At 43.2% G+C, this 288358-nt stretch overlaps 2 protein-coding genes across 7 annotated transcripts in view; both read right to left on the reverse strand.

The window, feature by feature from the left end:
* Positions 1-19559, reverse strand: part of BDH2 (3-hydroxybutyrate dehydrogenase 2) — a 61670-nt gene extending 42111 nt beyond the window's left edge. Inside the window, exons 1-4 of one of the 4 annotated variants that reach the window (XM_073601733.1) lie at positions 19415-19473; positions 7572-7864; positions 6515-6591; positions 4152-4230 (exon numbers count right to left, since the gene is read on the reverse strand). In XM_073601733.1, the coding sequence (XP_073457834.1) occupies positions 4152-4230; positions 6515-6591; positions 7572-7635 (220 nt within the window). In that variant the 5' untranslated portion in view covers positions 7636-7864; positions 19415-19473. Of the gene's footprint in view, positions 1-4151; positions 4231-6514; positions 6592-7571; positions 7865-19164; positions 19277-19414 lie in introns of those variants that run through there. The other 3 variants (XM_073601757.1, XM_073601742.1, XM_073601749.1) reach the window with 3 other exon arrangements.
* Positions 19560-35986: 16427 nt separating this feature from the next.
* CENPE (centromere protein E) lies at positions 35987-218999 on the reverse strand. 3 transcript variants are annotated; one of them, XM_073601770.1, is made up of 58 exons: positions 218754-218999; positions 192540-192625; positions 191979-192068; positions 191749-191867; positions 186061-186180; positions 182344-182425; positions 178907-178974; positions 178403-178477; positions 175596-175647; positions 175425-175512; positions 175193-175322; positions 168934-169059; positions 168653-168796; positions 167163-167322; positions 166916-167072; positions 154015-154456; positions 152913-152972; positions 152671-152838; positions 149899-149973; positions 149232-149351; positions 135510-135647; positions 133248-133425; positions 130153-130304; positions 127430-127744; positions 127300-127347; positions 127128-127214; positions 126274-126588; positions 123547-123690; positions 113044-113334; positions 112733-112894; positions 112518-112655; positions 110901-111032; positions 110503-110748; positions 110019-110393; positions 107308-107454; positions 106765-107079; positions 106104-106418; positions 105018-105314; positions 101454-101756; positions 93782-94063; positions 90684-90788; positions 90330-90602; positions 89100-89204; positions 87304-87576; positions 83574-83888; positions 83062-83226; positions 78767-78934; positions 78450-78665; positions 68623-68847; positions 68327-68536; positions 67966-68166; positions 62339-62542; positions 57266-57378; positions 48181-48278; positions 46123-46279; positions 44620-45158; positions 43201-43272; positions 35987-36415 (listed from the first exon to the last, which is right to left on the reverse strand). In XM_073601770.1, the coding sequence occupies exons 1-58, from the start codon at positions 218813-218815 to the stop codon at positions 36306-36308; spliced, it is 10353 nt and encodes a 3450-aa protein (XP_073457871.1). In that variant the 5' UTR covers positions 218816-218999; the 3' UTR covers positions 35987-36305. The 3 variants fall into 3 exon arrangements, with proteins under 3 accessions (XP_073457871.1, XP_073457886.1, XP_073457878.1); XM_073601785.1 differs by lacking the exon at positions 149899-149973; XM_073601777.1 differs by lacking the exon at positions 43201-43272.
* Positions 219000-288358: the final 69359 nt, after the last annotated feature.

The raw sequence follows: 288358 nt of genomic DNA on the forward strand, positions 1-288358 counted from the left end.
CTTGAAATTTTCCACATTTTGTCATGTTACAACAAAAAACGTAAATGTCTTTTATTGGGATTTTATGTGATAGACACAAAGTGGCACCTAATTGTGAAGTGGAAGGGAAATAATAAATGGTTTTCAAAATGTTTTACAAATAAATATCTGAAAAGTGTGGCGTGCATTTGTATTCAGCCCCCTTTACTCTGATACCCCTAACTAAAATCTAGTGGAACCAATTGCCTTCAGAAGTCACCTAATTAGTGAATAGAGTCCAGCTGTGTGTAATTTAATCTCAATATAAATACAGCCGTTCTGTGAAGCCCTCAGAGGTTTGTTAGAGAACCTTAGTGAACAAACCACATCATGAAGGCCAAGGAACACACCAGACAGGTCAGGGATAAGTTTGTGGAGAAGTTTAAAGCAGGAATAGGTTACAAAAAAATATTTCAAGCTTTGAACATCTCACGGAGCACTTTTCAATCCATCATCCGAAAATGGAAATAATATGGCAGAACTGCAAACCTACCAAGACCTGGCCATCCACCTAAACTGACAGGCCCGGGCAAGGTGAGTATTCATCAGAAAGGCAGCCAAGAGGCCCATGGTAGCTCTGGAGAAGCTGCAGAGATCCACGGCTTAGGTGGGAGAATTTGTCCACAGGACAACTATTAGTCATGTACTCCACAAATCTGGCCTTTATGGAAGAGTGGCAAGAAGAAAGCCATTGTTGAATGAAAGCCATAAGTTGTCCCGTTATGCAGTTTGCGAGAAGCCATGTGGGGGACACAGCAAACGTGGAAGAAGGTGCTCTGGTTAGATGAGATCAAAATTGAAATTTTTGGCCTAAAAGCAAAGCGCTATGTGTGGCGGAAAACTAACACTACACATAACCCTAAACACACCATCCCCACTGTGAAACATGGTGGTGGCAGCATCATGTTGTGGGGATGCTTTTCTTCAGCAGGGACAGGAAAGCTGGTCAGAGTTGATGGGAAAATGGATGGAGCCAAATACAGGGCAATCTTAGAAGAAAACCTGTTAGAGTCTGCAAAAGACTTGAGACTGGGACGGAGGTTCACCTTCCAGTATGACAACGACCCTAAACATACAGCCAGAGCTACAATGGAATGGTTTAAATCAAAGCATATTCATGTGTTAGAATAGCCCAGTCAAAGTCCAGACCTAAATCCAATTGAGAATCTGTGGCAAGACTTGAAAATTGCTGTTCACAGAAGCTCTCCATACAATCTGACAGAGCTTGAGCTATTTTGCAAAGAATGGGCAAAATATCACTCTCTCTCTAGATGTGCAAAGCTGGTAGAGACATCCCCAAAAATACTTATAGCTGTAATTGCAGCGAAAAGTGGTTCTACAAACTCAGCGGGGCTGAATATAAATGCACGCCACACTTTTCAGATATTTATTTGTAAAACATTTTGAAAACCATTTATCATTTACCTTCCACTTCACAATTATGTGTCAATTTGTGTTGGTCTATCACATAAAATACATTTACGTTTTTGGTTGTAACATGACAAAATGTGGAAAATTTCAAGGCTGCGTATGAGAGTGTGTACAAAAATGTATATATATATATATATATATACACACACACACACACACACACACACACACACAATCTCACAAAAGTGAGTACACCCCTCACATTTTTGGAAAAATGTTATATCTTTTCATGCGACAACACTGAATAAATGACACTTTTCTACAATGTACAGTAGTGAGTGTACAGCTTGTATAACAGTGTAAATTTGCTGTCCCCTCAAAATAACTAAACACACAGCCATTAATGTCTAAACCGTTGGCAACAAAAGTGGGTGCACCCCTAAGTGAATATGTCCAAATTGGGCCCAATTAGCAATTTTCCCTCCCCGTTGTCATGTGACTTGTTAGTGTTACAAGGTCTCAGGTGTGAATGGGGAGCAGGTGTGTCAAATTTGACGTTATCGCTCTCACTCTCTCATACTGGTCACTGGAAGTTCAACATGGCACCTCATGGCAAAGAACTTTCTGAGGATCTGAAAAAAAAAAAACTGTTGCTCTACAAAAAAGATGGCCTAGGCTATAAGATTGCCAAGACCCTGAAACAGCTGCAGCACGGTGGCCAAGACCATACAGCGGTTTAACAGGACAGGTTCCACTCAGAACAGGCCTCGCCATAGTTGACCAAAGACGTTGGAGAAGAGTGCATGTGCTCAGTGTCATATCCAGAGGTTGTCTTTGGGAAATAGACATATGAGAGCTGCCAGCATTGCTGCAGAGGTTGAAGGGGTGGGGGGGTCAGCCTCTCAGTGCTCAGACCATACATCACACACTGCATCAAATTGGTTTGCATGGCTGTCGCCCCAGAAGGAAGCTTCTTCTAAAGATGATGCACAAGAAAGCCCGTAAACAGTTTGCTGAAGGCAAGCAGACTAAAGACATGGATTACTGGAACCATAGCCTGTGGTCTGATGAGACCAAGATAAACTTTCTCTTTTAACAACAAGGTTGGTCTTTATTGAAGAAAAGATGGTATACAATACAGGATAATTCAGAACAATATAGTGGTCTCATAGTGATACATACATGTCATATAGAAGGAGCAGGTGCATAGCATATAGTTAGATTAACTGGTTCATGACAGCAATAATAAGGGGGGAGAGAAAGTGTGGGGGGGGGGGGGAATGGGGGGAGGGGGTGGAGGAAGAAGGGGAGTAACAGGATAAGGTGGGGGAAGGGGGGGGGGGGGGCAGCAAAGAACACAATACAGTGCACAGCAGACAGGAAGGTGTTAGGTCATATCAAAGGAGACCTCATCCAGGATCAGTCCAAGGCTGCCATACTCTCGTATACTTCTGAGGGCATCCTCTACTTATATATGTCAGTTTGTACATAGGTAAGACAGCATTGACTGAGTTTTCCCACGCCCTCACCGTGGGAGATCTACGAGAATTCCATTTTAATAAAATCTCCCTCTTGGCATAGAAGAGCAACAGCGAAACTAACAGCTTGGTATATCTAGGTCTCTAGCCATCATCATGTATGCCTAACAAAGCTAATTCAGGCGTCATAGGTATCTCAAGTTGTAGACGAGCGTTAATGCCTTCCATGATTGCAGACCAGTATAGGGATAGTCTGGGGCAGGACCAAAACATATGTATGTAGGAGCTGTCAGGAGACTTACAACGGGGGCAATCCGGGGACCTCTCCGGGTATATTCTATGCAGTCTCTGAGGCGTAAGGTATATCCTATGGAAGAACTTGGTTTGTATTAGTTTATCTCTAGAGGATATCACCAGTCTAAAACTTTCCGCAAAGCTTTCCTCACAAGATTCCCTATCTAGGGCAGGGATATCAGCCTCCCACCTAGTCCAGAGTATGTCCATCTTTGGAGAATCTTTAGACCAAGATAAACTTATTTGGTTCAGATGGTGTCAAGCGTGTATGGCGGCAACCAGGTGAGGAGTACAAAGACAAGTGTGTCTTGCCTACAGTCAAGCATGGTGGTGGGAGTGTCATGGTCTGGGCTGCATGAGTGCTGCCGGCACTGGGGAGCTACAGTTTATTGAGGGAACCATGAATGCCAACATGGACCAGTGAAGCCCTGGTGAACTCCATGCCCAAGAGGGTAAGGCAGTGCTGGAAAATAATGGCGGCCACACAAAATATTGACACTTTGGGCCCAATTGAGACATTTTCACTTAGGGGTGTACTCACTTTTGTTGCTAGTGGTTTAGACATGTGTTGAGTTATTTTGAGGGGACAGCGAATTTACACTGTTATACAAGCTGTACACTCACTACTTTACATTGTAGCAAAGTGTCATTTCTTCTTTAGTAACATGGTTATAATTTTCTGTCATTTTTAGTTAGGAATTTTATGGGCCCATTCACACCATCCCATTGTGCCACACGCATTACGTGTGTTGGTGATTGCACCTTGTCAGTGGATGTGTGTTGCAGCACAGTGCAATATGTGCCAATGTACTAATGCGTGTTTTGGTGCACTGCTATAAATGGTGCAATTTTTGGTCCTTTGTAGTGCAATAGCCAGCTCAATATAAAGCCCCAATAAATGGGCTACCCTAATGCAAGACACATGCGTGTAATGTACCTCAGCGGACCAGGCTGGCGTTAATGGGCTCTAAAACATGAACTGAAAGTAACCTTTGTATGATTCCAGCTCCTTCAACTTCTCTCCATTGATATCAGTTGCAATCACCTTGGCTCCTTCTTTAGCAAATGCCTTAAAACAAAAAGAAAATAAATAAGTGAATTCATGCAGTTATCACATATTTGCTTCATATTTTCTAAACAACTTTAAATTTCAAGACATTAGGATACAGTAATCATAATTTTCTATGCACTGTGTTTCTTTTCACCGTTAGGCCTCATGCACGCTGGAGGTTTTTAATGTGGCTGTTGGGATCATCTGGCCTTTTTTTTATGTAAATGCCTCTGCATGTTAGCCTATGTGTCCATGCACACACAAACGTTTAGAAGAGTTTAGAGGCAACAGCACCTAGAGGCAGAACCCCCCCACAGCCAGTGCATTCAGGAGCAGCGCCGTTTTGGCAGAATCTAAACGTGTGTTAACACTAGGCACGCTTAGCGCTTGAGTGTTAATTTATTTCAGTGGCCAAAATAAATTATTATTCTGGCCAATGAAATGAATTAACGCCCAAGTGATTGATGCGGTTTTTCTGCCAAAACCCTGCTGCCAGGAAAAAAGGTATCTAGGAAAGATTAGCAAAACATCCAGTGTGCGCATGCGGCCTTAGGCTCCTTTCACACGGGGCGGATTGTGTTCCGTGTCTGCTCAGTTTCTGCAGAGTGAACACAGACAGAGCCTGCTCTGCTCTATGGGTTGCCAGAAGTAAACGGATTACGCTGTTCCTTTACACCTGACTACCTTCTGTTTCGATCTGCCTAAACGGAAGTGGATGGATCCCCTTCTATTTTTTTGGGGGGGGGGCCTAGATCGGACCTAGCGGTAGGCGGGAGTACAAGGACACAAGTCTGGTTACATTGCCTCTCCATAGGAATGCATGCACCTTCCGATCAGGTCCGCCTGAAAATCTGATAGGTCTCAAAACATGCAATTAATAAAGCCTAATGCTTGGCATTAGAATTGAGAAGAAAACTTCTTATCTGCTGGCAAACAATACAAACAGTAATGTGGTAAGAAGAGAGAAGAAACTACAGGTGAGTGTTCAACCAACTTTGGCCCTGTCAATAGATGCTAAGGAGCATGACCAGGGCTAACGAGTGGATGTCACTTTCTATAGTGTTCCTGGGTGTAGAATATACACATTTTATTTTCTGATTTAATTTAATTCTCGGTTGGCCAGGAGGAACGCAATTCTGATGCATTTCACACTATGACTTGCTTACTCACCATACAGCGCTGCCATATGTATTAAAACCTACACATATTAGTGCTCCCTGTACTCAGGATAAATAGGATAAAAAAAAATGACTGCAAATATTTGAATACCTATTACATTTTACAAAATATATTATACATACAAACTGACTAAAACTTTTTTTTTTTTTAATATATCTTGACCCTTTTGCCAGCTAATATTAACAAAAATATGGGAATTAAAACGTTGTACCTATCTGTTTGCATTAAAATATGATTTCTTTTCGTTTATTCAATGTTTTCTCAAGTCATCATGCTGCTTATGTTTGATGGTGTACTATCGGACATGCTGTAAATCTGACATCTAAATGTTTGCAGTTGGAACTCTTTTTCATGTTATGTGACCTAATTTTATAAAGGAATAAAAAAAAAAAAAACAACAACCAAAAAAAAAAAACCACAACTTTTTACCTATTAAAAGTCTTATGTGACCCTAAAAAATGTAAAAAAGGATTTTGGTTAGCAAAATAGTGACAGTGGTTAATGTGAGATTTAGCAATGCATGAGGAAGCTGCTAAATTTGCCCTGGTCACAAAAAGGTTAAAGTCCATGTATGAGTAAAGTCTAAAACAACATATTCAGCACAGTTCTCCAATACGTGAGATTTCCTCATGTTATGTCTTTTTAAAATGCCTGCAAATGCTGGAAAAATACCCGATGATCCTGCCTGAAATGCAGGCAGATCGTAACTTCCTGCAGTGGGCTGACAACACTGCCACTGCTAAATGTAAACCCTAAGCCATGTTATCAGTTCTTTGCTAGACAGCTTCTCATTTACACAACTTCCCCTCGTTTAACATTGTCAGCACTCGTCCTCCTCCTGTACCAGTTGCTTGTGGTTTCTTTTCCTCCAGTTCAACAGTGGCAATGTCATTAGTCTATTACAGGAAGTTGGGCTTTGACTGAGTTTCTGGCATGTATTTTTCTGTATTTGCGGTGTTTTACAAGAGACATGTGGACATTTGCATGTACTGAAGAGCTGATCTGAATAGGTTTTTTATTTTATATATTTTGAACACAAGTACACTTTAAATACATGCATGTAAAAATAGATAAACCAGAGGAGAGCAAAGCTGCAGAAACACATTAGGATATTCAGACTTACAATGGCAGCAGCCTTTCCAATACCCTGTGCTCCTGCTGACAACACAATGACTTTTCCATCTAAGCGCCCCATTACACCTAAAAGAAAGAAGAGAAGTTAACCATCTGAACTTATTTCACTGCTAGAAAGATGTAACATAGTTAATCACATTGAAAAAAAGGCACAAGTCTAATTATTTCAACCAAATGAATTAATAAGTAAACTGAAAACTTGCAAATACGGAAATCTAAACAGTTGCTCCAGAGGATGGCAGAGAAAATAAAAAAACATTAAAAAGTGTTACTTAGCCCACAACATTAAAATCTGTATATGCAGTAAAGCATGCTTACTATACTCACTGTGGAACCTAAGGGGTTAATCCTCTGCATCGTGTAAAAAGGCTGTTTGATTCCGTCTTCTCTGATCCTCCCCTTCTTTTAGGGTCTGGTCCACACCTATGCAGGCTGCAGTTTGCATATTCCAGGTGCATTTCGCGTTTTGCAATGCACGTTTTTGATCCATTCAATGGAACCAAAAACCAGAAAAAAAAGTCACTGGCTCTTTCCATAAAATGCACAGATGTGAACGTGACCCATAGGAAACCATGTTGAATGGACTGTATTGTGTTTCTGCAAAACTGAAAACACACTAAAAAATGCATAGGTGTGAACCAGGCCTTACTGTCCCCAATCCATTTGGTGATAGCACAAAGCCCTAGGAATCACGCTGCACATGCTCAGTTTGGTATTGTAAGACAGTTTTCTTTTTTTTTTGGCAGGGTGCATGTGATCAGCACAGGGCCAATCAGCACTGTCCAGACAGAGGGTCAGGGGGCATGCAGTCTTATAGACAGTCAGAGGGGAATGAAAACTCCTACAAGCGTTAACCAGTGCTCGGCCAGACACTGAAAGAAGTCACAAGACTGCTATATACTACTGATGAGAACATTTAACATTTAGTTATTTAGCTGTTTATATTTGCTAATATAATTGCATTTCCAAGTTCTGTGTACTGTGGGAGATCAGATATAGTTAATGCAGGGTCCTGGGTTTAGTAACACTTTAAGCATTATGCGTACCTAATATGATCCAGCAGGGGAAACAATAACTTTCTGAGGTATGGGTCAGCAACCCGTTGATCATGGGAAGGTGACAGGTAGATTGCAGTGGAGATTAACATGCCAGAACAGATAGTTCAATGCCTTACCGCCACATGCAGAGAATGCATTAAGGCAAACAAAACTTCTGACTTTATAACCACTTTAAGCCTCATTTGCCACATAGTTGCCCAAATCAAACAGTGCATTCAGATCCGCTTGCACGTTAGACATATCTTATAGGGACTTTATTCAATTACATAGCTTGGTGTCATCTGCAAACAAAGAAATGTACAGTTAATCCCAAATTCTATATCATTAATAAATAGGTTAAGGCTCCATGCACACTGAAGCTCATAAACTGATGTTTTTTGGGAGTTTGGACGTTTTTTTTAAGAGCCCATAAACTCCCCTCTATGTTATCATATGTGTCCATGCACACATGGACATTTTTGAATGTTTATCAGCAGTGGAGTTTATGGGCTGTTTTCTGAACGCCATAAAATCGCGTTCAGGAGTCGTTTTTCTGACCACAAAAAACGCCAAAGGCTCATAAACGTTGATAAACGCTCAAATACGTGGCTCACCTGCGTTTAACGTTTTTGATCCATTGAAAAAAAAACAAACAAAAAACGCCAACATGGAAAAACACTAATAAACGCTATTGCAAAAACGTTAAAAAAAAGTTGAAAGACTCACTGCAAAGCTACTGCCGTTTTTATAACGTTATTTTAACATCCAGTGTGCATGGAGCCTTAAAAGGGTTGCAAAACTGAACCTTGGGTACACCACTAAAGACTGAATGTTTTAAACCTAGAGATGTTAGAGCTGGAGAGATGTTATTGCAATGTTATACTTGTGGGACCACTGTTGCCACTACTACAGTGATCGCTGTCGTCTTCTTGGTTACATGCTGGACTGCTGCCCTGTGGCATAGTGACCACAGGGGCTCACTTTCTCAGGACGGGCCCCATTTACAGAACGCCTTGCATTTTTCTCAATGAAAGCAAAGCACTCTCCCATTGGACGAGATGGAGATTGTGACTTCACCTCCCTGCCTCTCCACCTCATCCAATCAGAGAACGCCTTGCATTTATAACACATTATGCAACTCTGTTCCCAAATTCATTTTATACCATTTAAACACATAGGGCTTTCTTGTGGTTGTATTTAATAACCACTGGGTTGTCTATTCTTTTTACTATAAAAAAAGAGAGAAAAAGACACACATTTTTTAATAGAACGGTTTACCCTACTTTCTTTTAAGAAATACAACAAATAAATAGTCTTTTTTCAAAAATATAGATTAAAATGTTTTCTGCTACATTTCTTATATTGTTTAGTCTGTGTGAAAATTAAAAGGGGTTGTAAAGGCAGAAGGTTTTTTATCTTAATGCATCCTATTAAAAGGGACACTAAAGGTTTTTTTTTTTTTAAACATACATGTCATACTTCCCTCCTCTGTGCAAGGGTTTTGCACAGAGTGGCCCCGATCCTCCTCTTCTGGGGTCCCTCAGCGGCGTCCTGGCTCCTCCTTGCATCGAGTGCCCCCCCGGGGAAGCACTTCCCTAGGGACACTCATGCGGGCGTGCTCCCGAGTCCTGCTGCTGCGTCCATTGACAAAGACAGCGGGACTTGACCCCTCCCCCTGCGTCATTGGATTTGATTGACAGAAGCAGAAGCCAATGGCTGCGCTGCTATCAATCTATCCAACCAGGACCGAGACACCAGCGAGAGTTGGTGTGCTCGTTCCTGGCGCTGGAAAGACAGGGTTTAGGTAAGTAAAACAGGGGGCTGCTACACTAAAAGGAGGTTTTTCACCTTAATGCACAACCCCTTTAAGATAAAAAAAACCTTTTGTGTGTAGCAGCCTCCCCAGCACCCCCTAATACTTACCTGAGCCCCATCTCTCTCTGGCGATGTCCACGAAGGTCTAAGCCATCTGGGACACTCCTCCTGATTGGCTGAGACACAGCAGCGGCACCACTGGCTCCTGCAGCTGTCAAAGTCAGTCAGCCAATCAGGGGAGAGGGGCTGGTGCTGGTCAGGGCTCATGGACACACGGAGCTGTGACTCGGCTCCAGTGCCCCCACTCGATAAGAGGAAGGGGCCAGGATCAGCAAAAAGGGACCTGAGAAGAGAAGGATCTGGGCTGTTCTGTGCAAAACCAACTGCACAGAGGAGGTAAGTATAACATGTTTGTTATTTTATTTTTTTATTTTTTTTAAACAAGACTTTACAATCACTTTAGGCTGATCATCCACTGATCTAAAGTCAGCCGGTCAAGCAGGAATTATGGTATGTATTTGTAATTTATGAACTCTCATATACGGACTTGCTTAGCACATTTTGTGAGGCTCTAAAATGGACACCATCGTACAAACACCCCTAAATTACCCATTTTTGGAAAGTTGACAACACAAGGTATTTGATAAGAGGCATAGTGTGTATTGTGAAGAACTATTTTTTTTGCCCCATCATTTTGTAAAATGAAGAAAGTAAATGATAAAGCTATTTCTCACATACACTATGGGAATACAGTAATACCTCGGTTTGCGAGTAACGCAGTATACGAGTGTTTTGAAAGAAGAGCAACATTTTTTTTTTTAATTTTGACTTGATATATGAGCAGTACAATCCATGTAGTAAAGCGGCTGGTGTATGCAGTACTGTATATGGCCAGAGGTCCGGAGGCGCTGGTGGCTCCCAGCGCTTCGTGGAGAACTGGGAGACACTCCCAGCTGAGTGGGGTGGGCGTAACGTGTGTCGGAGCACCCGAAAGTGCCAACAGTTCACGAGTGTCTCTAAGAAGCACTGGGAGCAACCAGCGCCCCCGCACGTCTGGCCACATACAGTAACTGCATACACCAGGGCCCCCGCACGTCTGGCCACATACAGTAACTGCATACACCAGGGCCCCCGCACGTCTGGCCACATACAGTAACTGCATACACCAGGGCCCCCGCACGTCTGGCCACATACAGTAACTGCATACACCAGGGCCCCCGCCCGTCTGGCCACATACAGTAACTGCATACACCAGGGTCCCCGCCCGTCTGGCCACATACAGTAACTGCATACACCAGGGCCCCCGCCCCTCTGGCCACATACAGTAACTGCATACACCAGGGCCCCCGCCCCTCTGGCCACATACAGTAACTGCATACACCAGGACCCCCGCCCTCTGGCCACATACAGTAACTGCATACACCAGGGCCCACACCCCTCTGGCCACATACAGTAACTGCATACACCAGGGCCCCCGCCCCTCTGGCCACATACAGTAACTGCATACACCAGGGCCCCCGCACCTCTGGCCACATACAGTAACTGCATACACCAGGGCCCCCGCCCCTCTGGCCACATACAGTAACTGCATACACCAGGGCCCCCGCACCTCTGGCCACATACAGTACTGCATACACCAGGGTCCCCGCCCCTCTGGCCACATACAGTAACTGCATACACCTGGGCCCCCGCACCTCTGGCCACGTACAGTACTGCATACACCAGGGCCCCCGCACCTCTGGCCACGTACAGTACTGCATACACCAGGGCCCCCGCACCTCTGGCCACGTACAGTACTGCATACACCAGCAGTGGTTGTGGAACAAATCATCTGAGTTTCCATTATTGATATACGAGTACTTTGGATTACAAGCATGCTTTTGGAACAAATTATGCTCGTAATCCAAGGTATTACTGTACTTACAATTACACCTCAAAACACAGAAGGTGGAGCAGAAGGAGTATGGGAATACAACATATCTAGACTTTTTTGCTGCCTAGCCACATAGGGGGCAAGGACACTTTTTCAAGCTTTTTAAGGGGCATAGGTTGCACATTTTATTTCCTGACTTCCTTTCACTATTTTTAGGTCCTTCAGTGCCAGGACAGTAGAAACACCTACAAATGTTGACATTTTGGAAAGCTGACACTGCAAGGTATTTGTTAAGAGGCATGGGAAGTCTTTTGAAGACTTCATTTTTTTTGCTGCACTTTTTTTTTTAAATCGAGGAAGAAAGTAGAATTTGGGTTATGCTGCTTCCTTCATAAGATTGTACCCTGGCAAAACAAAGAATTAAGGACAGCTGCTGTACTATACTGGATTAGCATTGGTTACATACAGTAATCGGCACTGTATTCTAGCAGCAAAACAAGCAACTTCAACTCTGTTGTTGGATATAAAAAGAGTTGGTCTTAGCATATCTAGGGGTGGTATATATATATATTTTTTTTTTTTTTTTAAACCAGAGGGGGATTTTGTATTAAAATATGTTACCAGACAAAAAACTGACGAAAATTCGTCCAATAATCTGATCGTGTGAACAAGGCTTTAAGGTGCCTGGCTAGTAGCTCAGGACTTGAAATTTTGAGCCCTGCTGTAAAGTATATAGCCAGTTCAAAGGCCATTTCACGTGGGCAGTAAAAACAAGTGGTTAATCTGCGTTTTGATCTAATCCTAACACACCACCTAAATGGGGTGGTACACATACCACAACTATGGCAAATTCAGCTTGCAGTGTTTTAACAGGCAGTACTGCTTATCAAAATTGCCTATTGAGGTCAATGGGCCATGCTGCAAGCATTGAGTAACGATGCCGGCGCGGGCTCCATGCGCCCGCATCTCTGGACTGTGGGACAGGTGAGTGTCTGATTATTAAAAGTCAGCAGCTACAGTTTTTGTAGCTGCTGACTTTTAAAATGGGTGGAACTCCGCTTTAAGGAGAGAGGTTTTAACCCCGTAGGTAATATAAGCCATGGCTTATGTGAGCTCCTGAAATTTAAAGTGACTGTAAAAGTACTTTTTTTTTTCCTTTAAAAACACACATGTCTTATTTACCTGCATTGTGTAATGGTTTTGCACAGAGCAACCCTGATCTTCCTCTTCTCTGGTCCCCCCCCCCCCCCATCACTATTAGCATTTAGTTGCTTTTAGGTGTTAGGGCCCTTTCACACTGCTCTGTAGCAAAATCACGGTAAAGACGCATTTTACTGTGTTTCAGATGCATTTCTGTTGTGTTTTTGACTTGCCTGCACATGTGAAAAATGGACATGACTCAAAAATGCACCAATGCAAATTGCGGCGCGTCTTTACCACAGTTTTCATTCATTTGGGAAGCTGCATTTTTTGTTATAGTTACATAGTTGGTAAGGTTGAAAAAAAGATACCAGTTCAACCTGTGTGAGAGAGTGTGCTTGTATTTATGTCAGTACATTGTAAATCCCTGTATGTTGTGATCGTTAAGGTGCCCATCTAATAGTTTTTTTTAAACTATCGACGCTCTCTGCTGATACCACTGCTTGTGGAAGAGAATTCCACATCCTTACCGCTCTGACATGAACCCCCTACGCCAGTGGTTCTCAACTCCAGTCCTCGGGACCCACCAACAGGCCAGATTTTAAGTATTACCTTGGACAGATGCAGACTAGAATACTGCAATCACTGAGCAGCAAGTGATATCACCTGTGATGTATTTCACCTATCTTGCAAACCTGGTCTGTTGGTGGGTCCTGAGGACTGGAGTTGAGAACCACTGCCCTACGCAGTTTAACCATTTCAGCCCCGGAAGGATTTAACTCTTTAAGGACCAGGCCAGTTTTTGCGATACGTCACTGCGGCGCTTTAACTGAAAATTGTGCGGTTATACGATGCTGTACACAAACAAAATTGGTGTCTTTTTTTTCCCCCACAAATAGAGCTTTCTTTTGGTGGTATTTGATCACCTCTGAGGTTATTTTTTGCGCTATAAACAAAAAAGGCTGACAATTTTGAAAAAAAAAATATATATATTTTTCAGTTTTTGCTATAATAAATATTCCCCTAAAAATTAAACAAATTTCTTCGTCAGTTTTAGGCCAATATGTATTCTACATATTTTTGGTAAAAAAAAACAAAACAAAAACAACCAAGCACCACAATAAGCGTATATTGATTGGTTTGCGCAAAAGTTATAGAGTCTACAAAATAGGGGATAGATTTATGGCATTTTTTTAATTATTTTTTTTTTTTTTTTTTACTAGTAATGGTGATGATCAGCGATTTTTAGCGGGATTGCGGCGGACAGATCGAACACTTTTGACACTTTTTTGGGACCACTGACATTATTACAGTGATCAGTGCTAAAAATAGCCACTGATTACTGTATAAATGACACTTGCAGGGAAGGGGTTAACACTAGGGGGGCGATCAAGGGGTTAAATGTGTTTCCTGGGAGGTTTCTAACTGTCGGGGGAGTGGACTGACGGAGTACAGAGAGATCGCTGTTCCTGATCACTAGGAACAGACGATATTTCTCTACTCTCCTGTCAGAACGGGGATCTGTCTGTTTACATTGTTGACGAAACGTGGCTAAATGCGAGTTACCACGTTTACTAACTGTTACAGGCGTTTCAAATGCCTCTGAACATCCGTCCTGAACGCATTTTTTTTGCTTTCCAAAAAATGCTTCTAAACTCAACTACCTAGAAACGACCCTGTGTACATGTACTGATAAGAGGGGAGAGTTCAGGGGCAGCTGCAAAAAAAACGCCCAACTGCCAACTGCTTCCAAACGTCGGTTTAACAGCAGCAGTGTACATGAGGCCCAAAACTTGCTTCCGGACTCTAATTTAAGCAGTACTCGGTCACTCATAGTACACCCTCCTCAGACAGCGTCCCCACTACACACAGTCAGTCCGCCTTTTCTGTTTGTTATGCCGCTCTGCTCCTCCTGCTCAGCCGCCCCTGTAAACGGTCTCCTGCAGGGCTCATCAGCACATTCAGCTTCCCCCGGTCAGCCTGCCTCCCTCTGCCCCGCTGCTTCTCTGGTCTGCCTGTCACATGCCCCATCCGGTCTACGGATACACTTACCTGCCTCCTCTCCCAGCCAGCCAGCCAGCCTGCCTCCCTCTGCTCCCGCCGCTTCTCTGGTCTGCCTGTCACATGCCCCATCCGGTCTACGGATACACTTACCTGCCTCCTCTCCCAGCCAGCCTGACTCCAGCTCCACAGTTCTGATGGCTCCGAGCCTGTCGCCTGGTCCTTGGGTCTCTCCGCCACCTCCCCTACAACTTTCTCCCACACTTCCTCACACCACGCTATGTGCACCACCTTAAAACTCTGAGCTTTTGGTGCGGCTTTCAAAACCGCATCAAAGATGCAGCATGCAGGACTTTTCATAACAAACTGCACCTGTAACACAGTGGTGTGAAGGGTCCCATTAGGATTTAAAAGGGAAACATTTTTCTTGCAAGCTATAACACAGGAAAAACATATCAGTGTGAAAGGGCCCTTAGGGTTTAAGACTTAAATTTTGTTTGCTGCATGGGGATTGATGGTTCGTTTATACGTCGTAGTGTTATCATTTCCTTAACCGCTTGCCGACCAGCCGCCGTCATTATACTGCGGCAGGTCGGCACGATCCCGTGAACAGTCATAGCTATACATCGGCTCGTGGGATCGGGTTAGCAGGTGCACGCATGTGCCTGCTGCACAGCGGGCGTACCGATGCTCGTGGCCGACGGTCGCGATAACCGCCGGCCACGAGCCAGCACAAGGGACAGAACATGGTAGTGTGTGTATGTAAACACACAAATTTATGTTCTGCTCTGAGAGGAATGACAGATCGTGTGTTCCTATTAGCTAGGAACCATGATCTGTCACTTCCTCTAGTCAGTCCCCTCCCTCTTCAGTTAGAATCACCTCCCAGGGAACACAATTAACCCCTTCACTGGCAGTGACATTTTTACAGTAATCAGTGCATTTGTATTGTAAATGCCAATGGTCCCAAAAATGTGTCAAAATTGTCCGATGTGTCCACCATAATGTTGCAGTCACAATAAAAATCGCAGATCGGCACCTAGTAATCGGCATTACTAGTAAAAAAAATAAAAAAATAATAAAATGCTATAAATCTATCCCCTGTTTTGTCGGAAACCAATCAATATACGCTTATTGCGATTTTTTTTACCAAAAATATGTAGAAGAATACATATCAGCCTAAACAGAGAAAATGTTTTGTTTAAAAAAAAAAAAAAAAAAATGGGGATATTTATTACAGCAAAAAGTACAAAATATTGTGTTTTTTTCAAAACTGTCGTTATTATTTGTTTATAGCGCAAAAAATAAAAGCCGCAGAGGCGATCAAATACCACCAAAAGAAAGCTCTATCTGTGGGAAAAAAAGGACGTCAATTTTGTTTGGGTGCAATGTCGCACAAACTCGCAATTGTCAGTTAAAACGACGCAGTGCCGAATTGCAAAAAATGGCCGGTCATTCAACAGCCAAATCTTCCGAGGCTGAAGTGGTTAAAATGTACACGCATGGGCAGCTCAGTTTATAATCCAAGACAGTGCGCCTGTGTGCCAGGATAAAGGAAGTCGTGTGCATGCTCGGGAGTGACGTCATCCCACACTGGCTAAGGTTGCCGAAGACAATTCTCGGGCAGAAGTCGGGAAGAAGGTGCCAGCAAGAGCGACCTCATGAGCATCAGACTGTTGAAGTAGAGGTAAGCATTGTGGATTTTAGTTCTGCATTAGGGATTTTTTTCACCACATGCTATTGGGTGCATTTGTAAGAGCAGTATGACTTCACTAGAAAAATAGATGTATTTCAATGAGCCTAGTTTATACCATTGTAGTGCCATCATGTGCGTTTAAAAAAAAAAAAAAAAAGTACCACATTTTAGTACACTGGAATGCACTGCAAATGCATATGAACACATGCACACACGTAAATGCAACTTTGTAAAAATTTAAATAAAAATATATATATTTTAAAAAAATGCACCGTAAATGTGCAGTCAATACGGGAATTGTGCTGTAAATGGGCCCTTTAAATTGAACTCCAGTCTTACCTTCAGTGCACAGGCTCCTCCTCTACTGTACTGACATTGCTCATTCTGATTTCACTTCCCATTGTGTGCACTGGAGGTTGCAGCAAGTCATATAGAACCCACTTCATTTCCTGGCTGAAGGACATCCAGGATCATCTAGCTCCTTCCTCTCTAGACTGTCCCTGGCATGTCCCCTTCATTCGCTGAAATTCAGTTTGTTCAATCACAGAGGTTCAGCGTCACGTGCGTGTTACCTAGAGTGGTCTGCGTGCAAATACAGCCTGTCTAGGAATGCCCGCTCCTCCAGACTGATATCCACTAGAGCTGCACGATTCTGGCCAAAATGAGAATCACAATTTTTTTGCTTAGAATAAAAAGATCACGATTCTCTCACGATTCTCGCAATGTAAAATCTTTCACATTATACAAAAAAAAAAAAAAAAAAAAAAAAATGGGCTAACTTTACCGGTTAGATTTTTTTTTAATTAAAGTAATTTTTAAAAAATTGCATTTGAAAGACCGCTGTGCAAATACAGTGTGACATAAAATATTGCAACAACGACCATTTTATTCTTTAGGGTGTCTACTAAAAAATATATATGTTTGGGGGTTCCAAGTAATTTTCTAGCAAAAAAAAATAAAAATTTTAATTTGAAACCAACAAATGTCAGAAAAAGGTTTAGTGTTTTAGTGGTTAAACTTTTTTCACTTACACAGGATTCTATTCCATTGACAAACTGTTACAATATTTATACTTAAGTTCAACTGATAAAGAATGTTTTGTTTCTTGGCAGACTGCCGGTTTTTCTCTTCCTTTCTTTTGAAGGCTGTGGCTTCAGAAGAGCAGATAGAATTCTTTGCATAGAAAGAATTGTGAAACACTTTAGTCAAGATCGCGATAACGATTCTTGACGATTAATCGTGCAGGTCTAATATCCACCCATCAGGGCATTTTAAAATTTTGCATAACTTTTCTCAAGAGCCAGCCCACTGCTTACAGCTGAGCTTAGAGCTCCCGATAAAGAGTACCAAGGCAGGTTGCTGTGATGTTGTCAGGAAGTAGAACACCCTGCCCATCCCATTAGCCATGATCTACCAGCATTGCATAGAGAAGCACAGAGACCCAGTTAAGACAGCATTAGGTCTAAAGTAAGGTATGTCATGAAATTGGTAAGGTTTCATTTAAAAATGTCATTAGCATGTATGAAGGAAGCAAAACGTAAGCAGCACTCTAAATCTCACTAGGTGATTTATTACATAGAGTAAAGCAACTGCCTTACATCTTAGTTCAGGATTACACTGTGTTACTCTGATACCTAAATATAACTAAAGGCAAAACTTTTTTTTTTTTTTTTTAGTTTTGGGTAGGGTGGAGATGGATTAGAACACTTATCAGTTTGTATTGCTGTCTTTCCCTCTGTTAGGGAGATTCACCCTCTCTATTTGTCCTGTTTATCATTATCACTAAAAGTAAAAAAAAAATAAATAAAAATTATATATATATATATATATATATTCCAAATTTTGGGTTATCCCCAGAAAAGTAAGAGAGGCAATGGCCAAAGGGGACACTAGTTCTGGTGACCTGGGGGTCCCCAAGGAATTCCCTTAACCACTTGCCGACCACGCTATAGCTGAGTGATGACTACAGCGCAGCCAGCTAGTTCTGGGATGTCATCACATGACGGCATCCCGTGATCGTGCCCCCCACGGGGTGCGGGCGGCGAGCTCTGTGATTGCAGTGTCCAGAGGACACTGTTGATCACAGATTGAGGTAAATAGCCAATCAGGGGCTCTTTACCACGTGATCAGCTGTGTCCAATCACAGCTGTCAACAGAAGCCAGTTATCGACACTCCTTTCCTCGTGCTGACAGCATGAGAATCGGAGAAGAGAGAGCCGGTAAGCGGCTTCCCTAAAAAGGGACATCTACACGGATAATCAGGGCACTGATCATCAGTGTAGGCCCTACAGTACCCACAAGTACTGCCAATCAATTCCCACCAGTCAGGATGAGCTCCGGCGTGTTCGCAAGCTGCACATGCCGAGTCTGCCAGGAAGTCGGCACTGCACTGCGCTAATTACAGGCAGTGAGACATTTCCCAATCTCTACAGCCGCACATCGGGAAATTTCTCACTGCTTGTGATTATCGCAGCACCGTGCTGACTTCCTGGCGGGCTCGGCACATGCAGCTTGCGAACACGCCTGAGCTCATCCTTACCCACCAGTGCTGCCTATCAGTGTTCATCAGTGCAGCCCCATAAATGCACATCAGTGAAGGAGAAAAATTACCTGTTTGCAAAATTTTCTAACTATGAAAGTTTTTTGGTTGTTTTTTTCAAAATGTTTGGTCTTTATTTAGCAAAAAATAAAAAAAACACAGAGCTAATTAAATACCAGTACAGTACAGTGTTGCATGACCGCGCAATTCCCATTCAAAGTGTGAAGGCACTGAAAATTGGCCTGGGCAGGAAGGGGGTAAAAGTGCCCAGTAAGCAATTGGTTATTATTTTCCAGCTGATTTTTTATTATTTACTTATATAAATTTTATAAACTATTAATACGTTTATTTTAAGTTACTATTTAATCAGTAGGCAAGTGGTTAATTTGCAGGGATTTCCTGTTTGGCTACGGGACAGGAAGTGAAGGGAAATCTCCGCAACCCTCCCATCCAAAATGCAAAAAAAAAAAAAAAGTTTTGCCTGTGGTGTTAGTCTAGTCAGTATTTGATGACATAATAAACAGAAAAGCACACTGACCAACCATCACTGTAAATTAGGATTCTGCAATAAGCTCTTATTTCTTTCCTTCTTTTTCTCCTGGTGTTACCTTTATATTCCATTACATCCAGTGCATGTTGTGGTTGGGCTTCTGTTACACATACAATACAGCATTTACTAGAGCTAGAGTTTAGGATTATAAAGCACAACACTGCTTGTTTCTTCCAGCATTGCAGTCCACATGCTGCTATATAATAGAATAGCGCTTTGACAAATGACAAGTGCTTACCTCAAATACCCGATAGGATGAAATCAATGGCTACGATCTTTGGACTGACAACAGTCACGTGACGTAGAGGAAGTAAGCGTGCAGAGTCAGCGTGCTAGGAACAGGCTATGTGGGCTCAGAGAGTGTGCTGCCACCCAGTGTTTACTATTGGTTATTGCACATTTCTATTTCACGCATTGGCTTTCAAATGTACTTTGCTTGCAAGGCAAACCCCCCCTTTCGTGACCAGGCCATTTTGTATTTGAAAAAAAAAACTGTATTTTTTTACTTTCTGCTATAAAACATACCCAAATAAAAATGTAAAAAAAATCAAAAGTCTTCATCAATTTAGGCCAATATGTGCATATGCTACATATTTTTGGTAAAACAAATCCCAATAAGCGCATATTGATTAGTATAGCATCTACAAACTATGAGATAGTTTTATTCATTTATTTTTTTATTAGTAATGGCGGTGATCAGTGAGTTATAGCGGGACTGCGATATTGTGGCCGACAAATCGGACACCTGTTACTTTTTGGGGACCAGTGACACTAATACTAAAAAATATACACTGCCACTGTACTAATGACACTGGCATGGAAGGGGTTAACATCAGGGAGGATCAAAGAGTTAACTGTGTGCCTAGGTTGTGCTTACTTACTGTGGGGGAAGTGCTTTGACTAGATAAGGCAAAGCTCAGTGTTCCTGCTTTGCAAACACAGGACCAATTACCTTCTCTTCTGACAGAATGACAATCTGCCTTGTTTACATTCAGATTGTCGTTCTGCCTGTGACCTCTTTAATTAGCGGGTACCGGCGGAAATCGAGTCCGCGGTATCCGCTGCTGGGCTCCCGATATGTATAATCACAGTGGTAGCGCACAGCTCCCAACTGTCCCTGATTTCGAGGGACTGTCCCTGATTTCAAACAATTTGGAGCAATGTTCCTCTGTCCCTCATTTTGGTCCGATCTATATGTATATAAAATGCACTTTTTATCTTTCAAAAAGTTTCCCAGTGCTAAATCTTTCATCCAATTTCTAAATTGCTGCATTTGTAAATTTTAAAGGCCAATATAAAGGAATAGTAGTGGTAAAAAAAAAGCCCTTGTGGATTTGCTTAACCTTTTTTTTGGTTAATTCTCCTTTAAGGGGGTGTGGCAGGGGGCATGTCCTGTGCCTACATACATTTTTCATTTTTGGCTATTTTGAAAAAAAAAAAATATATATATATATATTTTTTTCAAACGCTTCTAAACGCAAACGCGGCATGTAAACGTGGCAAAACGGACGTTTTAGACGTGGGATACTATCTGTCAAGCTAAATCGTTCAGGAGAGGTTGTAAAAATGTCCCGTGTACATTAAGCCTAACAGAATATGGTTTTGAGGTCTGACCATTTTGCAGAGGAAATTAACAGGAGTTAAATGGACTGTGCCCACAAACGGACAGTCTCTTAAGGATTTAAACATTTATTAGTCACAACAGCTTGAGGAAGATTTTGCAAAATAATGCAGCACAGACAATTAAAAGTGAAACTAACAACCTACAAACAACACAGATTGACAACATCAAAAATATTTCAGTGAAAAATCTCCCCCCCCCCCCTCAAAAAACAAACAAAACAAAAGTAAAAAATACTTGCTCTAAAACACATCTGTGTTAAAAACTCATAAGGACACCCAAATGTACTCTTGCCGGCCCCTCACACAATCTTGCCTCTTTTCAGGGCGAGGTAAAGAATGCTGTCTGCAAGCTTTATATAACATAGGTTTGTGTGCTAATGAGGCAATTGAAAAACACATGCACAGTCCATGAAATACACAAAAATGCAAGTTCACCCAATATAGAGACATAACTTCAAAGTGGGTACACCTGTTAAGGTTGTCCTTAAATGGTTCAATACAGGGCATTTTCACCCCCTTCCTTCCCAGACCAATTTTTAGTTTTCAGCGCTGTCGCACTTTAAACGACAATTGCGCGGTCGTGCGACGTTGTACCCAAACAAAATTGACGTCTTTTTTTCCCACAAATAGAGCTTTCTTTTGGTGATATTTGATCACCTCTGTGGTTTTTATTTTTTGCGCTATAAACAAAAGAAGAGCGACAATTTTGAAAAAAACACAATATTTTTTACTTTTTGCTATAATAAATATCCCAATTTTTTTTTAAAAAAACAAATTTTTTCCTCAGTTTCGGCCGATACGTATTCTTCTACATATTTTTGGTAAAAAAAAAAAAAATCGCAATAAGCGTATATTGATTGGTTTGCGCAAAATTTATAGCGTCTACAAAATACGGGATAGATTTATGGCATTATTTAAAAAAAATTATTTATTTTTTTACTAGTAATAGCGGCGATCGCGATTTTTTTTCGTGACTGCGACATTATGGCGGACACATCGGACACTTTTGACACATTTTTGGGACCATTCACATTTATACAGCGATCAATGCTATAAAATTGCATTGATTACTGTGTAAATGTGACAGGCAGTGAAGGGGTTAACCACTAGGGGGACACAAGGGGTTAAATGTGTTTCCTAGGGAATGCTTCTAACTGTAGGGGGCGGGGACGTACAAGGGGAGGAGACCGATCAGTGTTCCGCTGTACTGGGATCAGATCGCTCTCCTCTCACCTTTACACACACAGATCCACGGTCCGGCCCGGTTAACGGGCAATCGCCGGTGCCCAGCGGACATCGCGGCCTCCGGGCACATGCACTGAGTCCCGAGCAACGCGGCGGGCGCGCGCGTGCGCCCCCTAGACGGCCGGGAACCCGAGGCCGTCATATGACGTCCACCCAGGATGGGAGATCCCATCTGTGGACGTCATATGTCTATACGCCGGTATTGAAGTGGTTAAATTACTAACCCAAAAAACAACCCAAATGCAGCTAGCACAAAATAAGCCTGCCACAAAATTACAGATGGAACAAACACCCCCCTGGTCCAGGGGGCAAACAAAGAGCCTAATATGGACAAAAGTTATACAACAAATACCATTGCAGTCTATGGGAACTGACTTGTTAAATTTTGCTAGTCCCCACTTGGCTAGCTTATCTTCTAGTTATTGGCCTTAAAATGGGTATGGGGGCCCAGGTCCCACCCTAAGGGACATATATCAATGTCACCAATTTGGACAACCCCAGAAACGAAAAGTGCCTTTAAAAATGCAAAATTGCTTAAAAGCTAATAACTTGGGGGGGGGGGGGGGCTTACTCTGCCTGTAAAGTGGTGCATCTGTAGCATGTATCCAAAATGCTGCTTCAAAGATGGACAGCTTTAGAGAACACTTACAAATCTACATTGCAGCTGCCCCAGGTGTGATGAAACGCGTAGGGAGAAGCGGTGTGCTGACATCACCGCGTTACACGCAAGTCCCGGAACTACGGGCTGCTACCGAGAGGCGGACGGCTTTGTTTTTACTCTGCTTATGATGATTTTTTATGAATGTAAGTGCAATACCTCCTATTATTTTTTATAAAATAAATACCTTGAGGTTTTACGCTGTGGAAGTTTTCCATTATTCTTTTCTGGGAAACATCTGTTACAACCTTCCTGTATAAGCTACAAAACTCCTGCCAAGGCGCTGGGATCCTGACGTGTGCAATCAAAGGCCCCAGCTGGGTATCAAGCCACAGGCGTGCATGATCTCCTATAATTAAGAGATCCACGGGAGCCAGTAAGCGGCAGTTTGTGTGGAGGTAGAAGGCTGCCCTTTTTTTCTCTTATCACCATTCTTGGGTGTTTTGTGTGATACTTGCACAGAGACCAACTATCAATAGTAAAGGAGGGATTCGCGCTCTGTTCCCGGCGCACCGTTTTCGTAAATCTGAAAATGTGCGTTGCGCCTCGCCCTGCGCCTCTACTGGTGGCGCACGCCTTTCATAAATCAACCCCATTGTCATGTTCAAGAAGCCAGTGGTGAGATGATTTGAGCTTTGTGACATGGGGCATCATCCTGCTGGAAGTAGCCATCAGAAGAAGGGGACACTGTAGTCATAAAAGCATGGACATGGTCAGCAACAATACTCAGGTAGACTGTGGCATTTAAATGATGCTCAATTAGTACTAAGGGGCCCAAAATGTGCCAAGAAAAAATTACCACCACCACCAGCCTGAACAATTGATACAAGACAGGATGGATCCATGCTTTCATGTTGTTTAGGCCAAATTCTGACCCTACCATCTGAACATCGCAGCTGAAATCAAGACTCATCAGACCAGGCAACATTTTTCCAATCTTCTATTGTTCAATTTTGGTAAGCCTGTGCGAATTGTAGCCTCAGTTTCCTGTTCTTAGCTGACAAGAGTGGTCTTCTGCTGCTGTCGCCCATCTGCTTCAAGGTTCGATGTGTTGTGTGTTCAGAGATGGTATTCTGCATACCTTGGTTGTAACAAGTGGTTATTTGAGTTACTGCTGCCTTTCTATCATCTCAAACCAGTCTGCACATTCGCCTCTGACCTCAACAAGGCATTTTCATCCACACAACTTCCACTCACTGGATATTTTCTCTTTTTCGGACCATTCTCTGTAAACCCTAGAGATGGTTGTGCGTGAAAATCCTAGAAGATCAGCAGTTTTTGAAATACTCAGACCAGCCCATCTGTCACGAACAACCATGCCACGTTCAAAGTCACTTAAATCCCCTTTAATCGGTTTAAACTTCAGCAAGTCATCTTGACTACATCTAGATGTCTAAATGCATTGAGTTGGTGCCAAGGGATTGGCTGATTAGCAATTTGTGTTACCAAGCAATTGAACAGGTGTACCTAATAAAGTGGCCGGTGAGTGTATATTTTCACTTCTAGCACAGATATATTACAGATATTGTACAATATCTGTAATATACTTAGAAACGCTAAGAGAACGGTATGGGAGAGTCTCAATGGACGAATTGCATTATACTGTAGACAACTCCATTTTATTAATTTTTTTCTCCATCCAAACCCTCAGTATTCGGCCACGATTTTTTTTTTGAGAAGCGCTTTATCTTAAGAGTCCCCCCCCATTACATACTATCTTGCTTTTATAGAAGTTACTTTTATCTATGGACGCTCAGGCAAAACCAATTTATATACGTGAATGGGAAAGAGATTTCCCTTGAATTTAAACTCATTGTATGGTGTGCCCCCCAAATATGTTCTTGTATATTGTAATAGCACCCCTCCCCCTCCTCATTACCTCTTATTTAGTGGCCACCAGTGTATAGGATGTATCCCCTTCAGTTCTCCCACATAGAGGAGTTTAGCTCCCATGGTTGAGACAAAGGATCTTCCATTCTATTACTAGAGTAGGACTCACTAATTCGGGGGAACTTTGTCACAGTAAGTGGGATTAGCACTATATGACCATATAGTGTGACCAAACCCCCATATTTTTTGAATATGTTCAGGTGTTTTTAACTAGCCCTGCAGGAAATGTCATTCTTGTATGTGTGCACTGTAAAATATTTTGTACTGTTTGTAGGTCTTATAGCAGCACCATCTTGAATTTAAACGAATTGTATGGTGTGCCCCCCAAATATGTTTTTGTATATTGGGCTATGAGTCTCAGCTGCACCATCCATACCACCTGACCCATTTGAGTTCTGTTGAAACTTAAATGCAGGAGAATGGTTATAAACTGCTCACTCGGTGGTATCGGGTCCCCTCTAAGCTAGCAAATATTTACCGATCAATATCCGATTTCTGTTGGAGGGACTGTGGAAATTGTGGAAAGCGCCTTCATATTCAGTGGGAATGTCCCAGTATTTTCCCATTTTGGTTGGATGTTAAAGAGTTTGTAAAGTCAAATTGTTTTTATAAAAACAACAAACATGTTATACTTGCCTGCATTGTGCAGTGGATTTGTGCAGAGCAGCCCGAATCCTCCTCTTTTCGGGTCCCTCTTCTGTGCTCCTGGCCCCTTCCCCCTGTTGAGTGCCCCCACAGCAAGAAGCTTGCTATGGGGGCACCCGAACTGAGTCACCACTCCCTGTGTCCATTCAGACACAGAGCCGTGGCCTGGCCCCCTCTCTTTCCCAATTGGCTAGCCAACTTTGCTTGACAACAGTGGGAGCCAATAGCGCCGCTGCTGTGTCTCAGCCAATCAGGAGGGACACTCGTGGACATTGCTGGACAGAGATAGGGCTCTGATAAGAATGAAGGGGGCTGTTGCACACAGAATGCTTTTTATGTTAATGCATTCTATGCATTAAGATAAAAAAACCTAACTTTACAACCCCTTTAAGGACCAGATCAAAGCTATAATAGATGCGGATTTACCCAACTCTCCGATACACTTCCTATTCCATGTACACTATTCCAGTCAGCCACTATGAACAATGCATGTTGCTGCATGAATAACAAAGGTGGATGGTATGATAAATCTTATACCATTTGGGCTACCTGGATCCACTATAGCTCCGACTACAAATGCAGTAAACGCTTCTTTTAAAGGATAAGTTCAACGTTCTGAACATGTTACACCCATATTTAGGGTGTAACATGTGCAACATCTGACAAGGGACAGACCCCCTCGTCCCCCTGATGCACCGCATGCCGCCTTATTTGGACTATGCTTTAACTTCCCCAATTGGGGGACCGGCTGGTGTTCTGGATATCAATGAGCTGATTCCACTGACAACGCACATTGAGCTATAGCATGCTCACAACCATCTGCATGCTGATACGGGTTTAGGACACCTGCCTTGCACCAGCATGCTGTGTGAATTACTACCATCTTGCCTCCACTATTTGAGATCCCAGCAGGATATGGCTTCACAGCGCACACAGAGGAATCATTATACAGCAGGTATGGGACAGTGAGCGTATGACAGCCTGCACACTGGTCATTCCAGCATCACCACGTGAGTACCCAGTGACATCACTGGCCGAACCATATAGAGTATAAGAGACTTATCTGTCATTTCCTCATCGGCTCACAGTGATCACGTCTGTCCACTTTCACTTTCTTGCTGTTTCTCTTGGACTTTATAAGCGTGGAGCAACCAGTATTACACACAGCCTATGATGCAGTCCATCAACTTTCACGCAGTAGCAAGATAGCAGCTCTACGGAATCTCCCATATTGTTTCCACTCTTGTAGATTGCTTCACCTGACATCCTATTTCATTACATGGACTGTCAATTTCTCATGGCTAGCCCATTCATATATATACCCAGCTGTGTTCTTCGGTACTGGCTCTCAGATTTTTCTGTTTTTTGATTCCACTGCTTACGCCCATTGTGGCTTTAAGGTGCAGTGTCACCACTTTCAGGACTCTGTATTGCCAGTATATTTGAAACGGACCATGGTCCAACCAGTATGTAGGTGCCGTTTTTACAGGGGATCCAATCTTGTAGGGGGCCGCGGTCACACTGTCCGTAACTCTCCAGGAGGGCTGCTCTGGGCTCTTATTGGGGGAGTTTGTGTTGGGGTCATCAATTTTAGTGGGAGGGTGTAGGAAAGTGGGTTAAGGGGATGGTCATTTTTGTAGGGTATAGCTACCTCATCTTGACGTGATGACTTTTGTTCATTTTTAATAAACATAATTATTTTGAGGAGATAGCTATTGAGCGTTTACAATTATTTTTGTTTTGTTATATGTGCAGCATCTGACCCATCCCCCTCCCTGTGGCAGCGAGCCAGGTATCTTCTCCCCAAACTCGCTGTCACAATTCAAAGTGTGCAGTCGTTCAGGGCTCCGCCTACATGGCCACATCTTTGATTCACAGATCCCTGTGAATCAATGAACTAAAAGTACTGACAAGCCTTTGCAGCTGATGGCTTGTAGTTCTCAATGAACTTCTAGGACATTGGTGAATGCTCTCATAGTACATGGACTGTGCCTATACCACTGACACGGGCAGGTTACTGAATTGCAGGAAGTGTACCGAGAGTCTTCAGGATCCTGGCATTGTACCCATGATCTAATTGCAGGTGCAAGGTTTTACAGGCTCCAGTGTTTAAAAAAAAAAAAAAAAAAAAAAAAAAAAAAAGGGGGGCACTTTACCTGCAAAAAAGATGTGTATTTATAATTAAAAAAAAAAAAAAAATATATATATATATATATATATATATATATATATATATATATATATATATATTATATATTATATTAGAAAAGGTTGAACTTTTTCCTTTAACAATTAATGGCACTGCAGCACACCAACAAGAATGCGCATGTTGTTTGCGGTGGAAACACACTTGATACTCTCTCCTCCTAAATTGGACAGACTTATTCTGTGGTTTTACTTTTTTTTTTTTTAACTAGGGGTGCTTTTATGAAATATCCCCCGATATATCACTGTAAAGATATAGGATCTTTCTTCTCTGCAGCCACACTTGCCTAACACTGAACAGGAGTGGAAGCTTGTCCTTAGATCTGTAAGCTACAACGATTGGTTCCTGGAGCCATCTAAAAGATACTGTAGCAAAGAGATGAACTCGAACAGCACATACCACTTCTATAAATTGGAGGGAAATCTCATAGGAATGTGGTTGAGGAGGACAGAGTTGGAAAAAACAGTGTCCTGGTTAAGGAGAAAGGAAGAAACCACTTTGGGAAGAGAGACCTTAGGCCTTAAGACAACCTTGTCTCTATGTCTGCACAAGAAGGGGGGTTCTTTATATGTTACGTCCACCTACTCAGAAACTTGCCTCGCAGAAAGAGGTGATGGCAATAAGGAAGGCCAAATTATGAGTGAAAGACAGAAATATCGCAGATTGGTTCATAGGGAAGTTTTTGGAGAAACAACAAAACTAGGCGGAGAACACACATGGTCACTGGAGAATATACGAGGCAGTGCCAACAGGGTGAAGATGCCAAACTGTGCTGCCGCTATCAAAGATGTATGAGTAGTATGTGTCAGAAACCACCCCCCCCCCCCCCCATTCAAAAAAAAAAAAAAAAACTAAGAAACATTCTCCCGTCCTCCCAGCACACAATTCCCCCTCACTAATATCTCCCCACGCCAAGCACTAATCTTTGCCACCCCATGCCCTCTTGGCTCAAATACCCTCTTCTAGCACAATCCCTACCGCACAAATAACCCCAATTATCCCTAGTAGCACAAATTATACCCCAAAATCCTCCTTCCCAAGACACCCCCCCCTCAAAAACAAAGATATTCCCCTCCTAGCACAACCCCCCAAAAAAATGTTTCTCTCCTGCTAGAGCAAATTGGGTCATGATTTATTGGGGTTTTTTGCCTTCCTCTGGATCAACTGTGGGTATAGGATTGTATAATTTTATTCCCCTTCTATTAGTTAAACTAGATGGTCTATTTTCAACCAGACTAACGATGTAGAGCAAATCTTGCCCCCCCCCCCCCAATCCCCCTTCCTAGAACAAATAATTTCCTCCCAGCACAAATCCCCTCTATATTTCCCCTCCTAGAGCAAGTTTTGCCTCCACCGCCCCCCAAATTCCCCCAGTCATTTTCTCCCTCCCTACCTAGCACAAATTTCCTCTCCCACAATCCATACCAGAACAAATCCTCTTTCCCTCACCCCCCCCCCCTCCCAGCACAACAAATCTCACTCAAGATACCACTCCTACTACATCAACCCCAAAAATCTCTTCCAAGAACAAATCCGTCAGAAACCATGAATCAGACCCGAGACAGAAGTACAGTTAAATCACAATTGTTTAACCACTTGCCTACAGGGCACTTACACCCCCTTCCTGCCCAGGCCATTTTCCAGCTTTCAGCGCTGTCGCACTTTGAATGACAATTGCGCAGTCATGCTACACTGTACCCAGATGACATTTTTATAATTTTCTTCACACAAATAGAGCTTTCTATTAAAAGACCAACATTTTTGAAAGATTTTTTTTTTTTAATTAGTTACAAAATTTACTGACAGAAACTAAGTAATTTCTTTCCTTCACTGATGTGCGTTGATGGCCACTGATAGGCTGAACTGGTGGGCATTCATGAGGTGGCACTTATGGGCACTGATGAGGAGGCACTAATATGCCGCACTTATGGGCATTGATTGAGAGCAGTGATGGGCAGCACTGGTAGCCAGGACTGACTGGCATTGCTAATGACACTGATTGCTGGCACGTACTGATTGGTGACACTGTTGGCGCTATATTGTGATCAGTGCCCTGATGACATGTGTAGATGTCCCCCTGCGTGGTCACTCTGTCAGTGTGAGACGAGGAGCACCGATTACCGGCATCTCCGTGTTTACATGTGACCAGCTGTGATTGGACACAGCTGATCACATGGTTAAAGAGCCGCGGACGCGGCTTTTTACAGAGATCGGGGTCGTGCCATGTCCTAGCAACACGGCACGGGCACGTGAGAGCGGCCGTTCTGGGACGCCGTCATGTGAGGTAGTTCCTAAACGAGAGCCGCACCACCCCCATTTGACGGTGGGCGGGCGGCAACTGGTTAATAATAAAAGTAAATAGAACAGACGTAGTGAAAACATAGCCAAAGTTCGGTAAGCGGAACGGATAGTCAGACAAGCCAGAAAGTCAGGAAGCCAGAGATCAGCATAGTGGAACAGCAAGCAAGCTCTGGAGCCAGAAGGAATGTCAGCCAAGCAAGTCTTTAACAGGAACGCAGGAGATAGTCTCTGTGATGTTGACCAAGGCAAAGGCCAAGATCATCTGGGCTGGACGGCTTAAGTAGGCAGGATTGACGAGCAGGATATCATCAACAGGTAAGTCACTGTGGAGAGATAGGAGCTGGCAATTAGCCGACAGCTGAGCGGCCAGCTCAGAGGAAGGAGGGGCTGAGCCCAGCCCTGACAAAATCTTACCCCGTTAACACTCCCTCCAGCACAAATCCCCCTCCTAGCACTAGTCCTCTTCTCCATCCACTTGTAGCACAAATACTTTCATCCCTAGCACAAATGTGTCCCCAGTGCAGTTTTTCACCCACTCCAACACACAGATCTCAGATGCAGTGTGGTACAAGGCCATGGAATTGCAGCTCGAGGAAACCGCTGACCGTCAGATCAATACTTTATAAGGTTTGCTTAATCAGCCGTTCCCAAATCCTTTGCTTGGAGGAGATGGGGTGGGTAAGCTAACCCTACACGGTCCCAATCTAACAGCTCTGATCCAGGAGCGCTGCAATGGTAGTGGTGATTCTGCTGTCAATATCCCTGCCAGCTTCTAGCGGCAGGAACCCTCCTTGTCGAATTGCCTGCAAGTTTAGAGTGTTTTGGAAACCTGTATTTTATAGCACAGCCCAGGTTTTGGAGAAACAAAAGAAACTACTGTTAAAGGGTTAGATCACCAATCTGGGCTATCCTGGAATCGCTGATGGAGAACAGGGAGAACAGTTGGGATTTGAAATCCCGGGATTGCTGGAGGATCAGAAGTACGTACCGGGGGGGTGTGTGTCTCTGGTGTTAGTGCACTTTACATTCTTTCTGTAAGAGGTGAACAATCTGAACTATAGGATTTTACAGATAGGTGCTTAGCCTTCTTTTGCTGTGTTCTTTTTTTTCTCCTGGTGATGTCCTTGATAAGCTTGTCCAGGGATTTTTTTCCATCAAAAGGGCATACACAATAGACATTCCTTGCACTAAAGTTCCACAGACCAAACTTTGAGCCAAAGGGTTTCATGTGCACTAAAAGAGACTCCGACATTAAGCAAATAATATCCAGTAACCCCATCAACACTATAGAGCAGGGCCACAGGCACGAGCACCAGGTGTTGGTGGACAGAGGAATCCATTGAGTTCCAGGAGTTCTAAGACATGTTCTTAGACCAGACATCCAAGGTCTGCCAGGTGGCAGCAACAGCAGGTTGCAGGGCAGGGCAAGGGAGAGTAAGGCCTTGGAAAGGGCTTTTAGCCTTTTATCCATAGGGTCTTTAATCATCGGGAAGTCCTCTACAAGGACGTTTTGTTAAGACATGAAAGATCTGCATATGGCTCACTTTTTAATTGAACCACTCAATAGGATATTGTTGGGGAATAAAAAAAAAAAAAACGCCTAGCAGTAAGAAGGGTCGCTGGTTCGAATCCTAACCACGACACTACCTGCCTGGAGTTTGCATGTTCTCCCTGTGCCTGCGTGGGTTTCCTCCGGGTACTTCGGTTTCCTCCCACACTCCAAAGACATGCTGGTAGGTTAATTGGATCCTGTCTAAATTGTCACTAGTATGTATGAATGTGAGTTAGGGACCTTAGATTTTAAGCTCCTTGAGGGTAGGGACTGATGTGAATGTACAATGTATATGTAAAGCATAAATTGACAGCGCTATATAAGTAACTGAAATAAATAATAATAATAAGCCTTAGTGGCCTAATTTACCTGTAATTAAGCATGTCCCATGATGTACAAAGGCAGATCCTATAGAAATCTTCTGCAGAAGGATGTCTAGTGTTCTTCCCGCTGCCACTCCCACCTAGCCTCAGTTTTGTGGCAAACAATTGGGAGAGATTGCAAGAACAGAAGCAGAAGTATTTAACCGGTAATTATAAAAATCATATTTTCTTTGTAATTAGGGATGCACTGAAATTTCAGCCGCTGAAAACTAATCGGTCGAAAAAAAAAAAAAAAAAAAAAAAAAAAAAAAGAAGGGGCCGAAAAAGCAACGTGAATGCATTATTGATGCACACTTGCAGCATTTTAACGGGGAGGTGCATTTTTTTGGTGCAGTTTTTTTTTAACTGACCAAAAATGCAGCAAGCAGGATTTTAACATCACAATGGAAGCGCAATGGACCAGTGTGAAGTGTGAAGATATGTATAGAATTTAAAGCGATGCATTTTTCTTCTTATAATCTTTTTTTCCCTTTTCTTCTCCTTTCTTATTCCTTCTCTTCCTTTTCCTAAGCGGGATCATGCCTTCCATAGCGATTTCTATGTTGGGCCTTAGGGGAGACTTGGTGCCATTGTTCGGGCCGCTGTAGGAAAGTCCACTTTTTTGAGTCCTTCAGTCTATAAAGTCTACTGCCGGGAGGTCCAGTGTTTCCACAAATAGCTGTAGATCATCCTTCGTATGTAGAGTTGCTGTTCTACCATTTCTTGAAGCTGTCAAGCTAAATGGAAACCCCCAACGGTAATTCACCTCCTTTAAAACGCAGGGCTTCAAGCAGAGGCCGGACAGCTCGCCGTTGGAACAGAGTCCTGCGTGTTAGGTCTGGATATAGCGATAGAGTCATGCCTTCAAATAGGATTTCAGGGCTGCTGCGGGCCATTTTCATAATGGTTTCCTTTATTGTATACTTATGTATTCTACATATAACATCCCTAGCTTTCTCCCTGTTTTGAGTGGAGTATGTGGGGACTCGGTGAATCCGATCTATCTCAATACTTTCAGGTGTGGAGGTCCCCATAATCTGACAAAAAACTTTTTGGGCCACTGAGGTTAAATCAGTTGTTTGAATTGTTTCAGGTAGCCCTTTTATGCGGATGTTCTGCCTTCTGTCTCTGTTCTCGTAATCATCGAGCTGATCCTTATATAGATTTAGGACATCCTCATGTTCCTTGATCGAATCCTGGACCTCCGTCACTGCCTGTATCATTGCCTCATAGTTCTCTTCCAAGCTTTCCACCCTATGCCCCAGTGCCCTTGTATCTTCTTTTAGGTCCTCTACCGCCTACTGGAAAGCCTGCTCCACTGTGCTGATTAGTTGCTGGATATCAGTCTTTGTAGGGAGGGCCCTTAGTAGATCTTTAATTTCCTTAATTTCTTTCTCGGCTTATCCCACCCCTCCCTTTGGAGCCGGGGACCGTATCTCCCTTTTTTCCCACGGGGGGGTCCGTAGAGTAGCCGCGGCCTGCCAATGCTTGCTTTTCCTCTCTCATTACTGATTCTCCCTCCAGAGGTGGGGTTCCTCTCTCTATCATAGCAGAGTTTCCCTTGGAGTGTGAAGCATCCAGAGCCTTACTATTTATGGGTTGGGGTTCGGGGGGGGGGTTATGTTCCGACATCAAAGTGTCCCCTTTCTGTGTGTCTCCTTTATTTTCGCCCTCTTCTTGATCTTTTTCCATCCTTTCCATATTAAGCAACTCCGTTTCAAGTCCCAGACTATCTTGTCCCCCCCCCTACTATATCTTTTCCCGTGCTTGGGGAGTGTTGCTTAGTATTAGGGATATTTCTCTCTGGTAGCTTCCTCCCTCGTCCTATTGTCGGGGATCCCCTTCCTTGCTCTATGTAAGTTCGTCCAGCCACTTGTACACCACGACCTGATGTTAACGACTTACGCTCCATTTGCTTCCCGCTGTCTTGCTTAGTCTCTATTGTCCCTCCACCTCTCTCCTTCAGCCCCCCTAGATGGTATCTCTGCTCTGCACGGGGGGAGAGATAAAGTCTTATCCCTCCTGATTCACTCCGATTTCCTTTTGCTGGTTGCTGCGCAGCTTGTCGGCGTGTAGTCATTATTAATATCTATATCTCATGTATAGATTTTTAGGGAGGGAGGATCGTTAGTCCATAAGTCTTATAAAATCTTTTAAAGTTATGTATTTTACAATTGGGCAGTAAACTAGATCTCTCCCCTCTCTTTCCTCCCACCTTTTGGGGGAGGGGGAAACCCCCAAATTACAATATGGGTCAGTACAAATTACTCCTGTTCACAATGGGGTGTTCCCTCCTTTTCAGTTTTGCAGGGGGGTGTATGCGGAGATGTCCTTCTGGGTTTGCAGGGTATGTGCGTTAACTCTTTTCCTTTTACAAGTCTCAAAGGGAGGGAAAGAGGAGATTTTTTTGTGGGGTTAACTAGAGAATAAATCACTTTCTCAGTTCATCAGAGCTCATCCAGAATCTTTCACCTTGTAGTGCTATAGGTCAGAGAGGATCAGAGCAGACAGTTTTTCAGTTATATTAATCGTCCTTGTCCCTCTGATCCTACTCTACCTGACCAGCTTCCTTAGCAGCTCTATGCTTTCCAGTGCAAGAAATGTGTATAAGTGTACATTTAAGGTGTAATTTTGGTTGATCCTACCCGGTTTCCAGGGATGTCCATGCACCTCATCCTTCCAGCATTCACTTCCCAGGCGTCTCTAAAGCACAGCTGAGCGGTGTATGGCTTCTCAGGGCTTTTGTAGGAGCCGCCGTCCCGCTTCCCCCATACCGCCGTTTGCTGGTAGTTCACCCGTCCTCCGGGGTTCCGGGCTTCTCCTCCCCCGTCCTCTCACCAGCCAGGCACACAACAGCAGCTCTCGATCCACTTGTCACAGCCGCCCGCTAGATTGCTCACTGCCGCCGCCCCCTGCCGAGCACAGAGAGACGCCAGCCGACCCTCAGTCAGCCAGCTGAACGATGAGCGCCTGGAGCGCAGCAAACATTAGATGTCAGGTGTCAGCAGTTCGTTCCAGGTAGGTCTGCATTTGTCAGAGGCATTGATAGATTCAGACACAGGAGCTCAGACTAGCATCTGCATGATCGCTCAGGGAGGAGCCCTTGGACACTCACAGCCTTACACCTGTGAGCATCGCCTCTCCCTTCTCCCTTCTTTGCATTTTTCTTGAGCTTTTCTTCCGCTAAAGATGCCGATAATGGCCGACAAACTCAGGATATTAAATTAAAAAGTCAAATACAATAGAATTATATATAAAAATATATATTAAAAAAAAGCGAATTGTCGGTTTCGGCCAAGTGCATCCTGAATTTTAGGTTTCGGCACCAAAATTTGAAAAAAAATCGATATACTGTGCCACAAGTAGGGAGTCAAGTGTTGTTGCCAGTCCAACGTTGCACCCAGAAAGAGGAGTTAGAACGTGCAGTTGCAGTAACCCAACATGAAAGAGGCAGCACATGGAGCACCGGTTCACTAGGCACCACAGAGAAGGGAGGTTTGCGGAGGGGCAATAGCTCCGGCTATAGGTGTGCAACTACATGAATGTTACCAATTTTAAATAGAAAATTGGAATTAGTTCTTCTGGCTCTCAGTTGCTAAAAGGTTAGTCGTCAGCGAGAGAGGGGCACTTTGGGCATGAATGTTTAAAGTGCTTTTTCCCTGTAGTCACCACTGAAGCTTCTGTAGGCAGGATTAAACCAGGAGATTAGCAGACCATGGTGCTGCAGCTTTAAAGTAGCCTGCAGCAAACTCCTTGCATGCCAAGGGGAGTGCCTACAGCAGGATTCAGTGCTATTCAGTAACGTGGCAAGTCAGCCTTGCTTCTTCAATCTGATGGAGTCCACGTATAGTCCAAGACTCTGCTGAGGAGTCAACTGATCCAGAAGCTTAGGTAGGAGCTGCAATGGCCATGGTGCAGCAGGAATCTTGATAGGAGAATTGTCTTGTAATAAAATCCTCTGCGAGATTGAGAGGTAAGCTTCTCTTAATGAAATGAAAGGAAGTCCATCACCAAAGGACACTAGGAAAAAAAAAAAAGTCTAGCTGGGAGTGGAAGGGCTTATATAGCAGAATGGCCCTGTGGCCATTTTTGCCAGTGTTCAAAAATCACCTGACGGTAGCTTCATATAACCCAATAGTAAAAATTCAAGATCCTGTGTCCTGTACAATTAAGAATCAACCACTAGATGGCTGCCATGGTGACAAAACCTTCCAAAATATGAGAACACTTTTATTGTGGCAAAACCAAGCATAGTTTCTGTCATCCTTTTGCTGGTATATTACAGGAATATTACAAGTCATACTCAGGCAAACAAAATCTGAAAGTAGTAAAAGTAAGAAATATTGCACTTTATTAAGACAGGGATCACAAGTATACCAGAACAGACAAAGTACAATAAGACATACATATAAACACATTTAAGGAATGTGACATGTTCATTATCAAAAGTCACTAATAAAACGCAAAAACATTTTCTAATCAATCCCCAACCATGACGGGTGTGTTTATTTCTAAAAACAATAATGTGAGTATTATGGATTCCAGTAGTTATTCCTATGAACACTTTCTAGAATTTCAGGAGGCACATCTAATTTTTGTGCAGACAACACTGTAGTGATCGCTGTGCTATTTGTTGTGCAAAGTCACTTAGGACGGTTTACATTCATTGCCATGCTTGTTTTTGTCTGCTCGATCCCACCAGTTGTTAACTTCATTTGTTTCAGTAGTAATTCCGCTGTTTAGATCTAAATCTGCATCTAAAAAACAGAAATAAAGTGAGAAAATGTATTTTAGAACCTATGACAGCTCAGTGCAATACACAGTTGATGCATAACCCCATACTCCAGGGACAAAATGAGTGTAAAGTGGGAACTGGAGGATTTTATATACAGTACACAAAAGGCCACATACTGCCCTACACAGGAAGAAGTTTATTTTTTGACTGATAATATGGGCTTGGTTCAGCATGGGAAAACTAAAAAAGTTTTTGTCAATTTAAAGATTATCCAAAGACAGGTAACTGCAGAATATTACATATATATATATATATATATATATATATATATATATATATATATATATATATATATATATATATACACACACATATACATACACACATATATATATATACATACATACATATACACACACACACACACACATTATATATATATATATATATATATATATATATATATATTACTGCAAGTAAGCATTAAATGTATTTTGTGCTTTTACCTGCAACTTCTGCGATAGGGTCTCAAAGTGTCCAGCAAAACTGCATGTACATTCATTCTGTGCAAACTAACCAGCTATTGTGAGAATGGGGCAAATTTCAATGTTCATTTGGATGGTTATTTTCCCTTCTGGTTGAATATAGAGAGGTGCATTCATAACAAACATTAGGAAAATACTGCATAATGGCCACTAGATGAAGGGGAGGATCATAGGAAATAAATACATCTCGGCAAGAGGATATACAATGTAAGAATTCTAGAGAATGCTGGAAGGAATTGGCAGATAAAAACGTAGCCATTGCTACTACGGATCTTTTATTTTTGCCCATGCCATTGAGCTTTCTCTAGAATGGTTAAATTGTATTTTCTTTGCTTAATAAGATGCATTTCTTTCCCAAGATCATCAGCTCAATCTAGTGACCATAAGGTGGTATTTTTCCAATTAATTATGTTTGTTATGAATTAACCTATTCTTACCCTGCCCATATTATTTAAAGTGATTGTAAAGCCTTTTTTTGTTGTTTGTTTTTTTTTTTAAATAACAAACGTGTTATACTTGTTTTTGCACAGAGCAGCCCAGATCCTCCTCTTCTCGGGTCCCTATGGTGCTCCTGGCCCCTCCCTCCTACCGAGAGCCCCCACAGCAAGCAGCTTGCTATGGGGGCACCCGAGCCAAGCCGCAGCTCCCTGTGTCCATTCAGACACGAAGCTGTGGTTCGGCCCTACCCCCTCTCTCCTGATTGGCTGACTGATTGACAGCAGTGGGAGCCAATGGTGCCGCTGCCAAGTCTCAGCCAATCAGGAGGGAGAGTCCCGGATGGCTGAGGCACTTGTGCAACGTTGCTGGATTGAGATGAACCTCAGGTAAGTATTAGGGGGGCCGCTACACACAGAAGGTTTATCATCTTAATGCATAGAATGCATTAAGATAAAAAACCTGCCTTTACAACCACTTTCCGATCTGACACAGTACATACACTGTGGCAAGTCAGCACAATCACGTACCTGTACATCATGTGCCTGAACCAGGTTTAGGAGCGCACATCGTGCCCCTCCCCCACGATCACAATGTCAACAAAGCGGTTACAGCTGTGTTGCCAAAGTTGTGATTGGCCCACTGCTACCATATGATACCCGGGACACACAAAAAAAAAAAAAACCCCGATGACCCCCCCCCCCCCCCCCCAGTAAAACAGTAACATTGAGCTAATCGAATGACACGATGAAAAAAAAAAAAAAAAACAAACAAATAAAAAAAAAAAAAAAAAAAATAAGCATTTTTTATTCAATTTTTTTTTCAAACATACTGTCACCAGTGTCCCTGATCACCATCACATCAGTCATATGACAATATTGTGCTGTACTGTACTGATGACAGTATGTAAAAAAATAAAATCTGTCCAATGAGGAGAGAGACAGGGGCTGGAGCTGCTGGGCTCATGCTCATCGCTGGATCGGATCAGGCTCAGATAAGAAAAAGGGGTGCTCTAGGGGGCAGCTGCAGCAAAGTATGTTTAACACCTTAATGGGGTTGTAAACCCTCGTGTTTTTTCACCTTAATGCATCCTATTCTATGCACTAAGGTGAAAAAACTTCTGACAGTGACCGGGCCCCCCCACCCCGGTTTTACTCACCTGAGCCCGTTTGTTCCTTCGGCAGAGACACGCTCTTCCCATTTGCCCGGGGTTCTCGGCTCTTGATTGGATAGACTGATAGCAGCGCAGCCATTGGCTCCCGCTGCTGTCAATCAAATCCAATGACACGGGGCCGAGTCTGGCATTCTGTGTCTATGCACGCAAATGCTGGACTCGCCAAGGTAACCCCCAGGGAGAGAGTTTCTCCCAGGGGGTTTACCAATGAGAGGAGGAGGAGCCGCGCTGTGCAAAACGAACTGCACAGTGGAGGCAAGTATGATATGTTTGTTATTTAAAAACAAAAAACAAAACTCGAAGGTTTACAATGTTTACAATCACTTTAAGGTGAAAAATCTTGAGACTTTACAATCACTTAATTTCTTCATTTTCCAAAAAAAAAAAAGCAATTTCAAAAAAGCACACCATTCCCCTTACCAATTGCCTCTGACTGTCTACTTTCCAAAAAGGGGTTATTTGTACTGTCCTAGCATTTTAGGACCTGAGACAGTCAGGATTGATGAATTTTTAAACGTATACACCATTGTTGGTAGACGCTATAATTTTCACACAAACCAATGAAAATACACTTATTGGGATTTTTTTTAATCAGTAATGTAGCAGAATGCGTTTTGGCCTAAATTTATGAGGAAAATGGATTTTATTGGATAGGTTTTATGATAGAAAGTAGAAAATTATTTAGTTTTCCCCCAAAACGTTTTTTTTTTTTTGTTCATTATGCAAAAAAATAAAGTACCCACCAAAAGAAATCTATTTGATTAAAAAAAAAAAAAATAAATATATATGATAAAAATGTAATTTGCGTACAGTACTGCATGAGTTCACACAGAATGAATGTAATGTTTTGCTGGATGAATAAAAAAAAAAGACCCATAAATCTCTGACTCCTACCATTGTAATAAAAGGCAGCCCCTGGTTTTCTTTTGGTGGGATTATTGAATGGAATATTGTGGTGACCGGAGGAAAAATGATTGGTTCCAACGTTTGGAATTTTTTTTTTTTTCATATTTACCTATAAATCTATGATTTAATAAATAGGCATACGTGAACATATAATGTCCTTACACTCTAGAATGTGCATAACAGTGCTGCAAACGTGACCATTTATAAAACACACCACCACATGAAGCAAAGTGTACAAGTTCTTTATGTCAAGACCAGACTTGATGATAAATAAACAAGAAACATTACAATTATAGGTATGTACCTACTACTACCCAGGTTCAAATACATAAAAGTCTGTGTCAAATAAGGCCTCATGCACATGGAGGCAAAAAACACCGCTCTCAGGGGCGGCTGGAATTTTTCCACCTCTGAACCCACCTGCAAATTAGCTAATGTGCACATGCAGACGGTTTGGCACATTTTTTGTAGGTGGCATTGAGGCAAAAATAAATGGTGCAGACACGCATTCCCAGGTAAAAAGTTTTTGCGCTTTTTTCTGCGCAAATGCACATAAGCGGGCATAAACACACGCTTATGAGCATTAATTTTTATCTAGTACATTCTAGCCAACAGAATTAGTTTATGCTCAAACCCTTGTAAACTCTACAGTATATGCATGTAAACGCACATGAATGCAAGGGAAAAAAGGCAAGATTAGAGGCATTTTTCCTGCCAACTTCTGGCAGCATAAATTCATATGCATGAGGCAAAAAAACAGGAACCAATTCCACTTGCTCTGCTACTTAAAAGTATGTAGCGCTCACCTACTTAGGTGTGTGCTAAAGTGGGGAGTTAGGATTAGTGTTAGGCAAAATTGCCAGTGTTTTACCCTGTTGGTGTAAGCTGGTGAGTTAATGTGTTGGGAGGTTTGTTAGAATAGAAGGTGGTGTGGCCACCTATACTCTGTCCTGTAAGATTTCCATCACTTTCCCTGAAATGTTCTGGAAAGTGGGTGGACTGAAGGAGAAGAGTGGCAGGTAGTTTTGGAGACTCCTCTGAACCAATCATTGTTTTTGCTTGGGTAGAGGCAGGACTGCTATAAAAGTGAAGGTCACATGCTTCTGGGTGGTTCTAGATTTGAGAAGAAGAACAAGACAGCATGTAGGGGCTGGTACAGCTCGAGTGCTCTCCCCTTCGGGGGAGGGGAACGTGCCATGTGGAGAGGAGAAATGGAGGAGACATCAGGAGGAAGTTGCTACTACTAACAGAAACAAAGGCTGGGAGAGGACCCTCTGTTGCAATCACGGACGGTTGCTCAGGAGTACAAGTGAGTGTAAACCCAGGGAAACAGTGCTTCTAAGAGACTTAAAGGTGTTAAAGTGCGGGTCTTGGAGGAGGTACAGATCTTCGGCCTTAAAGAATCAATACCTCGCAAAGAGCATTGGTTTGCGGGTCAATACAGACGTCTGTGTAAAAGGTGTCGGGCCTTAAAGAATTAATACCTGGAGAAATCCAATCAGTCAGCCCATAGAGCTTTATTCAGAGTATTGTTCTTTGGGTATAACTTGGAAGTGCTGTACGGCCGGGAAGTAGTAACAAACAGGAGGAAGGAAAGCTGCAAAGTGTAACTGTAAGCAAGTGCAGGTGGAGAGTTATTTACAGTGGTTCTACATGATCTGGACTATGTATTCACAAGATTTGCTTCAATTAATGCTGAATCTGTAAGAGTTATTCAGAGTGACTCTATAATGCAGTACCGCAATGAGTGCCGGAAAAGAATAAAGTTAAATGTTTAAATGTTCTGGACTGTCTGCTGTGTCAATCTATGAAGGAAGGGGGGTAATGGAAACACTACAGAAAAGAATGAACTACCCAGCAGCTCCTACGGAGGTAGCGCACTACAAGTATAATACACAGCACAGATCTCATGCATAATCAGCTTTTTGCCGTTCAAGCCTGCCCAGTGCTAGGCAGTATTTACAGCCAGTGGGATACTGTTAACCGCTTGCCTACTGGGCACTTTTACCCCCTTCCTGCCCAGGCCAATTATCAGATTTAAGCACCGTCATAATTGAATGGCAATTGCGCAGTCAAGCTACACTGTTACCCATATGAAATTTTTAAAGATCGAAAATTCTGAAAAACAAAAAACTTTTTTTTATAGTTCGTTATAAAATTTTGCAAACAGGTAATTTTTCGCCTTCACAGATGCAGATGTGCGCTGATGAGGCTGCACTGATAGGCGACACTTATGGACACTGATGGAACTGCACTGATAATCAGGACACTAAATAGTGTAAAATGTCCCTTTCACACAAGCCGGTTATCAGCTCTCCTCTCCCTCATGCAGTCAGTGTGAGGAAAGGAATGCTGATAACCGGCTTGTGTTTACTTCATGATCAGCTGTGATTGGACACAGCTGATCATGTGGTAAAGGGCCGCTGTGATTGGCCCTTTACCCTAATGTGTGATCAGCTGTGTCCTAAAGACACAGTGATCACAGGGTGTACCGCGGCAGGGGTGATCATGGGAGGACGTCATACGACGCCCTCCCAGAAGTGACGGGCTGCGCTGTAGCCGTCGTTTGGCTATAGCGCAGTCGGCAAGTGGTTAAAAAGCTGTGCATGTGCCAAGCCATAGCTGTATTAATACTACCTAAGCTGGCCATACATTATACAATTTTCATATTTAATGTCCTTTAGACTTACCTTCATTTAGTGCAAGGGCCTGTGTGATTGCATACATATTGAAAGTGTTTAAAGTCCACCCTAACAATAAAATCCCTGCATTTAGAAATCCATGATCTAACACTAACCTATCTAGCCCTGTAAAGAAGAAACTCGATCCGACCTGATCCCACGCTGAGCTGTCAGCTGCAGTTTCGCTGTGGAGGCGGGTGCAGAGGACACTGCCGACAACAGAAGCCCCATATTAAGTCTATGGGTGACGTCACATCCCCATTCATTTCATAGCCGTTGTTGGCTGTGTCCTTCTGCAGAGTTTCCGCCGTTGGAGATTGGATCGGATCAGACCGGCTTCAAAAAAAGGTATGTATACAGGTTTCTTCTTTACAGGGCTAGATAGGTTACTTAGTGTTAGATTGTGAATGTCTGTAGATGCAGCAATTTTAGTGTTAGGGTGGACTTACACTTTAAGTTTGACCTTTTAGATCTTATATTGTTTTGGTTAATCTAAAGGAAAATTGTACAAGAAAATTAAATAATGTATGACCACTTCTTTTCACCAGGAAAAGAATGGGTGGCTTTACAGGTTTTTGTTACTACAATTCCACTTCACAAAGCAGAAATCGTACATCTAAGGGGGCCTAGCCTATTTAACAACAGTTCTAATATTTTACCAGCAAAACCATTTCATGTACTGCTCATTGCCTCAGATTTGACATGGTTGGGTGTAGGATGGTTTGAAGGGAAATTCTCATGAACCTTTACAAAATGTCTACAATTCAAATGACATAATTGACTTTTGTCCATGCTACGTTTAGAAAACAGGATATTTTACAGACAAGGAAATCTAAGGGAGGCAGCAAGTAGATTCTTCCATGCCAACTATTGAACTTGCATATATAAGTTTGAAAACCAGTCCCCAAATCTATTTATAGCAGATTTTTCCAAATTTGTGATAAATCTTTTTATGCAAATACCTAAGAGAATCTTGCAGGTAAATACTAATACTACACTACACATTAAATGATTGTCAGGTCTTGACAAAAATGAACAGTGACGATATATACCAACACACAGTTACCTGCATCTACACAAGGGTCTGAAGAAGGGTTAGTATCTGAAGGGTTAATGTGTGATGGAGGTGGATCTCGATCTGTCAAAAAAACATTAGTATAGATTTACATTTTTTTTTTTTTTCTGGAAAAAATCCTCAAGAGCCAAGGACAGATGTTAGTAGCCTGGAACTGTTTAGTGAATAGCTTTGTGTGCTGATGATAAAGCCTGGTAAATAACAGCAGCCAATGTAACAAGCATAAGGCAAATAGTAGATGATCATTATGGAACACATGGGTACCACATTTTGATATACCTTTGACCTTTTCCTGCTCTAATACATACATAATCCTGCTGTACTTCCAGCGCTGTATTTTACCATTGCTAGAGACTTCCTAACATATGATATGTACATGGTCTACTCATATTTAACTTTAGCACCATAATTGATTGATAAAAGAAAGCCATTTCCACAAGAACACCTTTTCCAAAACATCATTCTATAAAACTTTCTAAACAGAATATATGGCCCTTACATCAGTCTAGTAAATCTTTGTCAGAAAAACTTTTTAAGTGCAAGTTTTCTCAGCAAGTTTATATCATAAGTGGTACTCAGATTCATTAAGATTTCTCAAAGTGGTCACTGCAGACCTTTTGGTATAAGTCCTGGTTCTTAGGAGGTCATTACACTAAAGCAGGATGGCATTGTACCTTCACTTGTGGACCATTTACCTTTCACTTCGAAAGGAAAGGCAGTTTTAGCATTGTCCTAGAAAGCATAATCATCTTTTTTTTGTTCAGGACATCAGGAAGATAAATGGCTTTTACAGAGGGTTATAAAATCCCAGACTCAGAATTCTGATCCTCTCTTAGTAGCGTCAGACTAGACCTCCAAGCCCAAGATTCATTGTCAGACTAAGGTTGGCTATAGACCATTCGAATATTGGCTGGTTCAGCAGGAACTGGCCAAGATTGAGGCTGAATGTACAAAGTTCATCAATCAACTTTGGGACAACCAGCCTGCCGAATTTTACTTGCAATTATCCTTAGCAATAACCAGTCTTCTGCCGGTGGGGAAATTTGTGCTGTATATAGCCTGCATGAGTCTGCGCAACCACCGAGGTTCTTATCAGTGTTGGCTATTATTCTAAAAATGGGTAAAAAACACCAGGGTAATTCATTCAAGAAGGCATCACAAAACAATGGTGTTAGCTATTCATTAAAAAAGTACCAGTGGGGCTAAGACAAGGAGTGTGAAAATCAAGGCTAGGTGATGAACTTCCAAACTAGGGCTGTCTGTGCAAAGGCCACAAAGGCCTATATACTTGACCTGCCATCACAGCGGGTTATCTAAACATGTAGAGCTGGAAATGCTAAGTCATAAAAAAATAGTACAGTAGACTATACTACTACTACATTTCAAGATGATAAACATAGCCATAATTACCTGGTAAAGTGCCAAGTGTGGAGTTGTCAAAAAACTTGGATGGACAATAGGACAAAGATTTGGACCATTCAAATAATTTATCTTTAGGCAAATCTGCAGGTTCTGGCAAGCTGTGCTTTTTGTGTGGTGATTCATTCAAGTTACTGAACAACTGGCCTTCAGTTCTAAATGGTGACACAGCACGCTTTCTATTCTGCCCTGTTTTTCCAGGGGACGAGGCAGGAACACTGTGCCTTAATGTCTTGTTTGGAGACATCACCTGGAGTTTGGGTAAGAGTGTCTTGTGTGGGGACATGACTTGTGGTTTGGGCATGTCTGTCTTGTTTGGGGACACTGCACGTTTTCTGTGCATTCCAGTGTTTCCAGGTGAATGTATATGGCTGGGTGGAATGTCAGATTTATGTGGCGGGACAGTGGCTTGTTTGTACACCTCACTGCTGCTTTGTGATGCATCTGCTAATGAACTAAACAAATTGGAAGGCGTTTCCACACTTTTTTCTTTTAGTTTAAGTTCATCCTCTCGAATGGTTGATGCGCTCCTTAAAAAAAAATAATAATAATTAACAGCTGTGAGATATGTCAGATTAACACACATACTTATACCTTTAAGCCTTTATTTTAAAAAGGTAATGTATTTTTTTATTTTGGCGTTTATAAAGTGGTATTTTAAATATTTGTGCAAAAAGTAAGCACAATATAGGGTCCATCCCTGTAAAGAAAAGATGCTTATACTTACCTATGACAGACCACCAACGGCTACAGAGCCTGGGCAATGACGCCACCCATAAGCTTACTATGGGGCATCCTTTGTCAGCTGTCCCTCCTGTACACTGAAGCCAGTGCTGGCAGCCAATTGTTTGACCAGACCGGAGTGCCCTCAGCATAGCCAAGTATAGACATCTCTTCTTTTACGGGGTAGTTAGAATAAGCTTAGAATGGGGGTGGGGGAGCAGGTTTGGGTTTCACTGGACTTCCACTTTAAGATCTATTTTCGACAACAGGAGTTCCAAGCTTCCAGAAAGCTGGTGTGCTACCCAAGAGCTCCCCACCTGTTGGCTGCAAGTAGTGAATATAAAATATACTGCTACATATGCAATTTATACATAATTTACCTGATAAGAAACCACTGCACATTACCTTAAAAAATGACTTAATATGTAATAGATTTCCATTTTTACTGATAAATTACAAAGTGTAAAGCGCTTATCCAGTAGGAGTAAGAATAAGGCTTTAAAACTCACGCCTCAATTTCTTTAGGAGCCCTCCTTTCGTCAGCAATTTGTGTTATAGTGCATTAGTTACTTTAAAACAAAATCATCAGAGACCTGACAAGGTTGTTTAAGTTATGACACAGCTTTCATAGAAGGCTTGTGTCACAAATATATTATAACGATGCCCAGTGAAAGCTTACTTTCATGTGTAATGGGTAATCTATGTATAAAACCAATGAGCATACCTTTCATGGGGATTTTCTCTATTAAAGGGTAATCAAATCACTTTTACCTTGATAGCTGATGGCACTTTTTCCTGTAGTGGGTAATTTCCCTTTTCAAAGAAGCATTTTCTGACTGAAGCATAAGCATTGTTGTACTCTGCACAATGCCACTACCACCTCCACAGGTCAAAGGATATGGTATAGAGCCATTCTTGTCAGAACAAACTGTGGAAATAATGAATAGTAATATAAAAAGATAGTCAATACCAGAACAGCAGGTTCTCCCCAAAACTGTAAACATCCTTATGTACTCCCCTCTCCTTTAAATATTTAAGTATGGTCATCACCAAGGACCCCCCCCCCCCCTATTTTTCTACCAAAATGTTCATATAGCCTCAGTCCTACGGTGGTTACTAGGGCCTTTTGCATAGTTAACCAATGTTATGCTTTATATGGACATATGCTGTATTTCCATTTTAGGGAGAAACTCTTCAAAAAGACACATCTGGTAGATGTCCTTAATATGAGACAGTTGCTGATGCACATATTTGGAGGCACCTAGATTGGTAATTGGGTCCTGGAGAGGGGAACTGTTCCCACCCCCATTCTAAGCTTTTTTCTAACGACCCTGTAGAGCACGTATGTCAAACACAACAAATCCAGCCCAAACCTGGTCATGTGGCCCTCATACCCAGAACTTCATTCCACCACCTCCGGCTCTTGCCATCCACTGCCACTTTGCTCTAAGCGGCTCCCGAATCTAACAGATTCCTGCATGCATTTACAGTGGGGACAAATCTCCAGAGAGCAAGTAGTCTCCTTGCAAGGCAAAGCCAAGCCAACTTAAAAAAAAAAAAAAAAGGGGGTAGTAGAACCGGGTCAGGTAAGAGAGCAGAGATGCGGGGAAGCTTTGGGGGTTCAAACTGTACGTAGTGCACCCCTAAACTCTGCACTACACGTAGTGCACCCCTAAACTCTGCACGTAGCGCACCCATTGAATTGCACTCTGTACATAGCGTACTCTAACTCTGTGCATAGGGAACCTCTGAAACCTGCGCACTCTATGTAGCGCATGCCAGTTACAACCGGCCCTTTATGGGCAACAATACTGCTGATATGGTTCGCGATTAAATTGAGTTGGACACCCCTGCTGTAGAGGAAATAGGTCTATGCTTACCTACTCTGAGGACTCTGGTCCGGATGTGACGTCACCGCATAGGCATTAAAGCCATTATCAGTGAATGCTCATCTTCATGATGGGGAGATCATGTGACCAGACCAGAGTGCCCTCAGCCATAGGTAAGTATAGGAATCTTTCCTTTACAGGGTAGTTAGTTTAGGGCTTAGAAGGGAGGCGGGAGCAAGTTTAAGTATAGTCAGTATTTGACTGAACATCTACTTTAACGAATCAAGTTCTTCCTTGTGAGAAGGTAATTTATGGTAAACAAAACTCCCCTCTTAAATGTCAGAATATCTGGGATTAAGATGTTGGGTTACATTCACCATCAACCTAATAGACCGATTTTACACTCTTGTGTACTAGGGTATGGCTAACAATCACTTGGGTCCTCCTCTCTCTATGGGATGCCTTCTGTATTCTGAGCAGCTTTGCTTTTGCACAGTGGCGGCCCACTCATAAGGGCGGGCCCCCCTCCAAGCCATGCGCACGGCCCCTAAACTCCATGCAGGGCACTGGACGCATGGATTTCAATGTGTGTGTTTTTTTTTTTTTTTAAGCACATGATTAGAGCCTGAGGCTCCAATTGGCTTCAAAAAGGGTGGGCTGGGGGCGCAGAGCCCACCCAGTTGTGTGACATTATCAAATTAATATTCGCTAATGCCTTCCTGTTTCTCCTTCCGGCCAATCAGGAAGTGGGTCCTAAGACCCGATTGGCCAGGGAGTCTTAAGAATTTTTTTGGCATCAGTTTTTTTTTTTTTTACCCTAAAAAATTGAGCACCAGCCGTAGCTGCTTTTGCATATTTGCAAACGGATTCCACAAGACTGCAATTTTAAACAGTGGATATTGTACTACCGCTGTCATTACTGTAAATGTAATGATTCTGTAAAACTAAGTATTCCCTTAGCTCAATATGTAGTTTAAAAACTATATATATTCTTACGTACTGGTAGTATCGGCATCTTTTTGTGATCGTCTAAGTTGTTCTTTCGTCTTCCTCAAGCATTCTTCCTTGTATTCCAGAGAAGACTTTAAGGAAGCTATTCTGTTTTAAGAAAAAAAAAAAAAAAAGAGTACAATTATAAAGATGAAGAAAAAAGAAAAATAGGATTTTTTATAACAGCTTACCTTAAAATCCTTTTCTTTCGATGGACATCACGGGACACAGAGCCTCAGTAATTACTGATGGTTATATAGGTATCACTGGTGATTGGATTGGACACTGGCACACCCTAACCAGGAAGTTCAACCCCCTATATAATCCCTCCCCTTGCAGGGATACCTCAGTTTTGTAGCCAAGCAATATAGTGTATTAGAAGAGGGGCGGGACCTCTGTGTCCCGTGATGTCCATCGAAAGAAAAGGATTTTACAGGTAAGCTGTTATAAAAAATCCTATTTTCTTTCTCGAACATCACGGGACACAGAGCCTCAGTAATTACTGATGGGATGTCCCAGAGCAATGCTATCTGAGGGGGGGGAACCACAACCAAGTAGGGTGCAATCAGACCTGAGGACCCTGTACCGCTGCCTGCAGCACACTATGCCCAAAGGCGATATCCTCATGCCTTCTCACATCCACCTGATAGAATCTGGTGAATGTATGAACTGAAGACCAGGTTGCGGCCTTGCAGATCTGAGCCATCGAGGCCCGGTGATGCACTGCCCAAGAAGCACCAATAGCCCTTGTGGAATGTGCCCTGATCTGAAACGGAGGAATCTTCTGTTTCAAACCGTAAGCTTGAATGATCAATTGTCGAATCCATTTAGAAATGGTAGCTTTTGATGCTGCCTGTCCTCTACTGGGACCCTCTGGCAGCACAAACAAAACATCCGTTTTGCGAATCTGAGCAGTCGCTTCCAGATAGACCTTAACTGCTCTTACTACATCCAAGGAATGTAGTGATCTTTCTTCCGGAGAACAGGGATCTGGAAAAAAGGAAGGTAGAACAATGTCTTGGTTTAGATGAAAATCTGAAACCACCTTCGGTAAAAAACTAGGATGAGGGCGCAGTACCACTCTATCCTTGTGTACAATCAAATAAGGCTCTTTACAGGAAATTCTAATACTCTTCTAGCAGAAGAGATGGCTACCAGAAAATTTAACTTCCTTGTCAGCAAGACCAAAGGAATCTGACATATTGGTTCAAAAGGCTGTTTCTGTAACACAGACAGCACCAAGTTTAAGTCCCAGGGGTTTAAGGGTGCCTTAACCGGAGGATTAAGATGCGTCACCCCCTGCATAAAGTTTCGGACCAAATAATGCGAAGCAAGTGGCCGTTGAAAAAATACTGATAAGGCCGAGACCTGGCCCTTGATGGTACTTCAAGGCCAGCTTCATCTCTAACCCCAATTGTAGAAAATCAAGAATTCTACCGATCACATACTTTCTGGGATGCCAACCCCTGGATAAACACCAGGATATATAAGCTCTCCAGACTCTATGATAAATCATTCTGGAAGCTGGCTTCCTTGCATTGATCAAGGTAGATATCACAGGACATGAAAGCCCACGACTCTTCAGAACGTGGGTTTCAATAGCCAAACCGTCAAATTTAGCGTTTGTAAAGCAGGATGGAACACTGGACCTTGAGATAACAGGTCTGGTCGTACTGGTAGTGTCCACGGGGAACCCACCGTCATCCTTACTATACCACGTCCTTCTGGGCCAAGCGGGAGCCACCAGAAGAACTGACTTCCCTTCCTGCCTGATCCTGCGAAGGAGTTGTGGCAGTAGCAGAATAGGCGGGAATGCATAAATCAGTGAGAACCGATGCCACGGAATCGCCAACGCATCCGTCCCGCATGCAAGAGGATCTTTTGTCCTTGCCACAAATCTGTCTTTTTGTTGAATCGGGATGCAAAGATCTACATCTGGGACCCCCCATCTTTGGCATATGTTCCAAAAGACGTCGGGATGCAGAGACCATTCCCCTGGAAGTAACCGCTGGCGACTTAAATAGTCCGCCTGCGAGTTCTCTATCCCTGGAATGAAAACTGACGATATGCATGGCACATGCCTCTCTGCCCAGACTAAGATCTGGTTCACCTCTCTTTGAGCAGCTTGGCTCCGGGTGCCTCCCTGATGATTGACATAAGCCACTGCTGTGGCATTGTCGGACTGGATCCTGACCGGGCAACCCAGTAGCCTGATAGTCCAGGCCTTTAGGGCTAGATATACTGCACGGATCTCCAGTATGTTGATGGGTAAGGTCCTCTCGGACTTGGACCATACCCCTTAGACCGCAGAATGTTCCAGAACTGCTCCCCAACCCGACAGACTGGCATCTGTTGTTATCACCGTCCAGGTAACTGGTAGAAAGGATTTCCCCTTCTGCAGGTGTTCGGGTATTAGCCACCAATTGAGGCTGATGCCACCGCATGTGACAGGTGCCTCGGAAAGTCTAACGCCTGAACCTTCTTGTTCCAGGCCGACAGAATACTGTGTTGCAGCATTCTTAAATGAAACTGGGCATAGGGAACTGCTTCGAATGAAGACACCATCTTCCCTAGTAGCCTCATACAAAGGCGGACAGAAGGACCCTTCTTGGTCCTGACTGCCAGAATCAGCTCTCTTAAAGCAGTGATCTTTGCCTGAGGTAGAAAAATTTTCTCCTGGCTTGTATCTATGATCAGACCTAAATACTCCAGTCTTCTTACTGGTTTTAGGAAAGCCTTTTCTAGGTTGAGGATCCAACCCAGGCGTTCCAGATACCTGACTGTGGTCCTCAAATTTCCGTTCAAGGAGGCTACCGACCAGTCTATCAAGAGCAGGTCGTCTAGGTATGCTATGACAGCTATACCCTGAGCCCTTAATCTGGCCAGAGGAGGAGCCAAGACCTTTGTGAACACTCGAGGTGCAGATCCCAAAAGGCAGAGCCACAAACTGGAAATGCCCCCCCCCCCTATCTCGAAGCGCAGAAACTTCTGATGAGCAGGTAAAATGGGCACATGCAGATATGCATCTCTGATGTCTATTGATGCCAGAAATTCTCCTCCCTGCAGGGTGGAGACTACTGTCCGAATTGATTCCATGTGGAAGGATTGAATCCTTAGGAATCGGTTCAGATCCCTTAAATCCAGAATGGGCCTGACATCCCCATTTGGTTTTTGGACCGCAAAAAGGTTGGAATAGAAGCCCAATCCTTGATCCTTCGCGGGAACTACCACAATGACCTCCTGTGACAAAAGTCACTCTAATGCTAGAAGGAGCGACTGCTTCTTCTCTGGATCTCTGGGGACACTTGACCTGAGGAAATGAGAAGGAAATTCCTGAAACTCCAGCTTGTACCCTAAGGTTACCGTGGAGATTACCCATCTGTCCTGGAAATCCTCCTGCCAGAGCCCTGAGAACTGTCGCAGTCTTCCCCCCACTCGAGTGAGCGGGGGGCGCCCCCTCATGCAGGGGTCTTAGTGTTTTGCCTAGTAGGCTTCTTCCCCCAGGACTTCTTTTGTCCCTGGGGTTGACTCTTGTCTCTGGACCCAGATGGAGGAGGCCGTCGAGACTGCCTGGAGGCTGAAGCCCCCGGAGCTAGGGAAAGAGTCCGTTTGAAAGAGGGACGCTTACTCTTCTTCTTAACAGGTAAGAGAGTGCTTTTCCCCACAAGAGATTCTCTTGATATAGTTTTCCAAGTCTTCTCCAAACAACCTTTCACCACGAAATGGAAACCCAGCCAGCTTCTTACATGGTGCTTCGGCTGACCAATTTTTCAACCATAGGATTCTACGTATATGCACCAACCCCAGTGAAAGACGGGAGGTTTGCACGATAGAATCTCTAATGGCGTCAACAACAAAGCATAAGGCCGCTGGAAGGTTAGCCAACCCCTGGGCCTGCTGTTCAGGTAAAACTTTGATGACCTGTTTAACATGGTCTCTTAAGTATTGACAGACTCCAATCGCTGCTACTGCAGGTTGAGCCACTGAACCTAAGGAGAAAACATCCTTCAATAGGGATTCTATCTTTTTATCTACAGGATCCCTGAGCATCTGAGCATTGTCCACAGGACAAGTCAGACTATTATTTACAGAGGAAATGGCGGCATCAATGGCCGGTATTCCCCACATTTTAATAAACTTTTCTTCCATAGGATAAAGTGTAGAAAACTTTTTCGGCGGAAAAAAACGTTTATCTGGGTGATCCCACTCAGCATAAAGGAGCTTTTCAAGTAAATTATGAACAGGAAAAGCCTGTGCTGTTTGAGGAGGTTTCAGTGACCCTAAAGAATAAGAGGGTTCTTTAACTGATTCAGATATGGGCAACTTAAATGTGGAGTGGACCAATCCAGTAAGGATCTGCACTAAGACTTTCTCCTCTTGGGAAGTCGCAGAGGGTCCCTCTCCACCTGATTCCTCCGAAGAGGAATCATCCGTCCCATCCCGATCCTCTGAAAGGGATTCCTCTCCTTTATCCCAGGGCTCCTCTTCCTGAGGGTCTTGGGGAACAGAGGAAGGCCTAGTGCGTTTTCATCCACCAAGTGAAGACGTAATCACGGCCATTAATCTTTCCTCTAAACCATTAATGGTTGAGGAAAAAACCTCCTGTGTAATATATACAGGGGCTGAAGTGCCAGAAGCAGGTATAGCCCCTGACCCCGATGGCTCTCCCTGGCCCCTCGGGGGGGGGGAGGGAAAGCTGCAGACAAAGGGCCCTCAGAACCTGAACGAGATCCCCTAGAGTCTCTGGTTCTTGGGGTGCTTGAACCTCTTCTGCCCATAGTGCAAAGCAACAAGGTGGCGGTATCAAAAAATGAACACTGACTGCTGAGCAATGTAGTCTGGCTAAAAGCCTTGCTACCTAATGCTCAGTCTGGTGTTACTTTAGTAAATGCTGCCTAGGAGAATGCCTGTGTCCCACCTTACTTGCGACTGTCAGCTCTGTGTCCCTCCAGAAGGCTTAGTGCACCTGTAATTAGTGCCTTTAATAGCCTGCAGCCGGTCCTGTGGGCGTCTGAGCACACTGTGCTGACGCCCCGCCCCCCCTTCAACCTCGGCCCCCCCTTCGTTTTTTGAAAAAACTAGCGCTTCCCGCGCTAGCCGACCCTTCTGAATCAAACATGGAGGAGGCTGGGGGAGGGGGAGGAGGGATAGAGGCTGGTAATGATGGGCCTGCCTGTGTAATGGCGGCAGTGGCGACGGCGGTGAAAATGCGGTGTCTAACCGCCTTACAGATCACCTGCTGCCTCCCCCTAGTCTGGGGGGAGATATCCCTGAGGAGAGTCCCCATCCCATCCTACCTGGAGCTGGCCGGAGGAGCTTGTACAGCGTCGAACACTTGAGACAGACATCAGCATGAAAAGGTATGTGCTCTTGGCAGCCCCCGGTGGTCACAATAGGCAATGCATGCATTTACCTTAAAGGAGAAACCTACTAGAATTAAAAAATTCTGTGGAATCTCCCTTACCTTATCCAGCCGCAGGGTTGTTGTACAGACCCAATCTTCGCCTCTCACGGTGGGCTCCGTTTGAAAAAAACGTCAGAGACTGGGGCCCCCTACGAATAGGGAGATCCACAGTTCTGGCCCTGTAAAGCACCCGGCTAGAAATTAGGCTAGAAAAAACATTTTCTAATAGGCGGGGTCCAGCTCTCTAAAAAGAGAAGCGTTACAGGTAAAACCTCGTTTCTTCGGACACGAGGCCCGGGTACCATCCAATTCGGCCTAGAAAAGACACTTTGGAATGGATCCGGTTCGCCTGGCCTGCCCCAGTATAGGATAATCCCTTTGGAGCTCAGCACAGGACATCTTTACACGTCCATCACCTAAGACACTGGCGTAAAAACTGAGGTATCCCTGCAAGGGGAGGGATTATATAGGGGGTTGAACTTCCTGGTTAGGGTATGCCAGTGTCCAATCACCAGTGATACCTATATAACCATCAGTAATTACTGAGGCTCTGTGTCCCGTGATGTTTGAGAAAGAAATAGGATTTTTGTACTCCATGTACAACCCTTTTCACAAGAAGTTATACTGTTGAGGTATACTGCCACCTATAGGAGGAATTAACACTGGAAAATGAAATCTGGAAAGCAGCCGAAGATTACATCTCCTTTATCCCACATGCAGTACCAAGAGCATGATCATAAGCACAGAGGGGTGAGACCAGAGTCCTTCAATTGACTCCAAGAAAGTGATTTTTTGTTTGCATACCTTTAAATCATTGGAGTATAGTACAGTACATGGGAATTAATTCATAGACCATGGGTTATATGTCGCTACGTTCAAGTTACAGGACACTGGCTGCCCCCCCACCCCCCCCGTGTATCCATATAACCCAACCCGCTCTGAGGCTCCAGTCTTTTGACAAGCAATAAGGAGCTCACAGAGGAAAACAAAAAGGGAAGGAACCTGCTTCCTTTACTATATTCCAAGTTATGGAATATACATGTATGTCAGAAGTACCATTATGTTTGTTATGCAATAAACAGAAATCAATTTATAAACCATGGGACGTCCCCAAGCAATACCTCGAGGGGTAGGCAACAAAGCCACTGAAGCAAGCAACAGCGTAGACTCAAACAGCCACTTGGAAAACAAACAGGTTTAGAAGAAAATAAACAAAAGATCAAGTGGTGGCACAGGCAAGTGAGGAGGAGAGATGCCATATCTTGCATAAACCAGACAGTGAAGGATGGACTTGTTCCCCAAGGGAGAAGCCCTATAAAAAAAAAAGCAAGATGAGCACCCAACTAGGTGGAAGGGGTAATCCGATGGGAGGACCTTCCTGCGAAGAGAAGATGGTCAGGTCCCAAGGGAAGACCTGATGAACACCTGTAGATGCAATGCCTGGCCCTTTCCCATATGGGAGGAGAAAATTATAGGTTATGCTCCCTGGCAGGATATTGGAAGTAAAGACTTGAAATTTCCATAAAGGCAATAATAGTCAGAGAAGCAAGGAAAACTGGCTTCCAAGATACATAACCCCCGAATTGCAGAAGAAAGGGGAGCCAAGGCAGAGCTGCTATCACTGCCAGAAATAATGGAGAGGAGGTTCTTTTTTTATAAGCAAAAAAAGGGACAGCCTTTTAGAACAAAAAGGGAGGGCTCTGCTTGTCAAGAGGCCCTGCACAATGGCATGCTAATGGCAAGGGGACAAAACATGGGGTCACACATGCTGTGGCCTCCCTACTCAAACATGATGGTTAATGTCACCTACAGGCGATGAGCAGTTTCCAGCACCAGAAGAAACCTGACCTGTCATAGGCAATTAGCCCATCCGAGGAATACTGTCCACTAGGCCACCTGAGTGTTCCTAAGAGGCAAGGGACTAGTTTGTAAACCTGAACGCAGATGCCTGAATGGTAAGTGACCCAGTGACCCAAAAGGTTCTGCAACCAATCCCCCCCCCCGACCTGAAAATTGAGTGGGGAAGACCCCTGCAAGCTGAAAAAAAAAAAAGGTCTAAGAGCTTAGCAAGTTTCAATCTACCAGCCTTGCAGGCTGTCAGAGAACCGGGTGGGTGCAAAACATCATTTACCAAATTTCCTATCAAAGGGGAAGAACTCCAACACACAATCAGGTGAGGTCCAGGACCCTTCAGGGTGCTTTCAGTCTGGTTGGAGGTAAACTATGAAGTAGAGGAAAGGTCTTTGCAGCTGTAGTATCTCTTAAAGACCCAAGGCTGGAGACAGCAGGCTGATCCTTCATATGTGGAGTAGTGCAAATCACATCAATAAGGGCAGAAATTGTCTTTTGTACCTCTGAGGTATTCTAAGACTGAGATTTCTCAAAGACACTCAGAGAGACTGAGGACTGAGTCAGAGATGGAAAATGTCCCTGCCTCTTAAGACTCTGGGAAGATCAGAGTGTAATATGGGGAGTGCACTTCGAGCGTCTGCGATCAGCAGCCCACAAGGATTGGGGGTGAACACAAAGTCTGAGTGTGAATGCAGTAGAAGCCCGACAAAGCAGACTCACCAGAGCCAAGGCTGACTCCTACGATTTAGAGCCAATAGCATAGCAGGATTCCAGACTACAGACATCAGTGCCCTGATAAGGTGCAGAGTATGTTCACAATCTTTAGGACAATGTGAGCTGAGGTAACCCATTGCAGTGGGACCGTTCTCACTGTGTATAGCTGCAGACATGTTGCAACCACATGCCAGTGTTGCAATAGCTCATGGTACAAGGCAAAGCCCTCAGGTACTCACTCTCCAAAAACTAGTAGTTGATGTGGGTCTGAAGGCCTGAGGTGACCAATGTCACTGTAGACGAGCAGTGAGAATGGACCAGACCGGAGATCCATGTGGCTCTTTTGCCAAGCAGGAGCAGCAGCAGGGCAATGCTTTCTCTATGCTAAACAGTAGGAAAAAGCATAGAGGACAACACTCCACCTGGTGGATGACATCAGTCAATCCATGGTAAAAACCAGTGCAAAGCCGGAAAGTCAAAGATGCCCAGCTGTGCAAACAGCAGGATAGCGCCTGCTGCTCAGCCAGATTGGCATAAGCATGGTGTCTTCAGAGACGGGCAAGGGTAAAATGCCAGTGGCTCTGGACCTGGAATGTGCTAACTAGTTACCAGCTCAGGTTCTGGAAAGTGCATAGTGCAGACAACAGTGCCTAAAGGTTACTTCCAGTCCAACAGAGTGAGGGTGCAGCTCTCAAAGCTAGGATGAGGAAGGGTGGATGATCTGGCCAGCTGCCATTTAAAGACAAACTCAAGCAGCAATGTAGTAAGAAATCTTGACTGAAGAAAAAAAAAAATTGAAGGAAAATAATACCTAGCTAAATAGGATTAGTCCTTTTCCCAGCAGAGCCGAAAAAAAAAGGATCTTTTTCCTACTAGGACACTGGGGAGTTGAGGAGTTCTCCAGGGTAAGCCTACAGGCTTCTTTGCCAATGTCCAATCCTCCTGTAGACGGCAATATAACCTGACGGTATTGCTTGTGTACCTTGATAGAGGAGAAAGGAAAACGCATATGCACTTTTTTTTACATTACAATTATCCTTATAGATGATTATATAACAAAGATTTGTAATATATTCACAATTCAAATTGGGGTTGCAACTTCATCAAAAACTGATATTATACTTACTGCTGGTCTGTAGACTTTGACAACTTTATTCTGTCCATTTCCAACTTTACCACTTGATTTTTAAGACTGTCCATTTCATCTCGGTATGGTGCTGCACCTTGGGCTACCTTTTCCTTAGGGGTGAAAAAAAAAGGCAGCCTAAATATTTCTGCAGAGTTTGGGCTTTAGAATGTTAATATATATAGACCAATGTTTCTCAACTCCAGTCGTCAAGGTGCCCCAACAGGTGATGTTTTCAGGCTAACCATTATTTTGCACAGGTGATTTGATCAGTTTCACTGCCTTAGTAATTACCACGGCCGTTTCATCTGAAGGATATCCTGAAAACATGACCTGTTGGGGCACCTTGAGGACTGGAGCTGAGAAACATTGATACAGACTATACAACATCATTAACAATGTCTAGTCTAGTTTAGAGCTCATATGCAATAAATTTGCAACAATGTAAATATCTGGCTATAGTTATGTTTTAGTATGTCCATGCGCTATTAAAGTGGAAGTCCAGTCAAAAATGAAAATTATTCTATTAATTATATGTAAAATATCTTTATCAGCCTCATTTTGGTTACTAGCTGCCTGAGAGAGATAGAGAACAGGCAAGCCTGGTGGGTATGTTACGTTCACTTCACGTGGCTAAAACAGCACATGGCATACACAGAGACACACACTTCTTACAAACTGTTATATGGCTTCAACTTTAATATGCTGCAGAAATTGTGTTCTACTAAACTATTATGTGCCTTGAGCTGAAATATGCTTCAGAAATGTATTTTTAATATGCTATTATAGTGCTGCAAATCTAATCTGCAGCAGATATTTAAAATAACCTATTATATATGGGCACCGTGTGCATGGGGCGGCACCGTGATGGGCACCGTGTGCATGGGGCGGCACCGTGATGGGTACCGTGTGCATGGGGCGGCACCGTGATGGGCACCGTGTGCATGGGGCGGCACCGTGATGGGCACCGGGGGCGGCACCGCGATGGGCACCGGGGGCGGCACCGTGATGGGCACCGGGGGCGGCACCGTGATGGGCAGCGATCACTACTTTGATCGAGTGTAAAGTAAAGTTGGATCACAACTGCATTCAGTCACACAGCTTTGGAGTCGCACCAGTGGAAACTTAGCCAAAGGCTAGAGAGCGACTTTGGAGTTTGAATGAGTGCAGCTTTGATCTAACTTTACTTTCTCTGGATCAAAGTCGCATCAAAGCATTGCAGGTATCTTTTCAAAGTCGCTGATTTTAAAAGTCGCATATTAGGGAACGGGTACCATTAAAATCAATGGGCTGTGACTTGTCATGCAACTTTGGACACATAGTCACATGACAAGTCAAGTTTTCACTATAGCGACCTCAAAGTTGCATGATTTAGAGTGCAACTTTGATGCGACTTTCTCTGGAAAGTTCTCTGGATCAAAGTTGCATCAGAAGTCGCATCAAAGCATTGCAGGTACCTTTTTGAAAGTCACATAGATGGGAACAGGTGCCATTAAAATCAATGGGCTGTGACCTGTTGTGCAACTTTGAGTGTCCAAAGTCGCATATCAAGTCATACTATTGGAAACAGAGCCTTAGTGTGGTTGTCTGTACTATGATCATTGTAGACTGTGAGCAATTCACATGCAGATTATAGTGTTGTGCGATTTGTGTCCATTCATTTTGAACAGGTTCAAGTCACACCTTATCAGCTCCAAAGTCGTGCGTGCTGCAACTTTCGGAATGAACTGCAACCGGATGATATGGTCACTTAGTACCAAGCTATCCGATGCAAGCAAACGCACTGCCTTTGTGACTTGCATTTGGGGTGTCGTTTAGATTGCACTGACACCAGCTGCAGATTTTAAGGTAAGTGCGACTTGAATGAGATGGGGAAACACACATGGATCGCAGGTTCAGTGCACCACATTCTAGTTAGAATTGAGGCCATGACCTCTTAAAGTGTTACTAAACCCACAACCGTAAAATCAGCGTGTATATGCAGTAAAGCATGCTTGTTATACTCACTGGAGAACCAGAGAGGTTCATTCTCCGCATTGAGTAAAAAGGCTGTTTGATGCTGTCTTCTCTGATCCTTCCCATTCATCCCCAATCCATCTGCTGATAGAACAGAGCCTTGGGGGCACTCTGCACATGCTCAGTTTGGTGTGTATTACTAGAGAGTTTTTTTTTTTTTTTTGGGAGGATGCATGTGATCAGCACAGGGCCAGTCAGCACTGTCCAGACAGTGGGTTGGGGGCCTGCATCCTCAGAGTCAAAGAAGAATAAAAACTACTCTTACCAGCTTAAGGCTGGGTTTGCACTAGTTTCCCCGCATCCAATTTCGCATGTCAGGAGACTGTGACCGGCTCTCTATGGAGTCGGTTCACACATCTCCGGAGTGGCTCCGGTGCAAATTGCACAGGAGTCCTTTGCGTCTTCTGGTCTGTTTCAAGTCCGAGTTCTGCCAAAAATTCAGACTAAAATCGGACCCGAAACTGTGAATGGAGATGCACCGGACCCCTGCTGTGAGCCGCTCTGTGCTGCGGTGTGAACCCAGCCTTAACCAGTGTTCAACCAGACACTGATAGAAGTCACAAGACTGCTATATACTGCTGATGAGAAAAGGTATTTAGCAGTTTAATATTTACTAAACTAATTGCATTTCCATGTTCTGTGTACTGTGGGAGACCAGATATAGTGAATGCAGGGTTCTGGGTTTAGTAACACTTTAATCCTCACATGGGGAGGGTCTCTTTAAATTAAAGACTTCAAACTTTTTGCTTACATATAAAGAATACATAGAAACAAAAAAATAATGATTTAAAAAGCTTGCCCTCATATGTAACTTGTATACAATGCCTTGAAAAAGTATTCACACCCCTTTTCTACATTTTGTTACAACCAATTGTATTTTATTGGGATTTTTTGGCTAGACCAACACACAGTGGCACATAATTGTGAATTGGAAGGAGAATGATAAATGGTTTTCAACTTTTTTTTACAAATAAATATGTGAAAAGTGTGGCGTGCATTTATAGTCAGCCCCCGAGTCAATACTTTGTGGAACCACCTTTCGCTGCAATTACAGCTGCAAGTCTTTTTGGGTATGTCTCTACCAACTTTGCACATCTAGAGCAGCGTTTCTCAACTCCAGTCCTCAAGGCGCCCCAACAGGTCATGTTTTCAGGTTTTCCCTCAGATAAAACAACTGTGGTAATTACTAAGGCAGTGAAACTGATCAAATCACCTGTGCAAAATAATGGAGAGCCTGAAAACATGACCTGTTGGAGCGCCTTAAGGACTGGGGTTGAGAAACACTGGTCTAGAGAGTGAAATGTTTGCCCATTCTTTGCAAAATAGCTCAAGCGCTGTCAGATGGAGAGCGTCTGAAGAGCACTTTTTAAGTCTTGTCACAGATTCTCAATTTAGGATTTAGGTCTGGATTTTGACTGAGCCATTCTAACACATGAATATACTTTGACCTAAACCATTCCATTGTAGCTCTGGCTGTATGTTTAGGGTCGTTGTCCTGCTGGAAGGTGAACCTCTACCCCAGTCTCAAGTCTTTTGCAGACTCTAACAGGTTTTCTTCTAAGATTGCCCTGTATTTGGCTCCATCCATCTTCCCATCAATTCTGACTAGCTTCCCTTTCCCTGCTAAAGAAAAACATCCCCACAACATGATGCTGCCACCACGTTTCACGGTGAGGATGGTGTGTTCAGGGTGATGTGCAGTGTTAGTTTTCCGCCACACATAGCGTTTTGCTTTCAGGCCAAAAATTTCAATTTTGGTCTTATCTGACCAGAGCACCTTCTTTCACATGTTTGCTGTCCCCCCCAGATGGCTTCTCACAAACGGGACTTCTTATGGCTTTCTTTCAACAATGGCTTTCTTCTTGCCACTCTCCTATAAAGGCCAGATTTGTGTAATGCATGACTAATAGTTGTCCTGTGGACAGATTCTCCCACCTGAGCTGTGAATCTCTCTCCTTGCCCGGCCAGTCAGTCACTCTTTCCATTTTTGGATGATGGCTTGAACAGTGCTCTGTGAGATGTTCAAAGCTTGGGATACTTTTTATAACCTAACCCCACTTTAAAGGGGTTGTAAAGGTTCCTTTTAAAAAAAAAAAAAAAAAAAAAAAAAGAAAAAAAAAAAAAAAAACCACACAACACAATAAACATGTCATACTTACCTCCACTGTGCAGCTCGTTTTGCACAGAGTGGCCCCTCGGCGGCTGTCTTGGCTCCTCCCCACATCAGCTAACCCTCATTCTGGGAAGCGCTCTCTCAAGGGGGTTACCCGCCTCACAGCGTGCCACGTCATAAATTTGATTGACAGCAGCGGGAGCCAATGGCTGCGCTGCTATCAATCATCCAATGAATGAGCCGAGAAGCCAGTGCGTTCACGACGCGGGACTTTCGAGGGCTCAGGTAAGTAAACGGGGGGGGGGGGCTAATCGCCGGATGTAGAATGCATTAAGGTGAAAAAACGTGTACCTTTACAACCCCTTTAAACTTCTCCACAACTTTATCCCTGACCTGTCTGGTGTATTCCTTGGCCTTCACGATTCTCTTTGTTCACCAAGGTTCTCTAACATCCGAGGGCTTCACAGAACAGCTGTATTTATACTGAGATTAAAATTACACACAGGTGGACTCTATCTACTAATTAGGTGACTTCTAAAGGCAATTGGTTCCACTAGATTTTAGTTAGGGGTATCAGAGTAAAAGGGGGCTGAATACAAATGCACACCACACTTTTTAGATATTTATTTGTAAAACAATTTAAAAACCATTTTCCTTCCACTTCACAATTATGTGCCACTTTGTGTTGGTCTATCACATAAAATCCCAATTAAATACATTTACGTTTTTGGTTGTAACATGACAAAATGTGGAACATTTCAAGAGATATGAATACTTTTTCAAGGCACTGTATGTACATAGATATATTTATCTTGGGACAGCTATATTACACAATGGCTGTGTGCTTTGGAAGGTGATCATCACTAAACAGTTTGAAATTTCAGATACACTTACATCAAATAAAACCAGAGCTCTTAAAAAAGAGTGAAGACAAACACACTTACTTGGAGAGCCTTTATTTCTTTTAGGGCAGTCTCAAGATTTTTCTCTTTTTCAGAAACTTTAGCTTGCATTTCAGAAAGCGCAGTTTCTGTGACACTTGACAAAAGTTTCTCTTGTAAACGTGATGCTTTCTCACCCTTTTGTTTAGCATCTGCTTTGGCTGAAGTGACCTCATTTTCAAGCTGCTGAATCCTGCACTGCATTTTCTACACAAATGAAAGTAGAGAAAAGTTATATTTGCAAAAGCACATAAAAAGCATTATAGTAGTTCTAAAAGGCAGGTGTTTTTTTCCTACCTGAATGCATCACTGAGCACTGCTGTGTGTGTGTCAATAGACACACAGAGCAGGGCTTAGGAGCAAGCATGCATGAGCAAGCCACTTGCTATGGGAGCGCTTTGCAAAGGGGAGGAACCGATGGGAGACCCCACAAAAGAAGGCTCTGGGGTGGATCCTTGCAAAACCATTGTACAGAGCAGGTAATTATGACAGGTTTGCCATTTTAACTACTTAAGCTCCGGACCATTTGGCTGGCAAAAGACCAGAGCACTTTCTGCGATTCGGCACTGCGTCGCTTTAACTGACAATTGCGACGTGGCTCCCAAACAAACTTGATGTCCTTTTTTTCCCCACAAATAGAGCTTTCTTTTGGTGGTATTTGATCACCTCTGCGGTTTTTATTTTGTGCGCTATAAACAAAAAAATAGAGACAATTTTGAAAAAAAAAAAAAAAAAAAAAAACGCATTATTTTTTACTTTTTGCTATAATAAATATCCCCAAAAAATATATAAAAACATTTTTTTTCCTCAGTTTAGGCCGATAAGTTTTCTTCTACATATTTTTGGTAAAAAAATAAAATAAATCACAACAAGCGTTTGATTGGTTTGCGCAAAAGTTATAGCGTCTACAAAATAGGGGATAGTTTTATGGCATTTTTAATGATAATTTTTTTTTTTTTTTACTAGTAATGGCGGCGATCAGCGATTTTTATCGTGACTGCAACATTATGGCAGACACGTCGGACAATTTTGGCGCAATTGTGGGACCATTCACATTTATACAGCGATCAGTGCGATTAAAAATGCATTGATTACTGTGTAAATGACTGGCAGTGAAGGGGTTAACCACTAGGTGGCGCTGTAGGGGTTAAGTGTGTCCTAATGAGTGACTCTAACTGTGGGGGGGAGGGGCTGTGTGTGACACGGCACTGATCACCGCTCCTGATTACAGGGAGAGCTGATCAGTGACAGTGTCATTAGGCAGAACGGGGAGATGCTTGTTTACATCAGCACCTCCCCGTTCTTCCTCATCGTGAGACGATCGCGGGTATCCCCGCGATCACGGAGCTCCTGGCGGGCGCATGTGGGCCCGCAAGCCGGCACTTAAAGTGCAACTTACAGGTACGTTAAAATCTGCCTGTACGTGCCCTTCTGCCGCAGTACATCTGCGTGAGGCAGTCCGGAAGCAGTTAAATAATGAAAAAATAAAAAAGGCATTGTACATTTTCAAATGTTTTTGTTGTTTTAAGTAGGTATAGTATAGTTCTATTTCCTGTGTTGTTTGTTAGCCTTAACCCTGTACTGACAGGCTCACACGGCTACAATTTGAAGTGTCAAGATTGATCGATTCCTCTATCTCCTACGGACAGGAGACTTCTTTTTTCGGGCTACACAGCATCCAGCACATGCCTTCCTTCACAAATCTGGGAGTGCTAAATGTGATGAAACATTTTTTTCAAGCTGCATGATGAGCTCTCTTTTAATTGCTCTGCCCCTTTGTGTCTGTGTCAAGTCGTATTGTATATTTTCTGACTTATTATGTTCCATTAGTACAATATATGTATTTGTATCAAATTTTTTTTTTGTTAAGCTAGGTCATAACTCTTCTGATCCTGAGTCAAGATCCTGAGGAAGCATTTACGCGAAACGTGTTGACCTCTTTGGATTGTTGCATTTTAGATACACACAATATGATGTAAAAATGTCAGGTTCAAGCGTTGCAAAGTAGACTTAGGGAAAAGGGTGTGGATCCCACATCAATATCGCGAATTATCAAATAGCACAAACCCACTAACAAAAAACACTTTTAGGATATGGGATGGTTTGAGTAGATTATATCACTGGCAATATAACTCCCCTTTAATTTCCTTACTAGACACAAATTATTTTAAACCTGGGAAAGATGAGCACATGTATTTTATTAGATGGGCAAAGAAGGATGACATAACTTTACAAGACGTTATGACGGGAAATAGATTATGCACTTTCTCTGAATTAACACAGAAATGGGGAAACAGACCACTAGATAGATGGAGATATGCACAAATACAGCACTTTTTACAGACACTCCTCCAGCCACTACGGGGAAGAGGTAATATAAGGCCTATGGAGAGGCTACTCTCTTCCCCGGGTTGCTTGGGCCAGAGTATATCTAAAATATTGGTAGAAGAAACAGAACCTAAATACCCACCCTATTTGGGGAAATGGGAAGAGGAAATAGGTGACCTGTGGGATGAGGAACATAGGTGTAAGATTCTTAGGGTAGCGTGCTCTACCTCTAGGGATATTAAGACAATAGAAATGTGTTATAAACTGATGGCGAGATGGTATGTTGTCCCGCAAATAGTACAGAAGTATAGTGTAGAGACCTCACCAACATGCTGGAGGGGATGTGGCGCCCTGGGGACCTTTGCACACCTATGGTGGGACTGCGTGAAGATCCAGCCTTATTGGGAAAGGATCACAGATAACATTTACCAAATAACAGGAGAGCATGTTCAGAAAGAGCCGTGGATATGTCTGTTCCATGATACGGATAAAAAACAGTAGCTCAATACAAGAATACCTTGTTACCCCACCTTCTGAATGCAGCCAAAAGCCTGATCCCAACTCAATGAAAGGGGAGAGAGGGGGAGAGAGAGAGAGAGGAGAGAGGGGGAGAGAGAGAGAGAGGGACAGAGAGAGAGAGAGAGAGAGAGGGGGACAGAGAGAGAGAGAGAGAGAGAGAGAGAGAGAGAGAGAGAGAGAGAGAGAGAGAGAGAGAGAGAGAGAGAGGAGAGGGAGAGGGAGAGGGAGAGGGAGAGGGAGAGAGGGAGAGGGAGAGGGAGAGGGAGAGGGAGAGGGAGAGGGAGAGGGAGAGGGAGAGGGAGAGGGAGAGGGAGAGGGAGAGGGGAGAGGGAGAGGGAGGGAGAGAGAGAGAGAGAGAGACAGAGAGAGAGAGAGAGAGAGAGACAGAGAGAGAGAGGGAGGGGGAGAGAGAGAGGGAGGGGGGAGAGAGAGAGGGAGGGGGAGAGAGAGAGGGAGGGGGAGAGAGAGAGGGAGGGGGAGAGAGAGAGGGAGGGGGAGAGAGAGAGGGAGGGGGAGAGAGAGAGGGAGGGGGAGAGAGAGAGGACAGAGAGAGAGAGAGGGACAGAGAGAGAGAGAGGGACAAGAGAGAGAGAGAGGACAGAGAGAGAGAGAGGGACAGAGAGAGAGAGAGGGACAGAGAGAGAGAGAGGGACAGAGAGAGAGAGAGGGACAGAGAGAGAGAGAGGGACAGCGAGGGGGGAGGAGAGAGAGAGAGAGAGAGAGAGGAGAGAGAGAGAGAGAGAGAGAGAGAGAGAGAGAGAGAGAGTTATTGGATTTATTTATTTACTAATCTTTGAAATTTTCTTTTCAGGTTTTGTGAAGAGGGATAGTATGTCTAATATAGATTAATGTATTGAAAATGTAAGGCGGAGATACCAACTTTTGAAAAAATGTAATAATTAACAAGGCTGTTTAACCTGAATAACCTATAACAATAAAAAGAGAATATACAAAAGCGTTGCGACTAGGGTTGTCCCGATACCACTTTAAGACGAGTACAAGTACCGATACTTTTTTCAAGTACTCGCCGATACCGATTCTTTTTTTAAATGTTGTTATGCGACAGTTTTCAAAGCACAATACAGATTAGGTGCACCGATATGCAGCACTGACAGGTGGCACTGACAGGTGACGCTGGCACTGACAGGTGGCACTGACAGGTGACGCTGGCACTGACAGGTGCATTTATGGGCACCGATGGGCAGGTGTAGTGACACTGTCATGCCATGAGGAAAGGCTGCTGCAACGCCCATCTTTGTACTCCTTGCACTGAGCCGCATTAAAATCAGCAGCTGCCATCTTGTTACACCCAGCCCGAACTTTATGGGCTGGGTGTAGCAAGATTTCTGCTGCTGGCTTACTGCAGCCGAGTGCAGGGTGTACCAAGATGGGCGTCGGGATGTCCAAGCGATGACGTCAACACGGAGCGTCACTTCCGGTGTTCCGCCCCCTGACTTCCGGTTGCACCGAGTCACTTTATTCCTCTCCCAGGTATCGGATCTGGCATCAGGAGCATTTGCGCGAGTACAAGTACTCGCGCAAATGCTCAGCATCGGTCCCGATAGTGATACTAGTAACGGTATCGGGACAACCCTAGTTGTGACCATCTGTTTGGAATAATTCCCTGGATATTTTAATGTTATTGACAGTTTATACATCATTTTAATGATGTAATAAAAACTTTTTTACAAAATTATATTGTAATTCTTTTTAACCAATAAAGATAGTTCAATTATTTGTGCTAAATATTTAACAGTCAGATGTGGTACGCAGCGGGGCATTTTATTTTTTATGGCTTTGCAGGCAATCTGTCCATTAGGGGAATGCCACCGACCAGGACATCTCTTCAGAGGAGGTCTGTGCCCCTTAATGGGGACTCCGTGAGAAGGTACTAGGGTAGACACTGGAGCCAAAGCACTAAAGAGGAATACTAGGCGAGTAGGGGCAACCCTGATGATTTAGAGCCATTTAGAAACTTTCTCCTGTACAAACCGATCTGAGGAATTGCAGGAGCCTGAGGGAATCTCATCACAGAGAGACTGTACTAAAGTCCTATGTGATGACAAGGCAGGGGACTCAACCTCACCAGACAGAGCTAAGGGGGGCTTCGTATTTTATGTCAATGCCCTCAAAATGAACAGAAAAAAAAACATTCCTGGATTTGTCAAAAGAGCATGAGATGGTGTCATCCACTGCAGTGGGACCATCCCCTGTCTAGATAAAGGCATGGTGCCGCCACATGGCGGGATGAAACTAACTTCGGGTATAAAATGTGTAGCTTTGCTTCCTCTACATTGAATGGTGGTAAGAAGAGTGAAACGTGATACTCCAACTGGTGGATGATGTCAACTCTCAGTCCCTTACTGATAACCCCTTTCTGCGTTAAACCTGCAGAAAAGGTGCCCAGCGGTGCTTATAATGAGGCAGCTACAGGGGCTTAAATGTCACTTCCAGAGTAGCCATACAACATCTAGTCTAGCAGGGTCTGGGTCTGGTGCTCCAAAGTTAGGATAAGAGAACACCAAACCAGATGTCTTGTATGAAGAGACCAGCTGAAGCAACAATGTAAGAAAAAAATCCTGATTGAAGAAAACCTTTTTAGAATGAATCAATTTCAGGCAGAGCAGAAGAAAATATGTCCATCCTTCTAAAATACCAGCAAAAAACTAAGGAATGCTAAGTAGGGGTTATCCTGGAATGGCACACAGATTTTTTTTTGTTATAGGCTAGAAAAATACAAAAACAAAGTTAAATAAAAATACTTCTGTCTTGAAAAGAATTACCTTTAATTCTGCCTGCAGATTTTTCAGTTTCTCACACAATCGTGCATTTTCCTCATCTAGAATGTTGGAATCTCCAGATGGAGCAAAAAGCTGCCTTTTGTGCAATAGCTCTTTGTTCTTCTCTTTTTTCTCCTGTAAAACTTCATCAAGCTGCTTTAGATATGCCACTGTGTCCTGCTTTACTCGTGACTGGACAATGGTCTTTAAAAAAATAAAATATAATATAATAAAATACCAAAGACTATCTGCTCACACTATGCCATTTCAGAAACTAAAGAGCCGAGCAATTATGATATTCTATAAACGTAAAAGGGAAGAAGACTGGGGAGTATTTAAAAGTGCACCTTTATAGCCAATTTACCTTTAATTTCTTAGATAAAAGCTGGACAAGACCAGAAATTCTCCTATTTTCTTGAATGATACCCTCACTGAAACACTTGGCATCAAAGTGTAAACCTTGGCACTCTTCCAGCCATGACAAGAACTTCTTCTTACATTTCACCTCTTCTATAAGGTCTCCTTCCACACTATTCAGAGAGATCTGCACCTCTGAAAATCCATCTTCCACACGCTGTATATCAGAATGAAAAAAACATCATAAGCTAAAACTTAGCACCAGAAATCAGTTGTTTAGGAAGCGAACAGCTTATGCTTTACCTTTATGACATCCATTTTCTTGAAGATGAGGTGGTTTAAGAATTCAAGTTCACAGAATTTGAGCTCTTCTGCTGCACTCTCAGACCACTTTGTGCCATTCTGTTCTAGGCTCTGGCACTGCAACAGCAGCTCGTCATTTTTCTTCTGTACTACACACAATTCATTATCATAGCCAGTCACCAAACTGTATTGTTCTTCCTTGACAGCAGCATTTCTATATATGACCTAATAAACAGGAAAGTACCACATCAGCCAAGAAAAAAAACCATGTACAGTGGTGACAGAAAGTATTCAGACCCCCTTACATTTTTCACTCTGTTATATTGCAGCCATTTGCTAAAATCATTTAAAGTTCATTTTTTTCCTCAATGTACACAGCACCCCATATTGACAGAAAAACACAGAATTGTTGACATTTTTGCAGGTTTATTTAAAAAAAACTGAAATATCACATGGTCCTAAGTATTCAGACTCTTTGCTGTGACACTCATATATTTAACTCAGGTGCTGTCCATTTCTTCTGATCATCCTTGAGATGGTTCTACACCTTCGAGTCCAGCTGTGTTTGATTATACTGATTGGACTTGATTAGGAAAGCCACACACCTGTCTATATAAGACCTTACAGCTCACAGTGCATGTCAGAGCAAATGAGAATCATGAGGTCAAAGGAACTGCCTGAAGAGCTCAGAGACAGAATTGTGGCAAGGCACAGATCTGGCCATGGTTACAAAAACATTTCTGCTGCACTTAAGGTTCCTAAGAGCACAGTGGCCTCCATAATCCTTAAATGGAAGAGGTTTGGGATGACCAGTTTTTCAGCTGCAGGGACAGGACGACTGGTTGCAATCAAGGGAAAGATGAATGCGGCCAAGTACAGGGATATCCTGGATGAAAACCTTCTCCAGAGTGCTCAGGACCTCAGACTGGGCCGAAGGTTTACCTTCCAACAAGACAATGACCCTTAAGCACACAGCTAAAATAGCGAAGGAGTGGCTTCACAACAACTCCGTGACTGTTCTTGAATGGCCCAGCCAGAGCCCTGACTTAAACCCAATTGAGCATCTCTGGAGAGACCTAAAAATGGCTGTCCACCAACGTTTACCATCCAACCTGACAGAACTGGAGAGGATCTGCAAGGAGGAATGGCAGAGGATCCCCAAATCCAGGTGTGAAAAACCTGTTGCATCTTTCCCAAAAAGACTCATGGCTGTATTATATCAAAAGGGTGCTTCTACTAAATACTGAGCAAAGGGGGGCGTGGCTTGGACGTTCATGTAGGCCAGTGTTGCCAACCATCAGTATTTTTACTGGCAGCCAGTAAAAAATGGGCACTTTTCTCCTGCCAGTAAATGCCAGTAAGAGGAAAAGTTTGCCAGTAAAAAATATGGCTGTGATGTTCGGTTTGGTACTGGGCATGGGCAGCTCGGGTCCAGAGCCGGCCAAGACCATCAAAGTGTCTGCTACAGAGTGTTCGGGCGGTACCAGTGGGGGGCTGCTCTGGCAGAGGCGGTGCCTGAGCGTTTCATGTGATGTCATGGTGCAAGGGAGCCGAGCGGCCAGAGTTTGTGTGCGGGTCTGCGGGACGGAAGGAAGGCAAGCCGGGAGCAGGACTGTCAGTGCTGTTTGGACTGGAGGGGACTGAGAGGACCACCTGGCATGGAGAAAGACGTCACTGTGACTCAGGAGGGGGCGTGTCGGTGATCTGTGCTACTGCACACCGCTGTCACTGTGACTCAGGAGGGGGCGTGTCGGTGATCTGTGCTACTGCACTCCGCTGTCAGTGTCACTATGAGAGTTCATTTCATGTGCACCGCCCATTCTAATTTCCTGTCCCTGAGCCACTTACTATATTGAAAATAAAATAAGAAATATGCTTTTTGCCTGAATATCTACCTTGAATCACATTGATAATTGTAGGGCTGCAACTAACGATTATTTTCATAATCGATTAGTTGGCCGATTATTGTTTCGATTAATCGGTTAATAACCTTAAAAAAAAAGTGTGGTGTATAATTTAGTTAATATGTAAAGTTTTTTAAAAAAGAATTTATTCTTAAATATCCCTATTCAGTGGTAAATATAAATAACCAACTATATGGTAAGAGAGCAAAATATCTAATCCACTCTGAGAATAACAGACAGAAGAGATATACTGTATATACTATTAGAGGAGAGATGTACTGTACATACAATTAGAAGAGATATACTGTATATACTATTAAAGGGTGAATCTGGTAAACATCATCAGACTCAGAGATCAAATTGTTTTATTTAAAAAAACAAACAATGTCTTCCTTAAAAAAAAAATGTCTTTTTAAGAACATTCGTTCAATTTTCTAATCGTTAGTGGGGTCAAATCGACGTTTATTTTCAACCACAGTGACGGGAAAATTTGGAAATAATAGAAAAAAAGGAATTTTCAGACAGTGTATGTGGTTTTCGTTCAGAAATGACATTCATTTTAAAAACAGAATGTTAAAAACAAGTGAAAATTTCAAACAACATTCTTTCATTCAGCGAATGTACAAAGATTTTTTGTCTGAATATTCTCGTCTGAAAATTGATCCGTATGGCCAGCATAAGGCTCGGTACACACCTATGTAGTTTGCTTTTGATCTGTTTCTGCTGTGCTTTTTGATTTTTGCGTATGTGATTTTGCTGCGATTTGCGCTTTTGCATTTTTTTTTTTTGGCCAATTTGTTAGGCAGATTAAAAAACACAAATTGCTGCAAAAACGCATTATATGCTTTTCTGCAGCTTCTCCATTGAAGTATATTGAACCACCGTTTTGAGTTAAAAAAAAGTCCCTGACCCTTTCCAAATACGCAGCGGCTGAAAAAAGCATAGATGTGAACGTGTCCCATAGGAAACCATGTAAATGAACTGTAGCTTTTCTGCAAAAAGCACCAAAACCAGGTCTAAGACGTTTAGTAACATTAAAAAAACTAAAATTAGCCCTTTATAGTACAGTACAAAAAAGCAGATAATCACTACTGTAAGGGGTCCATTTTTACTGTAGAACTGAGAGTAATATTTACAGTAGCGATTATTTGCTCTTTTTGTACTATAAAGGGCTCATTTTAGGTTTTTTTTTAACCCCATTATGTTACTGGCCAATTAATCGATTATGAAAATAGTAATCGATTAATTTCATAATCGATTAGTTGTCGATCAATCGATTAGTTGTTTCAGCCCTAGATAATTGCATATTGTACTTATTTGTAGCCTAAATACTGAAATTTTCACTTATAACTGTCATTTTGTAACTTTTGGAAATGGCAGTAAAAACGTGGCTGTGCCAGTAAATTTTGGGTGTCGTGTCAGTAAATTTCAATCTGGTAGGTTGGCAACACTGATGTAGGCAGACGTGCTTCACTTCAGCTCCTGCATCCTGGACTACAAATCCTGTAAAAGAGCCACACATACCGCCGCAATAGACCGGATACTTCGCTCCCGGAGTGGAGCTACCCCCTCTAAGACACCCGGTCAGCAGAAAGGTAAAGCAGGGATGCCTAAAAATAAACCGGAGAGCGAACCCGCCGGCGGGGCGGCCCAGAATGGCGGACCTCCGCTCCAGCAACGTGTGGGGAAGGGGTCCTACGCCGCTGCAGCAGCTAAACTGGGTCAATATGCCCACGACAGCAGCGCAAAAACCAGAAAATATCTACAGTCACCCAGCAATGGAAACTCTGCTAAGCATGGCTCTCCTGAGAAATCCACCCCTGCTAAACAACATGTGCTTGACAAGATGGTGCCGGCGGCCCAGGGGAACACAGTGAGTACACCAAGCTCTCCTATTGCCAACTCTGACCTAGCTAAACACCCTGACATGGACTCCTCAGAACCCTCCTTACAGGACATTCTCACAGCAGTGCATTCATATGGCTCTTCTATTACTGAACTGTCAGCAGATATTAAAAGTGTGAAAGAGGGTCTGCTGCATATAAGGCAGGATATGCAGAAGCTCAGGGAGAGAACCACTGCTTTAGAGGGAAGAGTAAGCTCTTTAGAGGATGAATTACCCCCCATGGCACATGATCTGCATAATGTCTCTACAAAGCATAATGAAACAGCAGATAGAGTGGAAGATATGGAGAATAGGCTGCGAAGGTCAAACATACGCATAGTTGGCATGCCTGAAAAAGCTGAGGGGAAACATCCTACTGATTTCATTGAAGCATGGATGGCTGATACTTTTGGGAAAAATAACTTAACTCCATTCTTCTCAGTGGAAAGAGCTCACAGGGTGCCATCTAGACCACCGCCACCAGGGGGCCACGACAGACCATTCCTGTTGAAACTCCTACTTTATAAGGACAGGGACATTATACTTCGTCTAGCCAGACAAAAAGTAGATCTGGAAATACAGGGAGCTAAGATCTCTATTTACCCGGACTTTTCAGCTGCTGTACAAAAACAGAGAGCAAAATTTACGGAAGTTAAAAAAAGAATGAGAGCCATACCATTGATGTACTCAATGTTATACCCTGCTAGGTTGAGGGTGGTGGCGGATGGAGCAGTCCATTTCTTTGATAGCCCAAATATGGCTGTGAACTGGCTGGATCGACACGAAAGACGCCTAAGAGGAGAACCTCGAGGTCAATCACCCGCCTGATGATTTTCTGGGGGGAGAAAATACTTACCTTCAATCCTTCGCTCACGATTGTTTTTTATATAGGAGCATTAAGAAGAGGAGTAACTGAGTTTAATTGCTAACTTCTACCTTACGCCGATTACGTCTTGTACCTTAAGACAAGATCACAGGGCCCTAGCCCTCACTACTACCCCCTGCGCGGCAATTACAAAAGTTCTTTTTTAAGAGTGCCTAAGTTCACGGGCAACATGTTTTTTGTTTTTTATGTTTCTTAGGTTTGCCTTTTTTGTATTGATTACACTGTTTTTCAATCTGGATTACTCGGACCCCACTTCCGCAAGTGCCCAAGCTGCATGCCTCCGTTTCACTCTGACATAGCTGGAAATAACACATCTCTGCACATGGATGAACTCTGTCCACCACCACGTAATGACTCAGGTAACCTTTGGTCATGGTCGGGGAGATATTTTGTCTGGGTGTTGAACACCCATAGACGTGACCACCCGGTATTGTACCCCCCAGGATTCAATGAGTAACAAGAGAGATACAATTCTTTCGTGGAACATTAGAGGTTTACATGATCCTACCAAAAGAACCGCACTACTTACTTACCTCTCTCAACAGAATCCCACTATAATTTTTTTGCAGGAATCACATCTTACCAGTGACAGTATACATTTATTACGTATGTCTAAATTTCAACAGCAATACCACTCTATTCATACTAGATACTCTAGGGGAGTGAGCATTCTTTTTTCTAGGTCCACAGCATTTAGTAAGCAAGATGCAGAAATAGATGCCGAGGGCAGATATATCTTTTTGATGGGTGTATGGGAATCTCAAAAATGTATTTTTGCCAATATATATATACCTCCACCTTTTACACTAACAGTACTGCAATGTTTTGCTAGATTTTTGTCTAAATACCCCCAGTTGCCGGTGTACGTTTTGGGGGATTTTAACAGTGCAATGGATTTATCTTTAGATGTACGTAAAAAATTCTGTCCCCAGGGACCTAGAATGTACACCCCGCTGGCTAAGTTTCTGGGAGAACTTGGACTGATAGATATATGGCGACGCTCGTCTCCTCTACAGGCCCAGTTCTCCTGTCACTCACTGACGCACTCGACTCTATCTAGAATAGACTACGCTTTTGGGAATGAGTTAATTTGTCGATATGATCCAAAGGTGATATATTTGGCTAGAGGGTTGTCTGACCACTCTCTGGTGCAGCTTAGTCTAAATCTCCAAAAAACTAGTATGCCTGTACATTGGAAACTGAATCCATTTTGGCTTCAATTGTTCACAAACACTGAACATATGCAAATGAGCATTAGCAATTTTCTAGAGGATAATAAACATTCGGCTGCACCTGGGATGGTCTGGGACGCCTTGAAAGCGTTTATTAGAGGGATGTGTGTAAAGGAAATTAGTACAATCAAGACCAGGAGCAAACAATGGGCAGAGGATGTGGCTAAAGGGGTAGAAAGAGCAGAGGAGGTATTTCTGAAGGATCCTAACTCTGATAATGAACGGCAGTGGATAGATGCGCAGAAATTATCCCGCTCTGTACACCTGCAACAAGCTAATAATAAAAGATTTTTTACAACCCAAACATATTTTGAGGAAGGAGAGAAAACTGGGCACATGCTGGCAGTGATAGCTAGATCACAAAATCCCTCTCAAATTATACATAACATAAAAACTAAATCGGCATTGCTAGTGACTGATACACCGTCCATACGGCAAGAATTTTCATCCTTTTATCAGAATCTATATTCTTCAAAAGTTTCTTACCCAGAGGAAGAGCTGACACAGTTTTTGGAATCCATTACACTACCCAAACTCCAGAGTTTAGATAAAAAAAACTTTTAAATGCACCTCTCTCCCTAGAAGAAATGCAACTTGCTATGGCCACGTTCCCCAACTCAAAAGCTCCAGGTAGCGACGGTATACCGATCGAACTATATAAAAGTTTGGAGGAATACTTTTGCCAGAATTACTACACACACTCACAGAAGCAATTAAATCTGATTCCTTGCCGGGATCTATGTATGAAGCGGTGGTAGTGGTAATTTTAAAACCAGGGAAAGAACCGGATCAACCAGAATCATACAGACCCATTTCACTTTTGAATACGGATCTGAAACTTCTTACGAAAATTATTGCCATGAGGATTTCCAAAGTGGTGTCTAAACTGGTACATCCGGATCAGGCCGGTTTCATACCAAATAGGTCCACGGCAAATAACTTAAGACGTCTCTATCTTAACATGCAAATCCCCACAGACAATCAGGGACAAAGAGCTATACTATCGTTAGATGCCGCTAAGGCGTTTGATAGTGTGGAGTGGGAGTACCTATGGAAAGTATTGGCGAAGTTTGATCTTGGGGACACCATAATGTCTTGGATCAAGCTGCTATATAAATCGCCTAAGGCCTGTATCAGAATCAATAACACATTATCTTCATCATTTGATTTATACAGGGGAACCCGACAGGGCTGCCCTCTATCGCCTTTACTTTTCGCTTTGGCTGTTGAACCACTGGCGGCGGCTATAAGGGGAAACACAGAAATAGTAGGCTTTAGACGGGGAGAAACGGAAGAAAAAACTGCATTATATGCAGACGACGCCCTCTTATTCTTAGGTGACACGTCCACTTCTCTGATTAAACTTATGGAACTGATTGGGATGTTCGGAAACTTTTCCAGATTTAAAATAAATTGGGATAAATCGACAATACTGCCCCTAGACCCATTAGTAGGATCCCTTCCTCAAATAGCCGAACAAATTAAAGTGGTGGATAAATTTAAATATTTAGGCATAATCATACACCCTAATTTGAATCAATATATAAAACTAAATATAGACCCACTCCTTAAAAAATTTAAAGAAAAGCTTGTCAGCTGGACCCGGCTACCCCTTTCTGTGGTTGGTAGGTGCAATCTGATCAAGATGATCTGGAGCCCACAACTGCTGTATGCACTGCACAACGCCCCTATCTGGATCCCTATCCATGTGTTCCGCAGATGTAATACTCTATTCCGAACACTGATTTGGAGGGGACAAGTCCCAAGAATTAAACTAGAAACATTACAGGAGATGAAGGACTCGGGTGGATTGGCGGTCCCAAATCCATTTTATTATTTTATAGCGGCTCAATTGCAACATTTAACAGGCTGGCTCCACCCTGAGTCTTCTGATCCTATTCGGAACATTGTGAGTACACAACTATCTTGTGATGGTCTTGTGGAATGCATAGAAGCAGGCGAGTTAGGAGCACTGATACAGTTCCCCACGCTAATACTAATTGACAAAATTTGGAACAAAACAAAACAACATCTCCAATATGACAGATACACAAACTGGTCACGAATATGGAATAATCGTAATTACCCGGAACTCAGTAAGTTGGAGAATTTCTCTAACTGGGGGAAAAAGGGAGTTCAATACATTCCACAATTGTATTATGGGGGGGTCTTACGAGATTTCCAATCAATACGCTCAGAATTTAATTTGCCAAACACCTCATTTTATCAGTATTTACAACTTAGACATGCCATAACAGCACAAAGCAAAACTTCCAAATTGGAACTGTTTAAAACTGGGGTGCTCACACAACTAGCTACGTCATCATCCCGGAAGGGACAAATCTCCGCTATATATGGTTCCCTTATTGACCATGTATCTAGGGCAATGACTTTGGGCTGTAGAGGGGGCTGGAGAGAGGACATAGGGGAAATCTCAGACGAGGAATGGAGTAACATTCTAGAGAATGTACTTAAGGTGTCCCTGTGCCCCTCTCAAAAGCTCACTCAATTATTTATTATTCACCGTACATATCGCACACCTGAAAAATTACATAAATGGCACAGGAGAGATGATCCACTATGTCCTCACTGTCTTATCGACAATGGTACACTTATTCATATGTTGTGGAAATGTCCGAAGTTGCAGAGGTACTGGGCCTCAGTGATAAACACTATCAACAGTATATGGAATATCAAACTTATAAATGACCTTAAACTTTGTTTACTGGGATGGTTGGATGAAGAACAGTACACTCCTCATACGTACATCGCCATTTTGAGGACACTATTCTTAGCTAGGAAGCTTATTGCCAGAAAGTGGCTATCCACAATGAGCCCTACAGTAACGGAGTGGATTGCGGCAGTAAATGATGCTCTAATTAGAGAACAACTCACATATAAACATAGAGGCTGTCCAAACAAATTTGAAAATATATGGGATCCTTGGCTAGACACACCTGGACTGGCCCCATTGAGCTTGGTCCATAATAGAATTTTGGGTGGCAGAGTCCATACAGTAGGAACACCAACATAGATAATAATATAGAACAGGATATAATGTTATTGATCTAGAGATGAAAAACCTTATACCGTATATGTGATGTCTTTAACTGAAACAAATGGGAGGTGGCAGATGGGTAACGCAGAGGCCAATATGTACATAGTTTGCCTAGTCTAATAATAGGTATTGTTGACCCCGTTGGGTCCAGCGGAACGTAAACTAAGGAAAGGGAACAAAACAAAAAGTTCACTGGAAAATGACCAATAGAAGTTATATAGAACAAATAATGACCTGCGAAAGTCATAAGTATAACAAATGCATCGCACAAATGTACCCAATTCAGAGATAAAGATTGATAAGTGCCTTATGTGGAATGTGATGATGTATTTGGCCATGTAACATTAATATTGGTTGTTCTCATGTACTATGACATTGAATTCGACTTATGTGCTAAATTGTAACCACTTGACTTACTGTATTCAATGGAATTTTATTTATCTTTAATAAAAAAAAAAGATCTGATTAAAAAAAAAAAATACTGAGCAAAGGGTCTGAATACTAAGGACCATGTGATATTTCAGTTTTTTCTTTTTAATAAATCTGCAAAAATGTCAACAATTCTGTGTTTTTCTGTCAATATGGGGTGCTGTGTTGTGTACATTAATGAGGAAAAAAATGAACTTAAAGGATTTTAACAAATGGCTGCAATATAACAAAGAGTGAAAAATTTAAGGGGGTCTGAATACTTTCCGTCCCCACTGTATGAATGGTTAAAACAGAAGAACTCCCATGAGGAAAATATAATTTGCTTCCAGCAAGTTGTAGACAGTCAGCACATGCTGGTAAAGTAACTCCAGAATTTTGGCAGCCACAGTTAAGTAGTACGGATTATGTTCTGACAGCAGAATGCTCAACTTACCTTAAACTTGTTGAGCAGAGTCTGCATCTGAGAATTCAGTTTGAAGTATTCAGTTTGTAGGGATTCAAATGATTTCAAATGTGTTGAAGACATTGACTCCTTTATAGCACCCATTGATTGCTTCTGTGCTTCAACTTCATCTTGAAGCTCCATTGAAAGGTTGCTTAGTAAATGGTGTTGATTAGCATACACACTGGAAATGGTCACCATAAGGTCCTGCAACAAGACACAGGTTTTGTTTCACAAGATTCTTTGGTGAATGGAATGCCTCACAGATGACAATGAAAAAAAAAGGTTTCTTCCCTAAAGGGTGTTACCTTAAACTCTTGATTTTTTTGCTGTAGACTTTCAGTGCGTTCTGCAAGTTCATCTTCTTCTTCTTGCACAGGCTCGTTCTGCAATAAATGAAGTACTCTAATTTCTTTCTCTAGGTCATCAACCTTTTCATTAAGGTCATTATTTTTCATCCTTTCATCCTTTAGCTCCTGAAATAAAGTCACAGCAATGCATTAGTACAAATCATGCCTGTAAGAAGCCACGATTAACTAGCAAGGGACCAAACCCTGCTCTTATAAACGATTGTGTAGCTATGCAATCTGTTCAAAAATTACAGTAACCAGGGAAACCATGTTGCACACCAGCTAGGCAGTCACAATTGACACTAGATACTCTAGCAGTATTTCTCAAATCCAGTCCTTAAGGCTCCCCAACTAGGGTTGCCACATCATTTCTTTAATCCAGGACACACATTACACAGTTTCTGTGGCTGATTAAGGTGGTAATTAAACTCTCTTGGTGCCTCATCTGCATTAAATCAGCCTCAGAACCTGTGCGATACATGTCCTGGATTAAAGGGATGATGTGGCAACCCTAGCCCCGACAGGTCAAGTTTTCAGGCTTTTTATTATTTTGCACAGGTGATTTGATCAGTTTCACTGCCTTAGTAATTACCACAGTTGTTTTATCTGAGGGAAATCCTGAAAACATGACCTGTTGGGGCGCCATGAGAACAACTGTACAAGAGAAAGGTGACCTAGATGTAGCAGAGGCACTCAAAAGATGGAGAAGTCAGAGTCACAAGGGCCACACTGCAGATATTTGCCAGCACACCATGAATCAACAAAATAGCATCCAAACTGTATTTTTTAATGCATGATCACAGAGTGGTGCAACGTTTCGGAGCCATGCAGGGCCCATTCATCAGACATGTGATTAGTGTGCAGTAACAGTGTACAGTATTTAAAAAGAACCATCAACCAATCAAAACAGAAAGAAGCAGAGAACCACCCACCCCATGACAGGTATGATGTCATAGGTCCCGCCAAAAAGCAAGTAAACATCAGCAGAAATATAGAGCAAGAATTACTGGATTGCATCATGATACGATTACTGACCTTAATGCTCAGTCTGGCAAGATTCCTCTTGCAAGGCATATGGCGGACAAAATACCCATGTGTCACAGGCACATCTGTCAGTAGCTCTCGATCAGCGTGAGTGTGGGGATCCGAGGTTGCCCGGCAACCAAACGGATCCAATCACATCACAGACTGCTGGCCGTGCATGCGCAATCAGCAATTGCATAGCAATAATAGGATTTTTATTGCAGCTTACCTGTAAAATCCTTTTCTTGAGTACATCACGGGACACAGAGCACTATAGTAATAACTATATGGATTATAAGCCACCTTTAGGTGAAAGGACACTGGTATAACCAAAAAGGAAACAGGAAGTGCCCCTCCCTATATAACCCCTCCCATACCAGGAGTATCTCAGTTTTTGTAGCAAAGCAATATATACACATATCCCAATAAGAGGGGAGGGACCTCTGTGTCCCGTGATGTACTCCAAGAAAAGGATTTTACAGGTAAGCTGTTATAAAAATCCTATTCTCTTTATCGTACATCACGGGACACAGAGCACCATAGTAATAATTATATGGGATGTCCCAAAGCAATGCCACCTGAGGGGAGGGAGACACAAAGCAAATAGCCGCCGCCAGGTGTGAGGACCCTATACTGCTGCCTGCAGCACACTGCACCCGAAGGCAGTGTCCTCCTGCCATTTTACACCCATTTGATAGCATCTTGTGAATGTATGTACTGATGACCAAGTAGCGGCCTTGCAAACCTGAGCCACAGAGTGCTTCATGGGCAGTGCATCACCAAGCCTGACTGCCGGGGAGAGTGCGCTTTAATCTGAAAGGGAAGAACCTTTCTGATCAGGCCATACGCCTGACTAATCACCTGACGAATCCACTAGCAACAGTAGATTTCGATGCTGCCTGACCCTTTCTAGGGCTTTCTGGCAACACAAACAAAACATAAGTTTTCCATAGCTGAGCAGTCTCTTTCAGAAAGGCTTTAATATCTCTCACTACATTAAGAGAATGTAATAAATTTTTCTTCTACAGAACGAGGTTCTGGGAAAAAGGAAGGTAAGGAAACATCTTGATTCAGATGAAAACTAGACACTCAAATAGATATGTGTGAGTCACCGGCGCAAAATGACTGTTAATTGTGTCAAAAAAACAACAAAAGCACCACTACAATTATGTAGCAACCTGGGAGAGCACATAGAACGTGGTGCCGCAGCAGAAAGGGGCACAACAGGCAACTGCCAATAATAAAGACACGTAAAGCATACGTACAGAACCCCTCAAGCCTTTATCTTGTCAGTTTCCAGTCACCTGTAGGTGGCGTATAACCTTGATAGTAAGGATTTTTAAAGCTGCTCTGTGTTTCGTGATGTGCAAAAAATAAAAAAAATTGGGTTTCTGATGAAAACATATTCTTGGAGTGCATAGCAGGACATCATATTGATGACTAGTTAGCTTATTCTACCACTTTCAGGTGAATGGACACTGGTCCAAAAAAAAAAAAAAAAAAGCGGGAGACTTGGACTACACAACTCCCCCAGCTCAACTAAGCGTCAGTTTTGTAGTAAGCAATGAGGCTACAGAGAGACAATAGGGTAACAATCTTTGCAAAGGTATTTAACAGGTAAACCAAAAATCTCCTAATCTTACATGGGGAATGTCCCATAAGCACTGAATGTGAGGGGGTGGGCAATGCAGCAAGAAGGCAAAACAAAGTTTTGAGAAATGATCCCACCTAGAAATAGTGGATTGAGAAGCAGCCTGACTCTTAAAAGCACCCTTAGGCAGAATAGAAAATCAGACTGTGTTACCAAAAAAGTGTTACCAAACCTAAAAATGTTTTTTACCTTAATGCATTGTTTGCATTAAGGTAAAAATCATTTTTAGGTTTAGTAACACTTGAAGTGGTAAATAATGTAGCTGGGTCAATAGTCAGAGAACCCAACTTCTTGTAGAATTCCTCTTTCATGGCAAACTGGTGAGCAATCAGTGTACATAACTTCTTGGAAGTGTGGGTGCACAGAAAAGGAATTGGGAATTTTTGACTGGCACCAGGAGCCAAAACTCGTGACTTTGGGGTGGGGGAAGAGCATTCCAGTAGCAGTATTCTAAGGTTATTGTGTACTACATGAACCAGAAGTGTCTGAGACAGCCCTGGACCCCGAAACAACTCCTTTGAAGACTCCTTTATCAAATTCCATATTCTTAACTGCTTCCACCTCTTTCTCAGGAATTTCCTCAGATGCATCATCCTCCCCTCAGAAGGGGAGGAGCAAAAAAGGAGGGTACCCACATTTGCGTCTCATACATTCTAAGTCAGTGAGAACCCCGAGAGTTATTCATGCAGTCCAAATATGGCTGTTCCCTTGACACAAAGGAAGTGGAGAACTGTGCCACTCAACCAAAGTCAGAACACCCATGTGTCCAGTTGCCCCAGTAGACAAGTGTCCCAATACTTGCTGTACTTGGCACCGAGGAGGATGTGACCGCAGACTGGAGGCAGAGTGGCACAAAGTGGGCTAAGTTTCAGGTTTCAGTGTGATGTAATCAGATTTTCTCATGCTGTGTAGGCTCAAGAGTGCAAAATGAGCATGTGCTATGCTTAGGACCAGTAAAATTGGGCATGCAGGGCCAACCTTTCTGCACTCTACAACCACTATATTTTGCCCCATGGGGAAAAAAACAGCTCAAAACGCCCCAGAACAAACCCAGAAGGTACTGCAAGGGGAACTACCACATTGGTCTATATTAAATAAGAAACATAGCTGCAGGGCCAGCCTTCACCCATCACAGTGGATGCACCCCTAGGGCCTTCAGGAACTCTACTTCTCTCTGGGGGATCACTGCCCTTGACCTGCACAGCATCCTGCCAGTGAAGTTACCGGATGCACATTACCGTGTAATTAGCTGCCCCAGGATTCATCACCGACCGGCAGACATTACAGGCCAGTAACGTACCAGGAATCTGGACATGCCCTTACGAGGAAAATCTTCAGAAAGACCACTGTTGGCACATCACCTAAAACTAACTAAAAACTGAGGCTTAGCTGAGCTAGGAATGGTTATGCCTGAGGCAGGGATTCTGCCTTTTTTTTTTTTGGACAGTGTCTATTCACTTGAAGGTGGCAGCATAAGCAGCCATGAATATGAAGTCCTGTGCCTTGTGCTGTACAATTAAAAGCTTCAGCCCTAAAGGAGAATTCAGCTTTAAATTATGAATATTGTGAAAGCATATACCTGGTGCAGTTGTTGAAGTTGCTGCTGCAGAGAGGACAACTGTTGTAACATCGCATTTATTTCATTTACTTTTTCAGTAACATGGTCTCTACTTTCATCTCTCTGCTTTTTGACAGACTCAAGTTCTGTCTGATGGGTTGTCAGCGATTCCCTTAACTGTTCATTCTAGAAATGAAAAAGAACAGAAAATTAGATGGGTTTTGAGCACCTGTCATATGATCAAACGATCACAAGTTATTTTTTGAACTGAATGGTACCTACAAAATTCACTTTATGCTACTAAGAATTAATCAAGCATTACTGTGAAATCAATGTTTATCTCAATATCACTGGTAAAAGTGATCAGAATACATTAATCCCACAAGTATTGAAGAACTACTACAAAAATAATTTGTATGGCGATCTCAGTGCCTGGAAAAAAAAAACTGCCAACAAAAGCATTAAAGGACAGAAATAGTTGTAAGCTTGCACACAGTACAGTGGCTTTAGGCATTAACAAGTTGCAAACTTACAGCTTTCTCCTGATCTTGTAGATTTGTATAAATGTTTTCCTTTTCACCTCGGACCCTCTGCAGCAGTTGCTGGAACTGCTCCTGTTCCTGGTGGAGAGATGCCACTTCCAGCTCATACTGCTGAACTTGTCTTTGAAGATCGGCCTTATCTGTCTCTAACTGCTGAGCTGCTGCACTTTTAAACGTAACCTTCTCCTTCAGTTGTTCAACCTCCAATGTCAGTTCCTCTAATCTGGCAGACTTTTGGGTTTCTTGTTCATTGAACTCGGCATGCTGAAGTTGCAGTTGCTTGAAGTCCTCCTTAAGTTTAGTAGCCTACATAGTCAATAAAAAGTGATCACACTATCGCATACATAGTAACACCTTGTTTCATTTGCAGAGTAGAAGCTTACAATAGCTTAAGATCCACTAAACACAGAGAGAAATGTGTGTAGAGGAATGGATTACAATCAGATCGTGTGGTAACATTTATTACAGTTGTTACTGACACCATACAGGTTTACTGATGAAATACCAGTTTACATAAATCAGATGCCAGCTTAGAAAATGGCATCATTTAAATATTCAATGACTGTAAAAGGTAGATAGCAGCTCAGACAACTTTTAGTGTGTCTATGTGAAGCTATTAAACACCACGTACAACATAGGAATACAAAAACACAAGATTGCTTCACTGCTGAGTTATTTAGCCTTTGATTGTCAATCACCTCATCTCCAACACATGCAATTATATATACACTACAAAATGTAAGGACCACGAGGTTAAAATACTCCATATAGTTTAGCCTGGATCTCAGGGATACTGATAAATTCAAGTATCAACTGTAAATAGAGTGGAACATGCCCATTATATTTCATAAACTATACAAAATGTTCTCAAGATCTAAAAAAAAATAAAAACTCCAACTCGCCCCCCCCCCCAGAAAAAAACAAACAAACATCACAATGATGTAAACCTGAAGTTTCCATAGGTCAGCCTATAAGGACCACACCTGGCTAGGAGGAAAGACCTAGTAACCAGTGTTCTACACTGATTTTTCAATATTTCTTAAAATAGGGTAATGCTTTTCGAGAAAAAACACACTTGTAGGTGCTGTACTTCCTGAAATGCTACTAAAGGCAAATAAAAAGTGACATATGATTCAGCCTGTCACTATCAACTTGCTTTTCTGACTGCCCCCCCTTAAGTTTTTTTTTTACCTGCAGTTCATTTTTAAACTTTCTTTAAAGACTCAATATTAAAACTGTGCAGCAGTGACAGAATGAAAGAAAATAATATCATTAAATATCACCAACTCATATATACAGAATTCAAATAAATTCAATGTGAAAACATCATACATATGTAAATAATTAGTCTAAATAATTTACATTTTCCGTAATGGTAGCCCATACACAAGCCAATCTATAACCAATTGCATCAACATATAGGGGTTGATTTACTAAAGGCAAATAGTCTGTGCACTCCAAGTGCAGTTGCTCTAGATCCAAGGAGAACATGCAAGGAAAATGCTTTTTTTTTTACCTACAGCTGTGCGATTGAGGCATTAGGAGTAAAAAAGAAGGTTTATGATTTTTTTATTTATTATAGGTTAAAGTGGTTGTAACCACTATAATAAGGCTTACCTGTAGGTACCGTGAATATCCCCCCTAAACCTGCACAGTTTAGGAAATATTCACCGTATCCGCATGTGCCGACGTCATCGCCACATGTGCACTGAAGAAACAGCCCGGTGCCGTTTCTTCAGGAGCCATGCTGTGACCGGCAGCTCCCGCACGCATGCGCGGGAGTGACGCCATTGCAGCTTCGCCCAATCATAGCGCAGGAGCCCCTGAACCCGGAAATAACTCCGGGAGACGTGTCACCGGTCACAGTGGTGTGCGGGGACCGCTGCAAGAGCTAAGGTAAGTATTTCATAATGAGCTAGTATGCGATGCATACTAGCTCATTGTGCCTTTGTCTTGCAGGTTTTTTCTTCTTTTCTGAGTTTACAACCACTTTTAGGAGATACTAAACAGTATCCTTATTTCCCAAAAAAATCAAAAAAAATCCAGACATCTATTACTTAAAGTGATTGTAAAGTCTTTCTTGTACAAAAAGGGATAATCAGAAGAAGAATGGTCGAGATCCAAGCCGGGGTCGGTTCCATTCTTCATCTGATTATCCCTTTTTTACTTCGTTGCCAAACTGGACTTGACCTCGGCTCTTGGACTAAAGCTTGCACGGTGCTCCACACCACTGGCACCCGTGCCACTCGGTGTCCACCAAGTCTCTGTCTTCATCTCCAGAGGCTTCAAGCCATCCATACTTAGCACTGGGGCACAGTTCAGTCTATGAGTTTTTATTCAGCTTTTAATTAACATCAGTTTGATTTATTCAGAGAGCACTAGATATTATTTATTCTATTGCATGTACCCATATCTCAGAGTTGAAGAGGAATCTAGATATTTGTACTGTCATCCCACCGCAATAGCCGATTGGGCCTGCTGACCATTTAACCCTTTGGGAATGCTGTTTTAGACCTTACTGATTCATTCAGGGGTCCATTACACGAGGTGAGGGGCCATTCCGCATGCTGGTGGAGGGTGTCACAGAAGTCACCGTTTATGTTTAACCCTTCACTCTCATCACCGGATATCTGCTAGTACTCTGGGAATCTTTAAAGGACTTTTTAGACTGTTTCTTATTCCATTGCAAATGCACTCGTTAGTTTCATATTTCTTAGCAATGCGGGGTCTAGTGTTGCCCCAAATGTAGCGGAGTGTACAACGTTGTAGGATCTGTAAGTAGTGCGATGGGACGGAGATAGGCAAGACCCGGAATAGATAGAGTATCTTCGGCAATACGGTCATTTTAACGACAGTGGGGCAGCCCAGCCATGCCAAGGGCAACGTGGATCAAGAGGACATAAGATTAGTTAGGTGTGTCAGCATCGCAGGGTAGTTGGATGAGTATAATTCCACAAGGTCTGCGGTCGAGTTAATGCCAAGGTAGGGAATATAATGGGGTGACCAGGAGAATGGTAGGACCTGTTGGAGTTGGGATAGGGTTGATGGGGTTAGAAAAATGTCGAGTGCTTTCGACTTTTGCAGATTCACCACTAGGCCTGAAATTGCTGCAAAGCTGTCTAAGGTCTTGAGAAGATTAGGGGAGGAAATTAGCGGAGAGGAGAGGAAGAAATCATCTGCAAACAGGCAGAGTTTATGATTATGGATTATGGTCTCCTAGCTCAACGCCTTTTATGTCTGGGTAGGAGCGACGCAGGAGGCTTTTTATCCTAATGCATATGCATCAAGTTAAAAAAAAAAAAAAAAGTCTGCCTTTACAACCACTTTAATGGCTATGTCATCTATTTTTCACTAAACAGTTTCTTGCTGTATTTTTCTGCCACCTTGTAAGCGTCCTCGGTAAGCTACTGATCATCACCTTTACCCCCTCATTTCTGTTTATTCGGAACGAGCAGTGTAGGTTATATTGTGGTCATGTGAACACTACAAATCCCATAGTCCATATTGTCTAGCCAGTCTTGGGAACGAGCAAGTGAGATGGCTACATTCTTACATAAAGTGAGACCATTTGTAGCCACTCTCTAAGGAAGTCAAATTAAATATTAAAATGATTTTTCTATTGCAGTTTGATATCCAACGTTACTCAATAAAGGGTAGAAGATTATTTTATGTAGCAAGGAATGAAAGGTCCGTGATCAACTCAAAGAAATGGTTAAATTACCTCCTTTTCTAAATTTTCCTTAAATAGCTGAAGCTCCTCGATCTGGCATGACAGACTTCTTACTTCCTCTGTGAGTTCAATTACTTTCTGGGCAGCTATCCTTTTTTCGCCCTCTGTTAATTCCAGCATGGTGTCCTTACTCTTCAAAGACTCCAAAAGCTGTTCTATATCGCATGATAGTTTTTGCTTTGCCTGGTCAAGTACTTCCTTTTCCTCAACAGCTCTTTTCAAAAGAGTAATATGTTCTTGCAATTCTTTTTGTAGTGAAGAACACTATTAGAAAACAAGAAGGAAAAAACAAGTGTATGCAATATAATACAAGTGAGTTTCTGCACAGATAACATAACCACGCTAACCTCTATACCTGCTCGGAGTATATACCCAAACACTATAATTATATAAAAAGAATTAAATAAAAATATCATCAAAAGATATTATATTTATTAAATATTAATCAGCAAAGATATCAAACATTAGTGAATAAAGTGCCAGTGCTCAGAATAAAAGGTGGATCCTTAAGATGTTACTTTTGTATTTTTTGGTGAATGATTTTTATTCATTCTTTTAGCAATATATATAGTGTTTAGGTACACACACTACCAAGTCAATGTGTATACATTGAGAGAGCACTGCTTCACTTGATTTATTGTGTATTATTTCATAGGTGTTAAACATTAGACAGATTAAAATAACATGCATTTAAACCAATCCAGTCAATAGTTTTCCTTTGTCTTTTCCCTAAGGCCTGGGCAGCAGTGTTAGAAACCTTGTGGAAGATCTCCCTCACTGCTCTTAAACTGCCCATAGCCTTCTCAGTCCCGTGTAACCAGTCTGGTGCTGAAGCCCAGGAGCCCCGCTCATGCTTCACGCTAGTATTCGGCTCTAACAAAATGGGCTGAGGTGTGGCTTCAGGTGGGAGGCTGCAGTTTGTGCTGTCAGTATAAACATAAATTGGATTTTAAGGCTAGGTGCACATCTGTGTGGGTTGGAAACCGTTCCCAACCCCTGGGCAAAATGCGCTGCACATGCAAGAATGACTTTAAAGCAGTTGTACACCGATGGACGGGGTTTTTTTTCCCCCTGCAAGGTAAAGCCATACTGTGCGGCGGCTCCCATCTTGCTTCCAGGTTCGCGGGCTCCGGCTCTGTGACTGGCCAGAGCCGCGATGATGTCACTCTCCCGCATGTGTGCAGGAGCCGCTGTTCACGGCACAGGGCTCCTTCAGAGCGCATGCGCCAGTGAAGTCCCTGGCTGCATGTAATGTAAATATCTCCTAAACAATGCACGTTTAGGAAATATTTACACTACCTATAGGTAAGCTTTATTATAGGCTTACATATGCGTACAAGTCAGTAAAGGAAGTTTACTTCCTCTAATTCTTAATGGCACTCCCCACACATCAGAAAATGTGCCATGTTTTTGGGTGCACAAAATTTAATGGTGTCACAGCACCATGTAAATTCTTGTGGCCGCATTTAAAAAAAAAAAGTTTTTCCCCCTCATGTCACCCACAGGTACAGCAACCCATTTTAATGGCTACCCTGCTGTACCCACACAAGTGTGAACCTAAACTCTAGACTGAGAGGTCATCAGTGTGAGGTCCGTTTTGTTTGTTAGAAACCTTTTACTGCACTTTGGCTATCCTCATTTACTGTACATCATACTGGATATAGCAGACTTGCTGCATTTTTGCCATTTTGCCACACAGTGGAGACCTAAACAGAAATCATACATTACTTTAAAACTAAACTGGAAAAGTTCTGTAAATGTAATTAATGGCCTTATGTATTGCATACCTTTTCTTCCAGCAGGGAAATCTCGCTTGTCAAACTCTCTACGTTCTGCTTTTGCTGTTGAAGCTCTTCTTGAGTTCTTCTAAGATAATTCTGCATTTCAACAGACTAAAAAGACACAAATCAAAATTTTTGAATATTCAAACATCTACAAATTCATTGTGTCAAATCTTCATAGGCTCAGAAAAGGAAACCAACTCCCATTGGCCTTTCCATCTGGGATATTTATATATTCACCTAAATAAATCTATGAAATTATATAAAAACAATAGCCAAGGAGTATATTTCCTCACAGGTAACACAAAACTAAATAATAAAAATTGACAAAATGAATAAATCTCCATATATATATATATATATATATATATATATATATATATATATATATATATATATATATATATATATATATATATATATATATATATATATATATACACACATATATACATACACACACACACACACACACTAGTGCAAGCTGTTTGCCAGTAGATTGTACAGGCAGGCAGTTTCAAGCAGACAGTTGTAGTTCATTCATTCACAGAACAATGTAAATGAATGACATGGCCGTGTGGGCAGAACCTCGGACAGCTGCGGTCTTTACAAAAAGAGACAACATGTATGGGGATCTTCTCCCCATACTGTTGTCACAGTGAGAGCTCGGATTGCCGAGCAGCTGCAAGGGTGGGAACAATGTTACATGTTCCACCCCAAAAACGTATGGAACGTGTAACATGTTCTTAAAGCTGAACTTATCCTAGTACTCAGCCCCTTATCAAAAGGTAAACAAAACATGTTTTTGACAGAACAGATTTTTTTCAATCTTGTTTCAACACAAAAATTTGCTGCAACAAGCACAAGAATATCTTTACATTATAAAAGTTTATACAAAGTAACTAGTGTGAAAGACAGTACCTATTTTAGGTAATTTATCTTAAGACTAAAGCTTAACATGCATTACAATCTGATGGTAGATCTAAAGAAGATTGTACAAACGACTATGTATTGTAAGGGCCTGCCTGACTGGATACTTTAGGTAGGTCCTCATTACATAGTTTTTGTAAATGTAAAATGGATTGTAAAAAGCATGTATGGGCAGTTTGTAAAATGTATGGTGACCCTTGGCTTCATTGCTATGGCACCACAGGTTGGGCAGCTTATGTCTATGTGATGGCACCTAATGAAATACATTTAGAGCTGGGGATGGTATTTCAGACATCTGCAAATTACCTGTTTTTCTACATCTTCTTTGGAGCAATTTAATAGGTCCTTCTCCTCTGCCATGCTACTTAGCACAGAGGAGAGATCAAGTATTTTTTGGGAGGCCTCGGACTTGTCCTTTTCTGCTTGATATAAAGCCAGTTCTTTGTCTTTTAATTGTTGTAAAAGCTGCTCCACTTTTGAAGTCAGCTTCTGCTTACACTGATCAAGATCATCTCTCTCATGAGTAATTTCTTTCAAAACAGTTGCTGTCTCATACAGTTCCGTCTCTATTGAAGAGGACTTGAAGAAAGAAGAAACGTGAAAACACAAAATTACGGTGTGTGAAAACATGTAAATGTAAACCCAATTGTAAAAACATACCTTTTGTTCTAAAGAGTAAACCTCTTTCGTCAATTCACTGACCCTGTCTCTCTGTTGCTGAAGTTCCTCTTGAGTACTCCTTAGATCTTCTTGAGTTTCAATAGACTAGAAGAAATGATAAATACCTTAAAGTGTCATTAAACCCAGACTATGAAAAACTCTCATTATGTGCTATACAACAGTGTTCATACTCCGAAAACCTCTATACTATAGTTATAGCATTTGTTTTGTGCAGCGTGAAATATAACTGGTTGATCCTGCTTTCAACTGTCCCTCCCATTGCAGGCTGAGATTGTGTGGACCAGCTTGTGTGCTCTATGGAGCAGCTTCAATTTCAGTTCCATTCTTAAAGTGATATTATAGGCTTGTCTTTTTCGAGCAGAGGCACTTATGCACATTGCTGGATCGAGATGGTTCTCAGGTATTAGGGGGGTCTGCTGCACATAAAAGGTTTTTTTTACCTTCATGCATGGAGCCTTTAGAACCACTTTAATGTCCTCCTTTTTCTTATCTGTGCAGCCCAAATAACTATAAAGTCACACGTGTGGGCATATACACAGTGGTAATTAACACTCTCCTCCCCCCTCCCTGTCCTCCTATTGCCAAACATTACTGGTACAGCCACAGGCCCTCTTTCTGGGTGAGAAGAGTACTCACACCCCCTAGGATCTCCTTGATGTACCAAACAGGGGTTTGCCTTTTAAAAGGGCAAGCACTCAACATGTTTCTTGCATGGGTGCTCAGCTAATTTTAAGCCATGTAGATGGAGAAAAAAATCATTTTTTTAACAAAGGGTAACCAAGTCATTCATGCAATAGCATAAGGACGCAAGTAAAATGTCTAACCAATTATTCACAGATGTATTCATAAGGATATACCCAAGATTCCAGGCCATGTGCTTAATCCAGAAAACTGGCTGCCATAGGAGTAACCGCAGGTTGCACGGAAAAGTGCTTTAAGCACTTGATCTCTGGAAAGGTTTTACCCCCTTCATGATCAGAGTATTTTTTTGCTATTCATCACTGCGCTACTTTAACTGGCAATTGCGTATACATACAACACTGTATGCAAATTTAATATTTATTTTTTCACACAAATAAAACTTTTTTTTGACAGGATTTGATTACCACTTTTTTTTTATACTTTTGTGATAAAACAAAAAACAGACCGGAAGAATTTTTTTTCTATTCGGTTATAAAACATATCCAAAAAAAAAAAAAAAAAAAAAAAAGAAAAAAGATGCTTTTATAATTTTAGACCAAAATGTATTCTGCTAGCTGTCCTAATCCCAATCAGTGTATATTACTTTGTGTGAAAGCATCTACAAACTATGGTATACATATACTGGAATTTACACAACTATGACACTGTACTGGTAATGGCAGCGATTAGTGACTTATAGTGGGACTTTGATAGTGTGGCAAGCAGGAAGAAAGGCTGCGACGTACAGGTATGTTGTCCGGCCTGGAACCGCCCGCTCGCAGTACAACTACTGTTGGCAGGTGACAAGTGATTACCTACATGCTGTCAAACAAGTGTAGAAGAACATCCTGACAGCTAAGGGTTATTACCAGCATCATGGCTGCAGTTTTCAGCTGGCGATTGGCTTTCTTGTAAAAATTATCCAGACAGTGTTACTAAAAATAAATACATTTAAAAACAACCCCCATCAGGGCTCAGCAGCCATGATAAATTGTGGTTAATTGAGGGGAGAGTATAGCCAGGCAGGATCAGACAGGTTTTTTAGGTGATAGAAGGGGAGAAAATTACACAGCACAAGCACTGTGCTGTATAACATGCTTTAAGGGAACGGGATCTGTTTTTTTGTAAGGTAACACTTTAAAGTGGGTCTCCAACATCTTGTCTATGGGGTATCTGAACACAGGATTATCCTTCATAGGGACTCTGAGGATCTTGATAAGGCAAGAAATGGCAGGAGCTACCACAAGAACTACCCATTTATGCAGGAAACGTTCCTTAACAGTATACTTTTAAGCAAAGCATTTTGGATGAGTAAACATTTTCACTGGGAGAGACCAGTCCCCATGCACTACAGACTCAGCAGTGAGTGGACTTGGAAAGCCTTGGCTGGTTTAGACAATTTAAAGAACCCCGTACAGGATGCTTTGGAGTTAGACTCTGGCTGCACCAATGATAAGGAGGAGGGTAAAGTGTCAATAAGGGAAACTATGGTATCCTTCAGTTTGGATGAAATCTTTTAAAAAGATCTCATCCTGATTAGATTCCTCAGGAATTCCATCAACTTCAAAAGCCACCTCCTCTTCAGGTAACATGTCTGGCTCAAGGGTGAAATCAAAGACCGATTCAGTAGGGGGGATTGAGGAGGCATGATTGCGAACCCTGCTGTTAATAGCTTTGATCAGGCCAAAAACTCTGCTCATACAATCTAACATTGTGGTAAAAAATTCCTCTCTGGATAAAAAAAAGAATGGCTAGAGGCTTGTGCATCACATAGTAACTGGATTTGATACTTGTTTAGAGAGTGTCGTACAGGAGCCTTTAGTGTACTTTAATACTTGATTTGATTGTAGCCGTATTAGTGCAATTGTGACAGAGAAAATTGAGTACTGTCCGTGATACTTTTTTTATTTGCACTAACATACAATTTTTCAGGACAAGCTTTCGGGGTATGTCCCCTTCTTCAAGGTCCAAGCAGTACTGATTCACAAATTTTTAAGCACAATGTGTATGGAAACCGATATCTAAATTCAGGCCATTATTTTTCGTGTCAAAAAGAAGTAACATTCTTGGTTCAAACGTTTTCCTTTCTTGGATAGTTCTGAAATTCCCTTTAAGAACTAAAACATTGAGGTCTTCTATAGTGTGGTCCGGTTGTGAGAAATGATGTCCCACAGGTGTGCATAAACTGTCTTCTTTAAAACTGTTTGGTTTTCTCTTTTTTTTTCTTCTTCTTTAACATTCTGCTTAAAAATGTGTGAATCAGTACTGCTTGGACCATGAAGAAGGGGACATACCCCAAAAGCTTGTCCTGAAAAATTGTATGTTAGTGCAAATAAAAAAAGTATCACGGACAGTACTCAATTTTCTCTGTGTACTTTAATAGATCAGTCACTTACCATTTCTATGTTCTCTCTCAGATCTTCTTTTAATTGGTCTTTTTCAGACAGCAGACTCTGCAGAGTGGCCTGCAGCTCATCTCTCTCTTTTGTAATCTCCTCCATGTGTTTCTGAAGAGTGAAAAACTTCTCTTCAGTGTTAACTTTTTGACTTTGCACACTTGCAAGCTGAGACTCCATGTCTTTCAAGTCCTTCAAAAGCTGGTCCAACTCATTGTTTTTCAGAGTCTCAGTTTGTGCAGCCACTTCAGTTTGATCTTGTCGATTTCCTACAGTTTTCAGCTACAATTCAAAAATAAAAATACATATTTTTTTGTGATATAAATGAAAAAAGACAAAATTTTAGAACAAAAACCCCTGATTTTTTTTCTACTTCGTTATAAAACATATCCAATTAAAAAAAAAAAAAAAATTTCTTCATAAATTTAGGCCAAAATGTATTCAGCTAGCTGTCTTAATCCCAATCCCAATCAGTGTATATAAGGTGGTTTGTGCAAAAGTTATAGCGTCTATAAACTATGGTACATATACTGGAATTTACAGTATCTCACAAAAGTGAGTACACCCCTCACATTTTTGTAAATATTTTATTATATCTTTTCATGTGACAACACTGAAGAAATGACACTTTGCTACAATGTAAAGTAGTGAGTGTACAGCTTGTATAACAGTGTAAATTTGCTGTCTCCCTCAAAATAACGCAAACACACAGCCATTAATGTATAAACCGTTGGCAACAAAAATAGGATTTTTAAAAACAGCTTACCTGTAAAATCCTTTTCTTTCGAAGGACATCACGGGACACAGAGCCACAGTAATTACTCATGGGTTATATAGGGTATCACTGGTGATTAGACACTGGCACACCCTATCAGAAAGTTCAACCCCCTATATAATCCCTCCCCTTGCAGGGATACCTCAATTTTGTAGCCAAGCAATATAGTGTATTAGAAGAGGGGCGGGACCTCTGTGTCCCGTGATGTCCATCGAAAGAAAAGGATTTTACAGGTAAGCGGTTTTAAAAAATCCTATTTTCTTTCCTTTCTCGAACATAACGGGACACAGAGCCACAGTAATTACTGATGGGATGTCCCAGAGCAATGCTACCTGGGGGGGGGACCACGACCAAGTAGGGTGCAATCAGACCTGAGGACCCTGTACCATTGCCTGCAGCACACTACGCCCAAAGGCGATATACTCATGCCTTCTCACATCCACCTGATAAAATCTGGTGAATGTATGGACTGAAGACCAGATTGCGGCCTTACAGATTTGAGCCATAGAGGCCTGGTGATGCACCGCCCAAGAAGCACCAATAGCCCTTGTGGAATGTGCCCTGATCTGAAACGGAGGAATCTTCTGTTTCAAACCGTAAGCCTGAATAATCAACTGACGAATCCATTTAGAAATGGTAGTTTTTGACGCTGCCTGTCCTCTATTGGGACCCTCTGGCAGCACAAACAAAACATCCGTTTTGCGAATCTGAGCAGTTGCCCCGAGATAGGCCTTGACTGCTCTTACTACATCCATTCACTACATGAATGTAGTGATCTATCTTCCGGAGAACAGGGATCTGGAAAAAAGGAAGGCAGAACAATGTCTTGGTTTAAATGAAAATCAGAAACCACCTTCGGTAAAAAACTAGGATGAGGGCGCAGTACCACTCTATCCTTGTGTATAATCAAATAAGGCTCCTTACAGGAAAGGGCTGCTAATTCTGAAACTCTTCTAGCAGAAGAGATGGCCACCAGAAAAATTAACTTCCTTGTCAACAAGACTAAAGGAATCTGACTTATTGGTTCAAAAGGCTGTTTCTGTAACACAGCCAGGACCAAGTTCAAGTCCCAGGGGTTTAGGGGCGCTTTAACCGGAGGATTAAGACGCGTCACCCCCTGCATAAAGTTTCGGACCAAAGAATGCGAAGCAAGTGGCCGTTGAAATAATACTGATAAAGCCGAGACCTGGCCCTTGATGGTACTCAAGGCCAGCTTCATCTCTAATCCTAATTGTAGAAAATCAAGAATTCTACCTATGACATATTTCCTGGGATGCCAACATCTGGATTCACACCAGGATACATAAGCTTTCCAGACTCTATGATAAATCATCCTGGAAGCTGGCTTCCTTGGATTAATCAAGGTAGATATGACAGGACCTGAAAGCCCACCACTCTTCAGAACGTGGGTCTCAATAGCCAAACCGTCAAATTTAGCGTTTGTAAGGCAGGATGGAACACTGGACCTTGAGATAACAGGTCTGGGCGTACCGGTAGGGTCCACGGGGAACCCACCGTCATCCTTACTATTTCTGCATACCAAGTCCTTCTGGGCCAAGTGGGAGCCACCAGAAGTACCGACTTCCTTTCCTGCCTGATCCTGCGAAGGAGTCGTGGCAGTAGCAGAATAGGCGGGAATGCGTAAATCAGTGAGAACCGATGCCACGGAATCACCAACGCATCCGTCCCGCATGCAAGAGGATCCCTCGTCCTTGCCACAAATCTGTCTAACTTTTTGTTGAATCGGGACCCCCCCATCTTTGGCATATGGCCCAAAAGACGTTGGGGTGTAGAGACCATTCCCCTGGGAGTAACTGCTGGCGACTTAGATAGTCCGCCTGCCAGTTCTCTATCCCTGGAATAAAAACTGCCGATATGCATGGCACATGCATCTCTGCCCAGACTAAGATCTGGTTCACCTCCTTTTGAGCAGCATTGTCGGACTGGATCCTGACCGGGCAACCCTGTAGCCTGATAGTCCAGGCTTTTAGGGCTAGATATATCGCCCGGATCTCTAGAATGTTGATGGGTAAGGTCCTCTCTGTCTTGGACCATAACCCCTGAACCGCAGACTGTTCCAGAACTGCTCCCCAACCTGACAGACTGGCATCTGTTGTTACCACCGTCCAGGTAATTGGCAGAAAGGATTTCCCCTTCTGCAGGTTTTCGGGAATGAGCCACCAATTGAGGCTCTGACGCACCGCATGAGACAGGTGCATTGAGAAGTCTAATGCCTGAACCTTCTTATTCCAGGCCGACAGAATACTGTGTTGCAGCATTCTTGAATGAAACTGAGCATAGGGAACTGCTTCGAATGAAGACACTATCTTCCCTAGTAGCCTCATACAAAGGCGGACAGAGGGACCCTTCTTGGTCCTGACTGCCAGAATCAGCTCTCTTAAAGCGGCGATCTTTGCCTGAGGTAGAAATATTTTCTCCTGGCTTGGATCTATGATCAGACCTAAATACTCCAGTCTTCTTACTGGTTTTAGGAAAGACTTTTCTAAGTTGGGGATCCAACCCAGGTGTTCCAGATACCTCACTGTGGTCCTCAAGTTTCCGTTCAAGGAGGCTACCGACTGGTCTATCAAGAGAAGGTCGTCTAGGTATGCTATGACCGCTATACCCTGAGCCCTTAATCTGGCCAGAGGAGGAGCCAAGATCTTTGTGAACACTCAAGGTGCAGTGGCTATCCCAAAGGGCAGAGCCACAAACTGGAAATGGCGCCCTCCTATCTCGAAGCGCAGAAACTTCTGATGAGCAGGAAAAATGGGCACATGCAGATATGCATCTCTGATGTCTATCGATGCCAGCAATTCTCCTCCCTGCAGGGTGAAGACTGCTGTCCGAATTGATTCCATGCGGAAGGATTGAATCCTTAAAGCGGGATTCCACTGTCTCAGAGTTAAGATTAAAATTTTTAAGATTTAAGAATAAGTAACTCACGTATTCCGGTTTTAAAGATCTTTGCTGTCTGTTTTCTCCATAAAAAGAAACTTATAAAATATGCTCATCACGGTTTTCATCTTGCCTGTGGGCATGTGAAGCCCACAGGCATCCTCTTCCGGGATACGGTGCTGCTGATCGACCAGCATGCACCGCCCGTTCTATTCACGATCTCGCGCATGCGCAGTAGAGGGAAATCGGAGCGCCGTCAACAGCTCCGGTTACCATCACAACGAGCGGCGTCGTAGGAAGTCCCGCCCCATTGTGATAGCCCTCAGCGCTGCCTAGTGCCTCCTGGGAAATGGTGACACACATCCCCCAGGAGCACTAGCGAACGGTGGAGCAGAGGGAAGTGATGTCTTCAGCCCAGGCAATAGAAGAGGCAGATTTCGAGGGACCACATAGCAACAAGGAAAACAAGGTAAGGCCTCTTTCACACTAACGATCCGTATGTCCGTTTTTCATCCTTCCGTTTTCGGATGAAAAACGGACATACATGAATCTCTATGGAGCGTCGGATGTCAGCGGTGACATGTCCGCTGACATCCGACCCGCTCCGATCCGAAAAGTGTAACGGAGGAAAAACCTACTTTTCCATCCGTTTTCGGATCGGATCGGGTGACGACGGACACTACGGTCCGTCATCATCCGATCCCCCCATAGGGGAGAGCGGCGCTCTGACAGGTCCGTCGCTGCACAGTGTGCAGTGATGCACCTGTCATCTTCCTGCTCAGCGGGGATCGGCGGAGTGATCCCCGCTGAGCAAGCGGATATTCACGGGGCGGATCATCACTGATCCGCCCCGTGAGAAAGAGCCCTAAGTGAAATTTTTTTTTCTATCCAATTCATTATTTGTGCTGGATTTCCAGCACAGTAAAGCATTTTATGTTTTATGGGTGGAACACCACTTTAAGAGTCGGTTCAGATCCCTTAAATCCAGAATGGGTCTGACATCCCGATTTGGTTTTTGGACCGTAAAAAGGTTGGAATAGAAACCCAATCCCTGGTCCTTTGCGGGAACCGTCATAATGACCTCCTGCGACAAAAGTCGCTCTAATGCTAGAAGGAGCGACTGCTGCTTCTCTGGGTCTCTGGGGACACTTGATCTGAGGAACCGAGGAGAGGGAAATTCCTGAAACTCCAGCTTGTACCCTAAGGTTACCGTGGAGATGACCCATCTGTCCTGGAAATCCTCCTGCCAGAGCCCTGAGAACTGTCGCAGTCTTCCCCCCACTCGAGTGAGCGGGAGCGCCCCCTCATGCAGAGGTCTTAGTGCTCTGCCTAAGACTTCTTTTGTCCCCGGGGTTGACTCTTGTCTCTGGACCTAGATGGGGGAGGCCGTCGAGACTGCCTGGAGGCTGAAGCCCCCGGCGCTGGGGAAAGAGTCTGTTTGAAAGAGGGACGCTTACTCTCATACTGGTCACTGGAAGTTCAACATGGCACCTCAAGGCAAAGAACTCTCTGAGGATCTGAAAAAAAGAACTTTTGCTCTACAGAATGACAGTCTAGGCTATAAGAAGATTGCCAAGAACCTGAAACTGAGCTGCAGCACGGTGGCCAAGATCATACAGTGGTTTAACAAGACAGGTTCCACTCAGAACAGGCCTCACCATGGTCGACCAAAGAAGTTGAGTGCACATGCTCAGCGTCATATCCAGAGGTTGTCTTTGGGAAATAAACGTATGAGTGCTACCAAGGTTGAAGGGGTGGGGGGTCAGCCTGTCAGTGCTCAGACCATACGCCGCACACTGCATCAAATTGGTCTGCATGGCTGTCATCCCACAAGGAAGCCTCTTCTAAAGATGATGCACAAGAAAGCCCGCAAATAGTTTGCTGAAGATAAGCAGACTTAGGATGTGGATTACTGGAGCTATGACCTGTGGTCTGATGAGACCAAGATAAACTTATTTGGTTTAGATGGTGTCAAGCATGTATGGTGGCAACCAGGTGAGAGGTACAAAGACAAGCGTGTCTTGCCTACAGTCAAGCTTGGTGGTGGGAGTGTCATGGTCTGGGGCTGCATGAGTGTTGCCGGCACTGGGGAGCTACAGTTCATTGAGGGAACCATGAATGCCAACATGTACTGTGACATACTGAAGCAGAGCGTGATCCCCCTCCCTTTGCAAAAACTGGGCCGCAGGGCAGTATTCCAACATTACAACCCCAAAGACACCTCCAAGACGACCACTGCCTTGCTAAAGAAGCTGAGGGTAAAGTTGACAGGCTGGCCAAGCATGTCCCCAGACCTAAACTCCATTGAGCATTTGTGGGGCATCCTCAAAACGGAAGGTGGAGGAGCGCAAGGTCTCTAACATCCACCAGCTCCGTGATGTCATCATGGAGGAGTAGAAGAGGACTCCAGTGGCAACCTGTAAAGCTCTGGTGATCTCCATGCCCAAGAGGGTTAAGGCAGTGCTGGAAAATAATGGTGCCCACAAAAATATTGACACTTTGGGCCCAATTTGAACATTTTCACTTAGGGGTGTACTCACTTTTGTTGCCAGTGGTTTAGACATTAATGGCTGTGTGTTGCGTTATTTTGAGGGGACAGCAAATTTACACTGTTATTCAAGCTGTACACTCACTACTTTACATTGTAGCAAAGTGTAATTTCTTCAGTGCTGTCACATGAAAAGATATAATAAAATATTTACAAAAATGCGAGGGGTGTACTCACTTTTGTGGGATGCTGTATGACACTTTACTGGCAATGGCGGTAATCAGCGACTTATAGTGGGACTTTGATAGTGTGGCAAGCAGGAAGAAAGGCTGACACATACAGGTATGTTGTCCGGCCTGGAGGTACCGCATGCTCGCAGTACAACTACTATTGGCAGACGGCAAGCGGTTAGTACATCGTGAGGCAAGAGGTTAGTACCAGGATCATGGCTGCAGTTGCAGCTTTAAGCTGGTGATTGACTTTCTTGTAAAAATGATCCAGACAGCTTTACAAAATTTAAAAGCACCCCCGCCACCCCATGCAAATGCACGCAGGTTGGGTAAATTCTGATTTTACTGCACTTTTGATGTATCGTTGCGCATGTTGGAGTGAGAGCAATAATTCTAGGGCCATCCATGAGTAACTCTAGACTGATAACCGGTAAAAGCATTTAAAGCTTCACCTAAGGACAGTTTCAGTGCCAGGGCCTCTGCTTCCATAAAATATATAATTTTCTAACAAAAAATAGTGATTTTAACATGTATGTGAAAATGGCAAAATTGCCCCCAACAGCTATTAGTTAAAGAGGGTCTCTAATATCTTGTCTATCTGAACACATGATTATCGTTCATAGAGGCTGAGGATCTTGATAAGGCAAGAAATGGCAGGCGCTACCACAGGAACCACCCTCTTATGCAGGAAATTTTCATTCATAGGATACTATTAACCAAAGCATTTCGGAGTAAAATTTTTCACCGGGTGAGGCCAGTCCCCAAACTCAACAGACTCACAAGTTAGTGGACTTGGAAAGCCTTGGTTGATTTAACCAATTTAAAGGACTCCATACTGGATACCTTGGAGTTAGCAGACACTGGCTGCACCAATGCTAAGCAGGGGGCTAAATGGTCAATAAGGGAAACGATGGTACCCTTCAGTTTGGATGAAATATGGTAAAGGTGAGGAGAAAAAAAAAAAAAGGAGAAAGATATACTTCAAAAGTCACCTCCTCTTCAGGTAACATGTCTGGCTCAAGGGTGAAATCAAAGACTGAGTCGGTAGGGGGGATTGAGGGGGCATGACTGTGATCCCTACTGTTAATGACTTTGATCAGGCCAGAAATTCTACCCATGAAATCTGACATTGTGGTAGAAAATTCCTCTCTGGAGGAAGCTGGTGTGGCAGACATGCCCAGTAGAATGGGTTGAGGCTTTCGCATGACATAACTGGATTTGGTACTTGTTTCAAGTGTCATACATGAGCCTTTTGTTTACTTTAATATATCAGTCACTTACCATTTCTATGTTCTCTCTCAGATCTTCTTTTAGTTGGTCTTTTTCAGACTGCTGACTCTGCAGAATGGACTGTAGACTCTGCAGAGTAGCCTGCAGCTCATCTCTCTCCTTTCTAATCTCCTCCATGTGTTTCTGAAGAGTGAAAAAATTCTCTTCCACGTTAACTTTTTCCCTTTGCACACTTGCAAGCTGAGACTCCATTTCATTCAAGTCCTTCAAAAGCTGGTCTAACTCATTGTTATTCAGAGTCTCGGTTTGTGCAGCCACTTCAGTTTTCTCTTGTTGATTCCCTGCAGTTTTCAGCTACAATTCATATATAAAAAGAATAAATGAATCACTGTTCTCCCCCCCCTTGTCCACAGCCACCACTGTTCTCCCCCCCTGTCCACAGCCACCACTGTTCCCCCCCCCCCCCCATCCACAGCCACCACTGTCCCCCCCCCCATCCACAGCCACCACTGTTCCCCCCCTTGTCCACAGCCACCACTGTTCCCCCCCCCCCCCCTGTCCATAGCCACCACTGTTCCCCCCTTGTCCACAGCCACCACTGTTCCCCCTCCCTTGTTCACAGCCACCACTGTCCCCCCTTCCTTGTTCACAGCCACCACTGTCCCCCCCCTTGTCCACAGCCGCCACTGTTGTCCTCCCCTTGTCCACAGCCACCACTGTTCCCCCTCCCTTGTTCACAGCCACCACTGTCCCCCCCTTGTCCACAGCCACCACTGGTCCCCCCTTGTCCACAGCCACCACTGTTCCACCCCCCCTGTCCACAGCCACCACTGTCCCCCCCCCCCCCCCTGTTCACAGCCACCACTGTTTTCCCCCCCCCTGTCCACATGTGGAATAGGAATACAGTCCACAACCACTTCTGTACCCCCCTCTACACAGCCACCACTGTTCTCCCCCCTTGTCCACAGCCACCATTGTTTTCCCCCCCCTTGTCCACAGCCACCACTGTTCCCCCTCCCTTGTTCACAGCCACCACTGTCCCCCCCTTGTCCACAGCCACCACTGGTCCCCCCTTTGTCCACAGCCACCACTGTTCCACCCCCCCCGTCCACAGCCACCACTGTTCCCCCTCCCTTGTTCACAGCCACCACTGTCCCCCCCTTGTCCACAGCCACCACTGGTCCCCCCTTTGTCCACAGCCACCACTGTTCCACCCCCCCCGTCCACAGCCACCACTGTTTCCCCCCCCTGTCCACATGTGGAATAGGAATACAGTCCACAACCACTTCTGTACCCCCCTCTACACAGCCACCACTGTTCTCCCCCCCTGTCCACAGCCACCATTGTTCTCCCCCCCTGTCCACAGCCACCACTGTTCCCCCCCCATCCACAGCCACCACTGTTCCCCCCCCCCCCCCCCCCTTGTCCACAGCCACCACTGTTTCCCCCCCCCCCGTCCACAGCCACCACTGTTCCCCCCCCTTGTCCACAGCCACCACTGTTCCCCCCCCTTGTCCACAGCCACCACTGTTCCCCCTCCCTTGTTCACAGCCACCTCTGTCCCCCCCTTGTCCACAGCCACCACTGGTCCCCCCTTTGTCCACAGCCACCACTGTTCCACCCCCCCCTGTCCACAGCCACCACTGTTTCCCCCCCCCCTGTCCACATGTGGAATAGGAATACAGTCCACAACCACTTCTGTACCCCCCTCTACACAGCCACCACTGTTCTCCCCCCCTTGTCCACAGCCACCATTGTTCTCCCCCCCTTGTCCACAGCCACCATTGTTCTCCCCCCCTTGTCCACAGCCACCATTGTTCTCCCCCCCTGTCCACAGCCACCATTGTTCTCCCCCCCTGTCCACAGCCACCACTGTTCCCCCCCCCCCCCCATCCACAGCCACCACTGTTCCCCCCCCCCCCCCCATCCACAGCCACCACTGTTCCCCCCCCCCCCCCCATCCACAGCCACCACTGTTCCCCCCCCCCCATCCACAGCCACCACTGTTCCCCCCCCTTGTCCACAGCCACCACTGTCCCCCCCCCTGTCCACAGCCACCACTGTTCCCCCTCCCTTGTTCACAGCCACCACTGTCCCCCCCTTGTCCACAGCCACCACTGGTCCCCCCCTTGTCCACAGCCACCACTGGTCCCCCCCCCTTGTCCACAGCCGCCACTGTCCCCCTCCCCTTGTCCACAGCCGCCACTGTTCCCACCCCCTTGTCCACAGCCGCCACTGCCCCCCCCCCTTGTCCACAGCCGCCACTGTCCCCCCCCCTTGTCCACAGCCACCACTGTTCCCCCTCCCTTGTTCACAGCCACCACTGTTCCCCCTCCCTTGTTCACAGCCACCACTGGTCCCCCCTTGTCCACAGCTGCCACTGTTCTCACCCCCCTTGTCCACAGCCACCACTGCCCCCCCTCCCTTGTCCACAGCCACCACTGTTCCCACCCCCCTTGTCCACAGCCGCCACTGTTTCCCCCCCTTGTCCACAGCCGCCACTGTTTCCCCCCCCCTCTTGTCCACAGCCGCCACTGTTGTCCCCCCCTTGTCCACAGCCACCACTGTTGTCCCCCCCTTGTCCACAGCCGCCACTGTTGTCCCCCCCCTTGTCCACAGCCGCCACTGTTATCCCCCCCTTGTCCACAGCCACCACTGTTCCACCCCATTGTCCACAGCCACCACTGTTTCACCCCCCTTGTCCACAGCCGCCACTGTACCCCCCCGTCCACAGCCGCCACTGTACCCCCCCGTCCACAGCCGCCACTGTACCCCCCCGTCCACAGCCGCCACTGTACCCCCCCCGTCCACAGCCGCCACTGTACCCCCCCGTCCACAGCCGCCACTGTACCCCCCCGTCCACAGCCGCCACTGTACCCCCCCCGTCCACAGCCGCCACTGTACCCCCCCGTCCACAGCCGCCACTGTACCCCCTCTTTAACCCCCCAGCTTCATTTATTAGCAGGTGAATGTGGCCCTCAATGCTTTTACATACATTGAATCCGGACCTTAAGTGGAAAAAAGGTGTCTGGCCCCTGCCCTAAGTCCCGTGACTTTCTCCTGCTCCATTCTTCTGTTATCAGTATGATAACTTCTGACAAGTTCTCCGACAACTGTGCTAAAACCAGCCTGCAATTTGTGTCAGGGTGGGTGCTATAAATAGATTAGCAGAGAGCTGGTCTATTGGCAACTCTGCAAGCCTCTGCCTATGTGGAGGGGGGTGCGTACCTTTCCTCCAATCAGCTGTCTCACAGTGTATGGCAAGAATCCACGCCCACAGGTGAATCAGGAAAAGAAAATTTGAACAGGACATGTACTTTCTAAACAGTATATAAAGCTGAAGACAGCTGATATACATGTAAAACTTATGTAGGAGGATTTGTTTCATCCCTGTGTATCATCTGAGGCTGTTCACTTCACTGGGTATATGTGAGAGTTTACATCCACTTTAATTATATTAAAAGGCAGCACCTTCTAAGAGTCTTGTGGGAGAAAGAAAAGGTCTTCGATGTTTAATGAATCTCAAGTAGTCTGCCATGCCTGGTTCCCGATACTCTGTTTATAATATGAACTTAATACAAGTGGCTATCTGAATACCATCCAGAAAGATCTTACCATTTCAGTATTCTTCTCCAGAGCTTCTTTGAGTTGGTCCCTCTCTAATGTAAGATTTTCTTGTGAAGCCTTTAGATCATCCCTTTCTTGGGCAATTATTTCCATTGTATGTTGAAGACAAAGAAGCTTTTTCTCAGTGTCAAGTTTCTCACTTCTAAGAGCTTCCATTTGTGTCTCTGCGCTTTTCAAATCGTTCATGGTTTGCTCAAATGCATTTTTTAATGTGTGCTGGGTTTGCTCAAGCTCCTCATGTTGGCACTCTGTTCTTTGCTGAATTTCTTGTTTTAAATGCAATACCTGCATAGGAGAAATTATTTTACTAGAAAAAGTATAAAAAGCTATTTCCTGCTGCATTGGATTTAAATCCTGTTAGCTGCCAGATGCAACCCCTTTTCATATACAACCTGTGATACATGTGTAGTAATAAATTGATGTGATGCTACAGCCCATTAAACTTGCAGGAATTGCAAAAAGAGCAACACGGGTGCCAGGCTTACAGTCACATGACTCTCAGAGAATCATTCAAGACAAATAGAGCGGCATCATTGTGCACAAGCTCTAAAAATCTTCCTTATTTAGAATCCAGCAGGAGAATAAAATCTTGCATACAGAAAAAGGATGACGCATTATGACTAAAGCCCACCTGGGCTGAAACACTTCATGCTTTTTCTGTATGTAAGATTTTATACTGCTGCTGGATTCTCAAAGATTTTTTGAGCTTGTACACGACATACTGATCTATCCATCTGTGATACATGTGACTTGGCCCAAAAACATAGGATTTGGGATAAAAACTGTGTTACCCAGATATCTTGTTTCTTGATTGTATTTTCTAGACTGGGTTAAACACTTTAAATCTTTGTAACTGTACATGTCCTTTTGTATAATTTGAAAGTCTCAAACATGTATCAAGAGGGAAACTGCTTTCCTATACTTCCATTGTAGTCGGCATTCAGTTTTAGCAAAGCTGATAAAGAAATCTTCTTTCACACAAATACCTGCATCAGCATATCCATTATTTATAATGGAAAACAAAATTGAGTTTTAAAAGTTGTAGCAATGTAACAAATAAAATAAAAAAAGTACCATTTCATCATTTTCCTTTAGATTTCTTTGAAGAAGCTCAATTTCAGCAATTAATCTTTCTTGTGCAATCTTTAGATCATCCCTGTCCTGAACAGCAACATTCAGTTTTTGCTTTAGATCAACAAGTTGCTCTTCGGTTTGATGGTTTTCATTTTGCACAGACTCAAGATTTTTCTTTGCTTCTGTCATTTTATTCGTTAGGCTTTCCACCTCACAATTTAGGCTACTCTTTTCTTCCTCAAGTTTGTTTTTCATCTTCAGAAGTTGTTCATATTCAGATGTCCTTTGAAGCAGCTGTTCTTGCAGACAAAGATCCTACAAAATTATAAGGCAAAATTTAAGGGCCAGCTAATAAACTAAAATAAAAGACATTTTGCTATGTATTTCCATCATACAGCATTATACAGCTCTTGACATACTAATTTGCAGAGAGAGCAGAGGGTTGCTTGAATCACATGCCAGTTGCTTTGAGACATACTGGTCACAAAATTAAGCTCATTACTGTATGTAGTAAAGCCTTTTCCAATATTAGATGGTTGGTGGGAAAGCCTCATATGGAACTTACAAAGCTATTATTAGCACTCTCTGTAATGTTAACATCAAGAACTAGTAAACACTTAAAGCAATGCAAAAAAAAAAAAAAAATGTAAAAAAAAATTACCATTTCACTTTTTTCATTTATATTCTTTTTCAGTTGGTCCATTTCAACAATTAATCTTTCATGTGCGATCTTTAGATCATCCCTGTCCTGAACAGCATCATTCAATTTTTGTTGAAGATGAAGAAGTTGCTCTTCGTTTTGGTGTTTTTCATTCTGTAGACACTCAAGATTTGCCTGTGATTCTGTCATCCTATTTGTTAGGCTTTCTACCTTGTAGGTTAAGCTGTTCTGGTCTTCCTCGAGTTTGTCTTTCATCTGAAGAAGTTGTTCATATTCAGAAGTCTTTTGCAGCAGCTGTTCTTCCAGGTCAACAGCCTACAACATTTTAAGCAAGCTTTTAATTAGGGGCTATCTAAAAAAAAGGTTACATTTTGGTTATCTTTAGTTATTTTGGCATAAATGGCAAGCCTCATCTGAATTTTACATAGCTATCAGCACTCTCTATGGAAGTTAACACTAGGGACGGTACATTACTGAATCATATCACTTTTTCAGTAAGCAGTTGCTTTTCTCAGAGTTCATAAAATAAAAAGAATGATGTACCTGCCCTTCCAGGAATGGCATCAAGTCAGTGCTTGTATCTTTGTCCTGTATAGAGACACTACCAGGAATCTGCATTCTTAGACCATTTACATTTCCCTGATACTGCAACTCTTGGCATCTCAGTAGCTCCTCTTGTGTTGTAGAAGACTGCAGACAAAGCAGTAAAACAAAATTAGTGATTTGACATAATATTCAGCCCCTTCACATATATATGTAAATGTGCCTATTTTGAAAGCCAAATCATAAATATATAAAACTGCACATGGTGAAGACAACAAGACCAGAACAGGATGGTCAATTGTCTTGTGGTCAATCAAAACATAAGTAACCTAAAATCTACTCCCATTCAAAGCCTATTCTATCTATCCTGTGAAAGAAAAGAGGTCTATACTCACCTATTCTGAAGTCGCTCCAGTCTGGCCACACGATCGGGTCCCAGTGCTGGCTATAGTGTAGAGGGATAGCTGACAATGGATTTTCCATAGTAAGCTTATGGGTGATGTCATTGCTCTGGCACTGCTGTCGTTGTCCCTGCTCTCGTCTACACTGAAGTTGGTTGTTGAAGAGATCATGTGACCAGATGTATAGATATATCTTTCTCTTTACAGGGTAGATAGAATAGACTTAGAAAAGGTGAGGGAGTAGAATTTAGCTTAGTTAGGTTGCGACTGGAGATACACATTAAAATGAAATTCTGCCAAGTAACCACATGTTGAGCCCAGGTCAAAGATTATTGAATGCCGAAACAAAAATGCAAGTTTAAACACTGACTGAGAGGGAATCAAACATCTACGAGGAATTTTAGATTTTCTTGATACCTAAACTAAATTGTCTTACTTTGAAAACACGTAAAACAATTTTATTCAGTGAAGTTAAAAAGGAGGCACGGCATCCATTTACTAAAAAATGTCACTTTGTTAGTCACTGGACTGCAAGATGGTTTAAGTAATGTTATTTTAGGGCTGTGTGACTTGGACAATCAGTTCTTCAATGTCATAACTTTTGTGATAATGTTATAAATGGTTCTAATTCAAATAGATAGTAAAAGTTGACCTGACAGTGTAGTTCTTCTCATAATATCCAATAAAAAAAAAAACAGTTTGACTATGTATTAATAGGGATTACCATTTTATTGACAAATTGGCCATCAATATGTGTTTGGCTGCATCAAATAAATACTGTTCCAATTCCTGGTGTGCCATGCACTAGGTCAACCTTTTTCTGCAGTAGTTTGGCACCAAGCCAAACTTTGGGGCACAAAACCTAAATTGTGCTGTTTGGAGTATACAGGGGGTTTGTCCTGTGACAGATCAAGCCTACTGTGAAGCCAAGCATTTCAGCATTGATGTCAGTTTATCCATACTTAACAGTCTGGTCATTTAGCTGGACCTGTACTGACGCATACAGCTTAAGGAGCTTATTTTCCCATTAAACATACTTCCAAATTCAAATAAAAAATGCAAAAGGGGTAATTAAGGAAAATTATTCGAATTATGCAGCCAATAGTTAAATGTATTGCAATTTAAAAGGTGTTAGCACATCTGGAAAAGAAATATACAGCAGAAAATGAATTTCAGATTTCAGGAGTGTGAAGGAAAGAAACAAAATGAATAAACATTTTCTTGCTGCAAGCTTGCAAAGGGTAATGAATCAAAGCCAAACCTGCACAAATTACACGCACATCCAAGTATTTGGGTGTGTGTGCCCATCACCAAAAATGTATTAAAAAGGTGCATCGACATGCAGCTGACCTGCGCTTGACCTACATTAAGCAGGTTTAGCATTCCCATAGATTTGTATGAGAATGAGAAAACAGCTTTATACAAATAAAAACCCATCCACATGGCTGGGTTTGATAGGTAACCATACGAATGACAGTCTAGCAATGCTCATCACTCCTGCAGACAATGTATTTATGTCTAATGCCAATCTGCCTTTATGTAGAAAACCGGCCTGCACAGAAGAAAAGCGTGATTGGACGATTTCACAAGTCAGGCTACTGTTTTTTTGAACCATGGGGGCAGACATATGTAGAAGATAGTGAAATAATATATTTTGGGAAACCCCAATCTACAGAACACAAATACAAAATAGGAATTCCCCATCAGCGATATAGAGATAACATCCTTATGAACCCCGCTATGGATCCTTTCAATGCCTAGTTTCCTTTTGTGGGTGTTGCCATCTCTTAATGTTTTATGCTGTCCTTCACTAATGTTTTATTTGGGAGTTCCTGTCCTATTGGTATACTGCTTTAATTATAATGAATGTGCAGCGAGTACACAGGAAATAGCTCTTCACATCTATATCTTTGGAGGAAGTGGATGTGATCTGCGAAATGCGCACTCATTGATGTCTCATCAGTGAAGCCTCAAGCCTCACAATTGGGTGATGGATCAATATTCAAAGGACCCTTGACTATTATAACTAATATATGAGTGTTATTGTATGATAGGATAGGACTAGGAGGTTATACGTTCTAAAGCACATTTCTTGATATACAACGCTTTTTAATAAGTGGGGTTTCATGCTGTAATATAAATACCAATTTTACGATGGGAAATATGAGTTATGTTGATTTTATATATTAAATTTGTACTTTGATGTCTCTATGCATTGTTTCCCTGGTTGGACCTATTTGGGGGAAATACCAGATCTTAGGTAAGTGAAAGACTGAATGTTGTACATGTGTTAGCCTGTAAGTGACATACCAAGCTTGATGCAGTTTCTATGATTTCTTTGAGGCTGGCGTTTTCACCCAGAACAATTTCCAGCTTGCTTTGCAGGTTCTCTCTGTAACAAGTCACCTTCTCTAGCTCTTCCTGGAGTGCACAAAGTTTATCTGAAAGTTCCTGTTTTTCTCCTTGTAATTTTTCCATTGAGATGCTACTTTGCTGTAGATTTCTCTCCAGCATTTCTAATTCAGAAATATTTTTATCTGTATTATTTAAGTCCATTAATTTCTCAGCAGCCTCCTTTGCTTCCTGGTCCCTTAATGTCAATTGTTGGCTTGTAGTTTCCAGTTTTTCCTTCAGCGTCTCAATTAAGCTTGCTAGATCTTCCGTTTCTTTGCTTTGCGCTGCCCTCTACAATAATGAAATATATTTATAAATGCCAAGAATACTATACTCTTTGGTGCCATTTCTAGCATATAAACATTTAAAATGGAACTATAGGTATTATTCTCATACTTACATCTTCTGTTTGCCTTTGCATAACAGATACCAGCTGAAGGTTCTCTGCTTTAAGGGTATCTAGTAACTGCAGATATTGTTCTCTCTCTTGAGAAATAATGTGGATATGCTGCTGTAGGTGACCAATTCTCTCTTTTAAAATATTTTGTTCAGCTTCTACTTCTAGGCTGGTTGAAACATTCATCTCTTCCTCATCTACTAACACCTCTGTCAGCACTTGAACTTCCTTGTCTTGTGTCTCTTTATCCTTAGAAAACAAAGAGATGCATACTGTCTTATAAATCTGAAGCCAACCAAGATTTTTTTTTTTTTTCCAAAGATGATCACTACATAAACTAGAGTTTGTTTACCCAAACTTCTCCCTTTGATATAAGGCTAAAGCTAAAGAAATAAACTTACTAGGAGCCCATGTTTAGTGGTAGAGAGTGCTTCTTCAAGGTTCCTCTTTTGCTCTGTCATAAATCTTAACTCTTCACTTAGCTGGTCTCTCTCAGTCACAGCGGCATGGAGTTTTCCCTCCAGGTCCAAAATCTTTAAATACAAAATTATAGCTTTAGACTGCATACAGTTATATTTTAAAACTGTAAAACAGACACCAAGTTATTTACACGGATGATGAGTTATTAAATTAATTGGAAGGCCTGCTGCTTGTAGGCTGGGGACAATCAGTCTTGAACAGGCTCACAGATACTGCAGAAAGAGAGGGGGAAAAGAACAGCTGGAGAAAAGGAAAATACATTTCAATGACACTAAACTCTGGTATAAGAAGCTCTATTCAAGTATGCATTCTTAAAAGTAATTTTAAAGAGATTTTAAAAAATAATAAACATGTCTTACTTACCTGCCCTTTGCAATGATTTTGCACAGAGCAGCCCTGATTCTCCTCTTCTGGAGTCCCCAACTGGCACCTCCTTCCGACTGCCCGATCTCGAGCTGAGTTGTTTGCGTCTATTGACAGAGACAGTGTGGCTTGGCCCTACCTCACAGGATTTGATTGACAGCAGGAGGAACAAATGGCTCCTGCTGCTGCCTCCATGTCCAGTGAGCAGAGAGAGACAGAGCTGCTGCTCTTTTGCACAGCACTGGACTGAGATCGGGCTCAGGTAATTATTTGGGGGAGAATTTTTTAAAAATCCTTCTGCCTTTACAACCACCAACTCAAAAAAGTTCTTTCTATTGCTCTCAGCCTCCTAAAACCATATATATTTTACTGCTGTGATCTGAATTCCAGTTAGGAGGGTGCCTATATTTTTTCTACGTGGTACCACTGTATATTGGAATGTAGCCACCCTTTCTTGCTTGCTCCCAAAAAGCACTAGAGATCGGATTTGTGGTGTGCATAGAGCGGGAAAGGGAGAGGGTGTGGAGCCCACCGAAGACATTACAAAAAGGCAGAAAAACACAGTAAAACAATTTAATAAAAATCAATCACAGGGCCATTACGCTGTGGATGTCTAGGGATTATTATTGGAGGGTAAGGCTATCATTAAAGGGGTTGTAAAGGTAAAAATCTTTTCACCTTAATGCATTATATGCATTAAGGTGAAAAAACTTTTGACAATACCGCCGCCCCCAGCACCCCCGTTTTACTTACCTGACACCTCGAAACTCAGCCGCTGGCTCCCGACATCTCTATTGCCGCTCAGCCTGGTCGCTGATTGGCTACAGTGGATGGATTGAAAGCAGCGCAGCCATTGGCTCGCGCTGCTGTCAATCACATCCAATGACGCGGCACGCCGGGGGGCGGGGCCGAGTGATACAGTGAGCGGCTATAGCCGCTGGCTGTATCACGGGAGCGCGCCCGCAATAACTAACCACCATGCGAGGGAGCTCGCATTAAGGTGGTTAGTTCTTGCGGGGAGGAGCTGAAACAGCCGCCGAGGGACCCCAGTGAAGTGAAGGTAAGTATGACATGTTTGTTATTTTAAAAAAAAAAAAAAAAATTACCTTTACAACCCCTTTAAGTGTCACTTTAAACTTAAAGTTGCTGAACTGAAAACAGAACATGATATTTACTTTAACTTCCAGGTTCTTCTCCAGATTACTTGTTTGGCCATTAGAGCCATCCACTTGTGACTTCAGTGCTTCAAATAGCCTGGACTTTTCTTTCAGCTCATCCAGAGCATTTCGCAGTTCTTCCTGTGTTTCTATGGACTGAGAAACAAAACCCCATTTACTACAAGTACTGTAAGAACACTTTCCCAGCCAGCACTGTAACCTGTGATTCTTACCATTTCAATGTTGTCATGTAAATCAAGTTTGAGCTGGTCTCTTTCATCTGTTACAGCTTTCAGTGTTTCTAGCAACTTTTCTTTCTCTTGTATCTGTTCCATTTGTCCCATTACATCTTCATGTGGTGGCTTCTCAGGCAAGAATTTTAACTCTTCATTTAGCTGTTGGAGCATGCAGGTTATTACATATATTTTACGTAAACCAAATAGATAAAAAGGACCCCTTCTACCACCCCACCCCAGACTTCATCTCTAAATACGAGTATGATTTAAAGAAAAAAAGAAAAAATTTAAGTATTAGCGGTATATACCTCACAAACTTGTTTGGTAGCTCGCTCCACTTTGGCTTTAAGGTCATCCTTTTCTACCAGAAGGTTGTTCTTGGCGTTCTCCAACTCATCTCTCTGTTCCGTGACAGATTGGAGGTCCTCTTCAAGAGCATCAAGTTTCTGCATAAGTTCATGCTTCTCCTCTTCCATAGTGGCTAGAGCCAGCTCAGCGGATTTGAGGCTTTCCTTGAGAACGTCCATTTCAGAAATTAAACTCTGATGGTCTTCTTCCATTTTTTTAATGCCAATTGTATCAGAATTTGCTTCACTAGCCTGGATTTTATTTTGTGGCACAAAAGCCAAAAAGCATAAAAACACCAAAGACAGAAAGTAAGTAATTTCTGAAGTACGTCCCATCAATTTTATTATAAAAACAGGGAAATAAACATTAGCTAGTTAAAAGCAGTAACCTTTTTTTGTTTTTCAAGTTATTACATATCAAGATAATATCATAGAGGATACTTGTGTTTAATGCTACTGTAACTTCACAAAGAACCATATATCAAAGCATTTTAAAAGCAGAGTTTGGGATTACAAATGTATAAATTACTGATATGTTGCATGGTCTTGCACAGAGCACTTCTGCCTTTAAACTGATCTGGATGTGTCAGGGGATTTTGAAAGACTGCACTGGGTAATCTTCTATAGGGCTTGTTACCATCATGTCCTCAAGTCCCAACAGCAATTCACATTTTGTAGATTAGCATATTGCTAAGACAGAAATTACAAAAAGAAAATGTGCAAGGTTGATTGCAAAACATGTGTTGGTGGGATTTAGGCCTAAAGCTCCTTTTACACTGCTGTGATTTTACCACAATTTTGCCACAATTTCAGGGAATGCTTGTGTAAACTTGAGGTCTATGGATCTCACCTTGCATCAAAGTCAGACCAAAGTAGTACAGGTGCGAATTGAAGTCGCACAGATATGAATGGTACTCATTGGAAATCATAGGGTACGATGTGTCATGCGACTTTGCAGTCCCAAGTCGCAGTACAAGTCGCACAAATGTGAAAGGGGCCTTATTCATATAGTGCAAAAAAAAAAAAAAAAAAAAATGGGCAAGGTTCCTGCAATATTTGCCAATGATACCAAACTATGGACTGTGAGATTACATCTGAAAATTGTCGAACAGCTGTAGCCACTTTTAACCTGCCATTGCTTTTTACAGGTGGAGCGGCTGCAACTGTCTGCATCTACCTGTTCAGGAAACCACTGAATTCTTGTTGCACTTTTTGCTGTGTGAATGAGGCCTAAAACACACAGCTCTAAATCAGCTCAGGGAGCTCTTCAAGCCTCAAATACAACCTGGACAGAGCAGTATATATTTACACTTTAAATATATAGGTTAAATTGGCACTCCTACAATAAATGTTTAGGAGATGTTCTCATCTAATCTAAGTATGCAATGACTTGTTTATATGAATTGTAATAGATTTTTATTTGATAGCAATATTGTACATGGATTAATGATATCAGTTAAAACTGCCCACTGGAAGGGTAAAGAAAACCAGTATGCTTTGATAAACTGAATAAATATATATACTTCACTGGCATGTTATAGATAAACATATGCATATATAGATGCTAAATGGTATGCGATTTGAATTAATTAGCCATACTGATTCCATGTGTGAAGTACTTCACTAAACCTGTATTTAAATGAATGATTGAAATGAAACCTTCAGATGTGCTTCAACAGATCTCAGGAAGGGCGTAAGCATACTAGCCCGAAACGTAATCCATTCATATCTGAAACTGTGCAGGCAATTGTTGCCTTTGATATTGCTTGGAATGATTATGCTTGCTTTGTAAATCTCTTCTGAAGATATTGTGAAATAAAGCAAAGAAGTTTTTAAGTGCAGCAACCTCTTGGACTTTTCTTCTATATATAAGGTCGGTGGGAAGACCTGATTGCTGGCACTAAACTGTAAGCAGAGTGCGGTTCTCCTCTACAAGTGTATATATCTCTCTCTCTCTCTCATATATATATATATATATATTAGAGGTTGACCGATATATCGGCCGATATTTGGTGTTTTTTACTTAACCACTTAAGGACCAGCCTCGTTTTGGATTTTAGGTGTTTACATGTTTAAAACAGGTTTTTCTGCTAGAAAATTACTTAGAACCCCCAAACATTATATATGGTTTTTCTTCTAACACCCTAGAGAATACAATGGCGGTCATTGCAATACTTTTTTTTGCACCGTATTTGCGCAGTGGTCTTATAAGCGCACTTTTTTTGGAAAAAAAATCACTTTTTTGAATAAATAAAACAGTAAAGTTATCCCAATTTTTTTTAATATTGTGAAATATGTTACGCCAAGTAAATTGATACCCAACATGTCATGCTTGAAAATTGCGCCCGCTCGTGGAATGGCGTCAAACTTTTACCCTCAAAAATCTCCATAGGCGACGTTTAAAAAATTCTACAGATTGCATATTTTGCGCTACAGAGGAGGTCTAGGGCTAGAATTATTGCTATCGCTCTACCGGTCGCTGTGATACCTCACATGTGTGGTTTGACCACCGTTTTCATATGCGGGCGCTACTCGCATATGCGTTCGCTTCTGCGCGCGAGCTCGTCGGGACAGGGGGGTTTTAAAAAAAATTTTTTAAAATTTTTATTATTTATTTTAAAATATTTTATTTATTTTTACACTGTTTAAAAAAAAAAAAATTGTGTCACTTTTATTCCTATTACAAGGAATGTAAACATCCCTTGTAATAGAAAAAAGCATGGCAGGACCTCTTAAATATGAGATCTGGGGTCAAAAAGACCTCAGATCTCATATTTACACTAAAATGCAATAAAAAAAGAAAAAAAAAAAAGTCATTTAGAAAAATGACATTTAAAAAATATGCCTTTAAGAGGCGTGGACGGAAGTGACGTTTTGACGTCGCTTCCGCCCAGCAGTATCTTGGAGACGAGTGAGCTCCATCTTGGCCTCACTCGTCTCCTGACACACAACGGCAGAGGACGCAATCGCCTCCGCCACTACCGACGGCTCCGGTAAGCGGCGGAGGGCACCGGATCGCGGCGGGAGGGCCCCTCTCCCGCCACCGATAAAAGTGATCTCGCGGCGAATCCGCCGCAGGGACCACTTTTATCTGAAAGCCGGCCGCCGCACGAAAACGGGGATACCGGGGTTATGGCAGCTAGCTGCTGCCATAACAACGATATCCCCGTTCAAATTTAGGACGTATATAGTCGTGCGGCGGTCGGGAAGTGGTTAATCGGCATCAGCCGATATCAGCGGACTTGCAAATGACTTTTGTAATAGAAGTCAATACAAGTTGCCTGAAAACTTCTGTGAAGAGACTTCTCCCCTCCTCTGGGCAGCCTGCCAAATCTGATAAAAAGAACCTGAAGGATACAATGTTTACACTTATGAATGAACTGAGCTCTGTGTGTAGAAGCGCTCAGTTTAACCATTTAAAGACTAAATCTTTTCTGACTCTTGTTGCTTACAAGTAAAAATCCTGTATTTTCTGCTAGAAAAACACTTAGAACCCCCAAACATTATATATATATATATATATATATATATATATATATATATATATATATATATATATATATATATATATATATATATATATATATATATATATATATATATATATATATATATATATATTTTTAGCAGAGACCCTAGAAAATAAAATAGCGGTTGTTGCAATATTTTATGTCACACGGTATTTGCGCAGCGGTCTTTCAAACGCAATATTTTTTGAAAAAATACACTAATAAATTAAAAAAAAAAACTAAGCAGCAAATTAGCACATTTTTTTTCATCCAAAAGTTTTGATTACCTGTTTTTGTGTATTTAATATTTAAGATATAGTTTTTTTTTTATTTTTATCTAAATTCTACATACAAGTGAACTGATTGGAGGTTTGTTTTGTTTAATAAATGTTTAAATGTAAAAAATTTTCTGTATTACTTAAGGTTGCTTTCACACTGGAGCAAGCATGCGTTGACGGTAAAACGCTGCTAGTTTTAGCGGCGCTTTACTGTCATTTTAGCGGCGCTATTCGGCTGCTAGCAAGGCACTTATAACCCAGCTAGCAGCCGAGGAAGGGGTTAAATGCGCCCCTGAAGCGCCACTGCCGAAACGCTTTGCAGGCGCTTCGGCAGCGGTGCGCATTCATTTCAATGGGCAGGAGTGGTGGAGGAAAGATGCCGCTTGCAGGACTTTTTTTTTTTAACATCCTGCCAGCGCATCGCCTCAGTGTGAAAGCACTCGGGCGTTCACACTGAGACTGCAGGGGAGCCGTTTTACAGGCGCTATTTTTAGCCCAAAAGCGCCTGAAAAGCGCCCCAGTGTGAAAGGGGTCTAACTGTTAGATTTTATGAGATGAAGGGAAAAAAAAAATAAAAAATCGGCCTAATATATTGGCCCAAAAAAATCGGCTTCACATATCGGCCACCGCAATTTCTAAATATTGGCATCAGCCAGAGAAAAACCCATATCGGTCGACCTCTAATATATATATTTTTTTTAAACACATACATTAAAGATAGTTTAAAAGAGCAACTGGAACCAAAAATGAGCACACGAAGATATGCTTTTATATTGTCCCTTTATGTGATCTTGTGTATTCCTTGTAAAACACTTTTAGAAGCTACCTTTAAAAAGGCACTATATAAAAATAGGATTTTTTATAACAGCTTACCTGTAAATCCTTTTCTTTCGATGGAAATCACGGGACAGAGAGCCACAGTAATAACTGATGGGTTATGTAGGTACCTTTAGGTATTGGACACTGGTCACACCCTAATCAGGAAGGTCAACCCCCTATATAATCCCTCCCCTTCCAGGGATACCTCAGTTTTGTAGCAAAGCAATATAAGTATTAGAAGAGGGGCGGGACCTCTGTGTCCCGTGATGTCCATCGAAAGAAAAGGATTTTACAGGTAAGCTGTTATAAAAAAAATCCTATTTTCTTTCTCGGACATCACGGGACACAGAGCCACAGTAATAACTGATGGGATGTCCCAAAGCAATGCCAACTGAGGGGAGGGGGGGATCACAACCAAGTAGGGTGCAATCAGACCCGAGGACCCTGTACCGCTGCCTGATAAAATCTGGTGAATGTATGGACTGAAGACCAGGTTGCGGCCTTGCAGATCTGAGCCATAGAGGCCTGGTGATGCACTGCCCAAGAAGCACTAATAGCCCTTGTGGAATGTGCCTTGATCTGAAACGGAGGAATCTTCTGTTTCAAACCGTAAGCCTGAATAATCAATCGTCTAATCCATTTAGAAATGATAGCTTTTGATGCTGCCTGTCCTCTACTGGGACCCTCTGGCAGCACGAACAAAACAACCGTTTTGCGAATTTGAGCAGTTGCTCCCAGATAGGTCTTGACTGCTCTTACTACATCCAAAGAATGTAGTGACCTCTCTTCCGAAGAACAGGGATCTGGAAAAAAGGAAGGCAGAACAATGTCTTGGTTTAGATGAAATTCTGAAACCACCTTCGGTAAAAAACTAGGATGAGGGCGCAATACCACTCTATCCTTGTGTTTAATCAAATAAGGCTCTTTACATGAAAGAGCTGCCAATTCTGATACTCTTCTAGCAGAAGAGATGGCTACCAGAAAAATTAGTTTCCTTGTCAGCAAGACCAAAGGAATCTGACGTATTGGTTCAAAAGGTTGTTTCTGTAACACTGACAGAACCAAGTTCAAGTTCCAGGGGTTTAGAGGTGCCTTAACCGGAGGATTAAGACGCATCACCCCCTGCATAAAGTTTCGGACCAAAGAATGCGACGCAAGTGGCCGTTGAAATACTGATAAAGCCGAGACCTGGCCCTTGATGGTACTCAAGGCCAGCTTCATCTCTAATCCTAATTGTAGAAAATCAAGAATTCTACCTATGACATATTTTCTGGGATGCCAACCCCTGGGTCCACACCAGGATACATACGCTTTCCAGACTCTATGATAAATCATTCTGGAAGCTGGCTTCCTTGCATTGATCAAGGTAGATATGACAGGACCTGAAAGCCCATGACTCTTCAGAACGTGGGTCTCAATAGCCAAACCGTCAAATTTAGCGTTTGTAAGGCAGGATGGAACACTGGACCTTGAGATAACAAGTCTGGGCTTACCGGTAGGGTCCACGGGGAACCCACCGTCATCCTTACTATTTCTGCATACCAAGTCCTTCTGGGCCAAGCAGGGGCCACCAGAAGTACAGACTTCCTTTCCTGCCTGATCCTGCGAAGGAGTCGTGGCAGTAGCAGAATAGGCAGGAATGCATAAATCAGTGAGAACCGATGCCACGGAATCACCAACGCATCCGTCCCGCATGCAAGAGGATCCCTCGTCCTTGCCACAAATCTGTCTAACTTTTTGTTGAATCGGGATGCAAAGAGATCTACATCTGGGACCGCCCATCTTTGGCACATGGCCAAAAAGACGTCGGGATGCAGAGACCATTCCCCTGGGAGTAACTGCTGGCGACTTAGATAGTCCGCCTGCCAGTTCTCTATCCCTGGAATGAAAACTGCCGATATGCATGGCACATGCATCTCTGCCCAGACTAAGATCTGGTTCACCTCCTTTTGAGCAGCTCGGCTCCAGGTGCCTCCCTGATGATTGACATAAGCCACTGCTGTGGCATTGTCGGACTGGATCCTGACCGGGCAACCCTGTAGCCCGATAGTCCAGGCTCTTAGGGCTAGGTATACCGCCCGGATCTCCAGAATGTTGATGGGTAAGGTCCTCTCGGTCTTGGACCATAGCCCCTGGATCGCAGACTGTTCCAGAACTGCTCCCCAACCTGACAGACTGGCATCTGTTACCACCGTCCAGGTAACCGGTAGAAAGGATTTCCCCTTCTGCAGGTTTTCGGGTATGAGCCACCAATTGAGGCTCTGACGCACCGCATGTGACAGGTGCATCGGAAAGTCTAATGCCTGAACCTTCTTGTTCCAGGCTGACAGAATACTGTGTTGCAGTAGTCTTGAATGGAACTGAGCATAGGGAACTGCTTTGAATGAAGACACCATCTTTCCCAGCAGCCTCATACAAAGGCGGACAGAAGGACCCTTCTTGGTCCTGACTGTCAGAATCAGCTCCCTTAAAGCAGTGATCTTTGCCTGAGGAAGAAATACCTTCTCCTGGCTTGTACCTATGATTAGACCCAAATACTCCAGGATCCAACCTAGATGTTCCAGATACTTGACCGTGGTCCTCAAATTCTCGTTCAAGGAAGCCACCGACTGGTCTATCAAGAGCAGGTAGTCTAGGTATGCTATGAGTTATACCCTGAGCCCTTAATCTGGCCAGAAGAGGGGCCAAGACCTTTGTGAACACTCGAAGTGCAGTGGCTATCCCAAAAGGCAGAGCCACGAACTGGAAATGGCGCCCTCCTATCTCGAAGCGTAGAAACTTCTGATGAGCCGGAAAAATGGGCACATGTAGATATGCATCTCTGATGTCTATCGATGCCAAAAATTCTCCTCCCTGCAGGATGGAGACTACTATCCGAATTGATTCCATGCGGAAGGACTGAATCCTTAGGAATCGATTCAGATCCCTTAAATCCAGAATGGGACTGACATCCCCTTTTGGTTTTTGTACCGTAAAAAAGTTGAAATAGAAGCCCAATCCTTGATCCTTTGTGGGAACCACCATAATGACCGCTTGCGACAAAAGTCGCTCTAACGCTAGAAGGAGCGACTGCGTCTTCTCTGGGTCTCTGGGAACACTTGATCTGAGGAAACGAGGAGAGGGAAATTCTTGGAACTCCAGCTTGTACCCTAAGGTTACCGTGGAGATTACCCATCTGTCCTGGAAGTCCTCCTGCCAGAGCTTTGTGAACTGTCGCAGTCTTCCCCCCACTCGAGCAGGCGGGGGCGCCCCTTCATGAAGAGGTCTTAGTGTCTTGTCTAGAAGACTTCTTCCCCCAGGACTTCCTTTGTTCCTGGGGTTGACTCTTGTTTCTTGCCCCAGACGGAGGGGGCCGTCGTGACTGCCTGGAGGCTGAAGCCCCTGGCGCTGGGGAAAGAGGCCGTTTGAAAGAGGGGCGCTTACTCTTCTTAACAGGTAAGAGAGTGCTTTTCCCACAAGAGATTCTCTTGATATAGTTATCCAAGTCTTCTCCAAACAACCTTGCACCACGAAAAGGAAACCCAGCCAAGAGCTTCTTACATGGTGCTTCGGCTGACCAATTTTTCAACCATAAGATACTACGCATATGCACTAACCCAAGTGAAAGACGAGAGGTTTGCATGATATAATCTCTGTTGGCGTCAACAACATAACATAAGGCCACTGGAAGGTTAGCAAACCCCTGGGCCTGTTGTTCAGGTAATACTTTGATGACCTGCTTAACATGGTCTCTTAAGTATTGACAGACTCCAATCGCTGCTACCGCAGGTTGGGCCACTGATCCTGCTAAGGAAAAAACATCCTTTAATAAGGATTCCATCTTTTTATCCACAGGATCCCTGAGCATCTGAGCGTTGTCTACAGGACAAGTCAGACTACTATTTATAGAGGAAATGGCCGCATCAATGGCCGGCATTCCCCACATCTTAATAAATTTTTCTTCCATAGGATAAAGTGTTGAAAACTTTTTCGGCGTAAGAAATCGCTTATCTGGGTGATCCCACTCAGAATACAGGAGCTTTTCAAGCAAATTATGAACAGGAAAAGCATGTGCTGCTTGGGAAGGTTTCAGTGACCCCAAAGTAGAAGAGGATTCTTTAACAGCTTCAGGTACGGGCAACTTAAATGTGGAGCGGACCAATCCAGTAAGGATCTGCACTAAGACTTTCTCCTCTTGGGAAATCGCAGAGGGTCCCTCTCCACCTGGTTCCTCCGAAGAGGAATTATCTGTCCCATCCTGATCCACTGAAAGGGATTCATCTCCTTTATCCCAGAGATCCTCTGCTTGAGGGTCTTAGGAAACAGAGGAAGGCCTAGTACGTTTTCTTCCACTGAGTGAAGCTGTAATCACGGCCATTAATCTTTCCTCTAACCCAGTAATGGTTGAGGAAAAAACCTCTTGTGTAATGTATACAGGCGCTGAAGTGCCGGAAGCAGGTATAGCCCAGACCCCAACGGCTCTCCCTGTCCAGCCGTCCCTGGCCCCTCATGGGGGAGGATGTAGCAGACAAGGGGTCCTCAGAACCTGAACGAGATCCCCTAGTGTCTCTGGTTCTGGGGGTACTTGAACCTCTTCTACCCATAGTGCAAAGCAACAAGGTGTGAGGTATCCAAAATGAACACTGACTGCTGAGCGATGTAGTCTGGCAGAAGCCTTGCTACCAAATGCCCAGTCCGGTGTTACCTTAGTAAATGCAGCCTAGGAGAATGCCTGTGTCCCACCTTACATGCGACTGTCAGCTGTGTCCCCTCCAAGGCTCAGAGCACCTGTAGAGTGTGCTTTAAGTAGCCATGCTTCTGGCACTGTGGGCGTCTGAGCACGCTGACGCTGTGCTGATGCCCCGCCCCCCCTCCTTCGTTTTTTCGAAAACGAGCACTTCCTGCGCGAGCCTGTCCCTTCCGGAGTAAGCATGGAGGAAGGCTGGTGGTGGAGGAGGAAGGAGAGAGGCTGGCTGCGATGGGACCTGCATTGATGCAATGGCGGCGGCGACAGTGCGGTATAAAAACCGCCTTACAGCCAACCCGCGGCCTCCCCTTGGCCTGGGGGGAACATTCCTAAGGAGAAATCCCCCCCATCCCATCCTACCTGGAGCTGGTCGGAAGAGCTGTGCAGCGTGGAACGCTGAGACAGAAACAGCATGAGAAGGTATGTGCTCTTGGCATCTTGGCAGCCCCCGGTGGTCACACTAGGCATAGCATGCATCTACCTTAAAGGAGAAAACCTACTAGAATTCAAAATTCTGTGGAATCTCCTCTTACCTTATCCAGCCACAGGGTGCTGTATACACAGACCCAATCTTCACCTCTCACGGTGGGCTCCGTTTTAAAAAAACGTCAGAGACTGGGGCCCCCTACGAATAGGGGGATCCTGCAGTTCTGGCCCTGTAAAGCACCCAGCCAGAAATTAGGAGGTTTAAAGCCATTTTCTGATCTGCGGGGTCCAGCTCTCTAAAAAGAGAAGCATTACAGGTAAAACCTTGTTTCTTCGGACACGAGGCCCGGGTACCATCCAATTCGGCCATGAAAAGACACTTTGAATGGATCCGGCTCGCCCCAGTATAGGATATCAGGATATTCCCTTCGGAGCTTCAGCACAGGACATCTTTACACGTCCAACACCTAAGACACTGGCGTAAAAACTGAGGTATCCCTGGAAGGGGAGGGATTCTATAGGGGGTTGAACTTCCTGATTAGGGTGTGACCAGTGTCCAATACCTAAAGGTACCTACATAACCCATCAGTTATTACTGTGGCTCTGTGTCCCGTGATGTCCGAGAAAGAAATAAAGTTTATTATTACAATTTTTTTTTTAAATCACCACCGTTTACAGGTATCAGTTCATTGATTCTAGACTTTACCTCTGTGGTGTCCTTATGGCTTACTGCTTGTACAGAAATCAGTTCAGCATAATCTGAAATCTGTTTTCTCAGATCTGACACAAGTTGTTTCTGGCATTTAAGCTCCTCCTGGGTCGTCCTCAGTTCATCCTGCGTTTCAATTGACTGAATAAAATATGTGTACAAAAATAAACTTCTGTTAATGGATATTAAAATATGAATACTGACATTGTAAAACAATGCAAACGGTAGCTTAGTAAATGTGAAAAAAGATCCTATAGCTCCAACCGCTGACTGCCAATTGTATATATGAAATATTCATAGTAACCCTGCTAAAACAGATTGTTTTATATACAGACTATAAAAAAAATAAAAAAAAATAAAATAAAAATCGGGAAACGCAAAATACTAAGCATTTACTTTAAAAATACCTAAAAAAGGGACCAAAAAGGAAAAGATAAGATGGGAACTGAATTGGGTGTCATAATGTTCACACCAGAATGCAGTGTTTTTCTGTGTTCCAGAGATGTGCGATATTATGCATGTTTGCATATCACACCTCACTGGATGGCGCATATGCCACAGCTAGCAGAAAGCACCATGCTACTCTAAGGTTACATGAAGTGTCACTTTTTTTTTTTCTTTAAATTTTATGTGAAATGCACAAAGGAGCTGTGTGATTCAATAAAATAATAAGATTAAAAACCACAATAAGATTGCATTACACCGCTCCCTGCTGCACATCACTGCTGCCTAAAAATGGACTGCTGGCAAATGAGGTTTAATGTTGAAAAATGTAAAATAATGCATTTGGGTGCCAAAAATACGAATGCAAGTTACTCGCTAGGTGGAGAACTTCTGGAGGAATCTACAGTAGGATGGAAAAGGACCTGGGGATCCTAGTAGATTGACAGGCTCAGCAATAGCTTGCAAGGCCAGGCTGCTGCAAGCAAAGCCAGCAGAATACTGGCTTGTATTAAAAAGGGATTCACTCCAGACACATGTGAGAATTCTCCCACTCTACAAGACTCTGGTCTGGCCACAGCTTGAGTATACCGTCCAGTTTTGGGCACCAGTCCACAGAAAGGATGTGCTGGAGAATCCAGAAAAGGGCAACAAAGCTAATTAAGGGACTGGAGGACCTCAGCTACGAGGAAAGACTACAAGCATTGAACTTATTCTCTCTGGAGAGGAGACACTTGAGAGGGGATATGAGATCAATGTACAAATACTGTACCGGTGACTCTAGCATTAGGGAAAAAAACCTTTTCAGTGAAAGGAGTTTAAAAAAAAAAAAAAAAAAACACAGCCATTCACTAAAATTAGAAGAGAAGCGGTTTAACCTTAAACTGCAGAGGCCTCTTTACTGTCAGAGCAGTAAGGATGTGGAATTCTCTTCCACAAGCAGTGGTATCGGTAGGGGGCATCGATAATTTCAAAAAACTATTAGCTGGGCAACTGAACGACCACAACAGGTGTATACAATGTACTATGAACATAAACACACACACACACACACACACACACACACACACACACACTAGGTTGGACTTGTTTCTTTTTTCAACTGCACCAACTATGTAACACTACAGAGCACCAAAAGGTTTTTGTTGCAAACAATATATTTTCACACTTAAAAGGAAGACTGTGGAAAACATGCCATCCCTGCTGAGAAAGTACTACAACTACTATCTTACACAGAACTGCTCCTGTTCTCATCCCCTCTTCTTGCCTTTCCTTATAGACTTAAAGAAAACCCGTACAAACAAATATGTAGGCTGCGATTGCTGACCTGTCTGAAAATGCAAGTTGCCTGGCTGTCTGTTTCAATATCATTTGGAATAGTGATTCAGAATAATCAAGAATACTAGTGAAGTAATAATATGCATTCTTGCTCTGGGTCAGAGACTCAAAGTACTGAAACCACTGAATCCGCATGACAGCCACACAATTGGCATTTTTGGAAAAAACGGCACGTTGGAAGCCTGCATATATGCCACAAAACATTTAATTTTTACTCCCAGTTTTCACATAGAAGTGAATTACAGCTGCCAAATCCGTTCTATACATTTATAATTAAACCCCCAACCATGTGTCTGGGGCTTAACTGTCACTCCTGGAAACATGTGGTGGGAAGGAGAGTGGCAGGAGGTCAGAGTGAAAATCTATTTACTGATCTCCTCTGAAGTATGAACCCTGAAGCGATCAGCTCTGAGCATTTCTGGGTTCAGAGCAATCAAATAGACAGTGCTAAACCAGATATAACAGAGTTTAAATGGTGACAGAGGTCTAATAGACCCCGAGGTCTCCTTAAAAGGAAAAAACATGCACTTATTTTTGTTCTACCTTCCCTTGACCTTAAAGATCCCATCATCCCACTTCACAAATGTAGACTTAGAGAGATACAACGTCCGTGACCTCCGTGGATTCTTTTCATCTAGAGCTTTATGTCCGCAGAGCCCCCATAAAAAAAATGTAAAAGCCTCTGGTCCCTATGTACAAATACGACAATTGTGCCACTTTATAGGATATCTACTCACAAGACAGAGAGAGAGAGCAATAATTCTAGGCCATCATTCACTGTGAACATAAAAATGAAGAGTTTTAAAGGCTTTAAAGTGCTGACTATGGGCAATTTTGAGTACTGTAGCTTTTGCAGTTTCATGGGCATGTGAAATTGTGCAGCCGATATTGTCACTCATGTACAGTAATGGTTAGATATTCAATTGCTAAACAGGTTTTATTCACCATTTCAATGTTGTCATTCAGATCTTGTTTTAGAATATTCTTCTCAGATGTAAGCTCTTCAACCTTACACTGAAGTTCATCTATTTGCAGATCAAGCAGTGTTATCTTCTCCTGCAGCTCTTGAATTTTAAGTTGACCTTCTGAGCGCTCAGTTTGCATGATACTTAGCAAGGGCTGCGAGTTATTCAACTGCTCTTGAAGTTGTTCCTTTTCAGACATGAGCTGAAGGTGCTTTTGTACTAAATCCTGTTTTTCTCTAAACAGTTCAGAATGCTTCTGTGCTTGTTGCTGAAGAGTTTCAACCAAAGATGATAGCTACAAATAAATATATACAACTTGAAACAGGATAAAGAGAAATAAAATGCCTCAATCAAAGCATGGAAATTGTACCATCTAGAAAAGTTTGTATATCCTTGAATATTAATGATTAAGAGAAAGTAAATCCTTAAGGCTGCTTCACATGTGGCCAGCTGGGCAGCAAAAACAGGCAGTTAAGCCAGTTTTCACTACTCCCCCGTACTCTAACACAGCAGTCAGAGGGGGTTGTACAGCTGCTGTGGCAAAAATGACAACCCTTGCTGAATCTGGCGGGCCGAACTGTTGCTGAACAGGACTCATTTAGGCGAATGGGGCCGCACTACAACATACGCTGTTGAGGCGGTACAAGCTTTTCAGGCTTAAAACAACCCCCCAGCCACCTGACAGCGGCTCTCTGTGAAGCAATCCACTGCAGATTACTTTTTAAAGGGGTGACAAAGGATGCCAGCAATCTAAACACACACAGATAAGTATATCTATATATTTTTTTAGGCACATCAAGCTCTGCTTCAATTAAGAGGAGGAAAAACACTTACATTGCTTAACTCTTCCTGGAGGTTGTCTCTCTCAAACACCATGGACTTAAGTGTTTCTTCTATGCTGCTAGTGTGAGAAGCATGGTCCTGTGGAAGGAAAAATTAAGAAGGCCCTAAGTGACACTTACTCAACTGTCCTCTGAAGCAAGAAAAGATTTTCTAATCATGTTACCTGCTGGGCTTGAACCAACGCTTCCCTTTCTTGTTGTGCACTTGACAACTATTGTTTAAAAAAAATAAAAAGTACAAGTCAGAAATGATCAATGTGAGTGAAGCATACAAAGTAATACAACTAGACTTACCTTTCCTTCTAATATTTCCAAAGAATGTTTCAGGTCATTAATTTCTTTTACTTGACATTCAGCCTCAATGTCCTTTTTCCTAATTTCTTCATTTGTGAGTAAGCATCTTGTCTGAAGGTCCTCATACAGTATTTTAAGCTCAGAGTATTGCTGCTCAGCTTGCTGAAGCTTTGCCTGTGTGTTGCTCTCCTCCTCTATTAGTTTATCAATCTGTTCCTTTTGCTCTTGCATCTTGCTGTTCTGATCGCATATTATAGATTCCGATTGTTCTTTTTCATTTTTTAAGAGTTGGAGTTCACCTGAAGTTTTTTGTACCTAGTAAACAGTGATCAAAATACTTAATTCTTTATTTTATCTTTTAATTTTAAGCTAAGATAAGCAATATCTGCAATTTACATTTCCAAGTACAGTATCAGAAGACTTCACCCCTGTTAGAGGGGATGTTCCAATATCGTATCACCATTCTATAGGAACGAAAGGATAGGAGCATGGACAGGAGACTTTTTGTAAAGCGGCTGTGTTGCTTCTATTTGGTTTAACAATGGCATTCTTAGAAAAAAGAGGACAGGCAAATATAAGACTTAGTGCGGTTGCAATTACAATTAAAGGATAATGGTACCAACAGGACAGATCTCCCATTAAAAATAATATAGGAACTGGTATTTCATAGTTAGGTTGAAAAAAAAAAAAAAAAAATCTAGTCCTAGTTCAACCAAGAAAAATAAATACAAGAAAACCTTCATATAACAGAGCCTTACCCACAGTTGATCCAGAAGAAGGCAAAAAAACAAACAAACACTCTATAAACCATGGCCCAATTTGCTCCATATTTGGCAATAGCAAATGAGAATTCCTCCCTTATTACAAGGGAACTGGAGGAAGGAGCGCCACAGAAGTAGCAAACATACTAGAAAGGTAAATGTGTCAAAGCTACATTGCACAGGCAGCTACGGCCAGGTTCCTCCCTACCCAAAGAAGGTATTTGGGACCCCCAAGGCTTGGTTTAAGCTTGCGGTTGGGCGGGGGGGTTGCAAAAATGCACGGTTCAGCTGCGTTTCTGCCACCCAATAATAGCCCCACCTGAAGCTACAATAAGCAGCAGACAGGAATGTTTACATGCTGTGGCAGCAGCAAAGTTCCCCCGACATGAAGTGATCAGCGGGCGACAAGCCCCCCCAAACGGTAGACATTCAAGTAGATGGTGAAGTGCTGCAGACGCCCTGCAACCATGTGTATTGCACATTTGATGGCAAAATTGGAGTTAAAACAGGCGGTGAGGAGACGCTGCATTTCTTTCTCACCGCCTGTCAGTAGCCTCTGCACGAGTTCCTAACGTGGATCAGGCTTCAGAGGCAAGGGAGGAGATTTAGACACATGCCTAAATCTACCCCAACTCCCTGCTGTCAATAAGTTATGGCCTGCTTACACGGATATTGGAACCCTTGCTGGGAACAGAGGTCCAAGTCAGCCAAGAGAGCACTGTGCCTTAAGCCCCAGTGTGCTGGTTACCTCAAGAGATTTCCTACTAAAATCTGCCAGTGCCCTCCTCCCCCACAAGGAAAGGTTGTGTGGTCATTTAATACTTGCTGTGACCTGTAGTCCCACAAGGAAGGTACTGAGGGTAGGTAAGCCAAAGAAAAAAACGGATCTGGAACCATTGAGAAGCTAGATACGTTTTCGTGCAAAGACTTGACAATCACAACTAGCAAAAAGGCTGCAACCTACGCCTAGGAGAGAAATTTTTTCCTTTTTTTGCCAGTGTAATCACCTGAAGTTGGCAGCATAACTTCATAATGTCATGGCTATAAAGGTGTTCTGTGATGTAAGAAAGAAAGGGATATTCTTTAGAGGAAAGTGGAGTGCATATTTGGAGCAGAGAGGACAAGGAGGCTATCACCCACACTTTTCTAAAACCTTCACTGTTTAATGTCAACCTTTGACACTCTACTCCTTTTGTGTAAAAGATGAAAAAACATATTTCTCATACAAATTCTCCACACAACTGATCATCAGGCTTTGATGTGCCAACTAAAAATGCCAACATATAAGCATTGCTTAATAAAAAAAAAAAAAAAAAGAAGTAGGAAGATTAATTAAAAGAAAAATTTAAAAAGTTGGTGTAAATTTACTTGTATTTCAATTATTTCAAGCCTACTCTTGTTATCAAAACAATATTGAAGTTTGATGTTTTTGAAGACCCCCACACACCTAATTCATTATGGCTTGTGGATATGCACTGCACACCAGGGATATTTAAAATACAGTCCGAATGTTTATTCACATTCACAATTGTAAAGTGCGACTTTACCTTTGTGACGTGATCACCTGAACAATTGCGTCAAAGATCCGTGGTGTACTGGCGATATATACTTGATGGCTGTGACAATAGGTCTCCTTTATTAAACAGCGAGCACACAATAAGGAGAATTACATGAGGCCTACAAAGCTCACTCTTCTTGCTCACAAGATTCAATGGCATTATATCACATACATCTCGCCGAAAGTGACAATCTCAACAGATCTTAGAAGCAGGGAGCTACTCTCCAGTTGTAAAATGTAAATTATAGAAACAATATAGTACACACCTGACCACAATTTATTACGGTTAAGAGAAGTTTACTAGCAATATAATGCAAAAGGACAGTGCTAACTGTAGGTGTAAAAAAAAAAAAAAAAAAAAAAAAAAAAGAAGAAAAGAGAACCAAAAGCACACACACATTTACCTGGTTCTTAAGTTGTTCATTTTCACTTGGCAAAGTCAATTCTGACAAATAAGAAATTTCCTTTTCTAGAGCATTTTTCTCTTCAAGAGCATTGGTAAGCTGCTTTGAGCAATCAGCAATCTTCTTATCCAGTTCCACCCGAGAAAGCAGATCTGCAAAGCACAATATATTGTAACATTAAAATGAATGACATTTTATCAAATTTATTTTTAAGATTATTACATACTGAGATGAAGGGGTGATGTTCAAATATTTTATTTTTTCCAACACAAGTACAACTTAGAACAGTGGGAAATCCCTTATCAGCATTTTTCACAGCTGTCTTTTCTGAAATGCGAGCCAATAGATGAATTGGTGATGCAACTTGTAGGATGGGACCAATCAGCTTTTATCCCTAGTTAGCTCACATGGATGAGCATATAGAACATAGAGCCCTTACAGACAAACAAACAAAAAAAAAAACACATCTATGAATCTGCCACTGGATCTCATGGATAGGCTTTTTATCAGTAAGTTTTCTGCCAATTCTTTACAATTTTGTAATTTTCTCCTGTCCTATACCCGAGATATGCTTTAGCAAAATAGATACCATATTCTCTTCAGTTTGGCATCAAAAGACCCCTAGAATTTCACTTCAGACCCTTCAGATCCCTTCTAAACTATCTGGTCAGGTTCCTCATTTACAGTATTACTTTCCAGCTGCACAATAAACCAAAACCCATAACTGACTCCAAACTTTTCCGCATAATCTCTGTACAGCTACAAAGATGGATTGTGACCTCATATGAATACCTATATAACACTGTCAAACAGATGGTAACATTCAGGGTACAGGGCACTAAATTGTTCTTGGCAAAAAATTAAAAAGTTTCCAAGCCTTCCAATTGGAGGGTGAACCCTGAATACATGTTTATGCAATTACTAACTTGCACATGTAGTAGTCATCCAATTTGAGGTTCTTGAGGTGATCATGTCTCATCACCCTTTGGAACAGCTCCACTTAACCTCCCTGGCGGTTTTCCCGAGTGTGGCTCGGGGTTAAAATTCAGTACCATTAGCGGCAACCCCGAGCCACACTCGGGATCGCATTGCAGGATCCTGGGGCGGCGTTACTTACATTGTCCCCGGGATCCTGCGATGTCCCCCGCAGTGTCCGAGGGCTCCGTCCTCCTCCGAAGCCTCTCCGTGCCAGGCTCCGTTCCCTGCGAGCGGCGCGACGCACGGGGGCGGAGCCTGGCGGCAAATTCAAAAAACTGTCAAAATCATAACACATACAGTACTGTAATCTTACAGATTACAGTACTGTATGAAATGATTTCACATCCCTTTTGTCCCCAGTGCTCTGGCCCATGCCCTGCATGCAGTTTTACATGATATACACTGTTCTTTCTGCCTGGAAACTGGAGATTGTCCATAGCAACCAAAAAGTGTCCCTTTACGTCAAAAGTGGCTTTAGACCAGCTAGAAAACAGCGATAGTAAATTAGAACACTTGCAGAATTGAGCGATAGTGAATTGTGGGGAAATTTATTTTATTACTATTTTTTTTAATTTTTTTTAATTATTTATTTTTATTTATTATATTATAATTTATGTTTTTGTGTTTCAAACTTTATCATACCTACTAGACTCTGGTTTGGACAGATTTAAGTGTGTTATTGTTAAGATTTACAGACCTACAATATAAAACGCCAAATTTCCATGCAAAATAATTGTACTGCTTTCAGCACCTAAAATCCGAAATAATCATACCGCCAGGGAGGTTAAAAGTAAAGGGTTCTCCACATTATTTCTTAAAGGGAAACTATAGCCATCTCTTTAGCAATATATATTAAGGCCAAATGCACATTGTATCCTTTTCTCCTCTCCTCTGCGTTTTTGTAAGCATGCTCACATGTTTGGAGTTAATGCATTCTGGTAGACAGAATAATAAATTTATTCTGGCTATTAGAATGTACTAATGCACATAAACACACCCAACGTTAAATGCACGTTTGTGCATTTATTCAGCCCAAATGCTCCTCTTCAGAACGTGCAAGGGATGTGTTTTTTTTCCTGCCTCTAAATGCCGCTTCTTTTAAACTCCTGTAAACACCCATGTGTGCATTAACAGAATTAACAGAGAGGCATTTAGTGACAAGAAAAAACAAAAACAAAATCAAATGCATGTAAAACAGGCTTTTTTGAGCTCCAGTGTGCACGAGATCTAAACCACTTAAAGTCAAGGCTTTTTTTTGGCACTTTTTGTTTACAAGCTTAAATCAGCTTTTTTTGCTAGAAAAATGATTTATAACCCCCAAGCATTATACATTTTTTTTTAGCAGAGACCCTAGGGAATAAAATGGCAATCTCTGCAATTTTTTGCGTCACACAGTATGTGGGCAGCGCTTTTGCAAACGCAATTTTTTTGGCAAAAAATACACTTTAATGAACTAAAAAACACAATATTTACCCCAATTTTTTTGTACCACATGAAAGATGTTACGCCGAGTAAATAGATACCCAACATGTCACGCTTTAAAATTGAGCATGCATGGGAATGGCGACAAACTACAGTACTTAAAAATCTCCATAGGCGACGCTTTAAGCGCCTTTACAGGTTACCTGTTTAGAGTTAAAGAGGAGGTCTAGCGCTAAAATTTTTGCTCTCATTCCAACGTTCCCAGCGATACCGCAAATGTGTGGTCCGAATATCATTAACATATATGTGCGGGATTTGCGTATGCGTTCACTTCTGTGGGCGAGCACAGAGGGATGGGGGAGCTTACATTTTTTTTGCCCTTATTTATTTAGATTACTTTTTATTTCTACACTATCCCTTTCATTTATTTTTTTAATCACTTATTTCTATTACAAGGAATGTCACGTAATAGAAATCCCTTGTAATAGAAATAAAGATGACCGATATCTTCAGCCAAAATCCCAGTAAACCAGTTGCAAACCACAACGCATATATACATATTGCAGTAAGCTAGTGGTCAATATGGGGTGCAGCCATGACACTGGTGTTACAGAGCATTCTGTTTTTCTTTCTTACAATCCCTTTTAAACTGTACAGCCCTTTCTGCAGAGCAACGCACTGCAAAATGAACAGACCTTTAGGGACTCTTCCTTCAAGAAGGCCGTTGAGCTGGTTAATCTCATTAAATGCACATTGCAGTTCTTTTTGCAAATCCGCTTGCATTCGTTTGTAATTGGACTTCTCCGATTCTAACTGCTTTTCAGAAGCAGAGGCATCTTTCTCTCTCTGTTGGCAATGAAGTGCGAGTTCATCCTGTTAAAAAAACAAAAAACAAAAAAAAAAAAAACACACACATTGAACTTTATTGATATGTAAAATCATCCTTGTACCCCCCTGCCTGTCTGTGCTTGGTTGTTTTTAAGGATTTTTTGATACCAATAAAGCTGACAACATTGCACTGTGTGGGTGTGCAGCCATTCGTCTTTTTGTTTCAAATTTATTGATATGTAGTTTGGTTTAAAGACTATAGGATTTAAATTATATAATGCCTTAAGTTGGTTGTATAATCTCAGGGAGGAAAAAAAAAACATTTTAAAGTGTTAGAAGACAAGAATGGATAGTATTGCAGCTTACCAGTCCTTAGAAGTGACACTAATGCTTTTTTTCTTTTTTCATACAGGTAAAAGACTTTCAATGATATGTTTAACAGATCAAAATGGAGCTATGTAATCCTGGTTAGCTCACTTCACATACCCCTGCCAGCTCTAATTGTTGGCCATAAGCTCTCTTCGGATATATGCACATGTCTGCTACTTAGCTCCGTCCCCAAGCCATGATGTGTATTTAAAAGTGTGGTCTGTCTAGTTATTATGAGACCTGGCAGGAGTTAGAGATGAACTGGATACTTTTAGCAAAGCTGGAAGTGGTGTGCGAGTGTGAAGGGGGCAAAGAGGTAAGAGGGTGAACTGGCTACATTGCAAGTAAACAGGCTGAGGTATGTGCTCCTATTCTGTGCTGCACATGTCTTTTGTGTACAGTGGGTGTTCACTTTGGGGACAGAAAGCGACATCATATCCCCAGCTACCCTTTTTTCACAGAAGACATATAAAATATATAGTACAATCAAGTTCCTCCACCCCAAACATGCTCATCCATGTCTTTATGGACCTTGCTTTGTGCACTGGTGCACAGTCACGTTGGAATGAGAAGGGGCCATCCCCAAACTGTTCCCACAAAATTGGGAGCAGGAAATAGTCCAAAATGTCTTGGTACGCTGGCGCCTAAACAGTTGCCTTCACTTTGTTATTTTATGCACATAAAACAATTTTACTACATTGGAAAGAAACTGCCCCCCTTTCGGCCCACGCTTTTTTCCGCATTGTTCATAGGACCCTCCCCAAATTCAAATTGATATATAAAAGTAGGGCATGCCCTAAGAAGTTCACCAAAATATGGCAGCCGTGGCTGGACGTCTTGAGGGACTTCTGGGGGAATGTCCTCTCTTCACAGCCATCTCAGTGAGTGGTATGATGTTGTGATTCAGTGAACAATAATTGACATATGTCTACACGTGGATAGTGATTCCTGTAAGCATTTAAAACTTTACTGCCTGTGGGTTTCTGCAAATATACTGCGGTAATGGGGTCGTGTGTGCTGTGAGTGTGAATGTGTGTGTGCATGGTTTAGTCTTTATTTTTATTTTTTTTTTCTTGGGGTATAAATGTTTTCTCCAGACGTCCTAATCGGTCATTTATTCATTATCCAAATTAAGTTGCTGATTGCACTATACATATTTGTACCGACAGTCTGTATTTTTCTTTTAGTTCTGTCCTTTTGTTGTTTAAAAATGAAAATAAACACCCTTTAAAAAAAAAAAAAAAAAAAAAAAAAAAAGGAGTTCCCTTCACTGGAACTAAGGGGCCAAGCCCAACCCCTGAAAAACAAACCCACGGCATAATCTCCCCTCCACAAAATGATTTGGACCAGTACACAAAGAAAGGTCCATAAAGACATGGATGAGTGAGTTTGGGGTGAAGGAACTCGAGTCCTAAACTCAACCCGATAGAACACCTTTGGGATGAATTTGACCTCACAAATGCGCTTCTGGAATAATGGTCAAACATTCCCATAGAGACACTCTTAAACCTCCTGGACAGCCTTCCCAGAAGTGTTGAAGCGGTTATAGCAGCAAAAGGGTGGGCCAACTCAATATTGAGCCCTATGGACTAAGACTGGGATGTCATTAAAGTTAATGTGTGTGCAAAGGCAGGCATCACAATACTTTTGTCAATATATTTTAATTACATTTCAACAATATGGTTCCACAGAACATGAGTTGAGATGCCCTGGATTAAATATCGACTTTAATTCTGGTGCACTTAGTGCTATAAACTCACCATTTTTTCCTTCAGCTCTATGTTCTCACTTCTCAAGAAGGCAGCTTCCCTTTGAGCATCCCGGGTTACAGTTTCAGCATCAACTAAAGACTGTTTCAGTTGAAGTACTTCTTCCAAAATTTTTTCACTGTCACCCCCCTAATAAAATACCAAAACAAAAACATACAAAATTAGGCAGAAAAGAAAAAGGATACAATGAGACTTAGCAGGAATAGGTGTGTGAAGTCACTTCTAGATGCCATCAAAAGGCATCACACGTCTACAGACTTCACGTCACCTTAACCACTTAAGCCCCAGACCATTTGGCTGGCCAAAGACCACAGCACTTTTTGCGATTTGGCACTGCGTCGCTTTTACTGACAATTGCGCGGTCATGCGACTTGGCTCCCAAACAAAATTGACATCCTTTTTTCCCCACAAATAAAGCTTTCTTTTGGTGGTATTTGATCACCTCTGCGGTTTTTATTTTTTGCGCTATAAACAAAAAAAACGACAGTTTTGAAAAAAAAAAGCAACATTTTTTAGTTTTTGCTATAATAAATATCCCCCCAAAAATATATATAAAAACATTTCCCTCAATTTAGGCCAATACGTATTCTTCTACATATTTTTGGTTTGCGCAAGTTATAGCATCTACAAAATAGGGGATAGTTTTATGACATTTTTATTAATTTTTTTTTTCCACTTGAATGGCGGCGATCTGCGATTTTTATCATGTCTGCGACATTATGGCGGACACATCAGACAATTTTGACACATTTTTGGGATCATTGTCATTTTTACAGTGATCAGTGCAATAAAATTGCACTGATTATTGTAAAAATGATGCAGGCAGAGAAAGGTGTTAACCACTAGCTGGCTAGGAAGGGGTTAAGTGTGTCCTAGGGAGTGATTCTATTAGGGGGCGTGGCTATGAGTGACATGTCACTGATCACCGCTCCCGATCACAGGGATCACATCAGATTAGCATCTCCCCGTTCTTCCTCACCGTGAGACGATCGCGGGTATCCCCGTGGACAGAGTCCGCGGGACCCGCGATCCCACTCAACAGCCCATAAAACTCCCCTCTATGTTATCCTATGTGTCCATGCACACATGGACGTTTATCAGCAGTGGAATTTATGGGATGTTGCCTGACGCCCTAAAATCGTGTTCAGGAGCTGTTTTTCTGACCACAAAAAACACTTAAAAAGGCGCATAAACGACGATAAACGCCCAAAAATGTGGCTCACCAGCGTTTTTTTATCCATTGAAAAGAAAAAAAACCCCCTAAAAACGATAACGTGGAAAAACGCAAAAACATGCTAATAAACACGATTGCAAAAACATTAAATGTTGAATGACTGAATGAAAGCTACTGGCGTTTTTATAACATTATTTTAATGTCCAGTGTGCATGGAACCTAAAAGTAGTATGGTTAGCTTGTTTTTTTCAGCATCATCTTTACATAGTTGGATGCAGCATTGCTCCGATGCTGCATCTGTCCCCTGCTGGCTCAAAGACTGAGAACTGAGCACTCAAACATCTCCGATCTCCAGGCTACCTGAGCAGAGAGCTGGTGACTCTCATTCACCACTGTCTGCTCTGACCCCTGCCGCCCCCCCGCTCACTGGAGGCTCCCAAAGGCTGAGCCCGGTGCTGGTCCAGGCACGTGGGTGGATCCCAACTTCATGGTCGTGATCTTGCCCCAGTCTGGACTGGCTCTGTGATGTCGGCCGACAGAAGGCTGCTGAAAAATGGGTCACAGGAGTGCAGAACGTATTGCGATCTGTGATCCATAGAAGTACAGCTAAACAAGCTTTGGCTATACTTCTTTAACCACTTCCTGCGGACGTCATATGACTACGGTCCGGTACGGAACACTATCTATCCGAGCGGGCGTCATATGACGTCTTGGGCTTCTCGCCGCTCCTGTGGGCCCCAAGTGCGGCGATCGGGGATGAGGCGTGTCCCTCGGGACGCAGCTCATCCCAGATCAGTGTAAAGAGCCAATAAAAATCGTCTCTTTACCACGTGACCGGCTGTGTCCAATCACAGCTGGTCACATGCATTGTCCTCATGCACGACGATCGGGGGCGAGGCTTGTCACACTGACACAGCCCATCCTCGATCGCGGTAAAGAGCTAACGAAATTGGCTCTTTACCATGTGATTGGCTTTGTCCAATTATAGCCGGTCACAGAATGTCAACAAACCACGGTAACGAGCTATTACTGGGCTCTTCTCCTCACACACTGATCGTGTGTATAAAGGAGATTGCGGTAACAGCTCGTTACCACCTACAGTATACACCAAGCACACCGAGTGCCTGTCACCAGCCCGCCAGAGTAACCCCCGAGTGCCTGTCACCAGCCCGCCAGAGTAACCCCCGAGTGCCTGTCACCAGCCCGCCAGAGTATCCCCCGAGTGCCTGTCACCAGCCCGCCAGAGTAACCCCCGAGTGCCTGTCACTAGCCCGCCAGAGTAACCCCCGAGTGCCTGTCACCAGCCCGCCAGAGTAACCCCCGAGTGCCTGTCACCAGCCCGCCAGAGTAACCCCCGAGTGCCTGTCACCAGCCCGCCAGAGTAACCCCCGAGTGCCTGTCACCAGCCCGCCAGAGTATCCCCCGAGTGCCTGTCACTAGCCCGCCAGAGTAACCCCCGAGTGCCTGTCACCAGCCCGCCAGAGTACCCCCCCCCCCCAGTGCCTGTCACCAGCCCGCCAGAGTACCCCCCCCAGTGCCTGTCACCAGCCCACCAGAGTACCCCCCCCCCCCGAGTGCCTGTCACCAGCCCACCAGAGTACCCCCCCCCCCGAGTGCCTGTCACCAGCCCACCAGAGTACCCCCCCCCCCCCCCCCGAGTGCCTGTCACCAGCCCACCAGAGTACCCCCCCCCCGAGTGCCTGTCACCAGCCCACCAGAGTACCCCCCCCGAGTGCCTGTAACCAGCCCACCAGAGTACCCCCTCCCCCCCGAGTGCCTGTCACCAGCCCACCAGAGTACCCCCCCGAGTGCCTGTCACCAGCCCACCAGAGTACCCCCCCCCAGTGCCTGTCACCAGCCCACCAGAGTACCCCCCCCAGTGCCTGTCACCAGCCCACCAGAGTACCCCCGAGTGCCTGGCACCAGCCCATCAGAGTACCCCCGAGTGCCTGGCACCAGCCCATCAGAGTACCCCGAGTGCCTGGCACCAGCCCATCAGAGTACCCCGAGTGCCTGGCACCAGCCCATCAGAGTACCCCGAGTGCCTGGCACCAGCCTATCAGAGTACCCCGAGTGCCTGGCACCAGCCTATCAGAGTACCCCGAGTGCCTGGCACCAGCCTATCAGAGTACCCCGAGTGCCTGGCACCAGCCCATCAGAGTACCTGCCACCAGCTGATCCGAGTACCTAGCTGCTGCCCATGCCTCTTAGAATATACATTGGGGTGTTAGCTTTCCAAAATGGAGTAATTTTGTTGGTAATTTCACTGTCTTGGTACTCCAGGACCTTCAAAAGTGTGATAGGTAGGAATGAAATTATAGGTGTAATTTATGCTCCTAGAACGCCTGATGGCGCTCCCTGCATGCTGGACCTCTATGTGGCCAGGCTGCAAAAAAGTCCCACACATGTGGTATCGCCATACTCGGAAGGAGTGGCTGAATGTATTTTGGGGCATAATTGAAAGTTATGCATATGCTGTGTGTGAGAATGAAATTTTTTTTTTTTTTTTTTACACAAAAAGTGTATATATAATTCTTCTACCTTTACCTCCCTATATGACCTTTTTATGCATCTGCTGGGGGAGCAAAAGTGAATATAGAGCGGTATTTGAGCGACAGCCTGCTGACATCACATAAAGTGGTGGCATGCAGCAGTAGTCTCAGGGCTTTTGGAGATATACAAAAGAGAGGCGTTTAAAAGGTACTAACATGCACAGAATATGTTAAATGCATATATAGTCTTCAGGGACGATTTATGGTGAAACGAATTGTCAAGAGACTGGATCTTTTTAAAATGTAGGCTGAAGGAGAATGCTGAAATCTCTGCACACAATCCTTCATGCAGCATAATTTGTACTCAAAGTAGAATTCCATCTAAAATATTAGTTTTGGCTAGATTAAGAAAGTGGGGGGGGGGGTACGCCCTTTGACATGTGCCAAATCACTATTTTAGCCGCTTTAGTACTTATTTATCTTTTCTGGCCTTCCCTATCCATTAGGATAGCATTATGGTAAAGAAAACCGCTCTGAAATTTTCACACTTTTATTTAATCTCAGAGGGGACAAAAAGTGCATCTAGCACTACAGTTCCGGGTTAGGCGCTCTATGGGGGAAAGGTACAGCCACTTCCCTAAACTAATTGTTCTTTTACTATTGACATTATGAGTGAACAATGCTGCCCCAATTGTTTATTCATAATAGCAAAAAATCACTCAGCAATGAGAAGCAGCGTGATCCATTGGCTTGTATGTTTACAAGCAGTAGCAGACAGATTAAAACAGATCTTCAGTGCTGTGTGATCTTTTACTATTATGAATGAACAGGCAGCGCTGCATATTCATAACATAGAAGAAAATAAAATAAATAAATCATACAGAGCTGTAGCAAATCTTCCAATGGGAACACTAGTTCTGGTGACCTGGCGGTCCCCAAGGAATTCCCTTCATTGTCAGGGATTTCTTCTCACTTCCTGTTTGGCTATGGGACAGGAAGTGAAGAAAAATCTCCACAAGGGGACACAGATGGCCAAAAAATATCTGACGGGTTATAACCCTTACTCTATCCAAAATGGAAAAAAAAAAAAAAAAAAAAAGAAGAAGTTTTGCCTATAGTTCTACTTTAAGGTCAAACAAAGACAAGGGGCACCGCACAGGCAGAACAATCCACATGACACCCTGCACCCAATATACCCAATACAGCTTTTAACAAATGAGACGCAAGAGGTCTCTGAAACAGAACACACCACATCGCCACCACTTCCATACCATACCAGACTGGAGAGGAAAGCCAAATGCACCCCATTGCATACTGTTGGTGGTAAAAACGTACAAGCTTCACACCAGGTGAAATAAGCCATCCATGTAAAATGGTACACCTTCCAGTAGGTCGACTTTGTAGACTTGAGGAAGGTAAGGATTGGAGTCAAATTGCCCTATACCTCAGGACTTGGGCTTCAACATCCATGCCATTAAAGCCAGTGACCATAAGGCAGGATGGAAACCTGAACCCTGGGGCTTCCCTGCCAAAAGATTTACGATGTCTGCATACCATGTTCTTGGCTAAGCAGGTACAATCAAAATCATTGGAATGCCCTCTAGTGGAAGAAGGGCATAGATCAAGAAAAAAAACTGACCCCAAGGAGACAAAAGGGATCTACCACAAAGGATTGAGGGTCCTTGGATCAAGACAAACCTATCCAGTTTTGTGTTGAATAGGGATGCCAAGAATTTCACATCTGTGGACAAATTTCTGCAAAATGCCCCCAGGTAAAAAGGGACCATTCCCCTGCATTCATCTGCTGATGATGGAAAAAGTCCACTGGTCAATTTTCCATATCAGGAACATGCATGGGAGAGGAGGGACAGAATTTGTAGTTCTGCCCAAGTAAAGATCGGGTTTGCTGCTTCTCAAGCAGCGGAACTTCTTGTCCCTCAGTGATCGATGATGTATGCCACAGCCATGGTATTGTCTGACTGCACCCTGATGGGGAGACCTAATAAAAAAAAAAAAAAAAAAAAAAAAAGGGGTATACAGAGTAATGTAGAAGAGCCACCCAAATTGCCTCAAGTTCCAGGATGTTGATTGACAACTTCCACTCCTCTGACAACCATGTTCCCTGGCTGGCCAAGACCTTCGAATTCATTGGGAAGAAGATTTTCTGGTATCCAACATCTAAGTGTATATCCACAACTGCAACACAAATGATCTTGGGAGGCAGATGCATTGGCTGATCCGACTCCAAACAGGCAGGATACTAAGCAGAGCCCTGGAGTGAAGCTGGGTAGAGGCCGCTGCATAAAAATAGGATTTTTATAACAGCTTACCTGTAAAATCCTTTTCTTGGCGTAAATTATGGGACACAGAGCCTTAAATAATTACTTAATGGGTTATGGTCCATCTTCAAGTGTTGACACTGGTATACCCAATACAGGAAGTTTGACTCCCCTATATAACCCCTTCTCCTTCCAGGAGTACCTCAGTTCTTGTAGCCATGCAAAATACTTAAACCCCAGAATAAGAGGGGACCTGTGTGTCCCATGATGTACTCCAAGAAAAGGATTTTACAGGTAAGCTGTTATAAAAATCCTATTTTCTTTATCATACATCATGGGACACAGAGCCTTAAGTAATTACTTAATGGGATGTCTCATAGCAATGCTACTTGAGGGGAGGGAGACACAACCCGTAGGGCACCCCCAGACCTGAGGACTAATAATGCTGCCTGCAGAACACCGTGCCCGAAGGCGATATCCTCATTCCTCCTTACATCCACTTGATAAAATTTTGTGAATGTATGCACTGAAGATCAAGTTGCGGCCTTGCAGATCTGAGCCATGGAGGCCTGGCGACGCACTGCCCAAGAAGCACTAACTGCTCTGGTAGAGTGCACCTTAATTTGAAACGGGGGAATTTTACACTTTAAATCATAACCTTGAATTATCACCTGTCGAATCCACTTAGCGACAGTGGATTTCGATGCTGCCTGTCCTTTCTCAGGACTCTCTGGCAGAATAAATAAGACCTCAGTCTTACAAATCTGAGCAGTTGCCTTTAAATAGATTTTCACTGCTCTCATTACATCAAGACAATGTAGTGACTTTTCTTCCCTGGAACATGGTTTTTGAAAAAACAATGGCAGGACAATATCTTGGTTCAGGTGAAAACCTGAAACTACTTTTGGAAAAAAGCCTGGACGAGGGCGTAACACCACTCTGTTCTCATGAATAATCAAATATGGCTCTTTACAAGAAAGAGCAGCCAATTCCGAAACCCTCCTTGCTGAGGATATAGCAACCAAAAATACCAGCTTCTTTGTCAGAAGAACTAAGGGAATATGCTGTATCGGTTCAAAAGGCTGTTTTTGTAACACTGACAAAACTAAAATTCAAGTCCCAAGGGCTCAAGGGTGTTTTAACTGGCGGATTATTCCGCATCACCCCTTGCATAAAACCCCAGACTAAAGAATACGTAGCAAGCGGGCTTTGAAATAAAATCGATAAGGCTGAGACTTGGCCCTGAGTAGTACTCAGGGCCAACTTCATCCCGACGCCTAATTGTAGAAAGGCAAGAATTCTGCCTATGATATATCTCTGAGGGTGCCAACCCTTGGATCCACACCAGGAAACATAAGCCTTCCAAACTCTATAATATATAGTGCTGGAAGCTGGCTTCCTTGCATTAATCAAAGTTGAGATAACGGACCTGGAAAGCCCACATTTCTTCAGAATGTGGGTCTCAATAGCAAGGCCTTTAAATTTAGCATTCGTAAAGTAGGATGGAATATCGGCCCATGTGAAAGCAGGTCTGGCCTTAGTGGGAGGGGCCATGGACCCTCTACTGCCATCTTTACGACCTTCTGGGTCATGCTGGTGCTACCAGAATTACCACCTTTCTTTCCAGCTTGATCCTGCAAAGAAGTCGTGGCAGCAACTGAATAGGGGGGGGAATGCATAGATCAGTGAGAACTGATCCCACGGGGTCACCAATGCATCTGTTCCGCATGCAAATGCATCCCTTGTCCTGGACACAAAGTTGACTAACTTCTTGCTGAATCTGGACGCTAGAAGATCTACGTCCAGAGTCCCCCATCTTTGGCAAACAGCCTGAAAGACGTCGGGGTGAAGAGACCATTCCCTGGGAATAACTGCTGGCGACTTAAGTAGTCCGCCTGCCAATTCTCTACTCCCGGGATGAAAACTGCCGTTAGGCATGGGACATTTTCTGCCCAAGTTAGAATATGGTTCACCTCTCTCTGAGCTGAAAGACTCTTGGTGCCCCCCCCCCCCTGGTGATTGATATAGGCCACAGCCGTGGCATTGTCGGATTGGATCCTGACAGGACAATTCTTTGACCTGGAGGTCCAGGTTTTCAAAGCCAGACACACTGCCCGAATCTCTAGGATGTTGATGGGCAGGGTTCTTACAGATCTTGACCACTGTCCCTAGACAGTCATTTACTCTAGTACTGCTTCCCAGCCTGAGAGGCTGGCATCTGTCGTTACTACTTTCCAGATGATTGGTCTTAAGGATTTTCCTTTCAGCAGATTCTGGGTTAGTAACCACCAACTGAGGCTTTGGGAGACTCTTGGGGACAGGCGCATTGGCAAGTCCAAAGCTTGTGTTTTGTTTCCAAGCAGATGGGATACTGTTTTGCAACAGTCTCGAATGGAACTGTGCATAGGGAACTGCTTTGAATGAAGCTACCATCTTTCCTAACAACCTCATGCAAAAGCGAGTTGAGGGATCTCTTCTTGACCTGACCATCCGTACCAGCTCTTGTATGGAGCTGATCTTTGCCGGAGGCAAAAACACCCTTTTCTGGGCTGTGTCTATGATCAGGCCCAAATACTCCAGCTTTCTTAGCGGTTTTAAAGAAGACTTCTCTAGGTTGAGGATCCAACCCAGACTTTCCAGGTAACTGGTTGTAATGCGTACACTTTGCTCCAAGCGAGCCACTGACTGGTCTATTAACAATAGATCATCTAGGTTCCCCAAGACTGTTATGCCCTGTGCCCTTAGCCTGGCTAGCGGTGGGGCCAGTACTTTTGTAAACACCCGGGGTGCTGTAGCTAGCCTGAAGGGCAAGGCTACAAACTGAAAGTGCTGTTCTACTTCGAACCGCAGCAATCTCTGGTGAGCAGGAAATATAGGGACATGCAGATATGCATCTCTGATGTCGATGGATGCCATTAGCGGTGTGACGTCAGCACGTCCTTGGGAGCCGCGTGCAATTTGATCTGACCTACCTCCACACGGACCTAACAGCTGATCCAACAGCTGATGCTGGCTCTCCCCTACAGTTACGCATTACATGGCGGCAGTGGCGCTTCAGCGGTTCTATGGTGAGAAGCAGTGAGAGATGACTCCTTGCCGATCTACATCTTAGATGAACCACACAGAGGCATCTGTCCATAGGGAGACCTCAACATCCTGGATTATCACAGTCTGACGACAGACACAGTGCGATCAGTGAGATTCTTTCACTTTACCTAGCACTCCAACAAAACGTATGTCAGTTTTTTTTTCTCTATATTTCCTCTAATGCTGTCCCCAAGGACATTCATTCTGCTGCCTCTGTAGATGTCTGTACAAATAGCTCTACTGCAACCTGGAAAGCGCTCATGATTTATCCATCAGCTTGGTCTATGTAATCATTGAATGCAATGATCCTTTGAGAGATCGCTCTATCTATGGTCCAACCTTATGATCGTTTGATTTGTCAGATCATCCACCCACTCACATCACCTCCATACTAGTGATATAGGACTGTCCTTGCCCAATTGGACATTCAATACTGGGAACTAACTCCAATAATTGCTAACCTAATGTGCATGATTATCCTGAAAATATCTTATATCCAGTGTGTATGATGAGTATATGTGGGTGTGTGGCCGCGGCTCCCATTTGATTTTATTATCCTTTGTGACAACGTTGTCCATTTTAACTTGTTTGTTATAACCGTCTGTCCATATTGCTTCTAATTTCACCTTTGTTACATTAATTGGTTAAATTTTTTGGTAATTAATAAAGCTGGTTTTGTATTTGACCATAGTGTTCTCTGTTGACCTTCTGAGAAACAATCTGTTTCTCCCCCCCTTTTTTTTTGCCATATGTTTAAAAGGCCAACTTGAACTGCATCCAGGCTTTTTTTGTCTACATGATAGGTCTATACTTACCCGCGGAAACTAGCCATTACTGCTAAATAATTACAGGTTGATCCGGGCTAAAATCCTTGTTTTTTCGATGGATGCCATAAGTTCTCTTCCTTGTAGGATGGAAACTACTGACTTGATCAACTCCATGCGAAAGGGGCGGATCTTCAGGAACTGATTTAGATTCCTTAGATCTAGAATGGGTCCAACATCCCCATTTGGCTTTGGTACCGTAAACAGGTTTGAATAAAACCCCAAAACTCGCTCTTCTGTGGGGATCTGTATGATCACCCCTTGAGCCAATAAAATCGGTCTAATGCTTGAAACAGGGATTGCCTTTTCCCTGGGTCTTTGGGAACGTTTGATCCCAGGAAACGAGACGGTGGGAACTCCTGAAATTCCAGTTTGTATCCTACAGACATCGTGGAGATTACCCATCTGTCCTGAATTTCCCTTTGCCAGACTAAGTATTTCAGAAGTCTTCCTTCCACTTTGTTGAGGGGAAACGCCTCTTCATGATGAGGCTTTAGTATTCTGCTTTGCAGATTTGCGGCCCCAGGTCTTCTTTTGTGCCTGGGTCTGACCATGAGGTTTTCCTCTAGAGTCTGATGGCGGAGGCCATCGCCACTGCCTAGAGGCGGATGCCCCTGGCGCAGGAGAAAAAGTCAGTTTAAATTAAGGAAGTTTATACTTTCTTTTAACTGGCAAAAGAGTACTCTTTCCACTAGAAATCGTCTGGATGTATTTAACCAAATCATCGCCAAATAGTCGCTCCCCATGAAAAGGGAAACTAGTCAGAAGCTTTTTGCAAGGTGCTTCGGCAGACCAATTTTTTTTAACCAAAGGGTCCTACGCGTGTGTGCTAGCACAAGCGCAAGGCTAGCACAGATTAACAGGGTATATGCATTCTTACTCCCTTCTAGAGGAGTTTTAAGGCATTACAATATTACATATTGAAAGAAAAGTCAGGACTTTGCAGTTCCTATACTTTTAACTTTTCCTTGCTGCAGTATACTGCTGAAAACAGACAGATCCAAACGTCACCCATCACGGCGGGCAGCGTAGTTAAACATTCAAAGACCGGGTCCCTTTTAATAGGGGTTCCACTACTTTGGACCTGTATAACACTCCTTAAGACAACTTTAGGTAATGTAGCAAGACCAAAAAGAGTCCTGGTTCCTAGGGTCCAGCCCTCAAAGAGAAGCATTACATGCCAAACCTTGTTCTTTGCGAGGCCCGGGTACCATCCTGTGGCCACAGTGGCGTAGATGGATGCAGTTGTGGAGGTTTTTTAAATCCAGCATGGATCCTTCCTGGAGCTTCTCAGAGCACATTTTCACTCGTGACCAACACCTTAGACAATGGTGAAAAAACGGAGGTACTCCTGGAAGGAGGAGGGGTTATATAGGGGAGTCAACTTCCTGTATTGGGTATACCAGTGTCAACACCTGAAGGTGGCCCATAACCCATTAATTACTTAAGGCTCTGTGTCCCATGATGTACGATAAAGATATGCAGCTACTACGTTCCCCAGCAACTTCATGCAGTCCTGAATCAAGGGACTTTTTAAACAATCTCAGAGACTTCACTTGAGTTCAAAGCGACCGGTACATGCTTAGTACTAGGTACGCCAGACATTTTGTCGAAACCAATGCAGATTTCTAAGGCTTCAGTACCTAGCCAAACCTTTCCAGTACCTCACCATGGAGTTTCTCCGGGTTCGTAACAACCCCAGAACCAGCATCTTGGTAAACACACTGGGGGTCGTGGACAGGTCTAAAGGCAAATCCACAAATTGATAATTCCATTGTAAAGCTCAAAAACTACTGGCAAGGCTGGAAGATGGGGATGTATAGTTAGGCATCCTGGATGCAAGGAAGCCCTACTGATAAAGTGAAGTATTTACTGACTAGATGGTCTGCAGACCTAGTCATCTGTGACTCCCCAAGTTCAAGCAACCACACTTGTGTCAGAAGGATTTGTCTAGAGAATCAGAGGACTTGGGAGTCCAATCTTGCAGACTGGGATGTAGGCTTACGAAAGGAACTCTTGGATCCTGAAGGCACCGTTGGTTTCTGACCCGTCACCTTTGCCTTCTTAAGAGTTAGGAGTGTGTTTTTACCCACAGTCACCTTTTGAGTGAAGGCATTCAAGAAGGGTTGAAACAAGTATTCGCAGCCTCTCGTTTTTTTTCTCGCAGAACAATTTCACCACCCACCATTTGAGCCATAGAATTCTTTTCATGTGTACAGACAAAGCTCACCCATGAAAGCTGCCTGGATTCTTCCAAGGCATCAAAAAAAACACAGGTTTTTGGAAGTCTTCCAGGAGCTACCAAATGGTAGTTTCCTGTAGGTTTGGGTCTCTGAAATACAGCATGTTTCTCCCAGACTTGGGGCTTGGCAGAATTCCACTGCAGGCAGCAGATCCACTTCTACCAGAGAAATTGATGCCTTTAACCTCTTAAGTGTGGTGTCTTTAAACATCTGGACCTCCTACACTCTGACCCTTCAGAGGTGGCTGCTGAGAGGTGAGAAGGCTTTCTTTCTTCTGTTTTCATCTGGTGATCCAGCCAGTAAGTCTGTTGTTTTTCAAAAGTACAAGCTCTCTTGCAGATGTATCAGTTACAAGGATGAGACAAACCATTTTCCAGTGGCAGGGGTGCTTACAATGACTGACTGTTAAAGCTGCTGGTCCTGTATTGCACCCTCGGTTTTGGGAGACCCTAATCCCTATGCTGGGCGAGACTGCCGTAATAGCAGTCATCGCCGTCCGGTAAGCTGAATATATATATACACTCACTTCATGGTGGATCATCTACTGGTGTTTTTTTCTTCACGTTTCTCTTGGATGGGTGCTTTATATCTACCTGCAGATAGAATATCCCTGTTTGGACTTTTTTTGAGATCTTTTCCTGTTTTTCACATGCCCTTGTAATATATGCTGATCGTTTTATCATTGGAATTTTTCATATTTGTCACTTTGCTCACTTATTTATGTTAAGTCACATGGTAGGATCTTACTCTTGTCAGGATCCTATATGCTGTATATACATTTAGCGCTGTACTTTTCTGTTTATTATATGCTTTGGAGTCAGATACTGGACTTTTAGAGTGCTGGCAGCTTTTGATTTTCCTTTTGTCATTTTTTTGTTTTTTGGTTTCTGAGCGCAGCTTTTACCCTTCGGGTTTTTTTTATATATAACGATGTTATGACATCACATCTGGGCCGACGGATGTAAACAATGCCGGGGACTCGGCCGGAAAGGTCAAGACAGTTCATTTTATCTCAGCCTGAAGGAGAGATGTGGGGTCTTATAGACTCCACATCTCTCCATAAAGAGGACCTGTCACGCACTATTTCTATTACAAGGGATGTTTACATTCCTTGTAAAAGGAATAAAAGTGATTAAAAAAAAAAAACCAAAAGGAGTAGAGAGGGAAAAAGCAGTCAAGCCACGTTAAACATACTTCTGCTGAGTAGCAAAGAAGTAACCATTACCAACACTATCATTCTGCACAGGTTTTACAAATACCTGACCGTGCAAGAGCAGTAGAAACAGGCCAAAAGGGAAAGACAGAAGGAAATACGCGAGGCAAAATGGATTGAAGCCAATGTCTATCACTCGCAGTTTTAAACTCCAGGTTCTGAAGAGTCACTGAAGACCTCCCCTTGAAACTCCTGGTGCTGAAGAGTTGCTGAGCTATTTACTTATAGGGTGAGTGAAGGCAGTAAAACAGTTAAATCTAGTTACACGAGCACTGTGACAAATTCTTTGACTAGCACTGAATTTCTATGTTCAGACTAGAGTAGCTATAGTGAAACCACCTTTACAACAAACAGCACTTAAAAAATACATTAGATACATGGTTACTGCGAATATACTATACCATAGATATTGAGAGATCAGAATATCTGGATTTTTTCAAGAGCACTTCAGCATCTTTCTTTAATTCAGCTATTAGCTTTTCTTGCTCTTTCAAAACTTTTGATTTATTTTCTAGTTCACCCTGGAATTTTAAAGAATAGAACAGCAGTTACATCTCAAGTCTGAAACCGTAAGCAGCCTTGCTAGCAGAAAGATATACAAAAGTTCCAGACTATTCAATACATATGAAGAAGAATGGATAGGTATATAAAAATGTAGTAAAGTTTTACAAACATGGCTTAAAAAAAAACAGAAAAGATTTTACTGTGAAATGGACTAGCTATATTAGTACAAGGATGCACACAATAACACGGTGTGCAGTAATGCACTGTGCATTGTGGTGTGTAACATTTTAGAAAACAGAGCAGGACATCTTTTATGCATTGAAGTGTATTCACAGCCCACTCAAAATTAGTGGGCTGCCTAAAACAAACCAATAAAAAACCCACACAAGCATTGTAGCCCACTTCCTTGGATGGGGGGTGGTGGTTAAATGGCCCCAAAGTTGGAACATTAACTGACCCATGAAGGACTTAATACTTTTTACTGATAAAAAAAAATTAGCAGATATAATTGATTAACATTTGGTCTGTTTTATTATGAAAGACAGAAGTTTAGAAAAACCTCACCTCTAGTTCTTGATTGTATAACTCTGCATTCTTTACTACCTTCTTTAAACTGCCAATTTCATGAATTAGTTGTGCCTAGAAAGCAATTAGCAATAGGGCAAGAAGCATTAGCAAGAATTGTTGATTAGAAAGCCATCACCAAAGAAGCAAACCGGAACCTTCACACAGAAAGAATTTTGGTGCAATTAAGACAATTTTTCCAGCAACCCAGCATTAAAGTAGAACTATAGGCCAAAATTTATTTTTATTTTGGATAAGGTCAGGAAGGGTTATAACCTGTCAGATTTTTTTTGCCATCTGTGTCCCATTGCGGAGATTTCCCTTCATTTCCTGTCCCATAGCAAAGTGAGAAGTGATCCCCGCAAATGAAGGGAATTCCTTGGGAGCCCCCAGGTCACTAGATCTAATGTCCTCATTGGAAGATTACCCCTCTATCACTTTTCTGAGGACAACCAAAAATTTGGGATTTTCATTTACTTTCACTGATAATAGTAAATAGGACAAATGGCAAGGGTGAATCTCCCTAATGGGGGCACAGACAAACTGATAGGTGTTTTAATCCCTCTGCACTCTATCCAAAACTAAAAGAAAGTTTTGGCTTCAGTTATACTTTGAGAAATATTTGTGCACCGATAACCATCTTTTCTCCATGACACAGCATAAAACACAAAGACTTGTATATGTTCTCTAGATTTTACAGGGAAAATCACTAGATATTTTAGTCCTACTTTAGAAGAAATTAAGTTTGTGAGGTTCGGGCTTTATTACCTTGAGTCACCTACCTAAAATAACCATGGGACAACTCATGATCTGCATGTTTGTGAGTGAGCAAGTCACAAAAGTATTGAGGGCACTGGTTTAGCATTATAATCAGGTAACAAGCATTTTAAAAAGGAGAAAAAAAAAAAAAAATTCAAAAGGATTTAATGGCAGCTCTGTATTACATCCGTACAGACTAACAATGCTTGCCAGCTAGTTATGGGAAAAAAAACACAAGGTATTAAATCAGTGATACAATTGCACCTTCAATGAAACTTTACCAATTTTAAGGAATAAATTTGGAACTTCTCTGTGTAAACATGTGCATAGAGAAAGTGGATGGATTATAAAACATGCAGCACAGCAAAGATGAACCATGCAACTCAGGATCACTTCATTCTATCATACATTCAATAATTTATTATTGGTGAGCATTACTATCAAGGTTAATCTATACTATTACGGCTAACTCACAGCTAAATAACTCATGCTGCAGAAGTTTGCACCACAATGGATTAAAACAGTGTATTTAAACAGTAAAGGCGTTTATTTTTAATGTTTTACATAGCTATACCTGGCAGCCTGAAGTGATCTAGGGGGACTTACATTTTTTGACTAAAGTTCCATTTCGAGTAGATTTAGGTGAATTATATAGAATGTATTGCTAACTAAAAATACATTTGTTTTGCTCTCAACAACCTCAAAACAAAAAAAACAAAAAAAAAAAAAAAAAAAAAAAAAAAAACACAACCCACACACGGTGTTGACCAAACGTGAAATATACTTTCAGGGAGACTGAAGAAATATTTTTTAATTCTTTTTAAATATATACATTTGAAAACTGAACTCAATTTTTAATAAGTAAAATATAAATTTGTAGATTTTTTTTTTCTAAGGGTTCATTCATTAAACTCCCTTTGCACTGCATATTAGACTAATACGATAGCACTGTACTGCCTTTACAGTATGCTTTTTGGCGGTCCACGTAGGTTCTCATCTCTGCTGGGTAGAGAGCCAAGTACCCAAGAGTACTCCTGTTTCGCATGGAGTGATAATTTCAGAATGCCAGCAGTAAATATGAAATAGTTTGCAATTTTCACATATACCTGGTGAAGAGTCATTTACTCTCGACTCTGAACTTGAGAAAAACAAAATCACAATAGATTTTCACTAGGGGGTTGACTAATATTGCTTTTTTAGGGCTGATTTTTTTTTTAAAGAGTTTTTTTGGCTGCCTTTAGGGCCGATAGCCAATATCGGGTGCTGATATTCTGTAGATTTAATTTTTTTTTTACACTAATACATTTTTTTATCACTTATTGCTGTCACAAGGAATGTAAACATCTCCAGTAACAGGCATGTTAGACGTACTCTTTATGGGGAGATCGGGGATCTACAAGACCCCAAATCCCTCCACTGCACTTAAAAGTATTCAAAAACGCCAAGATCTGTGTTTTTGAATACTTTCTATTTTTTAAAACTGACGCCTTTAGGGTGAGAGTAATCCGGAAGTCATGTCATGACATCGCTTCCAGGTTACTAGATCCGAGACTGCAGATTGCTTTGTTCGGGTCTCTGGCCAGCCAGCAGACGTGCCAGCTGTTCGCTCGGACGGGAGACCCGGCCTGAGCGGTGGAAGGCTGCCCGCTACTTGTGATAACGGGCGAGCGGCTGCTTAGCCGCATTGGTTGTTATTACAAGTAAGCAGAATGTCAGCTGTAGGCATCACCCCAGTACAACCACTTGAAGCAATATCGGTAAGATCAGTAAGTTTGTTATGGATACCGATTCTTCAAAAAAAGTGAATATCGACCACGCCGATAATCGGTCGACCCCAAATGTTCACGATGTATGCATGCTAACTGCTTCTATGGCTTTTGCTCTTATGAATTATATAGCAAGGATGCAATGTTGACATACAGTATCTTAGGTCTGGAAGTGTAAAAATCAGAGTTTAAACATTTTCAGAGCACGTTTATTACATCAAGGAGGCATTACTTGGAGTTTATTTACCTCATGCTCTTTTTGTGTTTCTTTCTCCAACAGTTCAAACTCGCTAGTTTCATTTTTCTCTTGAAGATATTTTTCCATTATGGCAATTTCTTGTTTCATGCTCTCGTTCTCCACTACAACACTATCAAAGTTCTCTCGCAAAATAGCCAGTTCATTTAGAGCAGTTTCCTAAGACCAAAGAACGTTTAATAATTTTCATTACCTGCAACAGTCTACAAATGAAAGATTAAACTGACACTTACTTTCTCCATCATTAAAGCTTCACAAATTTGGAGACTTTCCACAAAGTCGGTTTGCTGATTCTGAAAAGAAACGCACAAAATAATGCACAATAAAAGATTAATCTGTAAAGCAAATGCACAAGACTGATCCGAAGTAACCAGCGAAGTTCAAATAGAGGAGTATATTTGTACTCTCTAGAGGGCACATGTTACATGCCCTTATGCAAAGATCTAAGGCCTCTTGCACAGTGCAGCTTGAAAAAAAGTACAGTAAAGCTTTTTTTTTTTTACTGGAACTAAATTACAATCCATTAATTGTAATGTGCCTATGCACACAGCCGCATATACAAGTGCCGTGCATTCTTCAGAAAAAAAAAAAAATCTGCATTTTTGATCAGTAATTTACGCCTCATGAGTGCACAAATGTGTGTAAATGTCAATTTACATATTGAGCAGAACAAAAAAAAGTTGCAAGAATACGTTTTTGCGCAAAAATACGTGCAAAGTACATACAAAAAAAAAAAAAAAAAAAAAAAAGTCTGAAAAAGTATTTGCTCAAACAGGAGTATCTTGTGCAAGAGGCCTTAGATGTTCACTTAAATCACATGCACACTGTGTTCCACTGGTGCAGTGCTTTTTTTTTTGAGAAGCAAAGTGGAGAATTTTTGATTGAACCTACAAACTTGTGTATATCTTTCAATCTTCGTCAATTCAGTTTTGCATGCCTTGCCCTTCAGAAAGGCTGGCAAGTTTTCAGTGTGTCCTTGGTTTTGAACATATGTGCTCACATTAATTAAATTCCATCTTGGAATGATAAAGGTTACGGATGAAAAAAACCAGTAAAACCAATTCCGAGGTTAGTCAACACACCACCAGTTTCTGAGCTACTCAGAAATGAAAGTAAATGCAAAAAACAAAAGGATCATGTAGCTTGCATTTACAATGTGGTACATAGAAATGTAAACTTATTGTGTTCTGTCAACTCTTTCAGGGTGCAGTGCTCCAAAATCCTCACTTGCACATACAATAGCTACAGAATCTTGATGACAAAAGAAGATACTAAAATATATTTTGCAGTTAGTAATCAACTATGGAGACACTTTTTTAATAGGCTTGTACTTACACTTGTTTCCAGGTCTGCTATCTTCTGCTCAAGCATCTGTATTTGCTCTTGACAAATATCATGGATGGGACTTGAAAGGTGTTCCTCTACACAATTCTCCTGCACCTGATCCGTTTGTGTGCTTTGTGAATTATTCATTTTAACCTGACTTTGTGTAAGATTATTTGAATCCAAATCTTCCAGCTCATTGTGCGATCCCAAACCAACCCTCACTTCAGGCATATTTTGCAGTTGATCTTTCAGAGTAGTTATTTCCAGCTGATGTTTTTTCACAAGTTCATCTTTCTCCTCTTCTTTAGCTTCAAGTTGTTTCTTTAATTCCAAAGTCTCTTTTTCAAATGATTCTTTATTTATAAGTTCTGCTTGGAGCCGATTATCCAACTCTGCAAGTTTCTGCTCCAGTTCTTTATGGTTTGGTGAGGAGCAATCCTTTAACAGAGCACTGTATAAAATAGCATAAAGTAACAGTGACAAAGGGGATTGTTTTTGCATGTAAACCTGCTGAAAATAAGGATTTTTTACTTCCCTATGAAATCCTTTACTTGGAGGACAGTACAGGACACATGCTTTTAATCATAGCCCCCCCGTGTTATATGCAGCCCCTTCAGGTGACTGGACACAGGCAAACAATTGCGTGATAGCCCATATAACCCCTCTCGCTCTGAGCAATCCTCAGTTTTGTAGGGGAGTGTGTTGGTCTGTGTGTTGGTCTGTGTCCTGTACTCTAAGAAAATGATTTTACAGGTGAGCAGAAAAATCCTCTTTTCTTAATCGTACAGTACAGGACACGGGTTTCTTTTCTCAGAGGCTGGGAGGTCACCGAGCAATATAACCAAGGGGTGAGTAACACAGCAATGCATACAGGCCCAAGAATAGGGAAAAATATGGCTAAAGCTGGTATTAGCAGAGACCAGACATCTAACTAGTAGAATTTTCCGAATGTGTAAAACAGGGTCTAAAGTGTCAGTCATGCAAACCTCAGAAACAGACACCAGGTGCTAAAAAGCCTGAGAGAGATACTGACTGAACGAGTCATGCGAGTCTTAATAGGAAAGAGGAAAATTGCCCTGCAAAGACTTAGCGATAAGCTGCCTACTCCACCTAGAAATAGTGGAACGAGAAGCAGGGTACCCTTTGTTCAAGCCCATCAGCAGGACAAAATGACTATCAGTTTCAGATAGAAGCAGCGGCTAAGAGGTAAACCATGTAACAAAAAAAAGGAGAATAAAATTCTCCCAAGAGGGCCAAATCTAGGACACTAATTGATTCAATAATTTTATTAAATAGAAAAAACACACAACAATTTCATGAAAAAAAGACTGATAGTGTACCTCGCAAGTAGTTTAAAAATAAGACAACGTTGTCATATATTACAGAGGGGATCGCAGCTGCGCATACCACACACACACACACACACACACTCAATACCCACATTTGAGCACTTTGGTCATAAAAAACAGAATCTGTTGCGCTTAGTGTACCATTAAATAGATAAAAAGCAGCTGGCACAAAATTGCTGGGTACAATTAAAGAAATATAAGGAGAAGATGCAGCGCTAAAAAATAATAAATACTATGAAAATGTCCCAAAGCATAAATAAAATTAAGCCAAGTGGAGACTTCTCCATCAAGAGGAAACAGAAACCCTCTATTGGACAAGATCCACCATGGAAGAAACCTCAGAAAGGGATAGGAACACCATCACCCAAACAAACTGACCCTTACCATCAGTGTATGGGTTATACACGTATGTTGTAATCAGATAGCAAAGGCAATCTTCTTAGGGTGAACCAACGATCCTCCATTAGTGTAGCATTAACATATTCCTTCCCCTCTGGACCAGATGGGAAGCATAGGGGTTCCTCTTTTCAACAAGATATTAAACCAAGTGTGATCCAGTGGGCGTATGCAACAATATTCCTTGGCAACAGCACTTGAAAGACCCACATCAAAGAAAAAGGCGGACTTCTCCTTGCTCCTCACCTGGGATCTCCAACCCTACTCCAGTCCTCTCGAAAACCTTTTTAGTCCAACACCCAGGGCTCCTCTCACTCAGGTTCCTTTCTGAGTCTCAAAACCAGAGAGCCTCTGTTTTTTTTCAAGTGCTGTTGCCAACGAATATTGTTGCATACGCCCACTGGATCACACTTGGTTTAATATCTTGTTGAAAAGAGGAACCACTATGCTTCCCATCTGGTCCAGAGGGGGAGGAATATGTTGATGCTACACTAAAAGAGAATGGTTGGTTCACCCTAAGAAGATAGCCTTTGCCCGTTTCCTCTTGACGGAGAAGGCTCCGTTTGGCTTCATTTTATTTATGCTTTGGGACATTTTCATAGTATTTTTTATTTTTTAGCGCTGCACCTGTCAAACCAATAGCCCCAGTAATTTCAAACTTATGTATAAAGCTCAGTTCTCAAAGACCAGGAAATAGATATTATTGCAATTACTGTACAGCTTTTGGTTGCCAATTTAAACAATGGATCAGGTGCCCCATTTAGGTGTGAGTAATATTGAGCAGCGTTCATTGCTGTCATGGAATAAAAAAAAAACGGATTTTTAAAACAGCTTACCTGTAAAATCCTTTTCTTGGAGTACATCACGGGACACAGAGCACCATAATAATGACTATGTGGGTATTACGCTTACCTTTAGGTGGACACTGGCAACCAATAGTAAGACATTTCGGCCCATATAACCCCTCCTATACCGGAAGTACCTCAGTTTTGTAGCAAGCAATGATGATCCCAGAAAGAGGGGAGGGACCTCTGTGTCCCGTGATGTACTCCAAGAAAAGGATTTTACAGGTAAGCTGTTTGAAAAATCAGTTTTTCTTTATCGTACATCACGGGACACAGAGCACCATAATAATGACTATGTGGGATGTTCTAAAGCAATGCACCTGAGGGGGGGGGGGGGGACACATTATCCCTAAGCCCAACGGGCCTGAGACTATAAAGCTGCCTGCAACACGCTGTGGCAAAAAACAGCCTCTTTTCGAGATCTCACATCCACCTGGTAAAACCTGGTGAACGTATGAACTGAAGACCAAGCGGCCGCTTTGCAAACCTGAGCCATAGACACCTGTTGGCCTACTGCCCATGATGCACTAATCCCTCTAGTGGAATGTGCTTTTAAATCCCGGGGTGGAACCCTGCGCTTTAATCCATACGCCTGGATAATAGTCTGACGAATCCACCTGGATATAGTTGAATTTGTTGCCGGCTGTCCTTTTTTTAGGACCTTCAGGCAAGACAAAAAAAACAGTCAGTCAGTCTTCCGGAAGGGAGCTGACATTTCCAAGTAAATTTTTATCGCCCTCACCACATCCAGTGAGTGAAGCGACCTTTTCTCCCTAGTCTTAGGGTTTGGAAAAAAGGAAGGTAAAATGATATCCTGATTCAAATGAAATTTGGAAACCACCTTCGGTAGAAATTCCGGACGAGGGCGCATGACCACTCTGTCCTGATGAAGAATCATAAAAGGTTTTTTGCAAGAAAGGGCGGCCAATTCTGACACCCTTCTAGCCAATGTTATAGCCACCAAAAAAACAAATTTTCTGGTCAATAGGACAAAAGGAATATGCCTAAAAGGTTCAAACGGTTGACTCTGTAAGGCTGACAGTACCAGATTTAGGTCCCAGGGACACAAAGGTGGTTTAACCGACGACCTCAAGTGTGTTACACCCTTGACAAAGGTTCGCACCAAAGAATGGGATGCAATTGGTATTTGGAAGAAGACCGATAAGGCTGAAATCTGTCCTTTAATTGTCCCTAAAGCGAGCTGCAAGTCTACTCCTGCTTGCAAAAAGGCGAGAACCCTTCCAATCGTATACTTACGAGGGTTCCATTTTCTTTCCTCACACAAAGAAATGTATGGACTTCCAGATTCTATAATAGATAGCTCTAGAAACTGACTTTCTAGCATTTATCAAAGTAGACAAGACTGAACCCATAATACCTCGGTCTTTCAATATTCTGGTCTCAATAGCCAGGCCATCAAATTCAGCAACCGTAAAGAAGGATGGAATATGGGCCCTTGAGACAACAGGTCTGGATGGCAAGGAAGGACCAATGGGTCCGCTACTGCCAACTTCACAATCTCCGAGTACCATGATCTCCTGGACCACGCTGGGTCCACTAAGATCACCGGCTTTCGTTCCTCCTGTATTCTGAGTAGTAAGTGCGGCAGAATTTGGATCGGAGGGAAGGCATATATCAGAGAATACTGATCCCAAGGAACTACTAATGCGTCTATCCCGAAGGCAAGCGGATCCTTGGTCCTGGATACAAACCTGTCCAGCTTGGCATTGAATCTGGATGCCAGCAGATCCACATCTGGGGTCCCCCAGTATTGGCAGATCTGTAGAAAAACCTTGGGGTGCAGGGACCATTCCCCTGGCAACAATTTCTGGCGACTTAGGAAATCCGCCTGCCAATTGTCCACCCCCGGAATAAACACTGCCGACAGAAACGGCACATGTTTTTCTGCCCAAGTCAATATATGATCTAAGAAAAAAGCAACAAAAGTGGGACTTTAAATGAAGTACGTGAAATGTCCAAAAAACAAAACCGATGGACTACTAGGAAAATTTTATTAGATTCATGGAAATAAAACATGCATATAGTAATAATATATCAATCACAAATAGAGAGAAATATCAGCAATAGCAGCAGCAAATATTCATGATTCAATGAATACAACAATTCTCCATGGTACACCAGTAGGATTATTAATACACAACCATATACTTTCCACTCCAGGTTTGCCTCGGGGGTCCTGGTCTGCCTTGGATGGCGCCCTGTGGAGTCACCCCCTTCGGTCCGTCCACCTCAGCTCCCGGGGGGTGGTGTCTCCGATTGCCGAGCGAGGTATGGCCTCCGCCACCATTTCACAAACCACAATGTGTAAGCATGCACTCTGTGTGGGGTCTTTTCAATTTCCCCACCTCTGTTTCATGTTTATAATAACTAGATCATTTTTATATCTTTTATTTTAGATCAAGATACGCGCTTGCTCCTGACGAGTGGCATAAGAAGCCAAGAAATGCGTAGAGCTACCATTGTCGCGTTTCCCACCAGCGTCATACCATTTCCTAATTTTTTGAGTTTTTTTGGAGGCTTATTTTGCAGGCAATACCTTTTATTATATGGTTGTGTATTAATATCCTACTGGTGTACCATGGAGAATTGTATTCATTGAATCATGTATATTTGCTGCTATTATTGCTGATATTTCTCTCTATTTGTGATTGATATATTATTACTATATGCATGTTTTATTTCCATGAATCTAATAAAATTTTCCTAGTAGTCCATCGGTTTTGTTTTTTGGACATTTCACGCACTTCATTTAAAGTCCCACTTTTGTTGCTTTTTTCTTAGACTAGTAAAGGGATGGAAACGCATGACCTCATCCGGTCATGGTTTCATTTAAAGTCCCACGGGATGGTCAGTCCCAAACCCTTCTCTAATGTCAATATATGATCTACCTCTCTTTGGGCTGCCCGACTCCTGGTACCTCCCTCGTGGTGGATAAATGCCACTACCGTGGAATTGTCGGACTGGACTCTGACAGGAAGACCCCGCAATCTGGATGTCCAGAACCGCAGAGCTAGACGAGCTGCCCGCATCTCCAATAGATTGATGGGCAGGGTCCTTTCTGTCTGGGACCATATTCCCTGAACAGACGCTTCCTCTAGGACTGCTCCCCAGCCAAGAAGACTGGCGTCCGTGGTTATGACTTTCCAGGCTACAGGTGGGAAAGATTTCCCTCTTTTCAAGTTGCTGGTTCTTAACCACCAAGAGAGGTTCCATAGAACCTGTGGAGATACAGTAGAACCATAGGCTGATCCAAGGTTCGAGCTGACTTGTCCCAGGCCTCTAGAATACTGTTCTGGAACACTCTGGAGTGGAACTGTGCATATGGCACTGCGCTGAAGGATGACACCATCTTGCCTAGGAACCTCATGCACAGCCGAATAGAAGGTGTTAGTTCTTTTTTCACCTTCTGTACAAGTTCCACTATGGAGGCGACCTTTAAAGGGAGGAAGGAACACCTTTTCTTGGGCAGTGTCCAAGACCAGACCCAGATACACCAAGGCTTGGGTCAGACAAAAAGCTGACTTGTCCATGTTTAGCATCCCACCTAGGTGTTGTAAAACCCGTACTGTTCTTGACACGTTTTGAACTAGTATGGGGCGAGAGCATTCCTTTAGAAGAAGATCGTCCAGATATCCTACTACGGAGACTTTCTGAGACCTTAGGGAAGCCAACACTGGGGCCAGAATCTTTGTGAAGACCCTTGGGGCTGTGGCCAGACCGAAAGGTAGTGCCACAAACTGGAAATGACTGCCCTCTACAGCGAAGCGTAAAAACCTTTGATGTGGACCGAAGATCGGCACATGAAGGTACGCGTCCTTGATATCTATGGACGATAAATAGTCTCCCTTCTTCAGGGATTTTATTATTGAACAAACCGACTCCATGCGGAATGATCGGACGTCTACAAAGAAGTTGAGAGCCTTGAGGTCCAAAATGGGCCTTACTTCCCCATTTGGTTTTGGCACGGTGAATAGGTTTGAGTAAAACCCCTTAAATCTTTCCTCGTGCGGAACCATTACAATTACCCCCTGCATCAGCAGATGGTGTAAAGCTAGGAATAGGCATCTTCTTTTCTCTGGATCCAACGGAACCCTTAAGTACAGAAACCGATTTGGGGGGGATCTCCCGGAACTCTATTCTGTAACCGTATTTTACAATGGAAATGACCCATCTGTCTTGAACCAGTTTTTCCCAGGCCTCCCAAAACAGCCGAAGCCTGCCCCCCCACCGGCGAGAGCGGGGGCGCCCCTTCACAAGGTAGACTTGGAGCTGGGCTTGGGTGGCTTTTGGGCCCAGGGCTTCTTCTGACCCTCAGGTCTTTTAAAGCCAGACGGCTGAGGCCGTCCATACCGCTTAGGGGAAGAAGCACTAGGTCCTGGAGCATTAGGAATTTTATAAGAGGGTTGCTTCCCTTTCCTTTTAATAGGGAGTAGGGCACTCTTTCCTCCAGAGATCTTTTGGATATATTTATCCAGATCCTCGCCAAACAAGCGTTCTCCATGGAATGGAAAAGCTGCGAGTAGCCTTTGACATGGCGTCTCAGCAGACCAGTTCTTTAGCCACATGACTCTGCTCATATGACTTGACAGTAATGCAAAACGAGACATCTGTTGGATTGAGTCTTTCAATGCATCTACTGCAAAACATAAGGCATGAGGAATCTCCGATAACTCCTCGGCAGATTCCTCCTGGCAAGGTATGTTCCTTACCAACCTTTTAAAGCGATCCTTTAGGGTTTGGGAAATCCAAATAGCTGCAACTGCTGGCTGAACTGCTGCACCAGCCACCGAAAAGGAGATCTTTAATAAGGACTCTAGCTTTTTATCAGCAGGATCCTTGAATACCTGGGCATTATCCACTGGACAGGTTAAACTTTTATTTATAGAAGATATGGCAGCGTCCACCAAAGGTGAGCTCCATTTCTTCCTGAGCTTCTCCTCCATAGGATATCAGACAGAAAAACTTTTTGGAGGCAAGTACATCCTGTCAGGGTGCTCCCAGTCCGTGTAAACCACCTGCTCCAGTAACGAATGCAAAGGGAATGCTTGGGAAATCTGCTGAGGTCGCAAAGATCCCAAAGTAGAACAGGAGAGTGCGGGCTCCTGAACCGGGGGTAACTTAAACCCAATTCGCACCATCTCAATTAGAGATTGGATAAACAAATTTCGGGAAGGGGAGGCTGAAATTGGCTCTTCAGAGCCAGAGTCCTCAGCCGAGGATCCTTCAGCCTCTCCTTCCTCTCGGTCCTTTATGACCACCTCTTCCAAATCCTCTGCCCATTCTGGTTCCAGATCACCTGGACCCATCTGGCTATAAGAGACCTGGTGCTCTAGTGACTCTCCACTTGGCCCAGGCTCAGGGGAGGGAGATCTATTACACTTCCTCCCCCCCTGTGTTACAGAGGCAATCATGCCAGCTATCTTGCCCTCAAGGCCCGCTAAGGCAGATGCCAAATCCTCCTTTGTAACATAAGCTGAGGCAGGTATATTGGTAGTGGCCACTATGCCTGACAAATGCAATGGCTCAGCCAGGCCAGATGCCGCAGGTCTTTCAGGAGAAACGGAGGCTGCATCAGCATGGGGTTGGTCTCCTGTTTTTAGAGGAGGGACTCTTACCCCTGTGCTTGCCTTGTTCCCTATACCTCGTTTTCTGGAAGACATTGCTTACACACGAGGAAAACAAAAAGGAGTACTCCCCACAAACTATAACCAGCCTTTAACCTGTCACCACTGTGTCCAAGACCACCAGACTCACATGCCCAACTATCGCTCTGTGTTGTGCACGCCAGGAGGTCCATGCCTATAAAGCATTAGCTTGGGAGTGAGCGTGCGCATCAGCAACCGGCAGTACACCCACCGCATGGTGCATGCACCGTCCTAACACGCGGCGCATTAGCGACGCGCACAGCAGTGGCGCACACTCGCGCATGCCAGTATTCAAAAAATGCGCGCCATCTGTAATCCCAGACACAGGTTCAAGGTTACCAGCAGTTTCAAAGGGAAATCTCTCTCTCTCTCTCATATCTATATCGATATCGATATAGATATAGAGAGAGAGAGAGAGAGAGATCCCCAAGGGAGTACTCACCATCCCAAGCAGCAGGGCCTGTCTTGCCAGGCCCAATCTTCCCCCATCACCACGGCGGGTAGCGCCTCTAAGGACCTTCAGGGACCGGGTCCCCCTTTCTGGTTTACCTTGGGCAAGACTGACCAGGAATAACAACTTAACAAGTGTCCAGCGCCTATATAGGACACATTACAAGCAATACCTCGTTCTTGAACCGAGGTTCGGGTACCATCCACTTTAGCTTTGTTAAACCATCCGATTGGATCCGATTATAACGTCTTCAGTGGGACATTTTTTGAAGAAATTTGAAGAGCTTCAACAGCCATGACCATCACTTTCAAGACACTGGCAAAAAAACTGAGGTACTTCTCGTATAGGAGGGGTTATATGGGAGGAACCGTCTTACTATTGGTTGCCAGTGTCCAATCACCTAAAGGTAAGCGTATAACCCACAGTCATTATTATGGTGCTCTGTGTCCCGTGATGTACGATAAAGAAAATAGAGGGTATCATTCAGCAGTCCACAAAGGGATGATTATAAGTCCCTTTTTGAAATTTGATTACTGAACAGATTCCACCTAGTGAAGAAAAGGGTGAATTCACTGATGCTTGAATATTCAAAGGAATGGGCTAAGCATAGAGTCACTTAGTAACACTGATACACCTCCAAGGGGTGTCAGATGGGGAGGCAACACAGGGACAGGAACACCACAGCTGTGTTAATAAGTTAAAGACACTCTCACCATGTCATATGTATCGATCACTTCCCTGTACCTCTACCCATCGGTCCGGTTTGGGCCACGCTCAGTATAAGCCGGTATCCAGACACCTGGAGGTTTTCCTATTGTGTATGAAGTGCCGTTCATGCAGGCTATCCCTTTGAGCCAATAGGTAAAAAGCCGCCGTTCCTCCACCGTCTCAGTGCTTCATTCGTGCAGCGAGCAAATGATCCCCCGATCGACGCGCTGACGTCACGCTGATGCGTTTCACTAGCCAATCAATGCTAGTTTTTTTCTCTTGATTTTTATTAACGGTTGATCCAGGCAATCAATTTATATTTTTAAAAGGCAAACCATATTGCTTACCTCATATTCAAACTTTGGAGAGAAATTTCTTTAGAATGCTATGGAGCCAAGCAAATTGCAAAAAAATATGAAAAGTCCATATTAGGAAGAAGCCATAGGTCTCCAAGTCACCTTGTACTTAAGGACAAGGAAAGGCTGTTTACAAGGTTAAGCTGCCAATTTCTGTGACATCTTGCCGACCCGAGTCAAAAAATAAAAGTAAGTGGTAGAATGAGTAAGGCCAGTCAAAGGAATTCCCCAAATTGGCTCAAAGAGAAGCTTCTGAAGAGCCGACAAGATCCAGATGCCACATCAGATTAGGATGCCTCCAGTGATGCCGAGGATCAAGGGAAGCTAAATCAGGTGCCCCCCAGGACAAACGTCTTTACCAGAGTGTGAATGGACAGAGGTCTCTGAAAGGAAATTTCCAGGGCCAAAACTTGATCATTTAGGGTACTGAAGGTCAAGTGATAAACCAGATCAGACTGGAGAAAGGCCAGGATATATCCTGAGGATTAACATTTAGGGTGGAACTTCTGCTCTTCATGTCAAGGAAAAAAAAAAAAACACACACCTTTCCAAATGCAATGGAAACATTTTGTAAGGATGACTTTCTAGCTTTTAGACGTGTATGAATAGCAGATTTAGAGAGACCTCAGCTTCAATAGCCAAGCCGCCAAAGCCAGCGACTATGAAGCTGGATGGAAAGCCAGCCTTTGAGACAGTAGGTCAGGTTGAGCGGGAAGTTTCCACAGAGAATCCCCTAGGAGATGAAGGATGCCTGGGCCATTTTGGTACAACCAGGATTGCTAGTCCTGTATCAGAGCGCCCCCCCCCCCCCCCCAAGGGCAGGACTTCGCTCACAGTGCAGGAAATGCGACACAGTTACCACAGCAATGGACAGAAAGTGTTGCATGACACAGCATAGCTGCAACAGATCATTTAAAGCACTGCAGCCACCCTGCAACACACTGCTCTAAGCCTAAGTTTCATGCTGCTCACCCCTGCTGCTATGGAAGGAGGGTTCCAGGATCCAAGGACTAACCCCAGGAATGGAGTTAGAGTGCTTTTGCTGGGGGTCTCCACAAGGAAGGGGCACAGCCGCAGACTCACCACTTCAGGGCTTTGCATTCTCTGAGGAGTAATACCAATTGGAAAGGTCTCACTTCTGGAGGGCATACACCCTTCTCCTTGGAGGAGACATTTAGGAACTGGATCACATAGATGTGGCTCGCTACTGCTATTGACCATAGAGCACCACCTGATTAAGTGCACCTGGGTTTACTACTGTACCAAGGGTGAGGACGGGGGCAACATTACAGGCTGGCCACTTCTGTGGTGGGATACAGTTATGGTCCCCTGAGGCCCTGCAAAAGGGACAATATGCTCCAAGTAGCCACAGTGGCTGTAGGTGAATCTGGGAGGAGAAGGAATTTCTCAGTGTGAAGATCAGCAAGGAATCTTAGTCTTTCAGGTAGAATTAGAAAAACCTAGTCAGAAAAAAAACAAAAACAAAAACCTTGTCTAGTAGAGAGGCCCGTGTATCGCCTAAGGAAACTAGCAAAAATTGAGGTCTGCTGGAGTTGGGTGGAGTTATATGTGCTGCCCCTTAATTTTGTTAGCCAGAGCCCATTCACCCCAAGGTGGTTGCATACAACAGAAGGGTGGATTATGGGAGCCTGTGTCCTGTAGTAATAAGTCTATAATTATATGCCAATTCAAAATAGACAGTGAGCATCTCAGCACATGCACTTACGCTTTAAGAACATCAACAGCTTAATTTTCCCATCCTGTGGAGGCTTGGAGGCTGAAAGCTAGATCAGACAAGTTGACCTGACTTTTGATATACACATGCTTATTATAGGTATTGTGGTTCTTTTTAATACTTGACAAGAGTTAATTTTGGTCTGAGGCAGAGGAAAGTTTTAACCACTTCCCTACCGGGCCATAGTAAAAATGACATCCTTGAGCTACAGGCATCATTCAGATATCATTCTTTCCAGCCAGCGATTCTATGCACGATAAGAACAATCATAGCGGCAGTTCCGCCGCCTGATCGTTCTTATATGCGACAGGAGGGGACACCCCCCATCCCGCCGCTATCCATGCTTCTCCAGGCTCTCCCGCGCCATCGGGGGCCCGGGGAAAGAATCGGCCAGCGCCGGCTGATAGAGATTTCCGGTGACCAGATGGTCACCAGTCATCTCTATGACTGTCGGAGGCCAGGGCGCGAGGTTATGACATCACGCCCGGGTTCCCGGATGTAAACAAAGCCGCGATCGCGACTGTCAGCATGACATTTTTTTCTCAATCTCATGCTTTACAGTCTGGAGAGATGTGCGGTCTTATTGACCCCGCATCTCTCCATAAAGAGGACCTGTCACAATAGATTCCTATTACAAGGGATGTTTTGTAATAGGAATAAAAGTGATCAAAAAAAAAAAAAAAAATTAAAAAAATTTAAAACGCCCTTGTACCCGGTAGCTTGCGCTCAGAAGTGAACGCACACGCAAGTCCCGCCCACATATGTAAATGCTGTTCAAACCACACATGTGAGGTATCGCCGCGTAGGTTAGAGCGTGTGCAACAATTCTAGCCCTAGACCTCCGCTGTAACTCTAAACTGGTAACCTGTAAAAATTTTTAAGTACCGAAGTTTGGTGCCATTCCATGACTGTGCACAATTTTAAAGCGTGACATGTTAGGTATCCACTTACTCGGCGTAACATCATCTTTCACATTATACAAAAAAATTGGGCTAACTTTACTGTTTTGTTATATCTTAATTCATGAAACCGTTATTTTTTTCCAAAAAAAGGAGTTTTAAAAATTATTGCGCAAATACCGTGCGGGATAAAAAGTTGCAATGACCGCCATTTTATTCCCTAGGGTGTCTGCTAAAAAAAACATATATAATGTTTGGGGGTTCCGAGTAGTTTTTTTTTTTTACTAGAAAAAGGAAGATGATTTTTACATGTAGGAGAGAAGTGCCAGAATGGAAGCCTTGCTGCTTAACACTGCCCCAACATCCCCCAAGGTAAGCTTTGACTTAAGCCAAGCATGATAAATTAGGCCTGCCTTTTCTTTTATCCACTCCCTTTGTTTTTACATTAAAACAGTATATTCTAATGGATAAGAACCACCACATACAAGCATTGAAAAAGTTATACCTGCTTTGAAACTCTGCATCAGAATTAAGATCAATCATTGAATGACGAAAAGCGGTCTTCTCTCTTAAAGTGATTTTACTTCCAACATCCCAGTCTGGGAAGAAGTCTTCAAATACACGGGCTGTCTCATCAGTTTCTGAAAATTCTGTGCAAACAGCTGGAGGGAAAGAAAAAAAAAATATATATGACAGTCACAGTTGGATTGTCAAAAAACGGAACACTAAAAATAACTTGTCAATATACTTACAATCATCATTCTCAGGTATGGTTTGCAAATCAGACAATTTCGTTCTTTTTGGGAAGCTAGCACTTATTTTGGATCCAGCATCGAATGGTAAAACACCGGCACTGTAGAGCGTACTTTGTATTTTTTCAGCACCCCATGTAACTCTCCTTTTTCGCTTATGCTTGAAAAGGAAATAGACAAATTCAGTTAATACATTTAAAATCAGAAAAAAAAAAAAAAAAAAAAAAAAAAAAAACAAACACACGCACCAAAAACCGATACTAAAGTTACTGTAGATGTACAGTAATAGGAACAATGGTATGTGTAGTGTGCATAGAGCAGTGCACATAACTGCAATGAACATGCACTACTTGCCCTCAACACAACAGAAGTGAGGCGGGAAAAACATTTGGGAGCTCACAGAGAACTTTACAAGGAGAAAAACAGCTTAACAGGGCTATTAAATAGTGAAGGAGTATGGGTTATTTTTAATGAACAAGTATATCGTTTAGCGTTGCTTTAAAGTAATCCTAAAATTAACCATGCATATGAAAAGCTAGGCATCTCTAGATGCCGATTAGTACTCGAGAACCCATTCTGGTGTAATGTAATCACCTCTGGAGCAATCCTGCTGGAGAAAAGACAGGATTAACTCCTGAGTGTATAAGGCTGGTGTGACCTCCTGTAACTTGAGAAGTATGTTTTTGTTTTTTTTTAAAAACTTAAAAAAAAAACAAAAAAAAAAACAAAAACAAAAAACACACACACACACGCTATACTCACCTATTTGGGTGCAGCTTCAATCCAAAGCTGCATCTGCCCCCTCCACCTCTGCAATGAGAACTGAGGGATCAAACACCGATCGCTCAGTCCTCCACTCTGGGCAGAGAGCAGTGACTGTCAGAGTCACTGGCTCTGCTCTGCCCCTCCAGCACTTACAGGAGCATGGGGCTATGAAGGGGACAGGAGCGGCTGGCTCAGTGTCCCAGGAGCTCACCAAGAAGCTGAGCCAGCTGCCGGTTCAAGGCATCTGGGTGGATCTCGATTGGACTGGCTGACTGACTACTGCTGAATACGGGTCACAGGAGTGCAGAACGAACTGCACTCCTATGATCCACAGGAGAAATATAGCTTTGCACATAATTCTTCATTAACTCCAACCCTGCTCACTGGTCTATGAATTTACATTTTAATTTCTGACCAATTAGCAGGTGTTAGGAAACATTATGACTAAACCAAGAATTAGGGAAACTTTCTGGATGGCAGAGTTGTAAAAATAACAGGAGTGACTAAACAGACAAATACTTGATCGGGTAAACTGTAAACATACATACCTGTATATCAAATGTATATTATCTAGCAGTTTGTTTTGGGTTCAATTACACAGCACTGGTGCTTAGTTTTCATGTGCAAGGTTAGTTTTGGTGGTCATACTATATGCAGCTACACATTTTGCTTTGATTCTGTAAAAAAAGTAACTGTAATATACTTCTTTTATAATGGCTTCTTACCTGCTGATCTTCCTGGGACCTAGCAGAATCAACTACAACATTTTTCAAATTGGATATCCTCTCTTCTTTTTCTTTTTGAAGTTGTTGTATTACTGCCAGTAGTTCTTCGTTGGCCATTGCATGTGCTTTTGACACAGAAGATGCCTACAGAAATGTAAGTTTTTTGTGTTTAACAATTCTTAAACATTTTGTGTGTTTCATGCACTCATTCAGACCAAACAAACCTGGTTTTGCGAGGACTGACCACTCTTAACATGAAAAAAAGCAATGTATTTACTTACCTCTAAGTTATCCAGTTGCTTTTTTAAATCCATTATTTCCTTCCTGTATCTCTTCAGCAATGCTTGATCATCCAGCACCTCATTGACATGAGGCTTATTTTTAACATTTTTCGCAGCACTTGCAAACTGAAAGATATAAAAAAAAAAAAAAATATAAAATATATAATATATAATATATACATACACACACACACACACACACACACACACATATATATATCACTGAAGGCCGATTCAGGAGGACTGATTAGGATCTATGCAAGAATGGCAAATTCTGCCATCTAAAAAGGAGGGAAGCTTTACTATTGGTTAACTGCAGGAAGGTCAAATATTGTTGGGGTGCTGTTCAAAGGCAGCATCTGATCACTGGAGACCAGGACCACTGCACTTTGTGAGAGCAGCAGTTTGACCTACCTCCAAACTACGAGACCACACACATTTTGTTTTACTAGGGATGGTTGTAACCTCTGTCAGGTTTTATTGCTGATAAATCGATCACTTCCCATTACAGTGATAAGCGTTGGTCGGTAGGACTTAAACTGCATTTCCAGACAAAACCCATTTTTTAGTTTGAGAGTGGGGAAGATTAAGCACCCTTGTCAGTTTTATACTACTATGCAGGGCTCAGTTAGATGGTCACTCCCTGTCCTAACAAGGTTTTACCAGACAGTAAGGGCAACTATCCAATAGGAATAATAAAAACAAAAAAAAAAACATTTTTTTATGTAGCCCTGATGTGATTCTCCACGCAAAAATAGTTATTGTGTCAAAAAAAAAAAAAACATAAAAAACTAGTTGCTGCGGTCAAAAATAAATTCCTCCAGTGGGTGAAAGAAAAAATATATAAAGTGAAAATAGTGTTGACTGCGCTACCCTAATACCATAATATTAGATACACCACTCTTGTTCTATAGTGAAATAAATCATCTAAAATAAAAAATATTTGTGTAAAAAGGAATATAACTTGTGCAATGGTATGGTAATTCTTCCCATATCCACAGAGAATAGTCCACATGGGGACCCCCTGTGTAGATTGGCACATCACACATTATTAATTACTGTATTTATTGGCGTATAACACTCACTTTTTCACCATGAAAATTGGGTGCAAATAGTGCGTGCGTGTTATACGCCAATAGTTAAATTTTAGCTGCCTCGGAGGGGACAGGGAGGGGGTCGGGATGAGCGCCGTCAGATTAAATACAGTGAGAATCTCCTGTTTACTTGGCAGCCTCTGTAATAGGAAGTCCCGTCTCCTGGGATGCCATTGGACCACTGTTCTGTCTGTTCTGTCTATCATAGGAGATTCTCACTGTATGTAATCTGTCGGCGCTCGTCCCACCCCCCTCCCTGTCCCCTCTAGGCTGCAGATGGGCATCGATCAGGCTGCTGCATTGATGGCAATGGTGAGGCTGCTGCATTGATGGCAATGGTGAGGCTGCTGCATTGATGGCAATGGTGAGGCTGCTGCATTGATGGCAATGGTGAGGCTGCTGCATTGATGGCAATGGTGAGGCTGCTGCATTGATGTGGACTGATGAGGCTGCAGATGGGCATTCCTTATTTAAAATTTAAGTTTTTTTCCTGAAACTTTCCTCTTAAAATGAATGTTCGTGTTATACGCCAATAAATACGGTAATTGGACACTATAATTCTATAACTTTGGACGCCTATATTGGTGTTATGTTGAAATATATTTAGGGGTTGTTTCTTTATGGTTATGAACAAGATGAAGACTGAGACTATGTGACAACAATTACACTATAAACAGTCAACACTATTTTCACTTTACACACAGTTATGCCTCTCAGCTTTTGCCCATTAACCTTCTTAGGACCCCTAAGAACTTAGTACATCTAAAATTGTAATAAGTGAGTGATAGTCTCCAGTCTCTATCCCTCACTGCTAAAAACGAGTGGAACATGTAACTGAAGGTGAACTTATCCTTTAACCCTTTCGCTGCCATGGAAGTTTTTTTGCACACGTTTAAAAAAAAATCTTTAGGACTGAAGATTACATAAAACCCTCAAAACGTTTTATATTTTCTGAAAGCAGACACCCTAGAGCAAGGGGTCTCCAAACTTTTTAGCCCAAGGACCACATTGTAGATTTTATAAATACTGTATTTATCGGCGTATAACACACACCCCAAGTGTAGGAGGGAATTTTAAGGAAAAAAATGTTTTAATGAAAAAAACTTACATTAAATGCCCATCAATGCAGCCTTATCAGTGTCCATCTGCAGCCTTACACAGCGTCATTTGCAGCCCTGGTGTCATTTGCAGCCTTGCCCAGGCTGCAGTTTGAAAATGGCGCTGCCGAGTACACAGAGCCGGTCCTGTGCATCTCAGCGGCTCTCGGCCGCTTTAAGCTCCTCTCGTAGTCCTGCCCAGGATGGGTCTGACTGAGCGGAGCCAAGCGCCGCCCATATACATAGATAGCCTCGGCTAGTTCCGCTCACAGTCACGCCCAAGTCCCTGTGTCCATCATAGGGTGGGACTGGGAGAGGAGCTAGCCTAGTACACTTGGCTATCTATGTATATCGGCGGCCGTTGCTCACTCCGCTCACAGTCGGCGGGGATCGGCGTATAACACACACCTGCGATTTTCACCTCATTTTAAGGGGAAAAAAGTGTGTGTTATACGCCGATAAATACGGTATTCACGGGCCAAAAAGATTTGTTTTTTTTATAAATAAATGAATAAAAAATTTAAATAATCTCATCAGAGCCTTTCCGCACGTCTGTGTACCCCACCCTGATTACACCCCCAGATACCAATAGGGGTAGTTCAAATTTATGTCACGTGATATTACTGAATACCTGGACTAACAAAAGCCCAGGGACCAAGACGCAATTGCTAGTCACCTTGGGGACCCATGATTGGGCCTTGCCTTAAGATACAGAGTGTAGCTTGGAAGCAAGTGGAGATCACTGAAGTAGGGGGAGACCTGGAAGCAAGAGGAGATCACTAAAGGAGCAGTGTCTATTTTAGTGATTTCCAGTGGCCTCAGATATGTAGACCATATACACAATTCCAAGCTGGACCAATATAACTATATAGAACATTCAGATGTCTGGAAATATTCTTTAAGTCTGGACACCTTGAACCATACTGTGAAACTCGACAGAAGAAGGGGAACGGGAGAAAGGCACCAAGCTGCCAATGGTGTAGCAGGATTTATTAAACAGTATGTTAAAATACAATAAAAATGCACTCATAAACACAACAAGCTCCACGTGGAGCCACCAGTGCAAAGTCCAGTCCCAACAGAGACCGCTGCAGAAGCCAGGGAGCCGGACAAAACCGCCAGAAAACCACCACGGAACACTCAAAAAAGGAGCTGTCAGATGCCACAGACTCTGTAGTCAATCAGCAATGCATTTCAGGGGAACAAACTACGCCTCCATCAGGCTGACAGCTCCACAAGCGGCTTGATATATGTCTGTTTTAAGCAACTTTTGAGAGTGCAATTTTATTTTAACACACATTGTTGAATAAATCCTGAACATGAAAGCACTTAAAAGTCCCAATACAAAAGTCCAAATAAGACCGGAAGCGACGTCGTAGGAAACCAGCGGGAGCCAGAAATGACGCCTCCTACCAGCCTTCATCTCTATGGAAACGGCCAACACAGGACTGATGCGAAGAATGGCCATGGAAGCCTTAAGTGACGTACCACTGGGCCTTTGCACCAGTCCCCACCTACAGCTCCATGGCAACCATCACAAATTGGCACAAGGCAGGAAGTTATGCCACGGGACCCAAAGGCACCAGATAACAAGATCTGGGGTTATATCCTAATACAGAGACCCCAGAGGGAGGATATAATCACTTCCTCTTAACAATCACAAGGATGTGCCTAGAGTCTATACATAAAAAAAAAAAAAAAAAGTAAGAAGAATATTAGCCACATTCCTATGGGTCTCCACAGCATCAGATGATGCCTTAGCATGCAAAAAAAAAGACGTACTCATGTAAATAGCACCTACATACATATACATGTGCAATTAATACACATGCCATAAATCATTTCACAGATACAGAACATATATCAATATATGATGAAGATTTAAAACATATCGTATTTATCACACATATACCATACATTATCTCACAAAAGTGAGTACACCCCCCTCGCATCTTTGTAAATATTTTATTATATCTTTTCATGTGACAACACTGAAGAAATTACATTTTACTACAATGTAAAGTAGTGAGTGCACAGCCTGTATAACAGTGTAAAGTTGCTGTCCCCTCAAAATAACACACAGACATTAATGTCTAAACCGCTGGCAACAAAAGCGAGTCCACCCCTAAGTGAAAATGTCCAAATTGGGCCCAATTGGCCATTTTCCCTCCCCGCTGTCATGTGACTAGTTAGTGTTACAAGGTCTCAGGAGTGAATGGGGAGCAGGTGTTAAATTTGGTGTTATTCTCACTCTCTCATACTGGTCACTGGAAGTTAAACAAAAAGATTGCCAAGACCCTGAAACTGAGCTGCAGCATGGTGGCCAAGACCATACAGCGGTTTAACAGGACAGGTTCCACTCAGAGAAGGCCTTACCATGGTCGACCAAAGAGTTGAGTGCACGTGCTCAGCATCATATCCAGGGGTTGATTTTGGGAAATAGACGTATGAGTGTTGCCAGCATAGCTGCAGAGGTTGAAGGGGTGGGGGGGGTCAGCCTGTCAGTGCTCAGACCATACACTGCATCAAATTGGTCTGCATGGCTGTTATCCCAGAAGGAAGCCTTTTCTAAAGATGATGCACAAGAAAGCCCACAAACAGTTTGCTGATGACAAGCAGACTAAGGACATGGATTACTGGAACCACGTCCTGTGGTCTGATGAGACCAAGATAAACTTTTTTGGTCCATATGGTGTCAAGCATGTGTGGTGGCAACCAGGTGAGTAGTACAAAGACAAGTGTGTCTTGTCAAGCATGGTGGTGGGAGTGTCATGGTCTGGGGCTGCATGAGTGCTGCCGGCACTGGGGAGTTACAGTTCATTGAGGAAATCATGAATGCCATGTACTGTGACATACTGAAGCAGAGCACGATCCCCCTCCCTTCGGAGACTGGGCCGCAGGGCAGTATTCCAACATGATAACGACCCCTAACACCTCTCTAAGACGACCACTGCCTTACTAAAGAAGCTTAGGGTAAAGTTGATGAACTGGCCAAGCATGTCTCCAGACCTAGACCCTACTGAGCATCTGTGGGGCGGGCATCCTGAAAACAGAAGGTAAAGGAGCGCAAGGTCTCAAACATCCACCAACTCCTTGATGTCATCATGGAGGCGTGGAAGAGGACTCCAGTGGCAACCAGTGAAGCTCTGGTGAACTTCATGCCCAAGAGGGTTAAGGCAGTGCTGGAAAATAATGGTGGCCACGCAAAATATTGAAGCTTTGGGCCCAATTTGGACATTTTCACTTAGGGATGTACTCACTATTGTTGCCAGTGGTTTAGACATTAATGGCTGTGTGTTGAGTTAGTTTGAGGGAGACAGTAAATTTACACTGTTATACAAGCTGTACACTCACTACTTTACATTGTAGCAAAGTGTAAATTCTTCAGTGCTGTCACATGAAAAGATATAATAAAATATTTACAAAAATGTGGAGGGGTGTACTCACTTTTGTGAGAATATAAATATATTATAAAATAAATATATTATATACACATACATACACACACACACACACACACACACACTTTTTTTATTAAATTAAACCTTTTCTTATTTTTTGGACTTATTGTATATGCATTGGGACATTTAAGTGATTTCATATGTGGCGTTAGTGAATAGAGGTTGTGCCACATCTTTTTTTTCTATACATTACTTTTAAAGGGGTGAAGTGAAACCACTTTACTGTGTAAGCTTTGTGCATAGAATACAACCACTTTAACTTCATTTTGTTTTTGTTAAGACAACTGCACTGATTGCTATTGTGTGTTTCGCTTGTTATTTTTGTTTTGTCACCCTTTTTTTTTTTAAACTTAATCTAGCTTAAACCCTTTAATTACAGGGGAAAATTGCCTCAGTGAGCTACAGACAACACCGTTACAATCTGAGAAGTTCTAACACTTCCCTATTTTACTCAAAACTGCTTCGTTTAGGGCTTTGTGGAGCTATGTTGATATGACTTGCCTAACAAGTACAACTGAGGTGATGTAAAACATATTGCTTTCGATCATTTGTTTTATAAAGCTTTGATTAGAAGAATAATTTAAATCAACCCCTGAATGTTAATTACCTGGAGTGTGCTCAATGTTTCCTCAAAGGAAACAGGCGTAATAGTACAGATTATTACTGTCTTTGTATTTCCACCCAGAGAATTCTGAAGAATCCTTGTCAGCTTGCTGTCCCTGTAGTTGATAAATGCTCTGAATACAGAAAGGAGAGACAAATATGCACCAATGTGTTATAAGAAATACTTAACTTGAATGTAAGAATAACATAACATACTGTCCATGTACAGAACTTACCCAGGCTGATCATCACTAAGTTTCTTAATGACTTGCCCAAGTATAAACAAACTACGGTTAATATTGCACCCTTCTTTTAACCGTACACCTGTAGAATACATAAAATACAGGCATAGCACAAATTGTCCAAGCGTACACCTCTTATACATTCTTTCAATCCAAAAACATTACCTTCGGCCCCAGTTTGACTTGCTCTTTCACTGCCAGCCAAATCAACAAGATTCTGAGGGAAAAAAATAAATATACATATATTACACACACACACACACACATATTATAATATATCCATGGATCAATATATACCTGGTTACAGACATGTACCATCAGGCGATTGGACACTGGCGAAACTGTCAAGTGCCACTGTTTGAACCTTACAGTAAAAAAAAACTGCATCAGCAGAATTTTGGACAGCTATCTGGTACAGTATATCTTTGAAAAGTATGAACGGAAGACCTGATGGCAACCTTACACTGCTGAGATACAGGCTTGGTGCAAAAACGGTGCGGAAAACAGGCTCATAAAAAGCACAGGAGGAGGTTTCTCTTCGAAAATGTAAGCTCTTGCAATCAGATTCCTTATCCATCGAGAGATGGTGGAATTTGAAGCAGGGTATCCCTTGAAAGGTCCCAAGGCAAGAGATACAGGCAATTCATTCGTATGAAGGAAGCATTAGCCTTCAAGTATACGTTAATGGCTCTGACCACGATCAGGCAACATAGAATGATTTCCTCCAAGACAACTTTGTCTTTGTGAAGTATGGGGAAAGGCTCTATGCAGGAGAGGACGGTCAGTTCAGAAACATTTCTGACACATGATAGAGACAAAAAAGGATACTTTTTAGAAGAGAGATCCTAAAGGAATATCCCTGATAGGTTCAAAGGGTGGTTTTCTGCAGAGCAAAAACACTTTGAAGAAAAAAGTTCTTACAAGGGAGAATAAAGCCAGCGGATTTTGAAAAAAAAAAAAATGATATGTATTGGGCTGAGACTTGACCTTTGAGAGTGCTTAAAGGAGTTGTAAAAGGCAGAAAGTTTTTTATCTTAATGTATTCTATACATTAAGATAAAAAAAAAAAAAAAAAAAAAAAAAAAAACACTTGTGTTGAGCAGCCTCCCCAGCACCCCCTAATTACTTACCTGAGCCCCATCTCTCTCTTCAGTGATGTCCGCGAGTGTCTTAGCTGTCCGGGACTCTCCTCCAGATTGGCTGACACACAGCAGCGGTGCCATTGGCTCCTGCAGCTGTCAAATTCAGTAAGCCAATCAGGGGAGAGAGGGGGCGGGGCTGGGGCTCCATATCTGAATGAACTCACAAAGCTGCAACTCAGCTCGGGTGCCTCCATAGCAAGTTGCTGGCTGTGGGGGCACTCAACAGGAGGGAGGGGCAGTATAGAGGAGGCAAGTATAACAGGTTTGTTTTGTTTTTTTATGAAACTTAAACAATCACTTTAAGGCCAAGTTCTGGTCAAGACCATTTGTAGAAAGGCCAGAATGCAAGGCACAGGAGTAATCTCTAGGACTTAAGTGCTGTGTTCACACCAGGCAAAAATATTATTTCCAGGTATGAAAATAGATTTCCTTGATTTAAGCAACGGAAGAATAAGACTCAAACCCCTCTATCCTTTAGGACTGAAACTGGAGGAAAGGAGTCATCCATTTTTGGCCGATCAGGCTGAAGACATCTGGATGAAGGGCCAATTCCCGTTGATCCAAGCACTGGCAGCTGAGGCAATCAATTTATCAAATTGTCCACCCCTGATATGTGGGCCGCAGAGATCACAAGACAGTGAGCTTCTGTCCATGAGATCATCTGATTTGCTTCCTTCAAGGCAGCCGGACTCCTGGTGTCCCATTGGTGGTTGATGTAGGCCACTGTCATGGCAATGTTTTACTGCACCTTGACTGGTTGCCCCTTTAGAAGGGAAGTCCATTGCTTCAGGGTCAACCCGACTGCTCTGAGCGCTGAGATGTTGATGGGGAGCTTGTTTTCCCCCAGTGACCATGTCCTTTGGACTGTCAGCCTCAGAGACTTGCATCTGTTGTGAAAACCTTCCAGTGATAGGGATGGGTGGTGATCAACCAGGGCAGGGAATTCCTTGCTTGGCTGGACAGGCATGAGCAAAACTGAGAAGAGACTGCTTTTTCCAGGTCGACATGGTGATTTGCTGCAGAGTTCTTGAATGGAATTAGGTGAATGGTACTGCCTTGAAAGAGACTACCATTAGGCCTAGAAGTCCCATAGAGAATCTCATTGTAGGTTGTCCATTTGAGCTCAAATTTGGAGCATATACTAAGAGAACTTTCTTTCTTGTAGAAGTGAGGTGCAATAAATGTTATCACAGCAAGTTGTACAGAATTGCATGTCACTGTACAGCAGTGCATCTCGCTGCTCAACAGTGACATGAATGACGTATACTTTTGTACACTTCAAGTTCAGTATTAAAACTGGTTGTAACCGACAGCTGGCAGAGAGATAAAGCGCTGAGGTTTACTCTTCGGCAACTGTCAGTTCAGTGTGAACAGCCTTTAAAGTGCTGCTAACACTACAGCATTGTTTAAGATCCACTACATGTGCATTGTTTTTGTATCTCTGGTCTAAAAAAAAAAAAAAAAAAAAAAAAAAAAAAAAAAAAGTACCATAATTTGTGACCAATCATGCAGGTTAGCTGACCCAGTGCCCTGGCTGCATTGTAGGGCAAACAGAACATGCAACAATTGTTTTCTGTGTGTCCTTGCAGTGACCAACGTTTTACAATGCATTAAAATTCTTGTCACTGCTCAGTGTGAACTGACCCTAGAAGGTAGATGTGGCCAATTTCTCCTTGCAGCAGCAGGCTTTACCTGACACAATAGGAAGATATAAGCGAATGATGTGTGCATGGGGTTACAAATATTTTGAGATTACTTTTATTGTACAAAACAAGAATTCCAGAACTAGACACTTGGTGAAAACAAATGGCAAGGTTTAATATAACTCACCAGGTGAGAAACCATAACTGCTCCCTCACAGCTCTCTGAATTGCCAGGTTCATTGCTCTCTCTGCTTTCAACAATCTGTCGAAAGTGAGAAAAATATTTATAGGCATACTTTGAAAGTTTAAGGTTCATTCATTAACGGTTTTATTCCTACTACTATATTATTATTATTCTGTTTTAATCATGTATATAGAATCATGTTATTTTACAGTTCTTCACAGTGCTTAAGTGAAACTAAAGCATGAATACTTACCTGTCCAACGGTCCCTTGCCAGCATCCAAGCCTCTTCATTAGTCAGCGGGGGATGACAGTGATCCCAGCACTGTAAGCTGAGCATGCACAGCTTAATTTACAGTGCCAGAGAAGACAGCAAGTAGGTAGGGGCATTTTATTACAGAAGAGACAATGCATGTCGCTTCTGCAATAAAAGCCTGCCTGCTCTTACAGCAAAACTTTTAAGTATCCTATTTTAAAAAGGCAAAGCAATAACAATATAATGAACTTACCATTCTAAAAATTGTATGAGACCGGCTACTGTGTTCATTCATTTTTGTCTCCCCATAATGTCTAGTTTCTGCAAAAAAAAAAAAAAAAAAATATATGAATTTCCGCACTTAAAATGAAAATTTCAAACAAAAAGGTTTTTTTTTTTTTTTTTTTTTTTTAAACGTGGGGAAACGCTTGATTTATCTGTTGAGGTTTTATTTGCTTTATGCATTTCACTTGTGGTGGATTTCCCCTACAAGCTGACCTATTCACCAGCAAGACACCTAAAGAAGGGAAGTCCTTTAATAAAGCACATCGGCAGCAATTGGAGACGTTTAGAACGGGAAGGGTTAATACAAACTTGCTTCTTGGGAGGTTCCCAATAGAAGGTGTAAGGGAACATCTTCCCAGTGAAAGCCAAGCAGCCAAATAAGCCTGACAAATGTTCTAACTGTTCCCAACATCATCAAAAAAAAAAAAAAGTTTAAACAAACAAGTTTGCAACAATGTAACAAATTACATTGATTGGTGTGGTGCTAAAGTGCACAAAGTTATGCTTTGCTCATGTTGACTTATTGTAGATATGCAGCAGTATTATTAATTCCTAATGGCACCCCCATGTATCTTGCAAATGTGCAAGTACCATGAACTGCAGTACCATGTGTTTTGGTGCAGAGTGGAGGGGGAAGAAACACCCCCCCCCCCCCCCCAAAAAAAAAAAAAAACACAAACATACACACCACATCTGTAAGAGCAGGAGGGGGTGAACAGTATATATTTTTTTATACAAGTATTTGTAAACGATCACCTTGCAAAAAAGCCCATTCACTTTAAAAAAGGGAAACAAAAGGCAAAACATTTATGTGTAGATATAAAAGAGGGGGTATTTATGTTTTCTTTAGAAGTGATCACATTTCCTCTGCGTTCTCAGCTGCATAGGAGCTGTGGGGGGGGGGGGGGTGGGCGCAACAGTACCTAGAGCAGGGTCGGCAACCCCCGACACACGCACGTGCCAGTCTTTGCGTGGCACGTCAAAGTGATCCTGGGAGACCCACCTTCTACACATGAAAGCTGGTCTAATTCAGCGGCTGTATAAAAGAGAAGCAGTGCAGTTGGTTCCCGCCCACCTCGCCACTATGCATCAGCGCAGCGAGGCAGTCGGATTCCCTGGGGCCAGACAGCGCAGTGCTAATTATGCACTTTTTTCCTCTGTGGCAGCGGCAGTCTTATCAGCTGGATCATGGCTAGGCTTTTGTTTTCTGAGTGTGCACCTGTTGTCTCTGAGCACGCCTCTCACTAAGTAGCCACACGACTGGCTCAAACTCAAAACATGTTGGCTGTGGATGGGGTATTTAACAGGTTGTGTAATGCCCTGTACACACGGTCGGACATTGATTGGACATTCCGACAACAAAGACCATGGATTTTTTTCCAACGGATGTTGTTGACTCAAACTTGTCTTGCATACACACGGTCACACAAAGTTGTCGGAAAATCCGATCGTTCTGAACGCAGTGACGTAAAACACGTACGTCGGGACTATAAATGGGGCAGTAGCCAATAGCTTTCGTTTCTTTATTCTGAGCATGCGTGGCACTTTGTGCGTCGGATTTGTGTACACACGATCGGAATTTCCGACAACGGGTTTTGTTGTCGGAAAATTTTATAGCAAGCTCTCAAACTTTGTGTGTCGGAAATTCCTATGGAAAATGTGTGATGGTGCCTACACACGGTCGGAATTTCCGACAAGGTCCTATCACACATTTTCCATCGGAAAATCCTATCGTGTGTACAGGGCATTAGATTATTACAGGCTTTGTAGGTACTACTAAGAGTAGCACTCACAAAGCCAGATATAAAGCAGCACTCTTATCTCTGCCTCTGTCAGCAAAGCGCTCCCTCTGCCTGTGTCAGCACGCACAAAGCCAGATATAATGCATTTCTCACAAAGCCAGTTATAACAGTACTGCTTTATCTCTGGTTTTGTAAGCAATGCTTTATATCTGGCTTTGCAGTACTTAAGGCACTTATTAATCCACTATTAATCCATTGCTCATAGAGCCAGATATAAAGGAATATTGCTTTTTAAAATGGCTTTGTGAGCAATGTTTAATAACTGGCTTTGTAACCACTAATTTGGAAGTTTTAAAAAGGGAACTACAACTTTTTAACAGGGTTTGGTAACTACTGCTTTACAAATTCTTTTTGTGGCAGTGGCAGGAAAACAGCTGATTCCTACTGCTGTTTTTGACACCCGTGAGTGGCTAGCTGCAATGCCTTGTGTGTTCTGAAGCTGCAGAAATTGGGGTATTCCGAGGTGTGAAGCTGCAGAAATTGGGGTGTCCCGAGGTGTGAAGCTGCAGAAATTGTGGTGGGGAGGAGTGTCATGACAAGTCTGATCATTAGATGAGAGCTGGGCCGAGTACCCAGCACAGCTAGAGAACTGATCGGTGTGTTCTACTTAGTGTGGTCAGTTTTTAATAGGAAAGCAGAGGGACTGGCAGAAACACTAGGGATTTTCAGGGAGCAATACAAAGAGAACAGGATGCTTTTTCTACAAGTACATGGTACAGCAGGCACATATCAGGAATCTAAAATGCTGGGGTAACAAACATTGGCCATGGTTTCCCCACATAGTCAAGTATAATGCCCTGTACACACGAGCGGACTTTTCGACCGGACTGGTCCGACGGACCGAATCCGGCGGACAATCCGACCGTGTGTGGGCTTTATCGGACCTTCAGCGGACTGTTTCTGTAGAAAATCTGACGGACTTTAGATTTGGAACATGTTTCAAATCTTTACGTCGGAACTCCGCCGGACCCAGTTCCTATCGAGAAATCCACTCATCTGTATGCTAGTCCAACGGATGAAAACCGACGCTAGGGCAGCTATTGGCTACCAACTTCCTTATTTTAGTCCGGTTGTACGTCATCACGTACGAATCTGTCGGACTTTGGTGTGATCGTGTGTAGGCAAGTCTGTTCATTCGACAGTCCGTTGGAAGTCCATCAAAAGTCCGTCAGAAAGACTGTCGGACCTTTGTTGCCGAAAAGTCTGCCCGTGTGTAGGCGGCATAAGAGGTTCAAGAGTTCAAATGTCTTTAGTTTTGGATAGATTAGGGAGAAGTTAGTTTTAGCCTATGTACCGCTGGCATTTCCCATCACTTCTTGTCCTGGAGATGGAACAGAAAGCGAGAGGAAATCGCTCCAAAGTGGGGGAAAACAACCCTAGACAACTGTCACCAGAACAAGTTTGCCTCATTAGAAAATTCCCCCTCATCTCCTGTACCCGAGAGAACAACCCAGGATTTTGTATTACCCCCTCCACCCCCTCCCCAGGAATAGCAGGGAGGGTGAATCAGCGGAAATACAGCGGAGGAATTATTCAATGAAAATTGCTAGCTACTAAGTGCGTGAAACTGCTGTACTAAGATTTACAGAAAATAATATCTTACTTTCACCCTTTTTGATCCATTCCAGGACATGTTCAGGACACGTCACAAGCTCTTCATTCAGGTCAGCAACATACACATTTCGCTTTACATAGGGGGGGAAAAAAAACAAAAAAAAAAAAAAAAAAGACACCTTATTAGGCCAGTTTTTTGCTTTTCAGCCTTTATCACCTTTATATTTTTTATACAGATATAAATATAAAACAAAATGGAAAAGAAAGGTTATCCATCCAACATGCTCTCTTTGTTTTGTTTCAGAAGACAGCCTAAGACAAATCTGGTTGAGATTATATATAGGTTTTTCAAACTTGTGGTTTACAAGTTAAAATAATTTGTTTTTGCTCGAAAATTACCCCAAACATTACATACTTTATTTCTAACACCCTAGAGAATAAGATGGCGGTAATTGCAATACTTTTTGTCACACCGTATTTGCGCAGCAGTCTTACAAGCCACTTTTTTAAAGAAAAAAGAAAAAACCCACCAACACACACACACACACACACACACACAGTAAAGTCAGCCCAATTTTTTTTATATTGTGAAAGATGATGTTACGAGTGAGTAAATTAATACGTAAATTAATACGCAACATGTCACACTTCAAAGTTGCGCCCGCTTGTGGAATGGCGACAAGCTTTTACCCTTAAAAATCTCTTAAAAAAATTCTACAGGTTGCATGTTTTAAGTTACAGAGGAGTTCTAGGGCTAGAATTATTGCTCTCGCTCTACCGATTGCAGGGATACCTCACATGTGTGGTTTGAACACCGTTTTTATATGCGGCCGCTACTCACGTATGCGTTCGCTTATGCGCGCGAGCTTGGCGGGGCACGTTTACATTTTTTTATATCATTTTACCTTTTATTTTTACACTGTTCTTTATATAAAAAAAAAAATCATGGTGTCACTTTTATTCCTATTACAAGGAATGTAAACTGCCCTCGTAATAGAAAAAAAAAAAGCATGACAGGACCTCTTAAATATGAAATCCGGGGTCAAAAAGACCTCAAATCTCATATTTACACTAAACAAAAAAAAAAAAAAAAAGTCTCTTTAAGAGCTGTGGGCGGAAGTGACGTTTTGACGTCGCTTTCGCCCTGCAAATGGTATGGAGCCGGGTGGGGGCCATTTTCCCTACATACATACATACATCATACACACAGCGGGTAAAATAAGTATGTAAAACACTTTTCTAGGTAAATATATTTCTAAAACGGTGCTATTGACATGAAATTTTTACCACATGTCGGTAACAACCCATGCAATCCATACATACACAGAAACCAACACAAATAAGTTCAGAAGTCATGTGTAATAAAATGGAATGGCACAGGAAAAAAGTATTAAACACTCTAACTGAAATTTATTTAATACTTCATACAAAATCCTTTGTTGGTAATGACAGAGATAGATAGATTTGCAGTTTGTGGATGATTTTCTTTTACAATGATAAGTATTTGATCTAGGACATGGTATTTAACCACTTCCCACCCGGCCTATCGCAGAATGACAGCCAGGCGGTGGTTCAGTTATCCTGACTGGGCGTCATATGACGTACGTTAGGATAACAGTCGCCGCTATACCGATCTCGATCTCCACCAATGGAGACTCTTTACCACGTGATCAGCCATGTCCAATCACGGCTGATCACAGTGTAAACAGGAAGAGCCGGCGATTGACTTTTCATCACTCGCATCTGACAGACGCAAGTACAGGAGAGCCGATCAGCTGTTTGTTTATCAGCACAGCCCCCCCACAGATGCCCACCCAGGACCACCAGGGAAGGGGGCAACATGTGGATGGCCAGGTATGTACACCATGGCCATCCACATATGAAAACATTTGCACTGACTGGCAACATCATGGTCCAGCAAAAAAAAAAAAAAAGTGATGCCCAGCAATGCCACCCAGTGTCATCAGTGCCACCGCAGTGCCCATCCATGCCCAGTGCCCACCTATCAGTGACCATCAGTGCCGCTTTACCAGTGCTCATCAGTGCCGCTTTACCAGTGCCCATCATTGAAGAATAAAACGTACTTATTTACAAAAAAATTTTAACAGAAACAAAGAAAAACTTAATTTTTCTAAAAATGTTCTTCTAAATTTTCGGTCTTTTTTTATTTGTTGCGCAAAAAGTAAAAATCGCAGAGGTGATCAAATACCACCAATAGAAAGCTCTATTTGTGGGAACAAAATGATAAAAAAAATGGGTACAGTGTAGCATGACCGCGCAATTGTCATTCAAATTGCGACAGCGCTGAAAATTGGCTTGAGCAGGAAGGTCCGGAAGTGCCTGGTATTGAAGTGGTTAAACTATATAAAAAAAGGAAGACCAGCGGAGTTCCAGACTCTTAAGTGAAAATGAATAGTCAGCAGCTACAAAAACTGTAGCTGCTGACCTTTAACAGCCACTCACCTTTCCCACGATCCAGCAGTGTGTTCTCCCCAGCCGTTGTCGCTGTGTGTCCTCCCTCGGCGGCGCCGGCATCTTTACTTCGGGCACTTGTCAGTGACAGCTTGCGGCCTCACAGCCGGGTGCCCACTGCGCATGCGTGAAACTTCAAGTAAACGCCCCCCCCCCAGCTCCATTTCACAAACAGGAGTCTTAAGAGTGGAACTTCCCCTTTTGAGTGGAGTTCCGCTTTAATGAAAGGTTTGAAACTTTAGTTAAAGTCTTAAATTATTGCACGTTCTCTCAGCTGAAGACGAGCAAATCCTGGAATACAATTGAAGTAACACTGTACTTCTCAATGCAGTTCTCACACAGGAGAAATTTCATTTCTGCCTCTAGGGGGCACTGCAGGCCAAAGTCTCCAGTTTAGTTTGCTTGTGAGCTCCATCTTGTACCTCCTACAGTTGGGCGATTGTTAGGATACAGAAGATGATAGTTTCTGTCCTCTTAGGCCTTAATTGACAGGTAAGAGGTTACATTTGTCTGACGAACCAGTTTATCTTTTTTAACCACTTGCCTACTGGGCACTTCCACCCCTTCGTGCCCAGGCCAACTTACAACTTTCATCACCGTGAATGACAATTGCGCGATCACTGTACCCAAACAAAATTTTATCATTTTTTTGAGACAGAAGGAGCTTTATTTTGGTGGTATTTCAACCCCGCTAGGTTTTAAATTTTTTTGCTAAATAAAAAAAAAACAAAAAAAAACAAAAAAACAAAACGGTTTCTTAGTTTCTGTTAGAAAAATGTTGTAAATAAGTAATTTATTTCCTTCACTGACGAGGAGGCACTAATGGGGCTGCACTGATGATCAGTGCCCTGATTATCAGTGTAGATGTTCCCTGTGTGGATTGCCACTTACTGTCTGACAGCGTGCGAGGAGAGGAACGCCGCTAACCGGCAAATCCTGTTTACACTGATGAGCTTTGATTTTTTTATAAGCAAAGTTACTGCCATGACTTCAAAAAGCATGACCGCACACTGTATGTGGGGAAAGGGGCTCTCAGGAGATTTATTTCTGGAGGTGCACCTTTGAAAACATGAACCGAGCACCCAGCATCTGCCCCTGCAAGAATTTTACAAGCTTGGTGAGGATGTCACGGGGGCAATAAAAAAGATTTCTTGATATAGGAACATGTATTAAAAAAAAAAAAAATTGGGACATGCTCTAAAAGGGAGATTTGGGGGTAAAGGTTGGTGATGCCTGGACATACACTTCAAATAACTACCAAGGAGTAAATGAAGATAAACCATCTTTAGCTTACATTCAAATCTTCACGGATTTCCAAAGGCTTCTTTTTTCTACTATCACACAGAAGATCTGTGACCGTTTCATTATAGATTTCCATATATGACACGCGTAGTAAGAATTCCCTGCTCGGTATCTAAAAAGGTAGATGCAAACAAACCATCACATACTGCGCAAAGTTTTTTCCTCAAAGGGTGTTCATATTACCAATATAACATTTGCACACATTAAAAACGAATGACATTCTTTCCATCTGTAACACTAGATTAGGTTAGCAGGAATATTGCCATTATTACAGTATATTAGTCTAAAGGCCATGTTATTGGGAAGAGGGGGGGGGGGGGGGTTGGGGGGACTGGGACAGACCTCCCAATACCATCGCGATCCGTTGTCACAGTGGTCACATGATCAGGAGCTTGTCCCACTTTCTCCTGCTCATAACTAGAGGCAAAGATAGGCCCATACACGGTGCAAATTTCTTTTCCTGCAACAGACCGGGGAATCAACAATGGTCATCTCCCGGAGGGGGGATTTTGCTGGGAGAAGACAGTGAGCATAGCTAGCGGCTATAGCAGTGGCCGGTTCAGCAGGAAAAGGGTATGGCCTGCCTAACACAGTGCACTTTCAGCACAGAAATCGCAGTAGCCCACTCTTCTCTGCTGCACATATGCATTACAGTGGGTAAAATAAGTATTGAACACGTCACCATTTTTCTAGGTAAATAGATTTCTAAAGGTGATATTGACATGAAAAATTTTCATCATATGTTGGCAACAACCCATGCAATCTATACATACAAAGAAACCAAAACAAATAAGTTCAGAAATGAAGTCATTTATAATAAAATGGAATGACACAGGAAAAAGTATTGAACACGCTAACTGAAATGTATTTAGTACTTTGTACAAAATCCTTTGTTGGTAACGACAGCTTCAAGACACCTCCTGTATGGAGAAACCATGCATTGCTCAGGTGTGATTTTGGCCCATTCTTCCACTGTTCTTTCCATAGATTTTCTATTGGATTCAAGTCAGGTGATTGGTTGGGCCATTCTAGCAACTTTATTTTCCTTTCTTTGAAACCAATTGAGAGTTTCCATAGGTTTGTGTTTGAGATCAAATGTTGTGCAGCAAACTTTAAACGACCTTCAACATGCTTTTTCTTGAGCAATGGAGTCTTAAATGGTGAGAGTGCATACAGGTCACGGCAGTTGAGTACATTACTTATTGTTTTCTTTGAAACAATTGTACCTGCTACGAAGATATGGGCTTTAAGGCATAGAGCCTTGGGACTTTAAAGGTGTCTGAATTATGAAAATACTCAGAAATGTATTCCCAATTGAACATATTGGTTAAAAAATAGATTTTATAACAGCGATTAAAAAAGCCATGAAGGCTATAGCAATATTAATTTTGTGAATTTGTAAGATACAATACAGTCACACTGCCTGATATGTAACCACTTTGTTCTCAACATATTTCGCTCAGTGGAACTTCTTCAGGAGATGTGGTATATGGCAATTAAAGTGGTGTTCCACCCTAAAAAAAAAAAAAAAAAAAAAAAAAAAAACCATGACTGTGCCTAAAAAAAAAAAGAATAAAAAAAAAAAAAAATTTGGAAATTTTTTTTACTTACATCTAAATGCCTGTTGCTAGGGGGTCCCTTGTAGTCTGCCTCTTCCAGTGCCTGGGCTGGTGACATCACTTCCCCCTTGGCTCTGCTCCCTCCCTCCTGTCAATCATCGGGGACCCATTACAGGTCCCAGGTGACTGAGCGGCCAATCACGGCGCGCGGTGGGTGCCAGGCTGTGAAGCCACAGCTCGGCACCCACAGTTGCAATGCCGGCGCCGCTGAACGGAGGGGGAGATGAGCGGGGCATCCCCCGCATCGCTGCACCCTGGGACAGGTAAGTTTTTTTTTTTTTTTTCATGGGCCCTCCTCTTTAAACTAAAATCACATAAGAAAAAAAGAAAGCAAATCAATATAGTGAAATTTCATAAATAACATAATATCAGTTAATCATCAGGATACTTCAGTGTAAGGATAGAAATAAAAAAATGAATAATGAAATTACATGAGTAATGCATTAGACGTTATAGTTAATTTTTTTATAAACATAGGTAGATAATTATGTATAATATGAGTGCTGAGTTACTATAGAAAGTGAAGATCTTGCCAAAAATTATAGCTCTTTGAACTTACACTTGGAGCTGAAAGGTCACAAGTATTGGAGACACTTAAATTCATGAACTGCCTTCTCCCATTGGGTTCCTGCCCCCAAGAAAAACTTGCAGAGACAATACAACTGCGTACAGGGTTATTGATGTCCTTTTCTATAAAAGAAAGGGCTAGTGAATAGAGAAAAAATGTTTCTATAAATGTAATAATAATAATAAAAGTAATTGGATAAATAGATGGAATTTCTCAAATGGGGAAACCCTTTTACAATAATAAATATATAATTTACCTTGATGGCACTTTGATAGAATCAATGTTATTCCATAAATGGCATCCCCAGTGTTTATTTGGACAGAAACACTTTTATAATGGGATGTATGAGATAAGAAAAAGGTTATATGTCAAAGAAGCTGCAGGGGTCTGGAGAGAAGGGGATTGATATCCACCAATATCCAAACTGAGCCCTAAACATCAAGGACAAAACAATAAAGATCAGTTGCTAAATATAAAAAGATAAGGGTAATTAAAAAAACATGGCTGCCGCACAGAGATTCTCCCTTGTATGCAAAAAAAGGATGGAGACACCAATTAGCCGCCATATGGGCCTTTTCCATGAATTTCACGACACTATGATGCACTTTGTAGCAGCACTTGAACACGTTCCCCCAGGTGAAATAGGAGGCAATTACGATCAGATCCTCCTACAGCGGGAGGCTAAATGGATTTCAAACCTAGATGCTCTCAAATATCCTGGTTTGAATGACGCTCTTAGCTATAAGCCTTTTCTGTAATTTCTAATTTTTTAATTTTAAATGTGTTTTGTTTTTTTTTTCCTCCTTGCCATTCCTTATAGTTTCATTAACATTACTTAAGTATAATATATCCTTTATAGATATATTTAATCCAGTCGGATATATCTCATCAGATTGATAGACATCTAATATAAATTATTTACTTTCCTTGACTGCCTTCTTCAACTGCATGCCCCTATGTTAATTCTTAAGCTTGCACGGACACCCAGGCATTTGAGAACGTGGGCCTTAATCAATGACCCCCGCCTCAAATGCCATATTGTTGTCCCTGCGCATGTCTAGTGTCTTTCTTTAGAACTTGTATCCTTTGGGCTGCGGGGTTGTTTGAGAGTCTGCGCTGTGGTGGATTGTGTTCCTTTGTGGTTTCCGGTCTCCCTGTGTGTCTCTCGTTCCCCCCCCCCCCCCCCATCATATATGGGCAAAGTACTTTAGTAACCGCACTTATGCAGTCTCTAACACATCTCGCCTTCATGGCGGACGCATGCGCAGTGACACGCTATTTACGTCCGCAGCGTGGCGGCGATGCCAGACGCCGCTACGTTGGAGATTGAACACAAATACGGGGATCTTTTTTCCTCTCCCCGTCATTCCTCTGCTGGACACCACAGCGCAAGGAGGGAAGGTTTTCTCCTTCCCAGTTTATTCACTCTAATCCCGGCTTACACTAGATAAAGGTAGGTGCACTCTCTGTGCGGCAGCCATGTTTTTTTAATTACCCTTATCTTTTTATATTTAGCAACTGATCTTTATTGTTTTGTCCTTGATGTTTAGGGCTCAGTTTGGATATTGGTGGATATCAATCCCCTTCTCTCCAGACCCCTGCAGCTTCTTTGACATATAGCCTTTTTCTTATCTCATACATCCCATTATAAAAGTGTTTCTGTCCCAATAAACACTGGGGATGCCATCTATGGAATAACATTGATTCTATCAAAGTACCATCAAGGTAAATTATATATTTATTATTGTAAAAGGGTTTCCCCATTTGAGAAATTCCATCTATTTATCCAATTACTTTTATAGAAACATTTTTTCTTTATTCACTAGCCCTTTCTTTTATAGAAAAGGACATCAATAACCCTGTACGCAGTTGTATTGTCTCTGCAAGCTTTTCTTGGAGGCAGGAACCAAATGGAAGAAGGCAGTTCATGAATTTAAGTGTCTCCAATACTTGTGACCTTTCAGCTCCAAGTGTAAGTTCAAAGAGCTATAATTTTTGGCAAGGTCTTCACTTTCTATAGTAACTCAGCACTTATATTATACATAATTATCTACCTATGTTTATAAAAAATTAACTATACCGTCTAATGTATTACTCATGTAATTTCATTATTCATTTTTTATTTCTATCCTTACACTGAAGTATCCTGATGATTAACTGTTATATTATATATATAATGAAATTTCACTATATTGATTTGCTTTCTTTTTTTCTTATGTAATTTTAGTTTAATAGATGCCATATACCATATCTCCTGAAGAAGCTCCACTGAGCGAAACATGAGAACAAAGTGGTATCCATATCAGGCACTGTGACTGTATTGTATTTTATTAATTTTGTGAATTTTGTATTGCTATAGCCTTCTTCATGGCTTTTTTAATCGCTGTAATAAAATCTATTATTTTTTAACCAATACGTTCAATTGGGAATACATTTCCGAGTATTTTAATAATTCAGACACCTTTAAAGTCCCAAGGCTCTATGCCTTAAAGCCCATATCTTCTCCATAAATGAACATTTGGGATGTGGTGTCCTAAAATTTTGTTTTTTTCTTTGTTTCATTCCTCACTAAATTGTACCTGATAATTCAAGGTCTTTCTGAAGCTCTCCACAAGTGGCCCTTGGCTCTTAGATAACTCTTCTGATACTTATTTTCACTTCTTTGTCAGAAATCTTGCAAACAGGTCATGGTCTGTTTATGGTGAAATTATGTTCTTTCCATTTCCGGATTATGGCCCCAACAGTGCTCACTGGAACATTCAGAAATTTAGAAATCCTTCTGTAACCAATGCCATCATTATGTTTTGCAACAATAAGTTTGCAAAGGTCTCGAGGGAGCTTTATGCTTTTACCCATCATGAGACGATTCTTGAGTGACACCTTGGTAATGAGACACCTTTTGATAGGTCATCAGTTGAGACTAAACCAGCTGATATTAATTTGCACTGACATGGGGCTGGATTGCTTTCCAATTACTGATAGATTTCAGCTGGTGTCTTAGCTTTCCATGCCTTTTTGCACCTCCCTTATTTCATGCGTTTAATGGTTTTTCACTGGGTCATTCCATTTTATTACACAGAACTTAATTTCTGAATGTATTTGTTTTGGTTTCTTTGTATGTATGGATTGCATGGGTTCTTGCCAACATTTCAAGTCAATAGTACCTTTAAAAATCTATTTACCTAGAAAAAAGGTGACGTGAAATGGTGAACACTTATTTTATTCGCTGTATGTGCTCAGCAGGTGGTTAAAATATTAACCCAGGACAATAAAAGATTATTATTATTATCATAATTAATAGTACTAAAACCTCATTATGCTGGAAAGCGTATTGGGGTTAGAAAGAAATTGTATTCATTCCAGCATTTTGTCTAAACATCTCAAACTTTTCTAACTTTTATGGTGTGAGAAATGGGATGGCTAGGCAAAGGATTCATAAGTTTGTTTGAAGATAAAATTACATTTACAAATCTTTTGCCACATACATTCATACCTCCTTAATGATTCTAAAGATCTCCTTAACGGCTTGAGGTATGATTCCCAGACAATCAGGAGACCCCATCATTGTGTATGTTTTGCCTGAAGAGGTCTGCCCATAAGCAAATATCGTACCTGAAATAGAATAAACATAGGTATTCAGTACTTGAATATTCACAAAATCAATGTAAAATTTGGGCTTTTATGTATTCCATAAGGGAGGGAAACCCCACACAAAAGAATTACCATTGTATCCATGTAGAGCTGAGCGAATAATTGGAATAGCTACTTCTTGATAAACTTGAGCTGTTGTCTCATATGAATTAAAGACACGATCTACAAAAAAAAAAAAAAAAAAAAAAAAAAGACAGAATACTATAATATCACATCATATAGCAAGTTAGTATAGTTACATTAAGGTCAGCTATACTGATTAGACCAGTTTTAATCTATGCACCCTTAACTACTTGTGCCGAGAGAGAAAATGATATGAATAAGGCGTGATTGGGAGATTTTTCTTGGGGAAAATTAAACTTATAAAAAAGTCCAGTAAAGATACTGTCAATTTTTTCTTCGGTCACATATGTTCAAGTGTAAAAAACACATTTTTACCAAAGCTCCAATTTTTTAATTTTATTTTTTTTACGATTTTGTGTAGAGCCGCATTCATAGCTGTCATGGCCCACAGGTTGGACACCCCTAGTATAAAAAGTAAATAAATGCATATTCAGTCAACTTGATCACCTGACACCCAAGCTACATCCAGTAGGTTAGTAAAAACATTTGAAAAACATTACCAAAACTTACCAAAATGAAAAGATCTTGTGCCATCAATCTGCGATACAGTAGAGTTTTCAGCTTTCCAAAACAAGTTGACTTGATCCCCCTGTTCTCTAGAATTTAGAAAGAAATTGTATTTTTACAATGTCTGCTTGTCTGAAGGACACTGTTCATATCATGTTCTTCATTACTAGGATATTTTATGCATGCCTTTGTCGCTACAAAGTTTCTTTTAGAATACACCAAAGGGATTGGTCCTATTACATAAGCAATGCAAATAACGCATTGTTAAAGTTTCACAAATGTTTGAGTGTCCTGGCAAGCTTTCCAAACCATCGTTGCATGTTTTCATACATCATTTTCATTTTTTTTTTTCTAGAGAGTGTCCCAAGAATCTCAGAACCACACATGGGGTCAAAGCTGCTTCTAACTCCCATCAGAACTATGTAATTTACTGACAGAGGCTTGCACAGCAAGACTGGTGGCTGGCCAAAGTGCCAACTTGCACAGTATTTAAAGCAGAACTTTACCAATAACAACTTAATAAAAAATAATGTTCTTTATCACGGAACATACATTCCACATTAATAATTATGCTACACAAATTAGCGTGTGCTGTAAATTGCCTACAGCATTGCTTACGTTTCTTCTTGCTGGAGGTTGCCATTTTGCTGGAGCCCAGAGCCCCTGAACAGCAGTAAATCATAAAGCGGAACTAAACCCAATTGATTTAACAGTGTAAAAAATTATGTTACATTCCTGGAATGCCAGGATTGCCAACTGTGACATTTGCTTGTGTCCTCGACCAAACTGTCAAACCATCAAATGGCTGTGGTCATAACGGATCACATGTGCAGCACCATGGCAGTTGCAGATCAAACAGAAGCAGCTGTAAAAGATAGGAGGGTTTAATTTCTCTTTAAGGCTGTCAGCAGATCGGCCTCTACAAATTCAGCAGTGCCTAAAAATGGAGAGCAACTGAGCATAGGCAGAGCAAGGTGAAACAGTGCAATAGTGGATTTTAAACAGTATAGGCATTTTGTCATGTTACAGCCAAAAACATAAAATGTATTTTATTGGGATTTTATGTGATAGGCCAACACAAAGTGGCACATAATTGTGCATTTGTATACAGCCCTCCTGAGTAAATAATTTGTAGGACCACCTTTCACTGCAATTACAGCTGCAAGTCTTTTGGGGATGTCTCTATCAGCTTTGCACATCTAGAGAGTGACATTTTTGCCAATTCTTTTCAAAATAGCTCAAGCTCTGTCAGATTGGATGGAGAGCTTCTGAACAGCACATTTCAAGCCTTGCTACAGATTCTTAATTGGATTTAGGTCTGGACTTTGACTGGGCCATTCTAACACATGAATATGCTTTGATCTAAACCATTCCATTGTAGCTCTGGCTGTATGTTTAGGGTCTTTGTCCTGCTGGAAGGTGAACCTTCACCCCAGTCTCAAGTCTTTTCCAGACTCCAACAGGTTTTCTTCTAAAGGTTGCCCTGTATTTGGCTCCATCCATCTTCCCATTAACAGACCAGCTTCCCTGTCCCTGCTGAAGCAAAGCATTGCCACAACATGATGCTGCCATCACCATGTTTCACAGTGGGGATGGTGTTTTCAGAGTGATGTGCAGTTTTAGTTCTCTGTCACACGTAGCGTTGTGCTTTTAGGCCAAAAAGTTCAATTTTGGTCTCATCTGACCAGAGCACCTTCTTCCACACATTTGTCCCCCACATAGCTTCTCGCAAACTGCAAACAGGACTTCTTATGGCTTTCTTTCAACAATGGCTTTCTTTTTGCCACTCTTCCATAGAAGTCAGATTTGTGGAGTGCACAACTAATAGTTGTCCTCTGGACAGATTCTCCCACCTAAGCTGTGGATCTCTGCAGCTCCTCCAGCGTTACCATGTGCCTCTTGACTGCTTCTCCGATTAATGCTCTCCTTGCCCAGACTGTTCGTTTAGGTGAGCAGACATTTCTTGGCAAGTTTGCAGTTGTGCGATACGCTTTCCATTTTCGGATGATGGATTGGACAGTGCTCCATGCAAAGCTTGAGGTATTTTTTTTTTTCCCAATATATAACCTAACCCTGCTTTAAGCTTCTCCACAACTTTATCCCTGACTTGTCTGGTGTGTTCCTTGGCCTTCATGATGCCGTTTGTTCAATAACAAACCTCTGAGGGCTTAACAGAACAGCTCTATTTATACTAAGAATCAAATTACACACAGGTGGACGCCATTTACCAATTAGACGACTTCTGAAGGCAATTGTTCCACTGGATTTTAGTTAGGGGTATCAGAGTAAAGGGGGCTGAAAGCAAATGCACGCCACACTTTTCAGATACTGCATTTGTAAAAAATTTAGAACTCTATTTTCCTTCTACTTCGTGTTGGTCTATCACATAAAAGGACCAATAAAATACTAGGAGGTGCATCAAAATATCAGCCGAAAGAAAAAAAAGGTGCCGATAATGGCACAGCAAAGGGGGCGGTCCTCCCCGAGTGCTGCACATTGCGGGGGTGTCATCCTTGCCCGCCCCCAGTACTCCCTCCCTCCTCGTCACGCAAAGCGGCGATCTCCGTCTGTCATGGGCCACTGAAACAAAATCCCACCTCCTGTGATAGGCGACACACTGATCCAATGAGGGAAATTGATTCAGTGTGACGTCTATCATAGGAGGCGGGATTTTGTTACTGCGGCCGCCTGGCCCGGGCAATTTAAATCCAGCTCTGACACAGCGGGAGATCGTCGCTCTGTGTGATCCGGGCACTGGCAAAGCTGCATTGATCTCTTGTACTATGTCTGCAGTCTCTGACCATCTCCTGTATCATGTCTGCTAGAGGTGCACCAAATGGAAATTTGATGGTTAGAGACTGCAGCATTTTTCTTGAGCTTTTCACTAAAAAGGTGCCAATAATGGCCAACAATAAATCCATTTTAATTTTAATATCAATTTAAATTTAATAGGTCAAATACAATAAAATTATAAAAATATAATTTTTTTTTTTTAAACTGTCATTTTCGGCTTTCAGCTAAGTGCATCCTGCATTTTCAGTATCAAAATTTCCATTCGGTGCATCTCTTTAAAATACATTTACGTTGGGGTATAAATACTTTTTCCAAGGCACTGTAGCTAAACCTGCAAAAAGGGGTCAGCCTGAAGTGATCCAACAAGACTACATTTTCTGACTAAGTTCCACTTTAAGTACCGATCCCTCATGGACCATGGGGTGCTCTAGAGCAGGGTTCTCCAAACTGCGGCCTGGGGGCCGGATGTGGCCCTTTGCTTGCCTTCATCAGGCCCTTGAGACTCCATTCTCTCCCCCCCCCCCCCGATACAAGGCACTATTCCTTCTACACCAACAATGGGGCACCGTTCATTCCACTGACACCAACTGCAGAGCCCTATTCTTCCCATTGACACCAATGATGAGGCACAATTCCTTGCCCTGATACCAACAATGGGTCACTATTCCTACCACTGACACTAATGAGGGGGCCCTATTCCTGCCAATGATGGGGCCCTATTTCTGCCCCTAATACAAACAATGGGGCAATTTTCCTCCCACTAATATCAATGATGGGGCAGTGTTTACCCACATTGACGCCAAGGCATTTTTTACTCGCACGGCCCACAGTCCGGCCATCTCAAAGTCTGAAGGAAAGGAAACTGGTCCTTTGTTCAGAAAGTTTGGAGACCCCTGCTCTAGAGGAACATGCAGACAACATGAAAAATATAGGAAATAAAAATGGGACATGTCATTGTGGGTAGTAATAATATGTATAAATAAGTACATTTTAATTGGATTTGATGTCATTAACCACTGAGGGTAGTCCACGATTTTTAGAGCATATAAAATATAATACAGATATAAATCATAAAAGATTAATATATAATAATAATGAATTTAATGCAAACAAAATCGATGGACATAATTAATGCAATTCTTACAAAAATCAATACATTTACAAATCAAAATACATGACACAGATGTAGACTAAAATAAATAAATAAATAGTAATATTGATGGAATTCATAATTAAAACAAGCTTTAGCTAGGCACCCTTAGTTGAAGGCCTGATGCGTTTCTTGGCTTCCTGAAAATCATCAGGGGTAAGATGCACACAATTACTAGAAAATAATAAGGTAACTTAATAAATAGAACCTTCTAATGAAAGGAAATTATCAAAGACAGCCACTTACTAAAAAATAACAGAGTGAAACCCGCATGTTATGCTCAATTCCAGCAATGGGATTAAAGGGTGGTCTGGAACAAACTGTCTCACCCGGGTTTGAAGCAGGGTAATACCCACCTCCCCAAAAAGTCGGAGAAAGGGCCGGGGGAGACGATAGCCATGGACCAACCCAGATGCTCACACCACCTAACCAATAAGTGTGTGTGCACATTTACACCAAAATCTGTGAAAAAAAATGTAATGACTAACTGTAAACAAAGTACAAATGTGACTACAAGGCCAAAAAGTGTGTCCGTTTAACAGATGAAGATTGTGTGTGGTATTTGATCACCTCTGCGGTTTTTATTTTTTACGCTAAACAAAAAAAATGCACAATTTTGAAATATATATATATACACATATATGTCCATGCCTGGAAAGCACGGCGGTCTGCTTGGTTGTTTACATCGCCAGACCGCCATTCTGTCTCCTCTGCGGGGAGCGATCGCGGGTGGCCGGTGGACATAGCGTCCGCCAGGCCCGCTGATCCAAGCCCGTTGATTGGCTCCCCCTGTGGCCAATCAGTGTGCGATCACTATTTTGTGGAACCTAAATATTGCCTTTTGGGAGAGGTAGTACAGGAATTCACTATATTAGCAGTGGGTCGTGCCCTTTTCTATGCCTGTAAACTGATCCTACAACTAAAGAAATCTCCTGACCCTCCCACACACAGCTCATGGGTAAAAAAAAAAAAAAAAAAAAAAAATTATATTATATTATGATACATGTCTATACTGGATTATTAATATAATGGAAATGCATGGCGGTGAACCTCCTCTTCTGGAGTCTCCCACCAGCGCCCGTGGCCCCTTCTCTCTGTCCATTGCCCCCATGGGAAGCCACTTCTCATGGGGGTAGTGGTGCATGCTTGTCCTCAAGCCCTCCTGCTGCATCCCATCACACAGTGGGACCCAGCCCCGCCCTCCGCTCAATCGCCACTGACTTTGACAGCACTGGGAGCCAATGGCTCCTGTGCCCCAGCAAAGCCAGCGAGATTCGGCAGTGAAGGGAGAGATTCGATGCAGACATGCACAGCGCAGGATCCAAATGAGGGCTCAGGTAAGTAGAAGGCGGTGAGAAGGGAACGCTGATGCATAAACATTTTTTAACCTCCCTGGCGGTATGATTAGGTCAGATTTTTGAGTCTCAAAGCGGTACATTGTTTTGCATAGAAATTTGGCGTTTTATATTGTAGGCCTGCAATTCTTGGGAATAACTCACTTAAATCTGTCCAAACAAGAGAGTCTAGTAGACATCCCAGGTATGATAAACGTTGAAACAAAATCATAAATAATATAATAACTCTAACAAATAATTAAATTATACATTTTATTCAATAATGTAATCAAAAAACACAGAAAATGTGTCCAAACAAGGGTGCAATATTACTAGGTCACTAAATATTGGTTTAGTAAACATCCCGGGTATGAAAAATTTTGAACCAGTCTGACGTCACAATCAGGGCAATGGAACCTGGTTTCCTTTCCACTGTCATCTGGCTTGGAGCAACAAACCACGCACATCCTTGTAGGTGCTGACTTTTTTTTCAGTTGGTGGGATGTAGACCATGAAGTGACGACCAGTCAGGCGTTCTGGGTTGACAACGCCAGCAGCACAACGTCCAGCTCTATTCACAGCCATTGATGGTGTTTGGTGGTTCACAAAGATCAGTTTGGCAATCAGTTTTTCCAAATAAAGTCAGAGTGAATCACAGGCTTGTCACATTTTTTGAGCAGAATGTAGGCATTCCACAAGCATTGCTCAAGATGCCACCTGAAGATCTTCTTGTAGAACTTTTTTTGTTGTTTCCTCCATGCTGGATAGAATGTCATTGCTTGGTCGGCTCTGTAAATACCTCCCATGGTGTTATTGTAGTCTATCACTACATCTTCATGATTTCTTTCCCACCTTTGGTGCGTACCATAACAGTGGAGGTATTACAGACTGTACTCATTAGGCACAAATCTTTGCCACGCCATCGCAGTGCCATCATTTTGCCTTTCTGCCAGGCAACCATTTCTCCAGTCTTCAGCTTCTTATTGCCAAACATTGGCGGCATAACGCATCGGTTAGCCCTAACTGTTCCATAGGCATCCGTTTTGTTCTGCAGAAGAAACTCAAAGTTCAGGGGATGTGTAAAAGTTGTCAGTAGTTATGCAATAGCCCTGATTTGGCAATGGCAGTGAAAGAACGGAAGATGTTGTCATTCCATAGTTGCTGTATTTTGGGGTGAATTGTGTTCCTTTCCCAGTGTATAGGACTGAATTCCAAATGTAGCCAGTTGACAATTTGCAGAGCATGAAGAATTTTACGCCAAATCGTGCTCTCTTTGATGCCACGTATTGTATCCAGCTGAGCCATCCCTTGTAGGCCATTAGACTTTCATCTATGCGGATGTCTCTTTCTGGCACATAGCTTCGTTGGAAATTTTTTAGAACCATTTGAGATGCTTCCCAAATTTTGAGTTTTGGTGCAGAATGAGTAGTTTCATCAAATTATTTGTTGTTTTCGAAGTGTGAGTACTTCATGATCAGGAAAAATCTGCACTCTGACATGACCATGCCAAAGAATGGAGTGCCATGTAATTTGTTAGTTGTCCAATACCACTTCTGCAGGGGTTAGGCCCAGAAATTTCCAAATGTCATCTTTGGTCACTGGTTCCCACTTTCTACTTCTTGAAATCTTCCGGTGCGTAGTAGCTTGTTGCTCTTGGTACTGGTTTATCTCCATAACTATTTTTCAATAACCTCATTGGTCAGAAATAGGTTGTAGGTATGCCAAGGGGTGGTCATCTTCAAGGTCTACTTTCATAACAGGTGCTCCAGTAAATGGAAATCTTGGGGGGCGCTGCGTGATCCGTACCACAGTCAAAAGAGCACGAAGTTCACACATCACTGAGCTCAGTCAAAGAATCGTTGCTGTCATCACTTTCTGTGTCCGATGACTAATTTCCCCACAAATCACTCTCGCTCAATTCTGCAAGTAATTATAACTCGCTATCACTAAAGTAAAAAGTGTACTAAAGCGCTGATATGAACTAGTAAATAAATAAGTGACAAATACTAGAAGATGACCAAATAATATAGCTGCAATTATTGTGTGTGAACTGATATCACACAAAAAGTGTTGTATAGATATTCAAAATGTATAATGCGCTAATATTAACCTCCCAATATAACACTTGAAAAAGTCACATGTCTAGTGATGAAACCAGTGGGGAGGAGCCAGTGACGAGCAGTGCTGTGTGTATACTGTTGGCGTGTGAGGAGATACCAGCTGTTAGCAACTGAGCTTACCATATGTGATTTATTCTGCTGAAAAGTGCGAGTGAATTTTTTACCCTTATTATATAGGGATTACATATCACACTGCCTGCGCAATGGTCTCTTTCTTTGTTGTTTCATACAGCGGAAGTTCTTTGAAAGCCAGAAGCAGGCCCATGCTAATGAGCAGCTGAATATATGAGCAAGCCAGCTATCACTGGGGATTACTCATTGAAACCTGTCTATATTCATCAAATCACCAAAGACGTTATATTTTTTCACAGCAGTATGCTGTCCTATTGAGATACCTGTGCACTGTGGTTCTTCACATTAATATATCTTATCTTTATTTTTCTCTCTTTTTAATAGTGTTCAATAATTTATTATTGATATTTAGTTATAGGATTTTGTTATGGTGAAGGATGTTATGTTATTTATAATAGGCTCCATTTGATTACTTTGCACAGGATTCACCGATAAATCATTAAGAGATCACACCGTGTTATATTGTGAGGTTAATATTAGCGCATTATACATTTTGATGTAGAGGCCATGGATGTTCTCAAGTTTCCAGGCACAAAGAATGGCAGAAAGAACAGTAAAACTGCAGGCAGGGCACTGGACAAAGCACTGGGGACAAATGATTTGATACAGTAATGTAATCCAATAAGATTACAATGTATTGTGTTTCACACTTTTTGAAATTGCCGCCGGATTCCACCCCCACACATCGCAATGCTCGCAGGGAACGGAACCCGGAACACAGAGAATCGGGCGGAGGATCCAGCCGCTGGACACAGCGGGAGTACATCGCGGGATCCTGCAGACAAGGTAAGTAACCTCTTCTTGGATCCTAAGTGAGGCTCGGGGTTACCACTAATGGTACTAAAATTTAACCCCGAGCCACACTCGGGAATACCGCCAAGGAGGTTAAGCAAAAAAAAAAAATAAATAAAATTTAGGCTTTAGAACCACTTTAATGTTGGTAATGCTTTTCTTCTGGAACAGATTTACCAGCGGCAGGATTTTCCTGGCAAAATTTGAAAAGCTATGGGGCCAGTGGCTTGATACCCCGGGTCTCTGCCCCAGCGAGCTTACATATCAGAGAACCTTCCAATGTCCTGCCGGGCCATAGGGTCTCACTATTCCTTTGTTATGCTTAGGCATGGTTCTTCTGGTAGTTTGGATTCTCGCTAAATGGCTACTATTACACCAAGCCAAAAGCTACGCTAATGTATTGCATGTCTGTCTCTTTTTCTCAGCCGTATGGCTATACAAACAATGTTATTTGCGCAATGTTCAGGAACGCTGTATTTGGTACTTCTTACAGCGGGGAAAAATGATTTGATACCAGGCAAGTTTTTAAAAGTTTGCCCACTTACAAAGAAATTAAGGGTCTATAATTTTTATCATAGGTGTATTGTAAAATGATAGAGACAGAATATCAACCAAAAATCCAGAAAAAAAAACGATACAAATACAAACAAACGTTATAAATTAGGTTGCACTTCAGTGAATAAAATAAGTATTTGATTCCCCTTGGAGAACCCCTTGCTGGCAAGCACAGAGGTAAGATTTTTGTTTTGAAAAAGAACAGCATGTAATGTAAAGTTGTTAATAAACTGACAACACTGTATGCATTATACCCATCTATGCAGCAGGTGTCGCTGTAGTATTATAGTGTATAGTTCACGTTTTCTATGACAGACAAAACAATACATCCTGTTATATCTCAGTGCATGTACTTGTATATTCCTGCTTCCTGTTCATGTTTCTCCATGCTGTAAGACGTAATATATTTCTCCATGAAAGTAAAGTCGTATTACTGCATCCAAGAAGCTTACAGTGCTTATTGCAATATTCTGCACAAGAGGTTATGGGTCCCAGGCACCCAGAGGCACTGGAAAGAATACCCTCTGAGTACAGCAAGTCAGTGAATACTGTATACAAACTACTGAAACATGGCAAGTGGTTCAGATGTGAAGTTTGCAATTGCAAAGCTGAACAATGCCAATTGCCAGCTGTGGAAGTTTAAACTGGAAGTGTTTCTCACCAAGGATGACTTGTGGCACATGCTGAATACAGACAGACCAAGATGGAGAGACGGAGGACTGGGATAGGATGGACAGACAGGCAAAAGCAATTATAAGCTTGCTAGTGGAAGATGACCAGCTTATCCACATAGTAACAGAGAAAAATAACCTAAGGTACGTGGACTCCATTACAAAAGCTGCATGAGCATTCAAGTCTAAACAGAAAGTTATTTCTGCTAAGGAAGCTATATAAGATGAGACTAGAAGGCGGCCAGCAAATGTGTGACAACATGAAAGCTATGCCCTATCGGAGAGGACTAGGGATGAGCCTAACACCCCCAGTTCGGTTCGCAGCAGAACATGCGAACAGGCAAAAAATTTGTTCGAACACGTGAACACCGTTAAAGTCTATGAGACATGAACATTAAAAATTAAAGTGCTAATTTTAAAAGGCTTATATGCAAGTTATTGTCTTAAAAAGTGTTTGGGGACCTGGGTTCTGCTCCTGGGGACATGTATCCATGCAAAAAAAGGTTTTAAAAACGTCCGTTTTTTGGGGAGTAGTGATTTTAATAATGCTTAAAGTGAAATAATAAAAGTGTAATATTCCTTTAAATTTCGTACCTGGGGGATGTCTATAGTATGCCTGTAAAGTGGCGCATGTTTCCTGTGTTTAGAACAGTCCAAGAGCAAAATGATATTTCTAAAGGAAAAAAAGTAATTTAAAAAGTATTCACAGCTGTAATGAATTGTCGGTCCCGGCAATACACATAAAAGTTCATTGATAAAAACGGCACGGGATTCCCCCACAGGGGAACCCCGAACCAAAATTTAAAAAAAAAAAAAGAAAAAAGCTTGGGGGTCCCCCTAAATTCCATACCGGCCCTTCGTGGGACAGTTTTTATTTTTTTAATAAAAGGACTTGTCCCAAGGCGTGTATTGTCTTTTTTTTACCATTTTCACAAATTTTTTGTGAAATGGTAGGGGTGCATTTGTACCCCCTTACCATTGCACAGGGGGGGGGGGGGGGGTTTGGGATCTGGGTGTCCAGATTCAGATAAGCCCCCCACCCGCAAACCCCCACAACCACCAAGGGTTGTGGGGATGAGGCCCTACTACCCATCAAAATGGGGACAAGATGCTTTGGGGGGCTACCCAATGTCATTTTTCTCTCGGACTGTTCTAAACGTGGGAAACATGCGCCACTTTAAAAGGCATACTATAGACACCCCCCAGGTACGAAATTTAAAGGAATATTACACTTTTAATGTTTCACTTTAAACATTATTAAAATCACTGCTCCCGAAAAACTTTAAGACAATAACTTGCATATAAGCCTTTAAAATTAGCACTTTTGATTTCTCCCATAGACTTTTAAAGGGTGTTCGGTGGCTTTCGAAATTGCCGCTAACACCCCAAATTGTTCGCTATTTGGCGAACACCCGATGTTCAAGTCGAACTTACGTTTGACTCAAACATCAGGCTCATCCCTAGAGAGGACACCAAAGATAACCATATTGTTGCCTTGCTCCTCCTCTGCAGCCTTCCAGAGACATACTGCTCTCATAAACGCTTTAGAAACCAGACCTGAGCAGGAGCTGACAGTGGAATTTGTCAAATGGAAATAATTGATGAATACGACAGAAAGGAAAGAAAATACGCACAGTGATGACAAAGCTCTTAAGATGTACAAAGGCATAAAGCACAAGAAAAAAAGCAGAGCCTGTTTTCACTGTAAGAAGACCGGACTGTTCTATCTGGAAAGCTGAGTAACGAAAGCTATTCACAAAAGAGTCAAAGCAATTACAAAGCAAACTGCAGACACATCATGGAGTGGCACCTTTAACCACTTCAATACTGGGCACGTTCGCCTTCCTGCCCAGATCAACTTTCAGCGCTGTCGCACTTTGAAAGACAATTGTGCGGTCATGCAACGCTGTACCCAAACAAAATTTTTATCATTTTCTTGCTTTCTTTTGGTGGTATTTGATCACCACTGGGGTTTTGTTTAGCAAAAAAAAGTTTTTGTTTTTGTTATAAAATGTTATAAGTAATTTTTCTCCTGCGCTGATGAGGCTACAATGATGGGCGCTCATAAGGTGGCACTGATGAGGCACCAATATGCGGCACTGATGGGTAGCACTGATGAGGAGGCACTGGCAGGCTTTACTGCTGGGCACCGATTGGCACCTCTGTCACACCTGGTGGTCCAGGGTGGCATCCATGGTGGCCCTGGGTGGGCATCCTCAGGGGGGCTGCGCTGATAATCAGCACAGACCCCTGTTAGAAGAGGAGCCGATTGGTTCTCCTCTACTCGTGTCTGTCAGACGCGATAGAGGAAAAGCCAAATACACGGCTTTTCCTGTTTACCACGTGATCAGCTGTGTCCAATCACAGCTGATCACAGTGTAAAGAGCCTCCATCAGAGGCTCTTAACTCAGATCAGAGATGCGGTGTGTCAGGCTGACACACCACATCAACGATCACCGTGCCCCCCGAGGGCATCATGTCTTATGATGTCCGGTCAGGATAACAACCACTTTGCGCGCATCATATTGCTATATGGCGGGCGGGAAGTGGTTAAAGTGACACAAAGCGGCAAGCCATGCGACTGGTACATAGACTCAGGAGCAACAAGCCACATGAGTCATGACTAGCGATGAGACCTTCTTCACAAAAATTGATTACTGTGCAAAAGACAAAGTTTTCCTAGCAAACGGGAAAAGCATCCGTGCCAAAGGTAAAGGCCAGAAGGCAAACACAGTACCCTTGTAAAGAAAGTGCTGTATGTTCCAGAACTAGAAGGCAGCCTTCTATCAGTGAAAAGTCTTGCAAACAACTGTCTCACAGTTAAGTTCCAGGGTAATTAATGCACAATTCACAATGATAAGCAATTCCCCGCAAAAGGAAAACTAGATGATCACTGGCTCATCACCACCCACAGACCAGCAAGCAGGGTGGATGAAAAAAAAAAAAAAGGAAAGTATTTAACCACTTCAATACCGGGCACTTAGACACCTTCCTGCCCAAACCAATTTTCAGCTTTCAGTGCTGTCACAGTTTGAATGACAATTGCGCGGTCATCCATCACTGTACCCAAACTAAACTTTTATAATTTTGTTCCCACAGAGCTTTCTTTTGGTGGTATTTGATCACCTCTGCTGTTTTTATAATTTGCGAAACAAATAAAAAAAGACCGAAAATTTTGAAAAAAAATTAAAGTTTTGCTTTTGTTTCTGTTTAAAAATTTTGTAAATAAGTTTTCTCTTTCACTGATGGGCACTGATAAGGCGGCAGCAATGAGGTGGCACTAATGAGCGGGCACTGACGATGGGCACTGATAGGCGACACTGATGGGTGGCACTGATGGGCATTGATAGGCGGCACTGATGGGCACTCATGGGTGGCACTGGTGGGCACTCATAACGACACTGAAAGGCTGCAAAGATGGGTTCTTATGGGTGGTACTGATGGGCGGCACTGCTGGGCACTGATAGGCATCCCTGGTGGCACTAGCAGTGATAGGCATTGGAGTGGGCACTGATTGGCAGCTGCCTGGGCATTGATTGGCAGCTACCTTTGCACTAATTAGTATTTCCCTGGGGGTCTAGGGGGCATACCTGGTGGTCCAGTGTGGCTGGTGGTCCTGGGCAGCTGTCAGACGCGAGTGAGGAAAAGCCGATCACCGGCTCTTCCTATTTACATCGTGATCAGCCATGATTGGACACGGCTGATCATGTGGTAAAGAGTCTCCGTCAGAGACTCTTTACCTAGATCGGAGTTGCGGGTGTGTCAGACTGACACAATATCCTGCGGATGTCATATGACGCCCAGTCAGGTTATTGAAACCACTTTGCCGCCATCATTCTGCTATATGGCGGGCGGCAAGTGGTTAATTTAAATCCGATTTTTATTTAAAAATCAATTTTTTTGATTTTTATCAAATTTATTTTAATAAAATGCTATTAGGGTAAAAATTTAAAGTTAGTTTTCTATTTAGGATATATTCAGAATTTAGTTTATTCAGCATGAAATGAAGCTTAGTTATGTAGCATGAGGTTGCATATTCTGCAATATTTACATTTTTGGTAAACTTATTTAATGAGATGAGCTGAGATAACATTTACTGCATTGATGCATTCACACAATTTCACAGTAACTATGAGATAAAACAAAGTTCATGACTGAATAGGTTCCGATATTGCTGTTTTACTAACCTGAGAGCCTATTATTCTAAATCGGAAACTACCAGCAAGAATAAGTCCTTACATTTAAACAGCACCTGTCATTTCATTTCCATCATGGCAGCACCTGTTAGCAGGCATCCACTCACCTGCTGTCGCCACATCCCTCACCTTGTTGCGTCACTGCCGTATCACCAGCTGTCCCATTAAAGTGAATAGGACTGTCGGCGAGTCACGGCATTTCCCTGTTCTGCCTAGTGACATAACAGGGATCTTCTTTTCCCTGTCATCGGGAACAGTGATCTCTGTCATGTCAGTGGTAGCCCATATATTTTTGGGGGGTATTTATTACAGCAAAAAGTAAAAAAATTAAATATTGCTTTTGTTTTCAAAATTGTTGGTCTTTTTTTGTTTATAGGGCAGAGGTGATCAAATACCACCAAAAAAAAGCTCTATTTGCGGGGATGAGAAAAAAAAAAAGTCAATTTTGTTTGGGTACGTCGCACAACTGCGCATTTGTCAGTTAAGCAACGCAGTGGCAAATCTCAAAAAATGCTCTGGTCATTAAGGGGGTAAAACCTTCCGAGGCTGAAGTGGTTAAATCCAATTGATTTAAGCCTTTTTACTAGTGATTTAAATTATAATTTAAATCAAATTCACCCCTCCGGGCCTTGCAAAGTGCTCATGAAATGTAAGTGCTAAAAGCAAAAGCCACACGTGCTCCCCTTCCACAGGCATCTCACAGAAAAACTACCCACTCCCTGCAGCTTATACACTGATGTATGCGGTCCAATGAAAACTCCGTCAGGCGGGAACAGATATCTACTGACTTTCATTTATGACTATTCCAGGTACACAACTACTTACCTGATGAAACACAAGAATGAAACATCAGAAAAACTTCAAGAGTTTGTTGCCATGTCTAGCAACAAATTCCAATGGAAACCAGGGATACGCACAGACAATGGTGGAGAATACATAAGCAAAGAAGTGGCATTATACCTGAAGAGACAAGTAACAGTACACCAAACAACCACACCATTCTGAAGAAAAGGGTGTAGCAGAAAGGGAAAAACAAATAAATAAAATTGCACTCTTATAGAAATGGCCAGATGCATGTTGTCGGATGCCAACCTCCTAAGTACTGGGGAGAAGGAGTCATGACAGCAACCTACCTACAGAAAAGACTACCCTCAAGAACCATTAAAAGTACTCCTTTCAAAATGTGGCATGGTACCCGCTCCAGGTCCTAGAAGACTGCGGGATCATTGACAAAGTGCATTACGGCTCATGTATGCACAGTGGGCAGCCGGCTGTGAAGCCGAAAACCGCATAGCCAACTTCCCAGTTAAGATGCTGGTGCTGGGAACCTAAAGACTAGCGAAGAACTAGCCCGGGTGAGGACAGCGCTGGATCCCTGGACAGGCAAGTGTCCTTTTATTAAAAGTCAGAAGCTACAGGATTTGTAGCTGCTGACTTTTTTTAATTTTTTTTCCAGCAAAGTTCTTCTTTAACCACTTCCAGACCACCGCACGCCGATATACGTCCTAACTTTGAAGAGGAATATCGTTATGGCAGCAGCTAGCTCCCAAAACCCCAGTATCCTCTTCTTCGGCGGGTGGTCCAGTTTCCGATAATAGTGGTCTCTGTGGCGCATACGCCACAAGATTACTTTTATCGCCAGCGGGAGAGGGGCCCCCCTTCCGCCGCTCTCTGGTGCCCTCCGCCGCTTACCAGAGCAGTTGGTAGTGGCGGAGGCAATCGGATCCTTCTCAGTGTTAGGTATGGAGACGAGAGAGGGGAAGATGGCCCCCCCACCCATTTCCATACCATTGCAGGGCAGAAGCGACGTCAAAACTTCACTTCCGCCCATAGCTCTTAAAGGGCCATTTTTTTATATAAAAAAAAAAAAATGTATTGCATTGTAGTGTAAATATGAGATCTGAGGTCTTTTTGACCCCAGATCTCATATTTAAGAGGTCCTGCCATGCTTTTTTTCTATTACAAGGGATGTTTACATTTCTTGTAATAGGAAAAAAAATTACATTTTTTTTTTAAAGAACAGTGTAAAAATAAAAAAGGTAAAATAAATAAGAAAAAAAAAAAATGTTTTTTTTTAAACGCGCCCCAACCCGCTGAGCTCGCGTGCAGAAGCGAACGCATACATAAATAGCGCCCGCATATGAAAACGGTGTTTAAACCACACACGTGAGGCATTTCCATGGTCGGTAGAGCGAGAGCAACAATTCTAGCCCTCCTCTGTAACTCAAAACATGCAACCTGTAGAATTTTTTAAATGTCGCCTATGGAGATTTTTAAGGGTAAAATTTTGTCGCCATTCAACGAGTGGGCGCAATTTTGAAGCGTGACATGTTGGGTATCAATTTACTTGGTGTAACATTAGCTTTCACAAGATAAAAAAAAAAAATTGGGCTAACATTACAGTTCTTATTTTTAATTCAATACCGGTAACAGTATTTCCAGGAACCTTCAAGGACAGCTACTTGAGAGATGATTGGCCCCGCCCTCTACAGGAAACACAAATCAGATACAATTTAAAAGGCCCCTCCCTTTCCTCTCACCCTCAGTTGTTTAGAAGATCAAGTAACCTCCACCCAAAGGTGCACTTGGCAGAGGAAAAAACAGAAACCATAATGCCCCATACACACGGTCGGACATTCCGACAACAAAATCCTAGTATTTTTTCTGACGGATGTTGGCTCAAACTTGTCTTGCATACAGTCACACAAAGTTGTTGGAAAATCCGATCATTCTGAACGCGGTGACGTAAAACACGACCGTCGGGACTATAAACGGGGCAGTAGCCAATAGCTTTCATCTCTTTATTTATTCTGAGCACGCGTGGCACTTTGTGCGTCAGATTTGTGTACACACGATCGGAAATTCCGACAACGGATTTTGTTGTCGGAAAATTTTATAGCCTGCTCTCAAACTTTGTGTGTCGGAAAATCCGATGGAAAATGTGTGATGGAGCCTACACACGGTCGGAATTTCGACAACAAGGTCCTATCACACATTTTCCGTTGGAAAATCCAACTGTGTGTACGGGGCATAAAAACACCACCACCAGGTAAGCATGGTCGACCAGTGAAAAAATAGAATAGGGTGGGAATATAGACGCTGTCCTGGAAGGTTCCTGGAAATACTGTTACCGATAAGTCTAACGGGGGTTCCACCCCCCTCACCTTCCAGGACAGTTACTTGAGAGGATAAGCAAGATTTTATACCTTAGGGAGGGACGACAGCCTGAAGCACTTTCCTACCAAAGGAAAGGTCCTGGCTGGAAAGCATCTGAACTCTATAATGCTTGACAAATGCATCAGAGGAGGACCAGACGGCAGCTTTAGAGATTTCTTACCATGAAGCCCCAGCTCTTTCTGCCCATGATGTGGCCATGGATCTCGTTGAATGGGCCCTAATTCTAGAAGGAGGGGTGCGATCTGATGCTTTATATGTCTCACAGATAGCTCCCCTAATCCACCTAGCAATAGAACCTTTAGATGCTTTGGACCCTTTCTTGGGGCCACTGAACAAAACCAACAGTTGGGAGGAACTCCTAAACCCACAGTCTTTTCTAGATAAAGCAGAAGACACCTCTTCTAAAAGACCAAACCTTTCCTCTTCTGTATTTTTGGGAGAGGTGCAGAAACTAGGAAGGACCTAAGAAAGTTGGAAGAAACTTTGGGTAAATAGAGAGGATCAGGTCTAATCACTACCCTGTCCTCAAGAATCCTCAGGAAGAGTTCTTTACAGGAAAGAGACTCTAGATCAGAAACCCTTCACCCTGACGTAATAGCCAAAAAGGACAACTTCAAAGAAATAATTTTCAGGGAAGCCTCATGCAAAGGCTCAAAAGGAGCCCTTGTTAGAGCATTTAAAACTAACGACAGATCCCAGGGAGGAATATGTTTGATGACCCTGGGAGTATGTCTAGATCTGGCTAAAAGGAACCTCCTGACTAAGGGATCTGCCGCTAGTCTTCTCTCTGTAAATAAAGATAGGGCAGCAATCTGAACCCTAAGGGTATTGACATAGAGCCTCTTTTCCACTCCCCCTGCAAAAAATCCAATATACAGGGAGTGGAAAAAGAATCTAAACCAGTTTTCCTTTGCCAGGAAATAAAAGTTTTCCAAACTTTCCCATAGATTCTTCTTGTGACCAACTTACAGCTGTCCAGGATAGTTGAAATAACCCTCTCTGAACACCCCTTTAACTGTAGGATGCGCCGCTCAGCCTCCAGGCCGTCAAATGGAAGGTCTGAGGGTTTGGATGTAACACCGGTCCCTGATGGAGCAGATCCTTCCGAACTGGTAGGGACCAAGGAGGATACACAGATAGGGCCTTCAGAGAGGAGAACCAACCCCTCCTGGGCCCCCAGGGGGCAATCAGAACAACTTCTGCCCTGTCCTGAATAATTTTCTGAACCACTAGGGGCAAGAGGGGAAATGGAGGGAAGGCATAGACCAGAGTGAAGTCCCACGGGAAGGACAGAGCATCTGTCCCCAAGGACTCTGTTTCTCTCTCCAGAGAGAAGAACGCTGGCAGTTTCCTGTTGAGACTGGAGGCAAAAAGATCCACTGTGGGGAAACCCCATCTTAGCACCACCTCCTGGAACGTGCCTTGATGCATTTCCCAACCACTGGAACTGATGCTCACCCTGCTCAAATAGTCCGCCAGCACATTTTCTGACCCCTTGATGTGGACTGCCCTTACTGAAGTGACATAGATCTCCGCCCAGGACAGAATCTGCTGTGTTAAAGACAGAAGCGATTCTGAGAGAGTGCCCCCTTGCTTGTTCAGGTAGGCCACTGTTGTGGCATTGTCTGAAAATATCAATAGGTCTTTTGAATAGACCCTCTCTTCCAGAGATATAAGTGCTTTCCTCACAGCCAGAAGTTCTCTGAAATTTGAGGAGCGACCTGCTTCCTCTGGCAACCAGGCTCCCTGTGCTTGCCAGTCCTGTGAGTGAGCACCCCAACCCCACAGACTGGCGTCTGTGGTAATTTTGACCGGGGAATGTTGTGTCCAATCCTTCCCTCTCTGCAGATGTTCTCGCTGCTCCCACCAGGCGAGAGCAAGAAAATTCCCTTCTGGTAATTTTACCAGCTGATCCAGAGAATCGTTCCTGCGATCCCAATGGAGTAAAAGAAAAGCCTGAAGGGGTCTGGAGTGCAATTGGGCCCAATGCACCCCTGGAATGGCCGCAGTCATCAGACCCAGCAACTGCATGATCCGCCGAAGGGAGGTCTGAGGGAGCAGCTTGAAGGCCTGCATAGATAGAAGAATTTTCAAAATCTTCTCTTCGGGAAGAAAAATTTTTAGGGCAACAGAGTATTAGATAACCCAGGAAAAGTATGCTCTGTGAGGGTACCAGGCAAGATTTCTGCTTGTTGACCTTCCACCCTAATTTTTGAAAAGTCCGCAAAACCAACTGTAGCTCTTGAACAAGAGACTCCTTGTCTTGAGCAAAAATCAAAAAATCGTCTAGATATGGGACGATCGATACACTTTGAATCCGTTTCCCTGCAAACCTGAGGAACCTTCGGTGGCTCTGGCAGATTGGTACATGAAGATAAGCGTCCTGAAGGTCCAGGGTCACCATGAAGACCTTTGGCAACCACAGATTCCTTACCGAATAAATGTTCTCCATTTGGAAACGTCTGTAAACTATGTATTTGTTCAGGACGCTTAAATTTATGACCATATGAAAGCCGCCGGAAGCTTTCTTGACCAGAAAGACGTGAGAATAAAATCCCCCGAAACGTCTGAAGTTCTGGGACAGGAGAAATGACTCCCTCTGTTTCCCACACATAAATCAAATCTAACATGGCTTGCAGAATCTCTTGGTCTCTCGGCAGGTGGGTAAGAAAATACTTCTGGGGAGGAAGACTTTTCAATTCCAGCCTGTAACCCTTTTCCAAAGTGTAAAGGATAAAGGAATTGGTGGAAATTTCTGCCCATTCCTTGACGAAATGGCACAATCTTCCCCCTACCCCAAACCTGGCGTCACTGGGTATTTTTGGAAGAGGCTAAAGGAGCAAAGGGAGTAGAGCTGCACGATTCTGGTAAAAATGAGAATCGCGATTCTTTTGCTTAGAATACAGATCACGATTCTCTCACGATTCTTTAAAATGTTTTTTAAAAGAGAAAAATCAGCTGTAGATGGCGCATGCGCAATCAACACGCCGCTCGCTCCCGATGCTCGGGGCTGGTTATTCATTTAATACAGCAAGGGGGGGATGCTTTTCTCAAAAGGGGCGGATGCATAGTTAACCATACATCCGCCCCTTTGAGAGAAGCATCCGCCCCTTGCTGTCTTTATAACCATATATACATCTGCCCCTTTGAGAAAAGTATCCGCCCCTTGCTGTATTAAATAACCAGCCCCGAGCATTGGGAGCGAGCGGCGTGTTGATTGCGCTTGCGCAGTCCAGGCTGGCACTATGCTCTATGCTGACTGACGTCAGTTCCGGTTGATGGCGTCAGTTCCGATATCGGTGCCATTTGCGATCCACGCTGGTTCCGTGCTTCCGACTGGGAGATCTGGAAAATCAAGCTAAACCAGCTTGCAGATCGCGCGGGGGGGGGGGGGGGGGGGGAATCGAAATCGCGATCTTATATACGATTAATTGTGCAGCTCTAAAAGGGAGCCCCCCCTTTTTGATTGTCTTTGTTAAAGGACCATTTCTTTTTAGTCTGTTGGCTTCAAAATTAGCCTTGTTTTGGAAGCCACGAAAGGGCTTCTTATTCTGGGGCTTATTCCTTTGGGAAAAGAACAATCGTTTACTTTTCTCAGAGGAATGAGCTAAGACCTCTTCTAAGGAAGAACCGAAGAGTTTGCCTTCAAAGGGAATGCCACAGAGCTTATTCTTGGAAGTAAGGTCACCTTCCCAAGATTTAAGCCAGATAGCTTGCCTAGCTGAATTAATGAGAGCAGAAGCTCTGGCTGCGGATTTCACTGAATCTGCTGCTGCATCAGCTAAGAAGGCGATTGACTTGGCAATGAGTGGGAGGGATTCCCTAATCTCTTCTTTGGGGGTGTCGGATGCAAGAAGATCATCCAGACGCTGAACCTATACGTCTAAATTTCTAGCCACACAGGTGGATGCTACTGCAGGGCTTAAGGAGAAAGCTGAAGCATCCCAGGCTTTATGTAGCAATGAGTCAGCCTTTCTATCCATTTGATCTTTATGGACCCCAGAACCTTCAAAAGAAAGATCTGATCTTTTGGACACCTGCGACATAGGGGCATCTAATTTAGGATACTTAAAGAAAACCTCCTCAAATTCAGACTGAAAAGGAAATCTTCTTTTGTGTCCCCTGGATTGGAACAACCTTTTTTCAGGTTCTTTCCATTCAGACAGAATCATGTCCCTAAGAGACTGGTGTACCGGAAAAGTTTTTGATTTCCGTCCCTGTAGGCCCCTATACATTTTATCCTGTACAGAATGGGCTTGTTGTGGCATCTCAATCTGCTCTGAGGTATATATTGCTTTTAGTAGTTCATCAATATCCTTGACTGGAAAAAAATACTTAGATGAGCTACCTGTATCCTCCTCTGATGCAGACTTTTCATCAGATGAAGAAACTGGATTCTCACCTTCTTCCAGATCAGAGGTATCGCGTGAACCAATAGTCTCAGATACTAACAAGGGAAGGGATCTGGCAGAGTTAGAAGGGTCTTGGGCTATGGGTCTAGATGAGGAAGAGCCTAGACTAGTAACCCTGTCATTAAGTGAACAAAAGGAGTCCACTACCTCCTTCATAGAAGTCATTAACTCCTTAAAAGAGGAAGACTCTGAACTAGCTCTGGGTTGAATACAATCCTCACAAAATAGCTTTTTATAACTATCAGAAAGCCTGGCCCCACAGTTCCCACATTTCTTCCTCACCGGTTTGGCCTAGAAAAAAGCAGAAACAAGGACCATAAATAAAAAGGTTCCATACAAAAAAAATGTCCCTTGCTGTAGACTATCCACAGACAAGGGCTTACCATGGGGGCAGTATGGGAGCCGGATGCTGCCGCTGGTTAAATACAAGCGGATGCTCCATCCTCAGACCTGTCCTCAAGCTCCATGAAGCAAGCGGAGAACGGCCATAGAGAAGACTGCTGTACTGAAAAACTGCACTTAGAATGGCGTATTTAGCACACTATACCCCTGCAGCATGTCCTCAGTGTCTCCACGCCATGCTCCTTTAAAAAACTCGGCGTCCAGAAGTGCGTCATGTGACTTCCGGTTCCAGCACCATCTTGCCGCGTCACCGGAAGTCCTCCTGACGCCATCTTGGTACACCAAAATGAAGCATTTAGGAGGACACAGTTCCACACAGCAGAGCTGGGGAAAAAAGGAAGGGAGTTGCCACAACTCACATAGCCAAGTAACCATTAGAAATAGGGAACCCTTCTGGTACAGACTATCATCCAGGACTTGGCCATAAGTAGTCCTGGATGAAACCAGAGAAGGGGGGGGCCACCAACCACAGTTGCCAGACCTTAACAAAAAACGTGTCGGTGCTCCTGGAGGGTCTGGAAACACAAAACAACTGAGGGTCAGAGGAAAGGAAGGGGCCTTTTAAATTGTATCTGATTTGTGTTTCCTGTAGAGGGCGGAGCCAATCATCTCTCAAGTAGCTGTCGTGGAAGGTGAGGGGGAAAGTGTATTTTGTCCAAACAAAAGTGCGATTGTAAGAGCGCTGCGCAAATAAGGTGTGACAGAAAGTATTGCAAAGACCGCCATTTTATTCTCTAGGGTGTTAGAAAAAAAATGTATAATGTTTGGGGACTCCAACTAATTTTCTAGCAAAAAAAAAAAAAAAAGATTTTTAACTTGTAAACAACAACTCTCAAAAAAAGGTTTGGTCTTTAAGTGGCTAAAGTGCATGTAAACCCTCGACCTTTTTTTAGGGCTAGCTTACACTTGCTTCAAAACAAGGCTTTGGACACGCTTTGTTAAAGCTCTCTAAATGCCAGTCAAAGCCCCTGTCACTAAATAAAATGGTTAGCTTACAGTCCTGTTTACACCTTGCTTTACTTCAAAAATTATACCCCATATCCCTTTAGTGGTGCTTCAAAACGTCTTCAAAGCATCCATAGAATTCTATGACAAAGCTCGCTTTGGCTTTTGGAGAGGCTTTAATTCAGCTTCATCTTTGCTTTGGAGAAAATGCAGGTATGAGATATCCACACAGGGCACCTGTCAAGCTTCAACAAAGCTTCAAAAAAACATCAAGGAAGCACCACCAATGCTTCATTGAAGCACCACCGAAGCACATCATAAAAGCATGTAGAAGCGGTAGGCGCTTAAGGCTCTGTTCACACCTAAGTGTTTTTGGGCATTTTTCTGCTCTAAGCCTCAGCTCTAAAAATGCCCAACAAGACAAATCCCATTCATTTCTTACAGCATCTTTTTTGGCAGATTACAGGCGTTTTTCATTCTTTTAGACCCTTTCAGGCAGATCGTGGGTGCGGATATTCTGTAGATTTAAAGTTTACATTTTTACACTGTCCTTTTACATTTTTTTTTTTTAATCACTTAACAAATGTAAACATACCTTGTGACAGTAATAGGCAGTGACAGGTAACTCTTTATGGAGGGATCTGGGGTCTATTGGACCTCAAACCCCTCCACTGCACTTCAAAGTATTCAAAATGCCAAGATCTGCGTTTTTGAATTCTTTCTATTTTTTTTTAAATTGGTGCCTTTAGGATGAGAGAAACCCCAAAGTGATGTCATGACATCGCTTCCGGGTTAATGGATCCAAGACCAAAACAAAGCAATCTGCTTTGGTTTGGTCTCGTGCCAGCTGGTCGCTCGGGCCTCCCGGTGGGACAGAAGACCCAGGCTGATCGGCGGAAGAGGTGGGGACGTCCCCTCCCCCTACTTGTGATAATGGAAGAGCGGCTACTTAGCCGCATTGGTTGTTATTACAAGAAAGCCGACCGTCCACTCTACAGAATGGTACCAGGGTGATGCTAGCAGGCATCACCCTGGTACAAACATTTGAAACAATATTGGTAAGTTTGTTACCGATACGTCAAAAAAAAAAAAAAAAAAAAAAAAAAAAAAAAAAACAGGTAAATATAGGCCGCACCAATAATCGGTCGACCCCTAAATTCGATACAAGAGGTTTAGGAGGCCATAATAGACCTAAGTCCTGTCCCCATCTGCTGCAGTGCTGCTCTCTCTTCCTTGATTCACTGAGGAGCAGTGGGAGCTATAGGCTCCTTCCAGTTAAATCTTGTGAGGATACAGTGGGGTGTGTGGCTGAGCCCAGATTGGGAGCGCACCTGCACGGGTGCCCCCTCAGCACACAACTTGCTATGAAGCCATAAAAGAGGTAAGGGACCACTACTGTTGCACAAAACAGATAATTATAATGTGTTTATTATTTTAATAAATTGCCTTAAATATCACTTTACCTTGATGAATGTTGTGGAATGGATAGAGCGCTTTACCTCTCATACACAAGACTTTATTAACACCAATGAATACTGTGTACAGGATAGTACCTCTCCTACACAAGACTTTAGTTAATACTAATGAATACTGTGGATGAGAGGCGATGGGCTCTTTCCAGTACATAGCATTTATCAGCATTAAAGCGTTTGCTTTTTTTTTTTTTTGGGTTAACAAACACTGATCCTGTTCCCTAAAGCATGTTATACAGCACAGTGCTTGGGTTGTGTCATTTGGCCCCCCCATAACATCTAAAAAACCTGGCTGATCCTGCCCTCCCCTCTGCAAACTGACCATGGTATATCAGGGCTACTGAGCCCTGACACCGTGGTCAGTTTACGTGCCTCCATCAGCCGCAGCTCTGCTATCTGTCCTCCTCCCCCTTCACCTACGTACCAGCCAATACCAAGTACTGATACTTTGTGGTGCAATTTCCATCCATACAGAATGAATGGGTACAAATCGCACAGCAAAGAGTTGAATGCGATATGAGCAGGAATGTGAACGGAGAAATGTCATCAGCACACAAAGAATTCCTCAGAAGGGTCCAAAGCTTTATTTACATGGTCACAAGGTACACATACGGCAATGTTTCGGAGCCACGCAGGGCCCTTTCTTCAGGCAAGTGCCTCAGAAGGGTCCAAAGCTTTATTTACATGGTTACAAGGTACACATACAACAAGGTTTCCATTGTCAAGTGACCACCTCACTTGCCTGACAAAGGGGCCCTGCGTGGCTCCGAATCATTGTCGTATGTGTACACATACACATTGTCGTATGTGTACCTTGTAACCATGTAAATAAAGCTTTGGACCCTTCTGAGGCACTTGCCTGAAGAAAGGGCCCTGCGTGGCTCCGAAACATTGTCGTATGTGTACCTTGTGACCATGTAAATAAAGCTTTGGACCCTTCTGAGGAATCCTTGGTGTACTGATGACATTTCTCTATTCAGATTGTTGGTGGTTTCTAGCCTGTTGTCATTACAGCACCCAGCATTATTACAGCCAGTTCCATGGACATGTGCGTAGGGAATATTGCGATTGGGCTTGAACAGGAATGTGGTGCGATTCCTGTCTGAATCGCATACAGTTTCCCCAACGGCTTCTGTGTGAACCCAGACTTGTCATAGTGATTTTGAGCCTGAGTTCACACAGGAGTGGTGTGGGAAACCTCCCTGCGTGACAGGTTTGGGCTCCTCCCATAGCTTTGTTCTCCGCATCTCCAGCCAGCCACTGAACCCCACACTCCCTGGTCCCGCTGTCCCAGATGGCTTTGATTCCCCCCCCCGCTGTCAGACAGCAAAAGGCCGCTTCACCGGTCCAGGGATTGGAAATCCCCACGGCTTTTTCTCTTCTCCTTGTAGCGATGACAGTATGGGCTAGATGCCTTCTGATTAATCAGCGCCATCTATGTGACAGTGCTGACCAATTAGAATCTCTGTAGTTTGTGCTGTCGGGCTGGGTGGAGAGAGCTGCTGGAGATGCAGGTAACAAAGCCATGGGAGAAGCAGGTGGAGCCCAAGCCGCTGATGTCCACAATCGAATCGGGAGCTGGAGGAAGCCATCATGCAGGGAGGTTTCCCGCACTGCTCTGGATTGAACTCGGGTTTAAAGTCACTATGACAAGCCTGGGATCACACAGGAGCGATGTGGGAAACCGCCTGCGATCTGGACAGGAATCACATCACGTGCAATCCTTTGCGCTCATTTTGTATGGATGCAAATCGCACCGTAAAGTATCAGTAGCGTTTTTTGTTTTTTCTTTACAAGTAGTTATGAAAATACTAAGTATTGGCATCAAACGGGGATTGGAATACGAGTTTTGTATGTGTTGTACTGTATGTCTTACTCAAATGTTGAATAAACAGAATTTAAAAAAAAAAAGTATTGACATCAATACATCCCTAGTACTAATAGAAGCCTTGTGTAAGAGAGGTGACTGGCTCTGTCCTGTACACTCATCACTCTTCTAGCAGCTCTGAGGTGCCTTTCTGTCATGGACTGTGAAAAGAACACAACCATCTTCTACTACTTATTACCTGTGTATAATGGGGCGAACCCTCACACACACTTTCACCGCGTCTTCCTCCGCCGCCGCCATCTCCCCTTCCCCTCTTCTTCTTCCTCCTCAGTGTCAGCTGCTAGCGGCTGACAAGTGACTCGATTTGAATTTCCCTCGTCCTGGCGTCTGAATGGCCCCCTTGCGCATGACGTCATCGCGCTTACCCTGCCTGCCGGAAGAAACCATCTGCCCGTTAAAGAAAGGCGTCCGTGTCGGGGAAGTAAAGTGACCGGTAGATACTCCCTTGCTGGAAAAAAAACCACGATTATTTACGTCTCTAAGACAATGGAACGGTTCTTGCGGGGCGTTTTTTTTTCTACAAGGAGAGACAAAATATATATTTTGCTATGTGGTTTAAAATGGTATCTCCTTATTTGGAATGTAAGGAACGCTGTGAGGGTCGAAAGGGTGTGAGCGCTCATCGTGCGTTATATGTATGAAACGGCTGCAGCGACACCTTTCGTATTGTAGAGTGAATTGCAAGTTATTGTTTTTAGTTCGTCAAGATTTCAATGCATGTCCTCTTCTTGGAGGAAAAAATGTTCTTTATAATGTACCTAAAACCAGACATAAAAAGTGTAAAATATTGCAACTTACACCAGTTCGTGATGTCTGCATTTGTTTGTTTTTTTCAGGTTTTTTTTTTTTTTTTACCTGATCTGTCCCTGATTTGGAGCAATGTCCCTGATTTGGAGCAATGTCCCTTATTCCTCCTCATTTGTCCCTCATTTTTGTCTGATCTATATAGTTGTATATAAAATCCACTTTTTATCTTTCAAAGAGTGTTTCCAAGTGCTAAACCTTTCATCCTATTTCTAAATTGCTGCATTTGTCAACTTTAAAAGCCAATTTAAAGGAATATTAGTGGTAAAAAAGCACTTGTGGATTTAATTAACCTTTTTTTTGGGGGGGGGGGGGTTATGTCCCCTTTAAGGGGCGTGGCAGGGGCGTGTCCTATGTCTACATACGTTTGCTAGTAGGTGTCCCTCATTCCCATCTCAAAATGTTGGGAGGTATGTAAACCTTCCATCCACATTCTAAATTGCTGCATTTGTAAATTTTAAAAGCCAATATAAAGGAATAGTAGTGGTAAAAAAAAGTCCTTGTGGATTTAATGAGCCTTTTTTTTTTTTGTAAAAGTAAGTAACTTCCGCACTGTCAAAATAAAGATAAGGGGCTGGGATACACTGCAGCAAGCACCTAATTGACTGATCCTATGCAGAAAAAAATGTGAATGTATACATGATGGCGTTGCGCTGTGTATAATACGCAAAGAGTGCCAAAACAACAACTAAGGTAAATATACAATAACTATGTGTTAATTAACAAACCTGGCTGAAGTCAAATAAATAGTACAGATTAAATCTATTTGACTTCAGCAAGGTTTGTTAATTATCACATAGTTATTGTATATTTACCTTAATTGTTGTTTTGGCACATTTTTTTTTGGTTAAGTCTCCTTTAAGGGGGTGTGACAGGGGGTGTGTCCTATGCCTACATACGTTTGGTGTCCCTCATTCCCATCTCAAAATGTTGGGAGGTATGGAGAAGGACTACAGAGCGTCCCCCCTCCTCTCATCCTCTCTATAACATGAGGGAGGTGTTCTGTAGTCTAAAAAAATGAACTGGGCAGGGCAGATGATAACATACTTCCCAACTTCCTAAGATGAGAATGAGGCACACCTTAGTAAAAGGTATGTAGGCAAAGGACACACCCCTACAATGCACCAAGTTACGCGGACCATGAAGAATTGATACGCAAAAATTGATTGGTTAAAGCGGAGCTACACTGTCTCTGAGCATCATAAACCAAAAACACTATTTAATTAATTTTTAACCACTTCTAGAACACCCACCGCCGTTATACATCGGTGCTTTGAAGAGGGATATCGTTGTTATGGCAGCAGCTAGCTACCATAACCCTGGTATCCTCTTCTTCAGTGAGCGGTCCGGTTTTAGATAAAAGTAGTCTCTGCAGCGGATTCGCCGCAAGATCACTTTTATCGGTGGCGGGAGAGGGGCGAGGGCCCCCTCCCACCGTCTCCATAACAATGCAGGATGGAAGTGACGTTTTGATGTCGCTTCCACCCTGCATTGTTATGGAGACAGGTGGGGGCAATCTTCCCCTCACTCGTCTCCATACCAAGGAAAAAGAAGCATCCAATCGCACTTAGAGGGCCATTTTTAAAAAAAATTTTTTTTAAATGACAAATTTTTGTTTTGTTTTTTTGCATTTTAGTGTAAATATGAGATCTGAGGTCTTTTTGACCCCAGATCTCATATTTAAGAGGTCCTGCCATGCTTTTTTTCTATTACAAGGGATGTTTACATTCCTTGTAATAGGAATAAAAGTGACATTTTTTTTTTCTAAACAGTGTAAAAATAAAAGGTAAAATAAATAAGAAAAAAAAATGTAAACGTGCCCCATCCCGACGAGCTTGTGCGCAGAAGCAAACGCATATGTGAGTAGCGCCCGCATATGAAAACGGTGTTCAAACCACACATATGAGGTATCGCCGCGATCGGTAGAGCAAGAGCAATAATTCTAGCCCTAGACCTCCTCTGTAACTCAAAACATGCAACCTGTAGAATTTTTTAAACGTCGCCTATGGAGATTTTTAAGGGTAAAAGTTTGTCGCCATTCCACGAGCGGGCGCAATTTTGAAGCTTGACATGTTAGGTATCAATTTACTCGGCGTAACATTATCTTTCACAATATAAAAAAATTGGGCTAACTTTACTGTTGTCTTATTTTTTAATTAAAAAAAGTGTATTTTTTCCAAAAAAAAAGTGCGCTTGTAAGACCGCTGCGCAAATACGGTGTGACAGAAAGTATTGCAACAACCGCCATTTTATTCTCTAGGGTGTTAGAAAAAATGTATAATGTTTGGGGGTTCTAAGTAATTTTCTAGCAAAAAAAAATGTTTTCAACTTTAAACAACAAATCTCAGATAGAGGCTCGGTCCTTAAGTGGATAATATTTAAAGCAGACCTCCACGCAAAAGGGGAAGCTCTCTGTTTGTCTTCCCCCTCCTCCCTCCCTTCGCTGCCACATTTGGCACCTTTTGGGGGGGGGGGGGGGGGGCGGGTACCTGGTTTTGACAGCTACACACTCCCACTTCTGGCACAGTTCGCCATGACCAACTGAGCTGGAAGTTCGCCCCCCCCCCCCTCCTTCCACCGCAGCCTTCTGGGACACTTCACAGGTCCCAGAAGACTGCAGCCCATTCACAGCTATGCTGCAGCAGGAAACCAGCTGTGAAGCCGCAAGGCCTAGGCTGAGACCGGAAGAAAGCTGGATTCGGCTTTGATTGGGTCTCCGATGTAAAATCCCGGAAGCAATGTCACAACGTCACTTCCAGTTTACTGAATACTTTTTAAGTGCAAAGGAGGGATCCCTCCATAAAGAGTACCTGTCACCATCTATTACTGTCACAAGGGATGTTTACATCCCTTGTGACAGCAATAAAAGTGATCAGAATTTTTTTTTCTTTAAAGGAAGAATGTAAAAATAAATAAAATAAAATAAATAAGAAAAAAAATATTACAAATTTTGAAGCGCCCCCCTCCCCGCATGCTAGCGCAGCAAAGAAAATGCATATGTAAGTCGCACCAGCAAATGTAAACAGTGTTCATATCACACATGTGAGATATTGCCGCGATCGTTAGAGTGAGAGCAATAATTCTAGCAAAAGACCTCCTCTGTAACTGTAACCTGGTAACTGTTAAATCTTTTAAACCGTCGCCTATGGAGATTTTTAGTTACCGTAGGTTGTCGCCATTCCACGAGTGTGCGCAATTTCAAAGCATGACATGTTAGGTATCTATTTATTCAGTGTAATATCATTTTTCACATTATACAAAAAAAAATTGGGCTAACTTTACTGTTTTATGTCACGTTTCAAAGACCACGTGACATAAAATATTGCAACGATCGCCATTTTATTATCTAGGGTTTCTGCTAATATATATATATATATATATATATATATATATATATATATATATATATATATATATATATATATAATGTTTGGGTGTTCTAAGTAATTTTCTATAAAAAATATGGATTTTAACTTAAAAGCAACAAATGTCAGAAATAGGCTTAGGCATGAAAGGGTTAAAAAAAAAAAGGAAAACACGTAAATATAATATACTTTCCTATCTCTTTAGTAATGCTAATAGCATAAGGATTAAAAGTAGTTAAAGTATAACTAAAGGCAAAGCTTTTTTTTAGTTTTGGATAGAGTGGAGATTAGAACATTTAAAAGGTTTTTATTGCTGTCTGTGTCCACGTTAGGGAGATTCATCCTCTGTCCTGTTTATCATTGACATTGAAAGTGAAAGTAAAAAAATCCCAGTTTGGGTTGTCTGCAGAAAAGTATTACAGGGGAACTCTTCCACTGGGAACACTAGTCTGGTGACCTGGGGGACCCAAGGGTTTCCCTTAATTTGCAGGGATTTCCTCTCACTTCCTGTTTTGGCTATGGGACAGGAAGTGAAGGTAAATAACCCCAATGGGACATAGATGGCAAAAAAAAAAACCGAACAGGGGTTATATCTCTCCCTTACGCTATCCAAACATGAAAAAGAAAGTTTTATAGTTCCACTTTAATGTTGATTGAGAGCATGACGTTCCACTTTAAAGTGGTTTTTAGAGTGTAAAGATTTTTTTATTTACCTTAATGTATTCTCTGCATTAAGGTAAAAAAAGCTTCCACTGTGTGTTCCCCCTCACCCCCTCCCTAACACTTCCTTGAGTCCTTTATCGGTCCAGCATTGTGGCCAACTGCAGGTCTTCTCTCCTCTCTTTCTGGTCCCACAGGTTTTGCTGAGAACAGTGGGAACCATTGGCTCGTGCTGCAGTCAGTCTTATCCAGCAAAAGGGAGAGCTGGAGGCGGGGCTGAGCCTCACTGTGTGTGTCTATGATCACAAACAGCCCACACATCTGTCCCCATAACAAGTGGGTTGCTATGGGGTATGCACAGAAGAGGAGGAGCCAAGATTGCCAGCAGGGGACCCCAGAAGAGGAGGTAAGGGGTGGCTCTGTGCCATACCATTGCACACATCAGGTAAGTATACCTTCTTTTTTATTTTAAGAAAAAACGTTTTTTTTTAAGTTACAACCACTTTAACAGGCCGAAAGGGGGAATAAGAGAAGGTTCATTGTTAGCGCTTACACATTTTTTTTTGCATAATTATATTTGTTATATATATTTATTATAATTATTTGCATACTTACTACTGTTTACCAAACCTATATTTTGATTACAAAATACATTCTAATTATTTTTAATGATGTAATCTTTGAGCTTCCTGTTCAATATAAAAGATGAGTCTATGTCAAGTAACCACTTGCCGACCGCCTAACTGTAAATGTACTTCATTTACCAGAGCCGTCGGTAAGCCCAGAGCCGATCCGATCCCTCTGATGCCTGGGCATGAAGCCGAATGAGGGCAAGATCCCCCCTACTTGGCTCTATGCCCTTGGAGGAGCGGAGCAATGTCTGACGTCACTTCCGCCTCAAGGCTTAAGGGGAATTTTTTCAAAATGACTTTTTTTCTTTTTGTTTTTAAAGGTTAATGAGAGATCTGAGGTCTTTTTGACCCCAGATCTCTCAATAAAGAGGACCTGTCATGCTTATTTATAGGGATTTTTACATTTCTTTAATAGGGATAAAAGTGATTGAGAAAAAAATAAAATAAAGGGAGAGTGTAAAAATAAAAAGCAAATAAATAAGATTTTTTTTTTTCTTTAAAGCGCCCCATCCCTCCGAGCTTTCATGCAGAAGCGAAAGCATTCGTAGGTCACACCCACATTTGTAAACGGTGTTCAGACCACACATGTGAGGTATTGTGATTGTTAGAGCAAGAGCAATAATTCTAGCACAAAACCTGCTTTGTAACTCTAAACAGGTAACCTGCAAAATTGTTTAAAGCGTCGACTAAGGGAGATTTTTAAGTACCGTAGTTTGTCGCCATTCCAAGAGCGTGCGCAATTTTAAAGCAGGTTAGGCATCTATTTACTCGGCATAACATCATCTTTCACATTATACAAAAGAATTGAGCTAACTTTACTGGGTTTTTTTCATTCATTAAATTGTATTTTTTTCCCAAAAAATTGCAATTAAAAGACTGCTGCACAAATACATGACATAAAAATATTGAAACAACATTTTTTTCTCTAGGGTCTCTAGGGTCTCTGCTAAAAAAAAAAAAAATCATATATATATATATATATATATATATATATATATATATATATATATATATATATATATATATATATATATATATATATATATACATTTTTTTAAATATATGTAAAATGTTTGGGGGTTCTAAGTAATTTTCTAGCAAAAAATACAGATTTTACTTGTAAACAACAAATGTCAGAAAAAGGCCTGGTCTTGAAGTGGGTAATTAAATACCAAATATGGCAAGCTTTAAAATAAAAGAAAAGCCTAACCATACCGTGAAAACAGCTAGTCTATGGAAGCCTATGGGTGATGTCACAGAATTCACAGCTGTTGTCCCCTTACACAGGGGAGGCGGATATTCAGATTAACTGGGACTGTCGTTAAGTGCAAAGATTATTTTAAAGGGCCACAACAATAGCCGACAAAAGACCGTTTCAAAGGACTGCCCCTCCTGTAGTAATTATTCTGCAAGCCCCCTTTAGTTCCCCTGCCCCTTCAACTACCATCCTCCTTTTCTTTTGAACAGTTCATACCCAGCTGGTCTAGAACTAGCATTGCCACCATAAATGCGTTCCGGCACTATTGTTCCAGCACTCAGTAGATTAAACTTTACTACTGCTCATTGCTGCACCTTAGATGGTCTTGCTACTGTTTATGCTGATCTGCATGCCACATGTCATCCTATGCCTAGTACTTACTTGGGGGTGTCAGGGGTATCAGGAGGCCTGAGGTATCAAGAGGGCATGGCCCAGGGGGAACAGAAGGGTATAGTATTGGGAGGATCAGGAGGGCTAGGGTGTCTGTAGAGCATAATACTGGGGGGTAACGAGGGCTGGGGTATCAGGAAGGCATGGTGCTGGGCATCAGGAGGGTCTGGTATTGAAGGGTTATAAGGGAATTTTACTGTAGTGTCAGGAGGGCTGTGCCATCAGGAAGGCATGGTGCTGCGGTATCAGGAGGGCTGTGGTGTCAGGAGGGCATGGTGCTGGAACATCAGGAGGGCTGTGGTGTCAAGAGAGCATGGTGCTGGAACATCAGGAGGGCTGTGGTGTCAGGAAGGCATGGTGCTGGGGCATCAGGAGGACTGTGGTGTCGGGAGGGCATGGTGCTGGGGCATCAGAAGGTCTGTGGTATTAGGAGGGCACAGAAGTTGTTCTTTAGTGCAGAGTGGAGCAGGGAAGGTATAGTGGCACTGATCCTTTCCGGCAATCCTCTCTCAACTTCCCACATGATATCACCCTTAAGTCCCTTGAATTGTGTAGGAGGGCTGGAGGTGATGAGGGTGCAACACTCAGAAGAAGAGCTTGGACATGTCCAGAGACGAGCCTGAACCCACCGAGCAATTCTTGTGGGTTTCCCCACCCCACAGCCGCACATATACAAGGGACAGGAGCTGACTCTTCAGCCTAGGATAGGGTGAGCATGCGCATGCGCCGCTCTGGAGTTGTGGGAAAAAGACCGGGTCGGCAACAATGGGATGTCTTCACGATCTTCCCACTCTCATCACATGCCTGACAAAGAGGTCCTGCGCAACTCTGAAACATTGCACTTGTCTTTATGATGTGATCTCTCTGCAATAAACACTTTTGGACAGTGATTGTAGATCCTTGCTGTGCTGGAGAATATATACACTTTCATGATCTAACCGTCACCTGTGGGCAGAGGGTTGCTAACCCCGATATAAAAGAATACAGAGTGCATACTCTAAATAATGCTGTGATCTTTGAAGATGATCTCTAGGTTTTCAAAACAATAGATGCATTGTGCATGTGAGTGAATCACAGCCACACTTTCAGTTTTCGTGTAACTTACCTCCTCTAGCTGTATACAGCAAGATTCTGTGTTTTTCATGTCATTCCTCCTGGCTGAATATGGTCATCTGACTTCCTGTTTCCTTCCTTTGCCAGTCCTGATACTACATCTCCCATTATCCTTTAATCCTCTGTAGATTCAGTGTGGGCTATGGGAGTCACTTGTACCAGCCCCTGGAGTTGATGTGGGTGAGTTTTAGGGTGTGGGTGTTTGTGGGCATTCATGTGTGTGCTGAAATGGGAGGATTGGAATTCAGTTATCACCGCCCACAGTCCATTCCTCTCTGCAGTGAATTTATTTAATTTCTTCACTTTCCAAAAAATTGTGACAAAAAATGACAACTTTAAAAGACTTTCCTTACCTCTTACTAAATACCTTGGACTGTCTACTTTCCAAAAAGGGGTCATTTGGGGGATATTTGTACTGTCCTGGCATTTTATGTGCCTCACAAAATGGCATAGGCCATTAGTACATCAGGATTGATCAATTTTCTAAAAATATCTAACATAGTTTGTAGACTCTAACTTTAACGCAAACCATTTAATATACACTTATTGGATTTTTTTTTTTTTTTACCAAAGACATTTGGTGTCACGCACATTTTGGTCTAAATTCATGAAAAAAAAATGATTTTATTGGATATGTTTTTCAACAGGAAATAGAAAATATATTTTTTGTTTATATAATAAAAAGATAAAATGCCCAGTGGTGATCAAATACCACCAAAAAAAAATCTATTTTTGGCAGTTAAAGTAGCACAGTGCTGAATAGCAAAAAATGCTGTGATCATGAAAGAGGGGTAAAACCTTCCAGTGGTCAGATGGTTAAGAAGAACCACACTTTTTTGTTTTATGTTTGTGGCAGAGTTCCCCTGTATGATCATAGCCAGGGCTGGTGCTACCACTAGGCAAACTAGGCAGCTGCCTAGGGTGCACTGCTGCCTAGGGCGCCCGGGCCACTGGTGTTCCTACTCTCTTCTCTGTGCAGCAAGCAACTAAGTTTCAAAATCAGCAGGCAGCCGCCGCTCCGTTTGCACAGTGTCAGAGGCGCAGCGGTGGCAGCATCTGTGTTCCGACTCCCGAATGAATGAAAGCAAGCAAACATTCATTGATGGGCACTGGTAGGCTGCATTGATGGGCGCTGGTAGGCTGCATTGATGGGCCCTGGTAGGCTGCATTTGATGGGCGCTGGTGAGGTTGCATTGATGGGAGCTGGTAAGGCTGCATTGATGGGCGCTGGTAAGGCTGCATTGATGGGCGCTGGTAGGCTGCATTTGATGGGCGCTGGTGAGGCTGCATTTGATGGGCGCTGGTAGGCTGCATTTGATGGGTGCTGGTGAGGCTGCATTTGATGGGCGCTGGTGAGGCTGCATTTGATGGGCGCTTCATTAAAAAGGTGGGGTATACATGGGCAGGGCAAAGGGGTTGGAGTCAGGGGTGGAGTCAGGGGTGGAGCCGGGGGGGGGCTGCAAAATTGGGTTTTGCCTAGGGTGTCAAAAATCATTGCACCAGCCCTGCATAGGTCCAAAGAGCTGAACTAGTTAAAGAGCAATGCAAGATCTTTATGAATGTGTTCTTATCTGCAGAGGACAGAGTGCATGTAGTACTTTCTCCCATTTTTTCATGCGCTGTCTAAGGCTAGCTGTGAGGTTGGACAGGGTGTCCCTCCTCCCTCCATGGCTATACAGCAATGCAGTTAGCAAGGAGGCGGCTGCTTTGACTGATAGCACTTTAATTTTTACTTGTGAATGGGCCGGTTCAGAGTTCTGAAGGAGTGCATTGATGGATGCTGTTGAGGCTGCATTTGATGGGCGCTGGTAGGCTGCATTGATGGACGCTGGTAGGCTGCATTGATGGGCACTGGTAGGCTGCATTGATGGGCACTGGTAGGCTCCATTTGATGAGCGCTGGTGAGGCTGCATTGATGGGCACTGGTGAGGCTGCATTGATGGGCGCTGGTAGGCTGCATTTGATGGGCTCTGTTGAGGCTGCTGGGGAGGCTGCATTTGATGGGCACTGGTGAGGCTGCATTTGATGGGCGCTGGTAGGCTGCATTTGATGGCTGCTGGTGAGGCTGCATTAGATGGGCGCTGGTGGGCTGCATTTGATGGGCGCTTCATTAAAAAGGAGGGGTATACATGGGCAGGGAAAAAGGGGTGGAGTCATGGGTGGAGCCAGGGGGGGGGCGGCAAAATGAGGTTTCGCCTAGGGTGTCAAAAATCCTTGCACCAGCCCTGATCATAGCAGGCCTAATCGTGGATGAGGATTTGGTACGATATTACAAGGGGAATCCCACAGAGCTTTTAATTTTTTCCAGTTCCCTTTGATAATCATAGTAGTTATGAATATTAAGGGAGAATCCAACAATTTTTTTTGTAAGCTGCAGAGTTCCAATTTATGTTGCTATTAGACACTAATGTTGGATAACTGTCTGTTATGGATATTAAGGGGAAACACCACACTTAAGTTTTGCAACAAAGTTATCTTTTATTATCTTAGCAGATATTAATTCTGAATGAGGATTGGTAAATTAAAGGGGAACCCCAATGGGCTTTCAGTTTTTGACATGGAGTTCACTTTTATAATTATAGCTGACCCTAATCCTGGATGAGGGTCTGGTGTGAAAATTGGGGTAAAAAACCCCACCTTGGTTTTGCAGCAGAGTTACCCTTTTTAATCAAAACAGACAATAAATCCCAAATGAGGGTCTGGTAAGTATAGTTTCGTTTTTTGGTGGAGTTACCCTTTATATTCATATGAGACCCTATTCCTGCAAGAGGATCTGTTATGATTTTAAAGGGGAACACTACACAGCGTTTAATTTTTGCCACTGATTTATAATCATAGCACATAAGGGTCTAATATGGATATTAAAGGGGAACCCCACACTTTAGTTTTCTGACAGAGTTACCCTCTATATTCATATTAGACCCTATTCCTGGACGAGGGTCTGTTATGATGTTAAAGGGGAATTCTACAAAGGTTTTCATTTTTGCTATGGAGTTCCCTTTTATGAACGTGGCAGACCCTAATTCTGCATGAGAGTCTGGTATGGATATCAGAGAGGAACCCCACACTTTAGTTTTGCAGTGGAATGTTCCTTTAAAATCATAGCAGACATTATTCCTGGATGAGAGTCTGGCATGATATTACAGGGGGAATGCCAAACTTTAAAATGGAAATTCCACACTTTAGTTTTGCTGAAGAGTTTCCTTGTGGCCTAAAACAGGTAGTGCGCACTAGCCTGTCACCTTAAGAATAAGTGATGTATAATAATAATAATATATATTGCAGGGCTACTAAGTAAGGAGCAGTCTATGTGAACTGAGTGTATCGAAGAGTTAAAGCTATGTTTCCTCGCACCACTTTTTACAGGTGACAGTTCCAGTTCCACATGCTTGGAAGTTAGCGGATCCAGCCATCAGGTCCCAGAGGCTCAGTTTCTCAATGCTGGATCACACACGTGCAGTCTCTGGCAGCCTCAGTAGCAGGTCTGTTTTTCCTCTGATGTAGGCAGTTAGGCACCAGCAGTAAGACCTCTCCATCCAGCACTCTTTCTCTCGTGCAGCAGGGGCATGTCCCGCATCAGGTCCTCTCAGCTTGACTTCACCTGGAGTCAAGACTCTGACAGTAGGCCCATCCTCATTGTTCTCTTCCCTGGACTTCTCCCAAGATCACAGAGCCAGCTGCATCTCTCATTCTGACAGCAGCCCGACAGGGGAGGGATGGTGATCGGCAACATGGCTACACAGGCATATTCACAACATCAGTCAACCCAAGAAGCAGTATACATACAAAGAGGAAAGGATCACCGCTACTCCTGACCAGCCCAGGTGAATTAACGATAAAGAGCAGCCTCAGCCTACATGTCTCTACCAAACCAGACATCCTGATGTATTTTCCTCCGCCCGCTGGGGCTTAAAGTGTTTGTTAACCCCCCCCAAAAAAATGCAGATCCTGGTCCCTTAAAGCAGATTACACAGCACAGCACTTGTGCTATGAAATCTGCCCCCCTCTAAACTGTAAAAAAATAACCTGAACTTGCCACTTCCTGTATGGCCTCTCTAAACAAACCACGAAAATCAGGGCTGCTCCACCCTGATCACCGTGGTCATAGTGCCTCCCTCCGTGATAGGCTGCCCTGCTCTGCTCTCTCCCCTCCTCTGTGTCTGTCTCCCGCCGGCCCCGCCCCCGCCTCTATTTTTGTAAAATAAAATAAATTTTTTTTTTCACTGCCAGCCCCTCGATTAGATTAGATGCATTAGGATGTGGTTTGGTGGAGGCATATAGGCTGAGGCCGCTCTTTATGGTTTTATTTACTAACCCCCTGGATTGATATCAGGATACGCCTGCACCCCATGTTCTGGGACACAGGGATATGCTTTCACATCTACTTTGAGTAGCGTCATAAGCAAATAAACAGGTCAAACTGTATACATGTGTCAGAGGTCCTCTTCTTCCACTTACAGTGGGCAGACCTTTAAACGGTGCATAGGGCAATGCCACATAATGAACTGGTGTTTTTGCTTTTTCAAAATGTTGGGCTTTTTACAGGGTTAATTCAGCTTTCTAATAAACATTCAGTGCATCATATGGGCCCAAGAGGAAGCATTGTCATGTTAAGATAAATTTTGCTCCTTTCATTTTGCATACCTGTAGGCCAGCCACAGCTTCCGCAATGTCCATCCTGAGATGATGCCAGTGTAAACGCTGACAACCTGTAGTTAAGGGCAGACTGAAAGTTAAGAAGCTCAAACAAATGATATCTTTCATCCACATGTCTGGGCCATTGACTACCTGCATACCCTGGGTAGCGCACCCCCTTAAGGGCCGCAACTGGGATTCCCCACACTGCACAGCCAGGCACACAGAATTTTCACAGGCACTCCAAAGACAGAAAACAGTCCGTGACTTTGTTTTTGTTATTTTTTAAGGGTTAAAAACTTAGATAGGTATGGGAGGTTATGGAATGCCCACTTCAGCAACAACACTAACAACCTCCTTAGGGACATCTTCCTATATACAATGTGTGTTACCCCCGCAGGGGCTGCTGATTATATATTATTTGTAAATCACGTTTTCCACCTAGCCCATCGCAGCCCATAGAAATAGAAACAGTCTATATTGTGCTTTTCTCTTGCCTTATTAATATAACATAAACTGGGATAGGAAAATGATTTTCTGAGATGCTCTTTTGTTGTTTCATAATCTTTTCTTTGCCTTCTTATGCAAAGACTTAGAACAATGCGGATAATGAAAAATCACTTTGAATGATTTCTTCAGTGGGGAAGACGGAAGTGGATTTACTAGAGAATATATGGTAAAGAGTCACTCTGAATAACTTCTTCACCTGCAGAACTTTTTAGGAACAGTCTGTATCTCTACTTATGCTGGAAGCTTTACTGCTGCCTTTTTACCACTACTTCCCGTCTGTATGGTACTTCCAAGTTGAGCTAAGGAAGAGATTACTCTGAATAATTCCTCCCGCCTGACTGATTGGAATCCTGGGATATTGTTGAACCCAAAGTCACAGGCCATCTCCACCTGTCTCACTGACTTGCGTACCAACATCCCTCAGCCTCTTGGTAGTACCCCTCCCCCGGGCTTTCACTCACTTGATCAACAGTCCATCCTTATCTCAGCTTGGAAGTACTGTACAGACGAGAAGTAGTGGTCAAAAGGTGGCGGTAGAGCTCCGAGCACAAATAGAGATACAGATTGCTCTAAAAAAGTCTACGGGTGAAGACATTTTTCAGAGTGACTCTTTACTACAACAGCCTATGTATTCTCTAGTAAATCTACCCAAGTCTATATGCAAAGAGTTATTCAGAGTGGCTCTTTGCTGTTCACTTTCATTGTTCTCAAGGACCAGACTACTCCCATCTTCCCAATGAAAGGTTATTCAGAGTGACTTTTCATTATCCGCAATGTTCTAAGTCTTTGCATGAGAGGCAAAGGAAAGATTATGAAGCAGCAAAAGAGCATCTCAGAAAACCCTTTTTCCTATCCCAGTTAGTGTTAAACAAATAAAAGCAAGAGAAAACTACAATATGGACTGTTTCTATTTTTATGGGCTGTGATGGGCTAGGTGGTAAATGTGATTTACGGATAGAACACACAAATTGCAGCTCCTACGGGGGTCATGCGCTCTATATATATATATATATATATATATATAATCTTCTTGACACTCCTCCTGCACTTTAGGTGCTTGCAGAACTCCAGCTAGATCACTGTAAAGGAATATGACAGGCACTATCAGATTTAGCAATGGTCTTTTGCAGGCACGAACTTGTGTGTAGCAGTACTTAGTGATCAGCTTGCAATCTCCCTCCTGTGGCTACTGCTCCCAGTACCACCTCTTCAGGCACTGCCAACCCACCTGGCTGCAGCTGCCCCTTTCACTAGACCTCCATGCTAACTTCTCCCAGCAGTCCTCCAGACTTACTCTCTCACCAGCCCACCCCGCTGACTCTGCAGGAGATCTCCCAGAGAAAGGATGAAGACTTGGCATAATGCTGTATTCAGGGAAAATTGGCTACATGTGGCAGTATCCTCCCTTTAGTGCTACTCTACTCACGCTGTCCTCCACTTGCTCCTGTGACTCCAGGAAGGGCTTCCTCCGTGTGTTGTGGCAGGATCCTTCCAGCACCCGAGCCCCAGCCCAAGGAAACCCCCCCCTTCCAGACTAGTGGGTACCCCTGAGAACCACCAACAGTGTCTACAGCACTAACTTTCCGTCTTCCACCCGACTTCCCCTGCTGGCATGACTCATGGCAATTTATGAGGTGGCCTGCCCTCTGCCAGCCCTTTTACTTAGGATGTGCTGAGGCCTTCATACATATTCTAAACAACTTTTCCTAACCACTAGCTCTAGAAGTTTCTACAACTTCCTAGACCAGGGGGAGGCACCAGAGGAGCTGTCGGGATGAGTCATCTGGCCATGACTCACTGAACCCTGACCCAGATACACAGCTCAGGCTTAGCCCTGAGCTAAATAAACTTAACTACACTAACACCTAGCACACACTGGAGGGTGCTACACATGCATGCCCTTTCCTCTCGCTATATGCATATGCACTACAGGGGCAGGTCAAGGGGGGAAACGGGACAATTGCCCCCCCCAAGAAATTAGTGATGGGCCAGCCAGTCAGAGGATGAGTGAGTGGGCGGGCAACTGTGCGAGCGGGGTAACGAGCGGGGGTCGACAGGTGAGTGTGCGGGTGGGCAGTGCAGTCATCGGGTGATTGAGTGGGCGGGCTAGTCGGCAGGTGAGCGGAGGTACTGGCCAGTCAGCATGCAGGCGGGCGGGGAGCAGAGAGATGACATCATCTCTCACCGCCCACCCTGCATCACTGCAGTTCCGCCCTCACTGTGCAGCCGCGGGCAGCAGAGAGATTACATCATCATGTGGCAGGTGACATAGCAAGTGACAATCAGTAACGTGACAATCAGCAACGTGTGCCAGGTGACGTGGCAAGTGACAATCCGCAATGTGTGCCAGGTGACGTGGTAGGTGACAATCAGCAACGTGTGGCAGGTGACGTAGCAGGTGACAATCAGCAACATGTAGCAGGTGACGTGGCAAGTGACAGTCAGCAACATGTGGCAGGTGATGTGGCAATCAGCAACCTGTGGCCTGTGATGTGACAAGTGACAATCCACAATGTGTGACAGGTGACATAGCAAGTGACAATCAGTAACATGGCAAGTGACAATCAGCAACATGTGGCAAGTGACAATCCGCAACGTGTGGCAGGTGACGTGGCAAGTGACAATCAGCAACGTGACAATCCACAACATTTGGCAAGTGACAATCCACCACGTGTGGCAAGTGACAATCTGCATCTGGTGGCAGGTAAGTGGCAATCTGCAACTTGTGGCAAGTGACAATCCGCATCTGAAGGCAGGTCGACGTGGAAAGTGACACACTCAGGGCTCCCACTGATTCTGCATTGTGGTGAGTTGAACAATTTCATTTTATATTACAATGTAATAATAGGAATAATGCGCTTCACTCATCCTGACACTATAACAACCATGATGCCGTGATTATGAAAGCGCTAACACCAGCCATTGCCCCGATAAATTGCCCGCAAAAAAAAAAAAAATTCTGGCAGTGTCAAAAAAAAAAATTCTGGCAGTGTCCCTCCCAAGACTAGACTCTGGATCCGCCTCAGGTGCACTATGGTCACTGGACCACAGGCTCCCTATACATATCTCAGCGATTTCCAGGGTTCACATGCGTTCCTACTGTTGAATGCATTGAATTCTGGAACATGTATTTTTTTTGCCAGGCACTAAACTCTAGTCCCAGATGACATGTGCAATGTCGGGAGAAAAGCTTTGGGAGACGCATCTTTTTTGAAAACAGCTATTAAATGCAAGATATCAAAATAAAAGGTTAAATGGGCTTTTCAGAAAAATTACTATGCACATTAAGATTAACATCTATAGTATGTTTAATCTCTGCAGAGGTTATATTTAGTTTAAATGTATTTTTATTAGGACATTTTTAAAATCTACAACACATCACATACTAGTAGACCAGAACACATGACTTTTGAAGATCAACTTAAAAAAAGAGTCTTAATGAATGTACAAGCATTAGTCAGGCTATACAAAACCACTTGCAGTTAAATTAACAAAGGTGAACTAATCCTTTAAGCTTTGACAGATGACTTTTCTTGTTACATTAGGAGAGTTCACAATTTTCAAGTTTCATTTGCAGTGGAAGGAGGATTGCATGCTAATTTTTGCTTTTATTCCATCTGCAAAGGACTTGGTGTCCCTTGTGGAGAAACGGATAAGAAAACACAATTTGATAGCAATAAAGTATTTTTTTAATAAAACGTGTCCATCTAACATGTTATTTCTGTTTACCTTTTCTTTTGACGTTTTTATCTGTGATGCTTAAATTATACAACTTTAATACTGAAAACAATATTTTTCTTCTTGGTGTTATAAATGTATTTTGCGTCCCATTTTTATTTAGCTGAGTACATATTTTCACCTGCAGAGGGCAGTATAATACTTTGTGTTTTAGAACACATTAACTGGAAAGAGTAAACGTTTTCAGTAAGCATGAGACAGGTTATGGTGGGGTGGGCGTATAGGAGCCTAAAAGCCCTCCATTAATCTACTGCAAGTTTTCAGGAAATCTATGAATTGCAAAGAAAGAGGATAACTGTAATGTCCTCAATACACATTACGCTGTAATCAGCACCATTTTAATAAAGAGGTCTAAAGAATTTAATCAAAATAATATGCTGGATGGAACAGCAGTAAAAAACACGATTAGAGTGCACGCAAAAACAAGTTTAGGAAGTTTCTAGCTGAAAATGTTTCTCAGCGGGCTGGATGACTATGATTGGGCCCATTTACTGTAACGGCCCATTTACTGTACATTCTTGCATTAAATGTACAGTATCTCACAAAAGTGAGTACACCCCTCACTTTTTTGTAAATATTTTATTATATCTTTTCATGCAAAAACACTGAAGAAATGACACTTTGCTACAATGTAAAGTAGTGAGTGTACAGCTTGTATAACAGTGTAAATTTGCTGCCCCGTCAAAATAACTCAACACACAGCCATTAATGTCTAAACTGCTGGCAACAAAAGTGAGTACACCCCTAGTGCCCTGTACACACGGTCGGATTTTCCAACGGAAAATGTGCGATTGGAGCTTGTTGTCGGAAATTCTGACCATGTGTGGGCTCCATTGGACTTTTTCCATCGGATTTTCCGACACAAAGATTGAGAGCAGGCTATAAAATTTTCCGACAACAAAATCCGATCGCATCAATTCCGACCGCGTGAGGACAATTCCGACGCACAAAGTGCCACGCATGCTCAGAATAAATTCAGAGACGGAACTGCTCGGTCTTTTAAAATTAGCGTTCGGAATGGATAGAGCACTTTCGTCACGCTGCAATGTTTTAAATTGTTTAATGCAGCGCACTCTGTTCTTCTTTATAATGCTAGAAGAATGAAGTAGTTTTGCTGCTCAATATTCACACAGACTTCTCACAAACTTCTTTCTTTATTATTTACCGTGATTTCATCAATATATTTTTTTTTTTTGGTTTGTATTTTTTCAAGCCTGTTTTTTTTTTTTTTTTTTTAACTACAGAATAGTTTTGGGTGTGTTTTGTGTGTGAAGTTACCACAACGCTATTATTATTGCTTGTATTATTTAATCTCGAGGAGGTTGGTTGGTGTTGGTGTCTCTTGTTAATTTCACATTGTAGTTTTGAAATGTACCTGCCTCCTCACAAACAAACTGTCCTTTTTGAAGGAAAACACACATAGGTAAGTATAATTGAAATAAAAATTCCTTTATTAAGGGCTCATAACCAAACAAAGAGGGTGGCAACACTGGATAAACATCAGAAATTGGCAAAGCCTTTGGTCCCCAGGGCACACATCAATTATTTTACTGCAAAATTGGTGGCCTGAGGAGTCCTTATCTAAGGGAGTACAATCTGGTCCAGAAGTCCAAGAGATCATGAACAGCTGCAGATGACATGTATGTCCGCAGGCTGTGGTCATACAAGAGCCTGCATCTTTTGTCAGACCCAGTGGCGTCACTAGGGTTGGTGTCACCTGGTGCGGTAAAACATGGTGTCACCCCACCTCCTGCCTAGGCTGCCCAGCACCCTGCAGGCAGCGCACGGTCACGGGGTGCACCCAAAACCAGCTCCTCCCACCTAATCCGGCTGCCACGGGAAATATTGGAGATCCCCGAATGGCAGCTGGGGAGTGTTATAGGCAGCCTCCCCCGCACGGCTGAATGCCCTGCTGGCGCCACTCCGCTGCAAGTTATAGCGTTTAGCAGCGGCCCGGGTGTCACCCCTCTGGCAGGTGTCACCCGGTGCGGGACGTACCCCCCTCACCCCCATAGCAACGCCACTGGTCAGACCAGACTGAACCCAGGTCATCACTCTCTGGTCTTCCTTACACGCTTCCTTCCCGGCTGTGGCTCTGGTGTTAGAGGTGTGGCAGGAGGAGGAGTAGGACCTGGAGGAGGAGGAGGAGGACCTGGAGGAGGAGGAGGAGGACCATGGGTGAGCTCACAAATGTGGCGTTCGCATGTGAGTTGGTCCCTCAACCCCTTATTTAGTGCTTCTAAAATGACAAACTCACATAAGAGGCGTTGGCCCTCCTCCATTTGCAGCATTTTGCAGGCTGTTATGTATGAAAAGTCCTCTTGAACACTGTGGGGTGTTCTGAGGGCCTCAGTAGCCTTCCAAAATAGGCCAATTGCTGCCTCCTCCAGGTTACTCCTCTTCCTGCCACTTTTTCTTTGAAGGCGGAGGGGAGGGACCTGGGTATCGGGCAGCCTGCTTGGCCCGGCCACCTCCTGGCTGAGACTTCCCTGTGTATGAAAAAGGGACATCGTCACAATCAGAAATTAGTACTCCAAACTAACATAGATTTAACATCATTAATTGGACAACCAGAGATATTTAGAAGAATGGTATACCTGGCTCAAGCTGGGCTCCTTCACATGTTGCTGCCTAGAAGGCCCAGGTTGGGCGTCAGAAGCCTCAGCTGAGGGGGAAGGAAACGTGGAAGGAAGACTGGAGAGTGCTGGCCTGGGTTCAGTCTGACCTGACAGAAAATGCAGTCTGTCATAGTACCACAGCCTGGGTACATAAATGTCATCTGCAGCTCCTGATCTCAGGGAATCCTGGACCTTCTTGTGCTCCCTTAGATAAGTGCTCCTAATGCCACCAATTAGGGCCTTCAAATAGGGGATGTCTGCCGTGGGGATCACCAGCGCTGCCTTCCTCTTTGTTTGGTTCTTATAATCAGGGTGGTTTACCTGCCACAGACAGGGCATCTCCCTGAACATATCTATGAATATGTTGATTAACTCCTGATCCTTCAAGATATCCATTTTCTCTGCAAGACACAACACAAGACAAACCCTAATGTCAGGCTAAAGTCTCCTAATCTTGTCACAATACAGGCCTCAATCTAGAATCAGTATAGGCCCAAGTTTAAATCTTACCTTCGTTATCACGATCGGCGCCTCCGATATTCCTTCCTCCGCTCACAGATCGTACGTACTACGCATGCGTGTTACGCTTTATATACACTGCGCATGCGTGAAACTCCGCCCGCCCCTGACGTTCTTTCTAGTCTATTCCCTGCCCCTTCTCATTCGGCGCAATGGGGAAGAGCACATGGCGGAGACACAACAGGTGCGTGCTAATTACAGCAACAACTAGGAGGAGGAGGAGGAGGAAAGCCCGGAGCCAGAAACGTCCCGATCCCGGAGGAGACGATTTAAGGCCTCAAATATGTCCTTTGGGGAGATGTTGGAGATGGTCGACATCCTGAAGAGGGCCGACTATGACGGGAAGTATGGAACTTACCCCAACCCCAATGTCAGAAAGGCCAAGATCATGACGAAAGTTGTCAAGAGTCTGCAGAAGAATTTTGGTGTATGAAGATCCAAGGATCAACTCAGGAAGCGGTGGTCGGACCTCAAATTAAGGGAGCACCATCAGTATAGAAGGATCAGGAGAGTGCTGCAAAAAAGTAAGTAGTTGTGCTGTGTTCCTATTCTTTATTTTTATTACGTTTGTGCTGCTCCATGTGCTTTTCTTAACCATTGTACAGTTTAAAATGGCAACTTTCATGTTCATGGGCACATTATTCGTTCGTATGAAACATTGTTCATTCGGCCTAGAAAACACCATGTTTTGTCCAGATGTAGTTCAAAACATTTTTTCAGGCTTACTTCTGTTAAATACATTTTGTTGTCTAGATGGGTTTGGAACTAGAATGTAGTGCAAACTAGATTCTGGGTAAGGAGAGGACACTCAGCAGCTGTTTACACATCTGGACGCTGGAGCACTAGTGTGGGACACCAAAACACCCTTTTTATTAGGGGGTCCCACACAGGTGCTCCAGTGTATACTATAGGGGTGTCTCCATCTGTGAAGCTTGTACAAAACAGGTAAGTATTCAAGCTTGACAAAGTAAATAAATATTTCTTCATCTTGCAACTCTGCCAAAACAGACAATTGTACCCCACTTCCAAGCAATGTTTCATATTCCTATTTCTGACATCAAATATCTGTGTGCTAAGTATACCTATTTTTTTTTACATAGGGGAGAAAAGACTCGGAGGACACCACTAATCCGAGGAGACAACAGACCCCCCACCTCAGGAAGAAGGGGAAATCCCCCAAAGCCAACAGGAGGAGGAGGAAGGAGACGTGGTGGAAATTGTCACCACAACAGGTAAGTGTCTGTGACCACAGGCTCAGGTAAGAGATGGATGCCGGCATATTTATAATACATGGTGTGTTTTTGTTTCTCTATTTTTAGGTGATCGTGATGTTGTGGATCCAGGTCATTTCACCAGTGAAAGTGCCCAGATCATGATCGGGGAGATCATGGGGTGTAATAGAGACATGGAAAACATCAAGTAAAATATCAATGATGTTCAAAACAAAATGAAGAACATCATTGATGTTTTAGGGAGAGTTTAAAACACCTCAAATCCCTTACTTTGTTGTGCTTTTTTTACGGAAAAATTTGTGTCAACATGTGCTATCTGCCATCACGGGAGATCAATGTATGCGTTTTGGGGGTGCAACCCCTTCCTCAATAATAAAGTAGCTGAGAGGAAGGGGTTGCACCCACAAAACACGTCCCTTGATCCCCCGTGGTGGCAGCTAGCACATGTTGACATTCGGCAATTTGTGTGCAGCTTCAAAATTTGGCTTTTCCAGGGGTGACTTCACCCCATCTGAATGCAATATCAAACACAGTTTATAAAGACTCATGTCTGATATTGCCTTCAATTTATAACAAAGTTGAACTTTGGAAGTTCCAGATTTGTGTATTTCTTGTTGGTTTTAAACATGCCTGTTTTACCTTAAATGGACATTTCTACTTTTATTAATGTGACCCAAAAAATTGTTATACAACATACATGTTGGTTTGTTTTAAAAAACCTTTTATAAAAGCACATGTGATTGTGCCTGTATTAAAAAGATTGATAATCAAGAATGTGTGGATTCTTCTTTCAATGCTCCAAAACTTTTGGTGTGGTAAAATTGTTGTTTTCTGTGACAAACTGGGTTATTTTCTAAGGCCAAATCCACTTTGCACTACAAGTGCTGTTTCAGTGCAGTCTCAAGTGCACTTGTAGTGCAAAGTGTCTTTGCCTTTAGTAAATAACACCCAACAGTGCTTTCTAATGTTACACAATCACGCCATTTTCAGGACTCCCCAAATTTATGTCAGGGTCAGCTAAAAGAAACACAAGCAGTAAATGTAAGCAAATATTTTGTAAGTTAATTTTTTTTTTTTTTTTCAAAAAGGCTCAGAGATTGTCTGGCATATTGATGGCCCCCCTACCCGCAAATTATTCCATGTATCTTAGACGGACCTTGCGGACACTCAGGGGGGCAAGCCAGGACGACCAGCTTCAAGCGCCGTCAGGGTTGATTCATTTACATTAATTCCGGATTCAGGCCCAACTGAGCCAGCATAGTTCACAGAATTTCTCCGTAAAAAGTTGTGTAGAACACAGCAAGCCAGGATGATATGATTGAGTTTATACTCCGCCATGTGTATGGGTGTAAGAAATAGGCGGAACCGGCTGGCCATTATTCCAAACGTGTTCTCTACCACTCTTATGGCTCTGGCCAGCCGGTAATTAAAAACCCTCTGGTCTGGGGTGAGGGTCCTCATAGGGAATGGCCGCATAAGATGGTCCCCCAGTGCAAGCGCTTTATCCGCAATGAAGACGAATGGGAGTCCTTCCGCATTGTCTTCTGAAGGTGGCAAGTCTAAGCTGCCATTCTGGAGACACCTGTAGAACTCTGTCTGGGCGATGACTCCACCATCTGACATCCGGCCATTCTTCCCCACGTCCACATACAAAAACTCGTAAGTAGCGGACACCACCGCCAACATCACAATACTATTGAACCCCTTGTAGTTGTAATAGTATGACCCCGAGTTGGGTGGTAGGATGATGTGGACGTGTTTCCCATCAATTGCCCCTCCGCAGTTAGGAAAGTCCCACCGCTGGGCAAAGTGGGAGGCCACAGTCTGCCATTCCTGTGGGTTGGAAGGAAACTGTGGAGTCAAACAAGAATAAACAATTATTCATTTTGCACATAAACATGGAAAGTAGATCAGACACAAACATTCTTGGCCAACATCAGTCTAACTTTTTTTTTAGGGACTATTTAAAGACAAAGGTATAAGGTCCACCTATCAGATTCCCCCCCCCCCCCCCCATGGGCCATTTTGGGAATTTTATGGGGGGAGATGTTTTGGACAGGTAACCCTCTCCACTTCATTGAGTGATGAATGCCTAAATAACGTGGATTACTTTGGCCAGCCCCTCCTTACTTTACACTATTGGCAGCCCACTGGACAGGTAAGAAGTGTCATAATACAAAGAGGAAAATACACACTGTACACATTTTAGCACATTTTTACATTCTGCTATTACCTATCAAGATAATAATAGGATACAAAAAACTTTAAACAGTACCATTTGAAAGTATTCAGGCAGGCCATTGCACTACATGCTTTGGGGAATTCATCCATAAATCTGACCACAAAAGAGGTGGGTATAGTGTGTATGGGTTTGACAAAGTCAGCAGATAGAGGATTGAGGATAGCTAGAGGATTGGTATCAGCTGAGTTAGCAGTTGGGGGGAGGGAGGGTTCCAAATGATTTTGTGACCCAAAAAAAAAAGCCTCTGGCACTCTGCCACAATTTCAAGCACAAATCACAATTATGAACATTTTAGGGGGTATTTAGGTTAAACCACTACTATGGAGCTGACAAAATACATTGTTAAGTGACTACACGAGGTGAATATAGGCCCAGGAGAGCATGCTGGGGAGGTAAGTGAAGGCAAATATGCATGAAGGACAAAAAAAAATTACATAAAAATCCAGCATGCATGAGGACAAAGGGGACATTTGCAGCATATTACAATTATGGTAATTAGGGAATGAGGAAAGAAACACAATATATTATCAAACACTCTATATAATAAAATGTGATATTAAAGGATAAAAATCTTACCTTAATATACTCCTTCTGCAGGACCTGGATGATGGCAGAACAGGTCTCCGGGATAATGATCCCCAGAGCCTGGGGAGAGATGCCTGTCAAGAACTTGAGGTCCTGTAGGCTTCTCCTCGTCGCCAAGTACCGCAGGGTGGCGACTAGCCTTTGCTCCGGAGTGATGGCTTGCCTCATGCAGGTATCCTGCCTGCTGATATAGGGGGTCAGCAAAGCCAACAAACAGTGAAATACGGGGTTCGTCATCTGGAGAAAGTTCCTGAAATCATCAGGATTATTCTCACGGAGCAAAGGCATGTGACAGAACTGGTCATGCTGGAGCAACCAATTCTTGGTCCATGAACTCCTCCCCACCCTGTTCATGGACTGGGCTTGTGTCAAGGTAAGGACCCCAACACCAAGCCCCCGCACAGCACGAACTCTACGATGAGTACGTATACGCAACATGGCTAGAAAACGGTCGGTTGCTCAGAACGAAGTAACAGAATGCACTGAAGAACAGCAAGGCCTGTGAAGAGCGAACTGATAGTCAGTAAGGAACGAACAAGAACACAATGACAGAGTCAAGGGTAACTCGCTGCACGCACTGAAGAACAGATACAAACTCACAACCACAAACTGAACAGCAGAAAACGATCTGAAAACCACGAGTCTGAAAAAGCGCGAATCGTCTCTCACCAAACTTTTACTAACACGAGATTAGCAAAAGGAGCCCAAAGGGTGCCGCGCTTGGTTCTGAACTGCCCTTTTATAGTCTCGTCGCACGTGGTGTACGTGACCGTGTTCTTGGCGATCGGAAATTCGGACAACTTTGTGCAACTGTGTGTAGACAAAATAAGTTTGAGCCAACATTCGTCTGAAAAAATCCATGGATTTTGTTGCCGGAATGTCCGATCAATGTCCGATCGTGTGTACGGGGCATTAGTGAAAATGTCCAAATTGGGCCCAAATAGCCATTTTCCCTCCCTGGTGTCATGTGACTCGTTAGTGTTATAAGGTCTCAGGTGTGAATGGGGAGCAGGTGTGTTAAATTTGGTGTTATCGCTCTCACTCTTTCATACTGGTCACTGGAAGTTCAACATGGCACCTCATGGCAAAGAACTCTCTGAGGATCTGACAAAAAGAATTGTTACTCTACATAAAGATAGCCTAGGCAATAAGAAGATTGCCAAGACCCTGAAACAGCTGCAACGCGGTGGCCAAGACTATACAGCGGTTTAACAGGACAGGTTCCACTCAGAACAGGCCTCGCGATGGTCGACCAAAGGTTGTCTTTGGGAAATAGATGTATGTGTGCTGCCAGCATTGCTGCAGAGGTTGAAGGGGTGGGGAGTCAGCCTGTCAGTGCTCAGACCATACGCCGCACACTGAATCAAATTGGTCTCCATGGCTGTCATCCCAGAAGGAAACCTCTTCTAAGATGATGCACAAGAAAGCCCGCAAATAGTTTGCTGAAGACAAGCAGACTAAGGACACGGATTACTGGAACCATATCCTGTGGTCTAATGAGACCAAGATAAACTTACTTAGTTCAGATGGTGTCAAGCAGGTGAGGAGTACAAAGACAAGTGTATCTTGCCTACAGTCAAGAATGGTGGTGGGAGGAACGCTGTATCCTGGACTAGGCCGACAAGGCCCAGGCCTAGGGCAGCACTTTGCAGGGGGGCAGCCCTGAAAGATTCCCCACCGGCTTGCACTGTTAATTTTTTTAACATCCCAGTCCCATTGCAGAGATTTCCCATCACTTCTTGCCCCATAGCCAAACAGGAAGTGAGAGGAAATTTATGCAAATTAAGGGAATCCATTGCTCCCCCCCCAGGCCCTCAGAACTAGTGTCCCCATGCAAAAATTTCAGGGCGGGTCTTAAACAGCAAGGGGTGTGGCCTTGATAGGAAGGGGTGGGTCATATTTAAATTAGGGATGCACGAGTTTAGTCAGGCCTAGGGCAGCACAAAACCTAAATACACTACTGGGTGGGAGTGTCATGGTCTGGGGCTACATGAGTGCTGCTGGCACTGGGGAGCTACAGTTCATTGAGGGAACCATGAATGCCAACATGTACTGTGACATACTGAAGCAGAACATGACCCTCTCCCTTTGGAGACTGGGCCACAGGGCAATATTTCAACATGATAATGACCCCAAACACACCTCCAAGACAACCACTGCCTTGCCAAAGAAGCTGAGGGTAAAGGTGATGGACTTGCCAAGCATGTCTCCAGACATAAACCCTATTGAGCATCTGTGGAGCATCCTCAAATGGAAGGTGGAGGAGCGTAAGGTCTCAAACATCCACCAGCTCCGTGATGTCATTATGGAAGAGTGGAAAAGGACTTCAGTGGCAACCTGTGAAGGTCTGGTGAACTCCATGCCCAAGGGCGTTAAGGCAGTGCTGGAAAACAATGGTGGCCACACAAAATATTGACACTTTGGGCCCAATTTGGACATTTTCACTTAGGGGTATACTCACTTTTGTTGCCAGCGGTTTAGATATTAATGGCTGTGTGTTGAGTTATTTTGAGGGGACTGATCTTTCTGGTTCCTTCTGGGATATAGCCTATCTCGTTTTCATTGTAAGTTTTTACAATATAACTATACAGATGTTATTGAAAATGTGGTAAACACTATGTTTTGGATGTATATTGTGCAAATGTTTTTCTCTCTCCAGCAACCCTTGTTTACCACACTCCTCTGGGCCCTTAAAGAAGCCGAAAAGGCGAAACGCATTGGATTTGTGACTACCCTCCCTAACGTGATACCTCAATGAATGTCGATTGTTTTCTATTTGGATTGATCTAATATTTTTGTTAACACTATATACACATAGTGGGAGGGGTCACATAGGGATCATAAGGATTGACCTATTTGTTTTTTAAGGGATATGTATCCCTAATATACATTTATAATTAATTTTGTAACAATAAAATAACTTTTTTTAACTTATGTTTGCGTTCCGATTATCGTTCCGAGTGGAGGTTTTCTACACCTTTTAATATCCCACCCTCCTTTTCTCCTCTGTTGTTTGCACTTCCATTTGGGATGTGGTGTTAAGAATTTCAGCTGAGCTCATGTTAGACCATTATCACAATAACAGAAGCCTACTGGCAAAAAAATGTTTTTATGGCTCTTCTTACTAGGACAGACCAAGTCTTCTTACTAGAATAGAACAGACATTAGGAAGAGTGTCCCCTAGCATTACAGGATGGAGTACCATCTTTTTCCTGACGGCTGTTCATGCTCAGTTATTATCTCTCCTGTCAGAGCTGCTGAGCTCATCTGACCTGACAGTTTGTGTTTTTAAAGGCGAACTAACCCTTCAATTTTAGAACATCAGCATTGAAAGAGCAATAAATGGTAGTTTATTTTTGTCAATCTAATATGCGTTTACTTGAAAACTCTAATTTCATGTCATGAATGTTACCTCTCTGCTGTCCATCTCTTTCCACAATTTCCTGGACTCCCTGCATGCTTTGCAGCTTCCCCTGTGCTGTTTACTTTCCATTCCTAAGGACTACATATCCCATGGTACCTTGCTGGCTGCAAGCAGGGATTCCTGTATTGACTCTGCCTCCTGAAATGCCTCCTTTTAGCACCTCTGTAGTTCAGAAGGCAGTCTCTGTGATTTCTGTCATACATCAGTGCCTGCTCACGGAGCATATTGAATTCATGTCACAAAGTTTAAAAAAGTACTACTTTACAAAGTAAATTTACACACTTCATGATCATTCAGATTAATAAGAGTAGGCTAGAAGGAACTTAAACACAATATGGAAATGAATATATGATTTTAACATTTTATCATAGGTACACTTTTATAAATTGCACAGCAGCACACAAACAAGTGAATTAGTGTAACACAACAATATGAATCTGGCCTTGCTGTTTATAACAGTATTTCTGAGCTACAGGCAGGTATCTATCTGCATGTAAGGCGGAGCAGCAACACTGACATAGAGTAAGCCACAGCATAATGTTCTTACTTTACAGTCCAGATGATAGCTCTTCTATCCAGGCTATTTTTTTCCTTTTGTAACACTGTGCACTGTTACTGTAATGTAGATTTATATATATATTTTTTTAACAGTAAAGGTTTTTATGTATTTAAAAAAATCAAGAGATACAAACAAAGCATTGACAGAACAATGAGTATAGTACTTGCACAATATTACATGTCACAATGTAAATGTGGATATTAGGAAAATCAAAGTGAAATCAAGTTTCATACAGGTGGGAATATAACCGTTAGTGTGGTACATTAAACAAAGAAGAAGGGTGTTAACGATGTAATTCAGGAGCTAACCTATTTCAACCCTGCTTCTTATGACCAGGGAATAGGGAAAAGAGGAAAAAGATGAAAAAAAAAGGGGATGGGGCAAGGGGGAGGGAAGGGAGGAAGAAGGAGGGAAGGGAAAGGAGGGGATGAGGGGAGGAGGAGGGGGGGGGAGCGGGGAGGAAGGCCACGGAACACCCATAACATCCCATTAACTATTGAATAGATTTGCAGTTTCTATTGCATGGTGCAGGAAGTCTCAGTTACAAGCGTCAGACCAGTTTGACCATATTTTTTCATATTTTGCCGGGCAGTTCCTGCTTTCATATGTAATCTTATAGAGTGGAAGGACCCCGTTAATTGTGCTTCGCCATGAGGCTACCGTAGGGAGCTCCGTACACTTCCATCTCAAGAGGATTTCTCTCCTAGCATAAAATAGGGTGGAGGTCAAGGTCTGTCCCCCTCCACGTCACCAAGATAACTAAGTAAAAAGATGAGGGGATCCAGTGGCAATGTGGCACCACATATCTCTGTTAGTACACCCGCCACCTCCTGCCAATATGGGCAGATTTTTGGGCAGGTCCAAGCCATATGGAGGAAAGAACCCCGCTCAAGGGAACATCTCGTGCACATTGGGCTGAGAGAGGGGTATATATTGGCAAGCCTTTGTGGGGTATAATATGCCCTGTGTAAAAATTTCAATTGTATAAAACGGTCTCTGGAAGCGATCATGGAAGGAATATATACAGAAACAGAGTCCTCCCAGATGTCTTCGTCAAGATTAGGGATGTCTTCCCTCCATTTGATTAGAGTGGTCGAGATGTTGGTGTCACCGCGAGATACATATAAAGGGAGGAAAAGGGGTTTCCCCATTACTTCCGATGTGAGGAGTCTCTCAACAGAGTCTGATTCTAGATTAACTGGGTCAGGAAATTGTGAGGTGAGGGCATGTCGGAGTTGCCAGTACAGAAATTGAAAGGAGCAGGGGAGGTTATATGTCCGTCTTAATTCTTGGAATGTCATGATCTTGCCATTTGGCATTATGTGCTTCAGGGTCAGGATTCCCCTTTTAGCCCATACCGCTGGATCAGGGATTGTGTTCAAGTGAGGAAGGAGAGGGTTGCCCCAGAGGGGGGTATGGGGGGAGATTGCCGACGGTCCGCTGCCTGCCGTCCTGGAGCACTGCCACACCCGTATGGTGGTCCTCATGGGCTCCGTTACACCGGGGTGTGCATTGCAACCCCTGAACACCAGGTTGGAAAGGGCCGCATATGAACCAAGAATTGCTGCTTCGAGAGTGACCACTGGGTTTTGTCTAGCTTGGGAGAACCACCAGCGGATCGTCACCAAAACCGCCACCCAGTAGTAAAGAAACTTTGGATGGGCCAGGCACCCTCTAGACAAGGGATGATAGAGGGTACGTCTAGCCACCCTGGGGGGGCGACTGGGAGCGACCCACCCAGATGAAGGTGGTCACAATGCTATCTAATTTCCGAAAAAAGGAACGAGGTATATGGGTAGGGGTTTGGCGAAAAAATATAACAGTTTGGGCAGGTATAACATTTTAATTAGATCACCCCTGCCCACTGGTGTGAGGGGGAGGTTGCGCCAAGTGGCACACTGCTTAGCGAGTTTATTCAGTACCAGAATAACATTCTGGGCCAGGTATCCTCCCGTAGTGGGGCCCACCCGTATTCCCAAATACTTGAATTCCTCGACCCATATGAGAGGGGTACGAGTGTCAATACAAGGTGAGGACAGGAGAAGCGGGAATAAAACCGACTTGTCCCAGTTGATGCTGAAGGTATCAAACTGAGTCAGGGCGGGCCTCAGGGACACGGACGCGTCCCCAAAGTACAGCAGGGAATCATCAGCTTACAGGGACAGTTTCTCTTCCAATGGGCTCACCCTTATGCCTTTAATAGCAGGATCCTTCCTAATGTGAGCAGCCAGCTGCTGCAGGGCCAAGGCAAATAAGGCGGGAGACAAGGGACACCCCTGCCTGGTCCCCCTCCCTAAGGAGAAGGGACCCGACAGGGTCCCGTTGGTGCGTATTCGGGCCCTAGGGTGTGCATATAACATCTGTAGCCATTAAAGAAAGCCAGGACCAAAGGCAAATCTGGAGAGGACCGTCCATAGATAGCCCCACTCGACCGAGTCGAAGGCCTTCTCGGCGTCGAGTGAGGCCACCACCCCGGGGCCCTCCAGGTCAGCGGTTGCTATGTGGGGATACAGTCGGCGAATATTTATGTCCGTGCCATGACAAGGCATAAAGGCTGTTTGGTCAGGATGGACTAGGGCCGTGGTGACTGTATTCAGGCGGTTGGCGAGGATTTTTGCGAAAAATTTTTGTGTCAACTTTTAGGAGGGAAATAGGGCGGTAGGAGGAGCATAGGGTAGGGTCCTTTCCTGGCTTAGGAATTACTACTATAACCGCCTCACTCATCGAAGCCGGGAGGGTCCCAGTTTTCGATGCTGTAAACAGCATCGACTGTAATCTGGGGGCCAGTTCTTCCACCTAAGTCTTATAAAACTCCACCGGGAACCCGTTCGTGCTCGGAATTTTGCCTGCCTGCATCATTTTAAGTGCCTTTTGTATCTCTTCTAATTGTACGGGGGCGTCTAATTTGTTCGCGGAGGCAGGGGTGAGGACAGGGGACATCAATCTCCTCTAAATAGTCAGTAAGGTTCTGCTGTTCATAGGTCACCCGGGTACTATAAAGTTGTTGGTAGTAAGTGGCAAAACACTGGTTAATATCTTGAGGGGTAGAGAGAAGGGTCCCATCCTGGTCACGTATCTGTGCAATTGCTGTCACCCCTGATTGTTCCCTGGAGAGCCAGGCCAAAAGCCGCCCCGTTTTCTCCCCCTGCTCAAAAATGCGGTGGGATTGGTGCAGTAGTTTCTTTTGTGTCAGGGAGGTGCGCAGAAGAAGGGCCTGTTGCGTAAGGGATTGAAGCCAGGTGTACTGTTGGGGGTCACGGGACCTGATATATAGGGCCTCCTGTCTAATCGCCTCGGCCTCTATCCCAGTAAGCTCGGCCCTACGTTGTTTCCTTACTTTAGCAATAATTGATTGATATTGGCCCCATGACAAGGCCTTAAAGGCTTCCCATACATTATTTTCAGTGGCTGTTCCCGGGTTGTCCTTCCAAAACTGTCGCAGCGTATCATGGAACTGGAATTCCACTTCTGTGTCCGAGATCCAGAATCTGGACAGTCTCCAGAGTCTGTCTGACGGGGTCGTTGTCAGCTCCAGGGACAGCAACAGCGGGGCGTGATCTGAGATCCCCCTAGGTAGGATGGCAATGTCCCGGACTCTGGGGAGGACAGGTACCGCCACATAGGCCAGAACAATACGCGAGAAGGATCTATGAGTGGCCGAGTGACAGGTGAAGGTTTTGGTTTGAGAATTTCTCCATCTCCACACATCTGTGAGGCCATATGTTTCGGCCCACTCCGCCAAGCCATGACGGGTCGTGCCAACTGCGGCGCATCTGTCCATGTCAGAGTCCGGGACAAGATTGAAATCTCCCATCAGTACTACATTATCTGGGGGGAACTGTGCTAGCTTCAGATTAAGGAGTTTAAGAGAAGCAGGAGGGGGCAGATACAAACCCACCAGAACCCATGGCAAATCATAAATCAAGGCGTGTATCAGCACAAATCTTCCCTCAAGGATCAAGAACCAGATCAAGGAGCTTAAATGGGAGGGTTTTTAGAACTAGGATACTGACTCATCTGGCAAAGTTAGAATAGGTAGAGTGGTAGTGGTGGCCTACCCATGGTTTTTTTGAGACTGAGCGTTTTGCTTCCAACCAGATGCGTCTCCTGTAACACACACACAGAGGGATTGCACCTTTTTATAAACTGAAAAACTAGGGAGCGCTTAATCGGGGGAATTCAAGCCCCCTGTGTTCCAGGAGAGCATATCAAGGGTAGCCATATAGGTATATCTGTAAAATATAGCCAGGATTAACAGTGATTAAGAGTCGTGATTCACTCCAGGCAGTCGGCGGGAAAGCAAGGAGCGGACCAGGACCCGCCAGCAGTGCAAGTACAGAAAACAAAAACAATACTGTCAAATAACATGATACAAAAAACTGAGAGCCAGGAACACAGCTCAACACACCCGAACTCCCCCCACCCCACCCGACCCCCGAACATGGAGGTGGGTTTGTTTCCCAAAACAAGTGTCAGCCCTGTAGCTGATCGTGGAGGCAACGAGCAAGAGGCAGCTAGCCTCTGTGGATCAGAAAGGTCAAAAGTGTCTATGAGTTCCGGTAAAGGAGTGCCAGTGTGGATCAACCAGAGCCCCGGGGGCACAGTTCTTGGGGTATATATTTAGAACTTCCCCTGTACAGGACAGGAGCAAGGCTGGAGGAGTAAACAGGGGAAGGGGGGAAAAAAGAGGAGGAAGTCCAGACCTCATGCAGGTCTCAAGGTGTGCAAGGTCCATGGCCCTTATACTTAGTACCTCATCAGTGACCGAATGAGTCCCCATCATATCCCCAACAGGGAATGACAGGGTACAAAAGGGTATAAGCATCGGAGGGGCTCAGGATCGCCAGGCCAAGTAAGTCTTCCAGCTCTATGATGCAATTTGCAGGCAAGTGGTTAGTACTGCAACTTCAAGAGTTTATGAAACCATGTCAGCTGCCGCAACTGCAGAGGGGGTCTGCACATATAAATGCAGACTCAAACCTCCCTTCCGCGTTAACATATGGCCCCTCACAGAAAAAATAAAACCCCAAAGAATCTCCAGCATTATACTCACAGTTCCCATGAGGTGGTTCACCTGTGAAGAGTTTCAGCCCATGTAGTCGCATCCCTAGGAGAGGTAAAAAATTGCACTTTTTCTTCGTCTTGCACTCTCAGCCTGGCTGGGAAGAGCATGCTATATTTGACTCCTTTTTCTCTCAGCATGGCACGGACATGATCGAAGGACTTGCGTTGCCTCTGCGTCTCCACAGAGTAGTCAGGAAAGATGAACAGCTTTGTGTTTTCATATTTCAGCTCTCCCTATAGACGTGCAGATCGAAGAACCGTGTCCCTGTCTCTGTAATGAAGGAGCTTAAAAATAAAGGTGCGCGGCGGAGCCCCCTGCGAACCCCTGTTAGCAGGCATGCGATGGGCACGTTCGATGGAGAAGTGTGGTGAGAACCGCGCTCTCGGGAGTGAGGTTGGCAGCAGCTGCTCCATAAAGGTAACCGGATCCAAGCCTTCTGCACCCTCAGGCCGAGGACACGCAGATTGTTCTGTCGGTTCCAGTTCTCGGTGTCCTCAGCCCTGGACTCGAGAACCTTCACCTTAGATTTCAGGATCTGTATGTCCTCGTGATGTTCCCTCTGGACATCCTCCGTGCTGGAGATCCGCCTCTCCCCGTCCGCCACCCGCTCCCTGAAGTTATCCATGTCCCGGCGGATAAGGGCCGTCTCCGCCTGGACGTGGTCGATTTTCATCGTGAGGGTAGATTGGCAGGTGGATATTGCCAGCATCAGGGTGTCAAACGCCTGGGATACAGCCTGGATCATGCCGTCCGGCAGAGATGCAGTCTGTGTCTCCATGTGGCAGGCTGTTGGGGGAGGGGGTCCGGCGTGCGAATAGGTTTAGTAATGCGCTTCTTCTGTGCCCCTTTTTTTGTTCCTTCACATTCCCCAAGCCTCAGGAGAGCAGTCTGCTGAGTTATCTGTGAAAATTGTGCGGGATCCACACCAGGATTAGATTAGGATAAGAGTCCGATGTGGGAGCTCAGGTACTAAGCGTCCGCTCCCTGCACCATCTTGGACACGCCCCAATGTAGATTTATATTTGACCACAAGATGGCAGTGTTTAACATCTGTGCTCAACATAGTCCCAATGCTGGAGTAAAGAGACTGCTGGGATTTGTATGCTGATAGCAGACCTTTTCTCTACAGTGGAGCTGAATCTAAACTACAAGATCCAGAGGCAATCATCAAGGGTCGGGAGTAGATATAAGTAAAAACCTGCTGTGTGGAACCACTTGGACTGCTTTAGCCTGAGAAGACGCAACCGACACTTTGAAGCAGTGTGTTCATTGAGAGGCAGACTGGTGGAGACCTGTTCGCTACAGGATGGCGGAAGGCATCATCATCTTCGCAGCCACATTTTCAAAAGACAAGGGGGCCCCCCAGCTGTATGTTCATCACTTCTTCCTACTCTACCAAAGGACTGGGTGAGAGGGTTCCTGACCCACTTAATGCTATTCTTGTTGCAGACGTTTAATTTCACTCAAGTTCTTAAGCATAGGCCTTTTCAAAAAAAAATATGTGCCAGAGCTCTTTGAGCGCTGCAGCCTGCCTTTCCCTATTGCTTCTCAAATATTGTCTGCAGGTTATCTGACTGAGTAAACCCCTGCTAGGCAGAATTCTGTAGCTACTTATGGCTCAAGCCCAAGCCAACAAAAGACGTAGTTTGCCGCCCAAGTTAAATTTTATTATTTAAAGGGACATACGCCTTACAACCTTTTCTCTCCCCCCCCTATTAAAGTGACTCTTGCTATCAACCCCATCTCTTGAAGTGGACCTTGTCCGTTTATCCACTACATGTTAAAGGAGAACGCTGCAAATCACTTGCCACCAAAAAAGGGATTACTTTGTTCCTTCACATCTTAAAGGGGCAGCACCTATAATTGCACGCCAATTTAAGGACCCAATTTAACCCAGCAGAAGAACTAACCTTACAGTTTATTTGTGTGTAGTAGATTTGACCAACTTTAGTTTCTAAAACAAACCCCTTCAGACCGAGGGCATACAAGTGAGTTAAGCATAAGTTGTTGTTACTCCCCTTAATCCACTTGGGGAATATCTCCCAGTTTGAGAGCTACTGTCTATATTTCCATCCTGCAGGATGGGTGGGCATGTTTAAAGGGGTATTACACTGTATTGCATTGTTTCTTTGCTGAGAGTATTGTTTATCCTTAAGTTATTTTAACCATTGAAATGTTACTGTACACCTTATTGATTTCAATACAGCTTACTCATTTAATTTATAACTGTGTGTGAGTATTTTCCTTGTGGGACAGCCAGGAGACTCCCTGGCCAGGTGGTGTCAGAAGGGGTAGAGCTCTGTTTAGCATCCAGTGATGAACAGCAGGGTGGATTTGATTTAAATCAAGTCGATGAAAAATAACGATTTAAATCATGATTTACAGTGCCTAGAAAAAGTATTCATACCCCTTGACATTTTCCACATTTTGTCGTGTTACAACCAAAAATGTATATGTATTTTATGTGATAGACCAACACAAAGTGGCACATAATTTAGAAGTGGAAGGAAAATGATAAACGGTTTTCAACATTTTTACAAATAAATATCTAAAAAGTGTGGCGTGCATTTGTCAATACTTTGTAGAACCACCTTTCGTGCAATTACAACTGCAAGTCTTTTTGGGGATGTCTCTACCAGCATTGCATATCTAGAGAGTGCCATTTTTGCCCATTCTTCTTTGGAAAATAGCTCAATCTCTGTCAGATTGGATGGAGAGAATCCGTGAACAGCAATTTTCAAGTCTTGCCACAGATTCATAATTTGATTTAGGTCTGGACTTTGACTGGGCCATTCTCACACATGAATATGCTTTGATCTAAACCATTTCATTGTAGCTCTGGCTGTATGTTTAGGGTCGTTGACCTGCTGGAAGGTGAACTGATTGCCCTGTATTTGGCTCCATCCATTTTCCTATCAACTCTGACTGGCTTCCATGTCCCTGCTAACAAAAGCATCCCCACAACATGATACTGCCACCACCATGTTTCACGGTGGGGATGGTGTGTTCAGAGTGATGTGCAATGTTAGTTTTCCACCGCAAATAACATTTTGCTTTCAGGCCCAGAAGTAAAATTTCTGGTCTCATCTGAGCAGAGCACCTTTTTCCACATGTTTGCTGTGTCCCCCACATGGCTTTTCACAAACTGCAAACGGGACTTCTTATAGCTTTCTTTCAACAATGGCTTTCTTCTTGCCACTCTTCCATAAAGACCAGATTTGTGAAGTGCACGACTAATAGTTGTCCTGTGGACAGATTCTCCCACGTGAGCTGTGGATCTCTACAGCTCCTCCAGAGTTACCATGGGCCTCTTGGCTGCTTCTCTGATTAATGCTCTCCCTGCCCGGCCTGTCAGTTTAGGTGGACAGCCATGTCTTGGTAGGTGTGCAGTTGTGCCATACCCTTTCCATTTATGGATGATGGATTGAACAGTGCTCCATGAGATGTTCAAAGCTTGGGATATTTATTTATAACCTAACCCTGCTTTAAACCTCTCCACAACTTTATCCCTGACCTGTCTGGTGTGTTACTTGGCCTTCATGATGCTGTTTGTTCACTAAGGTTCTCTAACAAACCTCTGAGGGCTTCATAAAACAGCTATATTTATACTGAGATTAAATTACACACAGGTGGACTCTATTTACGGTTGTTTCAGCAGTCAGGTAGATACCAGACAAGGATAAGATATACATGTGAGGTCCACCTTGTTACGCCTAAGATGCAATCCCATGTCTGCCAGACTTGGTCGATAGATCTGACACGTTTGACTATCGGGTAGCGGCCCATTCACTCGCTCTGCTGGAGGCTACATATATCTTGAATTCTCTGTAATTGATGCATGTTTGGGTTGTATCTTTGCGAAACCCATTGGGTGACTCTATGTTCAAGAATTCTTCAAGCATTTGCTGGGAACAGGTATCATTATTGACAATATGTTCCATTTTGTTTACATATTGATGCACCTTTTTTTATGATAATGTTTTTATCTATATCTGTACAATAAATATATTTTAAATTTCTATTGTATCTGTGCTCAGTTCAGGGAAATCATCATATCCTTTAAAGTCCTCGTCTTGTATGGGAGAGATGTACTCTAAAATAACTAGGATGTGGATGTGATTTGCTGTCCCTAGAACTGGCTTAAAACTTTATTTTCAGAAGTCCCATTCACTTTAATAGGGCGGCTGGTGATGTGGCAGTGACACAACAAGGTGAGGGAGGTGGCGGCAGAGTGGATGCCCGCTAACAGGTGCTGCCATGATAGATCTGAAATGACAGGTGCTCTTTAAGACCCCTTTCACATTGAAGCGCTTTACAGGCGCTATAGCGCCTGCATAGCGCCTGTAAAGAGCCTCTCCTGTCTCTACAGTGTGAAAGCCCGAGGGCTTTCACACTTGAGCGGTGCGCTTGCAGGACGTTAAAAAAAGTCCTGCAAGCCGCATCTTTGCAGCGCTGTAGGAGCAGGGGAAATGGCGCTTTGCGGGCGGTTTTAACCCTTTTTCGGCTGCTAGCGGGGGTTAAAACTACCCCGCTAGCAGCCGAATAGCGCCGGTAAATCGAGGGTAAAGCGGCGCTAAAATTAAAAAAAATAAATAAAAATAACGCCGCTTTACTGCCGACGCCCGCCCGCCCCAGTGTGAAATGGCTCTAAATGTAAGGACTCATTCTTGCTGGTAGTTAGAATCTTTAATATTTTCAAACAAAATGAAGGTTTCCTAGTTAGAATAATAAGCTGTCAGGTTAGTAAAACAGTGATATCAGAACCGATTCAATCATACAGTTTGTAGTGTACATAGATTTGCAAAACAATGGGATAAAGGAATATTCCTGAACTTTGCGTGAATGCATCAATGCATTGCATGTTATCTCAGTTTGCAGAGCTTGGTTTCATTGAATGAGTTTGCCAAAAATGTAAATATTGCAGAATATACAGCCTCATGCTACATAACTAAGCTCCATTTCATGCTGCATAAACTAAATGATTAATGTATCTTTAAATAGAAAACTATATTTAAATATATTTTTACTCCAAAATAATTTTTATTTAAATAAATTTGATAAAAGTCAAAAAAATACAATTTAAATAAAAAAAAAAAAATCAGATTTAAATAAAAAAAAAATCACATTTAAAAAAAAAAAATCATCGATTTTTTTTTCACCCTGATGAAGTGATATTAGTGGCTCCTGCAGGGCTAGTGCTACACTTCTGTCATTGGAAAGCTTACATAAAGTGAAAGTGTAGATAAACCCATTTGCTGAAAATCTCATTTACACTTTAAAGTGGTTGTAAACCCATTACAACCACTTTAACCTACAGGTAAGCCTAGAATAAGGCTTACCTGTAGGTGCAAGAAATATCTCTCAAACCTAAAATGTTTAGGATATTTGCATAAATAGCACCACCGATGTGCATGCACTGTAGACATCGGGCGCAGGCGCACTGAGCATGCAGTTTCTAACGGCGAACATGCCGTTAGTGGCGGCACCAGCGTGCATGCGCACCGGTGCTGTGACTGGCCGGAGCCGCAATACCTGAAGTCACTCTGGGATAGATGGCGGCGTTGGAGGCGGTGAACGAGGGCCGATGCGGGGGCTTCGATCTCAGGTAAGTCATTCATAATGAGCTAGTATGCTATGCATACTAGCTCATTATGCCTTTGTCTTGCAGGGTGTATTTTTTTTTTCAGAGGCTTTACTTCCTCTTTAACAGATGTATGTCATTTTAAAAGCTGTTTTTAATCTTTTAAAATCTGCAGCTTTCATTAAAACAATATCTGGTAATTCTACCATGAAACTCCCTGTTCAGGCGCTTTCTGTTGTGGGGTGACAACGTCTCCCAATGCTCCTGCATTGTCACCCCTTCATATGCTAAAAGAGGTGAAAGGAAATCAACAGCACTAAGATGGAAAATAGATGAAAAAAATTGAATACAATATTTCATACAAAAACAGGGCAATTGTTTATGATACACGGTGCTTTAGCATACAAAATAACATGCTGCCATTCATGAGAAAGTGGCTGGTGCTCACATTTTTTAGGGGGGAGCAAACAAACTGAAAAATACTGAAAAAAAAAACCCATCAATTGCAGCCTCACTGTGCCCATCAATTGCAGCCTCACTGTGCCCATCAAATGCAGCCTTACTCTGCCCATCAATTGCAGCCTTACTCTGCCCATCAATTGCAGCCTCACTGTGCCCATCAAATGCAGCCACTTGTGCCCATCAAATGCAGCCACTTGTGCCCATCAAATGCAGCCACTTGTGCCCATCATATGCAGCCATTTGTGCCTATCATATGCAGCCACTTGTGCCTATCATATACAGACACTTGTGCCCATCATATGCAGCCACTGGTTACATAGTTACATAGCTAGTCAGGTTGAAAAAAGACACAAGTCCATCTAGTTCAACTATAAAAAAAAACGAAATAAAAAAATATTATACAATCCCATATACCCAATCCTATACTCACAGTTGATCCAGAGGAAGGTGAAAAAACCCCAGAAAAGCAGGACCCAATTTGCTACAGCAGGGGAAAAAATTCCTTTCTGATCCCAGAGAGGCAATCAGATTTTCCCTGGATCAACTTTACCTATAAATGTCAGTACCCAGTTATATTATGTACATTTAGGAAAGAATCCAGGCCTTTCTTAAAGCAATCTACTGAGCTGGCCAGAACCACCTCTGGAGGGAGTCTATTCCACATTTTCACAGCTCTTACTGTGAAGAAACCTTTTCGTATTTGGAGATGAAATCTCTTTTCCTTTAGACATAAAGAGTGCCCCCTTGTCCTCAGTGTTGACCGTAAAGTGAATAACTCACCACCAAGTTCACTATATGGACCACTTATGTATTTATACATGGTAATCATATCCCCCCTTAATCTCCTCTTCTCAAGAGTGAATAAATTCAGTTCCTCTAATCTTTCCTCATAGCTGAGCTCCTCCATGCCTGTTATCAGTTTGGTTGCCCTTCTCTGCACTTTCTCCAGTTCGCCGATATCCTTTTTGAGAACTGGTGCCCAAAACTGAACTGTATATTCAAGACGAGGCCTTACTAATGATTTGTACAGGGGCAAAATGATCTCTCTCTCTCTCTCTCTCTCTCTCTCTCTCTCTCTCTCTCTCTCTCTCTTTCTCTCTCTCTCTCTCTCTCTCAATACAAGAAAGGACTTGGCTCGCTTTGGAAACCACAGCTTGGCATTGCATACTATTATTGAGCTTATGATCTACCAAAACCCCCAGATCCTTCTCCACCACGGATTCCCCCAGTTGTACTCCCCCCTAGTATGTATGATGCATGGATATTCTTGGCCCCCAAGTGCATAACTTTACATTTATCAATATTAAACCTCATCTGCCACATAGTTACCCAATTAGACAGTGCATTGAGGTCGGCTTGTAAATTGTGCCCATCAAATGCAGCCACTTGTGCCCATCAAATGCAGCCACTTGTGCCCATCAAATGCAGCCACTGTGCCCATCAAATGCAGCCACTGTGTCCATCATATGCAGCCACTTGTGCCTATAAAATGCAGCCACTTGTGCCCATCATATGCTGCCACTTGTGCCCATCATATGCAGCCACTTGTGCCCATCATATGCAGCCACTGTGCCCATCATATGCAGCCACATGTGCCCATCAAATGCAGCCACTTGTGCCCATCATATGCAGCCACTTGTGCACCATCAAATGCAGCCACTCATGCCCATCAAATGCAGCAACTTGTGCCCATCAAATGCAGCCACTTGTGCGCATCATATGGAGCCACTTGTGCCCATCAAACGCAGCCACTTGTGCCTCATCAAATGCAGCCACTTGTGCCCATCAAATGCAGCCACTGTGCCCATCATATGCAGCCACTTGTGCCCATCAAATGCAGCCACTGTGCCATCAGTTGCAGCCACTGGGCCCATCAAATGCAGCCACTGTGTCCATCATATGCAGCCACTTGTGCCTATCATATTCAGCCACTGTGCCCATCATATACACCCACTTGTGCCCATCAAATGCAGCCACTTGTGCCCATCAAATGCAGCTACTTGTGCCCATCATATGCAGCCACTTGTGCACCATCAAATGCAGCCACCCATGCCAATCATATGCAGCAACTTGTGCCCATAAAATGCAGCCACACTGTGCCCATCATATGCAGCCACTTGTGCCCATCATATGCTGCCACTTGTGACCATCATATGCAGCCACTTGTGCCCATCAGATGCAGCCACCTGTGCCCATCATATGCAGCCACCTGTGCCCATCATATGCAGCCACTTGTGCACCATCAAATGCAGCCACCCATGCCCTTCATATGTAGCCACTTGTGCCCATTAAATGCAGCCACTCGTGCGCATCATATGCAGCCACCTGTGTCCATCAAATGCAGCCACTTGTGCCCCATCAAATGCAGCCACTTGTGCCCCATCAAATGCAGCCACTGTGCCCATCATATGCAGCCACTTGTGCTGTCAATGCTATGCGCTCGCAGTCCACCTTTTTGGAAGCCTATTAGAGCCTATGGCTCTAATCAGGTGCTTAAAAAAAACACCCCTGGCGATGTAATTCAGGTGCCCGGCATCTGAAAAGGGGCCGGACGCCTGAATAGGGGGTGGCAGCGGCAGCCATGGATAGATTCATGTAAGTGCATGAATCTATCCATTAGTCATAGATGGGGTGGCAGGTGAGAGGAGGCAGTGCCTGGCAGGATTAATATTTCCGATTTTTTAATCTCAAGGCGGTAAATTGTTTTGCATAGAAATTTGGCGTTTTATAGTGTAGGCCTGTAATTCTTAGTAACACACTTAAATCAGTCCAAACAAGAGTCTAGTAGACATCCCGGGTATGATAAAGTTTGAAACAAAAAATCATAAATTATAATATAATAAATAACTATAAATTATAAAAAAAAAAAAAATAATAATAATAATAAAATGAATTTCCCCACGAATCACTATCGCTCAATTTTGCAAGTGTTCTAATTTACTATCGCTGTTTTCTAGCTGGTCTAAAACCACTTTTGACGTAAAGGGACACTTTTTTGGTTACCATGGACAATCTCAAGTTTCCAGGCAGAAAGAACAGTATATATAATATAAATGTGCATGCAGGGCACTGGACAAGCACTAGGGACAAAAGGGAGGTGAAATGATTTGATACAGTAATGTAATCTAACAGTGTACTGTATGTTTTATGTTTCTTGTACTTTTTTAATTTGCCGCCGGGCTCCGCCCCCATGTGTTGTGACGCTTGCAGGGAATGGAGCCCCGGCACACAGAGCATCGGGCAGATGATCCAGTGGGGACACAGCGGGGGGACATTGCAGGATCTTGGTGACAAGGTAAGTACGCTGTACCAGGATTCTGCAATGCAATCCCAAGTGTGGCTTGGCGTTACCGCTAATGGTACTGAAATTGAACCCCAAGCCACACTCGGGAATACCGCCAGGAGGATTAAAGCGGAGTTCCACCCAGAAATGGAACTGCCACAGATCGGATTCCTCCCCCTACTCCGGTGCCACATTTGGCACCTTTGAGGGGGGGCGTGGATACCTGTCAAATCCAGCTTTCTGCTCCCACTTCCGGGAAAAGATCGCCACAATCTTGTGTGGCGAACTACGCAATGTCTGGCCCCTCCTCCTCCCCCCTGCACTGCCTTCTGGGAGACACACAGGTCCCAGAAGACAGCAGGGACCATTCAGAAAGCACACCGCGACTCGAGCATGCACAGTAGGAAACAGGCTGTGAAAGAAAATGAGCCTATACTTACCTAGTCTAAAGACGATCCGGCCCAGTCACATGATCGGCACCAGCGCCTGCTTCAGTGTAGAGGAGGAACAGCAGATGCCCCATAGTAGCCTATGGGTGACGTCATCGCCCAGGCTTTGTCGCTGCCTGTCCTCTTCAATGAAGTCGGCACTGGGACCCAGTCATATGACCAGACATGAACGGCTTCAGAATAGGTAAGTATAGACATATTTTCTTTTACACTGTAGACAGAAAAACCTTAGAATGAGGATTTGAGTAAATTTAGCCTAGTTAGAATTTGACTGGAATTCCACTTTAGCCACTTCTGGACCAAGCCTGTTTCTGACATTTGGCAGAAATAAATCACTATTCATTTCCTTTCATTATTATTAGGGGAACCATGAGTGCCCTACCAAAACTTGCCAAATACACATCTCTATGTATGTTGCCTAAAGGCCTTCACCTACAGAACTGCACTATACCACTATACCTACAGAGACATTGCTTTCAACAAGTAAAAACCAAATCAAGGAAGACATTTGCTCAGCTGTTTTGTCACAAGATTCTATTGATGTGTTAGCATTATTAAAGCCAGATGTAAACTGTTATAATAACTATGTAGTTATATATTACATTGATAACTGTACACAAACAGGGCACGAGGGGGATATTAGCCAATAAATCCCAAAAAATTGTTTACGTGTGTTTTTTCCAAAATGGGTCAGCTTACTGAATTGCCGCTGTTAGCTCATTAAAATAAAGTGGACATAAGTGTTTTATAATATTAATAAGAAAATATAGAAGTTTTGTAAACTTTATTGCACAATGCATCAGAAGATGCCATTTTTGTACGTCCTGCTGTACATCATCCCCAGCATGTTCTTTTTAGAGATTAATAGAGAAGATACCTCAGTTAGGGTGTATAGAGTGCATGGTGTAGTTATATTCCTTTATAATTGAACAATATGTTTTGATATTAAAAACAGTAGCCTGGAAAGCCTGCAAATGTTTAACACAAAATCCTAGTAAACAAGGGTATGCTAAACAATAACGCCTTTGTTTACAACTTTTTTTAATTGAAACACTATGGAGTGCCAACTACCTATCAGACTGAAAATCAATTTACCAGGTTAGCTTTGAGACATCGGTCACTGTCAAAAGATAGCACATTAGGCTGTACAATACTAAATGTCCCAACAGTGGCATATCATCCATGGGTGCAGGGTGTTCACTGGGGAGGCCACTGTGCTCTGACCCACACTGCACCCATGGATGACTTATCCCTGGTTAACAGTCAGGGGTGATCGTTACAGTGGTGGGGGCAGTTACAGGCACCGATCTCACTGTGTAGCTTTCAGTGAAGCAGCTGACAGCTGCGGAAGGGAGAGGAGGAGAAGGGGAGATAGAGGTGCTAATCAAAAAAATAAAATAAATTTCAATAAATATAAAAAAAAGTAAAAAAAAAAAAAATTGTATAAACTACTGACACTGTCCCCCCCCCCCCCCCCACCCCCCAAAAAAAAAGTGTTGTGAAAAAAAATAATAAAAAAATAAATTTTTAAAAATAATTAAAAAAATAGAAAAAAATGTATACAAATAAAAAAACTGCTGACACCGGCCACTGCCCTACCAACACACCCACTGCCCCAACCCCCCATCCCCCCCAAGAAAGCATTGTGGAAAAAATAAATAAATTGTAAGTGATGAGCACTATTGTTCTGACTCAACTACAAGATTACAAGACCATTAACTTAATCTTCAGCGATATATAGGGCTTATACAACCTGGTGTTCTATTTATCCCTTGCATTGATTCAGACAGTTTAACTCAATGAATAAACTCACATGTTGAGGAAGACAGATTAGGAAAGCCTTTTGAATGTTCCGTTTATTGGAGGATACTCATGGGTAGAAAAATGTAATGTTGTAAGCCACATGGAAAGATGTCTACACCATGACAGGAAACAGTAGAATGGCTACAGAGAAACAAAGGGGGAGGCGTATAGACAAATACGGAGACAGAAAAAGCTCAGCTTAGACAGAAGAACACAGCTTAAAGACACAGAGCAATGATAACAAATCACATAGTGTAACACAAACAACACTAAGTATGAAATCGTTTTTATATATATATATATATATATATATATATATATATATATATATATATATATATATATATTATATATTCAATAAGTCCAATACTAAAACAAGAAACATGCAACAAGCAAACATAAACATAAGGTCAACTGGATGGCAGAACACTTAGTAATCCGACATAGGACGTCTTTGGTGAATGCCAAAGTTCCAATTAGAACCTGTAGTTAGCAGCAATGTACTCCCCGCCATGCAGTGGCATAGCGTGGGGGGCCAGGGGGGGGTGCCCCGGGCGCAAAATTTAGAGGGGCGCAGTGGCAGGCGGCAGGTTACCTGCAGCTCTTCTCCTATGCTGTGCAGTCTAGGAGACTGTGAGCTCTTCCACTTTGCTATGAGGAAGAAGTTGTGGTGCAGTACCGGCTTAGGCTCCAGCGTTGACACTGACACAGCAGTGAGTAAATGAACACTGAAGACCATCCATGATGATCCCAGGGATTGTGACCATGTGGAGACTGGGGGGAAGGAGGAGGGCAGGCAACTCACGAGGCATCCTCTTCATTACAAGCCACTCCCCACACACGAGGTCCAGGATCCCGGGTCGTTCGAAATGCTGTCTGTCCACTTAGCCCGCCCCACAGCCCGGACTTCCAATCACAGCCGCTTCTCCTGAGTCCTGCCTGTGTCTGTCAGTGTGCTGCTATGCTACCCCGGTGTTTCTCGACAGGACACCGGCACTCTGACCCTGCACCGACCACCCCAGGACTAGAGGAAACTGGGGCCAGGAGGAAGAGGATGAGGCATCATCCACACAGACAGAAGCCCCCCTCCTCACCCGCAGCTGCACGGACATTGTGAGTACTCCTCTACAGAGGAAAGCTATGTATGGGATGATGGCAGCCGGATGGGGGCTGGGGCTGAGCTCTGAACTGGAATGTGTGGGAAAGAGAGTTTTGTATTTGGGGGGAGAGATCTACACAGCGCACCCCCCTTAACCCTGCACGCCGCACACAGCACACCCTCCTCAACCCTGCACGCCACACACAGCGCACCACCTCAACCCTGCAAGCCACACACAGCTCACCCCCCCTCAACCCTGCAAGCCATACACAGCTCTCCCCCCTCAACCCTGTAAGCCACACACAGCTCACCCCCCTCAACCCTGCAAGCCACACACAGCTCACCCCCCTCAACCCTGCAAGCCACACAAAGCTCACCCTCCCTCATCCCTACAAGCCACACACAGCACACCCCCCTCAACCCTGCAAGCCACACACAGCGCACCCCCTCAACCCTGCACGCCACACACAGTGCACCCCCCTCAACCCTGCAAGCCATACACAGCTCACCCCCCTAAACCCTGCATGCCATACACAGTGTACCCCCTCAACCCTGCACGCCACACACAGTACTCCCCCCAACCCTGCACGCCAAACACACCGCACCCCCTAACCCTGCATGCCACACACAGCGCACCACCCTTAACCCTACACCCCACACACAGCGTACCCCCCTCAACTCTGCACTCTGTACACAGCGCACCCCAATTGCATGGCTAGTCCTTGCATAAGTCACTCATCTGGCAAAAGGAGTACTAACTCTGTAATTGGTCAAGTAAAGGTTCCTGTTCATCCTCTTTCTCTACCTTCTGGACCTTGTTATCATCACTGGGCATAACTTAGTAAAACATAGTAAAAAGACCCATAGGCCATTCATTCCGACAAACTTCCTTGTCCTTTAGAAGGATGAGATCTTCAACCTTGAGATTAGGCTTAGATGTTTGCCATTTGTGACGACCTTAAAGATGATAAGGATACTCCTTTCTTCAGTGATGCCAACATTGGCTAGATATTGCACCTGCTTCCATTGATGTCTGTAGATATCCTTGGGGTCGATCTCACTTGAAAATATTACAGCAATCCCAATCTTTTGAGTAAGAAGCAAAGCTGGAGTAAGGATCATTGGAGCATCATGGCAGACACTTCAGTGAGAAAGGTAGACAAAGTCCCATGGATGAGTGGTAAAAACTTTTGATTCTGCAACATAGAGTCAAGAATTTTTTCGTGATACTCCAATCATCCATTCCTACGATCCTCCAATGTGTGAAAAATGTGGAGCGTTAAATAACCAAGTACATCCATTGTTGGCCAGGAAATTGTCCAATTGCAACTCTTTACATGCCCCAACAAAGTTGGTATCACATCAGATCAGATCAGATCAGATCTCAGCTGCTTGACCGGTCCCCCGACAGAGAAGAATCTTCTTAGGGCACAGATGAAGGAAAAAGAATCCATAGACTCGATCACCTCCAGATGTATCGCTCGGATGCTGAGACAGGTATAACAATACAGCCCACCTTTTACTATTGGCAGCTCCACCACAAGTTCTCCAAGTGATGCAGACCATGGGCTAAAAACATCTACTACTACATAGGTGAAGGGTGGGTCTGTACTTGTTGCTGATGTTTTCCTCTTAACTTGTGACACTTGACGCACCTAAAGAGCAGAGAGAAGACGCAGCTTTTCATACCAACAATCCACAAGCCACCTGATGGCACCTTCTGTAAACTTGACAGCCTTGGTGTTGCACCCGTTCATGGTGGTGACGAACTAGAAAAGTAGTAACATGATGTTGACCTGGTATGATTATAGGATTCTGTTCTTTGCTGCATAGGTCAGATTTCCTTTATACGGCCACCAACTCTCAGCAGCTGATTGTCGTTAACTACAGGGTTTAGATTGCAGAGTGAACTGTTTTTAGACAATTTGGTTCCATTTATTATTCTCCTGAATTCCTCCTAATACACCTCTTGTTGCACACAATGGATAATTACCTCTTCTGCTCGTGCAATATCTGCTGCTGTGAAGCGTCCAGAATAGATGTGCCAACCATGACACTCTGATGCAGAACTCCTCCCAAAGCAACAAGCAATGTGAATTAGGTAAGCAATAGTTCTTACAGCAGATGACAAGATGGAAAAATGCTCAAAACGGTGTGACTGCAGCTTCTGTTTTGTATTAACAGAAGTGTGGAGTGAGATGTTCACAGTTCTTATTTCCTTATTATATTCAGGACTTACTAGCCCATAGGTGGTGTTAGTAAGGAGTGAGTAGGAGTCTTCACACAAAAACCTTGGAGGTGACAGCCGTAAGCTGTCCTGAAGAACTGCTGATGATACGGCTCTGGCCCCACAGTCAGTTGGGTTGAGTTCAGTGGGAACCTGATGCCATTGACTTGGTAGAGAGAACCTCTTTATATGTTCTACCCTATTACCAAAGTACACATAAAACTGTTTTGTTTGGTTGTGTATATATAACCAAGTACTAACTTATTGTCTGTATAAAAGGTGAAAAAAATCAGTTCTAGTTTCCATTTCACTTCGTATGACTTCGGCAATTTCTACAGCTAGCACAGTTGCATGGAGTTCAAGTCTTCAGGGGTCTTTAAATAGGCTACTGCAGCAATAGCTTCAACTGATGCATTGGAGAAAATTTGAATCTCTCTCCGGCCAGCAGTTGAAATGGAAACTGGAACATAGCAATGTGAAATTTGAAGTTTTTCTAGTGACCTCAAAGAGTATCTCCACCTTTCCCACTTGTGTGGTTCCTCACTAGGTAAAGGAATATCCCAGTCCATGTTCTCAGTAGATAATAAGGATGAGCCAAACACCCCCGGTTCAGTTCGCACCAGAACTTGCAAACAGGCAAAAAATTTGGACGAACACACAAACACCATTTGTCTATGGGACACGAACATGAAAAATCGAAAGTGCTCATGTTAAAGGCTTACATGCAAGTTATTGTCATAAAAAGTGTTTGGGGACCCGGGTCCTGCCCCAGGGGACATGTATCAATGCAAAAAATTTTTTTAAAAACGGACGTTTTTTTCAGGAGCAGTGATTTTAATAATGCTTAAAGTGAAACAATAAAAATAAAATATTCTCTTAAATATCATGCCGCAGCAAAATTACATTTCTAAAGGAAAAAAAATGTAAAACTGATCACGGCTGTAATGAATTGTCGGGTCTCGGCAATATAGATAAAACTCATTGAAAAAAATGGCATGGGTCCCCCCCCCCCCCCAGTCCACTACACTTTGGGTCTGGTATGAATATTAAGGGGAACCCTGAACCAAAAAGAAAAAAAAAATTGCATGATGTCCCCCCCAAATCCATACCAGGCCCTTCAGGTCTGGTATGGATATTTTTTTTTTCAAAAAGATTTTATTGAATTTTATGGTCGAACAAAAGGTATATAACATACATTTCAATAAACAAGGTTACAGATGAATAATATGCAGTTATAATGCAGTTGTACAAGCTGTCCGCCCATGAAAAAGGCATTGATCACCATAAGTGAGTCTAGGAAACATATAAACATTAACATATGTAAACTTGCAAGAATCCAAAGTTATTTTTCAGCGTATGTGACACATCCATGGGCTAGTATCTAGCCCGTGGGAACCAGTGAGAAGCACAATGGAATTGTCAATTATCAGATAATCTCTGTTGTATTTTCTGCCGAGATAGGAGGCAGAGAGTATTGAGCCCGGGATAAGCCTGTGGGTGGAGTGCACACCACTGGGCGACAATCCCGGTACCATTCACCCCTAAAGGGAACTTCGCTGTGAATGGACCGGGATTTTTGAGAGGAAAGTGGATAAAGTAAAGATCGGTGGTGTGGTTGGATGTCTGTTTAGTTCCCGGTAGGGACTCTGGAAGACGGGATGGGACTGGTAACTGTAGTGTTCATAGCAGTGCAAACATGTGCCCTTACTTGCGGGATAAGCAGGAAAGGGGATATACTGGTATTTGTATAAAGCAAGTTTAAATGAGAGACAGTGTGGGGAGAACACTGTAGGGGAGAACTGGGATGGGAGATGGGGGCGAGAAAAGGCGGTTGTGTTATAAGGGGTTGTCCCACACGGAGAGTATAGGCGAGCCTTCAAGAAGATCTTGGAGGAGTTTGGGGCAACGATGTCCACGTTTGGGTTTGTCTGTAGTGTAGCCAACTTGCCCAGGTGATATAGAATTTGGTAGGGTGGTCATTGGATTGGCAGATAAGGTTTTCCATGTCAGCTATTCTGTTCACCCTACGGATCCAATCTCAGACCGTGGGGGGGGGGCAGTGTTCCTCCAAAAGGCAGGGATGCATAGGTTGGCTGTGTTGATGAGATGTAAAGTGAGTGATTTTTTGTAGGAACTCAGGGAGACAGGAGTGTGGTGTAGCAAGTAGTGTGCTGGAGAGAGTGTTAATTGGAACGTAGTGATTTGGGAGATCAACTGATTGATTTCATTCCAAAATGGATGTATCCGGCTACATTCCCACCAAATGTGTAGTAGAGTGCCCCTAGATGTACCACATCTCCAGCAGGTTGGGGGGATGGTGGGGTGGAAGTGGTGAACCTTCTCAGGCGTCCTATACCATTTAGAAAACAGTTTGAACCTGTTTTCCTGCGTGGAGACGTTAATGGAGCCTTTGTGCATGAGGGTGAAGATTTGATCCCATTCATTGGCTGGGATATCAATGGACAGATCCTTTTCCCATTGGCATATCAGTTTGTCCTGTTTAACCTTGTGGTGCGAGAAAAGGAGGGAGTAAAGCATGGAGATTAAGTGACTCTGGGGTTCAGTGCTCAGGCAAAGGAGTTCAAATGGTGTGTGGTCTCTATGCCACTGGGACGTATGTTGGGTGGCCTGAAGGAAATGTCTCAGTTGTAGGTATTTATGGAAGGGTATATCGTAGTTGGGTAGAGTTGCAGAGAGTAACGGTTGGGTGAGGAGCGATCCATTCTGAAAAAATTGGTGTGCCCTAGCCTGTGAGGTGTGTGTAGCAAGAGTCTTACTTTTTAATGTTAGGCCTGGGGGGAAGTCTGGGTTGTTGTCAAGTGGCGTCATAGGGCCAGGTGAGGGAGTAGTATTGAGTAGTTTGCATGCCATTTTGAAAATGGATAGTGTGGCACCAATGAGGGGGTGGGAAGAGAAGTCTTGGGGAATCTGTCTATGATTAATCCAGGGTGAGTTTGCAATCGGGAGACTTGTGAAAGAATCTTCCAGCGCAATCCAGTCTTTGGAAAGATGGTGTATGTGCCAATCAACCACTCTGGCTAAATGGCAGGCCCAATGGTACTTTTGAAGATCTGGAAGGCCTAAGCCTCCAAGTCGTTTGGGAAGAGCCAACCTATCCCAACTAAGTCGTGGGGCTTTAGTTGCCCAAATGAAGGTCCTGCAAATACGCTTGTATGAAAGGAAAAAAGAAGTCGGGAGTTTGATCGGTATAGCTTGGAGGAGGTAAAGGAATCTGGGTAGGATATTCATTTTCAATATGGCGATCCTGCCCAGCCAAGAAAAGGAGCCCAGGTGCCACTTCCCAAGATCCGCTTGGATGGATAGGATCAATGGTAGAAAATTTTTGGCGTAGAGGTCAGATAAATTTGTTGTAAGTTTGATTCCGAGATAGGAAATGTCTGATTTTTCCCAACTGAATGGGAAGTTGTTTTTGCATATGTTCACAGTGGCTGTTGGCAAGGTGATGTTAAGGGCCTTTGATTTCTCAAAGTTGATTTGAAGGTTTGAGAAGTATTTGAAGAGTGTAAAGTCTGCCAATAAGTTTGGTAAAGTTGTAATGGGATCTGTCAAGAAAAGTAAGACGTCGTCAGCATAGGCTGCCAGTTTATACTAAGTGTGTAGAACGTCTACTCCCCGAATGGGCGGGTTGTCCCTCAGTCTGCGAAGCATAGGTTCCATAGTTAATATGAATATTAGAGGCGACAAAGGGCAACCTTGGCGGGTTCCATTGGATACAGAGAAGGCGTCCGACAATTCCCCATTAACCCTGATTCTTGCCCTCGGAGAAGAATAGAGGGCCAGAACCATCTGCATCATACGTGGTGGAAAGCCTACGGCTCTCAAGGAGGCTGCCATGTAGTCCCAAGCGACCCTGTCGAACGCCTTCTCTGCATCCAAGGAAAGGAAAAAAACAGGTGTAGACGTTTTTTTGAGCCAGTGGTGAATGTTCAGTGCTTTGGTGGTGTTGTCCCTAGCTTCGCAGCCAGGGACAAAGCCCACTTGGTCCAGGGAAATCAGGGTAGGGATGAAGGGTAGAATGCGATTGGCCAATGCTTTAGCGTAAAGTTTTAAGTCTACATTTAGTAGGGAGATGGGGCGATAATTGGTCACCAGTGTGGGGTCTTTACCCTGTTTGGGAAGTAGTGTAATGTGGGCTTCAAGCAGGTCGTTATTTGCCACAGAGTCAGGGGTAAGGTTGTTTAGAGCTTTCGTTAAATGTGGGAGGAGGATGTTAGCAAAGGACGTGTAGTAGCTGACCGAAAGACCATCTGGTCCAGGGCTTTTACCCGACTTCATCTGTTTTAAAGTCGTTTGTAATTCGGTTACCCAGAGAGGAAGGTCTAAGGATTGCACATTTTCAGGAGAAAGAGGGGTGGGGCCATATTGTGCTAAAAAATCTTTGATGGCAGTTGGACGGTCTATTGAAGTGTCGGTAGTGTGGGTGGATGGAGGAAGATTATATAATTTGGAGAAGTATTGGATAAATTGTGCTGTTATGTCTTCATTGGTAACCAAGGCCTCCCCCGCAGGACTGTTAATCTTGTGGATAGTGTTAGAGGCCTTCCTTGCTTGGAAAGCCCTTGCCAGGAATTTACCAGCCTTGTTGCCAAATTCGTAGTATAGCTTATGCGTCAATGCAAATTTGCATTTCAGTGTAACGTTTAGCATTTTAAAAGTTCCTCTCTCGCCTGAGTAAGTTCAGTTAGAGTAGCCGCTGCAAGGGAACTCTTGTGTGATTTTTCGAGTCTGCGTATACGCATAGTGAGTTTGTTAATATGGGCATACCTAAGTTTGTTGCGTTGCACCGCTATGGACAGTAGTTCCCCACGAATGACACATTTATGTGAGGCCCACGTAATAGCGGGAGTGACATCAGTTGATGAATTGTTTGAGAAAAAGTCCGTGAGGCACGTAGACAGTCTGAGGACATTGACCTTGTCAGACAGCAATGAGTTATCAAGGCGCCAAATACGGGTCCATTTGTGTGGTGCGGAGAATTGTAGAGTCATGGAAATGGTCTGAGAGTAAGGATGGTTCAATGGTTGCGCTAGTAAAGTATGTCAGGTCTTGTTGGGAGAGAAAGAAGTGATCTAGTCTAGAGTACTTGTAGTGTGGGGAAGAAAAGAATGTGAAATCCTTTTTCTTAGGATGGAGGGTGCGCCAAGTGTCATGGAGTAAAAGGTTGCTTATGCCCCGTACACACGGTCGGATTTTCCGATGGACAATGTCCGAACAGAGCGTGTTGTCGGAAATTCTGACCGTGTGTGGGCTCCATCGGACATTTTTCATCGGATTTTCCGACACACAAAGTTGGAGAGCAGGAGATAAAATTATCCGACAACAAAATCCGATCGCGTCAATTCCGACCGTGTGTGGCCTGTTCCGACGCACAAAGTGCCACGCATGCTCAGAAGAAATTCCGACACGGGACAGCTCGTTCTGGTAAACATAGCGTTCGCAATGGATACAGCACTTTCGTCACGCTGCAATGTTAAAAATGGTTTAATACAGCGCACTCTCTTCTTCTTTATAATGTGACAAGAATTAAGTAGTTTTGCTGCTCATATTCACACACACTTCTCGCAAAGTTTTATTTGTGTTTTTTTTAGTGGGATTCCCTGAATATATTGTTATTAGTTGTCACATCTGACAGTTTTATATTTTTTTTATTTATTTTTTTTTGGATTTTCAGCCTTTTTTTTTGTTTTAATGTTTGGATTTTTTCCAAGGCTGATCTTTGTTCAATGTTATTTTTATTTTTACTCCAGAATATTTTTGTCTGTGTTTTGTGTGTCAAGTTACCCCAACACCATTGATATCTTTTATTATTTAATCTCAAGGAGATTGTTTGTTGTTGGTGTCCCTTGTTCATTTCACATTGTATATTTGAAATGTACCTGAATCCTCACAAACCAACTGTCATTTTTGAAGTAAAACACATAGGAGAGTATAATTCAAAACAAAAATCCTTTATTAAGGGATCAGAACCAAACAAAGAGGAAGGCAACACTGGATCAACATGAGAAATTAGCGAAGCCTGGGACCCCCACGGCAGACATCAATTCTTCAACATCAAAATTGGTGGCCTGAGGAGTCTATATCTAAGGGAGGGCAGTCTGGTCCAGAAGTCCCAGAGATCCGGATAGCAGCAGATGACATCTGTGTCCCCAGGCTGTGGTACCACAAGAGTCTGCATCTTTTGGCCGACCAGACTGAACCCAGGGCAATCACTGTCTGGTCTTCCTTCCACGCTTCCTTCCGGGCTGTGGCTGTGCAGTTGGAGATGTGGCAGGAGGAGGAGTAGGACCTTGAGGAGGAGGAGGACTGGGGGGACCTGGAGGAGGACTGGGAGGACCTGGAGGAGAGGGAGGAGGAGGAGGAGGACCTGCAGGAGGAGGACCATCCCAAAGATGTGTGTGAGGTGTAATTTGGCCCCTCATACCTTTCTCCAGAGCCTCCGATATGAGGGCCTCACACAAGACTTTTTGGCCCTCCTCCATCCTCTGCATTTTATAGGCTATGAAGGCAGCAATGTTCTCCTGCATGGTGTGGGGTGCTCCCAGGACCTCTGTAGCCCTCCAAAAGAATGCTATAGCAGCCTCCTCTAGGGTACTCCTCCTACTGCCACTTTCTGTTTTCAGGGGGGGTGGAGGGACCTTGATATCAGCCAGCCGGCTCGGCCCGGCCACCTCCTGGCTGAGACTTCCCTGTGTATGAAAAAGGGACATAGTTGTAATGTTTTGCATCATCAATCACAATCCTAAATTAGTACTCCCAACTAACATCTAGTTAACATCATTGATTGGACAAGCAGAAATATTTAAAAGGAATGCTATACCTGGCTCAATCTGGGCTCCTCCATATATCGCCTGGAAGGCCCAGGTTGGGTGTCAGAAGCCTCAGCCGGGGGGGAAGGAAGCGTGGAAGGAAGACTGGAGAGGGATGGCCTGGGTTCAGTCTGGCCTGCCAGAAAGTGCAGCCTGTCATAGTACAACATCCTGGGGACATAGATGTCATCTGCTGCTCCGGATCTCTGCGAATCCTGGACTTTCTTGCGCTCCCTCAGATATGTGCTCCACAGGCCACCAATGAAAATCTTTAAATAAGTGATGTCTGCCGTGGGGATCACCTGCTTCACAATTTCACACAATTGCTCCAGTGCTGCCTTCCTCTTTGCTTGGTTCTTGAAATGGGGGTGGGTAATCTCCCACAGACAGGGCAGCTCACTTAGCATCTCTACGAATACTGACATGAAGTCATTGTCTTTCATTAAGATATCCATGTTCACTGCAAGACACAACACAAGACAAAGCCTAATGTCAGACAAAACTCTCCTAATCTTGTTACAATATAGGCCTCAATCTAGAAGCAGTATAGGCACAAGTTTGTCTCTTACCTTCGTTCTTACGATCGGCGCGTCCAATGCTCCTTCCTCCGCTCACAGATCGTACGTAATACGCACGCGAGTTACGCTTTATACACACTGCGCATGCGTGTAACTCCGCCCGCCCCTGATGTTCTTTCTAGTCTATTCCCCGCCCCTTTTCGTTCGGCGCAGTGGGTGAAGAGCATGATGGCGGATTTAGAGCAGGTGTGTGCTAATTATAGCAACGAGGAGGAGGAGGAGGAAAGCCCGGATCCAGGCATGTCCCGATCCAGAAGGAGACGTTTTAAGGCCACAAATATGTCGTTTGGGGAGATGTTGGAGATGGTCGACATCATGAGGAAGTCCGACTATGACAGAAAATATGGGCCTTACCCCAACCCCAACATCCAAAAGACCAAGATCATGGCGAAAGTGGTCAGGAGTCTTGAGAGGAATTTCGGGGTACGAAGATCGAAAGATCAGCTCAGGAAGCGGTGGTCGGACCTGAAGTTGAGAGAGCCAGAGCAGTACCGAAAGATCCGGAGAGTGCTGCAAAAAAGTAAGTAGTTGTGCTGTGTTCCTATTCTTTCTGTCTTTATTCCGTTCGTTCTGCTCCATATGCTTTTATTAATTGCAACGTTTAAAAGGGCAACTTTAATGTTCATGGGCCGTTTATTCGTTCGTATCAAACATTTTTCTTTCGGCCTCTAGAACACCATTGTTTAGGCCATATGCATTTTCACACATTTTTTGGGGCCTACTTGGATGCCAAATATTTCTTTGTGTAGATGGGTTTGTTACTAGAATGAAATGCAAACTAGATTGTGTGTAAGGAGAGGACACTGAGCAGCTGTTTTCACATCTGGACACTGGAGCACTAGTGTGGGACCCAAGAACACCATTTTTATTAGGGGGGGCACACAGGTGCTCCAGTGTCTACTATAGGGGGGCTACATCTGTGAAGCTTGTACCAAACAGGTAAAGTATTGCAGCTTGACAAAGGGCAATAAAAAATATACATCTTGGAACTCGGCTAAAATAGACAATTGTACACCACTTCCAAGCAATGTTTACTATTTCTAGTTCTGCCATCAAATATCTGTGTGCTAATTCTACCATTTTTGTTTTACATAGGGGAGAAAAGACTCGGGGGACACCCCTCATCCCAGGAGAACACAGACCCCCCACCTCTGGAAGAAGGGGAAATACCGCAAACCCAAGAAGCTGAGCAGGAGGAAGAAGAAGATGTGGTGGAGATTGGCACCACAACAGGTGAGTGTCTGCGACCACAGGCTCAGGTAAAAGAGATGGATGGTGGCAGATTTTTGAGACCTTTTTTTTTGTTCTTTATCTCTTTTTAGGTGATCGTGATGTGAGGGAGAGAGAACATTTCACATCTGAAAGTGCCCAGACACTGATTGGGGAGATCATGGGGTGTAATCTCGAATTGCACAACATACAGCAACAAATCAGTGATGTTATTAAAAAAAATAATAACATCATTGATGTTTTGGGGCGAATTTAAACCCCACAAAATCACCTGTTTTCTTGTGGTCCAATCTTGCAAAAATTTTTTCAATGTTTAGAAAAGCCAAATTTGGAGGATGCACACAGTGTGCCAACATGTGCTATCTGCCATCACGGGAGATCAATGGGCGCGTTTTGGGGGTGCAACCCCTTCCTCAATTATAAAGTCGCGTTGAGGAAGGGCTTGCTCCCCCAAAACACGTCCCTTGATCCCCCCTGATGGCAGATAGCACATGTTGACATTCGTAAATTGGTGTGCATCTTAAAATTTGGCTTTTCCAGGGGTGATTTCCCCCCATCTGAACGCTATATCAAACCCAGTTCCTAAATACTGATGTCTGATATAGCCTTCAGGTTTTACCATATGTGAACTTTGTAAGTTCAAGTTTTTTGGCTTTCTTGTTGGTTTTACACAGGCCTGTTTTATCTGAAATGGATATTTCGATTTTTGATAATGCTACTGCAAAAATTGTTATACAACAAACATGTTGGTTTGTTTTAAAAACCTTTTGTAAATGCACATGTGATTGCACATGTGATTGTGCAGGTATAAAAAAGTGGCTTACTCAAGAATGTGTGGATTATTGTGTCAACACTACAACACTTTTGGGGTGATGTAATTGCTGTTTTATGCAAAAATGGGGGTTATTTCCTAAGGGCAAATACACTTTGCACTACAAGTGCAGGTTCAGTGTAGTTGCAAGTGCACTTGTAGTGAAATGTGTTTTTGCATTTAGGAAGTACCAGCCAACACTGTTTTTTATAAGGTTACCCAATCACGACATTTTCTGCACTCAACACATTTCTGTCAGGGTCAGCTAAAACAAACACAAGCAGTAAATGTCCACAAAGAATTTCTTTTGGTTGTTTTTTATTTGAAAAAGGTTTCACAGATTGTCTGGCATATTGATAGCCCCCCTACCCGCAAAGAACTCCAGGTAGCGTAACCGGACATCACGGGCACTCAGGGAGGGCAAGCCAGGACGGCCACTTTCAGTGTTGATGGATTTGGGATTCCGGCCTCAGGCCCAACTGAGCCAGCATAGTTGGCTGAATATTTTCTTAAAAAATTATGGAGAACACAGCAGGCAAGTATTATATGGTTCAGTTTATACTCCGCCATATGGATGGGTGTCAGAAATAATCGGAACCGGCTGACCAGGATTCCAAATGTGTTCTCCACCACTCTTCGGGCTCTGGCCAGCCGGTAATTAAAAACCCTCTGTTCCGGGGTGAGGGTCCTCATCGGGAATGGCCGCATCAGGTGGTCCCCCAGCGCAAATGCTTCATCAGCAACGAAAACAAATGGGAGACCTTCAACATTGTCCTCTGGAGGTGGCAAGCTGCCATTCTGGAGACGCCTGTAGAACTCCATCTGGGCGATCACTCCACCATTGGACATCCGGCCATTCTTCCCCACGTCCACATACAAGAACTCGTAATTAGCCGACACCACCGCCAACATCACTATACTATTAAACCCCTTGTAATTATAATAGTACGACCCCGAGTTGGGTGGTGGGACGATGTGGACGTGTTTCCCATCAATTGCCCCTCCGCAGTTAGGAAAGTCCCACCGCTGGGCAAAGTGGGAGGCCACAGTCTGCCATTCCTGTGGCGTGGAAGGAAACTGTTGAGGAAAAAACAATAAACATTACTATTTTTTCACAGAAACATGGCAAGCAGATTAGACACAAACATTATGGGGCAACCTCCAGATAGCATTTATTAAGGGGAATTTAACAACAACAACAAAGTATAAGGTACACCTATCATATTCCCCCTCCCCCCCTCATGGGCCATTTCTAACATTATAGGGAGGGAACTCTTGGACAGGTAACCCTCTTCACTTCATTGAGAGATGAATGCCTAAATAATGGGTATTACTTGGAACAGCCCCTCCTTAGTTACACTATTGGCAGACCACTGGACAGGTAAGAAGTGTCATAATACAAAGATATAAATACACACTGTACACATTTGAGCACATTTGAACATTCTGCTATTACCTATCAAGATAATAATAGGATACAAGAACTTTAAACAGTACCATTGGAAAGTATACAGGCAGGCCCTTGCACTACATGCTTTGGGGAATTCATCCCTAAATCTGACCAGTAAAGAGGTGGGTATAGTGTGTATGGGATTGGCAAAGTCAGCAGATAGATGATTGAGGATAGAGAATTGGGATCAGCTGACTTAGCAGTTGGGGGAGGGAGGGTTACAAAAAATTTGGGGACACCACAAAAAAAAGCCTCTGGCACTCTGCCTGAATTTAAATAAAAAATAACATTTCCAAACATTTTAGGGGGTGTTTGGGGTAAAGCACTACTATGGAGCAGAAAAAATACATTGTTAAGTGACTACATGAGGTGAATATAGGGCAGGAGACACCATGCTGGAGAGGTTATTGAAGGGCAAATATGTATGAAGGACATAAAATAATAATTACATAAAAATCCAGCATGCATGAGGACAAAGGGGACATTCACAGCATATTACAATCATGGTAATTAGGGAATGAGGAAAGAAATACAATATATTATCAAACATTCAATACAATAAAATGGGATATAAAAGGATAAAAATCTTACCTTCATATATTCCTTCTGCAGGACCTGGATGATGGCAGAACAGGTCTCTGGGATAATGATCCCCAGAGCCTGGGGGGAGATGCCTGTCGAGAACTTGAGGTCCTGCAGGCTTCTCCCTGTGGCCAAATACCGCAAGGTATCGACCAACCTCTGCTCCGCAGTGATGGCTTGCCTCATGCAGGTATCCTGCCTGCTAATATAGGGGGTCAGCGAAGCCAACAAACGGTGAAACACGGGGTCCGTCATCCTGAGAAAGTTCCTGAAATCATCAGGATTATTCTCACGGATCTCACGGAGCAAAGGCATATGACAGAACTGGTCACGCTGAAGCAACCAATTCTTGGTCCATGAACTCCTCCCCACCCTGTTCATGGACCGGACTTGTGTCAAGGTCAGGACCCCAACACCAAGCCCCCGCACAGCACGAACTCTACGAGGAGTACGCATACGAAACATGGCTAGAAAACGGTCGGCTGCTCAGAACGAAGTAACAGAACGCACTGAAGAACAGCAAGGCCTGTGAAGAGCGACCTAAAAACCAGTAACGAACGAACAAGAATACAATGACTACTTAAAGTCACGCGGAACTTGCTTGCACGCACTGAAGAGCAGATACAAACCCACAAGCACAAACTGAACGTCAGAAAACGATCTGAAAGCCACGAGTCTGAAAAAGCGCGAATCGTCTCTCACCAAACTTTTACTAACAGGAGATTAGCAAAAGGAGCCCAAAGGGTGCTGCACTTGGTTCTGAACCGGCCTTTTCTAGTCTCGTCGTACGTGGTGTACGTGACCGCGTGGTTGTCGATCGGAAATTCCGACAACTTTGTGCGACCGTGTGTAGGCAAAACAAGTTTGAGCCAACATCCGTCGGAAAAAATCCTAGGATTTTGTTGTCGGAATGTCCGAACAAAGTCCGACCGTGTGTACGCCCTATTAGTTGATGTTTGATGGATCGTAGGGCTCGGTATGTGAGGGAGGAAGTCCCAGTAGAAGTGTCAATAGACGGGACGAGTGGGACATTAAAATCACCGCCGACAATAAGGGTGCCGAAGGAGAAGCTGGAGAGTAGTTGTAGTGTATTAAGAAAAAAGGTAACTTGGCCTGAATTGGGAGCATAGATATTGGCGATTGTAAATGTTCTCTGGTGTAGAGTTCCTTTTATGAAAAAGAATCTGCCGAGCGGATCTCTTTGAACGTCAGTCACTTGGAGGGGGCAGTGTTTGGAAATGAGGATGGATACCCCTTTCGATTTTGCCTCGGAGTTAGAGGCATGAAAGACCGTGGGCAAGTGACTGTTGTGTAGTTTAGGGATGGAATCCGTCCGAAAATGCGTTTCTTGTATCAGTGCTATTTGCGCTTTGGATTGTTTGAGTGAGTGAAGGAGTTGGGATCGTTTTTCAGGAGTGTTCAGACCCCTAATGTTAACCGAGAGTAATTTGAGATCAGTCAGTTGAGAATGAGGCATCTTTCCGTGTGGGTGGGTGTTTGAGGTAGCCGCCATTAGAAGGGAACAGGGGGAAGGATAGAGGGTAAAAGGAGAGCGGAGCGATCCGCTTTACAGGGAGTAAGCTCGAGTGAGGCGTGTATGAAGCTAAGGGGGTACCGAAGAGGTGTGGAGTTATACGTCCACGAACCTCTAATATAAGAGGTCGGTGTGGTATGGAGCGCGCCCGTGGCACAGTTCCCTGTAGGGATTACTGAACCTCAGTACGGATCCGTATGGGGGTTGACCCAAATCTAGGCGATGGAGAGATGAGGATATTACGGGGATAAGGTACAGGTGGTGGAGTGTGGTCTGCCGCCACAGGAAAAGGAGAGGCATTGGTAGAGGTAAATAGCTATCAGAGCAGCCTTCTGGGACTTGTAGTGAAAGCTTTGGTTAGTGTGTTGAAGTAGGCATTGTGCCCCATGGGTTGTAAAAATATTAGGACCTTTGGGATGTCTAGTAATGTATAGTGAGCTGTGGGGTCGTTCCCCATCTCGATCTGTGAGAGATGACAGCCCAATAACCAGGTCATCTCCCCCAGGTCGGCCATGTCCATTGCACCCAAATGGATTGTTGGCGTAGGCAGGGGAGAGGAGCCACTACCCATATACAAAATGCAGCATAAAACGACAATAATAAAGAAATGAAAAAAAAATATATATATAAGCATCTAACTTGGTGTGTTTCTTGAAGAGGCCTTCAAGTTCAAGTACTGCCCTGTGAAAATTAGGGAGCTAGAGAGGCTATAAACAATAAACAGCAGGTGTAAGGTAAATTCAATGTTATATAATAACAATCATAGTCGTGATGTAGGACTATATAACACAAAAACATAGCGTTAGAATTGTATTACCAGGACAGTCCAGCAGTGTAGAGTGAGTGAGACGATCGGCACGCTGGTAACATCATGTGCTGCCCACAGGGAGGCATTAAGTGTGATAGTCTAAGCGCAGATTCACACATACCGTGGAGGATTCAACGGAGATGCTGACGGGAGCCTGATGGGTTCAGGAGTGCAGGATTGAAGCAGGTGTAGAGGAGGCGAGATGCGGGCGAAGAGCCGTCGTTGCCGGAAGCGTCATACAAGGAGTCCTTCAAAGCGCGTCACGGGGATGACAGGAAGTCAGTTCAGAGAGGCGGGACTAAGCGGTAACACCAGGCGGAGCTTACACCTGCTAAGCAGTATGGGGAATGTAGTTCCGTGCTGGGTAGATGGATGAAGTTCAGTTATTTACACGTGGAGCCTACCATTATAGTAGGGTGGTGCTGGTAAGGCAGATGGTAAGGTCTGTCTGAGGTACAAGGTGTATTCAGTCGGGCGTTGTGGAAGCAGCAAGCGGGAGGTACGGCGTGCAGGAAGGAGGTGCGGTTGATAATGCTGAGGTCCCGCCAGTGTAAAAACCAAAACAAATAAAAAGAAAATAAAGTTTGTAACACAAAACTGATTCAAAAGATCAAATGACTGTCATAGGGTCGAACTAGGTGATCAGACAAGAGCGGCAGAGCGTTAACAACCCTGAATTAATGATCCCTACGGGCTCTTCTTGACCGCGGAGAGACAGTGGGATTAGCCTCCTGCGTCCCAGAGCGGTAGATGACGTGGCTCCTTAGGGTAGAAGGAGAGCGGTGCCTGCGGTGCCTGGAACTTTGTGTTTCCATGGGTTCGTCCCGTAGCATGTCCCGATGGGATGGCCTGGGGCGGAAAGCCGCGTACCACAGAGGTACAGAGATCAGGGGTAGGCCAAGTGTGGAGCAAAAATGTGGTAGGTCTTCAGGGACCCTGAGGACAGCTGAACGTCCATTAAAGGAAGCCATGAGGCAGAATGGAAACTTCCATTTATACACAATATTTTTTGCTCTGAGGGCATCTAGCAGGGGTTTGAGGTCGCACCTATGTTGCAAGGTAATGCCCGAGAGATCCTGGTATATTTGGACAGGGCAGCCCTCGTGAAGAATTTGCTGCATGCCCCTGGCTTGTTTGATGATTTCCTCCTTTAATTTAAAATCAACGATGTAGCAAATAACATCCCGAGGTGGATCGTTCTCCCTTCCTTTAGGTCGCAGGGCCCAGTGAATTCTCTCCATAGCAATGGGAGTTTGAGGGGGGCGCTGCAGGAGGTTGTTGAAAAAGCCACAGATTGTGAGATGTGCTCCCCTTCTATTGACTCTGGAAGACCTCTGATTCTTAAGTTATGCCTTCTACCTCGGTTATCGAGGTCTTCCAGGTGTCGCTGCATGTCTCTCATTTGCAGAGTATGTGAGTCAATGCAGGCAGTGACAGTGTGCAGTGTCTCTTCTTGTCTCTCCGTAGCACGTTCAACTACTTGCACTCTGTCATTGAGCTCACGCAGATCCAGCCTGAGTTCTGAGATGGCCACCGAGAGGGTCTCCTTAATGTCATCAGCGACTGAGCGGAGTTCTTGTAGATTAAGGGGAGGATGGGGTCTGAGCTCGATTCCCGCTTGCCCGCCACGAGAATGCGGGGGTTGTTGCAGCGGAGCGCTCGAGTTAGTCGGCGGTGTCGATAACTGAGGAGAGTGAGGGAGCCCGTGGCGGGAAGGTGCCATGTTATGTCTGCCGGCTCTGAACATCTCCGGGTTGTTCTGTCCTTGTGATCCAGCTAAGTCTCTAGGGGACCGAGAGCGGGAGGCAGAAGAGGCTCGGGAAGCCGTCCCCATAGTTAAGAAGGATAGCAGAGAGAAAATACCTCCGTATTTCAGAAGGTATCTCCTGTGGCGGGCAGAGCTCAGGGATTAGACGTCTTTCTCCATGCCAGGTCAGGCCACGCCCTCCCTGGTATGGATATTAAGGGCAACCCTGCATAAAAAAAAATGGTGTAGGGCCCCCCCAAAATCCATACCAGACCCTTATCCGAGCACGCAACCTGGCAGGCCGCAGGAAAAGAGGGGGGGACAAGAGAGCAGCCCCCCCTCCTGAACTGTTCCAGGTCACATGCCCACAACATGGGGAGGGTGCTTTGGAGTACCCCCAAAGCATCTTGTCCCCATGTTTATGGGGACAAGGGCCTCATCCCCACAACCCTTGCCCGGTGGTTGTGGGGGTCTGCGGGCGGAGGGCTTATCGGAATCTGGAAACCCCCTTTAACAAGGGGACCCCCAGATCCAGCCCCCCCCATGTGAATTGGTAACGGGTACATTGTACCCCTACCATTTCACAAACTAGTGTCAAAAATAGTGTCTGACGCCATCTGACATCAGAGGAAGGCGAGGCCACCCGTTTACGTCACAGAGTGGCCCGCCCTCAGCTATAAAACAACTGTCATCGAGAAGAAGCGTCACTTGGCAGGAGCCTCACATGGAGACGGAGCTGTTGCGGCTTTTTATTTATCTTTTTTTGGCTCGTCGGGAGACGTGAGATGGATCTACTTTGCGGGACATTTTTTTTTTTTTTTTTTTAATAAAGGACTTGTCCCAAAGTGTCTCCTGTCTTTTTTACCATTTTTAACACTTTTTTTGTGAAATAGTACGGGTACAATGTACCCGTTACCAATTCACATGGGGGGGGCGGGATCTGGGTGGTCCCCTTGTTAAAGGGGGTTTCCAGATTTTGATAAACCCCCCGCCTGCAGACCCCCACAACCACCGGGCAAGGGTTGTGGGAATGAGGCCTGCTTTGGGGGGCTACTCCAAAGCACCCTCCCCATGTTGAGGGCATGTGGCCTGGTACGGTTCGGGGGGCGTTCTCTCGTCCCCGCCTCTTTTTCCTGCAGCCTGCCAGGTTGCGTGCTTGGATAAGGGTATGGATTTTGGGGGGGACCCCTACGCCATTTTTTAAAAAGTTTTGGTGCAGGGTTCCCCTTAAAATCCTAACCAGACCCAAAGGGCCTGGTATGGATTTTGGGGGGACCCCCACGCAATTTTTAAAAAAATTTTTGGTTCAGGGTTCCCCTAATATTCATACCAGACCCAAAGGGCCTGTTAATGGACTGGGGGGGAACCCATGCTGGTTTTTTCAATGACTTTTATCTATATTGCCGAGACCCGACAATTCATTACAGCCGTGATCAATTTTAAATTACCTTTTTTCCTTTAGAAATGTCATTTTGCTGTGGTACTGTTCTAAACACGGGAAAACTGCGCCACTTTACAGGCATACTATAGACACCCCCCAGGAATATTTAATTTCTATTGTTTCACTTTACGCATTATTAAAATCACTGCTCCCGAAAAAAAAACGGCTGTTTTTGAAACTTTTTTTTTGCATTGATACATGTCCCCTTGGGCAGGACCCGGGTCCCCAAACACTTTTTATGACAATAACTTGCATATAAGCCTTTAAAATTAGCACTTTTGGTTTTTCATGTTAGGCTTTTGAATTTGCAGCGAACACCGCATAATGTTCGTTGTTCGCCGAACGTCCGAACAACCAAAGTTTGGCCCAAACTTATGCTCCGGCCGAATTGTTCGCCCATCCCTAGTAGATAACTGCCTTAGCAGAATCTTACCTTGAATGGTAACCGGAGCAATGAAACCCAGTGGATCATAGATGTTGTTCCCCACGGACAAGACTCTTCTCTTAGTGAAGCGTGAATGTGTCTTATTTGATTTTCCAAAACACAACTCAACTCAACTCAAACTTCGCTGTACAGGAGGCACATCTGTACCTAAATTAATTTTTTTTTTTAGACTAGTGGCATAGTCCTCAGAGTGAAAGCCGTTCATAAGTTCCTGGCTGTTAGATATAATCTTGTGAAGTCGAAGGTTTGCTACAGACACCATCTCCTTTGTTCTGGTGAGAAGACTGATTGTTTCTTTAGCGGGTGTAAAGGACTTAAGTGTGTCGTCATGGTAAAAGTTTCTTTCAACAAATTGACGAGCATCAAATCCATATTCTTCTTCTTCAGCCTGAGCTATTCTCCTTAGTGTATAAGTTGCCACTGCAGGGGAAGGACTGTACTGAAGACATGTACCTTCATTAGATAATTTATCGCTTCCTTGTTGATGTCATTGTCCTTGTGCCATAGAAACCTGAGGTAGTCTCTGTTGTCTTCTCTGACAATGAAGCAGTGAAATATGTGTTGAATGTTGGCTTACTGCTACAGGCTCTTGTCAGAAGTAAATCAAGACTCCTATTAGACTGTTGTTCAAGTTGGGCCCCGTAAGGAGCATGTTGTTAAGAGAAACACCTTCGTGCTGAGCACTGGAATCAAAATCAACTCTAATTTGTTCTGGTTTTCGTGGGTGATACATGCCAAAGGATGGAAGGTACCAACATTTTTCTCCCTCCTTTACTGGGGGTGCAGGCTCCGCATGATCTCTGTCAAATACATTTAGCACAAAATCCATAAAGACTTTTTGCATCTCTGGTTTCCTGCTTAAATTACACTTTAGGGAGTAGAATCTACTGATGGCCTGCTTCAAGCTGTTAGGCAATCTCTCTCGTGGGAGTCGAAAAGGTAGGGGTGCTACCCAATTATTGGAGTCTTCTTGAAAGATCTCCTTGTCCATTACTTTGATAAATTATTTGTCTTCCATTGAAGGGGCTGGTATATCATCATCACTGGTTGTACTGAACACTATAGAGCGAAGGTTGGCCTCACGGTGGGAGAAAGGGCTTGTGTTACCTGAGATACTATGTTGTCATTCACAGCTGGCTATCTTCTCTTTCAATTGAAAATAATAATATAAAAGATGTGCTGAGCTTAAAACATAAAGAAATCAAAAACTGCTGCAATCAAAACATCCTTGAATAGTGAGGAAGAAAAATACTTAAGTGAATTAAAAGGATGCGCTGTTAATGACTGTAATAGTGTCTCCAAAAAAAGTGTGACAACAGCGTCTTGTAGAGAACCTTAGTGAACAAACAGCATCATGAAGGCCAAGGAACATACCAGACAGGTCAGGGATAAAGTTGTGGAGAAGTTTAAAGCAGGGTTAGGTTATAAAATTATATCCCAAGCTTTGAACATCTCACTGAGCACTGTTCAATCCATCATCGGAAAATGAAGATTATGAAACAACTGCAAACCTACGAAGACATGGCCGTCCACCTAAACTGACAGGCTGGGCAAGGAGAGCATTAATCAGAGAAGCAGCCAAGAGCCGTGGTAACTCCGGAGGAGCTGCAGAGATCCACAGCTCAGGTGGGGGAATCTGTCCACAGGACAAATATTAGTTGTGCACTCCACAAATCTGGTCTTTATGGAAGAGTGGCATGAAGAAAGCCATAATAAGTCCTGTTTGCAGTTTGTGAGAAGCCACGTGGGGGACACAGCAATCATGTGGTATAAGGTGCTCTGGTCAGATGAGACCAAAATTTTTTTTAAGCTATGTATGGCAGAAAACTAACAGTGCACATCACCCTGAACACACCATCCCCACAATGAAACCGGGTGGTGGCAGCATCATGTTGTGGGGATGTTTTTCTTCAGCAGGGATAGGGAAGCTGGTCAGAATTGATGGGAAGATAGATGGAGCCATGAACCATGAAAATGGTTTTCAATTTTTTTAACAAATAAATATGTGAAAAGTGTGGCGTGCATTTGTATTCAGCCCCCCTGAATCAATACTTTGTAGAACCACCTTTCGCTGCAATTACAGCTGCAAGTCTTTTTGGGTATGTCTCTACCAGCTTTGCACATCTAGAGAGTGACATTTTTGCCCATTCTTGTGTTCAGGGTGATGCGCAGTGTTATGCCCCGTACACACGGTCGGACTTTGTTTGGACATTCCGACAACAAAATCCTAGGATTTTTTCCGACAGATGTTGGCTCAAACTTGTCTTGCATACACACGGTCACACAAAGTTGTCGGAAAATCTGATCGTTTTAAACGCGGTGACGTAAAACATGTACGTCGGGACTATAAATGGGGCAGTGGCCAATAGCTTTCATCTCTTTATTTATTCTGAGCATGCGTGGCACTTTGTCCGTCGGATTTGTGTACACACGATCGGAATTTCCGACAACGGATTTTGTTGTCGGAAAATTTTATCTCCTGCTCTCCAACTTTGTGTGTCGGAAAATCCGATGGAAAATGTCCGATGGAGCCCACACACGGTCGGAATTTCCGACAACGCGCTCCGATCGGACATTTTCCATCGGAAAATCCGACCGTGTGTACGGGGCATTAGTTTTGCACCACACATAGCATTTTGCTTTTAGGCTAAAAAGTTCAATTTTGGTCTCATCTGACCAGAGCACCTTCTTCCACATGTTTGCTGTGTTCCCCACATGGCTTCTCACAAACTGCAAATGGGACTTCTTATGGCTTTCTATCAACAATGGCTTTCTTTCTGCCAGATTTGTGGAGTGCACGATTTTTAGTTGTCCTGTGGATAGATTCTCCCGCCTGAGCTGTGGATCTCTGCAGCTCCTCCAGAATAACTACCATGAGTCTCTTGGCTGCTTCTCTGATGAATGCTCTCCTTGCCCGACGGCCATGTCTTGCTAGGTTTGCAGTTGTGCCATACTCTTTCCATTTTCAGATAATGAATTAAACGGTGCTCAGTGAGATGTTCAAAGCTTGGGATATTTTTTTTATAACCTAACCCTGCTTTAAACTTCTCCACAACTTTATCCCTGACCTGTCTGGTGTGTTCCTTGGCCTTCATGATGCTGTTTGTTCACTAAGGTTCTCTAACAAACCTCTGAGGGCTTCACAGTCTTTTAAAGGCCAACAATATATTTGGATTACTTACTACAATATAGATTAAGAGCTTGTTTTCTTTCTTTCTTTTTTATCAGGTAGTTCTTTAATAAACAATTTTCTTTCTTTTCAATTTTCTTTATTAAAGGTTTTGCAAATTATACAAAATGGCATGAACAATCAGTCAGCAATCATATTTTCTGTCAAATGACACAAACGTGTTGTACAGAACACAAAGAAAAAGGGGAAAAATAAAAAATAAATAAAATAGGGGGGGTTAACAGGTGATTATTAGTACGCTCTGTAAACATAAGGACACTAATGTTGACCTGTCCTTAAAGGGTCTAGAATAACATATCTAACACATTCCATATATCATTAGTGTTTATCCCAATGAAAAATAAAAATAAAAATAGAACTAAAAAAATAGAAAAGAGAAAGAAGATAAATTTGCCCCGTAAGCGGAGTACTCTTAACTTCTTGGTAATTTTTAAAAATCAAGTTTTAGTACCTTTAGTATATCTCAGTATCAGGGCCCTTGGTGCCAAAGGAGGTTAGGCCTTTAAAGTTAGTTTACCTTGTTCCTCCATCGGGGCCAAGAAAGGAAAGGCTCCATAGCACTCCACTTGTATCCACAAGTAGAGTCTTTTAAACATAAAAAGAGAAGAAAGGGAGGGGAGACGAGAAATGGTTTAAAGTAAGGTTAAGAAAAAGGAGGAGGATAGACAGGAGAGAAAGAGAAAAAAGATAAAGGTCCAGAATCCAAAGAAGAAACCGTTTCCCTCGGCCTGGGTCCCCCACCATACAGTTATTGAAATTATGGGGCTTGTAGGTATTTGATCCAGGGGGACCACACCCTGTCAAATCTGGCCTGTCTGTCTTTAAGGATACTGGCCAATTTTTCGTTGACCATGATCCAAGATATTTTATTCTTTACCAGTGCAAGG

The sequence above is a fragment of the Aquarana catesbeiana genome, linkage group LG01 (genome assembly GCF_042186555.1).
Source record: "Aquarana catesbeiana isolate 2022-GZ linkage group LG01, ASM4218655v1, whole genome shotgun sequence".
Lineage (NCBI taxonomy): Eukaryota > Metazoa > Chordata > Amphibia > Anura > Ranidae > Aquarana > Aquarana catesbeiana.

Bases quoted from the DNA above. Each gene is read 5' to 3' on its own strand.
- CENPE (XM_073601770.1), bottom strand. From the start codon at position 218,815: ATGGCGGCGGCGGAGGAAGACGCGGTGAAAGTGTGTGTGAGGGTTCGC. The intron at 192,069-192,539 runs GTAAGTTTTGGT...TTTTTTTTGTAG, and splicing joins CACAAGATCTTTTCATTTTG to ATCGTGTCTTTAATTCATAT. The intron at 78,935-83,061 runs GTATATGCTTTC...ACTTTATTTCAG, and splicing joins AACTTCAACAACTGCACCAG to GAGCTAAAGGATGAAAGGAT.